Source organism: Equus caballus, chromosome 11 (assembly GCF_041296265.1).
Source record: "Equus caballus isolate H_3958 breed thoroughbred chromosome 11, TB-T2T, whole genome shotgun sequence".
Lineage (NCBI taxonomy): Eukaryota > Metazoa > Chordata > Mammalia > Perissodactyla > Equidae > Equus > Equus caballus.
Window position 1 is genome coordinate 7,427,418 of NC_091694.1, and position 281,007 is coordinate 7,708,424.

Below are 281,007 nucleotides of genomic sequence, written 5' to 3' on the forward strand. Positions count from 1 at the left end.
GCAGGGGACAGCCGTGACCATCCTCCTGTCTCTGCTGGCTGCGCTGGCCTGGATCTCTGTGCAGAATCTCAGGTCCGTTGCCTCCAGGTTGCGGGGAGCCAGAGCAGGCACAGGAAGGACAAGACAGAGCAGGAGCAGGAGAGGGAAGGAGAAAGCACGTCCGTTTGGGCGAACGCTGGGCCGGCGGGCTGACGGGGCAGATCGAACACTGGAGTCGATGCAAAGCACTTTCCTTTTGATCTGGCGAGATTCTAAGACGAGCAGCAGCCCTCAGCGGGGAGGGGGAGGGGGGCGCCCCCTGCTACCCCCAGCCCCGGGGGACTCCGGGCTGCCTGCCGGAAGCCTGGCCCGTTTGTTCTTCTAGGCTACTGTTTTCTTGGTCCTTAGCTCATGAAACTCTCACCGCAACGCTCTGAAGTGGGTAGCACTATTGTTCTTGCCTCACAGATGAAGCAACTGAGAGCTGGCCCAACAAGCAACTTCCCCAAAGTCTCCCAGGGAGGATGCAGCTGACCCAGAATTTGACATCATCCTGATAGCACAGCTGGTGCCTGGACCAGTGTGCACTGAAGCCTGGATCATGTCCTAGGTGGAAAAGGGGACAGCAGTGACTTGAGCCCCCAGGGCTCTCCAGCCACAGGGGGAGGTAGAAAAACACATGTGAGGAGGAAAGCCTAGATGCAAGTCCTGGCTCAGCCACTTGCTGTGTGGCTTCTGAAAGATCACTTTGCCTCTCTGAGCCTCCTTTTCTTCATCTAAAAAGAAAGGGACTGTGCTGAGCATTAGCTGTGGCAACAAAAGTGACGCATTTTGTAAAAGGTAACACGCCACGTGAATTAAGACGGAACAATCTCTCCCTTCCACCACCTCCTTCTGTCCCGGAACTTGCTGGTCGCTCAAGATCTGGGGTCATTGCATTCCATTACAGAGGTGGGGCCCACGTATTTTAAACTGCATTTTCAGGCCGGCCCAGTTGCTCAGTGGTTGAGTCTGCACGTTCTGCTTTGCTGGCCCGGGGTTCACCAGTTCGGATCCCGGGTGCGGACATGGCACCGCTTGGCAAGCCATGCTGTGGTGGGCGTCCCACATATAAAGTACAGGAAGATGGGCATAGAGGTTAGTTCAGGGCCAGTCTTCCTGAGCAAAAAGAGGAGGATTGGCAGAGATGTTCGCTCAGGGCTAATCTTCCTCAAAAAAAGTAAATAAAATAAACTTAAAACAAAATAAAATGTATTTTCTTCTTCAATAGGTAATCTATTCACACAGTTCAAAAATTTAAAATTATAAAAAGGTATATCATGAAAACGCTCCCGTATAGTGGATGAAATCAGTCTTGGGGGGTCTCCATCCAGATGATATCCCTTAGCACACCATCCAGACGAGCATACAGGCTGTTTCTCTTTTGCCTTTTTTTAAAAGATTTTTTTCCTTTTTCTCCCCAAAGCCCCCGGGTACATAGTTGTATATTCTTCGTTGTGGGTCCTTCTAGTTGTGGCATGTGGGACACTGCCCCCGCGTGGTTGGATGAGCAGTGCCATGTCCGTGCCCAGGATTCGAACCAACGAAACACTGGGCTGCCTGCAGCGGAGCGCGCGAACTTAACCGCTCGGCCATGGGGCCAGCCCCATCTCTTTTGCCTTTTTGACCAGATGGTGCATGCCAGTCCATTTCTTCATTGAGAATTGAAGCCTGCCGGCCCCACAGCCTGCTCCTCTCCTGCTTTGCTGTGCTTTTGTTTTTGCACTTTGCGTTAGCCCTGGGACACGCTTCATATCTGTTCACCAGGTCTTAATGCTTTGTGCTGGCCACTGTATTCCATCACCAGGGCATATCATAAGTGTGGAATCAGTCCCCTATGGAGGACATCTCCAATCCCTTGTCATTCTTGTCAACAGTGCCACCTAGGTCGTTTCACAAATGTGCATTCCCAGCTGGACGTCATATTTCCAGAAGTGGAATTGCTGGGTGACAGGATTTGTGCGCGTAGTAGATTGCCGGTTGCCCTCCACGGCGGCTGCGTGGGTTCAGCATCCTGCCAGCAGAGCATGAGAGCGCCTTTCCCATGCTTGCCAGCTCAGCGAGGCATCTAACCTTTGATCTTCGCAAATCTGCTAGGTGGAAAACGGGGTCTGGGTGCAGTTTTCATTTGACTTCTCTTATTCTAAGTGAGGTTAAGCATCTTTTCAGCACCCAACTCTGCGTCTAGCCTGTTTCTCTCCATGCACAGTCTAAGGCCATGGCCTTGCCTGCTACCCCCACTGCAAGATCCAGGACTAGATTCGTGTTTCTGTCTGCCAGCTTCTTGCTGAGTCACTCTCAAGAAGGAAAGGGCAGCAGGCTCAGGTTATTTCTGCCCTGGGAACCATCCGGAGCTGCCAGTCCTAGGAAGACCTTGGCCTCTGGTGTTCCCTGTGGGCATCTGGCACTCACGTGCACTGGATCATTGCACCTGTCAAACCCGGGCTCCCTGGTCCCCCGGGAGAGATGGGGGCTTGCAGGTAGGGATCAGGTCTGACGTGTTTGCAAGCTAGGCATGGAAAGGACCCAGCTAGATTCAGAGAGGGAACATTTGGAAGGAACCGGTGAGCAAAGGCCGAAGCCATAAGTGACAGAAAGAGGAACCAGGCCGGGTGCAGAAGAGGAAGGATTTGAATTATCGGAACGGACTTTGGGCAGGGAGGGTGGTAGCCACAGCCAAGGGAGCGGGGAAGCTGGGCAAAGATTCTCACCAGAAATCTCTAAATGTGACCTGCACCCAGCCGCGGCTGCTCAGGTCATCGCCGCTTCAGGGTTAGTACCAAGAGCTGCCTGGAATTGGAAGAAGAGACTCCCCTCGGCTGCACATGGAGGATTCAGGCCACTCGTGCGATCAGGGGGAGGTGTGGAGAGGCCTGGTGGTCCTTGCTGACCCTCTCTGAGTGGCGTCTTGGCATCTGTGGGGTAGCCAAGTCAGGTCGTTGTCACTTAATCTCAGTGCCACCCTATGCACCTGGCTGCATCTTGCTCACAGACAGGAGAAACCAGGAGGAGCCAGTGGCTGGATTCCTGGGCCCTGGGGAACCTGCCGCTGTTATTTCCAGACTCAAACAAAAAGCAAATTTGCGCTGGAAATTGCTGAGGCAGAGTTGTCCTGGAGCCATTCAGAGCACAGGACTGCTGTGTAATTTTATGACCCCGAATGGGAGCTGGGCCTCGGCATCTGTGAGCTACAGCAGAGCCCCCAGCCTGTTCTAGGCTGCACCACCGTCCACAGTCCAGCCTGTCCTGTCTGCTGCGGCTGGTGAGCCAGAGCTGCGCGGCAGCTGTGGACAACGGGCAGGGCTCCCTCGTATCTCGGACCCCACCACAGTCCGTTCCAGGACTCCCCAAGCTGCTGCTTCAGACCTTACATCCACCAAGCATGGAGACTGCTGCTGCGGCAGGAAGCACCGTCCCCCGGCAGCGGGCAGGGTGGGTCTGCCTTTCGCAGGAGCTTCTCAGAGTCTTCCCAACGCCACATCACAGAGTTTTCAAGAACAGCTGCTCCAGAAGCTCTCCTCCCCCACACCTCAGCCTCCCTGGGGGAAAGGATGAAAAGTTGAGGTTGTCCCTGAGGCCACCAAGAAATGCTTAATTGCTTTCTGAGAGAATTGTCACCTCCTTCTGGTTTCCTCCATTCCCCCACTCCACCTCTTCTCCAACCACTAGAGGCTCTTGCTAAGAGACTTGGGGCTGGAGCCGTGGCTCCCTGGCTGCGTCCCAAAGTAACCAGGAGCCCGTGTGCTGAACAGCAGCTCACTTCTCTAAATATATTGCTGCACCACCTTTGCTGAAAAAAGAGCTCTGTGTTTTGGGGAAATAAATGTGCATTTTCCTGTGAGCCAGACACTCATTGATAGCAGATGGATGGTGGCCCAGGCCAGCTGAGTCAGCCAGACTTTGGAGCAAGCAGACAGTGTGAACCAAGACAGGGATGGGAACCAGCCAAGGAAAGTGAAATACAGGGACATTTGAGGCTTTCATCCCGGGACTCTAGTCAGCACCTTGTGCAACTGGATTCAGGTTGAGAGCCAAGTAGAGGGATGTGTATTGAAAAGGGTAGGCAAAAAGCAGTAACAAATAGACCTCAAAATGTATCATGGCTTAAATACCCTAGAAATGTATTTCTTACTCATATAACAGGCCAAGGCAGGTGTTCTTGATTGGCCAGTGGCTTTCCTCCACTTGGGACCCAGGGACCAAGGCTCTTTCCATCTTGGGGCTCTGCCTTTTCTCGGGGTCTCATTGTCATTTACATCCAACCAGCAGAAGAGGAAGGAAAGTATGAGAGAGGAACACTCTCCTCTTATGGCGTTGGCTCAGAAGCAGTACACATCTCTTCTGCTCATATTCTATTGGTGGGAACTAGTCACATGACCACACCTAGTTGCAAGGGCAGCTGGGAAATGTAGTCTCTGCTCCTTAGCGACAACTCTCTTCTGTGAGAGGGAGCAGGGATTTTGGTGGACAGCTAACCATCTCTGCCACAGGGTGAAATTAAGGCATCTAAGTCATGGGACCAAGAGAGAGCAATTTCTAACTTTTAAGGGACTATCTGAAAGAATGGTCTGGGTCTTAAACTAGGAAGTCCTGCTTAGGTAACATGCTAGAAGGGGTTTGCTCTTGTTAAGGCCTGGAAGATCCAACAGTATCAGAAACGGGCAGAAACATAGGCAAAAGTTAGCAGAGAAGCAAAGGTATACGAAACCTGGATAATTAGGCCTAAGAAGCTGTGCTATTCACCGGCAATTGGTCTATGGATAAACAGTTTGTGCCAAACTTGCCAGCCAGAGGATTAGAGCCGGGGCCTCTGGCAGAGGCTACGTGTGGACAAAGGTTTGGATGCCTGTGTGTGGAGGAGGGGCACGGCCAGAGGGCAGATGAGGTGCAACCCCAAGGTTGTGGGTGAAACCAGAATGCTGCCTTTTCCTTCTCACCCAGGTTAACACACAGGACCTGGGCCTCCAGTGCGCAGACACCAGTGTTTGTTCTCTATCTCTGAGTAACAAGTCCTCACCGACCTAGAGGCTTCATAACACCCATTTATTAGCTCAGTTTTGTAGGTCAGAAGTCTGGGGTGGGCTTCACCGAGTCTCTGGTTAGGGTCTCAAGGCCAACATCAAGGCATTGGCCAGGCTGAGCTCTTATCGGAGGCTGTGGGGGAGAATCTGCTCGCACGGTCATTTAGGTTGTCAGCAGAACCAGTTCCCTGCGGTTGTAGGACTGAGGTCCCCGTTGTCTTGCTGGCTGTTGGCTGGGGGTCTGTCTCAGCTCCTAGAGGCTGCTCTCAAGTCCTTCCTCTGCATCTTCAAAGCCAGTGACGGAGCATCAAATCCTTCTTGTGCTTGGAATCTCTGACTTTCCTTCTGCCACCAGAGAAACTCTCTGCCTTTAAAGGGCTCTTGTGACGAGGTCAGGCCCACCCAGAGAACCACTCTATTTGAAGGTCAACTGATTGGGAACCTTAACTCCACTGCAAATCCCTTTTGCCATATAATGGGATATAATCACAGAAGCAACACCCAGAGATGGAGATCTCGGGGGCATCTTAGAATTCTGCCTTCCACAGGACCTGAGGCTTTGCGTCTGGGGCCCAGAGTGGCATCCTTTGGAGCTAAAGAGACTTTTGTCTTCTGGCCAAAAAGCTGCCCCACTTGGTTCCACCCAGCCATGGTGGGGTGGCCGACAGGCCTGGCCCCTGCTCTTACCATAAAGACGGGAGATGTAGGAACAGAGAGAAAATGCACCCCACCCACCCGACACCAGGTTCCTTTTTCTGAAAGCCTCATAGGAACCGGACCTCCCTAAGGGGAAGCTCAACAATGCACAGAGAAACAAAGCCGGGCCCTGCCATCAGGGAACTCACCCACTAACGGCTCCACTTGCCCCCCGACACCCCCCATCTTTGCACTCGGGTCTCACGCCTTGAAGAGAGCCCCAGAGTTGTCCAGACTCCCCACTATCTGCCTCACCCTCCCTCACACCCCCTTTGCGGTGGACAGGCCTGGGCACGGTGACTTCAGGACTTGGCAGCTCCCCTGGCAATCCCTGGCCCACCTCCTGGCCACCCAGATGGTGCCCAGCCTGGAGACGCAGCTCCTGGGCTCTTCCCTGCAGATGGCCTGCCTTTGGGGAGGGCAGGGGAGAGAGGAGTGGGAGGCCCTCCCACGGGGGCCTCCTGCAGCAGCCTCTCAGCCTGGCCTCATCCCTCACCTCCTCATCCCGCCTCTGGCCTGTCTGCTGGCTGCCCGCTCCCTCAAGGGTCTGCCCTTAACATGTTCCCAGCACTTTCTGGAACATGTTTTGAGCTCCTTTCAATGCCCCTTCCTGTAGCAAGGCCAGGTGGGCAGCCTCCTCTCCCCGCCCGACCTGGGGCCTTCTCCCCTTCAGCTATTCAGGAATGTAGGTGCCTGCAGTGAAAACCACTAAAAATGTTTTCTTAGCTGCAGGCCTCTCCCCTGGGCCCCAGGGCACAGAAGGACCCTTTGTGCAGCTCCCTCTCCTTCCCGCCCAGGAGCTGGCCTCTGAGCCCCACCTCACATTGGACCTGCGTCTCCCCTCCTGTTGGCACGTTTCAGGGCCTGTCTCTTGGTCAAACAACTTATCCAGAGCTCCCATGTGAAGCCGTCTTTCGGGCCTGTGGCCTTTCCTTTCCCCTGGGAGCACGCAGAAGGCAGCAAGTGACATGGCGGGATCCTCTGCAGGCCACCAGGAGTGTGGGTGGTGAAGGGCCCAGGCAGCCCTCCCGATTCCTTGGGGCCCAGACGCTGCAGAGCTGCTGGACAGGATGCGCACAGCAAGGACGCTGACTGGTATGCACAGATGTGAGCGCTGCCTACTCGGAATTTCAAAGCTGAAAGGAAGGCATCCGATTGGCCAGATTGTTCTCATTCACACACCCAGTATGCGTTTCTCCAGGGTGTGGATAATTACCTCCATTTGTCAGGCACTCAGCAGGTGCTGGGAACCCAGTGGTCTGTGGGATGGCTCTGCGCGAGCACAGCTGGGAGAGGGAAGGGCATGGGGGGAGGCAGGGCTGAGAGGCTGGGAGGCCGGACCTGAAGAGCTGGCGGTGTTGAGGAGGCAGGACTTCTTCCTGGGGCGATAGGAAGGGGTTTTGCAGTGACAGGCATGGGGAAGGAGGTCTTTGCTGCAGGGAGAGGAGGGGACGAGCCTGGGGGAGAGAGGTGGTGTGCGGGGCCCCCTGCTGGAATCCTGGAGAGGTGACAGGCCTGGGGACCAAGGCTCCTTCCTTTCCATAAGTACCAATAATCTACAATTGAGTCCATAATGAAAACCAAGTGTGCCCTTCGCCAGATCTGATTCAGCATCAGGCAGCTCTGCCGAGGGAGAGTTTACTCTTCCAGGTGCTGTTGCTTTCTGCATTTTCTCGTCCTGTCTCCTCCCAGGCCCTCTGGCTTCTAAACAGGTTACAGCTCTCTCCTCTCCTGGGATTCCAACCTTTTTACATCCTCAAACCTCCGCTTTTCCCCTCGTTCCCCCATCTGCCCAGCCCACATTTGGCTTTTTTCTTTCCTTAGATTTTTAGGGACCAAGCCCTCTGCTGGGCACCTTTCTGAAGGCAGAGAGGAAGCTGAAGGCCGTGGAGCTGCTGAAATGTCTTGAAGGCTGCATGAAGGGCACTGCCCACTCCCCTCGCTCCTGCGAGGGGTCAGAAGGGCACTGACTGGGGAGGTGAGGGGCCAGTCACCCCCGTTCCCCGGGCTCAGACTCCCGACACACGGCCGCACAAGAGATGCGCAGGTTGAGTGCATGGTCCCCAGGCTCCAGGATTCAGAAGTCTTTATAAGGTTGGGACCACACCCCTCCTATATGGCCCCGGGAGGTGTTTAGTCATCTAGAAGCAGAAGCAAGCTCTTGGAAAAGTCAACAGCCACACCTCTTGCTCCTGTGAAATCCTCTTCCTTCCTGGGTGTGGCCTTTCCACCCCGAGGTCGGAGAGGAACTCAGGCTGGAGGGGGAGCGGAGAGGAACTCAGGCTGGAGGGGGAGCCGTGGCCCTCGGGAATCACGTGGCCTTGTAGACCTGCACCCACATTAGGAAATGATTTCTTCTGCTGCTTTCCTTCCACAAGACCAAAGCCACCGACACCCACCTGACCAGCATAACCCAGGGGAGCCGGCCTTACTCCTGGCCTCTCTTGGGCTCAAAAGAATCTGGATAGGTAGTGTCAGATTACTCTGTTGGCACCTCACATCACAGATGTAGAAACTGGGGCTTGTGGAGGCCTGGGGCCAGCACAGGACACACACGGGCAGCCTGGTCACCTGACTCCCTGGGTCACCTGACCCCTCAGCCCACGGCCCTTCCCTTGCAGTGTGATTCTCCCTACACGGAAAATACTCTTTACTGTCTAACGTGATATAATCATGGAGTGACTTCGGAGGACAGGGATAGAGATTGTGGGGCCACCTTAGAATTCTGCCTTCCACAGGGCTTGAGAGTCTTGTCCCCCCATACCCCCAGGCCAGCTCCTGCGAGGAGCTCCGCCATCGGCTGCCCCCTCACTCAGAATCCCCAACACGTGGATTGAACAGTGAGGGGACGGTGGGGTAGACAACCCCAACCCCGAGGGCAGACTGCTCCTGCCCTCTAGAGGCCGGTTCTCCTCCAGCCCATCTGGCCCAGACCCACAAGTCTCAGATTGTGGTTTCAACTTCCAGCCCAGGAGCACAGAGCCGTTTGCAGGACGCCAGAGGGGAGATGGCTGAGAGCTGGGCCCTTCTCATTACAGGTGCCTCATCTGCCGGGACCCGGCACTCTCCTTTTGCATTTCTACTTGGTTCCCTCACTGACATAAAGATTAGTGTGCATTCATTTAATAAATATTTATCGGGAGCACGCTCAAAGGCCTGGCATAGGAGCTAGAGGCTGGGGGCGAGAACCTTGCCTTCAGAGGACTGAGATGAAAAGGTGTGTACACAGAACCAGTGGACTCCTGTCCCAATTCTGAAACGCTCTGGCTCTGTGACTTTACTAAGTCCGCTCGCCTTTCCAATTCCTCATCTACCTGCCTTAAAAACTGGGGTGAGGGGCCGGCCTGGTGGCTCAGTGGTTAAGTTCACCGTTCCTCTTCGGTGGCCTGGGGTTTGCCGGTTCAGATCCCGGGTGCGGACATGGCACCATGTGGCAAGCCATGCTGTGGCAGGCATCCCACATATAAAGTAGAGGAAGATGAGCACGGATGTTAGCTTAGGGCCAATCTTCCTCAGCAAAAAGAGGAGGATTGGCAGCACATGTTAGCTCTGGGCTAATCTTCCTCAAAAAAATAAAAATAAAAATAAAAAACGTAAACCCAAAACTGGGCTGATGCTTACAGGCTGTTGGTGAGAGATTGAACATACAGGTGGGCAATGGTCAGACCATCTATAAAAATAGAGCTCTGACCCATAGTCTGCGGGAACCGGCCCAGGAAACTTGCGCCCTGTCTGCAGGCACAGCCCAGGAAGGGGCCAGCTGTCTATAAGCCAGACTTGCAGGAAATCAGACCACTATCTTGAACGACTGCTCCATAAGCCAAACAACAACCCCTGTGACGGGGTCCCCACATGGCCAGGATCAGATTAATGACTGGCAGTTTCCCTAATCTTGCCCCTGCTCCCAAGTTAGGACCAATCAGAGAAGAGCAAATATGTGCCTAACACTCACATGGGACACATGCTGCTGGTCGCCCCCCACAGCTTCCCCATGCCGCCAGCCTCCCATCAGGGCTCACCTGGGCCTCCCTCTGTCCTGCTATAAAGCCTTCCCACCCCCTGCCCGCCCCTGAGTCCCCCGCCAAACGCAGGTGATGGTGGCTTCCTCCTTGGATAGCAAGCTTGGAATCAACAGCCTTTGCTTATTCTCATTTAAATGGCCTTCGTTTATTCCCATATTGAGGTCAAAGGAGTTAGGGAACGTGAGAGAGTTGGTTAAGAGCCCAGAACCCTAGGGACGGGAGATGGAAAGATTTGCTGTAGAAAGTTTCACGGTGGGGACCAGAGGAGGGCAGCGGCTCCAGCCTCCTGACCTCACCTTCTGAACTTGCTCCAGGTGACTGACCTGAGCTCGGGCGTGGGCGGTGTTTGGGGCAGCCAGGCCTGTACTCCTCACGCGTGGCCATGTGAGCTCCGTAATGACAGACCCCGGGGCCCTTGGCACTAGAAGTGTCAGCTGTGGCAAAGTGGGGCAAACAGAAGGAGATGAGGCTACCAAGGACCGCCAGGGTGGGTGGCTCTCTGCGCCCATCCTCAACCATCCCTTCCCTTCAGACCACCTCTGGGTACGTGTCCAGAGCCTGGAGGGCCACCTCTGAATCCCTGGACCCAAGGCTAAGCCCCCACAGCACAGGGTGATCAGTGGGCAGGGAGAGCTGAAGCCCCCAGGCCACGCGGTGGTGGAAGCCCAGGGGGTGACAAAGCATTGTCTTGACATGGCCTCCTCCTCAACCTTCCTTCTTCACAGACGTGCTCCAGGGGCCACAGAGAGTGTGAGCATTCCCTCCCTCTGTCCCTGGGTCCCTCCATCCTGGCCTCGCTCTCTCTTGCACTGGTCTCCTAAGGGATCTCCAGCCTCCTGACCCGCGAATCCATCCTCTATAATGCCATCAGCGGGATCTTTCTAGAACAAAATCCTAAGAACCTTCTGAAGCTCCACCCACCATACAGAGAGGCCTCCAGTGCCGGCCCCAGCCTCCAACTTCATCTTCTACCACCCGCCACCCTCTCCCACCCGCCAGGCTCCCAGCCATACCAAAGTCCTTGCTGTTTTCGCCAGACTCCAGAGTTGGAATGAAGGGCTGTGTGCTTGTGTGACTTCCTCTTGTGCCTGCCTTCTAGATCTGGGCTCCATGCTGACTCGAGCCTCTCCCTAACCTTGCACGATGGTTAGATGTACAGAACCTGGAGATAAACAGGCCCAGACCCGAGTCCTGCCTCCCCCACTAACTAGGTGTGTTCTTTGGGCAAATTGCTTCACCTCTTTGACCCTCAGTATGTCTGTCTATAAAATGCACATACTGATGCCCGCCTCCTGGGGTTACGTGAGGAGTCTATGGGATAGTGCATATAAAATACTGAGCCGGTGCTTGGTGCTTGGGAGATGCTCAGCAGACGCTGCCTCTTCCGTGAGATGCCCCCCGTGCAGCGAGCTGTTTCTTCCTCTTCTGCTCCGAACTAAGATGTGGGTGCCTCATTGGGGTCTGAGGAATTGACAGTGGAAGTGACCACAGGTCCCATCTAATCCATCTTCTACGTTTTGCAGACAAAGACAACTGACACTCCGAGGTTGGAAACGACTTTCCCAAGGTCACACAGCGACACACAGAGCATTGGTGTCAGAGGAGGGCCCGGAACCCAGGTCTTCCGGTGCCAGCCCGGTATCCTTTCTACCGCATCCCACTGTGACACTGGTATGCCCTTTGCATCAAACTGCAGAGCAGCTCACATGCGTTCCTCTCCTTACTTTTAAAGTCTTCCCCCAGAAATAATCTCAGGTCAGATAGTGTTCTCGTGGTTTGTAGAGAGGGCACTCTGGGGAAGGGTTAGTTGCCTTCACAGGGGTTGGTGACAGAGAAGATTCTAGAAGAGTGCTGCTTCCTGGTCAGGGGAATCGAAACAGACTAAAACCAGTAATGACTGGCATGCCTTGGTAGCAGGCGATCCCTGGATCTTTTCTGGAAGGGCCTGCGCTCACTCTGGCAAATTGCCACCCATCTCTCTCTGCTGGCGGGGGGGAGCCCACACCCAGAGGTGCCAGTTGCCCAGGACTCAGTGGGTGTCAGTGGGGTCAGGGAACTGAGTTCTAGGACAAATGGGAACCTCTCTTAGATCTGGCTGAGCTGCTCTATTCACCTGGGGAAGACGGAAGGGCCCGTGGGGAGGATCAGCCATGGGGGCCAAGCCGGTTGTCCTGGCCCCTGGTGACAACCCCTGGGCTGACAGGCCAGATTTGCAGAATCCCGGTCTGGGGAGGGTGCAGACACTCCAGTTAAGAAACAAACAAGCAAGCTACAAAAAAAATTGGGGCCGGCCCGGTGGCACGGCAGTTAAGTGTGCATGTTCTGCTTCCGTGGCTCGGGGTTCACCAATTTGGATCCCGGTGTGGACATGGCACCACTAGGCACGCCGTGCTGTGGCAGGCGTCCCACATATAAAATAGAGGAAGATGGGCATGGATGTTAGCTCAGGGCCGGTCTTCCTCAGCAAAAAGAGGAGGATTGGCAGCAGTTAGCTCAGGCTAATCTTCCTCAAACAAAACAAAACAAAACAAAACAAAAAACGAACAAGCAAACAAAACATCATCCCTGTGAATTGAACATCCCAGAGATCGGAGACTTGAAGGAATTGGATTGCGTTGTTCACAGGTTCCATCCCCTTAAAGTCAAAAAACACTCAGCAATCAGCCCACCCAATTACTACTCCACCTTGCTCTCCCTAGGGCAGGGCCCTCAGAAGCACTTTTGAAGGAGAACTTAGAAAAACTCTTCTGCCCTGGCTATCCCCCAACTCCCTCCAATGCCCCCCCCCCCGCCCCCGTCCCCAAGTTGTGGCCAGATGAGCCTCATGTGACGCCTGCTATTCCAAAGTGGAAATGCAGCTCCCAGCCACAAAGCTCACCAGCCATCTCATCTGCTGCCACCTCCAGCCAGCCGGTGGGCCCCTGGACCAGCGGACACCCTGCTGCAGACACTCAGGTCCCACGCTCCCTGGTTCCCTGCCCGGGGCCCACATCAGGGCTTTCTGTGCAGCCCTTGCAGTAGGTGGAAGGACCTCTTCCAGCAGGCCCGGTCCCATAGCGCCCTTCACCAGTAAGCCCCCGTTCCCAGGCCTCTTCTCCACAATCCTCGCATGTCCCTGGGAGACTGGGTCGCTCGGTTCTTCTCCCATGGAAGAAGAGAAACACCCTCCCCCCACCAGGGCCTCGAAGTCCTCTCTGAGGCCACAGCCTTCCATCGAAAGCCGGCTCACACATCCCCTGCTCCTTCCACTAGGTCCTCTCCCCTCCCACCATCCCACACCCCCTCACAGCACCCCTCCACCACCCTGCGAGTGGTGTGGCAAATCAGGGTGACAGTGCCAGGCATCTTGGCTTCCTCTCCTCCTCCAGGCGCTGCCTGCTAAATATACATCCAGGAGGAGTCCAGACAGGAAACACCACAGACCTCGTTAACTCTTTCACCTCCGGCAGCTGGGAGTGGGCAGACATGGGGGGCGGGGGCCTGGCAGTCCCCTGGGAGGGGCGCCCAAGGCCAGATTGGAGGAATCACTGCCCAGGCCCAGCTGGAGGGGCGAGGACCAGCCCCTTACACCAGGCCTGGAGGATGGAGTCCTGCGGTGGGGTAGTGGGGGTGAACTGTGGGAGAGAGACCACTGTGCCCTCACTGCCCCCTCCCCACTCCCGCCCAGAGGAGGAAACTGAGTCAAAGGAGGGCAAGTGGGACTCTGTTGTTTAAATCTCCTGGAGGCTGTAAGGCTAAGTCAGGCCCTAACCCACTTTCTCCAGAAAGAACTGAAGGGCTCTCCTTTCAACAAGAAGGTGAGGCAGTGCCGGGCAGGCGGCCCAGCTGCTCCACAGGTGAGTCACCTTTTCAGGCTTCTTCAGCAGAGGTGTGAAGGCCTGCACCCTCCCACTGCCCTGACTGGTGGGTGAGCGCCCCAGCATGGCACCCCCAGCCCAGGCAGGCCTGCCCGCCCGCCCACCCACCCAAGGTGCCCCCAGAGACCCCCCAGGCCTCCTAGCCAGGAATGCGGGGCTGTAGGCTGGTGAGGTCGGCAGGGCTGTGGCGGGGGACTGAGGTGGGGCGGGCAGAAACTCTCCTTCCTGCTTTGTGACCAGAGGGAGGAAATCAACAGCAGCTCCTGGGGGGACATCTCCAGGAGCAGCAGCAGGCATGGGCGCCATCTGCCCTGGGTCCCATGACTCCCTGGGGGGTTGGCAGTCTCCTCCCTCCTCACCTTCTGTCCCCTTTTCCTCCACCCTTGTCATGGGGGCTGCTGCCAAGGCCCAACCCCCCTTGGAAGATAGGATGCCCCAGTGTCTGCCCTGGCCAGGAACGGCTGGCCAGGAATGGCAGGGGGCCGTTCCTGGTGGAACTAGACGGGGTGGGGCGCATGGGACCCCAGAGGCACTGTCTGAGACCCTGGGGCTCTGAACACAGGCAGGCTGAGCTCCCCATAACGGGGAAGGCAGTTCAGCTGAATCTGAGGCCAGCGGGAAGGGCTGGCTGGACCCTGCCAATGGAGGGTGGAGGGTCGAGGGCGATGGAAGGGCCCTTCGCACAGTGTCACATACAGGAAACCTTTCCAATCACCAGAATGATCTGAGAAAACTGCAGCAACCTGTGGGCCTCCTGGGCTGGCCAACCCCTGGGTGGCGGAGGGACGTGGCTTCGGGGTGGAGGAGAGTGACAAGAGGAACAGCTGAGCCCTCCACCCAGTTGCTCCTTGCTGGCTGTGGGCCCCAGTGCCGGCATAGTTTCTTTGCGACAACTTGGATCTTCCTATAAATCCGGCTTAAAGCCTGGCCCTTCGGCTCTCGGGCCAGTCCATCCTGCCGGTCCTGCAGTGCCCCCTGCTGTCTGATCCCATAGTGACAGGCAAAAGGGAGAGTTGGGCTTAAGGTCCTCTGAGGCGCTCCAACTCCTCCACTGACAAAGGAGGCAGGCCGTAGGGGGCAGCCGAGATTCCCAAGACACCCCCACATCAAAGACCATCCCGTTGCCCCTGCCAGCACACCTATACCTTGGCCCACAAAGGGGCTCAATGTCTAATCCAGACAGCGTGGTCTTGCTCTCCCGGGGCCCCTCCCCTGGGCCGGGTCGCTGAAAACAGCAGATCCCCAGAAGCCTGTCCCCCTGTCCCCATCGTGCTCTCTGCCACCCCGCACCCTGGAGGGACGTGCTCAGCTGTGGGTCCCTTTTACCCAACCAGGCTGCCTCTTTTTTGGGACAAAAGGAAAAAGGGAAAAGAACAGTAAACACCTCCAGAGGAAAGTGCAAGTGAGCTGAACGTAAGGGTGAGGCAGCGGCCGGGACTGGGCAGTGAGTGCCCGCCTGCGGGTATTGACATCCAGGAAGTGCTAACGGGGACCCTCCGCCACTGCTGGAAAGTTGAGCGAACCCACGAGCCCAATGCAGGGAGGAAAACGCTGTCGGAGGCGGAAGCAAGCAAGGGAACCGAGGAAAGCTGGCAGACCATGTACTTACTTTCCAGCCGGAGGAAGGTGTGGGTGGCGGAGGGAAAAGGGGGCCAGCAGCCCAATCACGATATGAAAATAAAGAAGACTTTTCTGAATGCAAAGGTCCTCTCAGTGTGGAATTGAAAAGATCTATAGCAGACTCTGGGAGCTTCTTAAAGAAAGACAATTGTCCGCGGACACCTCTTCGTCAGGGTTTAATCAAAAACGTCAAGATCTTCCAAGCACCCATGAAAAAAGGAGAGGTCGGGCTTAAAGACACAGGACTGATGGAGAATCCTGCTACACTGGCCAGAAGGAAGAGAAAGGTGGAGGGACACGTCATCCCAAGCTGAGAGAAACATGGATACACAGCCAAACTAACGTTTCTCTTTAAAATAATCATAGTGTTACAGGCTGAATTGTTCCCCTCCCCCCTAAATTCACAGGTTGAAGGCCTAACACCCCTGGACTGCAGAATGTGGATTTAAAGAGGAAATTAAGTTAAAATGGGGCCATTAGGGTGGGCCCTAATCCAGTCTGGCTGGTGTCCTTATAAGAAGAGGAAATTTGGACCCACAGAGACACGACAGATGCGCCAGCACAGAGCAAAGACCAGCTGAGGACACAGAGAGAAGACGGCCGTCTGCAAGCCAAGGAGAGAGGCTTCAGAAGACACCAACCCTGCCCACACCTGGATCTCGGACTTGAACCTCCACCAGTGTAAGAAAATTAATTTCTGTCGCTGAAGCTGCCCAGTCTGTGGAACTTGGTATGGCGGCCCTAGAAAACTAATACACATAGCTATAACAGACCCGAAAACAATTTGTCAACCAACTTCCAAACCAGCAAAAATGCTATGTAGGCTTGTGAAGAAGTGAAAGATGCTTGAAATATACCTGCCCTCCAACATTAACAAAGGGTTGGTGACGGAACGGAGGATCCACGGACAAACCGGACAGCGGAGGGGGAACTGTAAGAAGAAACAGAACTTCAGAAAGGAGTTCCGTGAGCCGCAGCATTTCAGCAGCTGGGCTGGTGGAGGCCACACGTTGCAGCCCGTGCTCCTCCGGAAGCCGCTGAGAGTTGAATGATAAAAACACATAAAGGAAACAAGAGCAGTTCTAATCATACTTTTCATTTACATTTCAGTGACATGCTTATAAAGGGATGATGTCTTCGTTTTATCAAAGGTTACAAAAATGTTAAAAAGAAACGGTTACCTAACGCATTTTATTAGGAAAATATGACATCGGTTCTCAAATCTGATAAGCCCAGGACCACAAAGTTATAAGCGATGCAAAGCTGCCCCACCTCTAATCTTCTGCACCTGAGAGCACCTGAGGGCTGATGGGCAGAACAGGCACTGAACCAGGAGCCAGCAGACTTGGGTCCGGATCTCACTGTTGCCCTTGATCAGCTTAGGGCCACGTGCACATCCTTTAACCTCTCTGTGCCTCCGTTTCCTCAGTCTTTGAAACGGTTACGATACTCAGGACACAGGGTTCATTGAAAACACTGATGTCGCCTCAGCCTGTGTGTACAAGTGAAGTCACGTTAATATTAACACCCAGGTTCTGGCGGCTCGAAGCCCCCACCTGTGCCAAACTCCACCTGTCACAGTAGAGCCCGCCACCTGTTTCTGGAAGTTCCAGTTGTCACGGGTGCTCAGGAATGAGGGAGTGGATCTTTCTGTCTCCTCGAGGACAGCCCACCAGCCAGCTGAAGAGGCCTCCTGTCATTGGTCTTGCCCCAACCTCGGTTGCCATCCCTGAAAATGCTCTTCCCTGATACTTGGTGGCTCCCCTGCAGGGTCCCCAGGGGTTTCCTGCAGAATGGGAAGAAGGTCCCTCCTCCACAGTGTTCCATTTGGTTCTGCATCAAAAAGGCACCTTTCTTCCCAGTGCCTCCTTCTACAGGGTGGACCTGGCCCCTCCGGTGAGCTGGGGGAGGCATCATCTCATCCTCCAGTAACCCCTTCTCCCCCAGGGTACCCACACTTGCACCTCCTCCTCCTTAAGCAAGGAACAAAGCCCTGATGATCAACTCCTGCCCGTGGACACATCTGTGTGCACAAGGGGGAGTCCTCCATGCCCAGAGCCACTCAGGGTCAGCCCAGACCACGCACTGTGGCAGAAATAGTGGGACTTACAGCTCCTCCATCTTTTCTCTGAAACTTTCGGACCAGACGTGTCTCAGAATTCAGAATCTGAGCCAGCCCTGATGGCCTAGCGGTTAAAGTCTGGCGCCCTCGGCTTCAGCAGCCCCAGTTCTGTTCCCGGGTGCGGAACCACACCACCCATCTGTCAGTAGCATGCTGTGTCAGCAGCTCACATAAGAGAACCAGAGGAACTTACAACGATACACAACTATATCCTGGGGCTTTTGAGGGGAAAGAGGAAGAAAAAAAAGAGGAAGATTGGCGACAGATGTTAGCTTAGGGTGCATCTTCCCCTGAAAAAAAAAACAATTCAGAATTTTTCAGAATAGAGGAGGGCCATGTGTGGCCTATGCTGTGTATGAGATCTCGGTTCTAGCAGGGCGTGTGGCTGCCGCGCATAACTACACCCGCTGACAGTCTGCAGCGGGTCGCAGGTAGCAGGACCGCGTCACGACAGAAATCCTCTTGCCTCAGTTCAGGTCAGGTTTTGCCACTAAATGTGTTTGTGACAAACTCAGGACAGATTTTCAGAGCTTTTTGGAGGTTAGAATTACGGATAAAGGATTGAGGAGCTGCCGCTTCCTGCTTCTGGGTGTGGCTGTGTCCCTTCCTGGACATCCTGCTCTGGGGAGAAGTCGAGAGGGAAGGAGGAAAGCCGAGCATTTATTTGGCACTGACAGTGTGCCCGGCACACATCAGGCTCTTTTGCCCATGTTGTCCCATTAGGGGGCTGGGTGCTGCTGCGGGCCAGGCCTGGACCTCCCATTCGGGGGAAAGGTCAGCTCGGCCTGACTGGGCAGCAGAAAGCAGCCCCAGCTCCCTGCCGGCTAATGTGTTTACCCAGCGCCCGGAGCAGGTGGGAGGTCCATCTGCTAATCTCTCCCAGCTGCCCCTCTGGCTGGTATCACTGCTGAAAGGAGAGCAGGGGCCCTGGAGAGGCTGGGGAGGGGTGGAGCAGAGCCCCTCAGGGTCTCAGATCAGCTGAGCCATGTCCTTCCTCCCTGAGATGGGGAAAGAGGCCTTTCTCCAGTGGAGAGGGCTTGGTGGGCGGGGCTGAGTTATCCCTTCCCATCCTCCGGGGCCCCTGGGCTGACAGGTATTTCCTTTCTCTCCTGGTCACAGCCATAGTGAAAACCGCAGGCCCAGGGCTGATCTGGGCGCCTGAACCTGTTCCGGCTCCAGGGCAAGGAGTTAAGGGAATCAAACCAGGATGCTTGAGACCCAAGGGGGTTGTTGCCCCAGGGCTGGGGCATCAAATCTGCTTCAAGACCACCCCCTTTCCCAAGGAGTCCCTTGCCCATCACTCCGCCTGGCACGTTTGGTTCCCTCAGCCCAGGAAATGCCTGGAATCCTGCAGAATCTTGCTTTTCACCCTGGTGTTGCCACTGGAAACCAGAGAAGTGATCAACTCAGGGAATGAGAGGTGGGCTCCAGGAAAGGGGGTGGGCAGAAACAATTCACATTCATTCATTCTTTCCATCCATCCATCCATTCATCCAACATTAATTTAGCCTTCGTAATGTGCCCGGCGAAATGTCCCTTGCAAAGGAAAGCCCATAGCAGCTGACATCATTAGCCTGTACCTGGCAGAGCCCTTTCCTTGTCCCAGGAATGGGAATTGCTGGTGAAGCTAATGTAAGAGTTGGAGAACTTGTCCTCCCCTCTACCTCAGGAGCCACCCCCAAAGGAAGGAGCCTCTTTCCCCACCCCCAGACAGCAAGTAGGGTGTTGATGAAGTCTTGTGGGCACAGGCACAAATGCCCCAGCACATCGGGCCCTGAGCCACCCCAAGTTCCCCGGCTAGACCCCTCCTCTACAATTCTGCCCCTTTGAGGAGTTCTGGAGGCTTCAGCACAGGCTCCACCACCATGTCCTCTGGCCGGGCTCCCAGCGTACAGACCAGGCGGGCATCCTGGATGACCTCTCGCACAGTGGCCCGGAAAGTCTTGCTGACAAAGCAGTAGAGGCCAAAGTTGACGGCTGTGTTGAGCATGGCTGCCATGTTGGCCACATCCAAGGCCAGGTGGACCCTCCAGTCCCGGTGGACAGGGGCCACATACAGGTGGTAGAGCATGACAAAGATCCGGGGTGCCCAAAGGAGGGCAAAGAGCGTGGTGATGCCCAGGAGGATGGCTGTGCTCTTGCCCACCCGGGGCCGCAGCCCACTCTGGCCCCTCCTCCGTAGTCGGCAGATGATGGCCGAGTTGGCCACCAGGAAAACGCCACAAGGGATGAAATAGACGGTGAGGCAGTGAGCCCACTTGAGGACCTTGTCCAGCGTGCTGGGGGGGTCTGTATCCCTCCACACGTCCAGCCACCAGTAGAAGGGGATGCCAGTCAGCAAGGCAGCACTGAGGACAATGGCGATGGCCCGGCGGGCCCGGCCTAGGGATGAGGCGGCCCGATGGTGCAGGGGGTGGCACATGGCACTGTACCGGTCCACTGTGAGCAGGACGGCGATCCAGACGGAGGCGTGGTTGGCAGCGAACTGCAGGATGTTAGCCGTGCGCACCACAGCCTGGGGCACCTCTCGGGCCAGCACTGCTCCCTGCAGGAGGAAGCCCACGAACACGATGACCACCTGGGTGACGACGTCTGAGGCCGTGAGCGCCAGGAGGTAGTAGTAGGAAGGCTTCCTGGTCCTGGCGGCGAGGCGGCCCAGGGCCACTGTGGTCAGGAGGTTGACTGAAGACCACCAAGGTCACAGAGGGGAGAGGTCAGAGGCATTAGAAGGGCTGCTCAGACTTTGCCTTCCAAGGTGTCATCACAGTCCCTCCCCATCTGCTTGTGCCGGAGGCTGTGCAGGCTTCTCTATTCCTCTCTCCAGGCCCTTCTTAAAACCTACTTTGTCAGGAAGGCTAACCAGATGAACCCTGCTCTGTCCTGTGGCATTCCCCTCTCCATCCTTTTCCAGTATTCCACGTCCTCTGTGATGGAGGTTTCCCTGGCAATGGGCGGGGGGCAGGCGGTATTCCCCAAGGCCAAGACCACCTATCCTTTCCTGCATCCATACCCCCACCCCGACCCCCAGCTCTGCTCTCGATGGTACAGGAAGCTCTGGACTCAGCTGAGGGCAGTCCTGCGCAAACCCAGCCATCCTAGGACTGTGCCCACTGCTGGGGTAGGAGGGGGCTCTCTGCTTGCATGAAACTTTGGGTTTAGCTCAAGTACCCCAAATCCTAGCCCCTCACCTTTACTCCTCACTATGCTTTGTTCCCCAGTGACCCAGATCACCCCCATAAAGGCAAGGGGAGCCCTGGGATCTATGGTCCTGGGTCTCGGGGGCCAGCACAGAGGATTGGCACCCATCAAAAGAGGACTCCAATTTCTGGCCCAGCCCAAGACCCCGGGCCCCAGCTCCCCACTCACCAGGCAGCCCCAGGCCCAGCAGGATGCTGTAATAGATGACAGGGATAACACCAGCCACACATGGGGACCTCTCTTGGATCTCCGGCCAATGGCTTTCAAGCTCCTGGCTCAGCCCACTGCCATTGGGTGTGGGCAGCGGGGTCACTCTTGGCTGGCCATCTAGGAAGGGTGGAAGGGCGAGGTTAGAACATTATGTCTCCTTCCAGCCTGGCCTGGCAACAGCCCCACCTTGGCCCTGACCCTGAGGTCCTTATTCATCCCTGCTGTGTGCAGACCCCATGGTCAGACCCGGTCAAATGGCAACCTCTATTGTCAAGCCCTTCCCAGCCCTCCCCTGCCCCCGCCAGCCCCTGAGTGGCCAGGCTTCCCCATTGAAGGGAAGAAATCCTCAGTGGTGGCGTTTCTTGATAGAGACAAGTTCTCAATTGCATTGCTCCCAGTGGATCTGCAGCCTGGAAAGCAGGGTCCTGAAACAGGCTGCACCACACAGACGTGGGCAGGGGCGGGGAGTGGGGGGCAGGGGGCACTTGTGAAAATACAGGGCCCTGAGCCTCACTGAAGGCAGTCTGAGCCAGAAGGTCATTCCAGAAGGTCTGGAGTGGGGCTTGAGCAGCTGTGCTTTTAATAAGCTTCTTGGGTGATCATAACCCACTATGACTCTCAACAGTTGCACAGCTTTACTAACATAGCTCTTTAAGGAGAGATGTCACCAGGGTGCCCTCTTTTCTAAGCTAAAGAGCATCCCTATTCATAGGTTAGCCCTACTGGAGCTAGAATGGCCTTGTTTAAAGATGGGGAAACTGAGTCCAGAGGGGTAAGGTGACCTGCCCGCGGTCACACAGCTGGCTTGTGGACCGTCTGGAAAGAGGACCAGCCACATGCTCTGCCCGGCTCAGACACACTTTAGGTCTTTGGGTTTTACCTTCCAGCTTTTGATTTCCTGCGGAAGCTCCACCTCCACCCCCACCCCTAGCCCACCCCTCATTCATCCTCAGCTTCGAGCTCCCGTCCCCAGCCTCCAGATTCCTTACCTGTCCTTCCACCTTACTCCCCTCACCCCCAACCAGTTCTACATACTTTACCTGTCTCTCCTCCCTCAAGCCTCATGCTCCTGGGTCCTGAGTGCTGGGTCACTTTGCGGCTTTTTCTGGGGGTCCCTGCAGCTCCCTCCCAGCATCGCCAGCTGCTCCCACCCCCACAAGGCTCTCCAAACAGCTGTTTGCCCCACGGTTCTTCCAGCGGCACTGAGCCGTCAGGGTAGAGAGCTGGACTAGGGGGAGGAGGGCGGTGGAGGAAGAGAGGGTGGGGCTGACGTTCGGGGGAATGAGTCTAGACAGCAGATGCCACCTGGAGCAAACCAGGATCCCCTAGGGTGCACAGGCAGGGAAGGGGTCAGGCTGGGAGGGGGGCCTTGGGGTGGGGGCAGTGAGGTGAAGAGGCAGGATTGGGGCTCTGGAGAGGCTGCCTCGGGCCCTGGGCACTCTGGGAACTGACGTGGGCTCAGCAGGGCAGTCACGCCTGGGGTGGGGGGCACTTTAGGGAAAGATTCAGGGAGCTAACTCTGCAGGCACCAAAGAGAAGAGGGCACGTCTGCAAGGAGAGCTGGGTAGAGGAGCGGCCGCCATGGGCAGGGCCCAGATCTGGAGAGAGGCCGCATGGGCCAGTTTGCAGAGTCAGTCCTGCAGCTGTAGAGGGCGGTGGGACGAGGAGGAGGCTACCTGGGGGGCTGCTGGCCTGGAAGAATGGTGGAAGCTGTGCACAGTGGTGGCGGTGACCACCGGGGAAGCTGCCCAGGCTGCCAGCAGTGCTGGGAAACCAAGACCCAGTGGCTGCCCACAAGCTGCTGTTTTCCTGGCGCTGGTGAAGTGGACCATCTCTCCGGGAATATCAGTCATGGCAAATAAACACCAGCCGGTGCGGCGAGCACTCTAGGGAGGCTGGAATCTGCGCCTGGCTGGCTGCCCCCGACCCTGGAGACGGCTGACCACTGGGACGGTGTGTGAAATGACTCCGGAGGAGAGCGGAGGCCCAGCCCGGAATTGCTTTCTACCCCTGCCCTCTGGGCACGTAGCTGAGCCGGCTTCAGAGCTCCCTAAGTCGGATCCCACCACTGGGGCTGGAGCCACCTCAACCTCACCCCCATCCCCGCCTCCATCCCCGCCCTGGGCACTCACAGCCAGGCCTTGCTGCTCCCTGGTGGCCAGCCCTGACCCTGCTGGCCTCTGAGAGTCCACTGGCTTTGGCCAGGTCCTGGGGGTGGCACAGTGGGACTAGAGCAGGCACTACTCACTCAGGTCCCCAGGCAGAGCGTCCGGGACACCAGCCCCAGAGAGCGCAAGTAGCACCAATAGGTCCCCAGGCTGCCACCTCCCTGCACCTCGAGGCTATGGGTTGAAAAGGCCACATGTGAGGGCTCTACCAACATTTACTGCACACCGACTCCGTCCCTACACTTGTCATCCTCATGGCAGCGCCACAAGCTGACTCTGGTTACCTCCATTCCACACCAGAGGGGACTGAGGCCACAGAGCTAGCATGTGGCTGTTGGAATTCGAACTCAGGTTTGTCCCTCCCCGAGAGCTGTTTGCTTGTCACTCCCTCACACAATCTTCTCTGGAAGAACAGGAGCGAGGCAGGGAGAGGCCACAGTGAGCTCAGGCTTCACAGAGGAGGGGATGTGGATCAGACGGACAGCACTCAGACAGGGAAGGGCATTCCAGTCAGGGGAACAGCATGATGGAGGGTGCTGAGGCAGGAAAGTGGGGTTGCGGCCATGATGGGACAGACTGGTGCGGGGGAAGCTTTCCATAGCGTGTGAGTTACTTCAGGGAGATCCCTTCTTGGTTATCATTAGCACATCCCCTGAGTACGTGGGGCGGGAACGTACTCTCAGTGTTGGAGGGCACCCTAGCTCAGGAAGGAGATGTAGGGGAGACTGTGGTTCCGGCAGGGCTGCCCCTCCAAGGTGAGTATTATGTGGTCCAGTGTCTGATGCGCCCGCTCTAGACGTTCGGGGACTCCTCATCCTACCCCGAGCTGGCAAGAGCTTTCTGTTGCTTTTACTGCACTCTCTAGTCCTTGCCCACCAGGGATCGGCTTCCCAGAAAAGGCAGCGTGGGGTTGTGGAAAGAAAGTGGAGCAGAAAAGCGCCATTTGAATCCTGGCTCTGCCCGTCCCGGCCATGAGACCTGAGACAAGTCACTCAGGTTATAAACATTCTTACCTCCAGCAGGAAGTAATCCCCCTCTCTGGGAACTGTTCCTGCCTGTGAGCTCAGCAGACTTGCTCTCAAGGAACAGTGGAGATTCCAGATCCCCAGGGCAAATAAAACAGAGCGTGGCAGGTCCTCGCTCTCAAAGGCCGTGCAGGGCGATTTTCCTCTTCCCCACTCCAAGACTCTCACACATCACACACATGCAGGCACACACGTCCATGCACACACACACCCATGCACACACATGCATACAGTCCATGCACACACACGCCCATGCACACGCACATACATACACGCTCACACACACACACACGCACACGCTTCAGCAATCCTTGGACTAAGAATATGAGAACAGACAATGCCTGTTTTTGGAAAGCCAGTTTCTAAATCGTTAGAGGAGGTTCAGGGATAACGAACATTGGAAATAGCAGGGGTTGGGGCCTCTCAGAGATGGGGAGTCAGAGGTGACCCCCCTGGGTCTTCTTGGTAACCTGGGGCCTCCCCAATCCCTGCACACTTGAAATGCCACCCGTCTAACTCTAGTGGGGAGATCTTAGCTTGGGGTGGACAGGACAGTTGTTCAGGATGCTCAGAAAACATTCGTGCCCTGGCTCCCAGGTGGACCATGGCAGATTCCAGTGCAGGTGGCTACACTTATAGGAAGACTGAGGCAGAGTCTCAGGAGGCTGGAGTTGAGAAGCTTGTGTACCAAAAGACTGTTTTCTGAGTAGCGCATTCTCTTGTCATCATCTCTTTATCATCAATAACATTCCTTTTGAAAAGTGTTATGCTTGAAAGCCAGGACGCCCTCAGAGGCCCAGATCACCCCACCTTCACAGTGAGGCTCCGTCTTGCTGGGCTGGGCTGGGGAGGTGGGGCAGCCCACAGGAAGGGCAGGCGGGCAGCCAGTGGGCGAGGGATGGTGGAGCTGGACAACAGGAGCCAGGAGTGAAGGGCAGGGCAGCCGGGAGGGGTTTCCGCTGGGCTGGACAGCTTCATCTCTGCCAACCCGGACGAGGCAGGTGCCAGACCCCATTCCTGCTCTCTCTGTGGCTCGAGAGAGAGGGTGGAGCCGTCGGGTCTCGCTGCACCAGCCAGGGGCAGAAATCAATGCATCGAGCTGGGCTCTGGGATCCAGAGAGCAGGGGAGGGTGGGCTCTGACCCATTCTGGTCAAGGACTTAGCCTCGGGAGAAACTCAGGAGCCCCCACTTTAGTTCATCAACCTGGAAGAAGTCCCTCCCAGAAGATCTGGGCCAGGCCCCTCTCACTCTCGGTAAAGGTGAGGCCTCAACTGCACCCACCCACATCCCCTCCCCCTGGGCTCTAGACCCCACCCTCCTCTCTCTGTTCCCTCGGTTTTAGAACACTCCTCTGCACTAACTCAACGAGACTGCGACCTAGCTCTCTGCCTTAGTTTCTCCTAGTGTCAAGGTGGGCACCAGGTCTGCTGTGTGTCTCCTTGGAACTCTGGGAAGGGAAAAATTACAGTTGGAAGTTGGAAAGAAGCTATAAAAGCAGCCTTCCAGCGAGGTGAACCTAGAGACCTGAGGCCACTTGAGAAGGGGAATTAAAGGAAGGAAGTGATGGGGCAGCCAGGTGCCCACCTCAGCATCTCCAGTCTCCACCCCCAGGTTTGGGCTGGCTGTGCAGGGGGCTGGGCTGCCTGTTGAGGGCCCATGCAGCAGTGCACTGAGGAGCGTCCATCTGCTCTGTGCCCAGCCCTGCCATCTTGGTTCACTTTGACCCTGGGGCGGGCCGCGGTCACAGTCACCTTGGAGCCTCCCTAAAGGCCTATCACCCTCCGCAGAGCATGCCGGGAACATTCTTTAACAAAGAGCATGAAAACCCCATGTTACCCCACGGGCCCCTATCCAAGACTTTTGCCCTCTTCGCTGGAGAGCCAGCCCACCCCAAAATGGGAGAGGGGGAGGGGTAGGAGCCTAAGCTGCCTCTCCCCTCTCCTCTTCCAGGCCCTTCCTTTGCAGCCGGCTCGCCATGGCACTCCAGCCAGGATGCTGCCAAGCGTGCTCCGTGCCAGGGCGGAGGCTGCGCCTGGGGATTGGGGGAAGGGGGTGGGGACCCTCTGGGCTGGCGGCTGCCAAGGGTCCTGGAGCCCCTTGCCTGCCCTTTGGAGGGCCTAAAACTTCCCAGGAGAGGAATGACTAGCTCTGCTGGGTGGTAGGCGATGTGGGGGAGGGTGCCGGATCTGTCCCCCTCGGGGGCCCTCAGGCAGCACAATAGCCCCTGGGGCTGCCACTCTCTGGCTTAAGTGGTTGCCCGGGCAACAGCTGGGGCCAGCTTCCACCAATCCATGGCAGAGGCTTGGTGGGGGGAGGGAAGCCAGCTGGGAAGGGGGTGCTCTCCCCTTGCTGGATCCTATATAAGGAGGAGAGATGTGAGCGGAGTGGTCTGGGCTTCGCTGTCCTTCCAGCAGACTCGGAGCTGGGGCACAAAGATGCTTAGGCTGGGCTATGCCAAGCCTGGGTCCTGGGGCAGCTTCTGGGCCATCCTGACCTTGGTGGGCCTGGCCACTCGTGCAGGTGAGTGGGCAGTGGGCAGGGTGAGGAGCAGGGAGGAGGGGCAGGGCCTTCCAGCCCCAGCTACACATGGCTGGCAGGAGGCGGTGTCCAGCTGGCCAGGACAGACTTGACTGGATCAAACCGCTCATGGACACTTCTCCCCGGAGGGAGAAGGGCAGCCTGCCTCGGACAGGAGGGGGGTTGGGCCGGCAGGCAGGGGTCTTCATGACAAGAACACCCTTTCACTGTCCATTGTCCTAGGCAGCTGAACCCAGGCAGAAGCCGAATGGGGTGCCATCAGCATTCAGGTCCTTCAAAGTGACAGCTTGGGGAGGCGGGGCTGAGAAAGTGACCACCTGCTCCTCTCGCCCTCCCTTTCTCCCTCTGTCTCCCTCTCTTACACATGCAGATGCTCTGTTCTTGTGTGAGTCTTCTCTCCAAAAGTCCACACGTGCCACAGGCGTGCATGTGTGCATGCATACGTGCATGTATGTGTGTGTGTGCGTGTGTGCATGCATGTCAGATATCCCCTTGCCTCCCTCTGTGAGGTTCCTTACACCGTTCTCAGCTTGCGGAAGCTGATGGTAGCATTGTCTGTCACTGAGTTTTCTGTAACTGAGTGCATGTCCCCATCTGACCCTCACGGCGTCCCTGGAAACATGGCAGAAGGACCCAGCCTGGCCAGCCTGGAAGGGGATGCCTACCTCGACATGCAGTGACTGCAAGAGTCCCATTCCAGCACCAGGTGTACTTTCTCTGGTCCCCTCAGGCTGCCGGATGAGTGTGGACTTCTGTCTCACAGATCGGGACTCAGGGGGGCAGCTGGGTCTGGAAACAGCTTCCCTTCCATGCCTGCAGCTTCGGCTCATGCTCCACCCCTCTCTCCTGCCACTCAGTGCTCCAGTCCCCTACTCCTCCCCCTGCTCCCAGCACGCCAAGCTCATCCTCTTCAGCCTTTGCAGGGCTGGTTCTCTGCCTGGATGCTCGTTCTCCGGCTGGTTCCTTGTCACTTCTTCAGGGAACCTGTTCCTGGTTCCTGCACCTAAAGTAGCCTCCACCCCCATTACTGTCACCTCCCTGATTTAGCACAATCTGAAACGACAGTTCTTATTTGTGTACTGCACGTGTCCTTTCAGGAGCATCAGGACCCGGCTTGTTTTGTTCACTGCCATATTCTGAGCTCCTGAGAGAGTGTCTGGCAGGCAGTAGATGCTCAATAAATATTAGTGAAGGCACCACTTCTGACAACTCCTCCAGGGGGTTAGGTAGACGATTCTTCAGGAAGTGAGCAGTGGGGACCAAGAGGTTCCTCAACCCTCAGCCTGGGGATCTGGCATCATGCAGACCAGTTCTCGGCATCCTGTCCCACGCTGGTTCATGACTTCTCCCTGCCAGGAATCCACCCCCTTCCAGGACCATCCTCTCAGGGTCCGCTCAGGGTCAGGTTCACAACCTTCCCCATTGGGACATGCTTGTGTGCACACACACTCATCCACATACTTCATGGGCACAAACAGGTGCTCACACAGCCTCCCCAGGCCCTCCTGCCCTCTGCCCACACCCAAGCACACCCGTCTCCAGCTGGTCCCTCTGTGCCCCTAGATTACGGCCCTGAGCCTGGGTGTCTTTTCAAGCTGTGCTGTGTTCCTGCTGCAGCCCAGAAAGCTGACGGTGGCGGGGAGGCAGCGGGCACCTCCATCAACCACTCCCAGATGCTGCTCCAACGCTTGCAGGAGCTGCTGAGGCAGGGCAATGCCAGCGACGTGGTTCTGCGGGTGCAGGCTGCAGGCACCGACGAGGTCCGAGTCTTCCACGCCCACCGCCTGCTGCTGGGACTGCACAGTGAGCTGTTCCGGGAGCTGCTGAGTAACCAGAGCGAGGTGGTGCTGGTGGAGCCCCGGGACTGCGCCGCCGTCTTTGACAAGTTCATCAGGTGGGGAGGGGATAGGCTGGGGGCGGGGGGGAGCTTCATCTCTTCCCAAACCCCTGGCTCCTCCACTCCCAAGGTCAGGGAAGCCCTGGCCCCTTAGAGGACCTGATGTCCATTCTCCAAAGGTCATTAGGATGCTGGTACCACCACCTCCTTCATCCCTTCTCCCACCGCCTTCTGGCAAAAATGCAGCACGACTCCCCTGCCCTTGCCTATAAGCTCTGCATGGTTGGAGGTCAGTTACCAAATGCTCTCAGAGCTGTTTCCAAATGGCGGCCAGGAGAGCTTTCAAAAACTAGATTCCTGGATTGTCAATTTCAGGTTTGGGGTTGGGCCCAGCAGTTGTTTTTCATTTTAAGGCCTCCACGTGATTTTGATGTCTGGCCTGGTTTTGAACCACAGAGCTAGGGAGCTGAAACAGTTAGCTAGCCCACCCAGCCCCCCTTCCTGCCAATGCACTGCACAGGGGGCACCATTCACACTGTAGTCTGAGAAAGTAACTCTGTTTTAATGGCTTAGACAAGATGGCTGCAGAATTCCAGTCATCACTTCCAAGCTCCAAGCAACAGGAAGAGGGATAGAACAGAAGGGCAAAAGGGTCCCCCCGACCCCAGAGTTCTATTTAACCAGCCTTCCCCCAATCCCATATTGTGCCTCCACTCATATCTCACTGGCTAGATTTAGTCCCATGGCCACATCCGCAATCAGGGAGCCTTGAAAACATCTTTCATTCCCAGAGGCAAACATGGGGCCGCACCGCAGGAGAAAGGGGAGACACAGGTGTCAGGGCAGGTATCTGGCAGTTGCTGCCATTACCCCATTGAGCGTGTACCAGTAGGGACTGGCAGGAAGGGTGAGCAGAGGGACAGCAGAAGACAGAGGCAGAGAGGGAGCCAGCAAGAGTGATAAGGGATAATGAGAGGGGAAGACAGTGAGAAAGATGAGACAGCAAGAAGTGGGGAGGGGAGAACGGGATCACCCTGCGTGGACCGCCTACTTTGTGGCAAGGACCGCTCATCCTCCTCCAGTTGTCACAATAACCCTGTTAGTCCCCGTTTCCTAGATGATTAGCTTAAGGTTCAGTGAAGGTGAGCGACTTGTCCATTCTCATAGCAAGGAGGTGTAGGACATGGATCCGAACTCAGACTGTAAACCCCACAACGGCAGGAGCCGCGTCTGTCTGGTTCCAGCACGCAGCTCGGCACCTCGTGGACGCTCAATAAATACATGCTATTTCCATGTCCCCGCGAGAACGGGACAGAAGAGGCTGTGAAGTAGGATGGGCATGGGAGGGTCCTCGAGAGGAAAAGACAGGCAGCCTCGAGGCCGCTCCTCTCTTTGTGCCCCGACCACGAAGCTCTCCACCCAAGGCCAGGTGCCCTCTGGACACAGAAAGCGGCTCTGGGTGGGGTGTGGGTGGTGGGGTGTGGGTGGGGGTGTGTGGCGAGGCGGCTCCGCCCTGACCCCGCCCCACCCTTCGCCTTTCCCTCAGGTACCTCTACTGCGGTGAGCTGACCGTGCTGCTGGCTCAGGCCATCCCCCTGCACAGGCTGGCCACCAAGTACGGCGTGGCGTCCCTGCAGCGGGGCGTGGCCGACTACATGCGCGCGCACCTGGCAGGCGGCGCGGGCCCGGCGGTGGGCTGGTACCACTATGCGGTGAGCACCGGCGACGAGGCCCTGCGCGAGAGCTGCCTGCAGTTCCTGGCCTGGAACCTGTCGGCCGTGGCGGGGAGCGCCGAGTGGGGCGCCGTGAGCCCCGAGCTGCTGGCGCAGCTCCTGCCGCGCTCGGACCTGGTGCTGCAGGACGAGCTGGAGCTGTTCCACGCGCTGGAGGCGTGGCTGGGCCGCGCGCGGCCGCCCCCCGCCGTGGCCGAGCGGGCGCTGCGCGCCATCCGCTACCCCATGATCCCGCCGGCGCAGCTGTTCCAGCTGCAGGCGCGCTCGGCCGCCCTAGCGCGCCACGGCGACGCGGTGGCCGACCTCCTGCTGCAGGCCTACCAGTTCCACGCCGCCTCGCCGCTGCACTACGCCAAGTTCTTCGACCTCAATGGCAGCGCCTTCCTGCCCCGCAACTACCTCGCGCCCGCCTGGGGCGCCCCGTGGGTCATCAACAACCCGGCCCGCGACGACCGCAGCACCAGCTTCCAGACGCAGCTGGGCCCGAGCGGCCACGACTCGGGTCGCCGGGTCACTTGGAATGTGCTCTTCTCGCCGCGCTGGCTGCCCGTCAGCCTGCGGCCCGTCTACGCGGACGCCGCGGGCACCGCGCTGCCCGCCGCGCGTCCCGAGGATGGCCGGCCGCGGCTCGTGGTCACGCCGGCCAGCAGCGGCGGCGACGCGGCGGGCGTGAGCTTCCAGAAGACGGTGCTGGTGGGGGCGCGCCAGCACGGCCGCCTGCTGGTGCGCCACGCCTACAGCTTCCACCAGAGCAGCGAGGAGGCGGGCGACTTCCTGGCGCACGCAGACCTGCAGCGGCGCAACTCCGAGTACCTGGTGGAGAACGCCCTGCACCTCCACCTCATCGTCAAGCCCGTCTACCACACCCTCATCCGGACCCCCAAGTAGACGAGGGGGGCCGGGGGCCGGGGCGGGGCGGGGGGAGCTCGGACGCCTCCGGGCTGGGGAATAAAGGTGTGGCATAGATGGCCTGGGAGGAGCCGGTGGAGTAGAGGTGCCTACGCTGGCCTCCAGGTTGGCCAGGCACTGGCGACGTCGGAGTTGGGTGGAATCCAAGCGAGGGGCGCTAGACCAGATGTCTGCTTTCAGGACGAGATTTCGCGGCTGATTTGAAGGCAACGCTCTTGGTTGAATAAAGCGATGCTCGCAGAGACCGGGGGATGACTGAACCACCTAAATAAGACCAGCCCAAGGACGGTTCCACAGGTCTAGGGGTTCCCCGTCTTTCATTAGGTTTTCTGCGAGGACCCCGACCCCGACGCAGAACAGGGCAGGGAAGAGTACCCAGTGGTCAGCGCTACCCCCCAGCCTGGGAAGCCCCTGGAATCCAGTACCAGGGGGTTCCTCACTTTGAAGCCGAGGGGCTTAGCTCTTAGCTGGGCAGTTTCTGAGCGCCAACTTCCAAGGGGTAACCACCTCATTTGGGTAGTGAGGCTTTCTGCCCTCTGGGCCACCCCAAGTCTCTGACCTCTGCTGTGGGTGGTGGGGGGGGCGGGGTCGTGGGCAGCGTGATGGGGCATGAATGGACCTTGCCAGCCCCATCCACCGTTCCTGGGGGCAGGGGCTCAGGGTCTAGAGAAAAACCCCTTCCTGCCGGGGTGTGTGGGTTCGTGCTGTGCAACCAGTGTGTGTAGGGGGGGAGTTGGGTTGAATCTTCACAGCCCCCCCCCCCCATATTCCAGACAAAGTCTAGTTTCCAACACAGCTGTCAAGACCCAAATGGGATTTTATTGTTAAAAAGGAGGAGAAAAAGCCACTACTAAGTAACAAAACCAGATTCCCTTCCCCACCCCAACCATAGTATGGGAAGTGCCGTTGGCCCCTTCCCCAACCCCCCTCCGGGATGCCCATGCCCCAGGTGTGGGCCCAGGAGCCCTCTCCAGCCAACAACTGCCCCCATCCCGAGACCGAGCCTGGCCGCAGGTCCGTGCAGGGTTTCGGCAACAGGGTCTGTCCAGGGCTGGGAGGCCAGGGAGCCCTTTCATCCTGGCTGTGCCTCCTGGCTCACCTCCCTCGCCGCGTGGCACTGCAAGCTTGGAAGGGTGGGGCAGGCACCCTCACAATTCCTGGGGTTCAGGAGCCCTGCCCTTCTGAGGACCTGAGCTCCCGCTCCCAGGTCACTGCCATCTGCCCAGCCTCTATCTCCCACTTCCTGCTAGAGCTCATTCAGTCCTGGGAGCAGGACGGCCAGTTCCAGGCAGGCCCCTCAGTTACGCCGGGGGAGTCCATCTTTGCCATGGGTACTTGTGCCGTGGGGTAGGCGGGGCCCATGGGTAGCCCGCCGGGAAACACCAGCTGGGTTGGAGGGAACAGCAAGGGGTGAGGAGTCCCCAGGGCCTGCAACAGGGGAAGGGCCAGAAGCAAAGGTTTAGGAATACCTTCCTGTCCCCTCTCTGATCACCCAGTGGCCTTGAACTCCTTAACAGCACAACTTCAAGATGCCAGTCCCACAAGTATTCTTCGAGAACCCCGTTTCCAGCAAGGGGCAGCTATAGGGGCAGGGAGCTCCACATGCCTCCTCCCTGGGCTGGCCAAGGCCTCCCCTTCCCCATTGCCCCATTGCCTCCCTTGCGGGTACTGACCCGTATTCTGGCTCGGAGGGAGTTTGACCTTGGCCAAAGGCAGTGTGACCTTTCCTAGATGCCGAATACCAGGGGCTGGGTGCTCGCACACTGGCATCCTGTGGCCCGAGATGCCCTCCATGGGACGGGGCCCCAGGAGGTGAGTCTTGGGGCGGGAGAGCTGTGTTGGTTGGAAACAGTGAGGTGAGGCGGGAGCATGAGGATCTTATACAGGGATCTCCCCCGGCTATGATGCCAGCCTGGGGCACAGAGGCATGGAGGGTGGTGCAGGGCTGGTGCAGGTACCTCTGGAGGAATCCAGCCCTCAGGCCCCCACCCACAACAAAGGCGCTCAGACACCCTACCCCCTGCCCCTGGCCTCACCCCTTGCCCTGTGACCTCAAAGGACCGGGACCTCCGCTTCCTTCTCTTCGCCTCCAGCGACTCCTCCCGTTTCTTGCCCAGGCTTTTCTTCTGGCCATGCAGCCAGGGCCCAGGGCCGTTGCCACGATGCTTGGCTGCCTGAGATGGGGCCTCGCCCGTGCTGCTAGACAGGTTGTCCTCGCTGGCAGCGTGCTGCAGCGTGGGGCTGGGCGGCCGCTTGCAGGCCAGCGGGCCAGAGGGCCGAGAATCATCAGCCTCGCTCAGCGAGTGCAAGGACAGGCTGCTGCGCTCCATCGCGGGAGCCAGCAGGTGGCGCCCCTCAGTGCCCAGGGCCCGCGAGCGCCGCCGGGCGGCCTTCACTGAGATGCACTTGGTGCTGGTCAGGATCTCCTTCCTTTCTGCAGCGGGACAGGGGGAGCATCCAACCCGGGGTCAACGTCACATATTCCTCCCCTTCCTGCATGTCCACTACCCCTCTGCCAAGGCAGAAATGAGAAGGGGCCAGAACGCCCAGGTTTTGATCCCAGCATCCCCACCTGCTTGCTTGCTATTTAAGAAACTCGGGGCGAGTTTCTGAGCCTTATTTCCTGTGTAAACTGGGGGTGGTAAAACTAACCCCACAGGGTTACCATGAGGATAACTGAGAGAACGGGCTTAGCCTATGGCCAGGGGCCTGGGATTCGGTCTCCATCTGCTATTACAAGTGTTACTGAGTGGGAAGGGGGGACATGATCCTAAGTGCCATGTGTTCATTCTGATTCCTGACTGTGCCCCAGCTCTCTGTGTGTCCTCGAGCAGGTTGTTAATCCTCTCTGGGCGTTGGTGCCTCCCTTTCTAGAATGGGTAGCACCATGCATGGGTGTTCAGCAGCGCAGAGGGCAGGAACGGGCTTTGGGCTGGGTGATCTGAGCAGTTTAGACAATGCCGGGCTCAGGCCACGGGGCAGGAAGGGGGCACACCTTTGTGGGACAAGGGGATCTCTGACAGATTCTCGCTGCTGTTGGGGGAAGAGTTGATCCGGCTGCTCAGGCTGACCAGGCTGTCCTGAGTGGGGGCCTGTGGGACGAGGTGGTTGGGAAGAGAAAGGCATTGAACACAGCAGGGACCCCATGCCCCACTCGGCAGAGACGGTGGGGCATCAGGGGTGGTGGCCGTTTTGGAAAGGCTCCATCCCAACCATTGGGTGTCCACCTGTGCTCCCACCCCCACCAGTGGAGCCCATGGGGCCCGTGGGTGCTCAGAGCTCACCTCCTGGGTCACCAGGCTGCCCATCTGGATGGGGGGCGGGGTGGGCACAGAGGAGCTCTTCACCTGCCAGGCCCGGGGACTGGCCTTGAACACGCGGTTGGCTTCACTGAGGTTGGCAGAGGAGGATGGGTGGTTGTTGACCAGGTTGGCCCCACTGAGGTCCCACCCCCACCCCAGGGGACAGCTGTTTGTGTGAAGGGAAAGAGAACCCAGGAGTCCTGGCTCCAGACCTGTGCCACCTCCTCCCTTTCGTTCCTGCTCCATCTGCCCCAGTTAGCCCTAATCTGGGTTGGCATCGCTGGGACATGGTGCGGCGTCTGGGGCTCAGGCAGCGGGACTGGCTGGAAGTGGCTCCTGGTCTCACCTTTCTGGGCTGAGCGGAGGGAAGATGCTGTTCTGCAGGCGCTGGGCCTCAGAGCTCTGTGTCTTCACGCTCTCTGGGTCAGACTCCGGGGTCAGTGTGGTCCCTGCTGGGGTAATTTTGGGCAAGGAGCTGTCCTGGGGAGGGGAAGTGGGGCATCGGGGGGTCAGTCAGAAGACTTGGTCCTGGCCCAGGTAACAGCACAGAGTGACAAAGGCACACAGGGTGACCAGAGCTATAAGGCAGGCTGGGAGTCCAGGGAGGGCCGTGCATTTGTGTTCCAGGTCGCAAGGGGTAAACTGTGGTTTGCTAAGCATCTCCAGTGGCACCGCCTGATGGCCTGGTCTCCTGGGAGGGCATCTGGGGCCATTTGTGATATCTGATAGCCAAACCTGATGCTCAGACTCTGGGTGGAGACAAGTGCCAGAGAAGAACGCCCTGGGATGGAGACCTTACTCAGGCTTGGCAAGACTTTGGGTGGGGTAAGAAGGAAAGGGAGTCAACTCTTCGGGATGCCAGCCAGCTGGGTCCCATCTCCATCCCAGCCATCTGGCAGGCATTGCCTTGGGCATCAGCCCCTCCCTCAGCACAAGTGCACCTGTCCCTGCCCAGGCATGCTCAGGCTCCCACCTGCAAGGCCCTAGAGGCCACCCGGTCCATGATGGTGGCCCGCTCCAGGCTGCCCTCCTCCAGCTCCCGCAGGTACACTTCGTAGAGCTCCTCCAGGTGCTGAGGGACCGCCAGGTTGTAGTCTGCTGGGGGAGGGGCAGGGCTCAGCGCGTGCCCTCGGACCCTCCGCTGGTCCATAGGGCCCCTGGGTGGCTCCGGCGCTGGAGGCGCGGGCCCTACCGTCAATGATCTGCCGTTGGCCCTGGATGATCTCGTCGCAGAGGCTGCGGTGCTGCTCCAGGCGGCGCACGGCCTCGCGGCGGTGGCGGAGCGCGCCATCCCGGAGCAGCGCGTGCGACTGCATCTCGGTGTTCTCCACCTCCAGCTCGTGCACGCGGCACAGCAGGCTCAGCACCTCGCGCTGCTCCTCGGAGCCGATGCGCCGCGGCAGCGTCTCCTCCAGGCGCCGGCCCCGCGCGCGCAGCTCGCGGCAGCGCTGCTCCAGGGCCAGCTGGGGGCGGCACCGGGTAAGCGCCAGGCAGCAGGCGAGGGGCCGCTCCGCCGCCCAGCCTGTCCTCGCCCCCTCCAGTCCCGGACTCCAGGCTCCGGACTGAAGCTCCATTCCCAGTCCAACCCTCGAAGGTGTATCTTGGACCTTGCAATCAGGGGCTGCTCCTACGTGGCCCCTCTGTACCCACAATCTTGCCTCCCCGACCACAATCTACCCCTGGAACCAGCTCCGTGGATATCTGCTCAAGCCCAGCCCATCTGATGCCCTCGGGGCTCACGGTACCCTGAAGCCCCCTGGTTTGGGTATGCTCCCAAACAGAAGGCAAAGATCTGTTATCTGGAAAGCCCTAGTTATAATATTGGCTACCATTTTTTGAGTCCTTAGTATGTGAAAAGCATTTATTTGATCTTCCTAACACCCCCATCCCCCCCCCCCCCACACACACACAAGGGCTGCACTACTCCCATTTTACAAATGAGTAAGGGAGGTGCAAAGAGGTTAAGGAACTTAGCAAGGTCACCCAAGATTGGTGGCCTGAGTTCCCAGGTCTCACGCCTCCCCACCCTGCCCTCAGCCCCAGCCAGAAGGCTCGGGCCTCCCAAACCCACTCTTCCTGCCCCCCAACCCCTGGGCACCTTCTGCTTCCGCATCTTCTTCTGCTCGCCCACCAGGGCGGCGATGCTCTCCCGGGCTGAGGCCACCTCGGGCGGCTCCAGGATGTCTGGCTGGTCATCGCCCATGTCGGAGTCCTTCTCACTGTCGTCCTTGGTGTAGGACTCCTTCCGCTGCTCCTCCCGCCATTTGAGGGCCCGGCGTGACTTCTCGTGCTCCCAGCTGCCGCAGCCCCACCCCCAGGGAGACACGGGATTCAGGCCACGGGGGACAGGACACAGCGTGCAGTTACAGGCCCAGGCCCAGGTGTGGGCCCTGGAGGGTCCTGGGCAGGGGGTGCTCACCCGGCAATGGTGAGCAGGTGGCGGGAGGTGTCGATCTGGACTTCCATGGCGTGGTTCTCCAGCTCCAGCAGGCGTCTCCGCACGTCCATCTGCTCCTGGAAAGCGCTGACGAGTTGCTCCCGCAGCTGTCCCATGTCAGCCTGCTCACCTGGCCCGCTGTGCAGCTGGACCTCGGCTGCCCAGCGGATGGGGAATGGGGAGGTCAGTGGAGGAGGGAGGGTCAGGCCAGGAGAGTCTGGATCCATGTGGGGCTCTCCCTTCTCTTTCTTCCCAAACCACTTCCCATCCAAGCACCTCCTCCAGAAAGACCTCCTAGATTACTTCCTCCTCCCACACCCCACTTCCACATTGAGTCTTCAGGCTGTGGCCCAAAGGTGATTCCCAGCTCCTCTGTACGAAATGGCTTCCGCTAGCCCTTATAGCACCTTTGTGTTAACCAGCAAAAGGTACCCCTTAGACACTTTACCGCCATCTGTTGGAAAACCATCCATAGCAAATATGCAGGTCTATGAGAGACTGGTGGTCCTTCCGGTGATCCGGGTATGGCCTCACAGCCCTGTATGGCAGCTCTGACAGTGATGCCCTACACAGCTCAAGTGTCTATCACTTATGTGATCCCCCCAATCTTCATGTCAACTCCCTGAAGCAGAGATTGCGATTCCATTTTACAGCTGAGAGACAGAAGACTCAGGGCAGTTGAGTGACTAGCCCAAGGCTACCCAGCCAGAAAGAGCCTGAGTCTGGACTTGAACCCAGCACCGCCTGACCACAGAGCAATCTGAGACAGCCTGGAAGGGCTGCAGGAGACAGGCTCCCACCACACAGACCCACACACACACACCTTGGACGTGGCGGATGTCGCCCCGCTCCAGCCGGCCCCGGGCCTGGCCCCGCCCCCCCTGCTCATCGATCTTGCACTTGAGCCGCTGGATCTCGCCCCTCAGGTCGGCGATGATGCTGGTGTACTGGGCGATGTGGTAGGAGACGTTGAGCAGGTTCTGCTTCACCTGCGGGGTGCACAGGATGGGGGCAGAGCGGGGACTGTCGCCCCAGGCGATGGGGCCTGCCTGCGGGGTCTTTTTCTTTCTCCTCCAACCCCTTTCTGGATGACAGTAATGCCCTCCTTGTCTCTAACCCCACAACCTATCACACTACATGCCTCCACCAGATCCATACTCCTAAAATGCTGCTGCCCCTGCTCATCAACCAGCAGTGGCTCCCTATGGCTTGGAGGAATATCCTAATTCCTTCACCTAGTGTTGAAGGTCCACTGATCTCTCTCTCTGGATTTTCTGTGGCTCGCTGCTTTGTCATGAACATTCTGCTCTAGCCGAGGAAACATCCTGCTCCACCGCCACCCCCCCCCAACCCCCCTGCTACAGACACCATCTCCTTTCTGACTTTGGAACCTCTACCCTTACTGCACCCCAACTTCTGGAATGTCCTCTCCATCCTTCAGCATCCTGCTGAAGTCCCCAAAGAGCTCCCTGGGAGCCCACCAGCCCACCTAGTGTTGATATCATTTACTTGCTATTAGTAACATTTTGTACTATCAGTTAACTGTTTCATGGACATGTCTTCTTCCCCATTAAGTTCCTTGAATGTTGGAATAAAACATAAAGGACCTGAAAGAGCTGCTGGCAAAGTGCCGTGCTGGGAGAATGTTCCTTAAGTTCTGTCTACACTTATCCATTCCCGCCCCTCCACACATACAGGCGGAGAGACTTCCTGTTGGAGAGCAGGGATTCCAGCACATTTACTGGGAAACCAGGCAGCCCCGGTTCTAAGCTCAGCGCCATCACTGCCCAGCCGGGAAGTCACTTAACTTCCTTCAGCCTCATTTTTCTCCACCGCAAAGTGGGGATCAAGTGAGATGACATGTTACAGGGCTCAGGGTAGGTGCCCAATAAGGGTCACCTCTATTCTGACCATCTGATTAGGTGCTTTGAGAATGTAAACGTCTGAACGAGCATCTGAGGATGAAAACAGGAAGATGGCGGGGCATGGGGCCGGGGACCACAGACACTGAACTGTACACGAAGGGGACCCTCAGCAGCTGTGGGCTTCCTGGCAGGCAAGCAGGGGCTGAAGGTGCAGGGAAGGGCACAGGGGGACAGTCGACTGGGGAAAGAGGCCAGTGCAATGGTGGCTGGTTCCAGAGAGAGTGGGGAGGGATGGCAGGGCCTGGAATCAGTCCAGGGGCTCCAATCTTGGCCGAGGAAGGCATGCCCTGGGGGGACAGACAGGGCCCTCACCCTGGTCTTGATGTTCTTGGCCCGGCCGGCGTAGGTCAGGGTGTTCCGGGACTCCTCAAAGGCGCTGCTCGCTGGACTGATGTGGGCGATCATCACCGTGCGGCTGTTCCCGCCCAGGGAGTCCTGACCGGAGGGGGCGGGGCAGTGTCAGCCGGGGACTGTCCCCGGACCCTGCTCTTGCAGGCTGTTCATGACGCCCTCCATGGCGTGCCTTCCCTCTCTCGCTGTCTCTCTCTCTCTACTCACATACACATGCACACACACACACACGCACTCACACTCTCACAGGTCCTGGTGCTGAGCATCACGTGGACACCCCTGAGTCCGGATTTCCCCTCCCCCTCTCCTGCCCCTCCTTCCCACTTCCAGTTTCTTCTCCAGAGTTTGCATCTGAAAATTTCAAGCATCCGGGTCAGGGCCTCCTACTTTCTCTTTCCCTCCCCTCATGCATGAGAACCAGGAAGGGGAGCCCTATGGTTGACTGGGAGCCAGAGGGGAAAGAGCCCATGGGGCCCGGTGCCCCCTGCCATCTCCTCTGGCCCCCCAGGTCCCGCTACCCCATTTCTGACTGCTGGTGGCACTCCTTGGCTGGAGTCAGGATGGGGGATGGGAACCTCTGTATGAAGGTTGACTTTGGTCTGTGGCCACCCCCTGCCTTGCCCTGGGCTTGACTGTGCCCCGGGGCCATGATGCAGCTGAGTGACCGTCAGTACGATCCTTCACCTCTCTAACCATCAGCTTCCTCACTTTTTAAAACGGCAGTAACTGTGCAACCGTCCCACCACCCAGCTGGTGGGTGCAGTGGTGATGGCAGGCCGACAGCGGGCGGTAAGTAGATGACGGCTGTGATATTGGGCCAGACAGACCTCTGTTTAAATCCCACTGCCAGCACTTAGCCTCTTTGTGCCTCAGTTTCCTCTTCTGCAAATGGCCATAGTCATCCCCCTAACCCACAGAGTTGCTGACAGGATGAAAAGAGCTGAGGGGGGGGCGGTGAAGCGCTGAACACAGACTGCAGCCAGTAGTGAGCCCCCAGACCCTGGGCTCTGAGCTGAGGCCAACTGTGCACCTGAACCCCCAACTCCAGAGGATCCGGGTTCCCTCAGACCCACAGCCCGGGGGTGTCAGGTGCAGCTCCTTTCCCTCCCTGCCACCCAGTCTCTGCCGAGGGTCCCCAGGTAACACACGATACACCCAGACAAATCTGAATTTCAGATACACAACGACTGATTCTTTCAGTATAAGTATGTTCCAAACACAGCATGGGATGTACTTATACTAGGACAAATTCTGTTGTTCACCTGAAATTCAGGTTTAGTGGGGTACCCGTATTTTCACTTGCTAAACCCGGCAGCCCCGTCCCCGGGGCACAGTGCTCAGGCCTGGCCACGGTGGTACCTTCAGGAGCCGGGTGAGCTTGCTGTCGCGATAGTTGATGTACTTGTTGCTGCTCTTGTCGCTCAGCGCATTGATGCAGTTGCCCAGCGCCAGCAGGGAGCGGTTGATGTGGGCCCCCTCTTTCATGCGCTGCCCACGGTTCTGTGTCTGGGGGGCGAGCAGTGGGCGTAACTGTGGCCTTATGGGGCAGGGGACGGGTCTCACCATCAACACCGGGGTTATCCCTGGTTATAACCCTTCCCTCTCCCTCAGGGCTGTGACATGTAGGCATGACTCCAGGGGGCCTTGTCCCACCCTCCCCCCGGGGTGGTGAGGGCATTTGAGAAGCTAAGAGACCTGGAAGGCTCTGAACAGAGTGAGGACTGAAGACTGAGGCTTCGAGAGCGGGGCTGAGCCTGGCTGTGCCCCACAGGGCTGCACCTTGCCGCTTAGTGCACAGGCCGAGAGGGATGCGGAGGGAGGGGGGCGCCCCAGGCCTCAGGGATGGGGGAGGGAAGTGTGTGTGAGGGAGAGAATATGTGAGGAAATAGGTGTATGTGAGTGTGTGAGAGAGAGAGTGGGAGAATGAGTGTGTGTGGTGTGAGAGTGTGTACGTGAGTGGAGAACACCTGTATGCATGTGCGTGTGAGGGTGTGAGTGTGTATGTGGTTCCTCTCCTTGGGCCTACAGGACAGTGTCAGGCCGAGGAGGTGTCTGCCCAGCCCTCCACAGCGGGGACCCGCTGGCTCACCCTTTGCCCTGTGGCTCCCCCCTGCCCCTCCAGGGAGCCCTCAGGCCTGACTGCGAGAGAGGGGTGTGCTTCTCGAACCCCACCCTGTTCAAACTCAGCCCCACATGTTCAAACAGGAAACCCTGTTAATCCTCCCGGCTGCTGTCCTGTTCCGTGCATTTTCTTCTGGGCCAACAGTGACATCACCCAGCCTCATCGCTCAGGTGACCACGAAACCTCCAAGTTTGCCTGCAGAAGGGGGGCTGGACCAAGGCCAGAGCCAGGCAGCAGGCTCCGCGCTGGGGGACAAAGGCTGCGAGAGATGGCGGATGGACCTTCTTCTCTCCTCGATGATTTTGGCAGGGCCCTTGCCCTACCCCAGCCCAACAGCCAGTCCCCCAGCCCCGGGGGCGCAGGCCTCACCTGGGCTGCACGCTCAGAGCCAGCCAGGTCGATCATGAACAGACGGCCCTGCCGCACCTCCTGCAGGACATTTGGGACCCGGCTGCGCTGGCGCACGGCGACCTGGAGCACGGCATGGGAGCGCGAGGACGTCTGGTTGGCGGCCGTGGGCTCCTGGGTCCTCTGCCGGTTCCCCTTCATCAGCAGCTGCATGACCTGGGTGGGGGGAGGGAGCAAGGTCACTCTTGGGGACCCAGGGGATGCTCCCACAGCCTGTATCTGAGAGGTTGGGAAAGGACCCAGGCGGGGGTGGGCCAGCCCTGGTGTGCTGAGGGGCCTGGGGAGGTCAGGGTCTATGTGTACAAGCGGAGGCTGGTTGCCTGGTTAGTCCCCCAGGGTCAGCGTGGCTGGGGCGTGGGGGCAGGGGTGACAGTCCCCCGCTTGCTATCATATAAGACTGTCTGTCTGCTCAGCCCCAGCCCCAGCCCCAGCCCAGCTGAGCAGGCAGCTGCTCCCTGGATCAAGTCCCCTGTCCCTCAGGGGTGAGTGTCCCTCTCCATTGTCCCGGCTGGCTGTACAAGACTTGCCTCTTTGGCATTGATGGTGGAGACCTCAGTGATTCCAGCCACCTGGACCACCCCTTTGGAGTCCTCCCTCAGCTCCAGGTACCCCAGGGCGGGGTTCAGCAGGTCCCGGATCATCTCGTTGTAGATCTGATGGGACGGGATGGGGACAGGCATGAATGGGAGACTAAGGGTGGGAGGTTCAGGCAAGGGCCAGGTTCCCCATCCCTCCCTAGCAAGAAGGGGACAGGAGCTCACCCGTTCTGAGCCCCAGCTCAGGAGCCCCAGGCTCCTCTCAGGGAAACGCTGGTTAAAGAGAAAGACTCTTTCCTTTCTATGGGGTGGGAATGAGGAAGCTTCAGCATCCACAGGGAAATATCGGGCTGTCAGAGCTAAGGGTAGAGGAGGCAGTAGAACTAAGCGGCACTCCCTTTGCAGGCGGGCTGGGCAGTGGGCAGAGGACAGGACCTGATGGACAGCCAGCTCTGCTTGTTGCTAGGCAACCCTCACGCTACTTCTCCCCCTCACCCCAAAGTGCGTCTTGCTGGCTGAGTCAACACCGTGCTGGCTAGAGTGGCTGCTGGCAGCCACGCCTCACTGCCCTTCCTGTGCTGTCACCCAGGAGACTATCAGCTCCTGGAGAGAGCCGGAGCAGCCGGGAGCCAGATGGAGTCCAGCCCGATGGCTCTCCCACCTCTTGTGGCCTCTGCGTGCTCCCACCCAAGCTGTCCCGTCGCTGCTTGGTGGTAGCACTCCCACGGGTGAGCACCAGAGGCTGTGGCTAGGTAGCGAAGGCTGGCAGGTTCAAGCCTGTCCATGTTCTGACCCATACCCATGTACACAGAGTGCCGGGAGGCAGCCTGGCAGGGTAGACAGGGTTGGCTTTAAGGAATGGGCCCATGAGGATGGCGAGGCGGCGAGTTGATTGGGAGGGTGACCGAGCTCTGTGCTCAAGGACAAGGCTACTTTGGGATGTGGCAAAATGGGCAGGGCTCAGCTTGCAAGCCCTAGGGTCCTGAGTTTGAATCCCTGCTCCCTCACTTACTGTGTGACATCCTAGTTGCCTAACCTCTCTGAGCCTCAGGTTTTCGTAAAATGAAGCCAAGAATATGCGTGCAGGAGAGCAGGAGTCATGAGCACCTCAAGGAAACTGCCCAGTGACCTGGCCCCAAGGAAGCCAGTCCCATCCTATGGGCCTCTTGTCCATACCGGGGTCGGGGGAGGGCTCACCTCCAGGTAGGACATGGACACCTCATATTCCATGTCGTTGCTGGTCTCCTCAATGGCGTGGAAGAGGTCATTGAGGGTCCGAACGTAGATGCCGGGCTCGTGGTCTGTGCCCAGCATGGTGTAGGTTTTCCCACAGCCTGGGGCAGAACAGGGTGGTGGGTGAGCAGGGTCGGGCCAGGAGCCAGGCCTTGCTGGGCAGGGGCTCCTGGCAGCCCTGGGTCTGTCCTCAAGGCTGGACCCTCCCAGAGAGCCAGAGAGGTGGGGGTGGGGAGGATGGCTTGGGGGATGGGTAGGGATGGGGCTCTGCGGCTGGAGGGTCTCGGGGGGGTTTGGATCAACCACATCCTTGATTCCCACCTCAGTTGGGCCCAGACCAATTCTGTGATGGAGGGCGAGGGGGCTTGTCCCTCAAGGGGGACACCCGGGGCATGCAGTCGTCTCCCACGCTCTGGGCTCCCCCTCACCTGTGGGGCCATAGGCGAAGACAGTGGCATTATAGCCTGAGATGACGCCTTCAATGAGGCTTTTGGTGGTGGCCTGATACACCATCTCCTGCAGGGAAGAGGAGACCGTCAGGGGCCTGGGGCACAGGCAGGGCAGAACACACACGCCCACTGGCACGTCCTGGGCCCCAGCATAAGTGGTTTCTGTCCCTGGAGCCCTCGGCCCTAGAGAAGTGGGAGTGGGGAGTGGGGGATGCATGTCTCTGCTTTCACCCTGTAGGGGGACGCCAGTCTGAAAGAGAGCTCAGGACACCTGAGACTCCTCCCCCCACAGCTGGCTCCTGGCCCCCAGCCCCAGGGACGCATTCCATCTGCTCCTGGGAGCATCCCGCAGATTCGTGAGTAAGGGGTCCCTGGGAGGGTGTCAGCTTCCCCGAGACTCTCCTCCCAGCACCAGATGGGCTTCAAGGGCCTTCCTCCAGCTCCCACAGGGCCAACTGCAGGGTGTTCTGTGTGGGTGCCTGAGTGTGCACGCTGACCTGGATGTGTCCAGGCAGGAGGCTGTGTGCGCGACATGCAGGCACGCGCACACTTGCATGCATGGGGACGTGGTGGGGTGGAAGCTAGGGAGCAAGTGGTGGAGGGAAGGCTGAGGGTCAGAGGCGGGTCCCCTAAGGGCTCCCTCCTGAGTGAGGCAAAGGGTAGAGAGGGGCTCCTGTGTGTCCCCAGGCCCAGGCCCTCCCTCACCTGGGTGGCAGTGAAGTCAAAGGCCACATCAAACAAGTAGGACTTCTCCCGGGAGCGGTGTGCCCGCAGGATGTCATCAGGGTCCTCCATTGGGTCCATGAGAACCACCATCTGCAAAAGTCCCCGAGGGGGGCCACTGGTCACCTGGGAGCCCCAGGCCCACACCGATGTCAACACTCACCTCACTCGGGCAGGAGTGGGAGGGGCTGGAAGCCAGGCGTCCATGGCCCCAGGCCCAGCCCTGCCCCCATCAGCTCTCCGGGTATCTGGTCTGGGCACTCGGCCCTGGATGCCCAGAGGGGAAGCCTCCCTAACAACTGACAGTGTCCCAAAGGAGCGGAGAGCGCCATGGTGCCCCAGGCCACGTGGGCCCCAGATCTGGGTCTCTTCCTCGAATGGCAACACCGCGCCCCTCGTGCCTCTACCACAGGAGGAGTCGCAGTAACAACGGCTCGCGTTTATTCAACATTTATTTTGTGTCAGGACCTGCTTTAAGCACTTCATGTACATGAACTCGTTAATCCCCACCACAAGGCCAGGCAGTGAGGCCCACCATCCTTCCCACTTTACAGATGAGGAAATCGAGGCCCAAAGAAGGGACTTTCCCAGGCTCACACGCTACTGAGTCAGGGAGCAGGACCCAAAACCCAGGAGCAAGGCCTGCAGACCCTTTACCACCTCACTGCAGCCGTGCCACGCCCGGGACCCTGCCCTGCTGTCCTGTCTCCCCCCCCTTCACCCCTCCTCACCCCTCCACACTCCTCCACGCCCTGCCAGGGGGTAGACCCAGGGGCGGGGTGAAGAGCCCCCTGGGAGGGGGTTAGGGGTGCCTTGCAGTGGCCCTCTGCAGCCTTGAGCCTGAGCTGGGAGTGGAAGGAGCGGCCCCAGGGCTAGAAGCTAGGACAAGGGTACAGGTGGGCCTGCCCCAGCTTAGGCTGCCCTCCCTGCAGGGTAGGGGCATCTGTGCTCTGTGTGTGTGTGTGTGTGTGTATGGTGGGATATACAAGGGGCCTGATCGGACTCTTCCTCTGCTCCATGGGTGACCAAGGGACCCATTTTCCAGAATAATCTCTGCACCCACTCCACGCCCAGCTCCACTCTGCCCCTCTCTTGGTGTCCTGGGTGTGCTCAGCCTGGTCCTGGGCTCTGTGGGGAGACGCAGAGGAAGGAGGCTGGATCCTGGTCGGGGGTTCCTGGCCTAGGATAGGGATGGGGAGAGAGACAGTGCCTGGACTCATGGAAATGCCAGGAAACACTGCAAGAGGCATGAGAGGGCTGGAGTTCGGGGGTAACAGGGAGGAGGGGTAAGTCAGGGCACGGTCTGCATGCCTGTCCTACCTCTCATTAGTGGTGGCCTGTGTGAGCAACCCTGCCCGAGCCTGGGCCTCCTCCTCTGTCAGGTGGGACAGGAGTGCATCTACCTGCGGGGCTCTGAGGAGCCCGTGAGGTAAGGTGTGCGCTGGGCTTGGGCACGGGGCGGGCACACACTGAGTGCTCAAGGGGCTGGGCTCAAGGGGCTGTTAAGAGGGACAACTGGGGTGATGGGACACACACCATGACTCTGCTGTCGGGTCGAGGACGGCAACCCCACGCTCACCGTGGAGGAGCCACCATGATGCCACAGCCTCTGCGCCTGCCCGAGGCCCCTTAGGAGCCGAGCCTCCAGGTTGGGTCCCTGCCCCCGCCCTGGCTGCCCTGTCAAGGTGTCCCCTGAGAGTGGCTGGCACCTTTAAGCCCTGCTCTGTGCCTGGGAGCACCTGGGCTCGCGCCAGACAGCCAGGGGAAAGAAGCCGGGGCTGTGCTCTATGGCTGGACGGTGGTCTCAGCCAGCACAAGCCTCACCGGCCCCCTCACTCCCATGGGGAGGGAAGGTGGTAAAGAGGAAGGGTGTGGGCAGCCTTCGCTCCCTGCCTCCTCCTCCTGGTATGTAATAACAATATCTCACCTTCACTGAGCCCTTTCACATGAATTCATGATTATTATTCTCAGATGGGGAAACTGAGGCACAAAGTCGAGCAGCTAGGAAACGGTAGGGCCAGGGCTGGAGCACTGGTAGTCTGGCTCCCGGGCTGGCACCCTGCCCACCATCCTGCACCTGCTCTCACACACCCGCCCTGGCCCTCTGTTCCCGTGGAGCCTTGCGGGGAGCGGGGCGGTGGGAGGATTTCCTGCCCAGGCCCACAGCGGTAGCCCCATGCCAGGGAGGCCACAGCACCCACTGTGTGTACTAGCCCTACCTAATGTGACCTGGTGATGAGATGCTGGCCACGGAGGTAAACTGAGTCCTAACAGAGGACAAGGCATGAGGAGAACGGCCTGTCCCAGGGCCACCCAAGGTTGCAGAGACAGTGACTGTGCTCCCTTGGTGGGTCAGCAGGGAGCCAGGGCCAGTGACAATCCCGAAAAGGGCTTGAGAACAGACAACGGGTGAGGGGCAGCCACTCCAAGAGGCAGAGGGGCTCACGGCGAGGCAGCAGGAGGCCGACCTGGGAGCCTGGCCCAGCTCTGTGGATTCGGGAGATCTGAAGTGGGTCATTCCTGGTGCACCCCGATGAGCGCCAGGATTTAGGAGGCCCAGTCCTGGGAGGGCCACAGCCTTGGACTCCCACCACGTTCCTCTGAGCAGTCTACGTCCGCCCTTCCCCACCTGGACTCCTGCAGTAGGTCTACACCTGTGCTCACGGCATCCAAACTGGCCCAAGGCCCTTGGGGTCCCAGCAGAGCCCCCTTCTGGGATTCTCAGTGGAGGAGGGAAGGGCGGGGCGTAAGGCAGCTCCCAGGAGCCTGACCCCAGGAGCCTCACCCAGAAGTCTCAGCCAATCGGATGGGATTCCGGGGAAGCCAGGTAGAGGGGACGCTCCAGACAGGCTGGGCTGGCAAAAGAACGGCAAAGAACGAGGCCCCTGGCCCAGGCCCCTCACAGCTTGCCAAAGGCGGAGGGCCACAGTGAGATGAGTGCAGGGCCTCTGGGCCTGTGCTGTCCCCTGGGCTGCCCGGCCACCTCCTCAGGGCTCCAGCTCCAATGTCCTCTAAGCTTCTTCCAGGATCCAGTTCCTGCCTCAGGGCCTAGAGCCGGCAGCAGGAGTGCTGATCGTCAGACCCCGGTGAAGATAAACCCGCCTCCAACTCCCCGGGCGTGGTCCCAGTGGGAGGTAAGAGAACCTGACCAGCCGTTACCAGCTGTCACTCCTCGGATGCTGGTGCTCCTGTGGGCGTGGGCAGGGCCAACGGCCTGAGGGACACCTGGGGTCTGCCAGTGTGGGGCAAAGTGAGCAGCATGCAGTGATGCCCATCACTCACTGATCACCTTCAAATGACCTCCAGGCACTGCCAAGGTCAGGGGACCCTGCGCCTTCGGTGTTTTTGATATCCAGGCTCCTGAATCAGTACACTGTCCGCACGGCTGCCATGATCCCCTCTTAAAGAGGGCTTTGTCTGGTCTCCATCTGCCTGGGCCCCGGCCCGCGCCCCACCCTCCAGAGCATCACCCCATCCCTGTCCACTCTGGCACACAATGGAGCCTCCAGCCCCTCGGCCAGGTGAACCGGAGCTGAGCCATGGAAGGCTGGAGAGGGACGCTCTGAGCTGCACAGGAAGCTCAGGCCAGGAGGACACGTTTGCTGGCACCTGCTACACACCAGGCATTAAGGGAGGCCCCGGGGAGAGAAGGAGACATGTGGCTTCCTGCCTCTGACACTCACAGTCCAGTGGGGAGCAGATCGTTCTAGTAACAGGTGCCGGGCTACAGGAGGCAATGGGAGCACAGAGCAGGGGCGCCTGCTCCAGCCTGACCACTAGAGGAAGGCCTCCTGGAAGAGGTGGCGCCAGCACTGGGTCTTAAAGCATGAGCAGGAGCTGGCTGAGAGGTGTGAGGTGAGGAGAGTGTTCTAGAGAAAAGCATGAGCAAGGCCACGAGGTGAGAGGGCGGCCGTGGGCAGCGTTCTCAGCTCAGAATCACCAGGGGTCTGTGAGAAATGTGGGGTTGGGAAGAGAGCTCAGGATTTCCCCTCCTGTCCTCACCACCAGGAATCTTGGGAGCACAGACCCCAGATGGCGGGCCCTGCTCCACGATGACTGGTATCCTTATAAAAAGGGGAAATGGGGACACAGAAACACATTGAAGGAAGATGATGTGAAAAGACCCACGGAGAAGATGACCGTCTGCAAACGAAGGCTAGGGGCACGCACCAGAGTCTCCCTCACAGCCTCAGAAGGAGCCAACCCTTCGGACATCCGGCCTCCAGAACCACGTGTGAAAGAGGAGATTTCTGTTGTTTATGTCCAGTCTGCGGTCCTTCGAGACAGCAGCCTTTTGAACCAATGCAGCCCCACCCCCAGCCAGGCTGGCCTGCTGCAGTGGGGCGGGTGAGGGTGGGCCCTGGGCGGCCCCTCCCTCAGCCTCCGAGGTGGAGGCTCAGCGGGGGCATTCCCTTGCACAATCCCCAGGTCATAAATCTTTATGCCCACAGCACGCTGAGCACCTGCCTCTGGGAGGTTTCAAGGGGGACGCTGCTCACACAGGAGCACAGGGGCCCTCCCTTGCTGGTGGGGCGGGGGGAAGGTGGGGTCGGGGAGGGTGGGCAGCTTCATGGCAGGCTCTGTCCCCGAGGTTCCAGGCCTCCTTACCCACAAGAGGCCTCACGGCCCCCACTCCCAGGCCCGTTCTTAATTCAACATGGATTTTGCCCTTTCCACGATTCCAGACTTTGAGCCCCGAAACCCAAGATCGGCCAGGGAAGTGAGGGGCTTCAGGCTGGGGGAGGGTGTCTAATCTGTAAACTGTGTTCCCATTAGGGCCCAGACTCCTCCCGGCCTCTCCTAGGTGAGAAACACCGTGAACAAAGCATGTCAGGAGTTCCCCTGCCCCATACCACTAAGCTGCTGGTGCTCAGATCGGCTTCACAGTTTTTTTATTTTTTAATTTTTTTTGTGAGGAAGATTGGCCCTGAGCTAACATCTGTTGCCGATCTTCCTCTTTTTGCTTGAGGAAGATTGTCACTAAGCTAACACCTGTGCCAATCTTCTTCTATTTTATGCGCGACGGTGCCAGGGTGGCTTGATGAGCCATGCTAGGTTGCACGTGGGATCCAAACCTTCGAACCCCAGGCCGCCCAAGTGAAGTGCGCAAACTCAACCACTAGGCCACCAGGCTAGCCCCAGCTTCGCAGTTTTAACCGGCTTCCTTCTGGCCTCCAAACGGCTAAACCTCGACTGGGGTATCTCAGTCTTGGCACTACTGACACTTTGGGCTGGATCATTTTTTTCGGGAATTGGCCTGTGCACTGCAGGGTGTTTAGCAGCATCCCTGGCCTCGACCCACTTGATGCCAGGAGCACAACCTCCTCTCAGCAGTGACGTTGTGAAATGTCCCCTGGGGAGCAAAATCGCCCCCAGTCAAAAATGTCTGATCTAGACTATTCCTCCTCAAGCCTCCAAGGCTGGCAGGAAAGATCCTGGGGAAGGGGGTGCCACAAATGGAGTTTAGGTCCAACGTGGTTGTGTGACCTTGAGGAAAATGCATCACCTCTCTGGGCCTCAAGTTTTTCCCAGTTGGAAGTCAGGGAGGACCCACAGGGCTACCGCCTTGAGAGAATTCATTCCAAAACCCACAGCCTACTCAGGAAGCCCCAGCAGAGAATCGGAACCTGGGAAGGCCCAGCCTCCAAGACTTCATCTCCTGTCCAGGGAGCCAGGCCCACAGCCCCTTTAGTCTCAGGGTGCAAACAAGACATAGCAAAACAAAAGCATGATTCCAGGGGGATGTCACCTCATAAGGCTGTTTCTGGATTTTTGTTTGCTTTTTTTTAAGAAGGCGAATTTGATGCTGGTCACATTTCTAGGTGTAAACGTGCCATCCTGTGAGTGCTCAAGAAAGGAGACGTTGGTCCCAAGAAGGGTGTCCCTGGGCCCTGCCAGCCTTCAGAATAGATAGAAAAGACCAGAAGGGAACCCGCTGAGCTCATAAAGCCACCAAGGCCCAGCTGGCTGCTTAGGGAAGAGCTACACCTGGCTGATGTCCCGGCCGGGTCCCCACCAGCCTACAGGACTCTAGGACCCCAAGGCCTGGGGTGAGGGGAGGCGTGACCTAGAAGTCAGTCCAGGGCTGCATCTCTCACGGGTGTGCACACGCCTTCATCAGAGTCCCCGAGGGAGCTTGTAAAATGCAGATTCCCAGTACCGCCCAGATTCACTGACTCAGAATCTCTGGGGAAGCAGGCCCACAAACCTGCCTTTTTAACCAGCACTCTTGCCTCGTGCCCATCCAGACGCTAAGTGGAAGAATCCTTGCACCCTTGCAGCATTATTCACAATAGGCAAAAAGTGGAAAACAACCCAAACATTCATCAACTGAGGAATGGATAAACAAAATGTGGCGTATCCACACTGTGGAATATTACTCAGCAACAAAAGGGAAGGAAGTTCTGACACACGCTACAATGTGGATAAACCTGGAAAATATTACGCTCAGTGAGAGAAGCCAGACACAAAGGACCACATATTGCATGATTCCATTTATATGACAAGTCTGGAATCTACAGAGACAGGAGGCAGATTAGCGGCTGCCTGGGGCTGGGAGGGGGCTGGGAGACCGGCAGGCTGATGGCTGAGGAGTGAGAGGTAAAGCATCCTTGGATCCTCTCCCAGTCACTATCCGCCAGGCTCAGCTCTTTGGGGCAAGAGGATCAAGAAGCACCCAGATGGTGAGTGTGTAGGGAGCACACCCCCCGCCCCCCAAGGCAGGCAAGTGGGCTGAAGGTGGGCTGCCCCCCAGCAGTCACTGTCCCTGACCCTCGGCATCGGTCACCTTAGACTCTATTTGTCTTTCACCATAGCCTCCCGTTTGTGTGGCCCAGCCCTCCCTTGCAGATCTCCCAGAATCCTCTCGACGGCTCACGGGCTGGGTGGGGCAGGTTCTTACTGTCCTGTCTTCTGATGAGGAACCAGGATGTGGAGGGCCTTTGTGTGGCTCCTCAGAAAGGACCCCAGGAGCACAGGGGGTGACAGTTGGGCTTTGAGGAGATAAAGGCTAATTATGGGATTATACATATTGTCAGGCGATTTAAATCCTGTAGATAAACACGGTCTGGAAGCCGGGAGGAGGGCCAGCGGGCTGTGGGCTTGGTACGGGCGGGAGGGGGTGGGAGGAGAAGGGGGCTGTCCTGGAGCTGCTTCTCCCACCTGAACTTCTGGGCCCCACCAGCCTCTCAGGCAGCCCCCCAAACTTTGTGGTCCCCGATGGCAACCTGAGGGGTGTGGCATCAGGGTCTGGTCCCATTCCAGATGCTACTAGGAGACTGAGCTCCTATGTCGCTCTCACCCCAGGAACACATATGTGTGGAGGTGACCATCTGGGGACCACCGGACTCAGAGCTCTGACACAGGAAGCGGGAAGGCTGGAGGTGGGCCGGGTTTCTCCTACCTGGGGCCTGAAACCATCCCGTATTTCAGCACTTGAGATAAACTAACATCTATTAAACTCCTACTGTGTGCAGGTACTGGGGTAAGCACTGTGCAAACATTAGCCCACAGGGACCCCTAAGGAAGGCATCATGATCACAGCCCAGAATTGAAAGAGGCCCTGAGACCACAGGACTGCTGAGGCACCCGAAGTGTCCCCTTTACAAATCCCAACCCTAACTCCAGCTCCCCCCCAATCCAGCACACGGGCCCCTTGTCCCCAGAGCACACTCTGCCTGTGGGAGGGGCCCCCTCGGCAAAGCCCTGTTGCTGCAGTGTCCCGCGTCTCCAGGAGAACAATGCCCAGCTCTAAGGAAGCCTGCCTAGGACTGCACATGGTGGCTCAAGCCAGCAGGTGACTGAGTGCCCTCTCTACCTCTCCCCACTCAAGACCCACCAACTGGTGGCCTTGGACAGCCTTTGCCTCCCTGCTGACCACCAAGGGGCTGGGCCCTCGATAGTGACCTCTGGGCTGCCCTGCTCAGCAGCTCCCCACCCCAGGCCCCAGACGGCACCAGCAGGGGTGTAGTAACCCATCCATGACAGAGGAGAGCAGAGCCCAGGAGCCCAGGCCAGAAGAAGCTGGGTGGGGGAGTCCCTCTGTGGGGCTGGGCCACACAGGCCATAACGGCCACAACCAAGGGAGCAACGAGCAGCAGCTGGGTAAAGAGAAATTGCGCATCCCAACAAGACGTCTTCCTTAGAGGAGGCCGGGCACTCGGGCCCAGCGGCACCTTTGCCGGAAAGAGAGTGCACAGCCAGGTTGCCGTGAAGACACTCCCAAACTCACTCCACTGGCCCACGGGGCTCCAGACCTCAGGAGGAAGGAGCAGAGCCACAACTGACCGGCTGGCCCACCGTGAAGCTGACCAAGCCTGCACCCCTGAGCCTCTCTCAGGGCGCATAAGGCAAGCCTGGGGGGCCAGGGCCACAGACAAGCTGTGGGGGTCACTGGAGAGGGACGGAGGGCTGGGGGCAGGGGCTGGTCAGAGGGGGAGACACGGGAAGTCGGCCGCCCATTTGGCTTCTTGGACTCCTGTGTCTTTGCCTCCTGCTAGCCTGGGCCTTATTTGTCAGAGGGATGGAGCAACTGAGGGACGGCTGGCTTTTCAGTTTCCCAGCCAGCCATTTGCTGTGGCTACTCCCCAGCTTCAGGCCAGGCAAGTGCATCTTTGCACCCAGTGGACACAGAAGGGGCTGGGGCCAGAAGACCAGGCTCTCTGCAGGGCCCGGAGTCTGTGTGGAGAGCCCTGCGCCCACGCTGTGCAGACAACCTCTGCATCTCCGAGCTGACAAAGGAGCAGCCCTGTTGGGACTGCCCAGCCCGGGACCTTCTCGGAGGTGCAGCTCCGCTGGGTCAGGCCGGGCCCTCCCCCTCCCCTGGCAGGGACAGAAAGGGGCCAGTGTTCCCTGTGCGTGGGCACACGGCAGCTGTACCCTAGACCAGAGCATTCCCATCAGCATCAGTTAATAGCCACAGCCCCCACTCGGCTGGGAGCCAGGGGCAGCCAAGAAAGGGCCATCATTGTCCCAACCCTGAGGACCTGATACTCTTGCGGATAAGTTGGACAAACAGGGAGTGGCCTTGTCTGGAAGGAGGTTTCCCCTCCCGAGTTCTCTGGCTCTTCAAGGCTGGCCTCTCTCATCAGCCAGTCCAGCAGCCCCTCGGACTTCTGGTTGCTAACAGATGATGATAATGCGCAGCTATTAAACTCCTACTGTGTGCAGGCACTGGGGAAGCACTGTGCATACATTAGTCCACAAAGACCGTCTAGAGAGGGCATCATGCTTACTGTCCCCACTTACAGAGGAGGCAACTGAGGCTCCCGGAGAACCTGCCCAAGGCCACACAGCTGGGGAATGGCAGAACCTGTCCCCCACGCCTGTTACGTGAGTTAATCCTGCTCCCGCGGGGCCTCCCCAGCTTAGGTGGGGTCTTCCCAGGCATCCCCTGCTCTCCCTGAGGACTCTGAGGAAGGCTACCCTTTTCCAGGAGGGAAAAGAGGAAGAGAAATCAGGAGGCTGGCCCCAGCCAGCTCTGCCGTGCCCACGGCTCAGGGCTGAGGGAAGAGGCGGCAGTGAGCACCTGCCCCTGGGGAGCCCAGAGGCAGGCAGGCAGCGCAGGCTGTGCTGTCCACCTCTGGTTTGCTCCTCTTGGCCCTTGGGCTTCCTGAGTCCAGCCTGCCAGCCCCAGGCCCAGGGCCAGCTGGTGCCCGGTTGTGCCTTTCTCTGTATCGTCAGTGCCACCCCAACTTCTCTGCCACTGTGATGAGCCCTGGCACTAAGGAGAAGCCGGAAGCAGCAGCCACTGAGCTGAGGCAAGCGATCGCCTTGGGCTCCCCATAGGCCATACCACTGTGCCTCTCCCCACCCCAGCACCTGAGTCCTCAAGTCCCTACCCAAACAGACATCCTGGCCGTGGTTTACAGAGTGTGCGAGCTGGCCCTGCCCATGTCTCCAGCCTCATCTCACACCCCTCACCCCTTCTCTCTCCTGTGAGAGCCACACTGGCTGCTTCTTGGTTACCCAAGTATATCACAATCCCTCTCACCACAGGACCTTTGCACATGCAAATCCCTCTGATTGCAATTTCTCTCTTCATGCACACTCCTAATTACTTCTTCTCCATCCTTTTTGTTTCAGCTCAAGCACCATTTCCTGAGGGAGCGCTCCCTGAGTTCCGGGGCTAGGTCAGGTCCCCTCTTACTCTCAGAGCATTATGCACATCTGTTTGTGATTCAGTTCTTTGACTAATGTCTCGTCTGTCCGCACCGGACTGTGAGGTAATGGAGGGAGGACAGTGTCTTATCTGTGCACCGTAGTTTCCTAGCTCCTGGCACTGTCCCCAGTGTGTTGTGGGTATGTGATAAATATTTATTGACTCCTATGTAAACAGAGGTGGGACTCGTCCAGCCCACCTCATCACGGTGACATGAGGACCAAGAAAGCAAATAGACACCCAAAGACTTTGCAAAACATGAACACTCTGGAGGTGGGCTTTGGGTCTAAACCATATAAATCTGGGTTTGCGGGGTGGCAGACATATTCAGGTGGGGAAGTCATGTCATGGACACATGGAAGGCGTGTGAAATCTTAGGGCTAGACTGAAGGGATCAGGGCCCACCCAGGCTAGGGAAGCTTTCCGCTCTCCTTGGATCAATCTAGGAAGCCTTCCTGGAAGAAGAACCCCAGTTTCCTTGACGATGTGGCCAACTGCCCAGCCAAGAGTTCAGCGGGTAGAGGAGGATGCTGCTGCAAGCACACCAGATGTGAGCAGCCCTTTGCCCAACCCTGCAGCTCCCGGCCACGGAGCCGAGTACCTGTTCATCCACTTTGTGGGCGATAAGGGTGGCTCCCTCCTCCAGCTCTGCCACGCTGATGGGCCGGACCCGGAGCGCCACCTGGAAGGGAAGGCCAGGCCCCAGCGATTAGATGGAGAGGGCCATGCCAGGGCACAGAGAGGATGCCAGGACCCCAGGATTCCCCCTGAGTTCTCTGTCCAGCCATCCTGGCCCTCCTTTGTCTTAAGGAAAACTCAGTGGTTCAAGGCCACCACCTGGGTCGAGGGCAACAAGTCCACAGAACGTGACTGTGTCTGAGTCTATGAATTTCCCAGGAGCCCGTGCCTCAGGGAGAGCCCCAGGAGAGAGAGCTGTCTGCTCCTCCAGGCTCTAGTGGCCCGCCCAAATTAAGCACGGCAGCTCCCCCGGGGTTTGAACTTGGATCCCTCGGCACTGGAGCGGGCTGTCTGTGCGTCTGTGAACGACGCTCTGCCCCTGCAGGTGCCAGCACGGTGGGCGGTAGAAGGGGCCGGGGGCCCTGGTTTCGTCTCCTCCTCCTAACAACCTGTGACCACATTCCCACCTGAGGACAGGCCATGGGGGCTCCCTCCTCACTCTGTTCTCCAGCCAGTGAGCGATGCTGGCTCTTGATCCTGTGCCTGGGTCTTCCCGAAAAAACAGAGAGGGAGAGTGTTTCTTCTTCTGATCAAAGGGAAAGTCCTCCTGGGTGTGGGGGGTAACTGACAGGCCCTCAGCAGAGTGAGAACACCGCACTCTCAGAGGGACCTCCACTGCCCATGGGACCGTCTGTCCGGCTTCCTCAGCCAAACTCCACTGGTGGGAGGGGAGGACCCTCTGTCCCTGCCCCAGGGTGGCGGGTGGGGGCACACCCCACATGCCAAGGCAAGCCATTCTCAAAGAGACACTTCTAAACCGCCTGAGAGGATGCTCCAGAGGCTGGGGCTTGCTTGGGGGCTGGGCCCGAGGCTCATCTTGGGAGAGAGCTCGCCCTGCAGAGGCGGGTGTCTCTGGGGGTTGCATTATCCTCCAGTTACATCACCACCCACCTGCTGGTGATGAAGGCCCACTCCCAGATCTCAGAAGTTAGGGGATAGGATGGGCTGGGAAGGGGTGGTGGCCTTGGTGTCACTGAGTCTTCCCCCTTATCACACTGACCTGCCACTACTGATAATCAGGAATCTGTCTTCAGTCTCTACCTGGCCCCTATGGCCCCCCCACACACCTCTTCATCTGCCCCTGACGCGGGCGGTTCTGGGGGCCATCTGGGCTGCTTCCAACACTTCTCTGAAATATTTAGAGTTCTGGCTTGGACAGCATCTGCGATGCAACCCAATAACCAGCCACCCCCAACCCATACCAGCTCCTCTGGCACCTGGGGTCTCTAGTCTGTCTATTTGTGACCCCTCTCCCTTTACACTCCCACCCCACTGGCCCCGGTACCCTCTGTTTCACTAGGATATTCCCAACCTTCCTCCTCCTGGCAGGTAGGTCAAGCCCGCCCTGCCCCTGGCTTTTCTGGATCAGAGAGCAGAGTCTTGCCCCAGAAAACCATCTCTCTGCACAGGTTTTGGGGATGGGAGGGGTCCCCTGGCGGGAAGGTGTAAAGTGGGTGTGGGGTTGAAGGCAGGCTAACTTTAAAGGCCTCACTCAGAAGGATGGCCATGAAGCCGTCCTCCTCTCGACATCCAGGACCTCGGGAAAGTTGCTCTGGACAGTCGCAGCCCCTGAGCCCGAGCCTCCTCTTCGAGGCTGGTGAGGGAGGCCGACGGAGAGTCTGGGTTCCGGGGCCAGGGATGGGGGCGAGGCGGAGGGTGACGGGGTCTCACCATGAGTTGCTGGTCCTTGGAGTCCCCGCCGTCCTTCATGCTTGCGGCAGGTGGAGGGGCTCAGGCCGCGACGGCGGGCATGGCCGAGCCGCACTCCCGCCGCCGCCGGTCCCCGCAGCCTCGCCTGCGCCGCTGCTGCCTGACAACCCGAAACCAACAACGCGCCCGCGGCCAAGGGCGCTGACCGGGAGGCGGGGCAAGGGGAGGGCCCGCCGGCGCCGCCCCCTCCAGAGCCCCCGCCCCTCCGCGCCCCGGCTTGGAGTTGGCCGCCTCCGCCGGGAAGGCGTCCGAGCCTGCGCCGCTTTCCAAGCGAGTGCCCGCCGCTGCGAACCCCCGGCCCTCGGCGCGGCCCTGCGTCCCCCGGCGCCGCCGCGTCCGTTTGGCAGCTCTCGGCGCCTCCCCGCGCCCCGGCTCGCGGCCCGGCCCCCTCTCCCACGGCCCTGCAGGGGGCGCCCGGCCGGCCGCGCGGCTCGCTGGACAGAAGCTCTCCCTGCCCCTAGGGCCTCGCGCATCTGCTGCCTGCCTGTCTGTCTGTCTGACCCTCGGCGTCTCCAGGGCGGCGGCTGGCTGCCGTGTGTTTCTATGGGCGCTGCGTGCATCGTGGCTGTGGCTGGTGTCTCTGGCGTGGTGTCTTCACCCATTGCCCAATGACAGAGGGGTAAAGAGCTGTCCCTTTGCCCAGGCTGCCCAGCTCAGTGGTGCAGGGGAGCATCTATATATTACTGGGGGTGTGTCACGGAAGAGCCGGGTCAGTGTACTCCACTGTAAACAAGGCCCTCTCGGTGAACCCAGAATCTAGGTCAAGATGGTTGGGTCTGTGTGCCCTCCTGGCTCCCTGCCTGCTGGAAGAGCCACAATACAGTGCAAGAAAGCATAGGTCAAAGGCTGCAGTCTCCACTGTGGGTGATAACGCAGTTACACACTCGGAGCACAGGGGAAAGATTCCCTGCCCCAGGAGGCCCCCAGAAAACAGGATTCCAGTCCCAGCTCTGCATCCAACTTCCCAAACCGCCTGGCGCAGGTGTTTCCTGTCCCCTCTGGGCCTCAGTTTCCTGGGTGATGGTGCAGCTTCTCCTGCCTCTGATGGTCCACCCTGCTTGTCTTCTCTTGCCCCTGCTGAAGCTGAGCCAGGCAGCCCCCCTGCAAAGACTGGGCGAGGGGACCCCAGTGGGGTTCACGGCCCGTGGAAGGAGCTGGGTAAGGAGGAGCCGCTCCTCCCCCCGGGGTTTCTCAGACGGCCTGGCACACATCCAGAGGCGCAGCACGCTGCCAGCCTGTGCCCTGGGACGGGCTTCCCCGGTTGCCTCCGAGGAGCCTGTGTTCGGTATAGTTATTAATGAACAGCGGCAGGAAGCCGCCCGCGGCCTTGGATTTGATAAATAGATAAACCAAGCGAAGCTTGCTGGAAACCAAACACTCCTGCAGGCTTCCCAGGGCTCTGTCCTGTTCTCCAGCCCGGGCTGCCCGCCAGGCTGCACACCCAGGCTGGCCAGTGCTGCACGAGATTCAAGTGAGTCTGAAGATGTGTCATTTGGATAGAAATCGCCCTCCCGGCTTACGTGCAGACCCTGAATCTCATCTATTTGGATCAGCCACAGGAGGCCCCTGGTCAATCGGACTATAGGTGTTTTTTCTCTCTTTTCTGTTCCTCCACGTGCGTAAATCCCACCCAGGATGGACGATGGCGGTGAAACAAGAGAAGCTCTAAGCAGGAGGGCCCAGCCCATCTTCCTTGGAGACTCCTTGCAAAGTCGTCCTATTCTCCAACGTTCCCTCCGCTTCCCTTCTGTGTTTTGCTCGATGACCCCACTGCCCTCTAAGGGATTTTTGAATTCCTCTTTCCTCTCCTCTTCTGCATTCACGTCCTGGAGGTTCCACTTCTGTAGGTGTTTCTCCTCATTGTCCGCTCCTGGCCACATCCCCGGCTCCACCTGTTATCTTTCTCATCAGGGCAACACCACAGCTTCTTGCCAGGCTCCCTGCCTCAAAGGGGAGGCTCCCACATGGAAGTGAAAGCAGATACCTCGCTTTTCTTTTCTCTTTTCACCACCTCCTTTCAGCCCCTGCCCAGCCTCGTCTCCTCTCGCACCTGCCTGCTCGCTCTGCAGACTCAGGCTCCTTGTTTGTTCCCCAATGCGCACGGCTGCTGGCTCCTACTTTCTGGCCTTTGCTCAGGCTGGTCCCTCTGCCTGGTACACCGCTTCCAACTTCCGTCAGATTTCCCTCAGAGCCCTCCTCTCCTCCACAAAACTCTTCTTATGCCCTTAAAGGGCCATCAAAGGAAACCCCAGGAGGGTGGGGACCCGGGACTCACTTGGTGAGTGCTCAATACGTCCCCCTACATACTAGTACCGCCCCGGAATCTGATCGCTCATCCAATCCCATTGCTCTGTCCCTCCTCTGCATCCCCGCTGCCACTGCCCACAGGCTGAGACCCCGCAGTGTCCCATCTGGATGGCCACAGCAGCCTGCATAGTCTACCTGCCAGTTCCACTCATCATCGCTCTAAAAGACAGATCGGCCTTGTTCCCTCACTTGCCATGGTTCCCGACTGCCTTCCGTGTGGAGTCCGCCCCTGGCCCACTGGCCTGGAGTCCCGGCCTTCTCGATCTCACCTTTGGCCCTTCCTCTCCTCCCCGCTGCTCTGGCCCCGACCCCTGGAGGTCCACCTTCTGCTATTTGTCTGGCTAACGCCTTCAAAACTCATCTTACGCATCCCTTCTGAGTTCCTCGAGGTCTTCATTCATTTATCTGAAGTTTCCAGCAGGCGAAAGCTCCCTTACTTAATGAAAAGGCCACTGCTGCTCTCCTGAGAGTTGACATCATCAGTGACCGTTATTCCCACGGTGCGAGGATATTTCCAGTCAGAGGTACGTGATGTTCTCATCTCCCTCCAAACCCACCTGCGGTTGGAACCTACTGGTTTCAATGAGCCCTGAGCACTTTCTAAAGCCCTGTGACCCTCTAGGGCCCAAAGGACCAAAGTCATGTCCCCCCCCGGTGTACCCCACGTCCCCCTCCAGTCCCCATTGGTAAGCTGGACATGGCTGCTTTATAGCTTGGGAGTTGAAATGAGAGTAATTGGGAAACAAAGCATCCATTGAAGATTTTTCTCTTAAGAAGCCCCAGCAGGGGGACGGCCCAGTGGCCTAGTGGTTAAGTTCACAGGCTCTGCTTTGGCAGCAGCCTGAGCATGGACCTACATACCACTCATCAAGCCATGCTGTGGCGGCCTCCCACATGCAAAATAGAGGAAGATTGGCAGAGACGTTAGCTCAGGGACAATCTTCCTCACCAAAAAAAAAAAAAAAAAAAAAAGAAGCCTCAGCATCCTCTTCCAGGTTTGGGGTTCAGATGCTGAAGGGCTCCTGAGAAACCAGTTCACATATCATCCTCGTAGCTCTTCTGACTAACCCAGAACTTGCTGCCTGTGGTGAAGGCTGTCTTGGATGGCTACCAGAAGCTTCTCCGTGAGGGAGGTAATACACCCTGACTGAGCATTCACTTTGAACCCAGTTGTGGTGGTGTCATGCGTTATTTCATTTACTCCCCTAAGTAATCCCCCGACGTAGGTTAAGAGAGGTGCAGAAAGGTGAGTAACCTGTGGCCGTTGCCCAGCTCCAAGCTGCCATCTTCTCTCGCCCCACACCCCGATGTCCTCCCAGCCAGGCTCTGTGCGGCTTCCCTCCGGGCCGTCATCCTCGAGTGGTCTGGGGATGTTGTAAAAATACAGATCTTGTCATGCCACTCCTCTGCTTCTCAGTGATCTCAGGAGAAAGGTCAAAATCCTCAAGGGGACCTTCAGGGCCCTGCCCGCCTGGCCCTGAGTGTTCTCCAGGCTCCTTCCCGTCTCCCCAGCCTTCCACCACCTCGACTTCTCCCAGTTGGCCAAACGGAGCAGCACCAGGCGACTTCTCTCCTCTGCCTGGGGCGCCCTCTCCACTGTCCATCCCCATAATCACAGGTGTGCATACACGTGCTCACAGATGCACACGCGCGTGCACACACCCCACCTGGCTGCCTCCTACTCATTCTGGGTCTCCGCTCATTGTCATTTTCTCACCGAGGGCTCCCTGACAGCTCCCTCTCCACTAGAGTGTAAGTTAGTCCCTCCTATTATCCCTCTCATAGCACCCTGTACGTTCCCTTAAGGTGTCACTTTGTACAACCGTCATTCTGTGTCTGCGTATTTGTCAGCTCTCTGTCTCTCGAATTAGCTGACAAGCTCTGGGAGAGTAGAGTCTGTCTGGCTTATTCACCGCTCTGTGGCCAGTCCCTGGCACAGCGCTGAGTGAGGGCAACGTTACCCAGATGGCAAGCGCCTGAGCTGGGTGCAGACTTCAAGCCAGACCCTTTCACCTGCCTGTAAGCTCCAGAAAACCCTGCCTCTGTCCACCATCCTCAGCTTCATCCCGCAGGCCCTTGGCGCACAGGGTGCTGGCTCCTGGGTCTCTGGTTCTGGGAGCCAGGGAAGAGCCGAAAGGGGGTGCTGATCTGACTGTGTGTGCAACCAGACTGTGTTGCCTCCCCCTGGGGGTCAGTGTCATTCCGGGGGCCTCTTTATTTTGCCCCTGGGTGCACTTTACTTTGTTTCTAACAAAGGGCAAGAGGGTCCTTCTTCAGAGTCCTGCCCTGGACTGCACCCAGCTGCCCCGCAGAAGGGAATGTGGGACAGTGATTCCTGTGGGAGCCCACTGGGCTGTGACGGCTGCAAGCTGAAGCATTGTCAGTTAAGAGGCACGTTTGTCCGTCAAATCAGCTGAGCAGAACAGGTTCAAGAGAAGCAGTACACCCTCCCCCAGGTGTGCACTGTCAGGAGGGACCTAACTGTGCGGTGGACGGTTGGGTTCGGCCGCTGCTCCTGCCACTTTCCGACCCTGCTTGGATGTGTCCCCGCACCCAGGCCCGCCATCGGCATTCCACGTTCTGCATTCCACGCCTCCAGTGCCAGGGTTTTCCAGCGGCCTCTGGTTCTCCCATGGGTGGTCTGCATCGTGGTTTTGTTTTGCTCCCCTTAGAAAGACTAAGCAACAGGTTCCCAGTGAGGCTGGTGGATGAGGGGGTGAAGGTCACGGCCGTGAGGATGGGCAGCAAGGGCATCACAGCCACAGAGCTCACACCCCCTTTGCCCAGCGATGTCTGCAGGGCCCTCCTCTCCTCTCCCACGCCCATTCCTCAAATGCCATCCTGGCACAGTGGCGCTCTCTGTACCCATAGCGAAGGGTTTGCAGGCCCCAGCAGTGGCCTACCTTTGCAAGCACGAGCCAAAGGCCAAAATTCTGGTGCAGCAACAGAACATTCTCCCTTGGAGCTCATCGTCCCAGGAGCTCACCAAGGGGCCCGTCAGTGTGCCTGCACTAATGCAACAGGGAGCTATGATTTCCTCCTGAGACATTTCATTTGGAGAGATTTTCTAAGTCAGGTTTCTCGGCCTTGGCACGATCAATGTTTTGGGCTGGATCATTGTTTGTAGTGGGGCCTGTCCTGGTCAGCAGCAGCCCTGGCCTCTACCCACTGGATGCCAGTAGTACCCTCCAACCAGTTATGTCAATCCAAAATGTCCCCAGACATGGCCAAGTGTCCTGTATCAGGGGCAGAAATCGCCCCCAGTTGAAACCACTGCTCCCTGGGCAGCTCCACGGCCCCCTGTGTCCTCGCACAGTGAGGGGCCGATCACGGGAGATGGTACAGAGCAGGATGTGTGACGTGTGGGCATCCTCTGCCTGGGTGGCAACACGGGGCAGGGAGCGGAGGTCCGGCTGGTCCACTCCTCTTCCTGGGACACCTGGCAGTGGCCTGCGTATGGAAGCTCTAGGGCTGGGAGGGTGGGCCGAGGTCCGGCTCTGCGACTCACTCCCAGGAGATTCAGGCAACTTACTCCCTCTCTCTGGGCCTCGCCTGGCACATCCAGAACTCAGGGATTAAAGATGGTGACAGCATTCCTTCTGGGGGTATTGAGACGATCAAGCACTCAATAAATGTGACCCGCCATGATTATTTTATCAAAGTCTAGCCACAGTGGCAACTCAATGTTTTTTTTTTCCCTTTGGGCACAAGGGGTAGCTGGCCCTGGGTTCCTCCCCAATAAGATTCTTTTTTTTTTAAATTAATCAATTATTTTTTAAAGATTGGCACCTGAGTTAACAACTGCTGCCAATCTTTCTTTTTTTTTTTCTTTCTGCTTTTTGTCCCCAGATCCCCCCAGTACATAGTTGTATATTTTTAGTTGTGGGTCCTTCTAGTTGTGGCATGTGGGATGCCACCTCTGCGTGGCCTGACGAGCGGTGCCATGTCTGTGCCCAGGATCCGAGCCGGTGAAACTCTGGCTGCGGCATCGGAGCGCATGAACCTAACCACTCGGCCACGGGGCCGGCCCCTGCTCACTAAGATTCTTAACACGAGCATTTTGTAAAAGGGCACTTTGGGTCCCTGTCAGGAACACTGACACCCACAGAATGAACGGTGATCGGCGGACTTCTCCTGGTGCAAAGCTGGCTCTGAGGTGCCTTCTCGTCCTACCGACGTTCCTGGCAATGGTCACCGAGTCCTCTGTTGTTCTGTGGCTTCAGGGCAGCCCACTGCCCATCCTGGAGCCCCCGCAGGCCCTGCACGGTGCCCAGCCCACCGTCGACTGCTGTGCAGGGGCAGGAATGAGCTTTCTGGGCTCTCGTCCCGCTCTGCCCTTCTCTAGCTCTGTGACGTGGGCAAGTCCCCCCACGTCTCCCAAACCTGTCTCTTCCTCTGTAGAGTGGGGACAGTCGGAGCGCAGACTTTCCAGGGACTTTTGAAAAGAATTACATGAGACAACATGAAGAGCTCTCAGCGCAGGATGCACAGTAAGCAGCAACTGTTGGCACTGTTATCTTTAATTTAATTTTACAAGGATTAAGGTAATAGAAAGCTTGCAGCGCACAAGAATAAGCAAGCTCGGCTCATCCATCTACACTCACCCCCGGAGGTAACATGCCCGGAGGAGTTACTTGGCAAGAAATTTCACAAGTGGACAGACTTTCTGATGCCGAGTTATAAGTGGGTGGGAGGGTCAGTGAGGGAGGAGGAGGAGCCCCTCCCCCCAACCACAGGGCCTTCCGGGGGCCCCACCGTGGCTGTGGCGAGCCTAGTCGAGGCTTTGCAAGCTTGTGAGAGAAAATGATTGTTGGGAAAGCTCTTGAGAAGCTGAACCCAAGGGCCCATGCAGGGCCAGGCTGAAAGGCTGGGTGGGACTGAGTTGGCCAGGGTGTGCCCAGGGTGCGCCTGGGTGGCTGAGACGAGGGACACCAGCTCAGGGAAGAGCCCTGTCCCTTCTCTCCCTCCAAGGGGTCGCTGGGGACTCGTCTCAGTGAGTCTGTTAGGCCAGTGATCTGTGCCGCCTGGGGGCTGGGTCAGGGCCCCCGTGCTACCCCTCTCTGCCCCCCCTCTCTGCCCCCGCTCGTAAAACCAGGGCAGCGCCAAGAGGTGGGAAACCGAGGCGCACGGGCGAGTGGGGCTGCAGGCGGGGCTGACCTGCTAGGCCGGAGTCTCCTCATCGTCTCCTTCTTCCTCCCCTTCGTCCTCTCCCTCCACTTCCTGGTCCTGCTCCTGGTCCTGGTCTATCTCCAGACTCGGTTGTTTCTGCCAAGAAAAGACAGCGCAGAACTGTTGGAGGGGACAGGCCTCCCCTGCACCCCAGGAAATTAACCCCCGAAACCAAAAATAGCTAACAGGCTGAGGCCTGGACTGCTGGGCGCCCAGAAGACTGTGCAGCCAGCGCCATGGCCGTGAGGGCCTAGCGGGTGCTCGGAGCCAGCGGGTGCAGACAGCGGGCACGGCCCTGGGCGTCCCCCAGACCCGGGTATCAGTCCTGCCACTGCCGCTTGCTGACTGGGTGACCTCGGGTGAGCTCCTCCTGGGCCTCCTTGGTGCCCTCCTCTGTAGGGTGGACATGATTCCCCACAGGGCTGTGGCCGGCATGGGAAATGATGGGTGTAAGGCCCCAGCACTGTTTTCTCAGCTCCGACCCCAGAACTTCTGGCCAACTGCAGAAAACGAGGAGAGAGGCAGGAACTGTGTGGCTGGCAGAGAGGGAGGGGCCAGTTCTGTGACCCTGAACCCGTCTGAGGCTAGGGTTCATCTAACGCATTCAGGCTGCTGTGTTGAGCACATTTTGGGACCTCCAGCGCCAAGCGCAGCATCTGTCAGTGCAGTGCCCGGTGGAAGGTGGTTGATGCTGGCATCGCCCCCTGGAGGCCGGAGGGCCCAGTGTGTGGGGGGATGAGCCGTGCTGTGGGTCCAAGCCAGGCCTCCAGTCTCGCCTCCGCCATCAATGGAGGGCGCTCTCTGTCCCGCTTGTGTCACACAGAGAGCATGAGAACAGAGCCGCTCCCATCCAAGCACTTCTGGGAGGAATCACAGCCTGTCCCTGCCCGCAGTGGGAGGGAGACACAAGATGGAACCGATGATCTTCTCCACGTGCCCACCCATCTTCCGTCACCATGCCCACTCACTAGTGCCTGAGAATGCGCCACACGGATGTGCATGCAGGGCCGGTGTCCTGGCGGGCGCCCCGTGTGCTCACACGGGCCCTGTGCACACAAGGGCCTCACACTTGCTTTCAGGTTCTGCTGTCATTGTCCTCAACTTCTCAATACTTTTTGACAAGGGGCGCCATGTTTTCATTTTACACTGGGCCATGCCCCTAATTATGTAGCAGGTCCTGCTCACAAGGGTAGGTGCTGGCGTACATGAGCTTGTTCTTCCCCTTCCATGCGGTTCTCTCACTCGTTCACATCTTGGCATCTTATCTGTGGGCCCCTAAAGGGGATGACCCAGAACAACAATGCCTTTTCTTCCTCTGTCCCCCGGGACAGAAGAGGGCCTGGAAGCTTTATAGCTCCATCTCCTCATTCTCCAGATGAAAATTCAGGAGCCACAAACTGCAGTGACCAGCCCAGCGTTACAGCTAGAAAGCGCTTTACAGCTGGGGCCACGGACGGATGAGCTCAGCACAAATCACCCCCTGACACCAGGCGGGGTAAGCGGGACGCCCTCCACACCGCGGATTTCACAGCCCCTCCTCCAGGGGCCCCGGGGCTCGCTCATCTGACAGCTCACTTGGCCCGGATCCTCATTCAGTCGGCACACACATGTTCAAGGAGCCTGTTGGGGTGGGGAGAGGATTCCAAGAAGCAGAGAGCATGCCTCCTATTCTCAAGGAGCCTGAAGTCCGTTTGAAGACAGGATTCCTCTGGAGGAAGGGAGGAATTCCTCCCACTTGCCAAATGGACAGGTGAAGTCCACCTGGGAAGGCTACTTGCTCAAGATCACCCAGAAGGTCAGCAAGCAGGCAGAACGCAGGCGCCCTGGCTCCCACCCAGCCACCCAGGCCCTGACTCAAGTCCCCTACAGGCTTGGACTTCTTCAAGGCTTCCGTCTCCCTCTTCTTCAGCTCCGCGAAGATGACGTTGAAGAACTCCTCCTCGGCTTTGGCGACCAGCTCCTCCAGGTTCACGGCAGTCTCCTCCTCCCTCAGGTCGTCGTCCTTGCCCTCCGCTTTGCCTTTCTCCTTCAGCCTCATCTCTCGGTGCCTTGCCTCCAGGATCTTCTCCCGCCGGGTCTCGCGCTCAAATATCTGGGGGTACACAGAGAGGCTCGTGGGAAGAGGGTGGGCGGCCAGCGGCTCCCAGCACAGGGGCCAGGCTGGGGTCTCCTGGCTTTAGTCAAGACGGCCCCCAAAGAGATCTGTACTCAGGGCTAATGGCGAGAAAGGAGGGCTAACTACAGGGGTCGGAAGGCAGGAGCAGGGACACCCAGTTACGCAGTTCCAAAGAGTTCCAAGAACAGAGACGAAGCGTGAAGAACGCCATCTGGCCTTGTGCAACGTGGTGGCCGTGGGCCCATGAAGGAGCAGCTCAGTGGCGGGGCCACAGTCTCAGGAGGAGCCAGGAGGCTCTGGGCACCAGGGGATTCAGCTCCTCAGCGAGCCCCACGGTAGGGCTGCCCGCCAGGATGGGTGCGGTGACAGATCTCAGCCCCCCGCGCCCTCCCCTAGAACAGCCCCATCCCGGCTGTCCTCTCTTTTGGCTTTCCTTTAAGCCTTCCCTTGACAGGTTCTGCTGCAAAAAATATATTGTTTGCAACTAGACAAACAGACCTAGTCAAACCACTTTGATTTGCAGCCGAAAAATGAAGCCTGGAGGGGAAGAGTGACCTGCTCAGGGCCACTTGCTACGTAGTGGCTAAGCCAGGGCAGATTCAGACCTCCTCACACCCAGTTACTGCGCCCATTTCAGGACACCAGGCTGCCTCCCCCAAACGTCCACCCATTTCCCAGGAGGGGAGAAGGAGGGACCACAGTTTCTTCTCTGACTGGCCCGGCCTGCCATGGGGCCAGGTCAAGACCTCAGTGGAGGGCCCCTCGTCCTGGCACTGGCCACTCACAGAAGATGCTATGTTCTTCTCATTCCTCTGCAGCGTGCAGAGCCCATGCGACACTTCCAGCAGTGTGGCTGTCCCCAGCTTGGAGCCACAGGCGATGAAACCCCCGTTGTCCTGCACCCGGAGGCAGAAGAGGGCCTCATCACACACCTGTTGGAGGGTGAGCCAGACCCGGGCGGGGAGAGAGAAGCAGAGGAACCCTTTGTCTGATGATCTGGCCTCCGGGAAGCCTTAGCCAAGCGGCCGTTCAGATGCCCTGGGTGACTCCCCGGGCCCCGCAGGATGAAGTTCACATTGGCTGTCAAGACTCTTCGCCCCCAGCCTCACCTCCCACCTTACCCCACCCCTCCAGTCCAGCCCACATTCATCCTGCAGTTTCCCAATCCCCCCGTCCTCCCGTAGCCCCGCCAGGCCAGTGTCTGGGCTCTGGTTATGCTAATGCGCTAACGTTAGCTCGGGCTGGAAGGGTCAGCTGCCAGGAGCCTGCTCCCCAGGCTTCTGAAGGAACAGGCCTGGCGGGAGGAGAGGCCAGGCATCGGCTTTTTGTCCTTTTTAAATTTCTCCCAGGGGATTCTGCAGCCATCAGGGCCTGAGAGCCTGGATATGTGGGGACGGGGAGGTGGACATGACCTTCAGGCTGAGGGCGGGGTCACAGTGCTTGAACACAAAGTCCCAGATGTCCAGGGTCCCGTCCATCTTGGTGGTAAAGAAAACTGCCGGCCTTACGGGGCTCCAGGCGCCATCGGTGAGGTAAGCCATGTGGTACCTGTGGGGAGCCGGGAGCCACCAGTCGGGGACGGCTGTGGTCAGGAGGGACAGAGAGGCTGCTGTGCCACAGCCTGCTCACCCAGCTCCTCCAGGGTCTCATTGCCAGGTAGGCAGTTTCCTTGTGTCTGACTTCCAGCCATGCCAACCTCACCCACCCACCACTCATGGTATGTGCTTTAAAGGGCTCTGGGTACGTTCCCCCCTGGGGCTGGCCCCTGGAGTTGCTCCACAGCTCACTCCAGGGAACAGACACTTGTTGCTGGATCTGGGCCCAGTTCCCCAGGCGTGGGACTCACTGAAAGGAGCCAGAGGAAGGATGCGCCCAGAAAAGTTCACAAAATTGAGCTTAGAAGAGAGTTAAACTTCCTACTTGGTTTAATCCACATTTTCAAAGATTTCTGCAGTGGAGGATGAAATTGGACCCTTAGCTTACAGCATATACACACATCAACTCAAAATGGATTAGAGACTTAAATGTACCACCTAAAACCATAAGACTCCTAGAAGAAAACAGAGGGAAAAAGCTCCTTGACGTTGGTCTTGGCAATGAATTATTGGGTGTGACACCAAAAGCACAGGCAACAGAAGCAAAAAGAAAGTGGGACCACATCAACATAAGAAGCTTCTGCCCAGTAAAGGAAACAGTTGACAAAATGAAAAGGCAACCTATGGAATGGGAGAAAACATTTGCAAACCATCTATCTGATAAGGGGTTAATATCCAAAATATATAAGAACTCATGTAATTCAACAGCAAAAACCCAAATAACCCAATTGAAAAATGGGCAAAGGACCTGAACAGATGTTTCTCCAAAGATGTACAAATGGGCGACAGGTACATGAAAAGGTGCTCAACATCACTAATCTTCAGGGAAACACAAATCAAAACTATAATGAGATAGCACCTCATGCCTGCTAGAACAGCCGTTATTAAAAAAACAGAAGATAACAAGTGTTGGCGAGGATGTGGAGAAAGGGAAACCCGTGTGCGCCATTGGTGGGAATGTAAATTGGTGCAGCCACTATGGAGAATGGTATGGAGGTTCCTCAAACGATTAAAAATAGAACTATCATATGATCCAGCAATTCTACTTCTGGGTATTTATCCAAAGGAAATGAAAATAGGATCTCGAAGAGACCCCTGCAGTCCCATGTTCACTGTAGCATTATTCACAACAGCGAAGCTACGGAAACAACCTAAATGTCCAGGGACGATGAACGGATAAAGGAAATGCAGGGGCCGGCCAGTGGCTGAGTGGTTAAGTTTGCACACTCCGCTTGCGCAGCCCAGGGTGTCACCGGTTTGTATCCTGGGCGCAGACCTAGCACCACTCATCAGGCCATGCTAAGGCAGCATCCCACGTAGCACAACCAGAGCGACCTACAACTAGAATATATAACCAAGTGCTAGGGGGCTTTGGAGAGAAGAAGAAAAAAGGAAAATTGGTATATACAAACAATGGAATATTATTCAGCATTAAACAAGGAGATCCCGACATTTACAACAACATGGATGAAGCTGGAGGACATTATACTAAGTGAAATAAGACAGACCCAGAAAGACAAACACTGTATGATCTCACTTATATGTGAAATCTGAAAAAGTCAAACTCATAGCAGCAGAGAGTAGGTTGCCAGAGGCTGGGGGGAGGGAGCAACGGCGGGTGATGGTCAAAGGGCACAAAGTAACAGTTATACAAGGCAAGTTCTGGAGATCTACTCACTGTACAACCTGGTGCCGATGGTGAACAAGATTGTATTGTACAGTTCAAATTTGCTAAGAGAGCAAATCTTGTGTTGTGTTCTCATCAGACACACACGAATTAATAATTATAATAAAGGAGGTGGGAGGGAGGTGATGGATATGTTTATGGCCTCGAAGGTGGTGATGGTTTCACAGGTGTATACTTAGGCCCAACTCACAGAGCTGTATGCATCAAGTATGGACAGCTTCTTGCATGTCAGTTATACCACAATATACACTATATATTCATACATATATATGAGATGAAACTGTCAGGACTTGGATATAGACGATGAAGCAAGAAAGATGTGAGAATAAGTCCTAGATTTCCTCTCATACAGCCAATTGGTGGAGCTGGAAATGGACCAGGTTGGGGGGCTGACAGTAGTGGGAAACCGACATTGCAATAAATACATAACAGAGCATGGTGCTTGGCAGCTGAAATTTCTTCTCAAGAATGTCTTTTGATATATCTTTTTGTTAATGCCACTATCTCCTTAGAACATAAAATTCTCAAAAAGAAAATGAGTATAGGGCCGGCCCGGTGGAGCAGCATTTAAGTTCGCATGTTCTGCTTTGGCGGCCTGGGGTTCGCCAGTTGGGATCCCGGGTGTGGACCTGTGTACTGTTTATCAAGCCATGCTGTGGCAGACGTCTCACATATAAAGTAGAGGAAGATGGGCACGGATGCTAGCTCAGGGCCAGTCTTCCTCAGCAAAAAGAGGGCTAGTCTTCCTCAAAAAAACCACAAACACTAAAAAAAAAATAAAAGAGTGAGTAAAATAAACGTAATGATGTCTATTTGAAAAAAAAATTCTGCAGCGATGCAGCTGTAGCTGGCCCCGTGGTGGCCAAGTCAGAGACCACATTTCCCAACTTTCTTTGCAATTAATTGTGTGGACAGCTAGGCCACAGGGGGAGAAATTGTCAAGGCAAAAGAAACTATCTGGAGATTTTTGACAAACAATGAATAATTTTTAGTGTAAGTGTGTCCTCAACATTGCATGGGACATACTTAAAAAAAATCACTCTTTGTTTTTTCTGAAATTCAAGTTTAACTGGGCATCCTATATTTTTATTTGTGAAACCTGTTCAATCCTATGCAGGAGGAGAGGGAGAGAGGCACACAGGCTACAGGACACAGGCCCGCCAACGCCCTCCAGGAAGGAGCCCGGAGAAAGGCCTAAGGAGAGGGCGGGCTCTGCTCATGTCCAGGCTCCCGTCTCCGTGAGCACACACCCTGGCCGCCTGCAGAATCCAAGGAGGTTGGGAAGGCTCCACGCCCACCCGGACCCTGGGTTGGTGGCATCAAGCCCTCTAACTTGCTATGGGACCTGGAACAGAGCGCCGCCCTCTGGGCCTCCATTTCCACCCCTGCAGAACAGGGACATTGGACCAGACTTCTGCTCCAAAAGCAAAACTGGCTGAATCATAAGCCCGGGGGAGCTCCTCAACATGCCCATTCCTGCGCCAAACCCAAGATCCAATATAGCAGGACTCCACGGCTGGGGCCCTGGAATCTGGATTTAGAATCATAACTCCTCCCAGGAGATCCCGATGCAACTAGGTTTGGGAACCACTGGAACCGAAAACGCCCGCTCGGGTCCACGGTGGCATCAATATTGCAGGAGTCTGATTGCATGAGCTGGAAAGGAGCCCCAGATTCACACACACAAAGGCTAATAGGGCACCCGCCCCCAGCCCCACGCCTCGGTCTGCTCTCTTGGTTCTGCCAGCTTTGTGGCATCTCTGCGGGACGTGGCTCTCCCCGGCTCAGTCAGGGGCAGAGGGACCATCCTGAGGGGTCTCAGTCTCACAGCACCCCGCTGGCCTCTCTCTGGGCAGGGTGGGCGAGTACCCAAAGCTTCTCTGTTCTAACTTTAGTGCTCACAGCTCTGTCCCAAGCTCCCTCCCCGCCCCCTCACACGAGGGGAGACCCACCAGGCTGTGCTGATGAGGGGCCCAGATGCTCAGTCCAAGCTGCCTGGGTTCAACCCCGGCTCTCCTTCTCACCAGCTGGAAGACCAGCAGCAAGTGGCTTTGCCTCCCCGTAGTTCAGCTTCCTAACACAATGAGGCGATGGGAAGAGCAACGCTACCTATGGTTGTCTTGAGGGTTAAGCAAGTTAACCCATGGCTGTTATTACTACTAACCCTGGCGGTTTGAAGCATATTCCTTTGTGAAGTGGCTGAATCGAGCCATTTCCTAGCATAAACCCAGGTGTTTGTGCAGGAGTGTCGTTCTCCATTTTCTGGGTGGACACATGGAAGCTCAGGGTACTCCCGGGGTGGGCTGGGGAGGGCTCCATCCCTCCCATTCCCAACCTCCTCCCTTACTTGGTCCACATGATGGACGACTCCCGGCTGTCTTCTGACCAGATGCGGGCGGTCCAGTCGCCGACGGTCAAGAAGTTCTTTGGGTAGAAGGGATTTCTCTGGAGGGCATAGATGGGACCATGGTGGCCTGCGAAGGTGCACACGATCTTCTCAGCCGACGTCTTGGCCTTGCGGTTGCAGGAGATGACGATGCCCTGCTCGGTACCCACCATGAACTTAGTTGGCTGCAGAGGGAGCGACACAGGAGTGGAAGGCTCCATGAAACATCAGCATGGGGCTGAGCCGGCATGGCAAGCGGTCTGCTGGGGAGGAGCAGGAGGTGGGGGGGTGGGGTCTGAAGGTGCTGGAAGGAACCTCGGTTTAAGCCTCTGCTCAGGCTGTGCCCCACGCACTCCTGGGGAGTTGCCCCACTCATCCCAGCCTCATCAGATCCTACCCTTCTTTAGAACCGACTCAAAGACCCCATGCTTAATGAAGCCCTCCATGACTTTCTAGTCCCTGGAGAGTGTCATCACTTTCTTCATGTAGCATCGTTGTGTCCACCAGGCATTTTGCCATAAAGATCCTGAATGTCAGGACAGATGAAGTAATGATTGAATGAATAATGTAGAACATGGATCTAGAAGAGCTCCCCCCAGCCTCCAGCTACTCCCTGCAAAATTGGGCCCTGTACCCGTGTGTTCACAGCATCTTTATTCACAATAGCTAAGAAGTGGAAGCAACCCAAGTGTCCACTGACAGATGAATGGATGAACAACATGTGGTGTATATATACAGTGGAGTATTATTCAGCCTTAAAAAGGAAGGAAATTCTGACGCATGCTACAACGTGGATGAAGCTTGAGGACATTATGCTAAGCGAAATAAGCCAGTCTCAAAAGGACAAATACTGCATGATTCCACTTATATGAGGTACCTAGAGTCGTCAAAAATCATAGAAACAGGAAAGTAGTCACCAGGGGCTGAAGGAGAGGGAGAGAAATGGAGAATTGTTGTTGAATAGCTACAGTTTCATTCTTGCAAGATGAAAAAGAGCTGGAGATCCATTGCACAGCAATGCGAATATACTCAACACTACTCAGTTGTACACTTAAAAATAGTTAAGATGGTACATTTTATGTTATGTGTTTTTTTACCACAATTAAAAAGAAAAACAAATGGGTTACAAGTTGAGGGTCAAAGGAAAGTGAGGAGACACAGCTTGAGAGGCCCAGAAAAGGAGGTAATGAACTGCAGGGCTCCTGCAAGCTGGTAGGGAGATGGGCTAACTGCATCCGGATGGCCCATCATGGCTCCAGCCTCAGACTTCTCGGTGGGGTCGGGGTGGCGAGCCTGGGCCTTCCGGTCAGAGCCCTGCACTGGAGCTCCAGCTTCACTGTGTTCCAGAGCATGTGACTTACTCCATTAAGACTCATTTTGTTGATCTGGAAAGTAGGGATAATAACATTACCTCACAAGATGGCCATGGATGAGTACACAAGCTCATCGTGTAAGGCAGTTACGAGTGTCCAGCACGCAGTCTGCACTCAGTGACACTGTGGGGAGGTGGGGACTAGTGGCCACAGGGTCATTACATCTAGCGCTTGGCCTAGAAATCCCTGATTCCAGAACAGAATGTTTTTTTGAGTCCTCCCCAGCCCGACCTCCATGTCTAGGGTTGGGGTCAGTTAAATTGTCACCCACTTCACCCCACCAGCATGCATCCCCCAGTTCTGGGTGAGGACTCCTGGGGCAAGGTGAGGCCAGAGCACCTGCACCTCCCAAGGGTCTAGGAATGATGTCACATGACCCAGAGGCAAACCAGTGACAACCCAAGGGGAGCCAGGCCTGAGCCTCAGAGGGACATAAGCCAGGAAGCAGCCCAAGCCAAGAGCCATCTGGGAAAGTTGCTTCCCCGCTTTGGAGGGAGTCTTCATTGGCTGCTTCTAGAAGCTTCCCTCCTCTGACACATTCACATTACTGCTTTGGTATTTCTTTACTGTTCCTCCTCAGTTACTAAGTGCCTTCATTATGCCTGTGCTCTGGCTTTCCGAGGAGCCTACTCTGGTCTCATTTCCCTTTCCAACGCCTCCTGCTTCTTCCCAGGAGGTGAAGTGACCCACAAAGGGTCCTACATGGGGCAGGGGCAGGGGCAGGGTCTGGCCTCCTGATGTTGGTCCCGGGCAGGCCTCTTCCCATAGAATGAGGCTTTTCTGGATTCTTGTCCTGTCCGAAAGATTACCTTCTGTTCAGCCCAGACACTAGCCGAACGAAGACTTCCTGGGAATTAGCACAGTTTCCTTTCTCAAGAAGCTCTGCTGCCCCCTGCTGGAAAGTCATTGTAAAGAAGGCACAGGTCCAGGACGACCATGATTGGATGGTCCTCCCTGGCTTAGTCTGACGCCCAAGGAAAGCAGCAGCGCCCCCGGGGCCACAAGCATCTGATACACTAGCCACGGCCCGTCCTTGGCTCCCGCTGCCCCGGCAATGGAAGTCGGGAAGGGAGAGGAAAGGACACTCACCAAAGTAGACTCGAACTCCAGGGAGATGGCCCCCAAGGCATTTTCCAGCTGCTCCTTTTTGGTGATGTCCATGATCACCACCTCAGTGGGCTCGCTCATCTTCCGGATATCCCACCACATGACCTGACAGGAAGAAGGGGCGACTTGGAGACCTGAGGTCCCTTGGTTCTGGCTTTTGCCTCCCATACCCACTCCAACTTCCTGGGGTCAGTCGCTTGGAACAAAAGGGTATGTGACAGGGGCTACCAGCAGCCCACAGGAACAAACACGCTTTGAGAATGACTGCTCTGGTCCATGGTCCCAAGCCTGGCTGATCGTCAGGTCATGGGCAAGCTTCACGCAATCCAGGTGCTAGAGCCTCACCCCAGAGCTCCTGACTACAGTGCACCCTGGAATCCGTATTCCTAAAGGCTCCCCACAATGTGGCAATACGTGGCAATATTATAAATGCACACATCCTTTCACCCAGAAGTCCCACTGCCGGGAATGCATGCTGTAGATGTACCTTCACATGCATGAAATTGTCTATATACAAATCCACTCTTGGCTACATTTTTTTAGTAACAACAAAATATGAAAATCTACTTAAATAAATTATGGCATACCCAATGCAGTCCCTGACAGGCGTGCGGCTGCGCTTTATGAAACATGAAATCATCTTTAAGAAATGCTAAATGAAAAACATCAAGCGCAGACCAACATGAAAGGTGTGCAAAAAGAGAGCGAAGAAGACAGATGTGTTTGCTTCTGAAGGCAGACGAAGCAGCCGCCGCAGGTCGCAGGTGGGCACCTACGGGGAGAGGTGGGAGGCTTGGGGGCAGAGGTGGGAGGAAGGCGTTTCGCCATCTGCCCTTTCGTACCTTTCGGATTTTGTTTTGCATGAGCGCGCTGTATTACCCGTGACTGTGTTCCCCACGCCCTCACCCCGCACAGCGCCTGGCCGCTCGGTACCTGCCCGTCCGTGGATGCCGAGAAGCATTCTGTGCCCGTCTTTGACTGCAGCCAGATGGTGCCGTACACGGGGTCTCGGTGGCTGAACTCAATGGTGGACAGCTCTGCCACCAGGCTGCCCTTCCGGGTGTCCCAACAGGCTGGCGGGGAAGAAAATGAGGGGGAGGTGAACTGAAGCACAGGCTTCCTTCCCCGGTGCAGGCAGCAGGGCTAGAGGGATGCTACTTTCTTTTGGTTTAGCAGGCATGTGGTTTTATGTGGTTTTTTAGAATCAGGGCTACATTCAAACCAGCCTGAGTTTCCTGCCAGCCTCCCAAGCCCCCACACAATCTCTGCGGGAAGACTTCCTGAGCGCATGCTCCATTCATTCCATTGAGCCCCCGCCACATGTTGGGTACCACACTGGGCCCCTGGAGAAGCCGCTGGGAATAAGATGGACATGGTCCCTGGGAGGCAGGGAGGGGACCTGCCAGTACAGCCCCTGCTGTGATCACTCTGGTGAGGGACACATGGACGTGGTCAGGGAAAGCTTCCTGGAGGAGGTGAGAGGAAACTAAGACTGCGGATGAGCCTACGATGGAGGGAGCCCGGTGAAGAGAGAGGAGCGCCTCCGCCACAGGGGAAGGCTCGGCAGGAAGAACCTGGGGCAGAGCTCTCCTGCATCCACTCCCTCCTTTTGTCCGCTGTACCTCTGCCCCCTCTGGCGGGAAAGAAACCCACAGAGGGAGCTCGGCCCCTACTGTGATCCGCTATCAGCGCTCCACCCCTTCTGCTTTACCAAGAAAGACTCGAAGCTTATCTATTTTTGGTCCTGATAGATTTTGTTCTCATTCTCCCAGGAGTGCACAGTGAGGACCCACCCCGTTACTCAGAGCTGTTTCTAGGAAAGCTGCTTTCGTAAAACAGCAGCCAAATACTTGATCCACAGTCTTGGTTTACGGAATCCAGGTCCAAGGCGTTTGGCCCTGAACCAGCCTGGCCCAGGAATGGGTTTTCTCAGCTCGGCTTGCTCTGCTTGGGCAAAGCAGTGCTCCAGGGTGGGTCCGCTGCGGCCCACCTTACAGGCAGCAGAGCCAAGCCTGGGCTGGTCTGAGCTGCACAAAAAGCCGCTGAAAGCCGTTATGAATGAGGGAGGCAGGGCTCCTGAATAAATCATGGCAAAGTGGCTGTGCTTCAGTCTTTTAGAGCCCTGGCACCCAGATAACTTGGCAGGGAGATTTATGGGCGCCCATATCTACTGCACAGGCTGGCAGCTCCCCCAGAGAGGAGGCAGCAGGTCTGAGAGGGAGACCAGGAGCCTCAGAAGGCCGGGAGGAAGCCAGGCCACAGAGCGTTTCTGAGAAGTTTCCCAGCCATTCTGGTTCCTGCTCCCAAAGGGAGAAGGGGAAGTGAGAGGGCGTGTGAAGGTCAGGGGGTGGGGAACCCTTTTCGTGCCTGGGCGAGTCTGGCCTGGGGTGTAGACAGGAGGATTGAGTGTCTGGCTGCTTCATGCCAGAGTGGAGGGCCGGCAGGAATGCTCAGAGCCCTGTGGACAGGTTTCCTCCAAGCTCACTAGGGACCAAAAAGTCAGTTTTCCGGATGTGCTATCAGTAAAAACGGGGGAGCGAGGACCTCTGAAAATCCTCTCCTCCATAAAGGCAAGGCGAAAACTGGCAAGACTTGTCAGAATCAACTTTTTCAGAAGTCTGGAAATTAGCCAAAGGCTCACAGCAATCCAGCAGGTGTTGCTTCAAGAAAGACAGCCGAATCTTGTAAGAACAGTAGGCATCGTGGCATTGGGACCCGCCCTAGTTAAGACCCCACACTCCTCAGTTCCAAGGTAGCCTTGAAAAGTAACATTCTGCATTCCTGGTGAGAAGCAGTGGCCTGGCAGCCACAGGTCGGGGCAGAATGGGGATGGAGCTCCCACAAAGCCTCCCGCGCAAAGAATTGCCATTATCTGACCTGTCTGGTGGCTCCCGGGAAGATCCCACGTGCAAACTTGTCTATATTCAGCTTGACTTGGAGCTTGCTCAGGGAAGAAATTCCTTTTTTTGAGGTAATTGTTAATTATAATTACAGGCAATTAATTAACTTCGCAGCTCCCTGAAGTGGTGGATAACGGGTGGGGCAGACAGTGGGTTAACCAAAAAACTTAAAAGGAAAAGCTGGAGAATGAGATGCCCACAGGGGCTTTGAAAAGCTCTGATCTAGCAGGCCACATGCATGGGGAGGGAGGTGTGCATGCGCGGGGCTATGCACGTGCTTAAGAAAGAACTGAGGAGGCCACAAGCTCTCACCTCTGGCTGACCTTGAGGCTCTGCACAGAGGCTGAGGCAGAGTTGACACCCACCTGCCTGAGTGCTGAAGGCATCCTCGGACATGCACACAGAGGCCTTCAGCAAAGACGGGCAGAGCTTTTGGATCCAGGTGTTCAAGGGAATCTCTGCCCGATCATTACCTGATCACTAAGCTAACCGAGTGGGGACGGTAGGGATCACACAGGACAAAGAACACAGACTTTACAGAGTTCGTTCAGAAAATTCACTGAAGAAACAAACAATAACTACAACAAACAGCGACAAAAATAAACCCTGGGGAGTATGAGTATCTGATTTCCAAAGTTGCCCCATTATGTTATACAAAAAATCCCAGTTTTCAACAAGAAATTCACAAGACATACAAAGAAACAAGAAAGTATGGTCCATACACAAGGGAAAAAAGCAGTAAATAGAGGCGGTGCCCAAGGAAGCCCAGATGTTGGGCTTACTAGGCAAAGACTTCAAACTGCTATTGTAAATGTGTTCAAAGAACTAAAGGAAACCATATCTAAAGAACTAAAGGAAAGTATGAAAAGGATATCTCACTAAATAAAGAATATCAACAAGGAGATTGGAATTATTTGAAAAAGGGAGAACAAAACAGAAATTCTGGAGTTGAAAAAATACATTAACTGAAATGAAAATTCAGGAGAGGGACTCAAAAGCATATTTGAGCAGGCAGAAGAATCACTGAATCTGAAGATGTCAACTGAGATTATCCAGTCTGAGAAACAGAAAGAAATGAGAATGAAGAAAAATGAACAGAGCCTCAGAGATCTGTGGGACACCATCAAACATGCCAACATACACATGACAGAAGTCCCAGAGGAGAGGAGAGACAAAGGGGCACGAAGGATATTTGAAGAAATAATGGCTGAAAACTTCCCATAGTTGATGAAAACCATTAATCTACATATCCAAGAAGCTAAATGAATTCCAAGTAGGATAAGCTCAAAGATACTCCCACCTTAAGACATTATAATCAAAGCCAAAGAGAGAATCAGGAAAGCAGCTAGGCAAAATGACTCATCACAAACAAGGGATCATCTGTAAGTTTAACAGCTGGTTTCTTATCAGAAACCACAGGGGCCAGAAGGCAGTGTGATGACATATTCAAAATAATGAAAGAAAAAAATCTATCAACCAAGAATTCTATATCCAATAAAACTATCCTTCAAAAATGAAGGAAATTAAAACATTCTCAGATAAACAAAAACTGAGAATTTGTTGCTAGGAGAGCTGCCCTGAAAGAAATACTAAAGAGAGCCCTTCAGCTGATACTAAAGGACTCTAGAGAGTAACTCAAACCCACATGAAGAAATAAAGAGCACTAGTACAGATAACTACACAGGCAAATATCAAAGGCAGCATAAATGTGCTTTGTTTGCAACTTTTCCCTGCCTATCTTATTTAAAAGACAACTGCATAAAGAAATAATTATAAATATGTGCTGATGGGCACACAATGTATAAAGATGTAATTTATATGAGGATAACTGTGCAATGGAGGGAGGGAGGGAACAGAGCTATATAGGAGCAAAGTTTTTGTTTACTATTGAAATCAAGTTGATATTAATCCAAACTAGATTGTTATAAATTAAGATGTTAATTGTAACCCCCGGGACAACCACTAAAACAATTACTCAAAAATATATAGTAAAAGAAATGACAAAGGAATTAAAATGGTACACTAGAAAATATCTAACGCAAAAGAAGGCAGTTATGGAGAAATAGAGGAGCAAAAAAAGATATAAGAAATATGGAAAACAAATAGCAAAATGGCAGACGTATATCCTACTTTATCAGTAATTACATTAATGCAAATGGATTAAACCCCAATCAAAAGGCAGGGATTGGGGCTGGCCCCATGGCCAAGTGGTTAAGTTCGTGCATTCCACTTTGGCGGCCCAGGGTTTTGCCGGTTTGGATCCCAGGAGCAGACATGGCACCACTCGTCAGGCCATGCTGAGGCAGCATCCCACATAGCACAACCAGAGGCATTCACAACCAGAATATACAGCTATGTATTGGCGGGCTTTGGGGAGAAGAAGAAGAAAAGAAAAAAAAAAGATTGGCAACAGTTGTTAGCTCAGGTGCCAATCTTTAAAAAAAAAAAAGGCAGAGATTGGTAGAATAGATTTAAAGGAAAAAAACCATGATCCAACTGTATGCTGACTATATACAATCTACAAGAGACACACTTTAAATTCAAAGACACAAATAAGTTCAAAGTAAAGGAATGGAAAAAGATATACCACGCAAACAGCATCAGAGAGCTGGAGTGCCGATAACAGAGAAGACAGACTAAAAACAAAGAAGGACATTATATACTGATAAAAGGATCAATTAGTTAGGAAGACATAACAGTTATAAACATGTATATGCACCTGTTAAGGACTGAATGTCTGTGTCCCCTGAAAATTCACATGTTGAAATCCTAACCCTTGGGGCTGGCCTGGTGGCACAGGAGTTAGGTTCACACATTCCGCTTCAGCAGCCTGGGGTTCATCACTTTGGATCCTGAGTGCAGACCTACACACTGCTTGGCAAGCCATGCTGTGGTAGGCATCCCATATATAAAATGGAGGAAGATGGGCATGGATATTAGCTCAGGGCAAGTCTTCTTCAGCAAAAAAGAGGAGGATTGGCAGCAAATGTTAGCTCAGGCCTAATCTTCCTCAAAAAAAAAAAAAAAAGAAATCCTAACTCTCAATGTGATGGTATTAGGAAGTGGGGCCTTTGGGAGATAATTAGGTCACAACGGTGGAGCCCTCATGGATGGGATTAGTGCCATTACAGTCATGTGCCACATAAGGATGTTTTGGTCAATGATGGACCACATATACAAGGGTGGTCCCGTGAGTACCATATTGCCTAGGTGTGTAGCAGGCTATCCCATCTAGGATTGTGTAAGTACACTCTATGATGCTTGCACGATGACAAAATCATCCAGTGATGCATTTCTCAGAACACAGCCCCATTGTTAAGTGACACACAACTGCACAAGATGGGATACGAGAGAGCCCATGTCCTCTCTCTGCTCTCCGCCACGTGAGGACATGGCAAGGAGGCAGCTGTCTGCAAACCAGGAAGCGAGCTCTCACCAGGCAGCAGGTCTGCTGGCACCTTGATCTTGGACTGCCCAGCCTCCAAAACTGTGAGAAATAAATGTTTGTTGCGTAAGCCACCCAATCTATGGTATTCTGTTATAGCAGCCCGAACTAAGATAGCACCTAACAACAGAGTCGTAACAGACGTGAAGCAAAACCCGACAGAATTAAAGAGAAAAATAGACAATTCACTAATAATAGTTTCCGACTTCAATACCCCACTTTCAATAATGGATAGAACTACTAGACAGAAGGTCAATAAGAAAATAGTAGACTTGAACAGCACTATAAACCAACTAGCTTTCATAGACATCTATAGAACACTCTATCTGACGAGCAGAATACATTCTTCTCAAGGGCACAGGGAACACTCTCCAGGATAGACTACATGTTAGGCCATAAAACAAGCCTCAATAGATTTTAAAAGATTGAAATCATGAAAGACATCTTTTCTGACCAAAACAGAATAAAACTAGAAGTCAATACATGAAGGAAAACTGGAAAATTCACAAATACATAGAAATTAAACAACATACTCCTAAATAACCAATGGGTCAAAGAACTCAAAAGGGAAATTAGAAAATACTTTGAAATGCATGAACATGAAAACACAACATAACAAAACTTATGAGGTACAGCCAAAGCAGTGCTTAGAGGGAAATTCATAACTGTAAACACATATATTTTTAAAAACCTCAAATCAATAAGCTAACCTTCCACCTTAAGAAATTAGAAAGAGAAGAGCAAATTAAACTCAAATCAAGCAGAAAGAAGGAAATAATAAAGATTAAATAAAAATGAGGAAATAAATGAAATAGAGAATAAAAAATAACTGAGAAAATCAATAAAATCAAAAGTCGGTTCTTTGAAAAAACGAAATTGACAAACCTCTAGCTAGACTGAGCAATTGAAAAAAGAGGGAAGATTCAAATTACTGAAATCAGGAATGAAATAGGAGACACCACTACCAGCCTTACAGAGATGAAATTATTATATGGGAACACTAAGAACAACTAGATGTCAACACATCATATAACCTAAATGAAATACAAAAATTTCTAGAAAGATACAAACTACTCAAACGGATTCAAGAAGAAATATAAAATGTGAAAAGACCTGTAACAAGCAAAGAGATTGAAACAGCCATTTTTTAAAGATTGGGGCCTGAGCTAACAACTGTTGCTAATCTTCCTTTTTTTTTTTTTCCTACTTTTTCTCCCCAAATCCCCCCTAGTACGTTATTGTATATTTTAGTTGTGGGTCCTTCCAGTTGTGGCATGTGGGACACCGCCCCAACGTGGCCTGACGAGCGGTGCCATATCCACACCCGGGATCTGAACCAGCGAAACTCTGGGCCACCGAAGCCCAGCGTGCAAACTTAACCACTTGGCCACAGGGCTGGCTCCTGAAATAGCCATTTTTAAACTTCCAGTAAGGAGCACTCCAGAACCAAATGGCTCCACTGGTGAATTCTACTGAACATTTAGAGAACAATTAATACCAACTCGTCACAAACTCTTCGAAAAACAGAAGAGGAGGGAACACTTCCTATTCATTCTATAAGGCCGGCACTACTCACACCCGTTACCACACAGGTTATATAGTCAGGACTACACAGTCTCCTGAGATGGAGCCCCCAGTGGTCTCGTCAACCCTGTGCCTCTGGCTACCTTGCCCAGCTCACGGCAGGCATGCAGCAAATATTCCTTGACTTTACTTGACCTATAATTTTCTTAACTTTTTATTTTGAACGAATTTTAGACCTACTTGAACTATTACAACTGGAGACACTGCTGAGGTGTCAGCAAAACCTGACTCCCCCAGACGTCTGGAGTTGGCCAGCTGTGGGAGGTCCCCACCCTACTCGTCCTCCCTAGCAAGCCCGGGCTGGACAGCAGCAGGGGCCGGGCTGCTGCCGAGCCCGGGGAACTTGGGCTGGCCCTGGTTAAGCGCCCGGGTCCCTCCTCACCAATCTGCCCGTTGTAGCAGCCTCCCAGAAGCACGTGGGAATCTTTGGGGTTGTACTCCAAGGTGACGAGAGGAGAAGACGGCTTCAGGACAATTTCAGGCCTGTTGGGGTTTTCTACAAAGAAGAAAAAGAGTATATCCCATGAGGCCTGGGAAGAAAGGGACAGAATCAAACAGTCTAACCCCCTCGACAGGTGTGGGTGGCGGGGGGAAGCCTGGAAGTCCTCTCCTGGCTGCAACTTCCGGTCCTCAGTGCCCAGAATCTTGCCCTACGGGCTCCTTTAATGGCTTTATTTTGGGGGAATTAGGACCATGTGTGTGTGTAATTGTAATTCTAGTCCAGTTCCCAGGTTTGGCATAAAACGAGGTTTGACCCCAAGGTTTTTACACAAAGTTGGCTCTCCCCTGACTTCTCCGAACCAGTTTCCTTTCCTGTGTAGCGGGGATACTGGCGGGGCCCACCCCACGGGGACACTGTAGGAACTCGTTGAGCTGCTCAGGAGTGTAAAGCGTTCAGTTCTGTGCTTGGCACCTACACCACACCTGCTAAAAACGGGAGCGCTTGTTTTCACAGTGACCACAATGAGGGACACCTGCGAGCAGGAAGCCAGCCAGCTGCTAGGCTGTGCCCTTACAGTGAGCCCCTCTGTCAACAACAGTCTGAGCTCCCGGGTGGACACACTGCCCCTACTGACCATGAATTAAGGACAAGTGCCAGGAAAGGAGGGACGGAGGTGAGTCCCCTCCCCTCCTCCTTGGGTCCCTTCTCAGTCTGTTGGGGACTCCTTCTGATACACTCCTCAGGGACCCAAGATTCGGACTCCGTGGGATCGGGTCTCGAAATGAAGGGAGCTCCCTGCTTCCGATTTGGCTCCACTCAGCTGCGTCTGATCCCCGACAGGGAAGGGATGAGACAGTGGCTTCCTCCTGGGTGCCTGGTCCCTCTCTGTGAGTGTCCCCTGCCTGTTCCTGTCCTCTCGCTGGCCTCTGCCCTGCTCCCTCAGCCTTCCCTGGCCAGTGGGGCCCCCTGCTTCTCACCGAGGTCCCAGATGTACGAGTCATGGCTCATGCCCTCCGGTGCCCGTTGAAAATCCAAGCAAGAATACGCAACTGCCAACTTCCTGTTACCATCGGGGTGCCAGGAGAGGTGTGTGGCTGGCCGCTTGATCTCCTGGGGATCCCTTTAGGGGAGAGTGAGAGGGCAGAGACTGGGGTGCAGGGCCCCCCAAGTTCTTATTTACTAAATTCTTTCTTAAAAGAACCCAAACATATTTAAGCATATTTAAACGTTCACTAAGAGAAACTTGTTTTAAAAACAAAGTTTACAGGACTCCCTTAATTGGAAAACCGATCCTACCAGCCATAAATAAAAAGCAATAATAAAAGTTAAAACAATGGAAACAAGATGTTAAATTCCAGTCTGATGTTTTCATTTGCTGAAAGTTTTGAGCCTGAAGCTTGATTTCCCATCAATACTAAGATGAGAAGGAGGGTGGAGAATCCAGTCATCGTGCTCCTTTGTACTTAGCCAAAGGAGTTGAAAACTTATGTCCACACAAGAACCCACACACAGACATTGATAGCTGCTTTATTCATGATTGCTAAAACCTGGAACCAACCAAGATGTCCTCAGTAGGTGAATGGATAAATTGGGGTCCATCCCTACACTGGAGTATTATTCAGCACTAAAACGAAATGAGCGATTGAGCCGAGAAAAGACATGGTGGAAACGAGGCACGTTGTTAAGTGAAAGAAGCCAGTCTGAAAGGCAGCAGACTGTGATTCCAACTAGTTGATGTTCCGGGAAAGGTAAAACCAGAGATAGTAAAACGATCACTCACTGCCAAGGGTTTGGGGGAGGGAGGGATAAATAGGGGGAACACGGGGGAGTTTTAGGACAGTGAAACTATTCTGTATGATACATTTGTCAAAACCCACAAAATGTACAACATGAAGAGTGAACCCTAATGTAAACTATGGACCCTAGGTGTGCTATAGGCTAAATGTTTGTGTCCCTCTGAAGTGCATCTGTGGAAACCCAATCTCCAAGCTGATGGTATTAGGAGGTGGGCCCTGTGGGAGGTGCTTAGGTCATGAGGGTGGAGCCTCATGGATGGGATTGTGCCCTTATGAAAGAGGCTCCAGAGCGATCCCTCGTCCCTCGGGCCAGGTGAGGACACAGCGAGAAGAAGGCCATCCATGCATCAGGAAGTGGGTCCTCACCAGACACAGAACCTGACCACGCTGGCATCCTGGTCTTGAACTTCCAGCCTCCAGAACTGTGAGAAATAAATGTCTGTTCTTTATGAGCCACCCAGTTCATGGTACTCAGACAGGGTGTTAATGATGTGTCAACGTGAGTTCATGACTGTGACAAATTACCACTCTGGGGTTGGATGTCGATGGGGGCAGGGATGTGGGACTCTGTACTTTCTGATCAATTGTGCTATGGACCTAAAACTGCTCTACAAAATAAACTCTTAATTTAAAAAAAGAGCAGGGAAGGAGAATGGACAAGAATAGAAAGCATTAAATACTTAATGGCCCAAACTGACACTTTTCTCCTTGAAGTAATCAGAAGTAATGAAGGAGAGTAGGGAACAACATAGCCCTCTCATCATGTGAGTCATCCTCCTCACTCCTCCCTGGGAGCACTATTAGAGTAGAAGGAGACCACAGTTCCATCCTTAGTTGGGTCACCCACCCACTGTGTGCCCTGAGCACGTCCCCTTGCTGAGGAGTCACTTTCCTCATCTGTCAAACACAGAAGTTGGACGCGATGATTTCTAACCCATCATCCTACTTGGGTAGCCACATGTACGGTCAGACCCCAGCAGGGTTTGGGCAGCAGGGAAGACAGCCCCCCACCCCCACCCTGGCCCCTCTCCAAGACAGCCCCCCACCCCCACCCTGGCCCCTCTCCTGCGCGCTCTTTGTTGGCAGCGGTTGGTCCTGCTCTGCACACCACCACTCAGCACTGGGTCAGAAAAGGGTCTTCCTAGTCATACTGGGAATGGGTCAAGCGCTTCCCAGGATACTCCATGGGTCACGGTAGCAAAATGAATTCCCCAGAGTTGGCATTTGAGGCTAGTCACTTCTGAAATCACAGGTGTTCCCCGCATATACAGGCACACACACATACATGCATGTATATACACATACATATATAGACATGCACATATACACGTACACATAGGTGTATTTTAAACAAAAAGTAATTCTCTCTACACACTGTTCTGCACCTTGTTTGTTTCAGTTTGGTTTCACAGAGTAAATCTTGGAAACACTCCCTATTGGCACATAAGGAGCTGCCTCCTTCGTTTTGACAGCTGCATGGTATTCCACTGGGTGGGCACACCACAATCACTAGAATCAGTCCCCTACCAATGGTGTTAGCTTGCTTCTGCTCTTTGGCTTAGCACACACCCTGCTGTAGTGACTGTCCACGCACACGGTGATCTCACACGCATGCGCCTGTGGGATAAATTCCCACTGTCAAGCTGCTGTCCTTGGAGGCTATTACCAGGTATAGTCCTGAGAGTGTGGGACAAGGGTCCTGTCTGCCCACAAGGCTGCTGGGTCGCTGATGCCCAGGACTTTGTACCTACTCTACACGGCATGAATCGACCCTACTTGTTCACAGCTTTGAAAATTCACTTAGTCTTTCCCTGGAGTCTGTCCTCCCCTTCCATCAACCAGACCTGCCCCCAGGGGAGGGACCACCTGGCTGCTGGGCGCTTTATTGCTCTGCTCCTTATCAAGCTCGGAGCACAGAGGCCATTGTACCCGCGGCATGGAGTGATCAGCAGGGAGTCACCTTTGGAAGCACCCACCCATAGGGGTGACACAGATTGGCCAGACACCAGCTCAGTTATGGAGGTACCTGAAAACATTGATGGTTTTAGCTGAAGGGGCCTCTTCTGTCACTTCCACTGGGTCCTCGTCATCAAAATACTCCTGGTAGATGTCAATGGCATTATTCTGCTTGATGCAGTGCTCCATGATCTGAGGAGGACACACGGGGAGTTCTTAGCAGTAAAGGGGGTCCCCAGCCCCACCAGGGCTGAGATGGAGTCTGGGGTGGATAAGAAATATCAAGTGGTCTTTCCCATCCTTCCAGTCCATACATTTTCAAGGGAGGTAACATTGCCCCCAAAAGGACGAAAATTGCTTCTTGGGAATAAAATACTACTACTTTTTATGTACAAAGCACAGATACACATACAGTACATAAACAATATACAGTATAAGTATAGTATTAAAATTTCATGAGGGAGGCAATTAGGAAACAATGTCTAAAAAGGCTCACTGGGGACAATAAAAAAAGGTGAAGAAATACCGCTCTAGCCAAACAGAAGTCTTCGTCACTCCATAGACAGCACCCGTCTCCTGGGTCCTCCACCCAGAGGCCCTCCCCATTACTCCCAAACGTCCAGCAAGGGAAAGCCCAAGCTCAAGGGCCACCTCTTCCAGGAGGTCTTTGTCGATCCCTTTAGCAGGAAATCGACTCTCCCTCCTTATGGGGCACAAGGGCAAGGTGTCCCTTCTCTTTACAGCATTTCTTTCATTTGCAGCATTTCTTGACATCTGGTGGATTACATACTCTTTGGGGCAGGATGTATGTGAATTTCAATGTTGTGATCTCCACTGTTCCTAGCAGAGACTAGAAACTTGGTCCAAATGTGTTGAATGAATAAATGATCCCTATTGGCAGGTAGCTGCTGGATGCGGTTCTTTGGGGTTCTCTTTGCCCAGAGGGTTTCCCACTGTTCGGACTTCTCCTGAAGCCTGTTCTGCCCTTGGCCCTCCCCGCCTTTCCCTGTGGTCCGCTATGGTGGACCTGTCGACCTGTCTGCCTGCTCCCAGAGAGAAGTTCCTTAAGGTGGCCGGTGCTCTCCCCACAAGTAGCCACAGCACCAGGCACAACTAGGGCTTGACACACAGCTGGGGACCCAGAGTGACAGCTGGGGCTCTGTCCACGGGGCTGAAGGGCGCCTCACCGAGCCGAGCTGCGTGATGGCGTTGATGTAGCTCTCGTCCTTCTCCACCTTCTTCCGGAAGCGGATCGTCTGCTCCAGCTCCAGGGGGTTCACATCCTTGGGCCAGCCCCCCTCGATGTGGTTAACGCCCCGGGTCTCCATCTCGAATCGCTCTGTGTTGGCCTAAACACAGAGCCCCAGGTGAGAGGATGCCCGCCTGGCGTAAGCATCTGGCCACTTCCGCCTGGAGCTCCCGGCCCGTGGGCTCCGAGCGCTCAGGGATGGACCGAGGAGGTGTCCCTGGCCAAAGCCACAGTATTTTCAGGTATCAGCAAGGAACTTTCTGGTCCTCAGCTGGTCACAGGCAGCCACGAAAGTGCCACCTGTGGAGCTAGCAGCTTTGCAGCTGATGCCAGTGGCTGAGGAAAATCCAGTTCTGATCTTATCCGAATCCTAACGGACCAGAGGAGCACCCCCGTCTGTTCTGTGAGATCCCAAAGAAAGAAGCGAATAATGCTTTTCCACTCAACCATCTACAACATCATAGGAAACATTGAAACAATTAAGAGTTTGCATTTGCTTTGCCCATTCCATCACAGGGAGGATGGTACAGATGTAGTTTTACTCCTTAAACTTGCCACTTTGCCTTCTTTCCCATTTTTCCCCCATTTTCTAAATTGTGGTAAAATACACATAATATAAATTTTACCATTTCAACCATTACAAAGTGTACAATTCAGTGGCATTAAGGACATTCATGATGTCATGCAATTATCACCACTATTTAGTTCCAAGACTTTTCATCATCCCAGATGGAAACCCCATCCCCTCTAAGCAGTCACCGCCCTTCTCCTTTTCGTTTTTAAGCCAGAGCTTACAAAAGTCGGCAGCCTTGACAGGGTGGAGCTGACAGGAGACCCAAATGGCCTTCATGGCGGCCATCTTGTTTAGTTGGCTACGCCACAGACAAGTCACCCTGGGCTCCGTGACAGCAATCAGCCCCGAGAAAGCAAAACACTCAGTTCGTTTCAACTATAAGTTACTGGAACCACCGACAAAATGTTTTGTTCAAATCAGATGTGATTTTCACTCAGTTGATTTGGGATGTGACAAATGGGTTATCTCCTTCAACCTGATCTTCTCTCAGCAGGTCCTGACATAACCAGGAGCTGATCACCTGGTTCACACAGACAGGGAGTTCTCTGGGAGTTTGAACAGCAACATGACCCTCAGTTCCCTTATCTTGAAGGCCCCTCTGACCAGAACTTTCTATGGGACCCTTTTCTTTTCGTAAGCTGGGAGTTGCCTGCAGATACAAATCTCTGCTCCCTCAGAATACCTCTCCCAGCTGCGTCAAATGCCCAAAATGGCTCTAGTAAGAGTCTTAGAGGTGAGGCGAGAGCCCCTGGGACAGAGAATATCTTGATTGACATTCTCCTGGCCCAGGGAATGGTTGGTGTCGGGTGTTCTCCTGACCCTGGGCACTGTGATGGGTCTTGGGGCAATTCTGTCCTCACACTTCCAGCATCTGCATTGGTCCACTCTGACTGGCTTCCAGGTGGATGGGGACACCCAGTCCCACTCACCTGCCCCGGCCAGCCACCCTGCCGGACTGCACCTTCACTGGCCCAAGCCCCGGGGCAGGGACCCACCTCGTGTTCCGACATGCTGGTGGAGCACTGGATGCCTGTGTCCACAGGGTTCCGCTCCACAAACTGCTCGGCCAGCTCTGGGTTGGGTGCGATGTCAATGTTCAGCTCCGCCTGGCGGTCCGAAAAGTTGCATTGCTTCCCGAACTCACTACGTTTCTTGATATACACATACACGATCTCCATGGTACCGGCTGCTGCAGGGGCAGACAGAGGGGGTGTTGGGAGGGGCCCCGCACCACTGCTTCCTGGTCCCCGGGGCCTCACCAGGGGTGGCTCCTGGTTGTAGGGAGGGGTCCTAGAGGATTTGTCCAGAAGCTGCTTCTGCATTTAAAAACATAATTTGCTGAGTAATGACAACATGCTAAGCATTGTCTTGTTCAGTTCTTGCAATTGCTCTCTGAGGTGGACAATAAAAGAGTCATTTACTTGGGAGGAATCTGATACTGAGATACCCTGCATGCTTTGCCCAGGATCCCACAGCTAATAAGTGGTCCAGCTGGTCTGCCTGACTCCAAAGCTCTTACTCACCACATGATACAGTTTTTACTGAGCTAATATGTTCATTGGGAGGCAGGAGGAAACACTGATGGTGATTATGTTGGACTAAATTCCTTGCCACTGGACCTGATCATAGAGTAGAGATTTGAGAGGCCCAGGCTCTTCTGGAAACTCTCCCACCCAACCATCTGATTGTCCAACAGGCTCCCCAACCCCAGAGTCCTCAGTCACTGGACTCCACCCTCCACCCCTCTCTGGGGGCCCCACTGGAACCTCTTCCCTCCACATCACTCCAACCAGGACAGGGCTGGGAATCCGCCCGAGAAGGGGAGAAAGCCAGACAACTTCCTCAACAGGCAGAACAGCCTTTGGGAAATCCTCTGATCTGCAGTCCCGGTCATGTAAGGCCCAGTAGGGAACTAGAAAGCAGGCTGGGCTGGGCGCTGACCTCAAGTTCTGGCCCTGTCACTCACTAGCTGCTTGACCTTCGCTGGGCCACTCAGTCATTTGAAGACCTGACGCAGTCAGGATGCTGAGAAGGTGAAAAGCAAGTGCTCCAGCCGCAGCAGAGCCTGGGTTCAAATGCAACACCAGGGAGTGTTTTCTCACTGACGCTAATTGGAAGTCCTAAAAATGCAATGGGCGGTTCTTGCAAATTGCTCTTCACTCGCCCCAAAAGAGACCTTGACCCCTCTGACCTTTGTCACATCAATAGACTCCATGGGGTCTGAGTGCGTCTCAGTGGCTTAAACGGATGCCCTCTGATGGGGTCTGTCTAATATTTAGCAGTTTAGCAGAGCTGTCCATTTGCTGGCCACTCCTCACTCTCAGAAGCTGTGCCTGTGATGGCAGGTTCCCAGGGCTCAGATTGTGGGTCTGTAAGGCTCCTGGGCTTGCAGGGAGCCCTAGGAAGAAAGCTGTTGGATGAGTGGCTGGGGTGGTGTGGGGAGATAACTGTGCAAGAGCTTTACTGCATAGGATGTACGACAAAAGGCCTTTCAACACACAAGAGTTTAGGTTCTTACCTACCTGTGAGCAGGTGCTACTACCTGTGAATGAAAAGGGGGCCTGGTGGGAAATGCTTGGAGTATGTGTCCCCTGCTTTAAGTAAAACTCATAGACAATTATCCAAACTTAGACAATGGATGAAAAAATGCAATGGAAATGCTAGATGAGTAATTCTCTTTACCAAGCAATTTTGTTCTGGAGTTTTTGCCCAAAAATACCCTCCGGGGACCCAAAATTATTCTTTTTTGTTTTTTTAAATCTAATTACATAGACTTTTCTAGGAATTCACAAGTTTTATGAATGCCAAACTGCATGGTTATATTTGTTCTGATGATAGTTTCCACTTACTTATCCAGGAAATATTTATTAAAACTATGAATAATCAAGACAGTGTGGTACTGGCATAAGGACAGACATATGGATCAATGAATGGAATTGAGAGCTCAGAAATAAACCTTTATATTTACGGTCAGTTGCTTTTTGATAAAGGTGCTAAGGCAGCTTGATGGGGAAAGGATGGTCTTTTTAACAAATGGTGCTTGGACAACTGAACATTCACATATAAAAGAACAGCCACAGACCCCTACCTCACACCGTACATAAAAATTAACTCAAAATGGATCACAGGTGCAAACGTAAGAACGAAAACTATAAAACTTAGCAGGAAGAACATAGGGAGATATCTTAGTGATCCTGATTAGGCAAAGATTTCTTAGCTATGGCATCAAAACCATGGTCCATAAAAGAAAAGAAATGATAAATTGGACTTCCTTAGAACTAAAAAATGTTTGCACTTCAAAAGACATTAAGAAACATGAAGAAAATGAAAAGATAAGCCACAGACTTGGAGAAAATATTTGCAGATCATATCTCTGATAAAGGACTTGTATCCAGAAGATATAAAGACCCAGCGGATCCGAGTGCTGTGACCAGCAGGTTACAGGCACTCTCACTGCATGCCCATGGCAACCCCCAAAAGAGTTATCACAGTTCTCATTCTACAGATGAAGCGACGGATGCCTGGAGAGATTAAGTAGGTCGAAGGTCATAGTTCCTAAATCCAGGCGGAGCGAGGACCAGACACGTGTGGCTCTAAAGCAGCGATTCTTAACCTTGGCTGCACACTTAGCAACACCTGGAGGGCTTTCTCATGCTCTCAGTGCTCAGGTTGAACTGCAGACTAACAATCAGAATCTCTCAGCAGTATTTTTAAAACTCCCCAGGTGATTCCAGTGTGTGGCCAAGGTCGAGAACCACCGAGTTAAAGTGAGGGCTCTTAACCTCTCAACCACTGTTTCTCAAACCTGGGATGTTTGTTCAAAACATAGGGATTCCCAGCCCTGCTCCTGGGAATGCTGATCTCTACATCTGGGGTGGGGCCTAGCAATTCATGTTTTTCACAACCATTCGAGATAAATATTAGGACCAGACATGTGTCTGATCTACCTCCCCACAAGTCCAGGGCTGCAAGGAACCAGACCAGTGGGCCCTGGCTGTTGACCCCTGAGATGGAAGGCCAAGAGCTGTATGACAGTCCGGAAGTTTGTACCTGGGGTGGCTTGGGGCCTGGAGCAGCTGGGGCAGGAGGCGAGGCGGATGAGGTGGAAGGGTTAACTCCTAGGTCCCTTTGCATCCACATACACCGTCCCTTGAAGACAGCACTCCCCCATCCCACTCCCAACTCCAGAATGACTCCAGCTGAACCAGACTCTTGCAGAAAGCAAGAGTGGTTGGGAGACGCTCTTCTCCCCAGGAGGGGTAGAAGCAATGGCTTGGGGGACAGAGGGTGGAGACAGAAGCACGAATGGCAGCAGGTGGCCCTAATGTGTTTACAAGGACAAGGATAGGGGCCTCATGAAAAAGAACCACATTCAATTGAATTCACCCCCTCTGCCAGCACATTGTTGAGGTACAATGGGGCTGTACCTCCACCCCTCACCCTACCCTACCCCGCCACCCCACCCCCCCCTCCCCAGGACTCCCAGACTGAGGCAATTACTGGCTGCCTGTCTCTCCCTCCATTAAAAGACAATTGCTGTGAGACAGCGGCTCCTGGGGGACACAAGGAGGCTTAAGAGCATGAGGAAACTCCAGGAAGACAAAAACAGCATCTCTAGCCCAGATCATGTTTTTAACAGCTTTGCTTCCCTTCTGGGTGCTTCCCAAGGCCAAGCCAGGAGCGAGAACAGAGGCATTGTTTGCTATCTGGAGGCAGACAGAGGGGACATTTGAAAGCTGGCCATGTGGTGGGAAGACAGCTCATTCAAGGGCCTGGAGTGGGCTGTTTCTCACAAGCCGGCAGGGCACGAAGATGAACGGAGAGGTCAGAGCAGGGGTCTCAGGAGGTCCCTCCCACTCTGGTGAGACAAGCGCCCCAGGCTGGGCTTCCCCAGCAGTGCTCTCTGCAGAGAGCGCTTCGGAGCCAGGCAGAGCCGTGCCGCTGCCCTCTGGGGGCTTCGGGGAGGAGATGGCCCCCCTGTGGGAACCCAGAGACCCAGAGTTTGCAGGCAGAACTCTGCAGTGAGTCTAAACACAAGAAGACACAGAAACAGAGACGGGCTGGTCTGAACACCAAAAACGCAGCCATCTCCTGCATCCTGGGGCAGTCAGATGGGACCTTCATGGATTATAAAAACAAAACTCCTCTTATGCAGTGATAATTAGTGGAGTAATTCCTGGAAGGAACCCCCCCATCCCCACCTCGAGTGGCTTAAGAGAAATCATGTTTTCCAAGCCGGGAGTGAGGCGAGGGAGGGCGGGAACGAGGAGCGTGGTGTGGGATCTTAGCAGGGCGGCAAGTGGAGGCTGACCACCTTCCGTCCACACTAGACTCCACGATGGTAGAAAGATGAGAAGATTTTCCTCCTCCTCGTGTCCCTGGGGCAGGCCCCAGTCTGTGTGCAGGGACCAATGGGTAACTGGCCGGGGAGAGCTCCCTTCCCTCTTATGTCTTGTGCCCCTTCTGGAATTTGGGGTCCTAAGGGACTCACTTGCCTTCAAGAGAGGCAGTGCTCCTGAGGAATCCACACCCGCCTAGGGCAACGCTAAGCACGCTGGGGTCAGCCTGGGGTGAGCTCCAGGCAGGTGGAGGATGAGGAGGATGGGGAGGTCTCCAGAACAGGAGGGTGACTTGGGTCGGTGTTCGCCTGCTCTCCCCATGACAACGCTGTCCCCTTGAGGGGAGACTGCGCTCTTTTTATTCACCCCATCTGCAGTGCTTGACACGGCAAAGGACCCCAGTACTCCCTCTGTCACACGCTCAGTGCGTGAACTTGACACCAACCCTCCCCCAGGGCTCTCCCCTGAAGCTCTCTCCCCCTCCTCTTCCTCTTCTAACTTAAAAAACAAGGCATAGCAAGGTGATTTGAGAGGAGAAAACCCAGGATCTGAAAGCTGGGAGAAGAACGCACTTCTGTGGTTCAAGAGAATGCGATAAACTTTGAACTTGTGGGAAGGAGAACTAACCATGTGACCTTGACCATGATACCCTAAGGGGCCTAAGAGTGCCCACTCCCGGGTTGGGGAATAGATACATTAGAGGACCTGCCCCGGAGCAGGGGCTCAGTCACTATTGATTTTGATCAGAAAGCTCCCCTCTGCTCGGGCCCATGCTCCGGCCTCGGCAGTCCTGGTTTTATTTTCCATTCGGCTGTAAACCCCTCAGAGGTCTCCTGCCCCCTGCAGGAGACAGATCAGATCGGGACCCGACTGCCTGGGAGTAGGGATGCAGGAACCAAGGTGTTTAGAACTTGCAGGGTCCTGTGACTCGGGGGGTATTGAGGGCAGCGAGGACTAACAGGGGACACTCTGAGCGCTAGTCCTGGCATCCACCATCCGGCAGAGCTATCCCAGAAGGACGCCGCCACGAGGGGTGTCTTGCACTATTGGTGATCATTACCCTCGGGGGCTCTCCCCTTCGCTCGCTCTCCTCTTCAGCCGCGGACGTCCTCCCGGAGCCCGCCCTTACCGTCGGTCCGCTCCTCCTGCCGCTGGGCCTCTGGGGACGCGCCCGAGCCCCGGTGCCGGCCCTAGCGCTTCTCAAACGGCTCGGAGCCGAGGAGTTTACCCGTTGCCTAGCAACCCCGGCCCGGCCCGGGGAGGGCTACGGAGCACGTGACCTGCCGTCCGCCCACATGGGAAACGCCGCCTGTCCCCTCTCCCTCTTCTGGAGGACTGTGCAGTTCGGAGAAAAATTAACCAAGTTAGTCAAACACCAGCCGTGATAAACGTCTGTAGGGGCTTTGCCAAGGCGCTTATCCAAGTCTACAAATATGCAATTGGGCAATATCCTGAGAAAATGCAAACTAGTCAGCGCCTGGGAAGTCCTGCGCCCTGGGGGGTGATGCTGTTTATTTGCTTGTGATCTGCCAGGTCGTTTTATCACTCCTTCCTGCAGTTTCTTCGTCCACTAAATGGGAATTATAACCAGCAGCCTCCCCTCTGCTACCATCCCCCCTGCCCATCCTATAATAACCCTAAGTCTGACCACACCACTGCAATGGCAACTCCTGGGGGGGAGGGGCTGGGTGTTTCCACAGCTTAACTGGTGGTTGGCACTTTGTAAGCATATGTTGTGTTCATTGAATGAATGAATGAACGAACTGAAGTTTCTCCTAGGCTTAAGGCAATGAAGTCAGATAATGTAAACTAAAAGAAGGGGATTTGGGCTAGAAGCTGTGGGTTTGGATCCCAGCTTGGCCGCTTACTAATCGCATGACCTTGGGCAAGTTACTTCCGTTTTTTAAGACTCAACCTTCCTCATCTGCAAAATGTAGGGACAGAGGCAGCACTTGGGCTAATTGGGAGGGAGGATCAACTGAGATGACACAGCAGAGTGCCCAGCCTCGTGCTGATGGCAGAGTCCGGACCAAACGAAGGCCAGAGCTGTGCTTCCCACGGCGGGGAATCAGGCTGACCCACGTTCAGGGATGGGGGCCGGAGACTTGGACTGGGGCGGACAAGGGATGCGTCATCCAAGAAGTGGGATTTAGGGTTGGAACCGAGCCTTGAGAAACGGTTATGAGTTGCGGAGGGAAGGAGTGGGGAGAGCATTCCAGATTGGGGGGGGGAGGGCATAGTGAGAGCAAGGGAGGGGCGGTCGTCAGGGAAGAAAGGCAACCTCGGGGATGATTGGTGCATCATTGTGGCTGGAACTGACATTCCCTGCAGGGGGAAATGAGAAAGGAATTTGCAAGGGGCACCTGGGGTCAGTGTGTGGGGGTGGGGGTGGGGGGTCTAGAGAGGCAGGCTAAGGCATCTGGACAGCTTCCCAGGGTTTCTGGAGCTCTGAAGGTGCCTGAAGAAAGCAAACGTTCCCCTCCAGCTTCCCAACTTCTCCATAAGTGTGTCTTCACCACTACCCACCTGCCTTTAACTGGGCAGGTGCGACAAAATTCCCAATAAGATGGCACCTTGCCCAACCACACTAACCAAACACAAGCCCATAAGTGACGGCTGCCACCAGCTCCCACCAACTAGGCTCCCGCTCCCACCAGCTGCTCTGAGCAAAGGGCTCCTTGGGGTGGACACTGAGAGGGGTGATGGGGGCTGTGGGGCAGAGTGTCTGAAAGCCCCACTGAACCGGCGTGGTGTGGTCAGAGGCTAATCAGACCCAGACAAAGCGTCCAGAAGCAAGAAACAGATGGGTTTCCCCAGGAGCGCGGGCGGGTTGGGACTGCAACCATAGACACCTCCTCACTCCACCCCCAGCTCTGGGAAGCGAGGCTCTCTGCACACACATTATTCCCTGGGTGGGGAAGGCGGGGGGAGCGGGTAGAAAGAAGGGGAAAGTGGGAAAAGTTGGAAGGAAAATGCAGCCACCTGTCTCATATTATTGCAATGATTTATCACAGGCTCCCCACCCCCACCCTCACTCAGCAGGCCTACACGCTGCCAACCGCCGACAGCGGCTTTGTTCACTGGCAAAACAGTCGTCACCCCTTGGCAGGCGGTCTCAGCCGCCCTGGGAAGCCAGTAGAAGCCAGCATGAAGTCATATAATTAGGAGTATACACAGGGATCCAGTTAAAAAAAGTTGCGGTGTCTTTCAGATCTCCACCCAATCACAGTGCAAGTGGCAACTGAACTTTGCTTCGAGTAGTCCCGGCCCTGGACGTCCCCCAGGCCAGCCCACAGTCCACTGCACTGATGTACCCCCCTTTCTTTTTCTAATTTTTTAAATTGTGGTTAAATACGAATAACACAAAATTTACCATCTTAACCATTTTTAACTATACAGTTCCGTGGTACAAAGTACATTTATATTCTTGTGCGACCATCCATCTCCAGAACTCTTTTCAGCTTGCAAAACTGAAACTCTGTACCCCTTAGACCATAACTCCCCAGTCTCCCCTCCCCCAGCTCCTGGCAACCACGGTCCTACTTGCTGTCTACAATTTTGACTCCTCTAGGTACCTCACGTAAGCGGAATCACACAGAATTTGTCTTTGTGATGGCTCAGTTCACTTAGCGTCGTGTCTTCAAGGTCCGTCCGTGTTGCAGCACGTGTCAGGATTTTCCTCCTTTTTAAAGACTGAATAGTATTCCATTCTATGTCTGTACTGCATTTTCTTTATCTCTTCGCTCACTGATGGACATTTAGGTTGCTTCCACGTTTTACTACTCTGAATAATGCTGCTATGAGCATAGGTGTACAAATATTTCTTTGAGACCCTGCTTTCAATTTTTTAGGGCAATAGAATGCTGGATCATACGGTAATCCTGTTTACTTAATAGCATTTATTAATTTTTAATTTCTTGAAGAACCACCCTACTGTTTTCCCCAGAGGCTGTAGCATTTTCCATTCCCACCAATAGTGCACAAGGGTACTAATTTCTCCACATCCTTGCCAACGCTTGTTATTTTTTGTGTTTTTGATAGCGGTCATCCTAACTGATGTGAGGGGGGGTATCTCATTGCAGTTTTGATTTGCATTTATCCACTGATTAGTGATGTTTAGCATATTTCCACAGGCTCATTGGCATCTGTATGTCCTCTTTGGAGAAATATCTATTTAAATCCTTCGCCCAGTTTTGAATCAGGTATTTTTTTGTTGTTGAGTTCTCTATATATTCTGGATATTAATCCCTTGTTAGATATATGATTTGCAAATATTTTCTCCTATTCTGTAGGTTGCCATTTTCCTCCGTTGATAGTGTCTTTTGATGCACAAATTTTTAAAACTTTCATGAAGTCCCATTTGTTTGTTTTTTCTGTTGTTGCCTGTGCCTTTGGTGTCATGTCCAAGAAGTCATTGCCAAACCTAATGTTGTGAAGTTTTTGCCCTATGTTTTATTCTAAGAGTTTTTATAGTTTTTAAATTTTAAAGCTTTTTGACACTTTAAGTCTTTTATCCACTTTGAGTTAGTTGTTTGTTTTTTGGGGTTTTTTTTTTTTTTTTTTTTGGTGAGGAAGATTTGCCCTGAGCTAACATCCATGCCAATCTTCCTCTATTTTGCATGTGGAACGCTGCCACAGCATCGCTTGATGAACAGTGTGTAGGACTGTGCCTGGGATCCGAACGCATGAATCCTGGGCCGCTGAAGCAGAGAGCATGAACTTAACCACTACGCCACTGGGCTGGCCCTTGAGTTTTTTATATTGTCTTAGGTAAGGGTCCAACTTCATTCTTTTGCATGTGGGTATCCAGTTTTCCCAGCACCATTTGTTGAAAAGACTGCCCTTTGCCCATTGAATGGTCTTGGCCTCCTTGTTGCAAATCATTTGGCCATGTATGCAGGGGTCTATTTGTGGACTCTGTTCTTTTCCATTGGTCTATACGTCTGACTTTATGCCAATACCACTCTCCTTTGATTACTGTAGCTTTGTAGTCAGTTGTGAAATCAGGAAATGTGAGTCCTACAGCTTCATTCTTCTTTTTCAAGATTGTTCTAGCTATTTAAGGTCCCTTGAGATTCCATATGAATTTTAAGATAGGTTTTTCTATTTCTGCAAAAAAGCGTTGGAATTTTGATAGGGATTACATTAAATCTGTAGGTCACTTTGGGTAGTATTTTCATCTTATTAGTAAATCTTCCAATCCATGAACATGGGATGTCTTTCCACTTATTTACGTCTTCTCTAATTTCTTCCAGCAATGTTTTATAGTTTTCATTGTACAAGTCTCTCATTTCCTTGGTTAATTCATCAGTATTTTATTTTTCTGATACTATTGTAAATAGAATTGTTTTTTAAATTTCTCTTTCAGATTGTCCATTGTTAGTGTATAGAAATACAACTGATTTTTGTGTGTTGACTTTGTATGCAGCTACATTGCTGGATTTGTCTATTAGTTCTAACAATCTTTTGGTGGAATCTTTAGAATTTTCCACATACAAAATCATGTCCTGTGTGAATAGAGATAACGTTACTTCTTCCTTTCCAATTTTGAAAACTTTTATTTATTTTTCTTACCTAATTGCTCTGGCTAGGAGTTCCAGCACTATGCTGAATGGAAGTGGCAAAAGCAGGCATCCTTGCTGCCTCTCCTTTTTTTAAAATAAACTTTTTATTTTAGAACAGTTTTATATTTAGAAAACAGTTGTAAAATAGCATGAAGAGTTCCCATACACCCCTGCTGTGGCTGGGATGTTTATGTCCTCCCCAAATCCACAGGGTGAAACACTGATGCCCAAGGGGATGGCATTAAGAGGTGGGACCTTTTGGAGGAGATTAGGTCATGAGAGGGGAGCTCCCATGAATGGGGTTAGTGTTTTTACAAGAGAGACCCCACAGAGCTCCCTAGCCCCTTCCATCCTGTGAGGACACAGTGGAAGGACGCCGTCTATCAACCAGGAAGCCTTTCTTGCCTATTTATAAGCTCCATGAAGTGAAGGACCACCATTGACTTTGATGTTTCTATAGTCTCAGCACTGAGAGAGGCTGACATGCCCGGCCAGGGCCAGCAAACTGTAAAGTGCTGTAAAAGACAGTGAATATTTTAGGCTGTAAGCTAAGAGGCAAAATCAAAGACACTTTGTAGACACTTATCTGACGAGAGAGAAAACCTATTCCCACACATTTTTGATTAATAAAATTCAAAATATATAAATAGAGCACAATTTTTTTGTAATACAGTTCTATTAATGAGAAGAATGGAATTCTTTGAGGGGGGATAACAATATGCTTAATTGAGGTTCAAAGTCAGTGTTCTCTACCATCAAAATCAGCTTCAAATATTTGATTTTTTTTTTAAGCCATTAGAAAATGTAAAATCTAGAGCCAGCCCTGATGGCCTAGTGGTTAAAGTTCTGCACTCGCCACTTCAGTGGCCCAGGTTCGCTTGCTGGTCACGGAACCACACCACCTGTCAGCTGCCATGCTGTGGCAATGGCTCACATAGAAAAAGTAGAACAACTTACAACGAGGATATGCAACCATGTCCTGGGGCTTTGGGGTGGAAAAAAAAAGAAAAGAGGAAGATTGGCAACAGATGTTGGCTCAGGGTGAATCTTCCTCGGCAAAAAAAAAAAAAAAAAGTGTAAAATCTATTCTTTACTCATAAGCCATATGAGGCTGGGCTCACAGGGCAGAATTTGACGGCTCCTGTGCTAAGCAGTCAATACATTTTTAGTTGAATGAAAGAGGGAAGAAAGGAAGGTAAATTCTCCTGATCTGGGCATATTTGGCAACGGGCATGCCAGGCCTCTTGAGTGTTGTTACAGCAGCAGTTTGTGAGTCTAGAGGCAGAGGTCGTCCCTGCTACTTTGAACTATAAGACTGAGCAGCTTTGCAGGAGGAAAAAGCAGAGCACAGGTCCGGATGACTGAGCTTTGGAGAAGGGCCGACACTGTTGGTTGCTCCACATGGATAAGTGGGCCCTGAATGACAGACTCAGACATATGCCTTGCTGGCAAAGGATTGGCTTACAGAGGGGCCTAATGGAGTTCATTGCTCTTCTCAGTTCCTGGGTCTGGAGTCAGGCTGCTGTTCAGAGACATGTGGGGATGGTCAGGCTGAGCAGGCAGGCTGGCAGGGGTAAGAGAGGCGTGCTTGGCTGGGAGGCCTACCCACCCCACCCCTTTCCCGTGGGTGAGAGACTGGTGCTGGCCCATAGGAAAGGCAGTGACACACGTGGTGATGGAAATCTCCCTTGAGCATGTGCACTCCCATGCGGCCTCCTTCCTACTTGGTGCAGGGCCGGCCTGCAGCTCTGGTCTCCCTGCAGACCCAGAGACAATGAAAGCCCCCAAAACAAATCTCACTGGGCACTGAGCTGCCTTTACCTTAAAAAAAATCAGATTCGTTATAGAAAAGAATTTCCCCGTTGCTCCAAGCCTTTCCCCCGCTGCTCTCAGCATCCTGAGACAAGGGAGAAAGGAGGTCATTCTGCGAATGGGGTGGGAGAAACATTTGCACTCGAGGGAGCCCTAGTCATGATGCTCAGCTCTGAGGTATGTGCATTTCAGAGCCTGGCATGTTCCACTGCACAGAGCCCCCTGCATCTCACCTCAAATGCTCCCCAGAGAGGCACAAGCTGCTCCCTTCAGGAAACTCCAGCTCCTGCACAGAAACAGTAGCTTAGGGCCATGGGTGGAGCTGGAGTGTGCCCTTCTGGGCTGCCCCAGGCTGGTTCAGCTGTTCACCAGACAAATGAGAGACATGCAGGAAGCATGAAGGGCGCTGTGCACTTTGGGGGGCCCTGCCCGGAGAGGCACCCTATGGAGGTGCAGAGTTTAGGAAGAGATCAGCAAGGACCTGCTGCACAGCTAGGGGAGGCGTGCAGCCTTGCGTGCCTCACCCGGGAGAGGCGGCCGCTGTGTGACCACCGCCCCAAGCCCATGGCATTGTGGAGGCACCCGCTTGGGCTCTGGGTTAGACACTCCGGGCTCTGCTCCTCGCTCCAACCAAGTCCTCACCCTCTCTGCACCTCTGCTGGCTTATGTGCAAAACAAATGACCTCTAGGGTTACGATGAAGTTTAACAATTAACATAAATACTTGGGACAAGTCGCTGGTACATTGCAGGTGTCCAATAAATGCTACTTATCAGCAACATTAAGAGCAGTGGCCGTTAAGAGGAACTTTGGAGAAAGACTAGGGCAGAAATAAGTCCTGTCCTTTGTCCCGAGGAGTAGTGGAGGCCACAGAGATGCCCTGTGACATTCACTCAATAGCCCACATTTCAATCCTTGCACTGAGATCGGCTTTGAGGCCCTCCTACTGCATACCCAGCCAGAAGGGACCATTCGGTCCCCTCCTTATTCCCGCAGCTGAGGAAGTTAGAGACTCAGAGCACATTTTAGTACAAGTGGTTTATTTCTCCCCCAGGTGAGGCGCACATGGATCGAGCAGAGATGTGCCCACCTGGCTCCTTCAGGAACCACCCAAGGGATTCTGGTTTAGTTTACATGCATTAAAAACAACTCTCTAGTCGCCAACAAAGAACGTTAAGAAGCAACACCTTGACGTCGCAGAGTTGCCATCTGCATGCGACGCGGCCATCTGAAGGTGTGTTTCTGGCGCACAGTATGTACAGGTTAATGCAGGTGAGACCGGGTTCTGGCTGCCCTGTGGCCCCGTTCTGCCGTGGAGGCTTGGCTGGGGGCCGAGAACCACTCTGCTATCAGTGTTCTGATGTGAAGGTGGCTCTTCCAAAACCGAAACAGAGCCCTTGCCCGTTTCCCACCCCTCCACGTCCCTGCTTTGGTGGGCGAGGCTGGGGGGGCTTCAGCGTGGTGCACTCTGAGCTGACAGGAGGGTGGAAGCACCGAAGACCCTAACCCTGGGCCCTGAGCGGGCATAATGGTGGGTCATTACTACCTCCTGGCCAACAAGTTCCTTCTCACCGAGCAGGTACAGCACAGGGGCCCAGGACAACAGGGTGGGGACAGGGAGTGAGGGGAGGTAGGGAAGACACCTGTCTTCAGGTCAAGACACAATCGTCCCACTGTGCTGAAACCTTTTATGACAAACTTGCTTGAAGACAAAAGGGAGGGGACAGTTGACCTGGGCATGCGGCCCTTTCCCTGGAACGGGGGCTCTGCTCCGTTGTCCCTCTTAGCTTCTTTCCTTTCTTAAAGGGCCTCCCCTGAGGGGGATGAACCCACATCCCCATCAAACAGCCGCTTGGGCCGGGATGTCTCACTGATCTTTATTTTGTTTAAAAATCCCCGCTCCCCCACTTCCAGATCCATAAAGAACTGGCTGGTTGATGCTGGCAAAATCTGCAAAGTCATGGTATAGAAACCAGGTGTAAGGAATGAGCCCCAAATCTACTGTAAAAACGGGATGTGTTATGAGTTTCAATTCTTTGGATAATCAAAATATTTCAAACACTGAAAAAAAAAAAAAGAGTGAAGTTGCTTTCAAAGTGTCTGTTCATACCTGAGACCGCCCCTATCTGCAGCAAACAAACTCCCAGCCCGATTCTGGACTGGAGGGGAGGCACCGGAGGGCTGAGAAAGACAGGCAGAACGGGGCAGGCTTTCAGCCACGAGCCTGCGGTGCCCTGGCCCTGGAGCCACCAGCCTCCAATGCAGAGCTCTCCAATGCCTTCCCTGTGTGGCCCGGGAAGAGTCCATCTGGCCCCGGGAGACTACTTTGGACAGTGTCCGGTCTCATCGGGGACATCACCTCCCTTCAAAGCATCTCCTGATCAGCCTCCCACCTTTACCTGCAGGGAAATGCTGCCCATTCCTGCAGCCAGGAGAGAGGTGACTCCGAGAGCAGTCACCTGGGCTTTTGGCCGTGCTAGCAGGACAGTCTTGGCAATGGGACCCTTGAGCCTGACCCAGCCCCTCCCCACCTGGTGAGGGTGGGACATAGGGCTGAACCAGGCTCCCAGCTCAGGGATGCCCAAGCACCTGAGGGGCATTTCTGGTGTGGAGAGGAGGCCAGAAGAGGGAGAGTCTGGTCCAAGTCAGGGGTCTTCTGTCTGCCTGGGGCTTCGGTCAGGAATCTCAGCCAACCCCAGGCTGACTCCCCTGGAATCTCAGCCGCTCCTCTGCGGCAGCAGGAGCCTTCCAGTCCTGCAGCCTGAGCTGGGTCTCCAGATGCCTTTGGTTTCTATTAAAGAAACGCAGCTTGCATTTGCATTAATTAAAAACCAAAACGGATCCAGGAGGCAGGAACTCCTGAAAGTGTGTTAGGCTGGAAACTCATTCCCATAGTGTCTCAGGTGTTCATCCGCCACGGACAGGTAGGTGGCCCTCATGCTGGGAGAGTACTGTGAGAGAGAGAGGGACAGTCACAACAGGGTCACACAGGGTTAAACCAAACACCATACCAGTAAAGGTGCTGGGAACTCCTGATGGTGCGAGAGCGGGCCAGCCACAGCAGCTAGGCACCAAGTTTTAATGACAAGGCACTGCGGGGACTGGAGGATACTTGAGTGGCTCAGGCAGCCTTCCTGGCTGGCGATGCTTCCAGGCCTGGGGCCATCAGGACACCTGGCTCCTAGCCTCAAATGAAAGGCACACACACAGACCAGCTACCCTCCCTCCGCTGTGGCTGCCACATGCACTCCAGTGCACACGATTGACATGCGGGAGTGTCAGGTGCCGTCCAGTGCACTCAGGAGCCCGCCTAGCGAGCAGATGGAGGGCTTAGGCCCAGAGACTCAGAGAACCAGGTTCAAATCCCCGCTGTGCCTCTTACTCATCCCATGACCTTGGCTGAGGTTCGCTAACCTCTCCAAGCCTCAGTTTCCCCACCTGCAAAATGGACCTGAGAGCACTCAGCAATTACGTTGAAAGGATGAAATGATGCAGGGCAGGTGAAACCCTTCACATGGCAGGTCTCAACTTGGCTGCATGTCAGAAACACCCCGGGGGGCTGAACGTCCCCAGGCCGCACCCACCTGTAGCTTTTCATTGAGGTAAAATGAACACAACGTAAAATTGAGCATTTTAAAGTGCCGCCCTCGTTAGTTTTTAACCTCACACAAAGCGAGTGCTCAACAGACGTGGCTTCTTGCATCCCCACACTGTGGTCACAGGACCCAAGTCCGCATCTAATGCGCCCCAGATGCTGCTGGCCTGCTGTCTCCTGGCCACAGGGAAGTTTCCGGGGTCCAGGTCCAGGCCATTCACACCAGAGAGGGGACGGATGCCTCCAGCTGAGGGGAGATTTTGTCACTGACTAGTTGCCCTGAAGAACTCAAGGGTGGGTCTGGAAGCATTTATCTGTTGTTCCAAATTCTTTTTCCTTTTGTTGCGTTGAGACACAATCACCAACCACCCTGAACCAGACCAAGCCTCACCTACAGCCCTTGCCTTATTTTTAAGGCTAAAATCTCTCCAGGAGGAGCTTAGGCCTTATTATCCTAACCTACAGTGCATGTGGAAGCGTGTTTACCCACCTCTCTCTTTTGCATATCCATTCCCCATCCGAAACAAAAGGTCCCTGCTCCCCTTTGTTCGGGGAACCATGACGCTGGAAATGATTCCAGATGGTCTGCTATTTGCTGCAATATACCTCACTTTGTGAGACACCTGCTTCTGATAGAGTCGGATTGAACTTGCCAGGAGGGAACCCACTTCAGTTTCGGGAACAGGAGATTCCTTAACCCAGTGGGTCTCAACCGGGGGCGATTTTGCCCACAGGGACACTTGGCAATATCCAGAGGCATTTCTAGTTGTCACATTGGCGGGTAGGGAGTGAGAAGTGCTTCTGACATCGAGTGGGTAGAGGCCCGGGATGCTGCTAAACATCTGGGAGTGCCCAGCGTGGCCCATGACACACAATGATCGCGCCCGAAAGGTCAATGATGTGGACAGTGAGGGGCCTGCCCTGGAGCAGGGGGTCTCCAGCCGTGCTTCCCAGACCAGCAGCCTCAGCTTTCCTGGGAACGTGTTAGAAACGCAAATCCTGGCCCAGCCCCGGTTTCCTGAATCAGAACAGGGTGGGCCCATCGGCCTGTGTTCTAACAAGTCCTCCAGGTGATGCTGAGGCCCGTTCCGTGACCTCCTCCTTGAACAGAGCTTCCCAGACTCGCTTGATGGTCAGCATCCCCTGGGCACCTGCTGGAGATTCTGTCTCCGGAGTCTGGAGGGAAGTCCTGCTACTGGAATTTGTAACAGCTGCCCAGGGCAGTTTTGTCCCTCAAGTCTAGGACACGGTGCCCGAAGGATAAGAGGGATGCCTGGAAGGCAGAGCTAAGGGAAGACGCATTTCTAGCCAAGGCGACAGGCCGTACATTCTGATGACTTTGCTTGATATCACCCACCGAAATGAAATCCTCCTCTGTCCCCGAGATGGGGCTGGGAGAGGGAGGGATTTATCAGTGTCAAAGGCACCGAGCACTGGTGAATCCACTGAGTACTGGTGAATCGAGAGAGCAGGCGCGGGGAGGGTGGGCTTTACTGGGGCGCAGGTCCACGCCTCCAGCCAGTGCGGCCTCGGCCTCCGGGCAGCAGCACCAGCAGGAGTGTCTTCCTGCCCGTGCAGGTAGGAGGGTGGGGTCTTCCCCGGGGCAGGGCGGTCAACTCTGTCAGAGCAATCAGGGTTTCTGGGCAGGTGTTAATTATAGGGAGGAAGGGGGATTCTGTCCTTGAGCCTTGCAAATAAGGTCAGTCCTTGATTATCTCTGCTAATGAAACCAAGAATGGAAGAAGTTAAAAAAATCTCCCCAGAGCAAAATCTGTGAGATGAGCTTTGCTAACTGCACCTGTGCATGTTCGGCATAATCAACTGTTGTTTGAACTACCAGGTCTCTCCGGCCCTCTAGCACAGAGTGAGCTGTCTTTCCCAGGAAGTCAAGGTCCAGACATCAAGATTCGGCCTCACAAGGCCAAACACAGGCTGAAGATGAAAACAACCAGCAAAGTCCACACCGTCAGGGAAAAGAAACTCAGTCTTCAAGGCCAAACGCAGGCTGGCGGGAAGGCGCCAGCCAGCAAGGCCACACGCTCTCCCTCCCCTACCTGAAACCCCAGATAAAAACCCCTACCTTTTGCCCTTTGAGGAGGTGGGTCTGAGTGTATTTTTCATTTTTGTTGTCGTTGTTGAGGAGGACTGGCCCCGAGCTAACATCTGTTGCCAATCCTCCTCTTTTTGCTTGAGGAAGATTGTCCCTGGGCTAACATCTGTGCCAATCTTCCTCTATTTTGTATGTGGGACACTGCCACAGTGTGGCTTGATGAACAGTACACAGGTATGCACCTTGGATCCGAACCTGCGAACCCCGGGCCGCTGAGAAGCGGAACATGTGAACTTAACCGCTGCGCCACCGGGCAGGCCCCTGGATCTTAGTTTTAACTCCCATCTTCTTATCTGGCTGCCTTTTGATAGTAAACCTCTTTCCCTGCCATAAGCCTGGCATCCCAGTCGTTAGCCCTCCTGTGCGGCGGGTAAACAAGCCCGTGTTTGTGTTCGGTAACACTAATGGCAGGGGGAGCGGCCTGAATCTTTCAAAAGGGAAGGTAATAGGAAAATGACTTATTTGGCATCACAGTGCTCTGAGCAATTCATTTTTCACAGCAGATTTCTCCTAATTTTGTTGCGCTCAGATTAATATTAAAATCAAATCTGTATGCCTGGGTCCACAGGAGGAAAAAGGAACCCAGGAGGCTTCTGGTTAGAGAGAGAAGCCAGGTTGAGATTTAAAAGGTGCCGACTCTGAATGAGGGCTTTGACCAGCCCACTCGCCCTGCCTGAGGACCCCAGGACGCCAGAGCTGGGCCTGGGTGTAGCGCTGTCTGTGGAAGGACAGCTGGGAGGCGCTCTGGGCAAAACCAGCAAGGTGGCGTCATGGCAGGGGAAGATGGATCAGTCAGATCGCTTTCTCACCAGGACACCGTGGACATTTGGGGCCGATCATTCTTTGTGGTGGAGGCTGTCCTGTGTTCTCTGGGTGCATAGCAGCATCCCTGGCCTCTACCCGCTAGATGCCAGTAGCAACTACCCCCAGTTGTGACAATGAAAAATGCCTGCAGTCATGGCCAAATGTCCCCTGGGGGGCAAAACTGCCCCTGGGTGAGCCCCACTGCACTAAGGTATGGATCTCCCCCCCAACAGATGATACACTTCCTGCGGACGGGTTGGGGTCCTGTCTCTCTCCCCGCGTCCGGCACCATGGTTTTCACCGAGAGCGCTGGCTGGATGCCTGTGAACGTATGTGAGCATCCTGGTTCTCGGGGCCCAGGCCCCTGTCATCAGGCCCGTGTCCTTGGGTCTCCTGTGTCCTAGTTCCCCACTTGGACAGCCCCTTCCAAACACCTGGATGGGCACGTGAGACACCTCCAGCCGAGTGAGGCAGGGGCTCCCTCCCCGACAGACACCTGCCTCAAGAACTCTGCTGCCCACCCCTGTCGCAGACTTCCAGCCTTGTCTTGGACCTCCCCTTTCTTATCAGTGCCATACCTCTGAGAAGGTGGGGCGGGAGGAAGCACATGTGATGACAGGAGGGGGTAACAAAACAAGCAGCTCACTCTCACAGCACTTACTGGGCCACACACCTGCTTTTATGAGGACTGATTCCTCGGACACTCAGACCACCTACACACTATATGCTATTACCCTTCCCATTCTACAGATGGGAAAACTGAGGCACAGCAGTGAAGTGCCTGTCCAAGGTCACAGAGGTCATAGGCAACGAGCTGGGATTTGAACCCTGGCATTTGGCACTGGAGCCTGTGTCCTTGAACCTCGACAGTCTACCGTCTCTGCTTGCAGCCATCTCTGTCTCAGCCGGTATCCCTGCCACCCTAGTATTTCTCTTGGAGAAGACAGCATCGTCTTTTCTTCTCCACTTGCCCAGCCCTCACCGCAGACTCCTACCCTGATGCTGCCATCTGGGTTCCCTGGCTGGAGGGGGAGGGTGGCAGGTGGGAGGCACAGACCCCACTTGGGCACGTCCTTGGGCCCTGGGGAGGCGAGTGGGGTTGAGGAAGGCTGGGTCTGGTATGAGCCCTCCCGGACCCACCACAGCAGCCCCACCCTCCAGCCCAGGGTGGAAGGATAAGCATAAACTGAAAAGAAAAATTTCCCTAAAGCAAAAAACTTCTCTCTCTCTTTTTAGAGCATTTGGTTTAGGAAACTTATCATTGTAAATTATCTCTCCCTCCCTTTGAGATGTACATAAATACCTTTTTAAAGGCTGAATAAGGTTCCTGGCAGTTTCACAACCCAGGGACATTTTCTTAAGGGTGTGGGAGCCATCTCTTTGAAATGCAAGCATCAGGGAAGACGCCTCCTAGCTCTGTGGCAATCAGTGAACACTGATGACCACCCCAACTAGCAGGCGGAATGAGGATGGACTAGGGTGACAAACAGTGCTGTGGAGCCCTCTTGCCGGAGGACAGGTGTGCAGCGGGGTATGTGTGCTGCCTGCCTAGGGCGAGCTTTCTCTCTGTGCAGTGTCTTCAGCAGACTGCTTGTGACGTGCACGTGGGTCTGTTTAATGCATATTCAGGAACAGAACTGTTTCCTTTTTCTACCTTTGTGCACGGGATTCTCTGGGTTGGCAGAGGTCTTATCTGTATTTCCCCAACAAGGGCCACAGCCGTGGCTCTGCTCGGGAGCCCCGGTTACCGTGGGAGGCGGGGAGCCTCTTCCAATGAGTGGCACGTTCTCGTAGCGCGGGTTCCCACCAAACAGCACCGCCTGGTTCCTGGGGGCGGAGAGGGAGCTCATGAGGGGAAAGCAAGGGGTGGGAGCGGTGTGCAGATTCCTACAGGAGGGTACCAGGGGGGTGTGCATATGGGAGTGGGAGTGGAAACAGACCATGGACAGAGTGGAGGGAGTGTGGGCAGGAAGAGAGGGGAAGGAGCTCTCCAGGAGGCCCAGGGAGAAGCAGCAGATGGGGTGACAGGGGCCGGGAGCAGTGTGGCCTGGAGAAATGCAGCTCTCAGCCCTAGGATCCCCCATGGGCTTGAGGCAAAGGGCCCGACATCTGCAGTGGGCTCTTCCTCCAGGACACATGGGTGTGCCGGGGTGACCAGATACACCAGGCATCCGGCGGCTGCAGGGGCGCCCAGGCTGGCCTCTGATGCCTTCATCCCCACCCGGCTCTCTGGACCCAAGCATGTTATCCACAGATCCAGCCCAGATATGTGGGGGAGGTGCAAGGGGAGGCCCGGGGGGGCCCGGCCGTACATGTACTCTGAGACGGGGGCGTTGGAGATGGTCTGGGCGGGGGGCTGCAGGCTGGTCTGGCTGCCCAGGCCGCTGCTGTAGCTGCAGAAGCTGCGAAGCTGCCCCCGAGGAGGGTTGTGGGCGGCGATGCGGCGGGCCTGGGGGTTGAAGGGGTCGTCATCATCGATGTCATCGTAGTCTCTGTCCCTACAACATGTAGGATACAGCCAGCCATGAGGTGCAACGGAGACTCCGAGGCAGCGGGCTCCTGGCCTGCTTCCCAATCTTTCCTCCCAGGACTCTCTCTCTGGCCACAAGTGTCTCCTTGAGGTTCTTCTAAAAGTGGTCCTCAGCCCTGCCTCACACAGATCACTCTGCCCAGTTCCCAACTTCACGTCCACCTCCTCCAGGCAGCCTACCATGCTGACCGCGTGCACACTGGCCCTCCCTACCCTGCTTCCTCTTGTCTGATTTACTCTCAAGGTGCTGAAACACCATCTTGTCTCTGTCCCTCTACCTGAGACTGCACCTTCCCTGACAACAACGCTACAATCCATCCTTCCTGGCATTCCAGGACACCCCTCCCAGCACCGGAAGCTCTCCTCGTCATCTCACACCACAAAGTCCTGTGGAGAAAGAGAGGACAAGCAAGGGATGCCAGGATGTGGCATCAGGGCTGTCACCATCCTCAGCCCCGCTCTTGCCCTGGGCCCCCCCAAAGCTCTTGTTGGGGTCCTGACTGTCTAGACTCTCAGTGAAGCTTCTGAAGAAATCCAGCCAGCCAGCTGGGGCTGAATGCCTGGGCCCCCTGCTGCCCTTGTCCGTTCCAGGTTATCAGCTCTCGGCTCAGTCACAGAGCAGAGCCCTCTACGTGCTCCCCCAGGCAGCTCCCCCGCCCACCAGGCAGCCCACCTGGTGGTAAGGTGCTTCCAGGCCCGCGGCCCTGCGCAGATCACAGTGGAGAAGGCCAGGGCGGCCAGGAGGGAGAAGAGGCCGAGATAGAGCAAGCCCTCGATGCCGTCATAGCAGATGCCAGTGAGGGCGTCCAGGTAGTCCTGGAGGAGGAGGGACGCACAGCTGGGGGGGAGTGGGGACACAGCCTGGGGTCTGAGCTTGTCTCTAGAAGGCCCTCCCCCAGCCTGGACCTGGGATCTCCTTTCCTTCCTCATCCTGAGCACCTTGTACAGCCATTAAAGGTCCACGCTCCAGGGCCCAACACAATGGGGTATTTGGGTTCACTCTACAAGCATTTGCTAAACATCTTCTGTATGTCAGGCACAGGAGGGTCGGTCCTGAATAAGACAGACAAGGCTGCGGGGCCGGGGAGCCAGAAGATGGGGGGCATTTAATCTGAGGCCAGGATGGCAAGAAGGAGCAGAGTGCGCCTTGAGCAGGTGAGGCAAAGGGAACAAATTGGCATGTTCGGGCAAGAGGAAAAAGGCCAGCAGGAGACAGGGTTGGGTGGTGCCAGGTCACGCTGGGCCTTGCAGGGCAGGTGAGGAGTTTGCGTTTCATCATAAGGTGACAGGAAGACATTGGAGGGTCTGGGGACAGAAGGGATGTGATCCAATGAGTTTTTTAAAAAGACTGCTCTGCCTGCTTATACGAAACGTCACGGGTGGTAAGGGGGCGAGAGAAAGGGAGGGAAGGTGAGGAGGCACGGCTGTCACCAGGGGAGCAGGATGGTGCTTGGACCGTGGCGGAAGCTGTGGAGGGAGAGAGAAGAGGATGGATGCAGGATACGTCTGCGAGTATAGTTGCCAAGGCTTGCTGAGGGATTGGATGTGGAGGGGGAGAGCGAGGACACAAGGGCGAGTCCCATGTTCTCAGCTCTGAAGTCAGATTGCCAGGGTCCAAACCCAAGCCCTTGACTGGCCAGCTCTGGAATTTTCAGTAAGCTACTTTATAGCTCCATGGATCTATACATATACACATCTATCTATCTATCTATATTTATCCACACGCATATACAGTTTCCTCATCTACAAGATCTCCCACGAAATAACATGTATTTCATAGTATAGTGTGAAGACTAAATGACATACGGGGTATAACGTGCACAGATCAAGGCTGAGCACAGATCCCAGGACTCACTCAACGGCAGCCATGACCATTATCAGGACCATTCGCTCTAAACCACATGGGATGTGAAGCTGTCCACACACTGGCTTACTGCTTTGGGGGAGGGGAGCTCACATACTCCCAGTGTGTTCCCTGCATTAGGGTCTGATGGTTCAAATTCCTGGAAACATGACCCTGGCAATGAGATTGGGATGTGTACATGCAACCTGGGGAGACGGAGGGGTTGACCAGATGGCCAGGAGTCGGAACAATGGGGAACAGCCTCCTCATCTAGCTCAGGGTCCCCCAGTGTTCTAGAGGCAACCTGGTCCCATCCTCCCACCCCTGCCCCTGGGATCTTTCACTGAGTCTCCCCATCTCAGCTACTGGAGAGAATCAAGGAGCCAGGTACCTCTCCCACCTTCCCCTGTCCAGCTTCTGCCCCGTTCCCCCGGCCTGAAGGGGCTCGAGGCAGTCACTCTCCTAGCCTCTACTGGCTTCTCTCTGGGACAACGTGGCCACTGGGGTTCCCCCAACCCCCGATCGCCCCCAGGGCCACCCCAGCACCTTGTGCAGCCCTCGGCAATCCAACATGGCCGTCAGCTGGTGAAGGCTGGACTCTGATGAGTTCAGCAGGAGCTGGATTCCGAGCAGATCTTTCTGGAAGCAGGAAGAAAGAAACAGGCAAACATGTGGACAGACAGAGAGGCACAGAATGAGTGGAGGGGGGAGGGCTTGTGGACAAAGCCACAAACAGTGGCTTTTGCAAAGAGGCCTGGCGGGCGTGGGTGGGGGAAAGCTCTGCACAGCCTGGCTGTCCGAAGCTCTGGCCCTGGGGCGCCCCCTCTTCTAGCACAGACGCTGCAGCAGACAGCCTTACCTCTGCCGTGGGGAAGAGAGGCACCGCAAACTGCAGCAGTCCCACGACCTGGATCTGCATGGTGGTCAGCGAGCGCTGGAAGATGGTCAGGGCCTGGGCCAGGAGAGACCGCAGCCCTGCTGCGAGGGTCTATTTCCCAGGAGCCCCCACAGCCCCGAGGGCCTGTTCCCCTGCAGCCCCTCCCCTTGGCTGTGGCTGCAGTCACACCCGTTATCATGGCCCTTCCTGCTTGCAGGAAGTCTTCCCTCATCCCTCAGGCTTCTCGAGAGTCCTCTTGCTTCTTGCTACTCAGTGTGGTCCTCAGGCCAGCAGCATTGGCCTTGCCTGGGCGCTTGTGAGAAATGCAGAATCTTGGGCCCCACCCCAGACCTCCTGCGCAGCATCTGCATGTTAACCAGCTCCCTGGGGGACAGGCATACACGTTGGCGTGTGAGAAACACTGATCTAGAAGATGCTAAGAGCACTGGCCCTTCAGAGGACCACAGAGAAGCAAAGAGCACCCAGCCACCTTCAGCTTACTGGTCAGTGCTGGGGCTTGGGGTCAGTGGGAGCAAGCTGACCCAGGGGGCTGGGGGCAGGGTGAAGGCTGGGCTGGCTGGGCTGTACCTGCTGGAAGGGGCTGCTTAGGCTCTGACTGCAATACAGGTAGTAATGGGTCACCTCTGCAAGGCAAAGACACTGGCATCAGGCAGGAGCTCACAAGTGACCAGGACGCGATCCATCCTCAGGGGCCAAGCCAGTCCCCAACCTCCCAAAGGAACTGGCTTCTAAGAAATGGCCCAGAGGTCCCGCTGGACCTGAAGTGTAGGTGAGGGTATGAGAAGTGCTGGGGAGGGATTGGATGACTCTGGGGCTGAAAGAGGTTAAGCAGAGGCACAGACTGGCTGGCCACGGGCTTGGCCTGAGCAGCCAGAGCGGCTCTGACAGCAGAGGCCGGAGAGCTCATTACCTGTGCGGATCTGACCCTCCGTGATGTTCAGGATGAAGGTGTCAGGAGCCACGCAGAAGTCACTGGTGGCCTGAACCAGGGAAAGAGGAGAGGGGTGGAGGGAAGTCACGATACCAGGGCCCTGGGAGGAGCCAGACGCCCTCGACCCCAGCCACTTGGACCCCTTAGCTCAGTCCCGGGTGGGCAAGAAGAGTCAGGAGCCAGCCTCCCTGGATTCGAGTCCTGGCTCTGCAACTTTGGCCAAGTGACTTATCCTCTGTGTGTCAGTTGCCTCTGCTATAACATGGGGAGAAAAACGCTATCCATCTTATGAATTAATCAATGTACAGCACTCAGAAAGGCGATGGGCAAAGAGCAGGCACCAGGTCCTATTTCTCATCTCTGAATGCCTCTTCTGGGATGACCTCCGGGCCGGGAGCCTGGGCCAGGGGGAGCCGCAGGGCGTGGCTCGCAGACTGATGCACACCATGGCCTCCTCTGCTCACCTCTACTTGATTTTACCTGCTATTTGTCTTGCTGTTATCACGTCCCACACGCTCTGAGGGTGTAACTCTATGAAGCCTCCCCCAGACTCTCTTTCTAAAGAATTATGTTGGTGCTGAATCCATCTTTGAGCCTTTGGGTGCAGGTCCTGCTCATGATAAGATGGGGGACCAGGAAGAGCAGGGGGCTGGGAGTAGAGGACCCGGGCCCCGGGCTCTGCCACTGACCAGCTGGGGGACCTGGACCCTGCAGCATGGCCTGGCTGGGTGACCACCAAGGGCCCACGGGGCTGAGTGGGAGCAGGTCCAGGCCCTGGAAGAGACGGCAGCCAGGATGCCATGCTCAGAGCCAGGCCCTCCCCAGATCCGGCGGGCAGGTGCAGTGGGACGCTGGGTAAGGGGGGGCCTCCACCTTTCAGAGCAGCCGGGGTAAGCTCTGGTCCTCTGGCCCACTCCTCGGGGCTGCCCCTGCTCCAGTGCACGCTCCCGAACAGAGGACCCCTCCCCATGGCCCTGAACTGCCAGGGCCCTGTCCTCCTACAGGAGTGGGTGCCTCAGGGGTCCCCAGCGGAACTTCACTCACTCATTCATTGAGTTGATAAATATTTACTGAGCACTTACGAGGTGCCATGCACTGTTCTAGGCACAGGATACAGTGGCAAGCTGTGCTGTGGCACTTATGGTCTAGAAAACATGTGTGTGTATGCGTGGGGGACTGGGGAATAAAATGCCCCTCTAGATACAGAGCTACCACAGAGCCGTTTCCGCACAGGCACACGCTCATACATACACACACACTCACACGACCACATGCTCAGGACCCTGGGAGAATTGCTCTGTACACAGACCACTAACACACATCATCAGCCAGACTGGTCTATTGCTATAAATCAGAGCCACGACACCAGGGGGCCTGGGGGTACGATCACCTCCCTCACTGGAGTGGCAGGGTGGGGAGGCCAGGCCCTGGTGGGGGATGGGGAGGCCTGCGGGAAAATAAAGAGCGAGGCCGCCATCTTGGTCTGGGTCACCCCCAGAAGTTTGGGATCCAAAGAGGGTCAGGAGGCCCCCATCAGAGGCCCCACCAGGGATGTGGCCTCCCACCCTCTCCTTCCCCCTCAGGCCAGCCCTGCTCTTCAGTTCCTGCACTGAGGATTCAACTTTCTTCTCAATGAAGACAAGGGCCTGTATGTGCATGTGCACCCCCGTGTGCATGACTCATGCAACGGGGGTGAGGATGAGGGGGAGGGAGGGGACACTGAGCACAGCTGGGGCAGGTGGAGAAGCCGCCCAGAGCCCAGACCACTGAGAGCAGAGGTGATGGTCCCTCACCTAATGATAATAAATGTGGGGTACAACAATGATGGCTACTGTTTATGCAACATTTACCACAGGCCTCCCACGGATTAACCAACTCACCTCATCCCACCAACAACCCAGTGAGGGAGGGCTATTATTCTCCCCATTGTACACACGAGGAAACTGAGGCCTGCAGAACCTCAGTAACTTTCCCAGGGGTCCACTCCTGGGCAAGGGAGCGGGTGGGGGGGTGGAATGTGGCCCAAGACAGGAGGTTCAGAGGCCACGCTCCTGCTCCCCTACCCAACTCAGTGAGGTGGGCCTGCCATCCCTCAGTGGCTGGACTCACAGGGAGCCCTCAGCTCTGCTCCGTCTATGGTGCTCTGCGGCCACAGCACTGGATAACCCTTCCCTCCCCGCTCTCCCAAACCTACTGTCGCCTCCTTCTTGGGCGTCTTCTCTCCCCTCTGCCCTGAACCCCTCGCCCTCTGCCTTACGCTCCTGACCACTGGTGGTGTGTGGGGGGCGGTCAAGCAGGGAGGCAGCGGCCAGGGTCACAGAAGGCTCAGAGCGGGGCCCACAGCCCAGAGCTCAGCTCCCCGCATTCCCATTCGGAGCAGATTCTCAGGGGCAGGGCTCCTTCCTCATGGAGGTCCTTTTAGGGGGGACAGGGGAGGTGGGGGGAGGGCCTGCAGGGTCAGTCCTCTGGCCCCACAGCTCTCAAAAAAAACAAAAAAAATCAGGCCTTGGAGAGCAGGGCAGCGAGGCCACACAGAAGCTGCCCACAATAGCCTTCGCCGGCACCTCTCTCCCCTCCCGGCTCCTCCTCACTCCGCTTCCTATTAAAATGCAGCAGCGTCTCTGGCCCCATCAAAGGCCCCTTCACACTCTGGCTCTCACACAAGGGCCTGACTGAGCAGAGCAGGGAATGGCCTTTCTCTGCAGCTCCCTCGCATTCCAGGGCACCCAGCTGGGAGACTAAAGCGCCTCCGGTTTCCTTGAGCAGAGGCCTGGGGAGAGGGAGAGGCCCCCACTGGGAAGGAGCTGTCTCCCAAAGGGCCGCTCCCGGTGGCAAGCTGGAAGCCTCCCCTGCTTCCAGAAGGCAGAGGCCGCCTGGGGCAGGCTGGCCAGGAGAGCTTGCCATGTGCGAGTTTCTATGTGCTTTCACTTGTCCCCAGAGGAGGGGCTGTCAGCCAGACAGCTGTGCGTGCTGCTCCGGCCAGCAGCCACTCCCCTGGACTATGTACAGCACTCCGGGCTCCTGATGACATCAGGATGCTTTGGAGCATGACCTGGGCCCTCCGACCCTCCCCTTCTGTGTTTCTGGAGGGGCCCCAGGCTCATACTTGTCCAGTTCTCTCTCCTGCCCAAATTGGACACTGCATGGTACAAGGGGAGGAAAGAAAAGAGGAGATGCCCACCTCCTCTCCCTTCCGGAGGGGCCCTGCCAAAAGCTGCTACGATCCAAGCAGCACCAGGGGCCAATCATTCTGTGGGCATCATGGAAGCAAACTGCCCAAGGCCAGAGCTACAGGCCGCCAGCCCCCAAGGCGCCCGGCAAGGCATGAGTTTGGGTAGAGGGCTTCCAGTACGAGCCTCATTCTTCTATCCCCAGGTAGCGAGGACAGCACAGATGCAGGTCACAAAGTTAGTCTGTGTGCTTGAATCAGCTCGGGGTTCCTTGCAATCCCTCGTAAATCCTGTCCCCTCTACGACATACACACACACACAGAACATGCACCTCCACCGTATTGACTCACATGGGGCTGCAATGATGTGCCTACACGTCTTTCTCCAGCAGGCTGTGGCTGCGTCAGGAGCAAACATCATGTCCCCCTGGTTTTTGCATCCCTAGGCACCGGGCACCATTGTTAAGTGCCAGAGTCAAACGTCAGCTGAATGAATGAATGACTTGTGCACACAGTTTAACTTGAGTGTTAGGTCTATTAAAGAGAAAACTCCTTCAGAGGAAGCTCCCCTGACCTTGTACTTTTTTGCTTTTGTTTTTTTTTTTTAAACATTTGGAGGCACCACATCCAGAAACATACACCATTGTGTTTAGACTGTGTGTGAGTCCAAGGACAATGGGACGGAAGGCAAGCTAAAGGCCACATTCCACATTGCCAGTGCTCTGGGAAGCTGGCCAAGGAGGCTGCTTCTGAAGCCGGAGGGCTCCTCCAGCCTGAGGTCCAGACCCTGCCCATCCCCCCCAGATCTGGTCAGTTCTTCACACCCAAAGAGAAGTCACTTGGTCATCTGTGCACGTCCTAACAAGCAGGGGCTGGGGATGGGTGGGGAAAGGGATTGGGCATCAGGCGTCCTATCTTGGCTCTGTCCCTAAATACCTTGTGATCATGGGCAACTATCTCTGGGCCCGTGTCCCCATCTGCAGGGCGAGTGGGCTGGTACAGATAACCCAAGCCCCTTCAGTTCTGAGATTCTGGGATCAGATCAGGAACCGAGACCGGAAGCTGGTCCTGCCCTGGGGACTCTGGATAGCACACATCAGCCTACCAGCAGACAGTTGGTCCTGGTCAGTGCCCCCACTACCCCTACACTGCACCCCCCAACTCACCACTGCTGTAGCGGTGTCAGCAGCCAGGGACGTCCAGCTGAGGAGCAGGGCCAGCAACCCACAGCACAGCATCCTAGGAGAGAGGCAGCCACCAGTGGGATCCAGGCAAAGGCTGGCAGGCAGAGGATGCTGTGATGGCTGGCACCCCACCAACCTTGAGCGCCCTTCCTCTCAGCCTCCTGCAGTGGCCTGAAGGCAGCCTCAGTCCCTGCCCTGACATCGGCCATTCTGACTGCTGGGAGAAGGGTGGAACCCACTGCCTAGAGCCAGGTCCTGGGCTGTGAGGGCGCCGGCTAAGGAGGAGGTGCTGGTTAGAATGCAAGAGGCCATAACGCTCGGCCGCATTTCTTCAGCTGCTCAACAGTCGGGCCCAGGAGGGAGGGGACACCTAGAGCAAAGCCCTGTCCTTGCTTGGTGTCCAGATGGCAAGTTGGTGGTTGCTGTCCCCCCTTAGCCGGGTGCTGAAGAGGGGGTGGAAGGCGGCTTCAGGCTGTTGATCCCACCACATCCTCCAAGCCTGACCGGGCCCTCGTCTCTCTCTGCCGGTGGCACTGTCACCCAACATGCTTGCCCAGTTCTTTGTCCCAGGCCCCTAAGCAGGCCTACTCACAAGGCCAGGAGACACCTGGAGCGCTTGGCCAGCCCCAGGCAGGCGATGAAGCAGAGGACCAGGTCCAGGATGAAGAGGAGGAGGTAGGAGAGCCACCTGGAAGGAGGGGAAGGACGGTCAGGGGGAGCAGGGCAGAACTCCGCATCTGGGGTCTACCCGGGGGTCTGAACAGCGACCCCCAGGCTCTCTAGACCCTTCGTTAGAGCAAACTGCCCAGAGCCAGCAGCTAAGCAGACTAGATGTGGGTGCAACCCTGCCCTGGACAGGAAGAACCCAGTGTGCACGGGTGCACAGGCTCTTCAGGGGCCCGGGGGCTGCACCCTTTTTTCATCCTGGACAAAGGAGTCAGCTGCCGGGCTCCTGGCTGGGTGTCTAAACCAGTGCCATCTGCTAGAACTTTCTGCAGTGATGGGAACATTCTATCTCTGCGCTCTCCACTCCATCTGTCACTTCCTATGTGGCGACAAAGAACTTGAAATGTGGCCTGTGCAAATGAGGCAATGGCTTTCTAACTTTATTTAATTCGGATTAGTCTAAATTTCAATAGCCACATGTGGCTGATGGCTACACAGTGGACGCAGCAGGTCTGTGTTCTCTCTCTCTGCAGCCTTCTCCCGCGGGCATCTCTTTAAACCCTGGTTCCCACTGCTTCTAGAACTCTCACACAGCCTCAGAGCAGGCAAGCCCTGACATTTATAGCCACAGATCTAAGAGAGCCCCTAGGACGCCCACTGCTTTGATGAACGGTAGGCCTGGCCCCCTGCCCCTGGCCTCCTCTGGCCCTCCTGGCTGTCTGGAACCCCCCACTGTGGACGTCTAGGTTCGTTTCCACCAACTTCTGTGCCAGGCGCTGAGCTTAGGGCGAAGGATGTGCAGGAGTGGGCTCGGTCCCCAGACCATCAGGAGCTGGAGGTGGGGCAGGGACCCCCAGGTCAGGACATCCTGGGGCACCTCCAGGCCTCCTGGACCCTCACTCCTCTGGCATCTTTGTCCCCCCGGCCTGAGCGGATGGGAAAAGGCTGTCACACACCAGCTGGAGACCTTGGCTGGTTGCTTCACCCCTCTGAGCCTCAGTTTCCAAACCTGTAAAGGAAGCCGGAACCCTCCTCGCACAGGGCAGGCTGAGGATTAAGTGCTCGCCAAATGCAAAGGGTCCCAGGAGAGGCAGGGAGGGATTCCCAAGGCCCCATTTCCTCCGTCTCCAAAGCACCAACTCAAGAACCTGGAGCGCCTGAAGCCCAGGGCGCGGAGAAGATCCCAAGCAGAGCGCCCTCGTGCCTCCCCTTCCAAACAGGACCCCAAGGCGGTCCTCACAGCTCAGTGCCAGCCTCACCTGGCAGCCGCCCCACTTGCCCTGCGCTGGGGGACGGGTCTAGCAGTGGGGGCTGGTGGACAGAGGAGGCCGGGCGCAGGGAGGAGGGACTTCTCCTAGTCCCCAAAGAGGATAGTCTTATAATCATTATTTCTTTCGTAAGAAAGAATGTAAGAGCCAAATAAATTCGTTGACTTCCTCCTCTCCAGCAATGGTTTTCCGCTTCACGGACACCTTAAGGAGGGTAAGTTCGAGTTTGGAGGGTGGGAGGGGTGTGGGGTGGGGCTGGAAGAAAGTGACACAGAGGCTCCAAGGGGGAGGGAGCACGCTGGAGGCCCCCTGGCAGCCAAGTGAGGTTCTTTCCGCCTTTGTGAATGGAGGTTTAATGCCCCAAAAGGGGCCTTACTAAACCCTCAGACTCCCTGCATAGGGTGGGGGCCGGCTGCCCTGGGGGGTCCGAGGAATGGAGCTGGGGGCTCTGGGAAAGTGCAGAGCCCGCCCGCCACTAGGATGAGGCCAGCAAGGAGCCAGTTTTCTTAGAATCAGAGTCAGAGCTGGAAGGAAGCCTGGGGACCATCGAGTATTAGGATCCATTCTACAGACTGGAAAACCAAGGCCCGTGGGAAGAAAGCCTGGCCCACGAACTCCAGGTTCTCCCCCATCTTTGAGCCTTCCTACAAGAGACAAAGCCAGCCACCAGGCACCTCTCAGAATCCCGGTTTCCTGTTTCAAGCCTAAAGGTTCTTGTTACCTCGCTCCCCTCCTCTCTACACGTTGGCAGGAAATCAAGCTACGATTGCTTCTCACTCACTCCCCAGATGGCTGCTCTGTATCCACGCCTCATGTTGTAAGGGGTTCCTGGAAACAGCTCTGCGAGGCAGATGTGTTTTCCCGGAGGACCCCGGCCATGACCCGGCGATGGATTTCTAACCAAGAACTTGGCTCTCGCAAGAGCCTCTCCAGGCCTTCCTCCCACCCATAGCTCCTCCCATATCTGCCTCCACTGATGTGCTCAGTGACATCGCTGACAAGCTTCTCAACGAGGGTAGTTGTCTGGCTTTTTATTGCCTCCAGTACTTAGCTAGGCCTTGTATAAAAACGCTGAAAAATATTTCTTCTTGCTTAGTTGGGTGGCTATGCTCTAGAGCTATCCAGGAAGCAAAGATGGGGAGGCTGTCCAGAGCAGACCAAGGCTGGTTGGCTCAATGACAAAGGCTTGTCGTAGGGCAGCTCAGGTGAGACGGGTGAACACCACCAGAAGAGGAGGGCAAGGGACAGAACATCACAATCCTCAGGAGCCACAGGTGCCATCCCTGGACTAGACCTTTTCTGCCTCGACCTGAACAAGGGGTGGTAGTTGGGGATGGGGGTCCTAAACGACCCCCTCAATCACGCACACTGAAATAGCTGCTGCAGTTGTCACCACCGTTCCCCCACTTTAATGAAACCACCTTAAAAATAAGCCCTCCTGATATATACATTCTGACATTTCATCATCATCGTTATCAAAATGCCCACATTAGGCCCTTAAGTGTGGCCCACAGTAGGCCCATTAGGCCCAATACAATCCTATGCTAGGTCTGCTCAGTGATAATGGCAGGGTCAAAATGGACCCCCACTTTCTACCTCCTCTGACCACCCCATGGCAAAAAGATTTCAAAGGCTCAGGCAATGAGTGGCCCTCATGTCACAGGACTAATCGATGTCACTGGCTTGGGTCACAGGTCACAGCCAGTCCTTAGAGCTGGCAATTTCTTTCTCTCACTTGGGAGAAAGGCACTTTTGCAAGTGAGCATCCATCTGGTGGGAAGTTGACCAAGGTCCCTTTCAATCCAGAGCATCTGTGACATCTGGCAATGCAGGGGCTGGACGGGCTGGGAAGGGGAGGGACCTCATGAGCCTCCCCTCGTCAGGGCCCTGCCATCTCCTACCCCAAGGAAGGGGAGAGCCAAGGATGGGGAAGTCTCTGGCCAGAGGCCACCAGGAGCATTTTCTCTAGACTCAGTATTAGTTCATTTTCTCATAAAGAGGAAATGAATCCATAAAACCAGAGTAGACTGCACAATAGTGGCTAAAGGCTCTGACCTTTGCCAATGGCTTGAAGAGGAAGCAACAAATTAGGGGGCAGGAGGGTCCAAAGAGCTGATACCTGTGCTTCAGGACACATGTGTTCACCCCACCCTAGTGCCTCCTCCGTGCTGGGTGCTGGGCCCTGGGTGCACAATGACACACACTTCATGAGTTCCTATCGCCCGTCAGCTGGGAGGTACCCAAAGCCGCGGCTGCTGCCTCCCTCCTTGGCTCAACCCAGAGTGACCTTCATTAGACCTTGAACATGGAGGAAGGACAGTCGGTCCCTGGTCAGCTGACCTGTGTCCAGAGCCTTCACCTGGGATGGGGTTTGGGGAATGGGGAGGCAGGAGAGAGTGAAGCTGGGTACCTGAGGGTTACTGTAAATATTCAACAAGAACATAGCTACCCTTGACCTTGTTCCCAACACAGACACAAATGAAAAGAAGTTAAATCTTATTAATTTGCTGTTTTCTTGTTTAACCTGAGGGGTGACTCAAGGGCCACAAGGATTTATGAGCTTGTTTTGTAGAAGAAAAAGGATGCCTTCAAGGAAGTTATGATCGCCAGAGAACCAGCCCCCAGCTGCCATTGATGCCCAGAAGTCTGAATGCCCAAGGACTTATCTGGAGTGAAAGAAACACAGACTTCCCCTTTGTTTCTCCAAAACTCCTCCTCCCAAGCCCCTTAGCTCTGTAAAGACCCACTGCTTTCTTCTTTGTTAAGGCGGATTTGAGAGAACCTATCCTTCCGCCTTCTCATCTTGGCCAGTTCGAATAAACCTTTCTCCATCTCCAAGCACCATGTCTCAGAGATGGGCTTACTGTGCCGGGGCACAGTAACTTGAACTTGAGATTAAGAGGTCTGGTATCAGAAGTAAACAGAACTCCAGAGGTTAGATGACATTAGCATGAGTTTGCATATCTGACTAGGGCCAAGGTGGGGCAGTACCCCATGGCCCCCATCATTCCAGCTCGACATAAGTGAGGCTGGGGGCATCTCTGGGCTTGCTAAGAAGTTGCCATCAGGCGAGGCTCTGTGCAAAGAAGCCACTGTCTCCCCACTCTCCTGCACCCTGTGGCCCATAACCCCTGGCAAGCGAGGAACCCATAAACGCTTGTACTTCACCAAGCACCAGTCACGGAGAATGCTGGTCCCGGAGAAGGCCCATGCTGTGTGCTGGGAGGCCAGGTCCAGCCTCCGGTGCTGGGATGTTGGCACATCACTGCCCTTCTCTGGGCCTCGTGCCTGCCTGTATAAGGAGGCTGTTCTGTGTGCCCCCCACTCAGCCCCTACAAGCTCTCATGTTCTCTAATTTCAGTTAATGGCTTATTAAGACCTCGGTGGCACTTCCCCACCCAGACCCTAAGACGCAGGCTTGGATGAAGAAGCTGGTGCAGCCCCAGCGCCTCTCCCTCTGCCCTCACGGCCCTCACCTGTAGTACTCCACGTAGCCAGTCTGGTCGGACAGCTTGGTCAGCTCGGCCGTGACCTCTCCCCACTCGGGAAACCCTGAGAGCTGGCCGAGGATGTTGCCCGCCATCTGCTGCATGAACTTCAGTGTCTGGATGTAATCGCCCCGGGCGGCAAAGATCTCACTGAGCCGGGCCAGGTGCTGCTCTAGTTCCACCTTCATCTTCTGGGTGGTTCCCGACACCTGGGGAGGAGAGTTGTGAGTCTGGCCCTCAGCTGGGAGGAAGGCAGTGAGGTAAATCCCCTGACTCTGACTCTGGAGGGCAAGGTCTGCAAGGAGCAGAAGACGGCTGCTCGGGGGGCCGGGCCGGTGGTGTAGCGGTTAAGTTTGCGCACTCCGCTTCGGCGGCCTGGGGTTCACCGGTTCGGATCCCGGGTGCGGACCTATGCACCACTTATCAAGCTGTGCTGTGGCAGGCATCCCACATATAAAATAGAGGAAGATGGGCACGGATGTTAGGTCAGGACCAATCTTCACCAAAAAAAAAGAAGGGCAGTCTCCATGGTCGAGTGGTTAAGTTTGCGTGCTCCGCTGCAGCGGCCCAGGGTTCAGATCCTGGGCGCGGACATGGCACCACTCGTCAGGCTACTTTGAGGCGGTGTCCCACATCCCACAACTAGACGGACATGCAACTAAGATACACAACAGTGTACAGGGGGGGTTGGGGGAGATAAAGCAGAAAAAAAAAAAAAAGACGACAGCTGCTCGGGCTAGAATGAATGCACCATGTCTGCTGCCCCAGCCCTGAAGAGCTCACGAGGCTGCCGCCCAGAGGGAGGGTGGAAGACAGGCCCCACTCCCCACCCAGCCCTCATGTCCCTCCATCCAGGGGGCAGGCCCCCATCAGGGCCTTAACCAGGGCCTTAGCTCCAAGATCCAACGCCTTACTACAAAGAGAGACCCAGATGGGGAAACAAGAGAATCCATTTTTGTTCCTTGTAGATTCTCTTAAAACTTTAAACACTCTGGATTATGAATTCTTTTCCAGAGTGAGGAATAAAATGTTGAAACCGAACTGTTCCTCTGTTGCTACCTGACCTTTTTGTTCCCACACTGGGGTTTCTAAATGCCTCCCAAGAGAAAGGCTTTGCTGTCCTGAACCGGAGCGAAGGCAGAACAATGGAACTTTGAAATAACAGACAGACCCGATCCTGCCTGCGAGGAGCCTGCACATGTGACGGGAGCAGGAAATCGGCGCCTTCTGGGTGCGCTCATGCTCTCCCTGGACGTCTGTCCTGCCAGGTGGATGGACAGGCTTCTGTCCCTTGGCTGGGCCTTAAGGGCCTGGAGTTGAGTGGACCCCGAAGGAAGCAACTTTCTATTCAAAGGTAGAGAAGGAAGGACGATGGCAGTGACTCTCCTTGGCTTTCAAACAAGGAGCACCAGTAGAGCTCATATCGGAAACGTGCTTCCGAACAGCCCAGATGCGGGGTTCCGGCAGGGTCCAGGGACCCCAAGCACGTCCCTCTGAAGGCGAAGCCGGCTCTGAGCCTACGTGCTGGCGGTGAGGGGAAGAAGGGCTTTGTTGTTCTGATGCTGTCACGTTAAACCAACGCGCACGGCTGGCTGGAGGGGGGAGTGTGTGCTAATCCTCCTCTGGGCAGCCTGCAGCTCCCACAGGGCTAGAAGGAAGATAAAAATGACACAGAACAAGGGCCAAACCTTCCCACAGCCAGACTTCCCTGCCTCGGGGACCTGACGGCAACTCTGTGGCCTTTCACATGTGCACTATACTGCGAGTTCCTGGTTCCAGAAGAGAGAATGGCCCTCTTTGTTCCAGTTTCTGGCTTGTTCCTGGTGCTTACGAGCTGGTTAAGCACTATGAGACACCACTGTGCAGAGATGGTCTACACCCTACAGATTCGGCAGCTTGTAGTTTCCCACGGGGGGTGGGGTTGGGGGGAGAACGGGTGACATGTAGAAGTCAATTCAGTAACTAAACATTGCCCTAATAAACTTCCCTTTTCAGTTCCCTAAGATCAACGTACAAGTGCTTTGTCGCCAGCGACCCAAAAGGCTCTATTATTAAATGCTAACATTAGGAGCAAACTCTGTTCCACGTGATATTTTCATATTCCTCTATCAGAATAAGCAACTTTAGCGCAAAGGCTGTTGAAAATGATCTGTGACTTTTTCTCTGTAAGACCACTTTTCCTCCTTCCATAGCTCTACATTTTTAACTTCTCTATTTCTTAAATCCCTCCTTGAAAAAAACCAAAAGCCAGTAAACATCTGCCGGGCCCTCTTTCCTCCTGATGTCTTCCCATAGCAAACAATACAAAACAAAAAAATAAAAATCACAATGTTGACCTACTTACAGCCCCATTTCCCGCTCCACCCCCAGGCCTTTGAGGTTCTGTACCCAGAGCTCCCCTCAGGGAGACAGAGACAGGACGCTCCAGAGAGGGAACAAGGCTCAGGGCTCGCTCTGTGCACAAGAGGGACAGCTCAGCTCCCCAGGCTGGGGTGGGGTGAGGGGCGCGCTGGCAGGTGGAGGAAGCTGTCATCCCGAGGATGAGGCCTGGGTTCTCCAGGTGTGGTTTCTGCACCAGCAGCATCAGCACATCAGCTGGGAACTCATTAGAAATGCAAATTCTCAGCCCAGCCCAGACAGACAGGATCAGAAACTCAGGGCTGGGGCCCAGGACTCCAGCTTATCAAGCCCTCCAGGGGATTCTGATGCAAGTTCAGGTTTGAAAACCTCTGGGTGGGAGGAGGCTCCTTAACTTAATGAGGAGGGTTTTCTAAAGGGCAGGCCCACCAGGAGACCAAGGGGTGGAGCCCCCGCAGGTTGTGGGGGAGGGCCCCCGGCTCGGATCCTTGAAGGGAAGGGCTAAGCCCAGAACACCTGGGTTCCAGCTCTTGCTCTGAAACGGACTAGCTTCCAACCCTGGGCCAGGAACAACCTCCCTGGGCCCCAGCTTCTTCACCCAAACGCTGCCCCATAGGCCTGCTGCCGGCTCAGATGAGAGTCGGGATGAGCCATGCTGGCCCCTGGAATGCGGGCCTTAAACCCGTGTCGGTTGAACTCTCAGGGGCTGTAGGGCCCCAGGCCCTAATTTTAAGCTGAGACTCTGAGGGGTTAGAGGTGTGCCTGGTCCCCTGTGTGAGTCAGTGGGGCCCAGATGGGGCGCACTGGTTGCAGAGAAAGGACTCAACCGGCACTCCCAAATAACCCTTTCTGATCCCCCAGACCGGAGCGTGCAGCTGAGCCAGACCCCTGCCCAGCCTGCCTGAGCCTTGAGCTGCGGTACCTCCAACCAAGGCCTAAGCTTCCCTCAGGGTGGGGTGCAGGCGTGGGGCTTCTGGTCCAGGAAAGGGGAACCTGGGAGGTCCACCTTGCTCTGGCCCAGGTCTGACCTGTTCCCACCCTCCCCCTCATCTAAGCCTCCTCTCTCCTTCGTGGTGATTATAGTAATATATATAATTATAGTGATTATAATAATAGCACTCATTATCATGGTCAACCCCATTTGGAGGGTACTTTGTAGATTACCAGGCACTTTCACGGCCATTATCTCATCTAACATCATTTATCTAATATGAGGTCTTCACCTTCGGATCCGGGGAGCCCTCGGGACTGGAAGTGTTGGGTGCCCACCCTCAGGCTCAAACCAGCCCCCTCCACCCAGAGAAAGCAACCTGTGCCTGGGCCCCAGGGGCCCCCAGGCCTCACCCAGAGGCAGGAGGTGGTCATCGTTGGGAGCAATCGGCTCCCAGCTGGCTGGACCATCACGAGCTCCTGTCCTCACTTTTCAGAAATGGTGGAGAGAGGACCAGGGGCTGACGTCCAGAGACACAAGAATCTTCCCCTGGGGACCACGGGGGACTTGAGAGATGTGGGGCTCGCTGCGAAATGTCCAAACCTGGCCCTCAGCCCCCGGGTGGGTGAACACAACCTGGGCACTCGTTCCCAGCTCATCTCCCTGCACAACCCTCACCCCGTGGGACAGGGACTTGAAGAACGGAAATCTTCCATCAGGACAGCTCTGGCACTCTCTTCCTCAGCTCCCGGGAGAGACAAGGGCCATTCCCTATAATGGTCACAAGTCAGCCAGTGAAGGTCTTGGCTCTGGGGCTGCCCCGGCAGGGGATTCTTTCAGGGCTGAGTTCCTCCTCTGGGGGTTCTGGTGCTGTGGGGGGAGGAGGCGGCCGAGGCAGAGCCTGGAGGGCGGTGCTGTGGAGCCCCTCCCACCAGCGCAGGGTGGGGCGGGTATCACACCCAGGCCTCCAGGCTGGTCAGGCTGTGGTCAGTCCCCCAAGGCTGCCCTTGGGTTCCCCATCCCAGCCGCCCCACCCTCACCCTGCAGAATTGCCTCAGCCCGGCGTCCAGACAGCTCAGTCCCCATGGACGGGTGCCAGCGGACCCAGGGGTGGACAGATGAGCTCCGCAGGACAGCTGGGCCCCTGGCCTGGACCCTGACCCTCAGCTCCCCAGGAGGGCTGAGGCCAGAGCCTCCTCCCCAGCCATCCCGGGCGCTGATGAGCAGCACAGCTGTCTCTTTAAGGTGAGCCCCTCCTGAGGGGCCAGCTGAGGGATTAAGGCCTTAGAAGAGCTTAAGGGAGAAGGAGGGGCAATGAGGTCAAATCCTCTTCCAGAATCCTCTTCCAGCGAGAGCCAGGGCAATGTCCACACGCTCCGGTTGGGGTTGGACTGTGGTTGAGGCTGCCTGACACAAATGGGCTATTTGCTGAGGTCACCCCTTTGCTGGGGACCTGGCCCAGAGGGGATTGGAAACGGTGTGGATGTCCAAGGACTGGTTTCCCTGAGAGCCACCCTGGGGCCCGGCTCCTTAGGGCACCAGAGCTGCCTGGAAAATCAGCCCCAAGACCGGGTGCTACAGGGAAGACGACACGCACTCAGGGGCCAAGGCTGCCCAACCCCCGGGCCTCTCAGCCTCTCACTCAGGCCACAGGCTCAGCAGAGCAGCCCTTTCCTGCCCTAAAAGGCTCACATCTCCTTTGTCCGGCCCAAGACAGTCCTTCGCCCCGAGCCCCCACGGGGGGTCACGGTACCCAGAAGCCAGAGCCCAGAGGACCCCTCGCTGGGTTTCGGGCAGAGCCTCACCACTCCACGGGGTGCTTCACTTGGTTTTGAATAGTTTTCCCCCTTGACATGTCCTGGACCCCATAATACTCTATACGCAGCACTGAGAGTGAACATGAAAACACTGTAGGGCTGGTCTTCCGTGGGCAGGGTCTCCTTGGACAAACAGGAAAGTGTTCAGCTCTCCTGGAGACGATCCCACGGTCACCCTCGTGCCCCCAGGACCTATCAGCCTTTCTCCTTTGGTCCTCGCCCCATCCCGGCCACCCCTCCCAGCCAGGGGAGCAGAAATTGCCTGTTTGCTCCTGGCGGGACCAACTAAAGCACAAAGTGGGGTCCAGACTCCCCTGGAGCCGAGCTGCTGGGATCTGACTGGGGCCCTTGTTCTGACCACAGTGACCTCACGGGCTGCCCCCGGCCCGGCCAGCTGCCTGTAAGTCTTACCAGGGTATCGATCCCAGAGAAGGTGTGGTTCGCGTTGTCCAAGGAGTAGATCAGCTGGTACACCCCATCGTTGGTCTCGCTGTTTCCATAGAAACCAACACCCACCGCAGCACTACAGGCAAGACCCAAATAAAGTTAGAGGTGACACCCAGAGGAGAATGTTTTTCTTTCTTTTATATGCTATTTTTAGAGCAGTTTTAGATTCACAGCAAAATTGAGCAGAGGTACAGGGATTTCCCATATATTCCCTGCCTCCCCTACCAACATGCCCCACCATCAACATCCCCTACCATCAGCATCCCCCACCATCAGCATCCCTCACAATCAGTGTACCTACACTGACACGTGGTTCCACCCAGAGTCCATTATTTACAATAGGGTTCACTCTTATATTAGGTTTCACTTTTGGTGTTGTACATTCTATGGGTTTGGACAAATGTATAACGACATGTACCCATTCCTATAGCATCTTACAGAATACAGTCATATGGGGACACACTGAGAAATGAGTCAGGCAATTCTGTCTTTGTGTGAACATGATACAGTGTACTTACACAAACCTAGATGGCATGGCCTACTACACACCTAATCCAATGGGCATGGCACTAGTCTTATGGGACCATCACCGTATATGTGGTCTGACATTGACTGAAAGCTTGTTGACTGAAACGTCATTATGCAGCACATGGCTGTAGTCCTAAAATTCCCATGCTCCACCTCTTCATCCTTCTCTTCCCGCCACCCCCGGATCTCTTTACTGTCTCCATAGTTTTGCCTTTTCCAGAACGTCATATAGTTGGAATCATACGCTATGTAACCTTTTCAGATCGGCTTCTTTCACTTAGTGATATGCATTTAAGACTCCTCCAGGGGGCCAGCCCGGTGGCGCAGCGGTTAAGTGCGCACGTTCCGCTTTGGTGGCCCTGGGTTCACCAGTTCGGATCCCGGGTGAAGACATGGCACCACTTGACAAGCCATGCTGTGGCAGGCATCCCACATATAAAGTAGAGGAAGATGGGCATGGATGTTAGCTCAGGGCCAGTCTTCCCCAGCAAAAAGAGGAGGATTGGCAGCAGTTAGCTCAGGGATAATCTTCCTCAAAAAAAAAAAAAAAAAGCCCCCCATGTCCTTTCAGTCTTGCTAGCTCATTTCTCTTCAGCACTGAATAATATTCCACTGTCTGGATGGACCGCAGTCTGTTTATCCATTCACCCACTCAAGGGCATCTCGGTTGCTTCCAGGTTTTGGCCATAATCAATGAAGCTGCTGTAAACATCTACAGAGAGCAGGTTTTCACTTTAGCTGAGGAACTCATTCCTGGGAGTAAGGATGACGTCTAAAGCTCTGGCAGGTGCAGGGGCTCGGGAGTGAAGGCTCAGGGCCAGCCTGTCCCCAGCCTGGCTGACTAACTCCAGGGCACGTTTCATTTAGGCAGCAGGAAAACACGCCCGTGCTCCATCCCATGGCTCTGAATGGTGGAAGATTGCTGGCCTGGCCCTAGCGACTCTGAAGCAGTAGGTCTGGGTGGGACCCAGGAACCTGTTCCCCGGGTCACTGACAGAGGTGGGCCTGGTGACCACTGAGGTCTCATGAAACCACACTGTCTCTCTGGAAACCCCCAGGAGTCGGGGATGCCCCCTCTTCTCTCTCCTTCCCCATGGCACCATGAGGCAGCCTGTCCTACTGAAAACTGCCAGCTTATAGAAAGTGCCTTCTTACATTGAGCCAAGCCTACCTCCTTGAACCACTCACCCACTGGTTCTTGGCTGTCCTCTGGGGCAGCCCAGAATGAGCCTCCAATTCTACAAGACAGCCCGTCAGACATCTGAATGGGGCTCCGCGTCACCCTTTCTCTCCTGCTCCCCAAGTCAGACATGTGTCCTCCCGCCCTCGTCTCCATCATTGCCGTCCTCTAGGTTCAACTCTCTCTAACTGGGCAACGCTGCTCTTAAACGTGGCCTCGGAGTGAAGCACCCAGGTCCAGGTGTCCATCAGCTCCAAGAGCAGGGGGCTAACACCCTGGGTGCCCCCTCCCCACCACTGACCTCGTGGTCTACCTACACCCCTGGATTTCTTCATAGTGACTGCCACCAAGCCCAGTCTCTCCTCCCTCCTATATGCTGCATCGATTTTTGTTTGTTTTAACCAAAAGCAGAACTCCATCCCTGCGAAATTTCATCTAGTTGGTTTTAGTCCAACATTCCAGCCCGAACAAATCATCTCCATTCTGGCCTCTGTCATCTATCACACTTGATCCGATCCACTCCACTGGGGGTCATCTGAAGATTCTTTAAGCAACCTCCTGAGTTTTCATCCAAAACGCTAATTTAGGGGGGGAAAGATGAATGCACACATGCATACACTTAGACCTTTTCTTCTTTCTTTAACCAGGACAGGGCCGAGGATGGAATCCCCCGGGAGACTGTTACTCTTGACATCTAAGTCAGTGTTTCTCAGGAAGTGGTCCACGGACCGCAGCACAGAATCACCTGGAGTGCCTGTTCAAAGTGTAGTTAAGGGGCGCCCACCCCGGGCCCACCGAGTCAGTATGGTCCTGGAACAAGCACTTTAAAACAAGCTCCCCACATGCTTCATGTGCCTAATACACACGAGCTGCAGTTAGGTGATCCGGTGTGTGAATCAGGATTCTTTGGATTCAACCAGGATTGTTCAACCTTTGATTCCATTTAACCGCACCACCGTCCCGTCCGTCTCTCTCCACCGCATCCACACGGAGACTGTGAGGCCTTGATGAAAGCCCAGCTGAAACAGTCATATGTTAGACATATTCTCTTTCCATCATCTTCCCTTTGGTAACTTTATTTTAAAAAGAGATTTTATTATGCTCTGAAAAATACCTTTGTCTGCTCCTCATGTTTCTAACCTTCTCTTCTAGTTATGTGTGTCATGATCTAGAGTTTTCTGGGGATTCAGCATCCTTTCAGGCCTCCCTTTCCCTGTTTTTGAGAACGGGGCATTCTAGTTCTGTGCCTTCTCCTAGTCTGTGGACCTATCGGAGATGCCCAGCAGGGGTTGTGCAATTGCACACCGTCTTCCAAGGCCAGAAACTGCCTGGCTGTTTAAAGAGGGTCCCTCAGCCCCCTCCTGGTGTCAGTGGTCCTGCCTGGGCCCTACCCACCATTCTGCTTGAGGGGAAAAACAGAATAAACGAGTTGGTGGTTCTGCCCTCTCTCTGGTGGGACAACACCACTACATTTCCCACATGTAAGATCACCGTCCCCAAATAGAGGAGCACGGGATCTCTTCTCACACCCCATCTCCTTTTTGGGGACCCCCTGATCGTAGTTTCTTCTATGGATTACCTCCTTCTTCTCTGACCCTTGTTATCAGAGCCCTATTCTCCCCCCTAGTCCCCCGCCTCACCTCCCATCCTCCACCTCTGCTTTTTCTACTCCTTCCCTGCCTCCCCCCCCCCCCCCCCCCCCCCCCCCCCCCCCCCCCCCCCCCCCCCCCCGCTCACTCCGCCCTGGCTCCAACTGAGCACAACTCCAGCAGAGCTGATTGCTGCCTTCCACGTCACCGACCCAAGGTCATCTTCCAGCCCCGCCTCCTCTGAGGCGTGCTGCCCCGTGGCCCTGCGCCATTGTGGCTTTCCTCATCCTTCCTGGCTCCCCCTTGCTCCCCGAGGCTTGGTCCTGGGCCCTCTTCCCTTCCCACTCTGCACCCCTCCTTTACCAGATTGCACCTGCATCCATGGCCTCTGTGCTGTCCACTTTCATGACCCTGAATTTCTAAGTCCAGCCTTGACTTTCCATGGGTGCCCTCACCATCGTCACTTGGATGCTTCAAAGGCACCTTAAGCCCAACCCACGTGGTCCCCGCCGTGGCCTTCTGCCTCTCTCTGGTTCTCTGCCAGCGCGTTGCATCTCAGCGGACAGCATCACATCACCCGTCCAGCTGTTTAAGCCAGGACCCTCCTCCCTCACCCCCCCATCCAGCTCACCACCAAATGCAGGCCCTTGTCCCCTGTCCAAGTGCGAGGCCCATGGCTCTTGGCCTGGGCCACCTGAGAGCCCACCCTCTGCCCTGTGGTCAGTGCGACAATCTCATCACTGGACCTGTCCTGGGCCTGTTTGCCCTTTAATCTGTTTCTTCCCATCCCTCACTCTGCTCTCCACCATGGAGGGCTGACCCCCTCAGACTGAATTTCTCAGGCTCCCCTGCCAGTTGGCATCTGGTGGGTTTGACCAGTGGGGGCACTGGCAGGAGACTGGAGGCGGAGGAGGGGGAAGCCAGGGTACTTGTCCCCCTCCCTCTGCAGCAGCTGCTGTGTTTGCCATGTGGCTCCGGCCCGCTGCGGTTCCTGCTCCCGTGGGGACACCGCCTCTCCTTCTGTCCCTCTGGCCTGCAGGTGGTTGTGGCTCCTGCTGCTGTTAATCTCGGAGTCTCTCTCCGCCCCTTCTGGCCCCCGAGCTCTTCCATCACCCGGGCCACCACTTCTTCATGTTCTGAACACTCCGTGGTCTGGTTTCTGGTTAGACCTGACTTATGAGGTCCCCCTGCCTCCTCGCCAACCCCCTGCTTACAGTGGCTCCCACTGCTCTTAAATAAACACCTAAATCCCTGACAGAGCCTGGAAGCTCCTGTGTGGTTTGGGTCCCGTCTGCCTTTCTTGTGTCTTCTCACACTATCACCCATGCCCTCTGTCTTCCACTGCATTTACCGCTGATCCTGCCACCCCTGCAGCCCCCCACCCCAGTCCCCTCATCCACCCTCTCTGCTTGGGGCGCGCTGGATTCTCTCAGTTCCTTAAACATGCCGTGCCCCCTCCTGCCACAGGGCCTTTGCACACACTCCTCTTCCCTCTGTGGGGACGTATCTCCTCCCACCTTACCCCTACCTGTGCCTAGTTAATGCCTCATCCTATGATCTTGGTGCCTTTGTGACGCCAACTCGGGTAGGCCACCCGACTCTGCCTATTCCTTTCCTCCAAACCCCCTCCTCAGTTTACAATTATTCCAATCAAACAAGTGCAAGATTCTCTGCCTCCCTAGTCCACCAAGAGCTGCAAGAAGGCAGAATTGATGCCTGCTTTTTTTTTTTTACCACTGGCTCGCTCTTGCCTGGCACAAGGAACATGTAGAATTTTGTAGACTGAGTCATGCCACATGCACCTTGTGTTCTGAGTTTTCTTTAACTGGCAGGTGATTATTACTTATTGGAATTGACCCTCCAAAGTCATCCTTACTGTTCCAAAGTATTCTTCTTTGTAGAGACTTTGTAGTGTTTCAAAAAAATCTGCGATCACACGAGAGGGCTCCCTGGGTGGCAAGTACCACCGAGCTCCTGTCTGCGGGGAGTCATACTCTTTGAACTCCCGACCCGGGCTGTGCTCTCTCCTTTAAGTTCATGATTGAAGCCCCTTCCACGTGCTTAGGGCTTTGTCTTCCCTGCAGCGCTGCTCCGGTTCTTGCCCATCTTTTGCCTTTGACAGCCTCATGCTGCAGGCATGACGGGATCGGGGGCGGGCTCTACTGGAGAAGGACCTGCAGTGGCGAGGTGAGCCACCAGGATGGGAACCCCGGCATCCCCAACCCCAGGCTCCCTGTGTCCTGTCTGCCCCTCATCTTGCTGCTGTGACAGCGGGGTGAGTCCCACTGTGGGTTCAAGGACATAATGGGCACTTAGCAATGAGGGAATCCATCTATCCCTCGAGGGACCACCCCCAAAAGCATCTCAGGGTGGAGCTGAGCCTTTTGGAAAAACCTCTGCAGACAAGAAAACAAGAAAAATACAACCGAAAACAGGGCCAATGTGTGTGTGGACACCGCCTGGGCAGCACAGGCTCTTACGCAGAGTTAGAAATCCCCCCTTCACCCTCCAAAGCAAAGAAGACCCGGCCGACGGCACTAAGAGCTGCTGATCTCGTGAGATGATGAGTTGCTTGGGGCTACAGTCAGACTTTCTCTGGCCTCACAGACCCAGGGCAGCAGGTGGGAGGGGACAAGGAGGCAGAGAGCAGAGATGCCCTGTTTGGGCATGCCACCTGGTCAACCGCTCAGGGAGCTCCCTGGGGGGCTGCCAGGCACACCGCGTCTGGACTGGGTTGGGGCACACTAGGGAGACCCCCATCACTACCCCAGGCATCCAATTCCTGTTGCTTGGCAAGAAAAGGGACAGCTTTCATGCTGGGGACAGGCTCTCCCATCGAGGGACCCAGAGCTCAGTCAGGGGAATATGGCCAGACAGCTGATGAGCCATTTGGGGTTTGTTGGGGGCTGGTGGCAGGGGAGTGGAAGGGGGTCTCTTGGTCATGGGGCTAGCCACTGGCAAGACACAGATGGTCAGGCTCCCTTTCATCCACTGTGTCCACGGAGTGGGCCCTGGGCCGGCCTCGCCCCCTGCAGACCGAGAACAGGACAGAGGGACACTCACCAGCAGATGAGCCCGGCCACCACGGCCGTCCAGGTGACGCAGCAGGAGCTGCGCCGCTTGGCCTGCACCGCGTCGTCCTGCCTGCAGCAGCACACACAGACCAGGTACGCCGTGAGGAGGATGAGGTGCAGGCCCAGGCAGACGGCGGCCACCAGCCCCAGGAACAGCAGAGACTGAAGAGGGAGAGGCCAGGGGTCAGCACTTGGTCCCATGGGGGGGTGCGGGGGAAGCGCCCTGCCCCTGGGCCCTGAGCTCCCCCTGGGGCTGTGGGTGCAGGAACCGGGACTGAGCTGTCTGTCGCCCATCCTCCCTCCTGCTCCGATTGAAGCTCCTGCTCTGGACACGGAGTGTCGGGCACCAAAATGGGTGAGGTGTGGGGAGAGATGGAGCTCAGGCTCCGGTGGGGGCCGAGGACACGAGACCAGTGGGTGGGCTGTGGTCAGCTGAGGTGGAGGTGAGGGAGGAGCTGCTCAAGGCTGGCCCCCAGGTCTGTGGCCCCCAGCCCCACATGAAGACCTGGACTGCGCTCTGCCTGAGGACGGGCTCAGAGCTGCTCAAGAGCCAACATGGGAGTGATCACCCGACAGTGAGGGCTGGGGGCGCTGAGCTGTGGGACTGAGGGAGACAGACGTCCAAGCGCAGCAGAGTATCCGAGACCTCCTGGAGGAGATGGAGCTTGAGCAGGATGTCTCAGAAGCTAAGTGGGACCTGGGACAGCCCAGGAAGGGGCAGCCTGGCACATCTCCTTCCTCTGAGCCTTGTTCGAGGTGTTGGGGTCTATCCAGAGAAACAAGAAGCCAGCTCTGTGCTGGGGGAGCAGGGGGAAGTCAGGATGTACACCTGCAGAGTCCCTTTCACTGCATCCCGAAAGGGACAGCTGAGCTCCAGGTGCCAATGGTAGGAGCAAAGCCCAGAATTCTGGAGGGGGCAGGAGGTGCCGTCTCGGGCCCGCTGAGCACCTTGGGGTGCCGCAAAGGGAGCTGCTGTCGGTCAGGAGACCCACAGTGCCACCCCCCCAACGCCCTCCACCCTCTTGATTCAGCCAGATGGGCACCAGATGGCACTAGGATTGGTGGCCGCCAGCCAGTCCTGGACCTGGCTCTATGTCAGGCTCCTGAGCTGACAGCCTCACCCTGCTTTCCACGTGCCCCCTGAGTGGTGCCCATCCAGAACCCCAGCGCTCCAGTCTTGCCTGTCAGCCAAGACCCGTATGCTGGCAGTGGCCATCGGCAGAGTAGGGGAGATGCTGGGACCTCTCCGGTCTAAGGAGGAGACAAGCCTTGTGCCGGAACACACACACCAGGAGACAACACTGAAAATCAGAGGCTGGGGTGTGTGGTCCTGAGGCCTGAGGCCACTGGGGGTGGGAGGAGCCTCACAGTGATGAAGGCACCTGCTAGCCCTGCCCTGCCCCTGTGATGGCTCGAGCTGCTCTACAGGTCACCTGGACCAACAGGCTTCTGAGCCTCAGCGACAAATGGCTGAAGTCATGGGGACAGCCCAGAAGATGGCAGGAAAGATGACTCGTTTGGGAGTAGAGAGGTGGATTTGACTTAAACTGGGGCTTTCACCTCCACCTGGGATAAATACGTCACAGGTACTGTCAGGAACCTGCCGCCCCCCTCGCCTCCCTCGCTCGGCAGCATGGATGCTAAGCCCTCTTCCAGGCAGCTGGGAAGGCCCAGGGCACCTGAACACATCACCCCTGCTGAAGGCGTCACGGGGGGGCAGGGGCGGGGGCTCTCCAGTCTGGACCACTAGACCCATCCCAAGTACTGACCCAGGAGGCCCCTGCCCTGTGAGACAGTGGAAAGGAGCTGACACCTTCCCACCCCAGCCCATGACCCTGTAGCCCCAGGCCGAGGTGAAGGGGCCAAGGACAGAACCTTGCTACTCAAAGTGGAGTTGACTGACCCACGACCCACCCACGGCACTGGCATCTTCTGGGAGCTGGTTAGAAATGCAGACTCTCAGGCCCCACCCTAGACCTAGTGAATCAGAACTGCCTCCAGAGATGATCCCAGGCCATCTGTATCCCATTCAAGTCCGGGAAGCCCTGGATTAGTGTCAGTGGAAGCTCTCCAACTTTACCCAGCAGCTTAGCCTTTTCTTCAAACAGACTCACTTAGTGGAGCCCCGATATCAGAGCCTTCTCTGATTGAGGAGTGGATGGAAATGCCATGCTTTGTCTTGGCCACCCCGTGTCAAGCCCAAGGCCCTTCTGCTAAAACCCAGGGAGCCCCTTAACAATTTGCAAACCACTGTGCAACATGCACAGTCTGTGACCTAGCAATTCCACTCCTGGAGAATTACCTTACAAAAAGGAGAGCTGGTGTCCCCACAAGATACACACACAAATGTTCACAGCACATGACACAGCAGTAAGAGCCATGGGAAACAACCCAGATGTCCACCAATGAGAGAATGGATACAGAAAATGTCTTCTAGTCATAAAATGGAATACTACGCAGCGGTGAAGAGTAAACTGTGGTTACACACAGCAATGTGGATGAACCTCACAGACGTAATGTTGGAGGAAATAAGCCAGACGCAAAACAGCAGAGACTGTATGCGTCAATTTACATAAAGTGCAAACTCAGAGAGATTAATCTGTAGAGACGGAGGTCCGGACAGGAGCTACCTTTGGGCAGGTCTCGACTGGGAGGGAGCATGAGGGAGCCTCCTGGGGATCAGGAATATGCTTTAATCGGGATGGTGTCACACACACAAGCACTGAGGTGCGTAAAAGTTTCCTGTAAGTTATCCCTACCGAAAAAACTAACAAAAACCCAGACAAACCTTTTGTATCAATTAGAGCCTGGTTAGTACCTAGACTTCTCCCGGCGACCCAGACTTCTAGCTTGCATTCTGGACAGTTCCACTCTCAGTCTATCCCCAGATGGGAACCCACTGACTCTACCATGTGTGCCCACCCAGCAAGGAAGGGCCTCCTAGAAGTGGTTAAGACATGGGTTGGTGCCATTTCCATCTCCAAACCACAGCCTGTCCCCACCCCACCTTTGTCCCTGCGGTGGGCTCCCCTATTCACGCTCTCTCAGTCCATGACAGCCTCCCGACCTCCTGCAAGTCCATCCTGTGCAGGGCCCTGGGACTCAGCAGCGGGGCCCTAGCCGGACTGCTGGCCTCAAGTAGGTTACGGAGAACGCCCGCCCAGCCCCGGGGAGGCCACGCAGGGAACGCAAATGAAACGCAAATGCGGAGGTCCTCCGTTAGCGCTTCAGCCTCCAAGTCTCCCAGGGGAGGGAGGCCAGAGTGGGACTGGAGCGGAGGGGGTTGGAAAGAGGAAGGGAGGGAGGTGGGGGAGGAGGAGGGAAGGAAGAGGAGAACAGGAAGGAGGAGGGAAGTGGAGGTCTAACCAGCAAAGCCGTGTCCCAGCCACCTTGCCTTTCTACTAGGCAATCACTTTCCTGCTCCTAATTGACACTCCAAGTCCCCATGGGTGTGGGAGGGGGGTGCAGTGTGGAAGAGGGAGATCTTGCCTTCCAGAGGGAGCGGGGATCTCTGCTCACACGCCCTCCTGCTCTGACAGACAGAGCCCAGAAAGAAAGGACAAGTTCCCACATCGCCCAGTGCCTCCTCCCCTCCAGCGCCTCCCCCTGCCCTGCAGCCGCCACCGCCGCCTGGGCTGCCCCAACCCCGTGACCACAGCCCCCACATCAGGGCTCGGGTTCCAGCCTCTCTCCTCATCAAAGTGACTTCCATTAGATCTGGTTTGTCACTTTGTAACCGAAACCCAGAGCACAAGCCAGGACCCACGCTGGGGACAGCAGGGACTGACGGGGACAGCAGGGACTGACGGGCACTCTGAGGAAGCCTCTGCTGCAGCTGGACGCCAAGGGGCTTCTGCACTAGGTGGGGGAGGAGGCAACAGCCTGAGCGTCCCTCACCCAAGACCCCAGGAGACAGTCAGACAGAGAGCCCGACTAGGGTGAGGCCAAGGGGAGGGGCGCTGGGGTACACAGTGGGAACACTTCCTGGGACCGGTAGGTGGTGGGGGACAATGTGACTGTCCGATGACCATGACTCAGTGTTCACACTGGATGAATGGGGCTTCCTCATCCCAAGTTTGGCTCCTCTCAAACCCCACAGCTGGGCTCCCCGCCTGCCCCATCCTCCTGACACTTGCCCCCAAGTCGTGGGGTGGGGGGAGGCGAGGGGAGAGGGCACGGGGAGAAGCCCTGTAGTTCTGGGTCCAGCCCCAACTCTGTCCTCTCTCTTAGCCTGAGGACACACACTAGAGACTCTCTGGGGAGTCTGTGAACTGAACTACCCAAAGTTAACATGTGACAACGCTTGCCTAAGTATAAAAAGTCCAAAACATCTCCTCTTCCTCCTCGTGCGTGTCCCAGAAGAACGGCTGGTCTCCCGAGGCCAGGAGAGGAGGGCCGGGCGGGAAGCACCCCCGAGGTTCCTGCACGCCGGAGGCAGGAACAGCAGGCCTGTGCGTGGCACTGGGCACTTACCAAGACATCTCAAGCCCACTAGCACATCAGAGTCAGGTCTCCTCCAGGGTGGATCAGGGACGGGGACAGTGGCACCAACTCCCGGGGCGAGGAGGAACCCGAAGCTTGTTCTGGGAGACACAGCTGGATGCTGTGCCAGGTGCCCTTTCTGCTGTCCCCAGCTCTGCGCAGCGGGTCCCTGGCCAGCTGGGGTCCCCTCCTTCCCAAGCCACACTTGTGGCAATTTATGCCGTGCCAGGCGGCGCTGGCCACAGGCGTTACAGCCTCTAACTCCTGCGTCCTTTCGTTATCCCTTTGAAGTCAGGATCATCTCCATCTCCGCTCCTTCTCGTGCACTAAAGGTGAGCAGACTCAGGCCGGGGGTCTGGACTGCTTCCCCCCAGACACAGCACTCGGGGCCGGGAGCTTCCTCCACCTTGGTGCTCACCTCGCTGCTCTGCGGACCCGCGGGCGACCTCCCAGGAGCCTGGTGGACGCGGGCCAGGGCCTGAGCAGGGACCCAGGATCAAATCCCCTGAGGGGTGGAAGGGTCACCATCAGGGGCTTCCCTGCTGCCCAAGACCCCAGGATGTGAGTGGGAGGCTCTGGGAGCTGAACGTGTGCAGGATTCTCCCGTTTACCAGGCGACCTGCCCTTGAGGCACCTGCATTCTTCTTCCCTCTGCCTCCCAAATCCATGCACGGCCGCCCCCTCCCCTGAGCTTTCCTCCAGGCCTGCACCTGCCCGTTTCGGTCTCCACTTAGTCTTTGGTGTACACACACACACACACACACACACACACACACACACACTGTACCACAAGCCAGCACTGTCCAGTTCTACCTGTGTTTTCCAGTCTTCCCTGATCAGGGCCTGTAGCTCTCTTTCCTCGGGGTCCTGGATTTGGACATGTTGCTGGACCTCAAGGCCAGTCTGCCTAATAATTCATATCCCTGGGTCCCACAATGTGCTATGGGACCCTCTACGTACCAAGTATGTTACATGGAATAGCTCATTTAATACTTGCAGACGAAGGAAGCAAGGCTCAGAGAGGTACAGACACCTGTCATGGACACACAGTAAGTGATAAAACTAGGATTCTAATCCAGACAGCTGGATGGCAGAGGCCCAACTCCACCTACTCAGCTGCCGCAGCACTGAACCCAGAGGCCCTGGCTGTCTTGGTCAACGTGTCACTCCACGTCTGGCACAGAGCTTGTCCCTAATCAAGTTTGCTGAATATGACTGATAGCAGAAGGTACCCAATCCATGGTGTTAAGTGACCTGCTGCCTGACTCTGGCAGGGACTGCCACTTGGGAGGAAAGGGGACGTCCAGGAGAGACCCATGGTCAGACAACAGGGGAACTTACCAAAATAGGAGCTGCCTTAAATAACACCCAGAACCAGACTTCCCCTCCAGGCCCACCACACTCATCTCCCATTCAGGGCCCTCGGGAGGCCTAAGTGGAACAGGAGGGCGGGGTGGGGCTCGTGTCAGGCTGCCCAGGAGCCGTGGCCCACCAGTAGGGGATGCCCTCTGGGGTCACTGGATGCCCAGCACAGTGTGCCAGGGTCAGAACCCTGAGAGGACAGGGCAGGGACTGCGAGTGGGTCCCTCTGGCTCAGCTGCCACCTCTCCATGGGACTGAGAGGGGTGGGGCAGGCTCAGACCCTGCCAGCCACAGCAGCTGGCCAGACAGGTGCGGTCTCTGGGGCCCAGAGGGGTACGGGAGTCCCCCAGCACGCCTCCCCACACTCGAGGTCTTCCTGGCCCAGCCTGGACTTTAGATTTCCTGCAGCGGACAGGGGAAGCTATGGCGAGAGACTCTGGGTGCAGGCTGTGGGGTGCAGGGTTTGGGGCACGCGCACACGTGCAACAACACAGCTGTCTCTGAAATCATATCCGCCCTCCTCTTTTCATGCATTCACTGGGAGCGGAAGATCCCCTCCAGCTATCCCCAGGCAGCCACATTCTCAGGGAACACCGACTTCCACAGGCGGGGCTTGGGAGAGGGCGGGGCAAACCCGCCCAGCTGCCTCCTCCATCGCTGCCAGTGGGTTCCCGCCGGACAGCAGGAGCGGGTCCTGATTCTCCCCTCCTCGGGGAAGGGCAGCTACCGTCTGCTTGAGGCCAGAGGGTGACAGGGACACTAGGGGTTATTATTAGATTCTCGGTCACCAGTGCAGTGCACACTCTCCGGGATCAGGATCCTCCGGGCCTTGCAGGAGAAAGGCCTGGCGGGGCAAGAGGTGAACAGCTGACTTCCAGCTCGGCCTCCAAGAGGCCCCACTCCTCCAGGACCAGCCCCATTCCACCCGAATGAGCCCCACACCGGGAGATCCTGCAGAGAACCCGACACTGCAGGCAGAGGCCGCCGGGGCTCAAAGTCCCCAGATGGGCGTGTAGCTCTGAACAAATGGGCCCGGCCTGGGCTTCCCAGCCCCTGCATCTTTGACCCAACAGAGAACTGACTCAGCCAGACCACAGGAGCTGGAAGCAGCCTGGCCAGACGTGAGAGGGCTGGGAGATTCTGCAGCTCTGCCTGGGCAAGAAAGTCTGGGGACCGGCCGCCCCACACACACTACTGGGTGCAGAAACCACAGAGGGAAGGGCCAGCAGAGCAGGGAAAGGGTGGAATTGCAGGGGGAGGGGAGTGGCTGGCCAAGAAGCCAAGACCTGGGAAATAGAGAGCCTAGAAGGTGTGTATGTGTGGGGGAGGTGACGGTGGTGTGACACGGCGCTGATCTGGGGCCACCTTCCTTCTCCCAAATACCCAACATGTGCCTCTGGTTCTCAGCTCACCAGAGGCAAGTCGCCCCTGCCGCCGCCCCCAGATGGGGCCCAGGCAGAGGCGTTGGCAAAGGCTCCCCGCCTGCAGGCAGGGGCTCCTGGGGCGGGGGGCGGTGGGGGGTGCTGCCGAGACGGACTCGGGAGACTCCGGTCAGTTTCTGCCCAGACTTCTCCGAGGCCACCCAGTCCCGGTAAGGGGAGCGCCCGTCTTGGAACCGCAGGAGGAAAGCCCGGGGGCGCCCCTCGGCGTCCCCACAGCTCGCGCGCTGGAATTATCCGGGTACGGGCACAAATGCTCCCACCTGGGCCCGCGCTGCCCTCCCCCTCGGCGCTCCCCTCCCCTCCCCGCCCTTCCGCCGCTTCCCCATCGCCAGCTCCACTCCTATCTGTCGAGTTTCCCCGGCACATGAGCTTCCCAGACGGGAGGGCTGTGGGCCAAGGGTCCCGGGGGAAAAGGGCTTTGAAGAGGTGAAGGGAAGGGGCTGCGGAGGAGAGTGGGAGGGGTCTGAGAGGCGGGTGGAGGGTGGCAGACTGGGGACGGGAGAAACGGTGGTGCTGGGACTTGGGGCGCCAGCCGTGGCCCGGGAATGGGGCGGCGCGGACTCACCTCCCGGTAACTCTCGTCGCGCGGGCTGAAGGTGCTGTCCACCGGCTGCAGGCGCAGGCCGAGGTGCGGGACGCTGTGCAGCCACACCACCCACCAGGGCGCGACGTACTCCACGCGCGCGGCCGGCATGGCTCGGCCCGAGTGCGCCCGCCCGCTGCGCCCGCCGCTGCCGCCGCCGCCGCCGCCACCGGCCCGGGACGCGCGCCCGCCCCGCCCTTCCAGGCCCCGCCCAGGGCCCCGCCCCTGAGCGCGCCCACCCCGCCCCCTCCGGCCCGGCCCCCTGCCCTGGGCGCGCTCTCCGGCTGCAGGCGGTCGTGCCCAAGATCCCGCAGCCTTTTTCTGGTCCGGAGTCCGTCCTGACGCCACAGGCGAAAGAGGTGGAAGGAGCAGGGAAAACAGCCCAGAAGGCTCCTGAGTCTGGACTTCACAGCAGTCCCTGGGTCCCGGGCCTCTCACGCCTTCTGCCGGATGAAGGACATAAAGTGTCAGCGAGCGCAGCGGGCAGTCTGGCAGGAGAGGTGAGGCTGCCGTTCCGAGGGCTGACGGACTGGGGACGGAAGGGAGCAACACTCAGTCCCTGGGTCACTAGTTCTCAATTCACCCCCAATCGCTTACTGAGCATCATTGTGTAAACCACGTGGACGCAAAGAGAAAGAGGACGTGGTCCTGCCCTCGCAGCGCCCGGCCCGTCTGCCCCAGCAACGACCTGGGGCCACCTGGAAGGAAGCACAGGGGCCTGAGAAAGCAGCTGGACCCTGCCCGGCAGGCGGGACCGGCGGGCCTCCCGGAGGAGGGGCCCCTCGAGCTGCGCAGAGGGGAGGGGAGGAGAGCTCTGCCAGCGCCGCAAGGGACCCGAGAGCCGTCAACTCACACACATTTCCTGAGCACCTACTCTGTGCCAGGCACTGTCCTCTCGGTGAACGAAGGCCGACGAACACGCTTGCCCGGAGGGAGGGTGCCGCGCTTCTGCGGGCGGGTGGTGGCCGTGCACACAGACGGACGGAAACCATGCGATGCGGCAGGGTGCTTCGGAGAAAAGCAAAAGCAGAGCAGGGGCAGCGGGCCTGGACGCGGTCGGGGCTAGCCGAAAATCTGAGAAAGCCTCGCGGATGCTTCGCCCAGGGCTCTGAGCGCTTACGGAAGCCCCGGGGATGAAAGGGCCACCGTCCCGCAGCTGCAGGCAGCGTGCCGTGTCGGCAGGACGCGCCGGCCGGGCCAGGACCGGGTGAGGCTGGAGACAGGGTCAGGGCAGGGTGAGACCGGAGCCCAGGAGTTAAGGGGTCGTAAGAGGATGGGGCTTGGGCTGCAGACAGGGCTCGGGCAGCCAGTCTGAGGGGTAGTAGCCCGGGCAGGGGGCGGGGGGTGGAGCGGGTAGTGGGCAGAGCCCTGGTGAGAGGACACCCGAGAGAGACCCCTCGGTTTCTGCCTCGGGGAGCAGGGTGGGTGCGGGGACCCTGAAGAGGCCTGCAACATGCATGGCTGCTGCCGCTAACCAGGCCCTTCTCAGAGATTCCGGTGTCTTGTAGTCCTGGTCACCATTCCCTGAGCCTGACTTCGGCCATGTCATCTGTGCATGCCCAGAGCTGAGGCTGAGTGGGGCTCAGAGGCTGGAGACCACTCGCTCTTATCTCACAGGCGATTTTCTTTCATAAATTCAACAAATTTTGATTGAGCACCTTCTCTGTTCTAGGGGATATAGTGATGAAGAACACAACTACGCCTGTCTGCACGGGGTCCAGGGTCTAATAGACTAGGAGGGCAGCCTTTACCCCACCCTGAGGTTAACCACAGAGCCTGGAGCGCTTTCACCAGGCAGGTGTGGCGTGTAAAGGGGGACCGAGGCCTGGGCAGGATGCTTCATGAGGAAGGACACCTGAGGTGAGAGATGAAGCATGATGAGGATTAACTCGGCTGTCCCAGGGGAGGACTTGGAGCAGAGGGACAGTACCTATGAGGCCCGGGACCCGGCAGGGGGTAGAGAGGAGACCAGCCAGTACAAACCCCGGAGTGAGGGGGTGACAAGGAGGAGGGAATGGAAATCCGCAGGGACAGGGCACAGATCTGGGGCTGTTTGCTGGCTGGGGGGCGAGAGGGAGCTCTGGGCGCTGGAAATGTGCTCTCTGACTGCAGTGGTGGTTATACAACTGTAGACGTTTGTCAAAATTCATAGTACTGTGAACCAAAAAGGATGAGTTTCCCTGTAAATTATACCTCAATAAGCCATACTTTAAAATAAACACCTTTACTAAAAAAAAAACAAACAATGAGAAAAGAGGCCGGCGAGGTAGCAAGGGCCAGATCATAAACCGCCTGGCTGGGAGGGGGTTTGGTCTTGGAAGCGGCCGCCACTGGTTGCCTGGTTGCTGAGAAAAATGGGCCTGCAGCAACTTCGTGGGGCCCTCAGTGGGTGCTGACAACCAGTTGGACACGCAGCCTGGAACCTCGCCGGCAGGCACTGCCTGGTGCGGTGCACACCGTCGTCCCCTCCCCTCCTCCAGGCCAGCAGCACAGAAGGCTACAGCCGCTGATCCTTGCCACCAGCCTCCCAGGCCACCCGGAAGTCAGGAGGACGTGGCATTCCTCTAGGGAGATTAGTCACAGCTGTGAACTCAGAGTGCTGTAGGAGGGGAGGGAGGGCGAGATACCAGAGACCCCAAGTGGGAGGGGTCTGCCTCCTGTGGAGTGGCATGGAGTCCTGCCCTGAGGATTGACCTTGAACCAGCTCCTTGCGGGAGCTTGAGCTGGGCCCAGAGAGGGAGCGGGTGGAGGAAGGAAGTCGGAAGGCCAGCATCTTGAGGACACTAACTACAGAAGCCCTCCCTCAGGGCTGTCACCGAAGCCACGTGGGTGCAGCTCAGGATACCCAAACCTGCCTGGCTGGTCTGCACCCAGCTGGACAGTGACCGTTCTAGCTGCTTCCCTGGAGGCCTGCTGACCTGGACAGGCGAGCCAGCGAAGCAAACAGCAGAAGAGAACTGAGGCCTCCCAAGGCCTCGTGATGGCACGCAGCTGCACGGCTCACCCGAGCGAGCGGACGAGCTGACCTCGGCAAGGCACGGCTGGCCCTGCCACCTGGGGGCTTAAAGACACACCTCTGCCTCAAACCAACTTGATCAGAATCTCAGGAGTCAGCCCCAGCTCCATGGTGAATTTTTACAAAGGGCCCCAAAGGACTCCAAGGCCTGGCCAGGGCTGGGAGGCGCGGATGAAAGGATGCCTTCTCTGGACACAGAGGCCAGACAACTGCTCGCATGGCTTGTCTCCTAGGAGCTGGGGCTCTTCTCTGGACGATGTGCTGGGACAAAGGGAGCCCGAGAGAGGCAAACCCTCCCTCTTCCTGGGAAGCCTGAACCCTGAGGGCAGGGAAGACTGGAAGCCGCCCCATCGGGGTCTGTCAACCACTGAGCGCCCGTGCACTCCCCTGCCAGAGACAGCACCCACGCCTCTCATGATCGGATTCAAAAACTTCTTCACACCCTTAACACTTGCACAGAAGAAAGTCGGCCAACAAGCAGAGGCACTTAGCTTCTTGGGGGTGGATTTTATCGTGCGGGAGGTTTCCAGGTCTGCAGGGGCTGCTGCTCATTTGCTGTCCTCTAGCACCACCTTGTGGTCCATCCTGACATGACCCCACACTCACCTCCTCTCAAATTTGACAAGCGCCAGGATCGCTTCTAAACCCGTTAGCTCATTTTACCCTCACAATAACTGCTGAAATAGGTATTGCCACAACCAAATGGAAACTGAGGCAGAGTGCTGGGAAAGGCACTCAGCCGCCTAATGGGCCTCGGGGCTGGGACATGTCCTTGCCAAGAGCTAAGGAGCCCACACAGCCTGTGCCATGTCTGCCACGTGTGTGGGATTATCTTCCATTTCAGGCTCAACAGTTTTGTCTCTGCTGAAAACATGCGCATCATATGGCAGCTGACCAGGCACACTGCTATCCGTCCTCCGAGGGGAGGGCTAGGATGAGGGTCCTTGCACTGAGGCATGAGGCCTGTGAAGGCGAACAGCCCTGCTGCTGCGCAGGGGCACAGCCACTGGCCATGGGGACCGGCACCATCTGCTGAAGCTGATCTTGCTGTCCAAGCACTGTCCCATCCACGCCCGTTTTCTCCTTGGTGACTCCCATCCCATTTCAAGGTGAAAGGGGGCAGTTTGTCTGCCCCTGGGAATGCTAACTGGTGCACGCGCTCAACACACGGGTGTGGGAACTTCCAAAGATCATGCAAGTCAGCAAGCGGTAGAACCAAGATTTAATCTCCAAGGAGTTAGGCCTGGCTGGGACCTAACTACTACACGTCAGGATCCAGGCCTTTCTGCACCTGTTTGAGCAGCGTGGCCCACTTGCAACAACACCCTCACCGCCCCCCACCCTGTGAATGCATTTATCCCACTGCCCTCAGAGCCCAGGGTCAGAGCTCGGGCAGGAACCTTGGCTCCTCCCTTTAAATGCAATTGGATGTTAGACCGCTCTGTCAGTTCCAGGCTGTCTTTTCCTGGTTCAGGATGTCCCTTCCTTGAAACACTTGGCCCATTTTGCTAGATGAACACCTACTCATCTCTGCTCTCAGCTTACAGGTCCCTTCAGGGCCCCCTATCTGTACTGTCCTTTCATCTCACTGCACCCCATACTGTTCCTCAACTCCACTTCATCGTGAGTGGCACTAAGGAAACACAGAAAACTGAAGTTTTATTTTTGTGCCTGAGAACCCACAAGCGTCTTAGTCTGGAAAAAAACCAAAAAAATCTTGCCCCTACCCCTGCATCAAGGAACACTTCCACACAGCAGACATTCCAAGGACGGGATGGCTCAGCTTGCAGCCATTTCCAAAATGGCTCATCAACTCCTCTGTTTAACTACCATTTTCATTATCAGGGAACTCATATTACCCGAGACTTTTTGGTGAGGAAGATTGGCCCTGAGCTAACATCTGTGCCAATCTTCCACTATTTTGCATGTAAGATGCCACCACAGCTGGGCAGATGAGCAGTATGTAGGTCCATGCCCGGGAACTGAACCCTTGAACCCCGGGCCACGGGAGTATGTGAACATAACTACTCCGTGACAGGGCCGGCCCCAACCCGTTACTTTTAAATCTCATGGGCGCAGACTGGCTTATTTCCACAAGTATCTGGCTCTTCTAATTGCCCATTTCCATCTATTTATTTTCAAATAGACTAGATTAGGGATGCAAGGAGGTAGCAACCAGGACCCCCATCCTCTTCCCACCTGAAGCCATAACCAAGGAACACCTCCCTTCCCGTCCCCAAAGACAAAGGACACTGAAAAAGATTTTCTTTGGATTTTAATACAGTTCGAATCAGCGTGCCTTGTTCATTTCAGCTCCTTCACTGCCAAACCTAGAGGAAAAGATAGAGAAGTGAGTCACCCAGCAGAGACATTTTATTTGAGTTACTGTTGCACGTGTACATTTTGTACTTAAGCTAAAGAGGGCTCACAGAACTCAGAAAATAAGTGCACGAAGGAGGTTTTGCCTAAAACATGAAGTTAGTGTTTGATAATACCAACACTCGCGCTCTCAGCCTTAAAAGGACCCGCTCAGTCCTCAGAGCCAAGCAGCAGTGGCTGGCTGTTCAGTGTGAAGCAGCCTGCAGCACCCTCTGCTCTCCTCCGGCAGTTTCCCCACGGCTCTCAGCAGCTCTCCTGGGCCTCCGCCACCAAGACCGGCCCCTCTGCTTAAATAAGCTCACGGCCCATCGTATCGATGTGGATTAAGGCTGCCCCAGCTAGAGAAGCCCAAGGTGACCTGGCCTACATGCCAAACTATATGACCCAGTGGACTTTTTTATGGTATGAATTAGGACTGCCCCAGGGAGAGAAGCCCGGGGCATCCTCACCTGCATGCCGATCTATATGGCCAGATTCGTATCTAAAGTTATATGACCGCACAATAACCAGACCCCATCTGCACTGAAATCATTTAATGGCTTTTTACATCATCTTTTCTTTTCTCCAGTAAAAATAAGTCACGTACCCATGCCTTATAAAATTAGCCCTAACCCTCAACTCGGGGCAGCAGCAGGAGCTCTGACTGCCCATGGGTCCTGTCCCCATGCAGAGGCAGCAGCAGGAGCTCTGACTGCCCGTGGGTCCTGTCCCCACGCACCAGCTCTGCCTGCCCATGGGTCCTGTCCCCACGCACCAGCTCTGCCTGCCCATGGGTCCTGTCCCCATGCCAGCGGGGGCAGCAGCGGCAGCTGCAGCAGAAGCTCTGCCTGCCCATGGGTCCTGTCCCCATGCTATTCCACACTATTCTCTAAATAAAAGAGCACTACTGCCAGATCTTGAGAGTCTAAGAAATCTTTCTTTCGACTCCTCGGCTCACCGATCCCGCATCAGTATCTGATCAGTTTCCCAACCTGAACAGGGGGCCAGTGACACCTGTACCTGGTATCAGTGTAGGATTGTGGCGAGGATGAAAGGAGCCACAGAGTCAGGGTTAGCTGTTCCTATCCTGCAGATGGGAGGGAGGGAAGCCAATGTCCCCTGGCCAGGGAACTAGTGCTGCTACAGGATGGAGTCCCCGCGCCCCCGACAGCAAGAGCAGACACGTGGACACACCACAAAGAGGATCTTCCTAAAGCTGGCGATAACTCAAGAAACAAGACGGCGACACACGCACCTGCCATAGCTTTGGCCGCCCCCCGGGACTTCCAGCTCACTCACCTGGCGGCAGGGACTGCTTCAGTTTCTCTGCCTTCTCTTTGTCTGTGATGACCAAGGTATAAAGGTATCTGCTGCATCGAACTTTAAACTTCACATTATCCTTATTCTTCTTGATCTTGACAGCTATCAGAGACGAGAATTAGCAGTTAAATTGTAGCACAGAACACAGACTCACACAGTTCACCTGCTTCATACTTATGCAGAAAGTGGCACTTATGACTGCCACCACTGACAGCTGCGCTCGCTCCCCCTGTACTGCCCCGCTACGACCCCAGTATTTAAAAACAATGTCAGAAATCTAGATTTCCCCTCTTAATACTCAAGAGCCTAAAGCTTAATCTTAATTGGTTTGTTTATATTTAAAGATCTGGTACACTGCACACATCCCAGAACCCTGTGTCCATGCTTTTTTTTAACGGGCTGGAAGTAGTTCATAAAGTAAGCAGATGGATTGTCTGCTGGGATCCAGAACTTTCCACCACTCTACTTCTGGAAATCAATTCTCTGCGTAGGCGACGACATCCTGGGGCAATGGTAAAGCTCTTCCTTCAGGATCCCCCTACCACACACAGCGAGTGTGTGCTGAAGCTTTTCCTACAATTCGTGCAGAACCCATTTTCTGGGCTCTTTACTGCTGCCAAATTCTCTCTGAGGACCACAGCTCAGACACTACAGAGCCCCAGGTGTACGTAAAATTCACAGCGCAGAGTCTGGTCAGGTCCAAGCGCCAGTGCATTTCCCCGAGGCCCGCAGCTGCCCTGGCTGCTGGAAGACACCTGCCTCCCAGGAGTAGCGAAGCCATTTCACCCACCTGTCAAACCCCTTGTTCCAAATTCTTTAAACCAGCTCACAGACACTCCCAAGAACCAGTGGTTACAAGCGCAGGCAAGTGCCAACAGGAGTCAGGTGGCTGAGGGCTGACCACCAGCTCTAGAGCCTCAGCCCAAGCACCGGACACAGAGCATCAGCACCTTCCAGAAGCAGCACAAGGGAACCTGTACTCAGGACCCACGGCTCCAGCCCTGCCCACAGTGCTACAGGGAGAGGGCCTGGCCCAGGAAGCAGAAGCACTGTGCTCTGAGCCGGCCAAGGCCTCCGCTCATGCGTGAATAAACCCGGAAACCTGGACATTCATCAAACCCAACTATTTTGCTCTCTCAACATCCCTCTTAAGGCTACGTACACTGCACTGCCGCAGCAGCTGTCGGACGCCTGTCAACAAAGGTGAACAGTCCTAAGGTAAGACGTGTGGCTCTCTTAAAGAAAACGTTTATTCAACGTTGCCGTATGATGCAGCAATTGCACTTCTGGGTACTCACCCAAAGGAACTGAAAGCAGGGACAAGAAGAGAGACTTGCACATCACAGCAACATCACTCACAACAGGCAAAGGGTGGAAACCGCTCAAACGCCCACAATGGATGAACGGATAAACAAAATGTAGTATATACATACAAAGGATCATTCAGCCTTCAAAATGAAGGAAATTCTGACACATGCTACTACATGGACGCATTCGTTACGCTAAACGAAGTAAGCCACTCACAGCAGCACACAGACTGCATGACTTCACTTATCCGAGGTCCCCACAGCAGCCAAACTGACAGAAAGGAGAACAGCGGTAGGCAGGGGTTGGAGGAAGAGAATGGGGGGTTACTGCTTAATGCGAAGAGTTTGGTTTTGGAAGATGAGTTCTAGACGTGGAGGGTGGAGACGGCTGCACAACCCTGTAAATGCACTTAACATCAGCGAACTGCGCATCTACAAGGTTGATCCAAAAAACACCGAACGCCCTATTATACTCAGGGGACCACGACCCCAACCCTCACAGGCCACACTGTCTACAATCCAGCTCTGTAACAAAATTAAAATGCAAAGGAACCTGATGGATTTATCTGGTGTCATTTCTTCGGTGTGCTAGGGTATCTAACGGAGCATCTGATCTGACCCTGGCACCAATCGCGAGATACCACCACCCCTGTCGGACCGACAGAAGGAACTGGTGGCGTCGGGTTCAGCTTGTCAAGGACAGCTGGCTACTGGGAGAGCAGGGATTTGAACCAGGCAGCGACCCAAATTCCCAGATCTGAGCTGAAACTAACGTGATAATCACCTCTCTTTACAGCACCACAGCATACAAGACACAAGCAGGCAGTCGACAACCACTGGGCAGGGCAGACATGCCCACCAGACGCTACTTGTTGCCACATGTCGTCACCAGTTTACACTGTACCAGAGAACTGAAGGCTCCACACAGGTAAGGGGGACACAAATAAGACTCTCCCGTCCCCCTGGGAATCCACTAACAGGCTCTGCTGCGCCCCACTGTTTCATCCTATCACTGACTTAGGACGTTAGAGACGACCAGCGTCCCAGCCCACGCCCACACGTCGCCCAACAGGGCTCTCCTTCCACCAACTACCCGATTTTCTCCACGACAAACCCGTGAGAGAGAAAGCAAGCCATAAGGACTATCTGACGCAGCAGGAAAAGGACGACACAACGTATGAATTCAAGATCGACTCTGTGTAACGCACAAGCCCCCAAACCCCCTTGAGCTGCAACAAAGGGCTAACAGCAGGATCCCCTCCCACGCCTGGTGTGAAAACTGAGAACCTGCAGGCAGCTGGGGGCGACACGTTATCAACCCAAACCCAGCTGTTCTACGTGTTTGTCGCATCGACTCCTTCCCCCCTCACTTACAAGCTAAGAAACAAACACACGTGGTACTCAGTATCTGCACGCGGCCCACGGGACACACGTCTACAAGACTGTTACCCAAAACAGAGCACCTGCTACGCACTCAACAAAGCGAAAACGAGGCAGGCCGATTTCTTGGGGGTTCGCGATCGGCTGGGGGAGGGGGAGCCGACACGTGAGCCGGCAGAAAGCGCGAGCGAGCCGCGGCTCGCGGACAGCCGGGCACGCGGAGCCCGAACGCACGGCCACCGCCACCCATCTGGCCCTCGGCGCCGGCACTTACACTTGGCATCCTTCCGCCGCGCCGTGAGCAAGAAGTCCTTGATCTCCTCGATTTTGCGAGGCTATAAGAAAAGACACGGGGAACGACCTGCAAACGTGCTTTATCTGGCGGTGGCCAGCGCACCCGCCCGGCCCGGAGACCCCCGCCCGGCCGCGCCCGCCCCTACCTACCCGGGAGGTCCCGGCGGCCCAGACTCACCATGACTATGAGGGGCGCGGGGCGGCGCGGCCGGCACCTGAGGGAAGACAAGCGTTGGCGTCAACACAGCGCGGGGCCCCGCAGCGACCCCGCTGCCCCTCCCCGCGGCCCGGAATGCCGGCCCCATAGCACTCCATCCTCCTCTCCCGCACCGTCGACCCAGGCCCGGGGTACCCAAGTCTCACCCTGCCGTGGATTACCCCGGATTACCCCCTAGTTCCCGAGTACCGCCCAAGACACTTACAGCAAGCGGCAAGAAGGGAAGAGAACGGAAAAGGACGAGACTTCCGTTTCCGGGCAGTTAAACCGACCCCCAGAGGAAACTGGGTACGGTGTCTGCAAAGGGTCAAGAGTTATTAGGCGTTCGCCCTACCCATGGCAGCATCTCTGCCCCCTTCTGGCCTAGATTAGTAGTGCAGCTTCAGAATGCAATGGACTGCCACCTTCTCCACACCCTCTCTTCTCCCCGCGCCCCCCCCCACCCCAGGCCCCATCTTGGCTTTGCTAGATTTTATTTCAGATCCAGTTTGAAGACCTAAAACTTATTATCTATGCCTTCATTAGACCTGTGCACTGGGCATCTACACAGATTTTCTCATTTAAATGAAGTGTTCTTCTTAAGTACATTTTGAAACCTCTTTCCAAGGGTTTCCCACATTTCCTTCTGGTCTCCCCTTCCACGGACATCTAATCTGTCCCGCGCAGGGCCCATTTGCTCTCCCCTTCTCATTTTATGGAGCTTTTCCCCTTGCTGCTTCCAATTCCTTAACAACTGGGGCACAATACAAACGAGTTGATACTTGCAATAGCTGACGTTGGTGGAGCACTTACTTGGGGTAGCCCCCGTGCTAAAAATTGGACTCACGGCGCTGTGAGCCTCAGGCGCGCCTGGAGAGGAGGCTCTTGTTACCCCAGCCTTACCCTCCGGGGAGTGAAGGCTCGTCAGAGCTGGGAGAGGTGGACTCAGGATTCGAACCCACGCCGGTTGGATGCCTGACCCCAGGCTTCTGACTGAATCTTAACCTAAGACGGGCTGGCCGCTCCGGGAGGGCAGCATTTCCCTTGCCCCTTGGTTCGTCCCAGCCTCCATCCCACACGGGATAGGATTTTCTTGGCACACACCCTCAGCCCTCCTATAATATCTCCTCAGGCAGGCTCCGGGAAACCTGAGGATATCGATTTTATGTTTATCTTCCACTTTAATTTTATTTTTAACCTCTCTACAAATGTCTACATTTTGTGATATTTGTTTCCCTCAAATTTAATAACCGCACCACCGAATGTAATTGCCTCTTGCTTATCGTTACAGAACAGGCCACCTGGAGAGAAAGCCCGTCACGTGAACTTTACTTTGAACCAGCTCTTCTCCCTCTGGTTCAATGAGGCCGGGTTGAGCATCTTCCTTGGGGCGCTGGGGATACAGGAAGAGCAACCAACAGTCCTTCCCCCAGGAGATCACACAATCCTCTAATTGTGCTAGAGAGCCTTTGAAAAGAAGCCAAACTATGTTTTCTGCAACTACAGATGCATCTGGGCATTAACAGTGGGAAAAGTTAATTGGTAGGAGCTTAATTTTAAATTGTCTGAAGGTCAGGGTCCAGTCTCAGAATCACAGGTGCCTCAGCCCTGACCTGAGAAGGACATTCCTGAATTCCTCACCTGACTTTGCCAGCCCTCCTCCATCTCAGGCAGATGTCTTTCTCATCTTTTCTGCACTGCTGCTCCACCACAAGCAAGCGCCCTTTCAGCCCAACCAACTGGCCTCTTAATGTGCTGAGCACTTCTTGACTCCGGGCATTTGCCTGTGCTGTCCCCTCTAAGACTAAGTCCTGCTCTTTCTTTGGAGCTCAGCTTCCACTTCTCCTTCAGGCAGGACCTTATACCTCTGACTCCTGTCACTCGTCACTCCTGTGGCAGTTACTTGCACACACCTGTTGATAGATTGTGTGGCAGGGTTAAACTTTTCTTACATTTGTACTGCCTTTTCTTTGAAGGCAATAACAGGGTTCCACATTCTGTTGATAATTCTCGAAAGGCAGTGCTCATATATATATAACAGGTGCTCAATGTGGACATCATAGGATTCCCAAGCTGGATGCAGCATCTGAGATCACTCACTGTATGAAGGGTGGATGGATTGATGGATGGATGGATAGATGAATGAATGAAGGAGTGGAGAGAGGATGGATGGATAGAGGAAGGAATGGAGAGATGAGAGAGGAAGAGATGGAGAGATGGAGGAGGCAGGGAGGGAGAGATGAAGGGATGGAAGGATGACGGGAGGAGGAGGTGGAGAGAGGGATGGATGGATGGAGGAAGGGATGGGTGGAGGAAAGGGCGGAGAGATGGAGGAAAAGATGGATGAGGAAGGGATGGAGGGATGGATGGAGAGATAGATGGAAGGATGGATGGAGGAAGGGATGGAGAGATAGAAGGAGGGATGGCGGAATTCATTTGAACAAAGCAGTCCCTAGCATATAGTAGGTCCACAAAAATATTTGTTGAGTGAATGCCTGGTGCTTCTCCGCACAGAAGGACCTACAGGACAGGGACAGGAAGCAGAGGGAGGGGCTGCACCTCCCTTTTGGCAGCGAGCCCAGACAGACAGATGTTCACTCTCTTGAATTGTATAACAAGGGAGCACAGATGTGTAGTAACAAAACACAATGACCAATTTGTTCAAGTACCAAAGGTTTTGTCTAGCTCCCCAAAGGGGACGAATAGCAAAATAAAAGGCAGTTACTGAGAGGTGGAGCAAGGAGCCAGGATAGGATGCGTCCCATGCTGCATGGAAGATGAGCCCCAAACGTCATGGTGTGGCAGGGACTGTCGGAAACGAGGGGCCAAAGCGCTGGCCTTGAGTGAAACAGCCTCTGAGAGTGGAGCCCAGGATGCTGCATTTGACGGAAGCTTCCCTGGGGAAGCTGATGCACACGCAAGATGGAAAACTCCAAAAGGGGCCCAGTGTGGACCCTGTTGGAGACGAAGGCCCTGGACTTGAAAGAAGGGCATACGGGGTCTGGTTTGCCTGTTACAGGTCATGCTAGCTGTGAAGCGTGGAGGATGGGTTGGAATGTCCGAGACTGGTGGCTGTGGGACGGTGAGGGCTACTGTCATTGTCCAGGGGCCAGGGAGAAGGATCTCAACTGGGGCGGCGGCAGTGTGGTCAGAGAGCTGGAGATGGACAGCGGGTGTGGCTAGAGCTGTGGGAAGCATCCAGTCCTCCCCGCTTCCCTTCTGTCAACCTGCTGGGCTCAGGGCTGCCTGGCAGGCTCCATGGCAGGTGAGGCACACAGCCTCGGCCACCCCAAGCAGGCCCTGCCCCGGGCACCCCTGAAGGCTAACCTGATGAGGTTTCTCTTCAGCTTTCAGGGCACGTTGGAAGCGGGACCAGGACTGGCCAAATAACTAGCACCTAACCTCACAGTGGGCAGAGGAACAGAAAGATAGATGGCATGGTCCAAAGGGGCTGGGAAGACCTCCCCAGCCCCCAAGTCTTTTCTCTTCCAGTTCCTCCCATTTATTCAATTGATGTTTAATGAACTCCTACTGTGTGCCAGGCCCTGGGAATAACCAGAGTGTAGGTCCTGCTCAGAAGGAGCTCAGAGGCTGCTGCCATCCCGACAACAAGACGTGGACTGTGCCCAGAGTGGGGAGGCTGTAACTCCACCCGAGGGAGAAGGCGTCACAGGGGGTGTGTCCGGTCAGCTCAGCCGCCAGAACAAAATACTGCGGCCGGGGCATTTAGACAGCAGGCTTTTCTTAGTCACGGTTCTGGGGGCTGGAAGTCCAAGATCAAGGTGCTGGCAGACTGGGTTCCGAAGGCTCTCTTCCCGGCTTGCAGGTGGCAGCCTTATCCCCCGTGTCCTCACAAGGCAGAGAGAGAGAGCCCTGGTTTCCCTCTTCTTATAATGAGGCTAATCCCACCCTGGGGGCCCCACCTTCATGGCTTTGTCTACACTCAATGATTTCCTCAAGGCCCCACCTCCAAATGCCATCGCATTGGAGGTTAGGGCTTCAACATGACAAATAAAAATGGCAAGTAATAGGATATATTGGAATATATGAGGAAGCCATTTGGTGTAAACCTAATTCGGCCTGACATTGTCTTTCCAAAAGGGCCTGACTGCAGCCGTTGACCATGCATTGTATATCTGCTTTAGAGATTCCCTATGGCAAGAACAAAGGCCCTTGAGATAAAGGTGCAACTTCCCTCCCCCTCCCAACGTTGGAGTCTCCTTAAGGATTAAGCATCTTTCCTTAGGCTAGGGACTGATTGCTGCGCTCACCTGTGACCGCCCAGCTGGAGACAATAGACTTGCCTCCTGCTACACCCACCAAGATAGCAGACCCACTACCTGCTGTGTCCATCAAGTGCTGTGCCAGGGCAATCTTGTGACTATTGTGGGAGGGACATTTCAATCATATGGGAAACACCCTCTTTGAGGGTATATAACCACCCTGTGTACCCCCACTTCTTTGGAGTGCTCTGTTCCTTTGTGGAAAGACTGTCCCGGGTTATAATCCTAAGATTTCAGCTCAGAATAAACTCATCCAAATTTTCATTTATAGATTGGCTATGGATTATTTTAGTCGACAAACATATGGATTTTGGAGGGACACAAACGGTCAGTCCACAACGAGGAGAGCTCAGCCTTGAGGGGTGAGTAGGAGTTCACCAGGAGAAGTGGTGGGGGAGGGGCTCCTAAGCAGAAGGAGGAGGGAACTGAACCTGCTCAGGGTCGGGAGAGCACAGGGCGTTCCTGGAAATAGGAGTTCAATGGGGCCAGAGCAGAAACAAGCAGGGTCTGGGGGTGGGAGTGTGGGAGAAGAGGCTGGAAGGGGGCATGGGAGGTGTCTGAGGCCCTCGGGTATTCCTATTCCAGCCTTACCTACGCCCTTGGGGAGCCAAACATGCCCTCACCTCTCACAGGGCCCAGGAGCCCTTTCAACCCTGCGGGAAATCTGTAAGCTGGACCCACTCGTTGGGGGATGTGGTCAAGAGACCAGCAGTCAAAGGCTGGTGGGGTTTGGTGTTTCGTCCAACCCAGGTCCCGAGCACTGAGGGCTGTGCCAGGTGGTATGACGGTGAGTGAGCTCCCCGCGGCCCTCCTGGGGTTCCAGTGGGGAATGCCATGGTTTCTATGAGAGCCAGGAGGCAGGGGGAGAGGAGCAGCATCCCAAACTGCCCATCCCGCTTTCCGTGGCTCTGCAGGGCTGCCCCGCACCCTGGGCTTGCCCCCGTGGGCATCATCGTGCGACAGCTGGGGGCTGCTTCCAGTCTCGCCCCCTTCACTCATTAGTTTCTAAAGCGAGGAGTGTGTGGGGGTTATACTCCCTCTTTCTCCTCCCTCGGGGCTTTTGCGAAGCCTAAAAGGGGATAATTAGAAAAGTCAAAGTCAGTGACATCCTGACTTCCTCCAGAAGGTCTGGAAACACTCCCTGCCCTGTGTACTGTCGCCCAGTGGCCACACGGGGGCGCCGAGGCTGTGCCTGGAGATGGAGGGTGGAGGAACCAGCCGGTTTCTAAAGCCTTGAATCCTAAAATCTCAGGCCGAGACCACTATATAAATTAGAAGTAATATTTGAATGCTATTTCCTACCTGACGGGGTGCTTTCACACCTACCATCTCATATTGTCTCCGAGAGGCCCCCACGAGGCCCCTGCCCTTGGCTGCCGGCAGGGCTGGCCTTTAAACCGTCTCAGAGGGGAGCTGTTAACTGAATCTTAGAGGTTTTCGGCAGGGACAGTGTGGAGTCCCTCTGGCTGGACTTGGTTACCGAGGAGAAGGATGGGAGGGAGGAAGGAGGTGGGGTGCAGGCGTTGGGGCTGGCGTTTTTTGGGAGGAGCCCGAGATGGCTAAAGGCAGGCAGGTTACTCCCCCTTTCCCAGCCCCAGAGTCCGAGAGAACCTCAGGTGTCCCTGAGGGGCACAGGGGTTTAACGCTCTCACAGCCGCTGTGCTACAAGCCCCAAAGCACCACTGGTGGGACCAGAGCGGCATGTCTCAAACTCGTCATTGCTGACCGTTGGGACCAGATCATTCTCTGCTGGGGCGGGGGGTGGGGGGGTTGGTATTGTGAACATTGTAGGATGTTAGAACTCCCTGGCCTCTACCCACCAGATGCCAGACCCTTGCAACTATGACAACACATCTCCAGACATTGCCAATTGTTCCCCGGGGGGCAAGGTTGCTCCTTGTTGAGAACCAGTGGACTAGAAGGACAAAACCAAGACAACGTTCTTTATACAATGGTGTCTGTTCTGTGCCTGTGGCCAGGTTACTCCTGGGCCCAGGCCACCATCTCTGCACGTTGTGCCCATTTTCACATTCAGCCCAGCCCTTTCTCTGGGATGCCCAAAGGTCAGCATTCCCTTCTGCTGCCTCTGCTTGGTCCCTGGCCGGCTGGCAAGGTGGGCTGTGGGCAGGCAGGCAGCAGGAGCACATGGCAGCCACATGGGCCAGAAGCCCTGAGCCTTGGGAACAGTGTGCTTCTCCGCGGGAGGACCTTTCCCAGCAGGAGGCCTTGCGAAGGGGTGGGGGGGGGGGGCGGGAGGAGTGGGGGTGGGAGAAAGTGCCCACTGTTAAGGGGCCTGTAAGACAGCCAGTGCGCACCTGCCCGGACAGCTCAGGGACTGATGAAATGGGTTCCGTCTGTCTTTAGAGAGCTCCTTCTGTTGGCCAGGCACCGTCCTAGGGGCCTTCTCTGTCACGCAACATCCTTTCAACACACTTTTATGTCGCTCCAGCTTTGGACCAGGCCCTGGGCAGGTGGTGAAGACACAGAAATAGCATCCTGTCCTGTCTCTGTCCCCATCTCAAGGAACTCACAGACTAGAGGGGAGGCAGGGATAAGGCGGTAAGTGCTTCTCACTGTGGGACCGGATGGGGGCCATGGGACTGTTTAGGCTGGGGATGGGATGAGTCCGGGGAAATCCTCCAGGAGGAAGTAACAAAGATGCTGATTCACAGCAGAGAGAGCCCACCCAACACACTCAGAGCCAATGCTAATGTGTGAAAACCCTCACAGCAGATATGTTCCAGGGCGACTGGAATAAAGCTGCAATCAGACTGAGTGGCATCAATCCAGGAGGTCTTCCTGGAGGAGGCATTGTGATCGGGAGGGAAGAAAACCGTTCCTGGAGACAGGTAGTCTTGGATTCAAATCCAGCATCTGGCTGGGAGATTTTGAATGAGTCTCCTGGCACCTCAGCCTCAGTCTCTGTCGAGGAGGGTTATGAATCCCTCCTTCCAAGGCTTCCAGGCCACGGTGCCAAGTGCGCATAGCCTGCACAGCTGTCTGCAGCTGCCCTGCCTTGCTTATGAGAAACCAGAAGACACGAGGAACAGAAAGCCCTTAGCCCCAAAGCTGGCTCTGTGACTGTTGATTGAATGTGAGTCCAAGGCAAGAGTTGCCAACGGATTTGGAGAACTGTAACCGGGAGAGGGCCCTCCCTCCCCCAGACCTGGGACAGCCGCCTGGTCTTCTTCAGTAGGGGGCGGTCAGGGTTGACACATGACACCTCCTCAACTCCCCTGCCTCCACCGGCCCCTTCCGCTCCGGGAACTGCTCCCATGACGTCCAGCCTGCTACCGCAAAAAGGATAGACCAGACGACGGCCACTGGCAGGGAGGAAAATAATCCCGGGCCAGAGGAGAATCCATCTTGAACGGAAGGGACAAGCACCCTCTCATATATCAACATGTGCCAGGGTGAGGGGACATCAGAGTGAGAAGGAAAAGGGCACAGTCCCTTCAAGTAAGGGCCAGGGGGCCAGCCTCTCGGCTTGTATATATCGTGCATTATGCAGTGGGAGAGAGAAAATCAATAGAGCTGTCAGCAGTTTAATGCATGCAGTGTTGCAGACGTCCCCATCTCCGGGTGCTCCAGACGGATGCCTCAAATTAAAAACCAGGGGAGGGGGAGAGGGGCTGAAGGAGGTGTGAGATAAACACCCTGACAGACCAGAGGGGAAGAAGGGACACGACTGAGGACCTGGGAAAATTAAAGTCCATAAATCATGCGGCTCGGAGAGCATCCCGGGGTGAATGACAGGAGACCCTTACTGTCAGCAGTGGTGTCCCAGGTCTTGGCAGTCCCGGAGGAAGGGGAGAGTGTGGGTGTTAAGTGTTAATGCCGCATGGGAGTGAGGGGGTAGGGTTGGAAGCAGCAGGGTGAGATGAATGCCAACCTCATAAGCTGGAGTGTGGGTGGAGGTCCTTTGGGTTGGGGCCGCTGGTGGGTTGCAGGACCTCCACTGGAGGCAGAACTTGCTCCCTACCAACTTCTCCCTCCCACTAAGTCTGGTCTCCACCGGCTCAACCCATGGGCTCCCAGCCTGTGCTGAGATTCTGCCAGCTGAGCCCCGCCCATGTCTCCTCTCTGTCCCTGTCTGTCTGACAGCACCCGTTTCCCTAGATCTCCCTGTCTGTGTGAGTCCATCTTGCCCACTGGGTGCCTCATCCTCAGAGCTGGGAGCCTTCTGCCCCCTCACAGTGAGCGCTTCTCTTCACTGGCCCTGTGTGTGTGTGTGTGTGGGGGGGCTGCCCCGGCCCCTCCTCTGAGCCCCTGGATGGTGACCCCTGTAGGGGAGTCTGAGTGGTCCACGTGCCCTTCCCAGAGCTGGGCAGCTGGTGTGGAGACTCTGGGAAGGACTCTGGGTGCACTCAGGGCCCCCAACCCTTCCCAGAAGGCAGCCATCATCCTCCCCACCCCGCAGCCACCACCCCAGGACCCTCTTGCTCAGGGCGGGCCAAGAGAGAAAAAAACCAGGCCAGGCCACGCTGGGGTATCGAGGGCCAGACAGTGCTGGTTCCAGGAGAGAGCCACTTCCTGCCAACACCGTCCCCCACCGCCTCAGAAAGCTTCCAGGTCCTGACAGGAAACAGGTGCAGCAAGACTGGGAGACTGGAGGATAATTTGAATAAAGGAACTGCCACTGGGCCTGAGGGTGGGCGGGGGCGTCACCTGACCCGACGGCTGGGCAGTGTGGGGGAGGGGCTGCTTGACTGATGGGGGGCTGGGACCTTCAGCCAAGGTCTTGCTCTGCCAGCGGCCACCTCTCCCTCCCTCCCTCACTTTCTCTCTCTGATCTCCTGCGGGGCATCTTTAGGGCAGTATGGCTGAACCCCACAGGTTCGCTGCCGTCACCCTGGGGGCAAGGAGCAGGGTGGAGGCACGGACCTGGAGGGACAATGGAAGACGTCCCGTCCACCCGCTCCTCCACGTAGAGGGTCTACCTCCACCCTGGGGGTGGCCTTATGACCTCATGTGGCCGTGACAATGTCTCCTTCGTGGTCTCAAGTCTGAGAAGTCCCGCCGGGCTCACTCGACTCCCTTCCGTTCCGTCCATCATCCAAGCGGCCCCCACACTCCCTCATCCCCCGAACCCAGGCCTCGTCTTCAGTCTTAGGTGCCTGTCAACAGGCGCACGCGCGCTCTGGCCGGCGCGTCCACGGTGCGCGCGCACAGCCACGCGGGCCGTGTTTCCAGAGCAACAGGTAGGCCCGAGGTTGCTTCGTCGTGTTACATCGCCCAGGACAAGTTCTACCAATTAAACTAGTGACCCTGTTTCCAAAAGCAATTACCGGGGTCCTGCAATAGCTCCCAAGGTGAGGAGATTAAAGAGACCGCTCAAGGCTGCCAAACGAGGCTGGAAGCAGGGGCCGGAGCGGGGTCTGCGGGCCGCACCGCGCGCATGCGCGCGTGCACCTGGCTCTGAGCACGTGCACACTTAGAGAGAGAGGGAGGGAGTCGTGTGGAGGAAGCCCGAGCTGGGGGAGGGAGACGGCCCGGGGTCGCAGCCGTGGACGCCGGCAGCCGCATAGTGAGGGCGAGAAGTGGGTTCTTTCTGTTTCTTTCTCTGGTGTGTGCGAGCAGGGAAAATCAATTCGTACGAATGCAGACTCCATCCCAGGGGACAGGGAGGCGGCGTGCCTCTTTGTAAGCAAGGAGGAGCGAATCGGCAGGGGTCTCCGTGGTGGGAAAACTTTGCCACCGCCTCCTCCCCAGAGGCTCACCGCGGCCGCCCCGCTCCCGTGTCGCAGGAATCCAGCGTCCTTGGAGGAGGAAGGATGGAGGCAGACGTGGCCGGGCCAGCCTCCTGCCTGGCTGAGCATTGGGGAAGGGGGTTTCCACAGGCGCACGGCTGCTCCCCACAGTCTGCACCTCCAAGTGATGGCTCTGCTCGCGCCCCCCACCTGCTCTCTGGGGCACCTGCTGAGGTGACACGGGTTGTTCCCTTCGCTCTGTCATCCTTCCCCTTAGATGTAGCCTGTGGCTTCCGGAAAGAGTCAGCCTCAGGGGCTGAGGGGCAGGGGCTAGAAGGTGGGTGGAGGTGGAGGGGCGGGCTGGACGCTGGCTGGGTCAAGGCCCTGCTCCTGTCCACTTCCCGCTTCCCTTCCTGTTGGGAGTTCTGCTCCAGCCGGTGCCTGACAGGCTGACCTGCTATTGATGGAACAGGACAGACGTAGCAGGTGGGGGAAGGGGGGGCTTGTTAATTACAGCAGGCAAGCCTTCAGCCAGGCCCCCTGGGAGGGCCGGGCAGGAGTGGCTGCAGTGGGTGGTCAGCGGTGCCCTAACCTCGGATTTAACCCTTCAAGGGGCCTGGGTAGGATTGGAAGAATGTCACTGTGTGTGGCTGACTGGAGTCGCACCAGACCTGGAGAGGAAGGCTGATGGGAGAGCCCTGAGGGACGCTGTTCTGTGGGTTCAGGATAGAATGGGGACAAAAGTTATTGTGTCGACTACCTTCCATGTGTCGGGAGCCACACCGGCTGCTCCATGAAGATCATCTTCTGTAATCCTCACACCAGCCCTAAACCTGGCAAGATTACAACCCGGATTTTACAGAAGAAGCTCCAGAAGCGCAGAGAGGTTAAGGGACATGCTCAAGGTCACACAGCTAGTAACTAGAGGAAAAGGATGCCTCATTACTTGGGCATGGAGTGTTTCCTTGCTGAATTCCTCCAAGCCTTTCGCCTCCCTCTCCAGGGGTCAGCTAGGTCACAAAAGTTGCTGAGAGAAAGACCACAACTGTGAGGTGATTCATTTAATTTACAAATATTTATTAAGCACCTCCTCTGTGCTACAACTGGGGATCTAGAGACGCATAAACATGTTTTCTGACCTCATGGGCCTTGCCTTCCAGCCTGGGAGATGGGCCAGCTCTGCCTGCCATCCTTCTCAGAGCCAGCCCCAGGGCTCCTGCAGAGGAGGCAGTGGGTGTGTGACCCCCCCACCCCATGACCATTGGACCCCACCCTGTGACCATGTGACCCCACTCCATGGCCACGTGACCCCATCCCATGACTGCGTGACCCCGCCTCATGGTCTCAGATGATTGGACTAAGCTGGGACAATCCTGGGTTTGGGATGGGAATTTAGAGACTCTGGTCTGTGGCTGATTGTTCTGGGATTTCATGCAAACTAGGGGGCAAGGGCGCTTCTCTGGCGGAAGCCACCATGGGGATGTGTAAGCAGAAGTCAGAGACCAGGTGGCTGCTGAGAAAGAGCAGCTGTTGCACAACTCCTATGCCTCTGAGAGCAGCTGAGCTTCCTGCCCCTGGGGACTGTGAGGTCCCCCCCCACCACACACACATATTTCTCCTTTCTCCTGTAGCTGGTTTGAATTGGTTTCCATTTTTTGGAAACTGAATGGTCCGTAAGGTAGAAGTCTTGGTTGAGGCTGTGGGGGAAGAAGAAATACTCCTCTAGCCTCTGGGTCCTTCTGGCTTGTCTAGGAATTAAATTGACGTGAGACAGAATAACAGGAGAAAATCAAACAAGTTTAAGAACATGGATACAGGGGAGAAACCCAGGAAAGCTGAGCAACTCACCAAAACGGCTGAAGCCGCCGGCTTAAATACCATCTTCAGCTAAGGACAAAGGCGGATGTCGGGAGTAGTGGTTTGGGGCTTCAAAGGGGAGGAGGTAATTCACATGGAGATGGAAAAGCAAGTGTTTGGTAAACAAGTGTTTGCCGCACCTTGCAGAGACAATGGGACTTGATCAAATGGGCCTTGCTGGGTTCCTCCCTGTGTACCACACCTTGTTCATATTATACTATAGTTAACTGTGGTGATAGCTCCTTCCTGGAATGGGCCTTCTGTCTTAAATTCTGTTAGGCAGTTCGGGGGAAGGTCAAAGTTTCTTCCTGAGTCTTTTGTTCCTAAAAATAATCAAGCCAAAAAGACACATTTTGGGGTGGCAATTTCTGCTCCCCTGCCAGGCACACAAGCCCTGCAGAGCAGGAGCCCGGGGCAGGGGACTGCCCTCCCTCCGGGGGCCTCAACCAATGCCTGGGCTTCCAGCCGGCTGAGGAGAGAGACAGAGGAGACAATCTGTGGAGCCAGAGGAGAACCTGGCAGAGGCATCAGCCCAGACAGGGATGGGGACATATGCAAGTGTGTGACATGCTCAGGGACCTTCAGATGGGGGAGTGCTGGCAAATGTTTAAAATCTGGCTTTCTGACCAAAAAAAAGATAATTTGTAGCATTTGCCGATTCCTGAGGTAGAAATACTCCCACTATAGCCGATTTCAAGCTTGCTGATGTGATGTCAACTTTTGAACATGTAACAAGCAGCTCTCACAAGCTGGTAGGAGCCAGTTCCAGCAGGCCACACAGGAGGTCATCAGGTTATTCCCTCACTGCAGGGCCATGTGGGGAGGAAAGGAGAGGAGGCTGGAGAGGGGGGCTGAGACGTGATGGGGAAGGGTTTTGAATGTCACTTCAGGAGTGTGAGCTTCAGTGTGAAGTGGCAGAAGCCCAGGCCCTGATTGAGCAACTTCGGGTGTGTGTGAATCAGCAGCTGTACGCTGTCTGTTGTCCACTGTGGCCTGGCTTTCCCTTAAGCCGGTCCCCTGAATAACCCCTGGGGGTCTGTTTGGGCCTGGTGTTAGACCTGGTGAGGGGTGCACAGAGTGTGAGGTGCATTATTTCCTAAGAAAGAGGGAGAAGAGTTCTAACTCACCACCAGCCAGCTGCACCTTGGGGCCATCCCTCATCTTAATGAGCCCATCCAAAGCTCGTTTGCTAATGAGGAATTTAATGGTCATAGACTGACAAGCGAGACCGAGAAGGGAGACAGGAAGGTCGTTATGAAAATGAAGTGTGTGGCTAAGTGCCATGCCGCTGCCATCCCACCTGCCTGCCCAAGGTGCCAGCCCAGAGGAGGTGAGGTGGGAAGCGGGGACCTCCAAACGGGGCTCCTGGCTGGGCCTGTGGGTCAGCACCACGGACAGGGGCAGCTTTGTTGTGCACTACCTCATCTGAAATGCCCTTTATGCTGCTTTCGCTCCCTGATCCAGTTTGTTTTTCCAATACTCTGATGGGACGTCCCCTCCACTTGGAAACCTCACATGCAGCCCCAGATGGGTTAGGGCCCACGGTGTCTGCACGGCAACCTTTGCACATTCTCGTAGGACCCATGTCAGGGGCTAGAATGCTACGTTTCCTGGGCTATTTTCCCCACCAGTTTGTAAGCACCTTGCCGGCGGGCTCTGTATTGTCCTCTCCACATCCTGAATGCTGACCACATGCCCAGCACTGTGCAAGGCATAGGGAGAGGATTTTTTGAGAAATGAATGCATGAATGAACCAGTGAGTAAATGAGTAGATAGAGGAGCGAGGGAAAGAATGCATGAATACCGTGTTTGATGAAACAATCAAGCCAGGTTATTGAAAGAGTGGGTAAGGGTTTGGGCACAAAAGAAATATTCTATCCCTTAGGTTGCATACACAAGACAGAGAGGGAAGTTAGAACAGAGATTTCCAGAAATCTCCACATCCACTCCCCCATTTTTCCACAGATAGAGAGCTATCCAGAATAAAAACTACACATTCCAGCATTCCTTGTAGCTATTTGTGGCCATGTGACTAACTTATAGCCAATAAGATATAAGGAGAAGTGGTGTAAAAGGAGGGAGCATGCCCTTCTCCTTCCCTTCCTCCTTCCTGTTGGCTGAACTGTAGGGGTGATGGCTGGAGCTGGAGCAGCCATCTTAGACTTGGCAGCCGGCCAGCTTGGAGTAACACGGTGGAAGAAGGGAGAGTCTTTTGAGGACTGTGCAGAACAGAGCTTCTAGCCCAGCCCTGGGCTGCTAACATCCAGACTGCAATGGGAGAGAGAAATTAACCTGTAACATATTTTCCTGATATTTTAGGTTTCATTGCTTAGCTGAACCTAACCCTAAGTAATATGCAGCATCATGAAAGAGAGACTCAAACATAAGAATAAAGGGCAAATCAAGTGATACAAACTATGGAAGTGAACATTGAGCAGGGTTGCCTGAGGTTAGCTGAGGGTGACAGGTCTTGAAGGAGGGAGGAGGCACAGGAGGAGTATGCTAGGGTAATTTTTAGAATGGCAGCTGGGCTCCTGAATCTTGGGCTCTTCTCCTCATCTGGCCTAGAGGAGCTGCTTGCATCTTGCCCTGTGCTCAGCATCCTGGGAAGACAGAAGGTATCTGGTCAAGGCTGCTGGGTCAGGGCAGCCGGGAAGCCTTGCTGGGGCTTTGGACATAGAGAAGATGGGAGACCAGTGAGCGCAGACCTGGTCTGGAGAAGGAGCACTGGACAGGGAGTCAGGTTGTGTTAGATATCTGGCTGTTTTCTCCACTTCTTCTCCCACGTGGGGAGGCTGTCAGCCCTCATGGTGGTCACCGTGTTGTTTGATGGGGCAGTCCATCAGGCAGGGGCTGGGGAGGCCCGCAGATGTGAGGCTGGCTCAGGAAGGGACATCTTCCCATGGCCTCGCTCTGTGAATTTGGGGAGGAGAGCTTAGAGAGTGGGCTCTGATGGAGGATGTGGTGGGCAGAATTCTAAAATGACTTCCATTGACCCACACCTTTGCATAATCCTCTTCCCTTGAGTGTCGGCGGGACCTGTAATTTGCTTCTAACCGATAGAATATAGCAAAAGAGAAAGGATTTTAAAGATGTAATTAAGGTCCCTAAACAGTTAATTTAAAAGATTATCCTGGGTGAGGCTGACCTAATCAGGGGAGCTCTTTAAAAGAGGGACTGGAAATCAGAAACTCTCATTCTTGGTGGGCTTGAGGAAGCAAGCTCTCAGGAGTTCTACAGTTGTAAGGAAATGAATTCTGCCAAGAAGCACGTGTGCTTGGGAGAGGGTTCCCGAGTCTCAGAGGACACCCCAGTCCCAGCCAACAGCTTGAGTGCAGGCTCACAAGACCCCAAGCAGAGGCCCCAGCTAAACCGTGACCAGATTCTTGATCCCTGGAAACTGAGATGATACGTGTGTTGTTCTAAGCCACTGAATTTATGGCAATTTGTTACGCAGCAATAAAAAATTCACACAGAGGGTCCGATGTACCTGGACGGATGCTGCTTTGGTCCAGCCCAGGGCCTACCTCCCTGGAGCTGGGAGATGAGCCTGCAATCGCCACTCATGGAGATGTGACAATGAGAGAGAAAATGAAAATCCAAGATGGAGCGATTCAAAAATTGTCATCTTGGCAAACAGTGGCACTTAGATTTCCCATTATTGATCCCCTCAGAGGATATTCTCCAATCTCGTAATTACAGGAGGACTTTTTCAATTTGGGCTGAATTGCTTCCCCTCCCCCTCCCTGATTTCTTTAAACTCACAATAACTCACAGTAGATTGTATGCAGCTGTGGCGTCTAAATAAACCGGACTAATCATTTTAATTGAAATCTGATCCCAGCAGCGGGAAGGCTCCTCCCAGTGGCCATCTTCCTTTCATCTCCCGGGAACAGGGAACAAATCCTGCCCTTAGCTTGGGGCCTCTCAGGGACATTTCCTTCCTGGGGCCCACCCCTGTGACTTCCCAGGGTCTCCTGGTTGCTGGGAGGCGCTGACCAGCGCTGGGACCTCCTGAGCTAGACTTCAGCCCCCTGCCTCCAGGCACGAGCGAGGCCGGGGTCCTCCTGGGAGTGCACCCCGAGTCCTTTATTGGCTGTTCCTGTTGACTACCTGGCCGTTCTCCCGAACATCTAACCCACTGGTCTGATGAGGGGGTGGGGGGGTCTGTCCTCCTCTCCCAGGAATGTTGGGCAATGACTGGATACATTTTTGGGTGTTACAACTTGGGAGGAGAGTTTCTACTGGCTTCTAGAGAGGCCAGGGATGCTGCTAAGCCCCACAGGGCACAAGACGGGCCTCCCCATGAAGAATGATCTGGCCCCAATGTCAAAGAATAGTGTGGAGGTTGAGAAACTCTGAGTGCTTCTTGAACTCTTTTCTTATTGTAGAACGGAAAGAAGATCAGTGGCCAGAGCTGAGAGATGGAGAAACAATGCGCTTGGATAATGACACATGCACATGTACACACGCACACTCACCCCTTCCTCCACCTCTGCCTTCGCTCCTGGTCATCCTTCAAAATTTGGTTCCGATGTCACCTCCTCCTGGAGTCTTCTCCGCCCCCCGGGCTGCGTGACACGTTCTTCCAGAGTCCCACGCGCACGTTTCCGTTAGCGTTTATCATCCCCAGATAGAACCTAGGAGTTCAGGCAAACCTAGCACACGATGACAAAGGTCTGGACGGTGGCTACCTTTGGGCTTGTAGCGATGAGAAAGGACAAGAGGGGGCTTCTGGGCTCCGGGGGGCTGTTCTCTTTCTTGCCCTGAGAGCTGCTTCACCGTACTGTCCACTTTGAGAAAAGGTGCCCTGCTGTACAGGCACGATCAGTGCATTTCATGTGTGTATTTTATAATTCGATAAAAAGTCTACTTAAAAACGATCTGGTTACTGTTTGGTCTGGTCCACCCTGCCCTTGGTGGTAACCTCATCTGGGTAGCGACTGTGTCTCTAATCAGGAATTCTTTAACTCCTCAGAGACTCTATTATCTTTCGTAAGGGGATAATAATGATGATATCGGGAGCATACAGGTTTAAAGCTTTATGCCTGTGAAATGTTTACTTAGCACAGTGCCTGGCACAGAGGTTTGACTTGTATTATTATCGGCTGCTTGGTTAAGGTTTGTTGAATGACTGAATAATCTAACTTGAGGCATTCACACACCAAGGTGCAGTACCACCCTGGTTGCCTGCCGCTCTGGTTCCCCAGGCCACTGCCATCCTAGTTTGGTCCCCGTGAGGGCTGACCTGTGTCTTTCCCTCCTTCTTCCCCTCCACTTCCTCAGAGAGATGCCCTGGCCGCAGCTTCCTGACCTGGCCCCTCTCTCTGGAGCCCCTCCCCAGGATGGTAAGGAGAAATTTTCCCTTTGAAGGAACTGCCGCTGCGGGCACCAGGGGACACTGACTGCTCATGAAGGACATGTTTCCCTGGCGAGCCCGTTAAACCCGGCCCCACAGGCCTGGGCCCCAGGGACCCTGCCGCTCCGTGACTCAGGAACTCGGGGAGCCGCTGGCTTTGCGATTTTTGCTTCTCCTCGCTCTGCTCTCCAGTTTCTGGCAGGGAAAGATGGCTCCCAGGCTGGCCGACTGACTCCCCACGGCCTGTGGGAGGCCCAAGAATCTTCGGCTGTGTCAGAGGCACCGAGGCCTGTGGTCCTTTATCCGTCTGACCATCACTCAGGGAGTGCTTACTGGGTGGGGTGCTGGGGGTACAAAGACGAAAAACTCAGTTCTAGGAGATGGTCTACGAGTCTCTAAAGTAGGGGATCCACTCGTGATCCCCATCTGAAGTGGGGGGCCACAGGGGCCCCGTGCCTCTCATGTTGTGCTCTCCGTGACCCTGAAAACTCAGCTGTGGCTGTCAGAACCTGGGGTCAACATCCAAGCCAAAGGTCTTGTGTAGATGAGACCGGAGGAAGGTCGTCTGCCCAGGAGGCAGGGCTTGGTGAGGCTGCTCAGGAGGTGTGACGCGTGCCACACCTGGAGAGAGTGGCAGCCACAGGTTCTGAGGAGGGTGACAGGACCAAGGGCCTGCGAGGAGCAGTGGGTCCTGAGTGAGGGGTCCCGTTGCTCTAGCCCTCTCCAGAGCCCGCCATTTTCTTGTCCCTTCCTTTCCCTGTGTCCTTCCCATAGATGCTTCCTGTGACTCCTCCACAGACTGACCACGCGTCCTCGTTTGCCCAGGACAGTTCTGGGTTATGCCCAGTGTCCTGGCAGAATGATTAATGGTTCCCGCTTTCATTCTAAGGAATGTTCTGGCTCACACCTTAAATTATTTGAGAGGGGGGCCCTTGAGGACACCTGGGGACAGCATGGACATGGGACAAGGCTGGAGAGCCATGATGGGGGTGTGGTCTGTGGGCCCGAGCCAGCCGGAGAACTGTTCCTTACTTTCTCTTGGCCAAGTAAGTGCAGAAATGGAGAGGAAGCGTTTAGAAACTTTCATGGCAATTGACAAAGTAATTTTAGGTCTGTTGATTAAATAATAATAAATTAATGAATTAATAAATAATAAATTAATAGTATTAAAAGTAATAAAATAGTATTAATAATAATTAATAGTAGTAATAGAAATAAAAATTAGACTTCTTTTTGTGAGTTATTTAAATTTCATTTTTATATTATTTTTACAGAGAATTAATGATGCAGCCACTTTGGAAAATAGTTTGGTGTTCCAAAAAGAGGTAAACATACGGTCCCTGTGTTTCAAGTTCTGTATGTCCCAGTGATTCTAGGTGTCTATATGCCCAAGGGAATTGACAGTATATGTTGTATGTGAATGTTCACTGCAGCATTGTTCATGATAGCAAAAAATGGAAACGACCTAAAGGTCCATCCACTGAGGAATGGATAAGCAAAATGTGTATCTTCATACAGTGGAATATTCTTCAGCCGTGAAGAGGAATAAAGCACCGACACGCTACAACACGGATGAACCTTGAAAACACTGCGTGAAGTGAAAGAAGTCAGACCCAAAAGGTGTATGATGGATGAAATGGATGTTGGATGAAATGTCCAGAACAGGCAAATCTGTAGAGACAGAAGGTGGATTAGCGGTTGCAGGTGCCGGCGAAGGAGGGCGTGGGGAGTGAGTGCTAATGAGGGCAGGTTTCCTTTTGGGGTGATGAAAATGTTCTGGAATTAGATAGTGGGGATGACTATCTAGACTCGTGACTATACTAAAAGCCGCTGAATTGCACACCTTAAAAGAGTGAACTGAATGGTATGTAAATTATATTTAAAAAATTTTTTTTAAAGTGTTGATCTACCACTGATTGGAAACTGAAACAACACTGGTCCCCCACTGCGGATGCTGAGAAACGCTGACCTTGTTCACCCTCGGGTGACGACACTGAGTGCTGGCCGAGGGGAGGAGCTGCCCGGATTCACCCCAGTGGGTTTAGTGGCAGGGGGCCCAGGCGCAGGTCCCCAACTTCCAGCCAACGAGCTCAGCATTAAGGTCATTAGTCAAGCGTCTGTTGTGCTGTGTGACGGGCAGTTCTGGACTGCAGTCGGCTCATGAGAAAGGGGGCACTGGGGGTGTCCTGACAGCTCTGGAGGTCTGTCCTCCACCCCTCCTCCCGAACAGCTCGGAATAGAGCTTCTACAAGAAACCCCTTTCTCTGCGAGGGACAGCAGTGGCCTGGCCTTCCTGACCTTGTGTCTCCTTCCACTCCAGGTGGGAGTTGGCCACCCCAGGGACTGGGTCCCTTCGGTCAGGCAGAAGGTGTACGGGCTGCTGGGATCCAGGACCAGGGCCAGCCTGCCTCTGCCAGCAGAAGCGGAGACCAGGGGCTTGTTTCCCTGCTCTGAGGGGGCTCCATTTGTTCCCACAAAATCTGAGGGGCCGGCATAATGCCAAGGTGTGGGCAGCACCACAGCCAGGGCTACATGCCTGACCGATACCTGGCCTGTTGGTCCGTGGGCAACACAAGCAGTCTGGAGCCAGGTGAATGATGACAAGCACAACAACGAGGATTGCTAGAGTTTAATGGGCGCCCACTCCTTGCTTGGCTGCATGCTAAGAGCTTTACAAATGCTGCCATCACACATGCCCAGACCTCTCAGGTGGGGGTTAGTATTGTCTGTAAGTTACTACTGAGAAAAGCGAGTCTTTGAGAAGCTGAGAGGCTTGCCTGGGCTCCCACAGCTGCCCTCTACAGGCTGGGGCCTTGAATGCAGGTCTGCTTGCCTCACCCCTGCACACGCTGTGCCCTCCCTGGTGCCCGCATACAGAGTGGAGAGCCAGCAGCTGATGGAGGGGAACCAAGCCTGCAGAGGCAAACGGGGGGAAGAGCCACCTGGATTCGGTCGGGGTTCCCACGCTGGTGGAGAGTCACCCACATTGTCCCTAGCACAGCCATGCCTGGGCAGACCTATGGGAGGGAGGCTGGCACAGGTGCTGAGCAACCCCGGAGCCCAGCTGAGAGGGAGGCAGGGGGTGTAGATGACCTACACTCCTTCCAGACTCAGGAGTCTTCTGTTGTGTGGCTGACATGAGGGAAGGTCTGGGGAACCCTGCCTTCAGGTGCTGTCTCCTGACTTGTCCACGCTTGGGGTCTGGCTACCGGACGTGTGTTGGGTGGGCCCTGGGCTCTTGGTGCAAATGTGGAGACCCAGCCCTTCTTGGAGTTTGTGGGAAACATGAGGACATGCTGAGGTCCTATAAAGACGGCACCCCAAACAAGAGCAAGCTGAGGCCTCTGAGGGCACGAGGAGCAGCTACTTGGGGGAACCTTCTGGAAGTGAACGTTTTGGGGCAGGGTCTGGAGGAGAAGGGAAGGAAGCCAGCGGGAGGAGAGGGGTAGAGGCGGGGGCTGGGGCAATCCAGGACATCTCCCCTCCATCATTTAACTTTCCTTTCTGACTCCCCGGTATCGCGCTCACTCCGAATGCAGATCATAAAAATTACAATTGATGTTTCAATTAGTTATAATTTACAGAGCTATTACATTTAATTTCTCTTTTATTGTATTTTAATGGCTTCAAATTTCTTGTTGATGAGATTCAGCCCCATGCTCTGAAGCCACCGTCGGAGGGTGGGCAGGGGGCTTGGGTTCTTAAGGGGGCATGTGGGCGAGCGATGGCCCCGGGGGCCCCTTTGCTGCATTGGGTCCAGTTGTCTCACACCAGTCTTTGCTGTCTGGGCTGGGCAGTGGGGTGGGGGGAGCGAAGTAAAAAACTGCTGGGCACGGGGTGTGTGGGTGGGTGAGCGGGAGGAGACTTGGGGCCCCCACCCTGCAGGCATCTGTTGAAATTATCCCGCTAATGGAGAAGGAGCATTTGCATCTTCTTAACTAAGGATCTGGGGGAATGAGGCGGAGACAAGGCGGGGTGGGGGCCGGGTGAGGAGCTGGCGGGAGAGAGCCTCGCCTGGCTGAGGGGGAATCAATGAGCTGTGCCCCTTTCCGGGACTGCCAGGACCAGAGACCGCCTGGGGAGGGGGCTCGGTGGCCGAACCTAAATAAGAGAAGGGAGAAGAAGCTGGGGAGAGCAAAGCTGTGCCCTGCATAGCGTTTTCCGTCCTTGGCGTGCCTCGCTCAGCACGCGATCAGCCCCGGCGCTTAAAAATATCAGATCTGCGGCTTGGGTTTTCTTGGCCCCAAGCTCCAGGGCGGCTCCAGGTGGCAACTCCTCCAGAGCAGTTCCTTTTGAAGTTCCTTGTTATTTGGAAGACGTTTCCTGCACATTCCTCTCCCTTCTTCCTCCTCTGCAGGGATGATGGCGGGAGCGGGTGGCTATGGGGAGCTTGGCCGCAAAGGAGGGCCCTGGATGTGCTTTCCCTCACTTTGTCCCTGAGGGACCGACCCACACCCAGGGCCCCAGCCAGCCCTGCTTTGTGATCGCCGGGGTGACTGTGCAGTGAGCGGCGCCCGTTCATTCCTCCACGGAGCTTGGTAATTGGAGGCGGCCCAGGGGTGCGGGGCCTTCCTGCCACTTGGTCACTGTACACAATGCCGCCTGCTTTGAAGAGGCTTCAAAGTGTCTCCCAGGAAGGCCCCCACATCGCCTGAAAAGCAGCAAGGACAGAGGACAGCTCCACGGGGCTTCTCTCTCCTCTCAGCTTCCCAGGTGGGAGGCAGGAGTCACCACATCAAAGTCTCGGGAACTGGGGACCCGGATCGGATCAGAGGTCCCGAGTCAGGCTGCTGCTCCTGGCCAGTGGTTCCAAATTTCTATTTAGGAGGCTCCCGGGAGGGCTGCAATAGTGCTGGCCGGGCTGAGGCCTGAGGCTAGGCTTGATGAGCAACGTTCGCATCTGCCCCTGGGGCTGGGGACCTGCTGGAGAAGATGGAGGAGGGGCCTGACCTCAGAGCGCGGTCCCCCACACCTCGGGCCTGTCCTGCTCCTGCCCCGGGTCTCTTCCCAGAGGCTGGTGGGAGGGAGGATGTGCGGAGATCGCCAACTAGCGTGCGGAGGCTCTGGAAGCCTTATCATGGGAAGAAAGATGTTTCGAGGAATGGAAATTTCAGGCTGGAGAAGAAAAGGCCAGCGGGTGAATGCACTTTCTAACTTTCAAACAGTTAAATCAACCGAGGAGGGCCAAGCCCTAGCAGGGGTCTGCCGTCCTTCTGACCCTGTCGTAATTTTAGGCCAAGAACACGGCAGCCGTGTGTCCAGGGCTCCCCCACCGCCCAGAACCGTTTAGCTTCCTGACACTTCCCATGTTCTCAGCAATGACTCCCAAACACTCCAGTTTTTCCTAATAAATCCGATTTGAAAAGAGAACTAGGTGGTTTATCGACTTTGCTGAAGGCTCCTCCCCTTTATTCAGAAATCCTTTGAACAGTCTGAACGTGGGCAGGCTTTTCCGCTTTCCTGGGCCACAGTTTACTCGCATGCAGTGGTTGGGGTTTGCCGTGGAGTGCGCGGTACACGCCCCGGACACGCGGCTGAGCCAGGAGTCGCCTAGACCGCGGCTCCAGCAGCAGAGCCGCGATCCGCGGGTCCGGTTTCGGGATGATCTGGGTTTTCATCAGGCGCTTTCTAACCCCAGCCCCATCCCCCACCCAGGGATGGCACAGTGGGCATCTCTTGGTATTGCTTCCTGTGTTGGTTTCTTGTGGCTGCCCCAACAAATGACCATAAACCGGGTGGCTTAAAACAAGAAAAATGGATTCTGTTCCAATTCTGGAGGCCAGAGGCTGCACTCCCTCTGAAATCTCCAGGGGACATTCCTTCCTGGCCTCTTCCAGCTCCTGGCATTCCTTGGCTTGTGGCCACAGCACTCCTATCTCTGCCTTCATCTGCACACGGCCTCCTTCCCTTTGTGTCTGTGTGTGTCCTTTTCTGTCTCTTACAGGGCCCACCCTACTGTCATTCTGGTGGGCAGACAATCACAGTGTCCTTCCCATCTGCCTAGCCATAGGGGCAGGCGTGTGACCCCCGGGGAATTGTACCTGTCTCCCAGGCCACGGGAATGGATCCTGGGGCAGGGATCTGAGCTGGCCCAGTCAGTCATCCCTGAGATTCATATGATCCTCAGATATCTTCAGTGGCAGGGGGAGAGAGAGCCCTCTGGGGCACTGAGCTAGGACCATGCACACGTGGAGGGGCCTGTGGCTGTCTCCCTTCCTCCTGCTGCGTGGAGGGAGCCGGGATGCAGAAGGACAGGACAAGGCCAGCAACAGAAAGAAGCAGAAGCTGGAGATGAGGATGTGACGGTTGGGGTTAAGACAGAATGCAAGAAATGGGGGAAATCTGATGCCATCATCCTGGCGTCCAGGCCTGTGCACACCCAGCTTCAACTTTTCTGTCCCCCAAATTTATGGGGACCCCTAGCCTGTCTTCTCTGCTAGAGTGAGTTTGAGTTGCATTTCTGTCACTTGCCGCAGAGCCTTAATGAGCGCACATGACACAATGAGGAGCCGTCGGCGGTGGTAGTGAGGAGGCTGGGTGAGCCACCATCAGTGACGTTATTAGAAGGGACTCCTGCTTTGGGCAGGGAGCTGGACTGGATTAATGGTTTCGATAAGCACACATTATGCGCCTCCTGTGTGCTGGGTCCTGGGATGCGGAGGGGAAAGACGCCGGTGAAGTTGTCCTGCCTCTATGTAAAGTAGGTCAGTTAGAGAGTAGGAGTGATGGGGGACGCAGCTCAGGTAGCTGTCAGGTGGGGAGGGGGGGGACCCTCTGCAGGTCTGGAGTGGGATCCTATGCTTGGTGCGCAGCAGGTGCTAGGGAAGTATTTGTTGAATAAATGAGTTTAGATTATTTTATGGTTCACCTGCCTGTGTTTGCCAGTGATTCATGCTGTGTGCATCCTCTCCTTCCTTTGTACACCTGCTTCCCAGTGGGCACACACATGTGCACGCACACACACATACACACACACTGTCAGCTGCCTGGTATGGCGCTGGGTACCTGGGATGCTGAATAAGCATCTGTGGTCCGCATGCCAGAGTGGCTGGCAGATGAATGATTGGCAGAAAGCTGCCTCCATCCATCTTGCTGTCTGTGGCGCCCCTCTGTGGCGGCAGTGGGAGTGGGGCCCCTGCCTGGCTCCTGGAATCTGGGCTTGTACTCAGCTCTGTGATTCACTTTGTGGATTAGCCATGGCATGTTTCATCCAAGGTCTCTCTCCTCTTGCCACCCAGGATGCTCCTGGGTCATCTTTAGCAAGAATCAGGCACCCATGGCCATTTCACCACTGCCTCTTGACTCCCAGGCTGTCTGGGGATCTTGGGGGGCACTCAAGGAAGAGGGAGGGAAATTGCAGAGGGAAGCATGGGATGGAGGTCTCCTTGTTTCTAGATACTTCTATAGTGCTCTCCTTGGAGGGTGCATCTGTGCTGCAGGTCCCTCGCGGAACCACTAGATGTCGGTGTTTCTTAATGGATGGAAAGTGGGAGTCTGGAGAAGGGGTGATGGAGAGGGAAGTTCGAGACCATCTTAGGGGGGTCGTGCCCATTTTAGAGATGGGAACAATGAGTTCAGGGGACTTAGCTAAGGCATAGGTAAGGATTCCCTGGATAATACACAGTGAATCAGTCAATGGACCCTAAGGTGCTGACTCTCAGTTCCCTTATTCAGCCTCTTCCTTCAGGATCCTCCCCTCCTGTGGTGCCCAGGAAGGGAGCTGCGGGCAGGTGAGTGGGAAGGTGCTAGAGCGGGGTGAGGTGGTACTGGTGAATCAAGCTTGGGGAGGAGCACGCCACCCGATAATGAGAGAGGCAGAGAGAGGGAAGACTTGGGAGGGCCCACAGCTGGAAAAGCCCTGGTCATCCTTCCCGGCATTCCTCCTTCCTTTCCTGCCTCTTGTCCTCCGCTGGGTTTGGGTCCACCATATAAGAAGACAGTGGGGAAGATAGAAGAGAGCCAGCCGGGCTGGGAGGCTCCGCTTTTCAAAGGAAAGTCCACCTGACGCTGAATTGCAGGGCAGGCTGCGTGTCATTCCTCTTTGGAGCTCATCCTTCCGTTCCCCTTGCTCCCGTGTGCTTCATACCTGGCAGAGTGGCAGGTGCCCAGGAGGCCCCCAGTCAGTGTGACTGGGTGAAGGCATGGATGCTGAGCAATAGAGGACGGGGCAGAGGGTGGCCAAGAATGGGAGATGAAGCTCCCCGGCGCATGGGGCAGACCCAGGGATCCCAGAACGTGAGGCAGCGATTGGCTCCTGAGCCCCCAAATACAGGGACGGCTCGACACCATGTAGGATGGTGATAGTTAAACAGCCTCTGCTCACCCCCATTGGAGGGGAGGGGAGGGGCGGGGCCAGGGTGACCGGGCATCTTGGGGTAGACCAAGAGGGATGATAAAAAAGGTTATCCGCTGCCTGCAATATGTTCCCTCTGAGCCTAAAGTTCTGTCATTGGAGACTGATTTATTTAGGTCAAGCCATGACTCCCCCTAGGAGTCTGACATAGTTTCTTGCATGTAATAGACTGTTCAGTAAATATTTGTCAACTGAGTCTCCATTAAGATGAAAACACCCCGAGGAGGGATAAACCATTTTGGTTTGCTAACACTTCACTGTGAATTAGTTTATCACACTAACTAGTGCCCTAAGAAGGTTTCCGAGGGGAAGACACAGCACAGATAGGTTTTAGGAGGTGCCTGGGGAGACTCGGAGGTTTGGAGTTTGGGCAAGTTCCCCGGGAAGATGTGATTTGATGAGAGCGGGGCCAGGGTGCTCAAGGTCAGTGCAAGGGCTTCGGGGGTGTCTGCTGCCGGTACGTGTGATCACGCCCTTCCTCTGCTGGAAACTCCTTAGCAACCTCCATGGTCCTCAGGGAAGTGTCCCAGCTCCTCAGCAAGGTTACGAAGGTCCTTCCTGATCGGCCTCCTCACTCCTCCAGCCTCAAGGATCTTGACACTCTGGATGCTTCAGCCAAACTCTTCCTTAAAAATAAAGTGAAGCCTCATCGCCTCCTTCCCTTTGCACCTGCTCCATGTGCTGCATGCCTGGCTCACTATCCCACGCTCTTTGCCTGGTTAATCCCGATCTATTATTCAACTTCAGTGTAGAAGTCACTTCCTCCGGGAAGTCTTCCATGACCCACCCAATGGAGCGGAGGGTCTCCTTCTAGATGGTCCTGGAGGACTCTGGTGCTGCACTCTTGTAACAGTTACATCACAGAATTATGAAAGATTAATAAGAAGTAATACATGTGCAGAGTTAAAAAAAATTCCAATCGCATAAAAGGCATGTAATAAAAAGTTACGGTTGTCTTGCCTGTATCAGTGAAGGTCCAGTCAGGAAAACAGAAACCACACTAGTTATTTTAACAGAGAATTTAATATAGAGAATTGGCTAATGCGTTAGAAGACGGAGAAGGCAAAAAGAGAACAGTGAAGTAGGATGGAGACGGTAATCGCAGAGAGAAGACTTCACTTCTACGGCTGGCAGAACAAGGGAGACGTGGGGCTTATCTAACCCTAGAAGCTTGAAGAAGAATCTGCACGGAGCTGGGCTCAGCCATCTGCTGAGCGGCCCTGGCTGACTAATGCCGAGATGTTTGAAGGAGCGTGGTGATGTTATGCCATAAAAAACTGGATATTGGCATAAACTTCTCCTGCTGGGGTGGAGAGATGTTGCTGGAGCGATGGGGACAAGAAAAACAAGCAAATAGGAAGAGCCCGTCCGTTCCTATTCCTCCAGCTTCTCGTTTCTCTCTAGTCCTGTTATTGGCAGAACCTAACAGGGAGCCAGCTGGCAAAGGAGAAAGGTGAGCTGCAGAGTCCCGACCCCAGCGTCATAAAACAGAGGGGAGAAGAATGCACCTGGAGTTGAGAGATGATGGCATAATAACTGACACAGTCCACCCCTTGCCACTCAGCATCCACACACATCCTTCTACACATGTCTGAAGTCTATCTAATGACAGTAACAACAGATTTATGTCTTTACCTTGCAAGGTGCGACTATCTTTGTACAAAGACCCTCACTTTGTTTTAAAAAAGAGGAGATGCAAAATCCCAATGGCCATTCTATCCATCTCTGGGTGACCGTCATGGCACCCATTTCTAGGTGATGTTGATTATCCCTCAAATTTAGTCACAGTCCCATCTGAACATTCTCTGACTTAAAGACCAAATACTAAAGTTAGTCACTGCCTGCCTTATATAAAATCAAAAGGAGGAAGGCAAGAGAAGAGAAAAGAAATCAATTAACATACACAAATACATATATGTATATACCTAACAAGCAAGGCAGAAAATATTTGTGGTGTCTATGGTTCTTGTTTCTGGGAGGCCATAGTGGAGATTTGTGACCTTCCTCTCCACCGCCTGTTCCATATCCATCGTAGGTCTCTTGGACTTGAGTACTAACGGGTTCACCAGAGAATTTCCTGGGCTCCCTGACCCCCTCATGTAGCAGCAACTTGGTTTATTCCTGGTAATTAGGAGAGTAATTCTCTTCTTTGTCTGTTTATTTAGCACATTAAGAACCTAAAACAACCAGTTGGTCTCAACTTCCTGTTCAGAGGAGTGATTATTGAGTTTCTGGTGGTAGTGTTCCTCCCCTGGTTACTAGGGCCTCAAAACGAGCAGAGTTTGAAATTGGGGGGTCAGGAAGCGGAAATTCTGTGAGAGTTACTGGCGATGGTAGTGTTTCCCTGGCCTGAGTATTCTGGTAGGGGGAGAAGCATCCCCATATGTTGGCCCTTGATTCACAGCATGCACTGCATCCTGTAAGGCCAATCCTTTGGGATGTTCTTGTCCAACTGGCATCATAATCGAGTTCTCGGTGGGCCATTTCTCTGTTCTGTCAGACCAGCTGCTGCTGAGTGATGGGGTATGTGGGGAGACCATTGATTAACATGGGCATGAGCCCGTTGCCTTACTTCTGCAAAATGAGTTCCTTGGTCAGAAGCATTGTTGTGTGGATGTCAGGACGCTCTGAGAGTTCATGGGTGGGAGGGCCAGCAGAAGCTTTGTAAGCAGGGAAGGCAATCCTAGGTCCAGAATGCATATTACTCGAGGGAGGGCAAATTGCTGTCCCTTCAATAAAGTCAACCTGCCGTCAGGTGTCTGGCTGATCCTCCTGGGCCCTTGTGCTGGATTGAGGCCTCAGTATTGGTCCCTGCTGTCCTTAGCTTAGGAACTCAGCAGAGGTGGTACCCAGGTGCATTTTGTGAGAGGATGTCCACACTGGTAAGCCCGCACGTAGACTCCATCTCCACCACCATGGCCATTTTGTACATAGTCTTATTAAGAAACCACTGGGATGGCTGCGGGGGGAGAGCAGATGGACATCCACAAAATGTGTCCTCTTATCCAGGTGATTCTTGAAAACCTCCTCCAGAGTGACTAGCCTTTCATGAGCCTTCAGAAGGCGTGAAAATATGTTTGTGCTCTGTGCCCACTCCAAGAGGTCCATCCACGTAGCTCTTCCCCAGGTCTCCTTGTCGTGATCTTTCAATCTGGTTCTTTCCAACTCCCTCACTATTTGGTAAAACCACTAACCACAGCCCACAAGATCCTTGCTTTTGACTCTCTCTCAGTTCAGCCAAAGTGGACAACCAAAGACACCGCTTGAACTTGTGCCCTTTGGGAGGATTTCCCTTAACCCCCGTCTTTTAGGGACACTCTTGATTTGGGTTGTAATATAGCAGCTCACTTCTGGTTGGTACCTATGTATCGTGCAGAACCATCTGTAAGCTGATCTGATTTCTTTCCTCTTCAGTCAGCTCATCATAAAGAACTCCCTGTGACTCCACACGTGTGGTTCCGTCCTTCAAAGGCGACCACTACGTTTTGATTTTTTCTGGTCTTTTGTTGTTCTATTTCTATTTCTTGATTTGTTAATTATAGACCTATATTGATTCCCTACTGTGGAAGGTGAAGATTTCGTTTACACCTCCCATGCATATCCTCCTGTTTGTGGTAGTTATATTTATTTCTTATACTTGTTAATCTTAGTAATTTTTTTTTGAGGAAGATAAGCCCTGAGCTAACATCTGCTGCCAATCCTCCTCTCTTTGCTGAGGAAGACTGGCCCTGAGCTAACATCCGTGCCCATCTTCCTCCACTTTATATGTGGGACGCCTCCCACAGCATGGCGTGCCAAGCGGTGCCATGTCCGCACCCGGGATCTGAACTGGCAAACCCTGGGCCGCCGAAGCGGAATGTGCACATTTAACCACTGCGCCACTGGGCCGGCCTTCCACCTTAGCAATTTTAAATAATATACTCAAAATAGCCAATTCCTATTCCCTTAAGTGTGAGACTGTAATTCTTGAGTGCTCATTCTGTAAGATGAGGGCATTGTTAGTCTCCTATCCGTTCCTTCACCTCTCCTCCCCACACCTTTCAACTCCCCAGCCTCTGCCAGCTTTATCTTTACTTTCACATTGTCAAAGCCGATGGCAGTTAGATTCTGTTCTTTAACCATTTTTATGTTTTACCTACGGATTAATCTTAAAAGCTGAGATCCAATCAACAGCCTTTGCATGTTTTTTCCTTTTTAAAAAAATTATTTTACTGAGGTCACATTGATTTATAACATTGTATAAATTTCAGGTGTACATTGTTATACTTCAGCTTCTGTGTAGACTGCATTGTCTTCACTGCCAATAGTCTAGCTTTTATCCATTACCAAACATATGTGCCCCTTCACCCCTTTTGCCCTCTCTCCCGACCCCCTTCCTCTCTGGTAACCACCAATCTGTGCTCCTTATCTATGTGTTTGTTTGTTTGTTTATCTTCCACATATAAGTGAAATCATATGATATTTGTGTTTCTCTGTCTGACCTATTTCGCTTAGCATAATACCCTCAAGGTCCATCTGTGTTGTTGCAAATGGCACAATTTTGCATTTTTTATGGCTGAGTAGTATTCCATTGTGTGTGTGTGTGGGTGTGGGGGTGTGTGTGTGTGTATACCACGTCACCTTTACCCATTCATCCGTTGATGGGCACTTGGGTGGTTTCCAAGTCTAGGCTATTGTGAATGACGCTCTGATGAGCATAGGGGTGCACATATCTTTTTGAGTTAATGTTTTCATGTTCTTTGGAAAAATACCCTGAAGTGGAATAGCTGGATCATATGGTATTTCTATTTTTAATTTTTTGAAACATCTCCATACTGTTTTCCACAGTGAACAGCCTTCACATTTTGATGATGCTGTAAATGTTCTTTCCTGCAGTGAACCAGACAGTATAGAAGGATCATGTTTTCTTCTCTCTCAGTCTCATATCGCAACCCTTGTACAAAGATTTAAAGGAGACTCACATCAAAATCAAATAGATTATCTTTTTATATTCTCCATCAACTGTTGAAAATTATGCTGATATTTAGATCATTATTGTTTGGTACAAATTTTTTTTCTCGGGGTTTTTTTTTTTTTTTTTTTTTTTAAAGATTTTATTTTTTCCTTTTTCTCCCCAAAGGCCCCCGGTACATAGTTGTATATTCTTTGTTGTGGGTCCTTCTAGTTGTGGCATGTGGGACGCCGCCTCAGCGTGGTTTGATGAGCAGTGTCATGTCCGCGCCCAGGATCCGAACCAACGAAACACTGGGCCGCCTGCAGCGGAGCGCGCGAACTTAACCGCTCGGCCACGGGGCCAGCCCCTTTCTCGGGGTTTTTAAGTGCATATTTCTATTCTTTTGAGGAGGAGAGAAATTATCTTCCTCATCATTTTACTAACATCTTTCCGTTTCTTCCTAAGTCTATCTGTTGCTTGGAATACATTGAACTCTTCTCAAAGATCTCATCTTTGGAGTCCACTGACTTTCTGTCCTGACCAGCCGTGATCCTGGGATTTCTTTTTCACTAGAGTTCTGCTTTTTCTTCAATCCAAGTTTCTCTCTTGCTCAGTATCTTGTTCATCGTGTTAGCGTACCTCCTCTAGTAATTTCTTTAGGAAGGGTGCACAGGAGGTGAATTTTATGAGTTTTTGGATGTCCAGGTGTTATTTTCCTCCACTGAGAGTTTGGCTGGGTGTAGATTTCCCGGTCCAAACTCGTTTTCCTTTGGGGTGATGGAAGCATTCTCTCCCGTCTTCTGGATACAGCACCGCTGATGAGAAACCATGGCAAGTTCTCATTGCTTGGTAGGTAACTTTTCCCCCTCTCTGGAAATTTTCAGGGTCTTTACTTTATCCTTAATGGACTGAGGTTTTCCAATAACGAGTTCTGAGTGCGGGTATTTTAAAATTCATTTTACTCAGAAGGCCCTTTTAGCTTCTTTCTGCCATGAATTCTGGAAGACTCTCTTTCAATCGTTTATTCTTTCTGTTTTCTCTCTCTCCTCTCTCTGGAGTGCCTGTGCATCAGACGTTGGACCTCCTGGATTCGTCTGCCGTGTCTCTTACCTCTTCTCTCATATTTTTCATTTTTCAGTCTTCTCTTTTTTACTCCACATTTTGGATATTTCCTAAACTTTACCTTATAACTCTTCCATTGCATTTATGTTCCCACAATCAGATGATTTAAATTCTAAGAACTTTTTTAAAGTTTTTTTTAGTCTCTTCCTTTTTCACTGCATTCAAAGCTATTGGATGCAATAGCGTTCTGCGCTTCTCTGATGATCCAGTTGGATTGCTGCTCGTTTTCTTTTTCATTCTTGGGATTTCTCTTTCATTCATCACATGCCTAGTAAGTCTCATTTGCCTGTTTCTATTTAAGAATGAAGGAATGGGGTAATTATTCTAGGAGACTGGTAAGAGTCTCTTATTCTTTTACGTGTTGTTTTATTTTCCCACTGAGTGCTTCCCTGTGTGGGAATTCTGCTGAGAAGCTCAGAGCTCATGCACAGGACCTGCTAGGTCTGCTGTCGCTTTAGGGGGACTGGCCAGGCAGGCGTCTGTGCAGCTAGACGGGGAGGAGGCTCCAAGGGCAGAATGAGATGTTTTTCTCCAGAACACCAGCATCCATGCTAGCAGGCCGCTTCTCACAGACAGTTTCACTGAGTTAGCCAGGAGTCCTCTCTGGTTGTAGCGTGTGCCTATGGCTCTGTTAGGTGGGAGCGGGGTTGGAGGGTGGCAAGTGACACATCTGTTCCACAGACTTTCAATTAACCCCCAAGTTTTTAGCACCACCTCCTTGTTTTCTCTCCAAATGCAGGTCGTGTCTGACCTCCGCAAGCCCCCATCTCTCTCTGCAGGTTCTGCAGCTGACTGAACTCAGCCCCGTTTGTGCATGTCCCGGCTGCTGCTTCCTCCGCGCTGCCTCACCCTCGGCACGCTGCCATCACGTTCGCCTTCCGGATATATGTTGTCCTCTGTCATCTATGGTGACCTTCCTTTCTTTTTACTATGACTGGTTTATTACCCTTTCTGCCCCCTTATTATTTTTTATATTTATTAGGTGCTAACTATGTGACAGGCACTGTTTTAGACATAGGAGACAGAAGAAGAAATACAGAGATGAGGTCCTTACTCTCATGAAGATGAGATTTTGGCGAGAGAGAGACTTTAAACAAATAAACAAATTGAAAAAGGACTGATGGTGATAAGTTCCATGCAGAGAAATAAATAGGTGATGTATGGAGCAACTGAGCAGCTTGTGTAGAGAGAGTGGTCAGGGAAGACCTCCTGGAGGAGGTAGCTTTTCAGCCAAGAGCTGGAAGTCCAGAGGAGATGGTCACATGAGGACAGGGCTGGAGGGTGGGGTGAGAGGGGAGTGGTCGAGGCACAGGAAACAGTTGGTGCAAAGGCAGGAATAAGTTTGGTGTATCAGAGAGACAGAAAGAGGGCCAAGAGGAGAGTGGGTGAGGGGAGCATGGTGTGGGGTAACATGGGAGGTTGGCAGCCACCAGGTCATCTAGGGCCTTGCCTGGCAGGGTAAGGAGTTTGCATGCTGTTCTGAGTATTAGAGGAAGCCATTGAAGCCATCTCGACGGGTCGAGGAGAACCAGTCAAGGAGACGGAGCAATGCAGGCCGGGAAAGTGGGAGGAAGACCAGGAGAAGGGAAGATCCCAGAGACCAATGGAGCCAGGACTTCCAGAAGGACAGAGTGGGCAAGTGTGTTGCATGCTGTGGAGAAGCAACATGGGATAGGAAGAGAAGTACCTTTGAGTCCGGCCAAGTGGAGACCCAGGAACGCTTGGCTGGGCACAGCTCAGGGGTGCGGTTTTAGCGCCACTGGAGCAGAGGCCGCGGCGTGGAGACTGCCTGTGGACAGCTCTGACGAAGCTTAGCCGGAGGAGAAGATACACAGCACTGAGGGTGTCGGGGTACAACAGGGGGCGCCATTTATGGCCTGCTGCTGTGGGCCCTTCACAGATGTGCCCTCATTTCTGGGATTGGGTTTCTGGCGTAGACACCTGTTGGTTAACTGCCCAGCACCCCCACCCTACCTTTTCTGGGAAGAATGTCTCTCCCTATCCCACTCAACACACACACTCATGCACACACACACACACACACTTGTGCACACACCCCACACACTCACGCGCACATGCACACAATACACACACGCACACACACTTGCACACACACATACACACGCGTGTGTGCACGGTTCCAGGGTGGCGTTCTTACCGTGGAGATAGCGTCTCAGGACCTCACCCACGACTGGAGTTCCATGGTCCAGGCTAATCTGGGTTGAGCTGAGCCAGCCAGACCTTCTTCCTGAGATAATGATGCCTTAACCACAGCAGACTGGTCCATGAGGGTCACCCGACTCTCTCTGGGCCAGATGCCTCCTGAGAATTTGGACTTGGGACAGGAGAGTGAGCCATCAGTCTCTCTGCAGGAAGCCCGATCTTCACATTTAAACCCAGGAGCTCTCTCAGTGTCCTGGCTGGAAAGTAGAAGATGCTGGTCTGGAGAGACAGCAAAAGAAAAATGAGCCCCTGTCCTGTTCTTTCTGGAAGGCCACTCAAACCTTCCTCCTTGTTTTAAACTAGTTTGTGTGTGTTTCTGTTACTTGTGTGACCAGGCATCCTAATGAATTTTTTATTATTGTCTCATTTTTTCCAAATGACGGATCTGAGTTTTAGAGAGTAAAGTAGCTTGTAAGTAACGAGTAAGTAACTTGTGGTCACTCAGTGAGTGTGGTGACCTTGGAGAGAAGCCAGGTGTGTTGGCTGGAAGGCCCGGTCTCTTCCCGTACTGCTCGTCCTCGAATCCTCCTCCCCACACCCCAGGGACAGTGATTTCTTCATCTGACCCCTGCAATTTGGATCCACAACGCAGTCCTGGTAGACATTCGTCTCAGAACTCTGCCGACAGCCCCGATTTCAAAAGTTGCCCCATCACTGCGAGTGCACTTCAACGTCTCAGACCTTTGTCCCGAAGGAGCTCAGAAAACATGGTCACCATCCCTCTGCTGCCCTGCATTAGTGCTCTGCCCTTCCTTGTCTCCTTAACTGAGGGGGAAGTCTGTGGAGGCGTGTAAGAGATTGTGGGAGCTCTGAGAGGGGGAGGGACAGCACGGGGACAGATGGCAAGAGACAGTGCAAAAGGGTGGAGGGGAGCCAGGATAAGAAAGAAAAAGGGAGAAAGAAGACAAGAAGCGAAGGACACAAGACACACAGAGAGCAGAAACTTAAAGGACACAGCAGCGGTCTTCCTCCGGTCTTGACCAAAAGACAGATTTGGTCACATGACTTCCCACTTTCCTTGGGCTGAAGTCCAAACTCTCTGGCCTTGCCCAGAAGGTCCCGCGTGGGCCGGTCCCTGCCGCCTCCCTACCCTCTCCTTGTTCACGATACTCCAGTCTTCTGCCCCTTCTTTGATTCCTCGGACACACCAGGCCCCTCTCACCCCTTCGGCCTCTGCCCTCCCTGTGCCCCACTTTGTGGAATGCTCGTCTTCCCTCTCCTCTCGTCCTCCTGACAGCAGCCCCTGGACGAGGGCTTGTGAGCAGGTTGATGATTTGGGAATGTGGTCGTTGGGAATGGGAGTGAGGAAGAAGGAGAGTGAAACAGGAAGGAGGGGAAACCATTACGACAGGTTGGTCACAGCCACAGGCCACTGGTGCTTGATACCCTGGGACCCTATGACATGTGTCTCAGACCCATCCACTCAGGGGATGGAACGGGAAAGCGTTTATCCACTGGTTCCTGTCCCCATCGGTCCATTGGTCAAGGGTGGCTCCAAGGACATAAGTCCTCTGCTCTCCAAGACTGTATGGGAGTGGGGGACCCTCAGGTGTCCCCTTCCCAGTGACAGAGGAGCCTTGGAGCAGGAATCCAGGAGTCACAGCATAGGCTGAGGCCAGGCACTGCCACCTCACACCTTCAAGAGGCTGGACTGTGCAGAGCCGGTTGCCGTAGCAGGTGATGGAGCAGGAGGAAGGAGCAAAGTGGTGCGTGGCAGGTGCCAGAAACACCTTCCCTGACCACTGTCTCCGGGCAGTCCCCTGTGACTCCCCAGCTCAGCGCTTCAGTTGTTTCCCGCGTAACACTTAACCTGATCTGTGTTTATTTTTGTCTGTTCCCTGATTGTTAGTTTGCCTTTCCCACTCACGTTAGCTTTTTAAGAAGGTGTCTTTGGCTACTGTGTGGAGAACAGACTTCAGGTGGGAAGGATGAGATGGGGAGATGGGGCCTCTGTTGGAACCCAGGTGATAGATGATGGGTCTGGGGTTGTCAGTGGAGGTGAAAGGAGGAGCCAGACTCAGGATGACTTTGGAGTAGATTTGGTGAGACCTACTCATGGATTAGACGTGGGAAGTGAGGAAGAGAGGGGTCAGGAAGACTTGCGGGGTTTGTCTTGAGGAACTGGGTGGACGTGGGGTTGCTTGGTTGTTGGTTTCCTCTGATAGACCTGGAGTCCATGATGTCACGGCCGGGTCTGCTGTAGCCCCAAAGACTGGCACATGGTAGGATGTCGACCAATATTTGTTAAATCGATGAATGAATGGAAAAAGAGAGCAAGATGGAAAGTGAAAGCAAGTGAGCAAGAGGGACCAAAGAAGAGTCCTGGCAGGGAGGGCTCGGGACTTTGGGTGGCTCTGTCTGCTGGAGGTCATGTCCCCGGGTTGAGCCGCTCCCTGACCTTGGGCATGGAGGTCATTGGTGCTGTTTGCCTCTGGGCTCGCGGGGGATCACAGGTTCCCACCTCCTTGGAAGGTAGGAATGGACACGAGACTCACTCTAATCAATAAAATATGAGTGGAATTGACACGTTTCCCTTCTGGGCAACAACTTGAAGAGCCGGTATGGGATTTGCTTCCTGCCCTCCCACTGCTGTGAGAAGCACATGTGGACACAAGGCTCATCAGCCTGGGTTCCTGAGAGACCACAGCGAGTGGAGCTCCTGCCAATGTGTTGCACGTGTTGTATGAGTGAGAGGGAGGCTCAGTGACTAGGATGTCGGGGATTTTTGTTACTGTGGCCTGCCCTAAGGCATCCTGACTAATACCCCAGAGCAGCTGTCCGGCCAAGGGCTCAGTTTCCCCTATGGAGGGAAGCCCCCTGGAATTCTAGTGGCTGCTCTTCCATCCTTCTCTTGATTGAACGACTCCCAGTCAGCCCCTGTAAACATATTCTACAGCCTCACCAGCTTTGCATTCAGTGGAGGCTGCTTTAGGAAGAGCTCAGATCTCACCTCTTATGGAGGAGTTGAGTGCCTGCGGGCTCAGTCACAACCAGACACGGACTAGGGGGCCCTCAGAACCTGGTACCAGGTACTGCGGTCCCAGGAAAGATCTAAAGGGCAGAGATGACAGACACCCTGTCTTCCATGTTCTCATGGTCCAAATAGAGATATGACGCCCATCTGTGGACCAAAGACGGGACCAGAATCAACTTGAAAACAAGCACGGGCCTAGAGGATGTGTGAGGATTGAGAGGTTCAGGGTAAGAGGAGAAATCATTTGGGTGGGTGGCAGAAACCGAAAAAACCTTCTGGAGGCAGCGATTTGGGGGAGGCTGGTTTTCCCTTGTTACGTGGACTCAGGTGGTAGAGCCCCTGCCCCAGGAGAAAGGAATCAACTTTGCCGCAGTCAGAAAACCTCAGGCGCAGTTGCAGACCTTGTCCATGAGGTGTAACAAAGATGACACGGAACCATGGTCAGAGGGGAGCAACCGTGATGAACGGTCTGAAAATCAAGCCGTTGAAGAAATCGGAGAGGCTCATGAGGAGGAAGATCTGAAAGGGGCAGCTAGTTAGCTTCCGACCCTGGAAGGCTGTCTACCACGTGGAGGAGCGAGATACGTTTCCTGCGTCCCTAACTGGGCAACTTGGCTCAACATAGGCGGGTGGATCTCAATGCAAAAGAGGCACAAAAGAGCCGGCTCCCCATCCACGGTGGACTGGATTCTCTCCCTCACGTCTTCGTGCCCTCCTTTTGTCGTGTGATCTTGGAGTCTGTTTTTCTACCCCATGGCAGCTGCTCTCGGCCCCCTGACTTGCTTTGGCAGATAGAATTTTGGCCGACACGGTTCAAGCAGAGGCCTTCCATCTGCTTGTGTGGTTCGGCTTGCCCTTCAGAGCTCCCATAATCCGCTGTGAGGAGAAGGCTCAGGGTAGATTCTGGTCCAGAGAGACTGTAGAGACACATACGGCAGACATGACCCAGCTGGAGCCAAGCTCAACCGACCCTCAGCTGAGGCAGAGCCACACGGGCCAACCTGAAAACCAATAAGCCAGCAAAAAGAAAACCACACCAAAAAACCCCCCAAAAAGAAGCTTGTTGTTTTAAGCATTTTGAGTTTTGGGGATGGTTTGTTACACAGCATTATTGCCACAATAGCTCACTAATAAACCATCATTGAATGATTCTGGCGTTAGATGGATAGGTTAGATAGGACATGTTTAAGGTTTCTTTCAGCCTCTAGATTCTGTGGTTTTGTCTTCCAAAGGGAGTTGTGGTTAACTCTTTATTTGAGGCTGAAATCCTACAGAAAAGAATCAATATCAGAATAAAATTTTGAGCTCGGCCCAGATCAGCTCTGCACCCTCCATGTCGGCCAGACATTTCATGGACCAGTCAGGGTCCAGTCAGGAAGACGGAGACTGCTCCAAGGCTTTAACAAGGAGGGGATGTTTTCATAGTCACACAGGTGATGGAAGAATGAGAAACCAAACAAGGGACGGTGAGGTGACCAGGAGATTAACAAGAGCAGGGAGCTCTGACTATTCCTGGGATGGAGGGACAAGGGAGAGAGGTAGTGTTAACCCCAGGGGCTGGGGTGACTCCGTGAAAGCTGCAGCCACGGAGGGCTGCCTGCTGGAGCCTCAGAGGAGATGCAGCTGCCTTGAGATTCTGCCCAAGGCAGAGAGAAACACTCTGGCTCCTCTCTTCTTCCCCCCTCCAATCTCCTGCCAGTGTCTCCCATTGGCCAAACCCATCTGATCCAGATCCTGGGATCCAGAGAAGGGCAGGGGAAGGACGAGGAACGGATCTGAGGGCACACAGCCTACAGACAGCACTTCCTTTGTGCATGCCCTTGGCCAAGCTGCCTGTCTTGGTAAATTGTCCTCCCATCCACCCAGCTGCTCGGCCAGACACCTGGGAGGCACCTTGTTCTATTCTCTCCTGCATCCCTGCATCTACTTTATAAGAGATTCCCATGAGTTCTGCCTCCAAAATGCATTTGAATAAATATCCTCATCATTTCCGTTGTCACCACCTGCATCACGGCAGCAGCTCCCTAACTGGTCACCCTGCCTCCATGCTTCCCTTTCCTCATCCCTTCTCTACCCAGCAGCCAGAATGATATTTTTCAGCCATAGATCAGATCATGTCATTCTTTGTTTTAAACCCAACAGCGGCCTTCAAACTAAACTCCTTCGCCCCACGTGGTCTCTTTTCTGCTGCCTTTTCAAGCCCACCTCAAACCATTCTCTTCCTCTCTCACGGTGTTCCACTCGCTCACGGGCCTTTCCACAGTCCTCAGAACCAGGCAGAATCTTTCTTGCCTTGGGGCTTTGCACCTGCATCTCCCTCACCTTTGATCACAACGAGCTCTTTTTCATCCTTCAGGTCATGACTGACATATCACCTCTTTAGAGATGGCCTTCATTGATCTTTTAAGTTTCTTCATACTCTTGTGACATGCTGTAATTCTTTTATGCATGCACTGGATTGCTTGTTGTCTGTGTCCCAGGCTAGAATATCATCTCCATGAGGATAGGGCCTGGCCTGGCCTGCTGTGCTCCCTGCTTCTTCTCCGTGATTGATGTGGAGGTGGCAGTCAACAAATGTTGAGTAAAAGATTAATGGACAAGAGAGAGGGGCTGAGAGGGGCCAGGTGGCCCAGCGACACTCAGCCTGACCTCGGGGGAAAGAAAAGGAGTTGCAATTTCTGTGCATGGCCAAGGGTCCATGGCCTGATCTTTGCGTAGAAGGATGGAGACAAGGCTGCAGTAAGTGTTTTCCAACCTGGCTCCCTCTGTCCCATCGCACAGGGACGTTTGAGGGAGGGGGGTGGAAAGGTGCTAAATAAAGCCAAAGCCTCATTGTCTCCGGTCCCCTGATTACCGGGTACTCAGCCTGCAGTCACGCAGTCAGCGGTGATGAGCTGTAATTGCACACGTTCTCCATGGTTATTTTTTACCCTGGAAAATTAAGTGATACCCGTGCTTTCCCCAAAGATGTGCTCCAGGCTACCATCCTGAGGCAGAGGCTGGGCAGCCTTCTCCACCCCGTGACCCGCAGCTCCCCTTTCCCCTTCTTGGCAGGGAGGTGGGCTGCCTGGGGGTTAGAGGCTCTGCGTCCTGGTCTAGATTCTGCCACCAACTTGCTGGATGATTCTGGACGTCAGTTTGCCCATCTGGAAAATGGAGGCTGTGCCGGGGGCTTGGGGAGGCAAGGCGGGCAGAGTTCGAATCCCAGGGGAGCACAAGGATCTTGAAGGAGAAGCTTTCAGGAGCCGAGGCTTGACAAGCAAGGTGGGGAACCCAAGAGGCCTGGGAATCAGCATCAGCCACCAGGAGCTGGTGACTCTGTGGAGACCTCTAGTTCTTGGGCAGAGGCTATACCCAACAACTTAGGACACAGCCGCAGTGCCACCCTCCCCCGAGCCTCTCCTTCGTGCCCCTGTAGCTCCAGGAGATTATTCCTAACCTCAGAGGCCCCTTACCTCCACCAATTTCGTCCTGCACCCCTTCTTTGCTAGACCCCTTGTTCTGGCTCCAGGAATCGCTGTGCAAAGTTTCGAGCTTGGAAACTGCCTGGTTCCCCCGCCTGGTGGATGAGGGGGTGGGAGGAGGAGAGAAGCCCCTGATCTTGCTCCCAGGGGGACTCCGTGCACCTGGCTCCCGAGCTGTAGTCCTGACTGTCCATGATGCGCTGACCCATCCATGGTGCTGTGCTCAGCCTGCGCTCGCTGGGCTTCCAGGGGGCTGGGCTGGAGCCTGAGGAGACATGCACAGCACTGTTTCAATGGGAAGATGCGCTCCAAGCTTCCAGCTCCAAAAAGTAGATTTTTTCAAAGCCCTTTTGGAGCCCAGCCTATTCCCAGGCTGGGCAAGACAGCCTGTGCTGGCTTCTGGGCTCAGAAAGACAGACAGGCAGAGGTGAGAAGGGCTGTCCGCATTGCTCGTCTTCTCCCAGCTGCCCCTGCCACTGAGTCCTATGCTCCGGGCCCCGCTTTGAAGCTGACTGCGGTCTCCAGATCGCTCTCCTGCTCTGTACCTATGCAGGCCCAGCAGCCACGGGGCTTGTAACTCGGGGAAACAGTATGAAAAGGTTCTCACATGTCCCACCCCTTTTCTTTCTTTGCTTAGACCTGGAAGGAGAAGGCGGACTCCCACCTGGTGTGAGTGATGAGTCATTCCTCACAGGTCTGCAGGAAGATTTACCTGCTGAGCAGCAGTCTGGTGCCTGATGCTCATCCGCTGGCCCCACCTCTGATCCAGGCCAGCGGGAGACAGCCCCCTGCAGGCTGCCACTGCTTTCACACAGGTGCCTCAAGCAAGGGTAGGCATCCTCATTTCTGCCCCAGGGCTCCTCCCGGGGGAGGATGCCAGTGGAAGCTAGGTGCTTGCTTATTTCAGAAGCCTGTATGGCTGGGAAGTGCAGGGGTGATGCTGGACAGTGGGTGGGTGCTTCCCCTCCTGGTCCTGCCAGGGCGCGATCCCAGGAGGCGTTCTATACTGTTCTCAGGAGGTCCTGGAGTACATGAGTCCCGTGCTCACAGTGGCGGTCTCCATAGCACGCCTTGTCCTGGCATTCTTCTGTCTCCGTCTCATCTTCCTCTTTCTTTCGTTCCCGCTCCCTGGGGTCACCTCCCAAATAAAACACGCCCACATGCATCTTTATCTCAGGCTCTGCTTTTGGGAGAACCCTGGCTAAGACACCTGTGTTTTGAAGGGTCCCCAAGGAGAACATGAAAATAAGGATTTGAGGTCCCAGATCAGATCTCAGTCATGGCTGGGATATTCCCAGAGGGCAATGGGGCAAGTAGGAGATGAAAGCCTGCAGGGCGACCTCACCTGCCTCTTCTGTTTTGGGTTGGGGGTGGCAGAGAGGACATGGCAGGGACTTGAGCCTCTGGACCTGGGTTCAGCGGAGAGGGAAGGTGTTCCATGACCTGGCCACTTGAAGACGGACAAGGTGGGCTGTGGAGGAAGGCAGCTCTCTGGCCTGGATGAGCGTGGGAACGTGTGAAGTCCTGTCTGCATGACTTGGTCGTTGGAACTCTGTATCATTTTCTCCAGCTCCAGCAGGAACCCCATCATAGCCCGAGAGCCCAGAGAGGATCCAGTTCCCATGGCACAGGGCGGGTGGTGTGAGTGCTGGGGGGTGGTGCTGACAACAATGGCTTCATTAGGAGGCCCTAATGAAAAGGAGATCTTCCAAGGCTAATGTTAATTGCAACCTGCAAGTGCAAAGAAATCCGGGACAATGAAAACCTGCAGGAGGAGAAGCTGGGCATCAGTCAGCGGAACAAGGGAGCTGGGGCTGGGCTGCCAGCCACACTCCAGCAGGGTCACCCCAGAGCTTCAGGGACCCAGAGAGGGCCTCTGAGTGTGTGGGTGCCCCATGACCACCCTCTGAGGTGGGCTGGGATTCCAGCAGGATTTTGAATCTGAGCACAGCGCTGGGTTTGTCTCAAGATATCCGATCAGTTTCAGGAAGGGCCTTGAGCTGGTTAGGTTGGGGGATAAGGTTTAGGTTTGGGTCATTCTGCGCCTGGGCAGAAATTCTCGGGGAGACCTGGGAACGGCAGGTGGAATGAGAATACATGACGTGGGACAGCAGTCCCCGTCTTTTCTTAGGGGCCCAATTATGCATTCATTCAAGAACCTTTTATTGAACATCCACTGCCAGAACAGCTCTAGTCGTCTAGGGTACGTCAATGAACGAAACGGACAACAGTTGCTCCCCTCGTGGGGCTTACATTCTAGTGGGGAGCTGAACATCATAAAGATCGTAATAACTTAGTAAGTTATGCGGGATGTCTGAAGGCCATAAGTGCTACTGGTAAAAAGAAAGAGCAGACACTAAGAGGGATGGGACGACTGGGTGGAGATGGGGGCAGTAGGTTGCAGATTAAATAAGGTGGTCTTGGGAGGACTGGCTGGGAAGGTGAGAGGGGAGCAAAGACTCGGAGGAGGTGAGTTGTCGTTTGCTGTGCAAACTTGGGTGCTGGCCCAAACTTCATTTTTGCTGAGCAAATGATACCTCATGCTCAGGCCCCAGGCTCTGCTCCTTCAGGCCTGGGAAAGGAACTTGGGTCCAGGTCCTCACCTGCAGGGATGTGACTGGTCTCCTGTCCAGGATGTCGCAGCATCCACCTTGGTTTGAGATTTCAGAAGCAGACATGGTCATTTAGGGGGCTCCAGACTGGGTTCTCGGGGACTCTTGGAAGCCACCCCTTTCCTTCAGCACGTGGCTTTGCCTTCATTCCCAGGCCTGGTGCCCCTTCTCCCCATCTTTCCCCTTGAGGACATTCTCATAATGGGGTGATTTCGTGCAAACACATTCAAAAAGCCGCAGTGCACCAGGGAGGCTGCCATAATCCTTTTGCTCAATATCTCTGTTCGCTGCATTAATGATCCTCTCCAGATTACCCATTTCCTAACAAACCATTAACAGACAGGAGGAGGGGAGGGGAGGAGAGGAGGAGGAGGGAGGGGGGCTGAGGACGGGGCGGTCCATGGCGGAGCTCAGGCTAACAGCACACAGGGCTCCGCGCCCTCCCCTGCTTCTCCAGGGTGGGAGTGAAGGCAAGGGCCGGGAGGAGGCGAGCTGGTGTCTCTCCTGGGAACCAGGGTCCTGATGAGGCGAGGAGGGGTTCTCCTGGTCGTGCTATTGCTGGAGAGAGCCAGGCTCTGAATCCGGCCAGCAGCAAGGAGCTCCCCGCCTCCTGGCTAGGGCAACTCCGATCCTGGGGCCAATTTCCTAAAGAGAATGAATCCGGATGGAGAATCAACTCAGTGCTGGGAAGGGATGAAGCAAGTTTTACAGTTTGCTCAACATCACTCAGGCAGCGAAGAGCGGGCCTGGGATTTGAACCCGAGTCCCTTTCAACGTGCAGAGCTTGCTGGTTAACCAAGCCCGGGATAGATACTGCTCACCGCCAGCTGGCTATTGTTGTGCCGCAGCTTTCTGAAAGGTTGCCGATTGAAAGGTTGCCGATGCCTCCGTTACCCACGCCTGAACGGGGCTGGATCAGTGACGTCATAGCCGTCCCTCACGGACAGACAGCTTCCTGCTTCCTGCATCTTCTTCCACTCTTGCACCAGGACTGTGCCTTCCCGCCCTTCGGACTCTGTGATCTGCCCGGCAGCGTGGGGCCCCATGCTGGGCTCTGTGCAGACGGGGGGGCCTCTGCCCAATGGGCATGGACTCTAGGCCTTTTTGGGAACTGCCCTCTACCCTCCACCTCCCATTTCACTTCAGGTTTCGCTGTGGCCACTCTTAGGAGCCGGGGGAAGAAGCGGCCCTCTCCCCCTAGGAAAGCGCAACAAGATCTATGGGGTTTAATAAGATCAGCCAGGGCTTGGCGCTAGTGCAGCTTCTGGTGACACCACATTCTTTGGGGAGGTAAATTTCCTGCTCTTTAATCCACTGTATCTTAAGCAGGTGACCCACTCTGTGTTATTACAAGCAGGTTATTATTACCATAAATCCTTCTGCTTCTACTTCTTCCATTTACATTAAATATAGTCTCTGTTATGGCGCCTAAATTAGCTTTCATATGAGGAAATCTCCGTATAATTTAAAGGGGTGAGGAACGCTAGTGAGGCTGGGGGAGGGGAGGGCAAAAAGGAATGGAATGCAGGTTTCTCACCCCAAATAGAGAAGGGGCTGGCTCACTCCTTCCTGACGTGCTCAAAGCCCCATCAAATGTGAGCATCTCTACATCCTTTCATTTATTTATTTGTGTCTTTGGAAAATGTTTGCGGGACATCTGTAGTGGCAGGCCACAGGGATCAGAAATGCTGGAGATACTGTATGATTTCAACTATGTGACATTCTGGAAAAGGCAAAAAGATGGAAGCAGTAAAAGGATCAGTGGTTGCTAGGGGTGGAGAGGAGAGAGAAAGATGAACAGGAGAAGCACAGAGAATTTTTAGGGCAATGAAACTATTCTCTATGAGACAGTAATACTGGACACATGTCATTATACATTTGTCACAAGGCATGAACCCTAATGTAACCTACAGATGTTAGTTAATAATGATGTATCAATATTGGCTCATTGCTTGTAACAAGTGTGCTACACTAATGCAAAATTTAAATAATAAGGGAGAATGTGGGGGGTGAATAGAAAGGGTATTCGGGAACTCTCTGTACTTTCTGATCAATTTTTCTGCAAACCTGAAACTGCTTTAAAAAAATGAAAGTCTATTAGTTAAGAAAAATTGATGGGGAGAATGTGTCTGCCTAGAAGGTTCTCCTAGCCCGGTGGGGGTGGTAGTGACCCACATACCCACCGTCTTGTTTCCTCCCAAGTATTGATGGGAGCGCTGTGCGTCTGTGTTAATAGGAAGTTCTGTTCTAGGCTCCAGGCATACAGTAATAAAGCAGACACGGTCCCTGTGTGCCCAGAGCTTACATTCAGGGGAGGGGGGTTTGGCAGCAAGCAAGGAACCAAATACGTGGGTGAGATGAGTTCAGATGGTGATTCGTTCCATGGAGAAATTAGGAAGGAAATGTGACAGGGTGGCTGTTCATGTCGGAAGCCAGGGACAGTGTCTGTGCTGGATACTCCATTTGGTCCCCCAGATTCACTCTCCACCCTTGTGCAGGGTGCAGAGGGCTCCTTTGTCCTTTGAGTTCCATTTGAGTTTGCTGATGGGAGCACTGGCAGAGACTGGAGGGAGGGAGGAGGGCAAAGCTGGGTTCATTCCCTGGCTCCCACCCTGGCCGGTCAACACATTCTGGAAGCAGCTCCATCTCCTGGCCCAGGGGTGGTACCGGCTCCAGACATGTCATTATACCTGGTGGTCTTCCTGCACCCTGGCCACAGGTTTGTAAATAGTCCTCTCTTGAAACTGGCCTCCAGTTACCCAGTTTGGCTGTGCCATCTCTTTCCTGTCAGGAATCTCATTGATGGAGCACCTCTTAGAAACACAGTCATGCAAAGACTGGGAAAGACTGGGAAAGACCTGGGAAAGAACTCTAGAAATGGGTGTCACAGAAATGCGAATGCCCTGAGCGGGTATGAGCTTGGTGTGTTTGTGAAATCAAAAGTGGGCCAGTCGGGCAAAAGCAAGGTGAGTGAAGGAGTGAGCAATGTGAACAGGGTCTGTGTCTAGTCATGGCCTGATCTCTTAGGAGCTGCAAGCCAGGCAAAGAAGACTATGGTTTTCTGTTGGTTTTTAAACTTGTCATTTTTAGCATTTTTAAGGTTACATTTGCATAAAGGGAAAAGCGCAGATCTTAAGTGTACATCTTAGTGAGTTTTGACGAATGAAAACACGAGTGTAACTGAACCCCTCTCCAAGTGGAACATAAAAATTCGCTTGTGCCCCGTTTCAGTTAACCCCATCCTCTCCAGAGGAGATCACAGCTCTGATTTCTATCACTGCAGATTAGTTTAGCCTGTTCTTGAACTTCGCATAAAAGGAATCCTACAGGAGCCCTCCTTGCGTGTATCTTCTTTCCCTCAACGTCCTATCTGTATACCTCATACACTTTTTGCTGGTATCAGTGCTTTGATCCTTTCTGTTGTTGAGTAGCGTTCCATTGCATGAACATACTACACGTCGTCTATCCATCTCCTGTTAATGGACATTGGGGTTGTTTCCAGTTCATGGCTATTGTAAATATGTTACTGTGATTTTCTTGTACAAGTGTTTTTGTGGACGTATGTCATCATTTCTCTTGGGTAAATACCTGGATTTAAAGCGCTGGGCCATCTGATAGGCAAAAGCTTAACAGTTGTCCAAAGTGATTGTACCACTTCACGCTCCCACCAGCAGTGTGTGGAAGTCCCATTGCTCCACCTCCCCGTGAGCACGGGCTGGCCGCCCTTCCCGTTTTAGCCATTCTGGTGACTGTGTAGTCATACCTCATTGTGGTTTTAATTTGCATTTCTCTGAGGACTCATGATACTGAGGATCTTTCCTCTGCTTATTTTGTCGTTCTTATATCTTCTTTTGTAGAGTGTCTGTTCGAACCTTTTGCCCATATTTTTATCAGGTTGTCCTTCTTTTATTGATGGTATTGTCCTTTATATATTCTGGACAGGAGTCTTTGGTTAGATGTATGTATTGCAAATGTTTTCTCTCAGTCTGTATTTTGTCTTTTCTTTTTTTTTTAATAATGCCTTTTGATGAGCAAATTTTTTTTATTTTGTTAAAGCGAATTTTATCACTTAAAAAACGGTTAGTGCTTCTTGTGTCTTCTCTGTGAAATCCTTGCCTATCCCCAGTTCACAAAGCTGTTCTCTTTTACTCAATCCTCTTCCCATTCCCACAGCAATCGCTGATTTGCTTTCTATCACATCGTTTTGCCTTTTCTAGAATTTAATATAAATTATACAGTGTGTGGTTGTCTTAGTCCATTTGGGCTGTTATAGCAGAATAGCACAGCCTGGGTGGCTTATAAACAACAGAACTTTATTTCTCGTAGTTCTGGAGGCCTGGGAAATCCACAATCAAGGCACCAGCAGATTTGGTGCCTGGTGGGGCTTGCTTCCTCGTTCATAGGATGGCTGTACCCTCTCTCTGTCTTCACACGGTGGAAGGGGCAAGGGAGCTCTCTCTTTTATAAGGGCACTAACCCCATTCAAACAAACATTCAGTCTACGGCAGTAGTCTTTTGTGTCTTGCTTCTTTCATTTAGCGTAATGCTTTTAAGATTCATCCATATTATTGCCTGTTTGAGTAGTTTGTTTTATTATTGCTGCGTAGTATTACATTGTACTGAAATTTGTTTATTTATTCTCCTACTGATCCACATTTGAATTGTTGCTAGTTTTGGCTTATTATAAATAAAGCTGCCATGGACATTCATGTTCAAGTATTTGTGTGGGCATATGTTTTTACTGATCTTGGGCAGATACATTGGAATTGCTGTCACATGGTAAATGTGTGCTTAACTTTATAGAAACTTTCCAAAGTGACTGTACCATTTTGTATTCTCTGAGTAAACCTGTTTTCCATTACTCCATCTTGCCCAGAAGTGGCACTATGATTTGGCTTTAAGAATTCAGCTGTCTTTTAAAGATACTGGAAAATAAGAAAAAATATATATACCTACATATTAGCCACTTCTGACGTCGCTTCTTCCTTTGTGTAGATTCAGATTTCCATCTCACATTTTTCTTCTGCCTGAATATCTATCTTATTACATTTCTTGGATTTCAGAACCTCTACTGATGAATTCTCTCAGCTTTCAAATGTCTGAAAAAGTCTTTATTTCACCTTTATTTTCAAAAGATATTTTCACTAGCTATAGATTTCTAGGTTGTCAATTATTTTCCTTCAGTACTTTAACGGCATCTGCCACTGTCTTCTGGCTTGCATAAATTTTCAAGAGAAGTCTGCTGTAGTTCTTATCTTTAATCCCGTGAAATGTGTCTTTGTCTCTGGCTTGTTAGCACAGGTTTTAAGCAACTTGATTATAACGTGCCTTGCAGGGTGTGTGTGTGTGTGTGTATATGTGTTTTAATGTTTACTCTATTTGGGGTTCATTGAATTTCTTGGATCTGTGGGTTTATAGTTTTCATCAAATTTGGAAAATATTTGGCTGTTATTTCAAATATGTTTTCTGCAACTTTGTTTTTCTGGAATTTCACTTACATACAGGTTGGAACATTGATACTGTCCTACAGGCCACTGATTTTCTGCTTTGTTTTTGTTTTTTTTCTATCTGTGCTTCATTTTGGATAATGTCCTTTGCTGTGCCTTCAAGGTCACTGATTTTCCACAGTATCTAACCTGCTATTAGTCCCCTCCAGTGTATTTTTACTTTTTATTTTGGATATTGCATTTTTTGGTGTCTAGACAATCTTTTTGGATCTTTAATAAATTTAATTTATTTCTTTATTATGTTTATGTGTTCTTTTATATTCTCCAACCTAAGAAAGTATTTGTAATAGTTTTTTTAATGCTCTTGTCTATTAACTCCATGACTTATGTAATTTCTGGGTCTGTTTTCGCTTTGTTTGTTTGTTTCCTGCTTCTTTTTATGACTTGCTATTTTTGATTAGATGCTGAACATTGTGAATTTGTGCTGGATTTTGTTTCTTTCTTTAAAATGTTGTGGATTTTGTTCTGGCACAAATTAAATTATTGGATCAGTTTGATCCTTTTGAGGCTTGCTTTCCAATCATTTTAGAGCTTTTCCAGATAGTCATTTAGTCTAGAGTTAATTTAGCTCCACTGCTGAATCAATACTTTTCTGAGGACTCTATCTGATACCCTGTGTATTAGGAAGTCGTGCCATTTTGGCTGGTGGAAAAACAAGCTTAGCGAGCATTCCCAGGCCTGTGTGAGATTCAGGAATTATTCCACCTACTGCCTTCTAGAGTTTCTTTTCCCTGCTTATGGCATTTTACTCCACACACATGCAGACCAATATTTATCCAAAGATTCAAGGTGGCCCTTTTGAAGGTTGTCTGCTTGCTCTCTTTCTCTTCCCATCTCCTTTCCGTCCAGTGTTCTGCCTCTCAAGTTATAGTCTCTCAGCCCCCAAAAAGACCAATTTGTCTTTTCTTATCTTAGCCAGACCCTTTGCTGGGTTTGGGTTCCTCCTCCCTTTGCTGAGGCTTGGAAATCCTCTTGTCAGTGAGCTGGTGTTTACCTTGTTTGTTTCCTTCATATCAGGGACCACTGTTCTGCCCTGTCTCTTGTCCAATATCTGAAAATAGTTGTTTCTTATATTTTGTCCAGTTTTCTAGTTGTTGACAATAGGAGGGCAATTCTTGTAGCAGCTAATTCCCCATGAGTAGAAACAGTCTATCCTGTAGATTCTGACGTATTTTCATTATTTTTCAGTTCAAAATGTTTTCTAGTTTCCCTTCTATTAAAAGGTGAGCTGTTTAATTTTGAAATATTTGGGAAATTTCTAGATATCATGTTGTCACTGATTTCTAGTTTAATTCTATTGTGGTCAGAGAACATACTCTGCAATATTTAAATGTTAGGAATTTATCTAGACTTATTTTATGTCACAGAATGTGATTTGTCTTGGTGAATATTCCGTGAGAATTTTAAAAGAATGCGTCTCCGCAGGTGTTGGATACAGTGTTCCATAACCATCAATCGGTCAAATTGGTTGATAGTGCCGTTCAGATCTTCTGCATCCTCATTGATTTTTCCAGCTCTTCCATCCATTACTAAGAGAGAGGCGTTAAAACCTCCAATTATGATTGTGGGTTTGTCTATTTATTCATATAGTTCTGTTAGTTCTTATTTTATATATTTTGAAATTCTGTTACTAGATGTATACATTTTGGGATTGCTATGTCTTCCTGGTGAATTTATCATTTTATCATTATGGAATGTTCCCCTTTATCTCTGACAACATTCATGTTGAAGTTTGCTTTGTCTCCTGTTAATGTGGGCACACCATCTTCCTGATGCCTACTGTTTGCATGATGCATCATTTGTCATACTTTCACTTTTGACCTAGCTGTGTTTTGTATTTAAAATACACTTCCTTTATTTTAAATAATAAGTAATCCAATCTGACAATCTCTGTCTCTTATTTTAAGGTTTTAGTACATTTATGCTTAATGTAGCTATTGAAGTGGCTTGATTTAGGTCTACTGTTCTGTTGTAATAGTTACGTATTGCTGTGTAGCAGAGCCCCACAAATTTAGGTACTTAAATAACATACATATATTATCTCATAGTCTTTGTGGTCAGGAATCTGGGCATTGCTTAGCTGGGTCCTCTGCTTCAGGATCTCTCACAAGGCTGTAATCAAGGTGTTAGCAAGGGCTAGCATCTCATCTGAAAGCTTGCTGGGGAAGGATTCATTTCAAATCTTGCTGGCAGGATTGAGTTCATTGGTACACTGTTGGAATGACAGACTCAAGTTCTTGCTGGCTGTTGGCCAGAGGCTGTCCTCGGGTGCTTGCCAAATGGGCTTTTCCATAGGACAGCTCACAAAGTAGCAGTTTGCTTTAGCAAAGCCAGCAAAGGAGAGAGTCTGCTGACAAGATATGTTACAATTTTATGCAACATAACCATGGAAGGGACATCCCATCATCTTTGCTATATTCTAGTGGCTCAAAGCAAGTCACAGGTCTTGTCTGCACTCAGGGGGAGGGTCTTACACCAGGGTGTGAGTACCAGAGGGTGGGGTTTATTGGGGAGTCATCTTAAAGTCTATCCATTGCACCTACTATTTGTTTTCTGGTTGTCTCACTAGTTTTTTTGTTCTTTTCATGCCTTGTTATAGGTTCATTTTTTAAAAAACATTCAATTTTAAGATCTCAACTGGTTTTTTTTTTAATCTTTATGTCTTATATATTTTTAAGTGGTTCTATGACCCTTAACTTATCACAGTATATTTAGAATTAAAATGATAACACTTGACATGAAATGTCAGAATCTTACAACACGAAAATTTATTTACTCCTTTGTGCTACTGTCATTATGTATTTTACAGCTACATGTATAATACATACCAACACACAATGCTAATATTTTTACTTTAAATAATTAGTTATCTTTCAAGATATTAGTTTGTCTTTTAAAGGCTGCTTTGAGGGAGCAGATGAGGAAAAGCTTCTGTTGTTGTTTTTAGATGATTATCTGCAAATATCCTTCTGTAGAAAGCATTTTAGTATTTTAAAATCTAATGATTCAAGATCATTTCCCTAGAGGAGAGGGGTGGGAGTCAGTGGAACTCCTGGTGAAGAGGGAAGAGAGGGTTACTGGAGCCAGAAAAGACTCTTTTGTGACATTGTGACACAGGCTCAAATATTTCAGTCCCCTCTGCTTTACAGGTGACCTAGAGGCTGGAGGTCATATGGCTTAACAGTCAGCAGCTTGGCTCTGGAATCAGACAATTCCAGCTTAATGCCAGCTCTGCCACTTTCAGCTCTGTGTTCTTGGCCATATTCCTTGATCAACCAAAGCCTCAATTTTCTTATCTATCTGGTGGGGTTACAGGAGCTACCTCTCGGGGTCATGGAGAATTCAATGTACATGTAAAGCTGTTGGTGCAGTGCCTGGCGCACCATAAGCACTTAATAGGTGTTAGCCATTTTTGTTCTTGTTAGAGCTGCTTTCATACTGGAACCAGGAGCTCAGTGAGGGTCTCTCCACATCCAAAGGAGAAGTTAGCCTTGCCTTAGCTAAGGCTGGGAGCTGACGTGAGGTAGAGAGAACGTTGGCTTTGGGTCTTGCCTTGGAGGCTGGAAGCCACTGGCTCACTCTAGACGCAGGCCCTGGTGTCTGCCTGGACCGGCAGGGAGGAAGAACAGAGCATCCTGGAAGAATGAGACCAGGCAAAACTGAGCTGAAGAAAAAGGCTGGGGTCGGGTCCTTAGAAAGCTGAGCCGGGCAAAGCCATCTGTGGCATCTCCTCTTAGTTCTCAGGTTGAAGGCCTGGGATAGTCACAGCTTTCTCAGTTCTATTTTAATCTCCATGGAGTAGGTTCTGGGTTAGTGATTCTCAAGATGTGCATAGTTAACAGGTGGTGTGGTAGCCGGTGTCCAAGATGGCCGCCAATGATTCCCACCTCCTGGTATTCACACCCTGGTATAGCCCTTCCACACTGAATATGGCTGATCTGTGTAACCGATAGGATATTGTGTGTGACTTGCAAGGATGGGTCACAAAAGACACTGAAGCTTTCATCCCTCTCTCTCTCAGATGGCTCCATCTGGGGGAGGCCAGCTGCTGTGTCATGAGGACACATGAGCAGCCCCATGGAGAAGATGACATGAGGAGCTGAGGCCTCCAGCCAACAATCAGCTCCACGTGAGTGTGACACCTTGGAAGCAGATCCCTCAGCCGCAGTCCAACCTTTAGATGACTGCAGCCCCAGGTGACATCTTGATTGCAATCTCATGAGAGACTTTGAGCCAGGATCACCTGGCTAAACCATCCAGAGCTTCCTGCCCCTTATTATTATTAAGTGATGTAATATATGTTTGTTGTTTTAAGTTATTTAGTTTTGGAATAATTTTTGTATGCAGCAATGTGTGACTAATACAGGTGGTTTAGAGAAAAGAAGAGGTAACCCTTAAAGGAGTTTAGGATTAAACAAAGTTAACAATTTTCTTTACTGTGAGACTTCTCAAAAGGCTTTGGTATGCTACTGTGCACTGTGACTATCCAAGAGAGTGACAGAATATTTAGGCTTTCCAAAGTTTATTTGACCCCAGATCCCCTGCATTCTATGCAACCCTCCGCCCCCTGCCACATTTACTTCTTGCAGAGCATTGCTGGCACCAAGTTTGCAGGAAACATGCTTGAGGAGATGCTGCCTGGGGTGGTTGGAGGGGGAGGGGTGCTACTTCATCTCTTTGAGCCTCAGTTTCCTCTTCTGCAAAAAGAAAGAGTTGCGTTTAGTAACATGAGGACTCTGTTTCTGCTCTAACATTTCAACTCGGAGACGGGGTGAGGGGCGTGCGCTGCCCGCCCTCCCCATCGCAGTCGCTCCTCAGCCAGTTAGGGGAGATTGGGAGAAAACTCCAAGCCAGATTAATCAAGGTGTATCGAAGTTATAGATATGCTAATGCTTTATGTTAATGACTGATGAGGGTGGGTAATTGGACATGGCAGGAGGGTGCAGAATTGTGAAGAAATTTCAGTTCTTAGAGAAAATATTGCATTCAAAGAGCTTAAGAATGATTAATGGAGGTTCTGGAATTACAAAGAGCAACCAGTAGAAACTGTTCGGAACAGAAATTGCTCATGGGGAGCAACCTTGAGGAGAAGGTGGGCCCAGGTTGGGGGCATTTTGTGGGCCCAGGGAAGGTGGGGGTGGGGGCTTGAGGGTCCATGAGGAGAGATGTGGCCTGGAACAGGAGAGGGCTGTGGCCCAGCGGAAGGTGACCCCAGGGAGACCTGGCTCCGTGTTTGGACAGGGTTGGAGCCAGAGGGTCTGGAAGTGATGATAGAAGCTGGACCTGTGTGTGTACCTGTCGCCCCGCATTTGTATATGGTTGGTTCCATGCCTACTTCCCACTGTGGACAGCAAGGTCTGACTTGGTGGCCATGGGATCTTGTTCTCCTGGAAAAGACGGAAGGGGAGGGACTCCATCAGCGGATCTCATGATAAGAGGCATCGTTTTCAGAGCCTGAGTGGCTGGTCCCTTGGGGGTTGTTGACGGGAGTAGCCCAGGTTAAAAAGAATATGAGGGTGCAGCCCTCTGCTTCCTTGAAGGAGGGAAAGCCAGGGTGTCCCGTCATCTTCCCCTTAACAGGACAATTTGAAGGAGGGCTGGATCCAGGCACATCTCCTGTAGGAGACCTGAGTCCTGGTTGCAGAGACAAATGCTCAGGTCACTGGCCTTGCCTGTTTCTGTGGAGACCAACATGGCTGAGATTCTGGGCACTGCCACTCGGTATTTGTAATCCTGTCAGCCGGCGCATGAAGGATGGGGGAAGCATGTCGACCCAGGGAGGTTCTGCCCTGAGCCAGATGCTGCTGATGGAGGCCACCTCCTCCGGCCCCTCCGTCTCCTTCAGTGCCAGCCCCAGGGCACCCACCACCTCCCCCGCACTCCTGGCCCTGGTCAACACCCTTCTCCCAGACAGCCTGGCCAGCAAGCAGGCGCCGTGTGGCACCTCTGGCCTTTCGGGCTCCCAGTGTGATGGATGAGTGGGCTGTGCACCTCCATCCCCACTCCCCCCTTGTCCTCACCCTCCCTTTCCGAGGGCAGTGGAAAGTCGCTGGTTCTCTGGGTTCCACGGAACCTGGAGTCACGATGCCAAATGTGTATGGGGGAGGGAATAGGGAAAGACCTGGGAGGGGGGAGCTGGATTCCCGGGGTGTGACCAGCCCGTGCTGGGGGACTCCTTCTGTCCTGCTCTGGACTCAGAGAAGCTGGTCCCCGATCCTCCTTGCTGGTGGGCAGAGCTTTCCTTTACAGAAACTCCAGCCCCTTAGCCCGGTTCCTTCCAATCCAGAAGATCTTTAAGATCACCTCGTCCAGTTGTTTTCAGACTTAAAAAAATAATCTGCAGAATCTTTTACTCAAATAAAACCTAACCCAGAAGCCCAACTGCTTAAACAGGTCAAAATAGCGCTGCTGTTCAGTCAGATTACAATAGAGCCCTGCTTACCCTTGACCTGCTTCCCTCCCAGGCAGCCTCTAGGGGTCGTGATGAGCGCTGGGGCTCCTCAGAAGCCGGTTTAAAACCCAGTGATGCAGGAAGCAGGCAGTGGGGAAGTACTGTTTAATGGGTACAGAGTTTCCCTTTTGTAAGATGAGAAGTGTTCTGGAGATAGATGGTGGTGATGGTTGCACGACAATAGGAATGTACTTAACACGACTAAAGTATACACTTAAAAATGGTTGAGGTGGTCAAGTTGCTGTTATGAGTCTTTTACCAAAATAAAAACAAAAACAAAACACTATCTCAGTGTTGCAGCCCCACTACAGATGGGGAACAGGCCGAGAGGGGGATGACACAGCCAAGTTGATGAGCTGCTCAGTGGCCCCATGGAAACTCAAGGCTTAGGTGCCCCGTCCTGGCTCTCTCCGCTCAGCTCCTCGGGGCGCCGTTGCTGTGGGGGGTACTGAGGTCATGCACGCAGCACATTCAACCCAGGGAGCCTGGAAGGAAGGCGATGGGTGAGCCAGAGGGCGCGGGGAGCCGCGAGGAGGAAGGTGACACTGTGGAGGCGCCTCTCTTTGAAGTTCTTGTTAGGGGGGCCCAGGAAACCTCACGCATTTCAGGTGAGTTGCTACATTTTCACCAAATGAGTTTTTTAATTGCTTGATTTACTTATCTCGTCTCGGATCTGCTGATATACTCCGCTGCCTTTTAATTGCTTGAAAAGTTGAGCAGTTTTTCATGTTTTAAGGAGTGCTGAATTGTATAATTAAAACACTAACAGTGTAAATCAACAGTGCGGAAGAAAGACAGCAGAGAATTAAGCAAGCGTGTTGGCATAATAATAAAATCAAACCGCATGAAGAGGGTCCATTACCTAGAAGATGCTGAATGCTAATGGCACCCAGGCCCGGGGAGCGGGGCTCACGGGACCCTGACCCGGACTCCTCTATCTGGGGAGATAGGAGAGTTGAACAGAGACTGCAGGTCATGAAAGTCCACATGGCACAGCCTCTGACAGGGAGATGGCTTCTAGTTAGTGTGTGTTTCCAGGGGGCGCTGGGGTGGGGGCCCTGGGTGGGAGGGTGATGGGGAGGACGGGGAGGGGAGGAGCCGTGAAGGAGGGCGGATGCCTGCAGAAGCTCTTCTTCCTGAGGTGTGTGGGTTTGCTTTAGCCTACGAGGATGGGCAGTACAAGCTGGGAACATCTCTTCCCTCCCTCCGTTCCTCTTCCCTTCTCTCCCTCCCTTCTCACCAAAGGAAGTCACTCCCGGTGTGAGACGATGTAGAAATATTTCATGCAAACGAGGAAAGCCCGCTGGGCTTCTCGCCTGCCTTCCACTTCCAGCCGGTGGACTAAGTCGGAAACGAGAGTGAGGGGAGAAGTCCAGGCTCAGGGAGCCATTCTGGCAGGACTCATGTGGACCCGGCTGGAAAACCCTCAAGCTGAAAATGGTTCAGTATTTCCTGAAGAGCGTAAGGTGGAACACTGGCTCAGGGCGACGCTCCGTGAAAAAAAGAGTTTTGTGGCGAGTAAGTTTGGAAAATGCTGAGTTAAACAAAATCAAACAGTTTTTTTTTTTTTTTTTTAACTGCAGGACTTCCCCAAACCTTGATCATGCTGATGAACCTGGTGTCCTCGCTCTCCAGCAGGGTGAACCTCCCTGACCTTGAAGACTGTTCTTTCAAGGTTCATGAATTCGCAGCCCGTGAAATGTGGGTTCCAGGGATGACACTCTGGGAAATGTCAGGTTCAGATGAAAGGAGTCGTTGAGCTGTGGTCACAGCCTAGACTCACCACTCACTGACCAGCTGTGTCACTTTGGGTAAATCCCATAACCCCTCTGGGCCTTGGGTTCTCCACCCGTCGAATGAGTCTCACGTTGCCCACTCTCAGGATCTGGTGAGAAGTTAGGTAGCACTGAATGAGAGTGAGGGGCAGACCGTGCTGGGCAGAGGCCCCTTCTAGCCGCGACGCCCAGGTGGAGGGACCTGCCCACCCCCACTTCCTACACCACCAGACACGAAGGCTGTCAGCGGTGGAGGTGGGTCCTGGAGACCATGGGGGCTGGGGGCGGGGAGGAGAGATGGAATCAGTCTCTATGAAATGAAACCAAAGACGGAAAAATGGGAAGGCGAGTTGGAGCCACTTGGAAATGGGACGGATAAGAGATGACGAGGAGGGGAAATTACATGGGAAAATGAAGTCACCACAAGGGTAAGGATTAGGGCGAGGTGGGTGAGGCGTCATCTTGGGCATGAAATTTAAGGGCATGCCAAACACTCGGTAACCAAAGAAATAATATTTTAATTCAGTATATTTTTAAAAGAGCCAAAATTAATGCAAAAAATGCATAAAGAACAAAATATCAAAGTTTAAATAAAGACAGAATCTGCCCTGCACGTGCGTAACTTGCCGCGCTGACCTTCAGCTGACTTCCGGCCCTGAGAGCTCAGCCTTCTGCACGTGCCGAGTGTACCCGGGGCCCTGATCTGGGGACAGGCTCCCAGAAGCCAGGCCCCCGGCGGGGGACTCTCGTGCCTGCGGTAGGCGGTGTGTGGACAGAGGTGGACTGGGGTCTCAGGTTGAGCCGTTCCTGCAGGGCCACTGCCCTATGACAGGAGGGCTGGCTCCCCTGTGGGGCATGGTCTCACTCACAGCCACCGGCCTGGGTCTCCACGGGGTCACCGGGGAATGGGAACTTCCTGGCCAGCTCCTGCTCTGCCTGGTCCCAGGCTGGTGAGCTCCTGTCCACTCCCCCTTCTTGTTGCCCATTCTTGGCTCATCTTCCGAAAGCCCCTCGTGACTCCCCCTCAAGTGGATGGGACCTTGTTCTCCTTTGAGCTCCCAGGCACTGAGCTCCTCTCTCGTGGTCCTTGTTAGGTGCTCATTCATCTCCCCATCTCCAGCTTGACGTTCCTGCAGGCAGAGACCACGTCAGCACTGCCGATTGCCCCAGCCCCGCACCCTGCGTGTCCAAGACACATGTGGGCATTCAAACGGAGTCAACCAGGAGAACTGAGCTGAGGAGCGAAGCCTGTGGCCTGGCTGCTCCTTCCTCAACAATGGACACCTTCCTGCGAGGCCCCTCCCTGGGCACGCCTTCTGCGGCTGGTGACGGGATACCAGGACTGGAGCTCTTCACTGTTAGGTCCCCAAGCGGGGAGGGGTCTGATGGAACCCAGAGCCCCTGGCTGCTCTGCCACTGTAATAATAACCGCCACGGATATCTGCTTTCTAGACATTGTCCCAACTAATCTCCACGACAACCTTGCAGGTTGGTATCAACATTCCCATTTTACAGACGAGTAAACTGATGCTTACGGCAGTTAAACTTGTGAAGTTTGCAAAGCTAGTAAACAGTGGGGGGCAGGATTTGACCCTGGGTCGGTCTGACGCCAAGCCCGTGTGCTTAACCCCTAGGCTATGTCGCCCGGGATAAGCGGCGATGGGGCTCCTCCCTGCACTTGGTGGGCGCTTTCCCGGGCTGGTAGACCCCTGGGTAAGAGATTCCGGGAGCTCTGATGACTGCTCTTCCTGCCCATGGAGAAGGAGAAAGGGGGAGGATTTTGTCCTAGAATTCCTGCACACATACATCTCTCTTCCCTCTGGGGTTCCCTGTCTCCCCTTCCCCTCGTAACCCCTACACATTGGGGGCGCTGCTGGAAGTTGCTCCCCTCATTAGTGAAAGTGCCTTGGGGCCTGCCGCAGCCCTGGCCCCTCTGTATTGATAAGTCTTAGGCTGCAGACTTGTTATTTGATATTTATAACACCCTCACCTCATGATGGATGGTTCACACGCTGGGATCAATATGGCCCTCGTAACATTTACATATTTATATTATCAATAAGCAATAAGTCACCGAGACAGCCCTGTTCTACCGGGTTTTCAGTGTGCTCTGTGCAGACAGCTCACCTTGTCCTCTGTCCCAAGCTCATACCAGTCCTGGTGGCTGGTATTGATCTGCTCAGCCAGAGAGGGACACAGAGCAGAGCCCAGAGCATACGGGGACAGAGACTGGAAAGGGCACTGGCGCCTTTTGCACCCCAGCTCCACCCTCTGTCTGGCAGGCTGGCTCCTTGTGACACTCCGGGGTGGAGGAGGCCCTTCCTGGGCTGAAGTCCTCTGAAGACGGCGGTCCCCAGGCTGGGGGATGGCTTTCTTCTTACCGTCTCCTTGTCCTCCCTGTCTCTCCATGCCCACTGCCCCCACTGCCCAGGTCCTCGTCCAGGCCTCCCGACTGGCCTCCCAGCCACGCCCACTCCTTGTCCCCTCCCTCTGCTTCGAGACTTGCTCCCTGTCTTCCTGCTGTGTGCCTGCCTGGAATCACCACTCTGCTCTGAAACCTCCCATTCTTTTCACATCCCAGCTCCTCTGATCAGCTTCAAGACCCTTGGTCATCTGACTGCCAGCTGACCTGGTGGCCCACTTTTTCCAGCCTGTACCTACACTAGCCTGAGCTTTCACCCCAACACACACACACATGTGCACGTGTTCTACCTACCTCTTCGTTTATTCTGTTCCATCCACCTGAATGCCCTTTCAGATATCTTCATCAATACAGCATGTATTCATGCTTCAAGGCCAGCTCAGGTCCCACCTACTGCATGAAATGCTGCCCAGCTTTTTGAGTGACTATGAGCTCTTTTGCCTCTCAACACTCTCTCCTCCACTTTTGTTGGTCCATTCAGCAAATACTTGTCAAGTACTTACTATGTACCATGGCTTCTTGGGTTATAATGGAAATAAAAACCAGTCACAATCTTTAAGAGCTTAAAGTCTAGTGCAGAAGGAAGATATCCATCAAAGAGTCGCACAAAGGAATGTAACATTAAATGGAGGTTAGTCTCATGAAGGAGAAGCCCCCTGGGAGCAGTGGGGTTGCATAGAGAGGGATGGGTCTGGTCAGAGAGAGCAGGGAAGGCTTCTGAAAAGTGTGTGTTGGAGGTGGGTGAGGGGGAGAGCATCACAGGCTGAGGGAAGAGCATGTGCAAAGGCCCTGTGGTAGGAGAAAGCGTAGAGAGTTTGGGAAACTGAAAGAAGCCAGTGTTACTGAAACACAGAAAGCAGAGCAGGGGGTGGGAGTGATTTGAGGTAGAGCAGGCGGGATGGACAGAGCCAGACCTGGCAGGGCCATTATAGGTGGTGTCAGGCATGGTTTTTTGTCCCGAGAGCACTAGGAAACCAGTAGAAAGTTTTAAGCAGAGAGGCAACGTGATTTGATTTGTATTTTGAAAAGCTCACTCTTGCTGTGTGGAAAACAGGTGGGAGGGGACAGGCAGGCAGTGGGATACCATTAGGGGGCCATTGCAATGGTCCACGCAGGAAATGATGGTAGGAGGATGGTAGTGTGGATGGTGAGCAGTGGGCCGGTTTGAATGGTATTTAGGAAGCAAAACCATTAGGACTCAGTGACATTTAGGATGTGGGGGGGTGGAGGAGGCAGGAGGGCCTGTTTACGACTTGTCGCCCTGGACAGAGCTACCCACTAGCTGGGGAGAGGAGAAGAGGATCAAGCAGATGGTGGTGGGTGGGTGGGAGTGGGCATAAGATCAGATTTGGACGCTTTGAGGGTCTTTGAAGCACCCAGGAGGCAATGTCGGGTGTGCAGGTGGGGCCTCAGGAGAGCGACTTTGCCTGGGGATATAGTCAGCAATACAGACCCGGGGGCAGAGATGAGAGCCCTGGACAGAAGGCAGAGGGAGAGACGAGAGGGCCAGGACCAAGCGCTGGGGCTGTCACCTCTTGCCTGCGCTCCTGTCCTTCCTTCCAGGCCTTCTTTAGGCACACTAGGAGCTCCAGAAAGAAGTCCTGCATGAGTGACCGTACGTCCCCCGGCCTGCTAGAGTTTCATGTCTGTTTTGTCCTCCACCCGTGCTGGAGGCCCGGCTGTGTTTTGGCTTCGTACCTGCCCTCCTTTGCAGTAACACGAATAGCACCTGCCGATAGCGGAGGCCCTTCTCCATGCCGGCACCTGGATGGGCCCTTCAGAGCTCACATTTCAGATAAGGAAACTGAGCATCGGAGGGGTTAAGCGACATCCTCGAGATTTCCGCTTACCTACTGTTGTGTAACAAACCGCTCCAAAACTCAGTGTCTAAATACAGCACCGAGCATTGTTTCCTCGTGGATCCACACTCGGGCGGGGTTTGGGAGTGACAGCCTGTCCCTGCTCCATGGGTGTCAGTTCGGGAGGCTCACTGGGGCTGGAGGATCCACTTCTGAGATGGTCCCTTCCCACGGCTGGCAAGTTGGGTCCGGCCGTTGGCCAACACCATCAATTAAAACACCCTCCTGTGAACAGAAAGTAGGCAGAACACGGCCTTCTCCCAGGGGAGAGGTTTTGGCCATCCCAGCCTGCGTCTCTAATTTGTCCCTCCGAAAGTCCATCCTGGGTGACCCTCCTACACCCTCCACACTCTCCCTTGCCCTGTGAGCAGCCGGGATGTGCCTGGTTTGGCATCTTCCAGGCTCTTTGTTTCTGGTTGTGCTGTGTCCCTCCAGGCAAGCGTCTGCTGTCTCTGTGATGTCATCCCTTTGGATATTTACTTGGACAGAAGTTATTTATTTTGCTCTTTGTATCCTCCCTTCTACTAGAAAAGATTTAAAGCAGACAAAAAGAATGCATAAAATATAAAAAGACCGAGGTAAATTAAGTTTGGGTGAAAGAAGAAAGGATGCAGAATGGAGCAGAGATTAGACGAAGAAGGCATGCCTGGAGGGAGAGACACTGAAATGGGTTTGGCTGTAAGTTTTCTAATAATCAGAGCAAAAGGAGCTACATGGTCAAGAGCATGTTCACAGTGTCCAGAAGATGAAAAGCACCCAGAGTTATAACTGAGCCGGAGGAGAAAACATCAAACAGATCCAGAAATGAGAAAATATTGCAAATCAGGCTGCTTTAGAGGGACGAATCTGGTGGTTCTCAACCCAGGGGCAAGTTTGCCCCAGGGGGAAGGTGGGCACTGTCTGGAGACCTTTTGTTGGTCACAGCCTGGGAGGAGGAGGGCTTGCCACTTGCATCTAGGGAGTAGAGGCCAGGGATGCTGCTGAACGTCCTTCGATGCCCAGGACGGCCCCCAACAAAGGATGACATGACCCAAGTGTCAATACTGCCCAGTTGAGAAATGCTGGTCCAATCCTTTCTTTGGGCTGGAGACACGGCTCTGCCTTAAAAGCAGGTCGTCTTGGTCCGTCTGTAACTAAGCCCTTTTAGAAAAGACTCAAAACGCCCTGGCCTGAGACTGAGTCCACTGCTTTGGGGAATACAGCTTTAGATTCCTCGAATCTTAGAACGGGAAAGCCAGATCATCGCCGCCAGCGCCTCCATCGATCACCACGTTTGTGCTGCCCTGGCTGGTGTCCAGCGCTTGGCCAGCTTCTACAGAGAAAGCAGGAGCAGCCGGGCCACGTGCCCTGCCTTTAATGGGCCCACAACCCAACAGCAGAACCCTCCCCCCGGGCGGCGTGGATTCCCTGCAGAGGCCCAGGCTGGCTCTGAAGGGACCAGGGACTCAGGGCTGGGAGAGGCAACCAAGAGTCTGAAGGGGAAGCCTTCGAAGAGGGGGCCCCTGTTCCCACACTCTTTCCTGGCCTCCGGGTTTGGCACAGACTTTCCCCTCTACCAGGAATGTCTTTCTCTTCCCTGAAAGTGGTGTGATTTAGAGGAAAGACCTGGGCTTCAGAAAGAGCCCTGGGTTCGTGTTCTGGGGCAGACGCCTACCAAACCTGCGTCACTTTTCTGCAACGCAACATGAGGGCAAGCTCTTCCCCGTGCATTGATGCCTGGAAACATCCTCCACTGAGGCCGGTGCACGGTAGGTGCCCAGACCACGTTACCATCCTTTCCGTTTCTGTGGAGGTCTTAAAGCACAGCCCTAAAATTCTTTACTGCTTCTCCCATCCAAAGGTGGGGTCTAGTCTCCTCCCCTTGCATCTGGGCTCTGTGACTGCTTGACTAATAGAATATGGTAGAAATGATGCTGCCTCACTTTCCTGGCCTAGACCTAGGAAACGGGCAGCTTCAACTTCTCGCCTCACGGGACAGTCACTCTTAGACCTCAGCCGCCATGTTGTGAGGAAGCCAAGAGCCACATGGAGAGGAGGGTGTGGTGTTTTGGCCGATGGCCCTAGCTGAGGTCGCAGATGACAGCTAGTAACGAATGCCAGGTATAAGCAAGCGAGCTTTCAGACGATTCCAGCCCCGCTTGTGGAGTCACCTGCGAGCCGCCCCAGCAGCTGCCTCGTGGTGCAGAGACGACCTGTCTTCCTGAGTCCTGCCCAAATTGCACATTCCAGAGCAAAACAAATAATTGTTGTTGTTTTCAGTCTAACAAGGTTTAAGGTGGTTTGTTACGAAGCAATACATAACTGAAACGCCTTCCTTCGTGTTCCCTTCTTCTAGTCATTCAATAAATATTTTTTGACACCTGTCACGAGTCAGCCACAATTCTAGATGCTATGAACAGACTAGTGGAAAAAAATGAGCAAGAATCTTCACCCTTATGGAGCTTACATTCTAATGAGGGAAACAGACAACAAAGCGAGAAAAAGAAAAGTCAAATATCTGGCATGGTGGTGGAGAAAAACAAGGCAGAGAAGGAAGTGGGAAGTGTCGGCATGCAATTTTATACATAAGGTAACCAGGGACGGCCTCAGCAAGCAGGTGGCATTGCATGAAGACTTGAAGAAGACAAGAGAACCAGCCACGGGGACGCCTGGGGGAAGAGTTTTCTAGGCAGAGGGAACAGCAAGTACAAAGGCCCTGAGGCAGCATGAGGAATGTCGAAAGTGGCTGGATGGAGTTTGTGCAGGGCAATAGTAGGATATGAGGTTAGGATGGTGGTGGGGGGCGGGGGGCAGATAGCATAGGGCCCTGTCGATCCCCATAAGGATTTTTACTCTCATGGGGGTTTTGAGCAGAGGAGTAACATATTTTAATATGGTCACTGTCACTGCAGGGGGCTCAAAGATGGAATCAGGGAGGCCATGTAGGAGGCCACAGCAACTAGCCAGGTGAAAGATGATGAGCCAGGTGGCTTAAGCCAGGACGGCAGCAACGGAGGTGATGAACAGTGTCAGAATCCTGATCTATTCTGAAGGCAGACGTACCAGGGTTTGCTGAAGCCCTGGACATGGGAGGGAAGGAAAGGGCGGAGGCAGAGATGCCTCCAAGGGGTTGGCCTGAGCAACTAGAAAGATGGGTTTGCCATTTACTAAAATGGGGAAGATGGTGAAAGAAGTTTCTGAGCATGAAGGGAGAGATTTTAGAAGTTCCACTGGGGGCACGTTAAGTGTGAGATCCTATCATCGATGGCTTCCAAGGTGACCCCAGGATCACCCCCCCCTTGTGTTCACACCCTTACGTAGTCCCCTCCACACAGTACTCGGCTTGCTCTGTGTGACCCATGGAAGATGGCAGGAGGATGTTGTGCCGCTTCTGAGACTGGGTCATGAAAGACCGTACCTCCTGTCTGTCTCGTCCTCTGCCTCTCTTTCCCTCTTGGATCACCTGCTCTCGGGGAGCCAGCTGCCATGTCACGAGCAGCTGTACAGAGAGGCCCAGGTGGTAAGAAGCCGAAGCCTCCAGCCAGCAGCCATGCAAGTGAGCTTGGAAGTGGATCTGTCGGCCTCAGTTCAGCCTTCAGATGACTGCAGCCCCAGCCAACATGTTGACTGCAGCCCCATGAGATCCTTGAGCCAGAACCACCCAGCTAAGCCATTCCTGCATTCTTGGCCTTCAGAAGCTGTGTGAGATCATAAATGTTGGATGCTTTAAGCTGCTGAGTTTTGGGGTCATTTGTTACATAGCTGTAGATAGTCAGTACAGACTCGTATTAAGCATCTAAGGGGAAATGTCCAGTAGGCAGTTGGATCTACGAGTCTGGAATTCAGGGAAGTGGTTCAGGCTGGAATATAAATTTGGACATCATCAATATGTAGATGACATTAAAAGCCACCCAGAGCAAAGAGGACGCCTTTCATGGGAGCTTTTCCAAGCTCCCCATTCCCCCTCTGTCTGCATCAGATGTTGGCCTCGCCTTTGCCGTGACACTGCACTGTTGTGGCTTTGCCTTGTGCCTGATCCCCCATTAGCTTCTGAAATAACTTCATTTTCTCTGGATCTGCTCTGAGTCTGGCACAAACCGTAGGTACTCAATAAATGCTTTTGAAAAGCACAAATGCACATCGGGTCTTGGAGGGTGAAGCAGATGCTGTAAGTGTGCTGACAGAATCTGTTTCAGGCTCATGTCCACCTGACAGCTCTGGCCTCTCAGAGCCCATGGGGCCCACTTCCTGCCTTGGAAGACTTCTCACGGCAGCAAGCCAGAAAAGCTGGAAATTAGCATCCCCGTGGAGCCGCCCTCAACCGAGGACACTTACGGCCTGACGTCAACACCTCAGCTTACCCTTTATGGAGGGGCTGGGAGTGGATCACTCCAAATCGTGTGTTTCTCATCATCTCTTAAAGTTTCCCCTCAGGATTAAGCCTGGTCACCCTCTTTGGTAGCCAGCTTACTAACACGCTTTTCCTGGCTGCCTTCCCTTCTCTGGATCACTTCTCCGCTCCCCTGGTGGAGCCCCACGTTCTTCTCAAATCCTTCTTTCAGGGCTCACTTCTTTGGAAACCAAACCACGCAGAATTTGGATAGATGGAGAAGTCACATGTTGCCCAGCAGGGAACCAGCCCTGAGGCAGGGCTGGGCAGTGCACACGGGGCGTCCAGGAGGAGCTGAGTCCCTGAGAGTGTGACCAGCGGAGGGGACAATGGACCTTCCAGAGCGGGACCTGGTTTTGGAGGGCTGCTGAGCCACGCCAGGCGGAAGCTCTGCCCTTGGCCTGTAGCTCTGACCTAGGCAGGGGCTCTTTCTTCCTTGGAAGGGGAGAGCCGGTCCCGGGGTGATACTGGCTGTCCCAGCATGCAGCCTGCAGCTGGCTCTGTTGGGAGGTGCAGAAAGCTTTCTGCTCACGAGGATGCTTTCTGCAGGCGGGATGACACTTTGCTAACGTGCTGGCGGGTGCCATTGCAGGATTACTTGGAGCTGGGAGCATCCGCTCCCCACACGCGGCTTTCCCTGAGGGACGGCAGCAGGGGTAAGGCCTCGGAGGCCTCGAGTGTGGGCTCCTGGAGCGCCCCCGGTTTCCACCCAGCCTCTGTCTTCAGCTCTGGACCTCTCAGTCTCCTGTCTGGCTCCCAGTCCTCTTTCCTCCTCCCTGTGCCTGGCTGCTGTGTTCTGAGGCCTGCAGCTTCCACCTGGCCCGGCCTTTGTGGCCCAGAGCCTGGGGGGACGGGCCTGCTCTGGGCCTTTCTTTCACCCTTGTCCTGGCTCATGAGTGAAGGCAGATTTCAGAGGAGATTTGCTGTAAATGGGTGGCTCCACTCCCAACCAGATCCATTCAACGTTAAACCGGCATTGCTAAGTGCCCGCTGTGTCCCAGGCCAGGATGTTCCACAGGGAATTTAAAGACGCCTCTGAGTGGGCCTCACCCTCGAGGAACATAAGAGAGGAGGTAAGACACAATATCGAGAACAGGAACACGGTGGTAGGGGGGGTTATACACGCCCCATGAGGAAGCAGAATAACTCTTTTAAGGACCTCCTCTGTGCTCGATGCTTTCCTACGCACAAATTCATCAGATCCTCCTAAGAAGGCTGAGAGATTATCAGTCTCCGGATTTGCTCCGCCTGCTCTGAGCCTGGGAGCCACACCTGCGTGGACCGCATACACTAGGCTCTTGGGACTCCGGCTTCCGGCTGGTGGTGGGTGCAGACGGCAGGAGCCGTAAGGGCAGGTGGAAAGAGAGGGCCAGGGACTTCCGTAGTGCCCCCTGCCCCCAGGTCAGAGGTGTGTCCTCCACGAAAGGCTCTGTTCCTGTTCTGAGGCTTCTGCAGCCAGGTGACAGCTCTGGCTGTCTCCAGGTCGCTCACACCTGTTCCTGCTCCAGGAGTTTCACCACCTCTGCGGTTTCCTGTAACTGTGTCCCCATCTTGGTGAAAGGTCCCTTCCAGGGTCAGCTTCGTGGACAGTGGCACTGGGCCCTGCGCTTGGAAGGGCCCCACCCTTGGTCGAATGCTCCACTGTCGTCCGTCATCTTGAAATTCTTAATACTTTTTGAAGGAGGGCCCGCCTTTCCATTTTGCCCCGGGTCCTTAGTTAAGCTCTCCTGGTCAGTGGAGCATGCCACCCACTTCCTGCCAGGGCCACTTTCCGTCAGGCAAACGGAGTTTGAAGGAAGCTCCATAACTTGCCTGAGGCCACTCAGCTCCTGAGCAGCAGAGCTGGGATTTGAACCCAGGGCCTCTGCCTCCGTAGCCCACGCTCTTTTCAGCTCCAGGAGCCCAGAGGATACGCCTGCCATGGAGATCTGCAGTATTTTGCATATACACTGATTGCTTCTCCTTTGATGAAAAAGTCACGAGGCTTCCCGGGGCCTCTAGTTCTCCGCTCGTGGTTCGTGATTCGGGTTGTTTTTCTGATTGTCTCCGCCCAGCCTGGTTCAGAGCCGCCAGGCTGATGCAGGGCTCATCAATCGCTAATGCAGCCCCCCTGACCTCCTGTGGTGGAGACCACCCCCTCCGCCCCGCCCCCTGCACTGGGCTCCTGCCCAGCCCCTGCCCACCACCTGCTGCTCCCAGCAGAGACCCCCACTCTCGGGCTGCAGCCTCAAAGTTCTGGCCCTGACATGACAGATGGGGAACGTAAATGTGGAAGGGGCTTAACGCTCTCGTGCAGCTGCCTCTGATTTTATTTTGAAGGAAAGGAGAAGGAAAGGGGGCACCAGGAGGCAGGAGAAATTTCCCCTGACGGAGAGGAGCGGAGAGGAGCGGCGGATCAAGATAAATGGAGGCTCCTTTCGGATACTTGTTCAGACCACCAGACTCTGTTTTCCTGGCAGACAGATCCCTGCCTGGGGGCCATGGGGCAGGTTGCGGAAGCAGGACCCTCGGTGCCGCTGCTAATCGGATACCTGTCGAAGGCTGGGGGTCTGGAAGGGAGGGTTTCACATTCCCTCTCTATCTTTGGTCTTGGTCTTTCTGGCCAACACAGTCCCTTTGGAGCCCACTGGACCCTAAAGGGGAGGGGCATCAACTCTAGAAGCAGACAAGTCAGGTCCAATTGCTCACTCATTTCTTGCAGCCCTGTAAGTACCATACTGAGTCAAACCAGAGGGTCCTGCTTTCACGGAGGGAGCTTGCACACTGTCTCTACTGTTCCCTTGCTGGGTGACCTTGAGCATGCTCTCCAACCTCTCAGAGCTTCATTGAACTCCTAGGGACACAGGGAAACTCACACGGATTCTCAGCATAGATTTGAGCCTCAGAGTTTGTGCAGATAAAGCGGGTCACCCGAGATCTGGCACATGATGAAAACTCCCAATATCCTAAGGGCTATTGTTATTTGGTGACTGTGGGAGCGAGATGGCTCAGACAGGGGAGGGTGCAAGGATGTCCCCAAGCCTTGCCCTGTTTATCAAGGCCCAGTGACTGGGGATGGTGGAGGTGGGAGGCCGGAGGTGCCCCGCCCCCAGGAAACACAATTCAAAGAAAAACACCCCAGAGTCTCTGAGTCTCGGCAGCGTCGTCTTCCAGGTTCGCAGCTCCAGGGGGCACCCCGCTCTCCTTCCTCCCTCGTTATTTAAAGTCGGAGGGGTGTATAAATCAACCAAAATAATTCACGAGAATCATTAGCGACTCCGAGGCGGCATCTTTTACCGGCAGCATTAAATTAAAAACAGCGCCAAACTGCAGCTTTTTAAAACACATCAGCTCCGTTTCCTCCCTCCTGCCTGCTGTAATCGAAGGCTGCTGGGATCTAATGAAATGAAATTAGCATCTCCAATCCCCCTCTGGCTACCGGTTACATGAAAATGTGTCTTTGCGGTGGGGAGCTGAAGGAGGAATGTCAGAATTGCAAGAGGGTGCCTCCCCTCTCTCCCAGCCCCCTCCTTTTGTGCCACCCACCTGCTTGCACTTCCAGTGCAGCTGAGCTGCGGGGGATGCGGTGGCGTGGGGCAGAGGGGCAGAGGGGCCTGCGAGGGGCAATGGGTTCTGTTTGCTCATTTTGCCTTCCAGTATCTGCAGAGACGGGGCCCAGCTCCGCGATGCTCATAGTGGCCAGCTCCATCATGGTTCCCGTGACAACCACACAGCAGGACTGTGTCCATCCAAACCCGCCATTCACTGCCCCACCCCTGCCTGCAGCCGGGTGCCCCGAGATCAAATCCCTAAACATTCAGCTGGCTGGGCAAGCAGCCCAGCAACTTTGTGGGTGGGGCTGTCCTCTTTCTCCTAAAGGCTGGATAGGTCCTTTGTCGTGCCCCCGGGCGGCTCCACAGCCCCTTTTAGGGCCTCCCGACCCGACCGGGGTGCTGTAGCCTTTGGGGGAGCAGCTCTGTATAGGTGAGGGACTCCCTGTGCACTGCACGAAGCTTTGCTTCTGCCCGCTCAGTGCAGGAGCGCCCTCCCCGATCAATGCAAGAAGGAAAAAGGCCCCACAGCTTCACGCGCCCAGGGGTGTGGTGCCACCCTAGTTGAGAACCACGGACCCCCCTCCCGCTCTCAGCCACCCTCTCCTCAACGCTGGTTTTTCAGAAACAAGAGCTGATCATTTCAATCCTCTCCTTAGAAACCTTCGCTGACTCCCAGAGTTGTGATTCCGTCTCACTGTCACTGCATGAGGCTGTGTCTGTGCTGGCAGGGGGCTGGGGGCAGGGGTAGGAGGGGAACGTGGGCTGTGCTTTCTCTGGTGAAGTTCTAACTCTTTAGCTCGGCACTGGCCCTGCCCAAGCCATTTGCTCTGCTCCCCTGGGCTGAGCCACACGCTCCACTTAACTGTCCCCGCTCTCCCAGCTGCCAAGCTCTGCGTGTCCATTTGCCTGTCAAACCCCACCTGTGGTGTGAGCTGTGGTGACAGGAATCATGGCGTGGCACTAGGCGTGCCTAGACATTCTGCCTGGCTTTGCCCGACTTCAGAGGCAAAGCTGAGACTCGCAGAGACATTATGCTCAGGCGGAGAGGGGTGGCTCTTCCCACCCCCGAGTCTATACTCTGGAACCTTCTTAAAGTTTCTCCTTCATTCCTTCATTCATTCATGCGTCTGTGCTCTGAGTCTCCCCCTAGTGCAGTTGGCAAAGCAGGAGGGTTAAGGCCACGTGTTGGGGTCGGAGTCAGTGGGATAGATGCCTTAGTCCGTGGCCCTTCAGCAGGACGGTTATAAGGCACAGACCACCTGGTCCTGCAGGGGCCCCGGTGGGGTGGAGCCCAGGTGCCCACGGTGGGAAAGCCTGAGAACATCGCCTCTCTCCCCTTCCAGTCTCACTCTCCCTGCCTCTCACGCCTGCTTCTGGGGCTCGCCTCCCAAATAACTATCTGCACCCAGTCCTCATCTCAGACTCTGCTTCCAGGGGGACCCAAACTGAGGCCAACACCTACGGCTTGTGTGGGATGCAGAGAAAGAGGACATGGCACTCGCTGTAGGATAGAGACTGGGCACTGTGTCCTCCAGCATCCGTTTCACCCTCACGCCCAGCCCCCACTCCATGTGGACAGAGCACACCCCGGAGCTGGATCACATGCCTGCCCCATGCTGGCCTGCCCGAGGACAGAGCGGGAGACCAGCTCCACCTGGCCCTCCAGCTTCCTGCAGACAGCCAGCTTCCCTGCAGAGCGGGAGAGTGTGAGCTGTCTGGGGAGGTGGGAGTGATGGTGGGGAAGGCAGGACCAGAGCCTGCTGCTGAGGGGAGCAGGCCCTCCTATGGTGCAGAGTGGAGTCACCAGGGGCCAGAGGGGTGGGGACACTGCACAGATTCTCTGAGTTTGCCTGGAGGAGCCGAGCACCAGGTTGGAGGGTAACTGTTCTGATCAGGAGCAGCTGGTGGCACAGGGCGTGGCCTGATCAGCAGGCTGGACCCCTGGGGGCTTGACCAAGGTGGGGGTGCTCCCCGCCTGCTGGACCAACCAGACCATCCGTATCTTGGCTTATCCACCTGTGCATTTGCTACTTACCCTTGTACAACTCTCTGCAGGGGATTGTGGATGAGACCCCCCAGAATCAAAAGCAGAAAACATTCCAGATGGGCTGACCTAGGCCACTCGGGCCCTCCCTGGAGAAGTGTGGCAGAGCCCCCTGTGTCTTTGGGGTAGTTGAATGATAGTGAGGAGGGGCAGAGAGAATGACAGCTGAACTTGGTGGCGGGGCAGGGGGAGTGGGGGCTTTTATCCCTGTCTCAGATTATTTCTGATTGTAAATGTCCTTACTCCTGGCTTGCCAGCTCTCGGCTCAGCCTCTTCCCCAACAAGCAGCCATCTCCCCCACCCCCCTGCCCTGCCTCGCCCCACCTCCACCCCAGTCCAGACCTGCCTGGAGACCTGGATGGCAACCATATGTTGAGGATGCTTGATTGCTGCTGTTGTGAGCCAGAAGGGCTGTTTGCGAAAGGGTACTCAGTCAAAGCTGTGTTTATATACACAAGGGCCGGCGTCTTTTTATTATGCGTAATTATACACTTCTTAATGTACAGGCATTGCGAGCCATTTTTCCTTCCCTGGTGAAGTCGCAGCCTGGGCGGGTGCGTGTTTGGGGCGGGTGGGGGCCGGGAGACGGCTGCCCTTCTCCTTGACTCGGTGAGCTCTGAGCCCAGAGCACCCCGGGCCGTGATGGATGAGCGCCCGCCTCTCTAGCTGGAGAGAACTGTTTCTTCCGGGGGCCGGGGAGATGAGCCTCGGCAATGCCGGCCCGGCAATGTTGCCGATCGCCTGGTTAAGCCCCATCTCTCTCCCTCTTTGTCTCTGAGCCGCAGCCTCAGATGCGCGGTCCTGCCCTCGTCCTGAAAGGAAAACCTTAGGGCCGCCCTGCACAGTGCTTTCAAGAGTCGATGCCCAGCCCTTCTCCTCTTCTCTCTAAACTTCACAAACGTGACTCCAAAGCCTGGGACGGTAATTTACTAGTCCCCTGTCGTTAGAGTTCAGGTGAATCTTTTGACAATAATAATAATAAAGCTTTGTGTTTGTATAGAAACAGCGATGAGGAGCAAGGCCTCCAGGGTCAGGAGACCTGGGTTCAAATCCAGACTCCACCCTGTTTTAGCTGTGTGACCTTGGGCTTGCCATTTACCTCTCTGAGTCACGGTTTCCTCATCTGTAAAATGGGAAGAATATTAGTTCCTCCACCATGTAGAAGGTCTGGCACATGGAAAATGCTTTGTAAATGACCATTTTGCCTTCGGCCCTGATGTCCCACACTCTGCTCACACACAGAGTGAATATTCACCAGAGGGTTGCTGAGATGAGGAACGGACGAGCAGCACTGGGTTTGGAATCGAGTGTCTTTTGTTTACCAACCGTGAGGCCAGGCAGTTACTGGACCTCTGAGCTTCTTCGGCTGTGAAGCAGTGGAGTGATGGCCTTGCCCCACAGGCTTGTGCAGGGGGAGTAATTGAGGAAGGTTGAGATAGAACAGCGAAGTGTTGAGTGTGGCCCTCGATGCCAGTCCACGCCTGGATTCATCAGTGGTGGATATTCCAGTAAGCAGTAGTTTATTATTTAAAAGTGTTCTTAGTTCCACCATCCCGCCTGATTTTCAAAATGACCTGTGGCCTGGGCAGGCCTGTGACCAGCCTCTATTTCACAAATAAGAAAACGGAGTCTCAGAAAGGTCAGGTGACTTGCCTGAGCTTGCACAGCAGGCCAGCCGCAGAGCCGGAACCCCACACCCTAGGCCACGGTTAATAAACCGTTTGTCATTTTAATTCCAACACTCCAAACCCAGTGTTGCTCGTTCGTTCCTCGTCTCAGCAACTCTCTGGTGAATATTCACTGTGTGTGAGCAGAGTGTGGGGCATCAGGGCTGAAGCCAAAATGGTTTGATCCTTTGAGAATGTCCCCAAACTTTTAAATGTAGGAGATGCTGGAGTTCTGGAGTGTTATGTAAATTCTCTTTCCTCCAGGAAGCCCTCTTGGGATGAAGTTATCAGCCCGCTCTTGAGAGCGCTTTTTTCCTGGGCCTCCTACTCCAGGGGGGAGGGACTTGGGAAGACAGAGGAAAAGCAGGGATTGCCAGGCTGTCACTGAGCTGGAATTCACCCGGGAAGAAGTAGGCAGACCCCCGTGTTGGGGGCAGGACACGTTCCCACACGCCTGCTTGGGACCCAGGGCTTGGGACCCAGCGTGGCCAGGTGTCCTGTACATACACGACATGTCCTGTGTTAATGATTTTGTCCTGTGACCCATATGGACCCTATCAGAACACCCTAAATATGTCCTATATTCAGTTTTTTCACCAAAACATTATAAAAGGTAGGCAGTTAGAGCTATTTTTCAAATTTTCCTGGGTATCCTGTATTTTTATTTGCTAAATCTGGCAACTCTAAGCATGGTGACTTCCATGAGTGGGGGTAGCTTTGGGGGGGCTTCGGGCTCTCCCAGCTCCCCTCCACAGGGCCAGGGACCAGCCTTCCTTCTGGTCTCTCCACGACTGGGGCAGGACCTAGCAGGGCTCCGAAGCGAGGGAGATGCCAGGCACCATGGACATAGCCTGGAAGAGCCTGTGAATTGACGGTAAAGGCTCCGTCCTCTGTAATAGAGTTACCACCTGAAGCGCACCCCTCCCCCTTGTAGGTGCAATGAGTCCCAAGCACTTTTCTCTGGATTTGTTTCAGGGACATTGGAGGCCCCCATTACTTCTCTCCCCTTCCCACTGCCGGCTGTCCCCCAGAATGTAGAGCCAGGGTGCCATCTTCCCTCTCGCTTCCATGACTCCAGTGCCTGAGTTACGGAGCCGTTATACCTGGAAGAGTTCTTCATTCGACCTCAGGCAACAAAATCCAGGAGCTGCAGACCCAGCTTCCTTCTGCAACTGGGCAGTTCCTACCCTGGACGTGCAGGGGCCACTGGACTCCCCATTCGTTTAGCTCCTTTGTGGGCTGGCTCTGCCACTAGTGGCTAAATGACCTTGGGTGAGACCTCAACCTCTCTGAAATTTATTTTCCAAATGTGTAAAATAAGGTAGGGGGGCTCTCTAAGTCCTCACGTTTTGCCATTTCCTTAGCCAGTCTGGAGATGCCCCCGCTCCCCAACATTACAGAGTTAAGAGGCCACGGCCAAGCCCAAGGGGCTGTCCTCCTCCTCCTGCTCACGTCCCAAACCTTGACCCCACCTTGCCATGCAAAGCCAGCCACTCACAACAGGGGCGGGAGGTGGGAAATTGGCAAAGTTGCCAGAAGCCAGCGAAGGACAGCTGTGGACTGAGAGTCTCTCATTCAAGGAACAAAGTGCGTTAGGAATCGATTTCCCCCTCCTGTTTACTGTGGTTTCCCCCCACTGGTGCAGGGAAGAAAGGCTTTGCATCAAGATTAGCTGTTCCGTGGCGAGACTGCAATTTGCCCAATGTGTTTGTTATTACCGGAGCCCAAGCACCATCCACAGTCCCTTGCCCTTGCTTTTCATTTCCCTGTTTCCTTTCTCCTTTAGACAAACAGGGTCTGCAGGGAGATGGATTCTCCCTGGGTTTTGGGTTTGGAGCTCTGCTAAGGTCTTGGGAAAGGGCCACACTTGCCGGCAGGTCTGCTGTCTCGAGCAGGTGCTGAGGCTTCTGTCGCTCCAGAAGGACACTTTTTGGACCAAGGATGTGGGCCTCCTGGCCAGGAGTCTAGGTGGATGAAAGCATCAGCAGGACCTCCCCAGGTTTGGGGAGAGGAGACCTGTTCATGCACAGGTGGGCCGGGGCGGGGGAAGGGAGAGCAGGCGGCTTTGATAAGGATGAAACAAAATGAATGTGTTTTCAAACTTTTCCCCAGGCCCCAGCAGGATTCTGCAAAACTGTAATCCCATTTTGTAAATAGACGGAATTGTCTCTCTCTCTCTTTTTTTTAACCCACTGGAGATGCAAGGCCAGCTACTGTCTCTCCTCTCTGTCTCTCTCAATACAAATGACAAAATGGGAAGGGAAGCTGCCCGTTTGTCCCGATGAGCGATGCGGTAAGTGAGGTGCAGGGCGGTGTCGGTCCCAGAGGCCTGTTCTCTTGGTCTCTGAAGCTTGGGCCAGTCAAAGCCAAACCAGTGGTCAGTTCATTCAATTCAGAAATAGACTCCACAGATGAACTGGGACAATCTGAAGCAGACAGGAGAACTGACAGCTCCCCAGAATCCTTCCTGAGTCTTTCCTTTTATAACCAGGGGTCTGGGCTGGTGTCCTTGGGACTGAGGCTGGGAGCCCCCACAATCATTGTGTTTCAAAGTTGCAAGGAACCTCAGCAAAGCAACTGGGAGCAGAGTCTTAATGAAACTCCACCAAGCGGACTAGCATCATCCCGGATCAATGGGGCGCAGAAGGAGTTTAAACAGGGTGGTGCGATATGATCAGATGTGTGTCTTGGATGTCATTGGTGGCCCCATGGGGGTGGGGATGGGTGGCCAAGACTGCAGGAAGGAAGGCCAGGTGGCGGCACTGCAAGCACCTGGCTCAGAGTGATGGTGGCGGCCTCAACATGTATAGCCGGAGAGCTGGGCGTGGATTTTAGACCTGGGGTGGCAAGCCATGGCTTGGAGGTATCTGGCCTGGGCACTGGGTGGGTGATGGTGCACCCACTATGGCAGGAAATGCAGGGGAGGGGCCAATGTGATGAGTGGAACTTGACACATTCTGAGTTTGAAGTCCCTGGAACTCAGGTGAAAGGTCTGGGCCAAGCAAGGCATCTGGTGAATTTTATGATATTTAAATTATACCTCAATAAAGTTTTTTGTTTTTTTTAAGGCAACTAGGAAGGAGCAGCCAGAGGGTTAAAGAACAGGAGTGCCCAGCATGACAAGAAGCAGGAAGGGAGAAGGTATTAGTCAGGGTTCTCCAGAGAAGCAGGACCAAGAGGATGTACGTAGACGGACCTAAGGGGAGGTTTATAGGGATTGGTTCATGCAGTTATGGAGGACGAGAAGTCCCACAGTCTGCCATCTGCCAGCTGGAGACTAGGAAAGCCGGTGGTGTAATTCAGTCCCAGTCTGACGGCCCAAGAACCAGAAGCTCCGAAGTCTCAGGGCGGGAGAAGATGGACGTCCCAGCTCCCGCAGAGAGAGAGTAACTCACCCTTCCTCCCTCTTTTGTTTCATTTGGGTCTTCAGTGGGTGGGATGATGCCCGGCCATGCTGCCGACGGCAGATCGCCATACTCAGTCTGCCGAATCAAATGCTAATCCCTTCCAGACACACCCTCACAGAAACACCCAGAAATAATGTTTCGCCAGCTCTCTGGGCATCCCGCAACCCAGTCAAGTGGACACATGAAATTGACCATCACAGAGAGAATGTCAAGAGAGCTGACGGCGTCCACTTCTCTGAAGAGGAGTTGAACAAGGTCCCGAGGGCCGAAAAGGTTCCAGTGTACTCAGCACCAAGCAGCCACCTCCACCCTCGGTGCGAGCAGGTCCGATGGCCAGGTGGGAGCAGGACCCTGGTCACCGTAGGTTGGGCATGAATGGGGTCTTCTGGTGTGGATTCTTCAGGCAGGTTAGACCTCCGCATCCTCCTGGCCCTCGAAGTTGGAGGTCAAGAAAGCAGAAGTGAATTATTGGTGTTCAATAATTCACCAATTATTAGGGACACCAGCTGGCTGGAGTTTGGGGACCCTCAGGACGAAGAGTGGAGAACAGTAGCAGGTACAACGTGCTATCTTAAAACGCCAACATAATTTACAGAACAATGACCATCATCCCACAGAGAGAGCTCATGACCGGCCTCCCGGCGTGCTACCTGCAGCCGTCGCCCCTGGCAGCCCCACATGCCCGGGTAGGAAGGGAGAGCTGGCGACGGGCTGGTGCTTCCTCAGGGGGCCTTGCAGGGCAGAGGAGGTGCTGCCACACAGCGCAAGCAGCTGCTGGGGACACAGTGTTAGCAGGCTCCCTCTCGAGTCTCTTCCTTTCCCTCTCCACTCTGTGAAGCTCCAGGGTTGTTCCTGAGCTTCTGCAATGACCTTGATGTTGGGGATAATCTGCAGCTGGAAGGGAGAAGTTTCTGGGAAACTAGTGTTAAGGAGCCAGGGGGAGCCACTGGGCTGTGGGGATGCCCTGGGAGGGGTGGCTCATCCACAGTCTCTGGAGGGCTGGTGGCCGAGGCTCTCCAGGTCCCACTGCCCAGGGCACCCCAGGGGCCACCTGGGACTCAGGCAGGGCCTGAGGGGAGGGGGCAGTCCGACTCCCTGAAATCCAGTTCACCCCACGGCCAGGACGCCAAGTGGTCCATTTGCTGAATTTACTTGCTGCCGTCAACTCTTCGGGTTTGGTTGACTGGTGTACATTTTGTCTTCATAACGGCGTTTGAAGGCATTGACCTACAGCCCATAAGAGGTTCTTGAGGTTGTCAGGCCCGGAGGCCCATTCGGGCTATTTTCTGTAATGGAGTTTATGGACAAATGAGGCAACATGAAGGCACCTCTTAGGGCTCAGAAGCACCCAGACGGTCAGATGTCAGGGAAAGAATAGGAAGAGAAATACAGCCTGCATCGTGGAGACTGGGCTGGGGGTCCCTCCGGATCATGGCAGCTCTGGGAGCCATGTGGCCTCCCCACCCAGTAGCTAGGTTGTCCTCGGTCCCTATTAAGGAGTGACCGTGCATGTCTACAGCAGCCGCACAAGACGCACACAGGACGGCAACCCTCTCTCATCTTGTTGCATCCCCAGAGCCAGGCATACGGCAGGTGCTTAAGGATGTTGGGTGAAGGAGTGGATAAGCAGGGAAGTGGTCTGCACAGTTGTTGGCTGTGGCAGGACTGGAACCCCGGTCCCTGACTCCCGGCTTAGTGCTCTCACACCAGGTAAGCTCCTTGCCCAGCAAATCTGTGCTTGCCCAGCTTTGCGCTGGACTTCCCCACCGACAAAGGGGTGTGTGCCTGGGACATGGAGCAAGTCCTATCATTGACACTCTTGCAGAAAGGAATGAAAAGAAGGCAGCGGCCAGCAGTGGCCTGAGACTCATGCCCCAGGACATGGCCTTGGTGCTGTGGCCAGTCTTTCCAGGGCCTTCTGCCTGCCACCAGCCCCTCTGCCCTGCACCTGCTCCTCCCTCCCCCTGGTTCTTCCCTTCCCTTGCCATTCCCTCCTTTGTCTCCATTTTCCTTCCCCCTCCACAGTGACACCAAAAGCAAAGAGAGGGCGCCTCCTACAGGAAGCATCATCTTCAGAGCTGAGAGGGAACAGCTGTAAGGGCGTGAGTGGGGCTCGCAAGAATTCCATTCAGCCTCACTTACTGGGTGCCCTTGCTGTGCCAGGCACCCCACCAAGTGCTTTACGAACCCTGTGTGGAAGGTACTATTAATCCCCTATTTTACAGATAAGAAAATGAGGCACAGAGTGGTTATGTGACTTGTCCAAAGACACACAGCTGATAAGTGGGGGAGTTGATTTGAACCCATTTGTCTGACCAAAAGTTCCCTCTTAAAACCCATTATTCTCTGCTTGGGAGCCAAGCGATTACTTCTCACCTCTGCATGGTGGGCTTAGGGACGGGAGACGTCAATCTCCGGCCCCCCACTTAGATTCTGTAGGGAAATATACACCCTTTCTCCCCCCAAGTGGACTGTCCCCTGATGGCAGCTGCTATCTGTTTCCTTTTAGGGAAGAAGCAGCCCCTCTTGACTCCTGGCACCCCTCGCCCTGCCTTCCCTTCCCTTCCGCTCCCAGCCTTGCCGTGTTACGGTTCAGACTTGTTCTTCTGTGCATAACCCAGGCTACCTCCCCGCTGGGTCCTTCCCCTGCTGTCCAGGGTAAGTTCAGTTTCAGATCTGCTGGCTGCATGCGTTCTGGGGCAACTTGCCCACCTTCTTCTGCAAAGCCTCCCTGAGTCCCAGCAGGGGACAGGTGGGGGCAGCCAGCGCCAGTGACCCTGGAGGCCCCATTCCCCTCCCTGCCCAGCCTAAGCCCCTTAGAGTTGACTGGGTTCGTCCAGCATGCCAGGCATCTCTGGAAAAGTACCAAGAGCATACCCCACCTCCACCCCACCCCCACCCCTGGGGATGCCTGCCCACGATGGCACTGCTGGTTGTCAGTTCTTCTCTTGGGAAGGGGAGCTGGCCTTTCCCGTTGGGAAGCTGGCACCTCGTGAGCCCTGATACCCTCCCCACCCATCACCAGATAGTGGGAGATCATTTCTGGTGGGAGGAAGCAGCGCGGGGCCTTCTGTGCACTGGAGTTGTTGCCGCGTAACTGCAACAAAAGGAAATGTAGGACAACAGCCCTTCTGGCTCGCTGCTCCTGCTGTTGACAGCAGCACCAGCCAGAAAACACTTGCTAATGGCCTTCTCCCAATCGCCTTCTAGATAATGATAAATAATGTGTATTTTTAGTTTGGAATTGGATTTCATCTCTCCATTTCTGGTGCGTTTCAGGTGGTTTTTTTTTTTTTTTTCCTTCTCCCTTGGGTCTGAAAACTAGACATTTGTACATTTACTGTGTGTGTATATTCCCTGCCAGAAATTGACATATGGAATCATTAATTCCTCCACACTTGTTCTCACCCCTAAACACTCACCTGGCCCAGGAGGGGCGCTACGTCCAAGAGGGCTCCTCTGAAGGAGTCCTGCAGACCAAGCAACAGGTGTGTCCTGGAGGCAGAGTACTGGTCCCCATTGATGATCGCTGGTTCCTGCACTCAGGGTTGCCCCAGGGCCCCACCCCCAGAATTTCTGACCCAGTAGGTCCGGGATAGAACACAAGAGAACCTCTGCCTTGACCCCTTGCTGCTCAAAGTGTGGTCCTGGGACCAGCAGCACCAGCATCACCTGGGAGCTTGTTAGAGATCTAGACTCTTGGGCTCCCCCCACGAGGTCTAATCAAAATTTGCATTTTAACGAGATGATTTGAATGCGCTTTACAGTTTGGGAAGCACCGGGCTGGATGATTTCTCAAGGCTCCCTTCAGCCCAGCGGCTTTGATCTTGGCCGTCCGTTAGAATAACCTGGGGAGCTTTTGAACCATCCCCCAGCCCAGGCTGTGCCCCAGACCAATAAAGCCGGCACCTCTGGGGGTGAGGCCCTGGCATCTGTGTGTTTTAAAAGCTCCTCGAGAGATGTCAGCGTGCAGCCACATCGGAGAAGCCCTGTTCCAGTTGGAGGAATCAAGTCAGCAAGACGCCTCCCCCAGCCCCGGCCTTGGGTGAAGAAGGGGTCAGTTGTTCTTTCCTCCGTGGTCGCTCACCCGTACCCACTTCTCTGGCCCAGAGAGAGCTCAGCTTTGCTGGCCCAGGGTCGTCCGTCTTCCTGGTCTGCCTTCCACGGGCTACAGGAGTGCATCCTTCTCTCCCAGCTGACCTCGATGAGCCCCAGCTCCCTTGGATAGCCCCATCCGTGTCCTGGGGCCCCCCGTAGCTCAGCCCAGGCTGCTCTCGTTCCCCAGGAGCATCCCAGCAGGAGTGAGAGCCCAAGGAGGCTTTGCTGACTTCCGGTGACCTTGACTTCTCGCCCTCCCCGCTTGGATGGGGAAGCGTCTGCACTGCTCAGTCTGTCTTTGCCGCTCCAGAGCCGGCCTTTAAAATGACCTGCTTCATCCTTGGCTGCAGTCAGAGTCCGAGAGGCCGAGAAGTGAAGTGCTGCATTTCCACTTTTCATGACAGCGCCGAATGGAGTGATGCGCCCCCGCTCGCGCCCCCATCCCTCAATGTCCCAGGGAGCGGTGGGCACCCCTGCCCCTCTCTGCCCCCACAGCTCCTGCCTGCACTTTGCTGGCTGCCACCAAAGCCCATGTTACCTAGATGGATTGACTTGTTGGGGAGAGTATTTATTTTAAGAGGCATTTCACCTCGGGTTTTGATGTGCTTGGCTTATTACCCATAAATATCAACTAACAGAAAAGGGGTGGCCTCTGGCAGTGGATGTTTTGGAGGGAGACTGAGAGCTGACATATTCCCAGGAGAGAATCAGTGACAGGTCACACAATTGGCCTCTACTGAGCCATCCAAATTCGTCCTGAAGCCCTACTGTGTGCAGGCGCGGAGTCAGTGCTGGGCTGCGACAGTGCGTCACACATAGTCTGTGCCCTTGAGGATCTGAGTCTAGCTGAGCAGACGGGTACAATGGGGCACATGAGAGTGTGCAGAGGGGGCGTGGTTAAGGACCCAGGTGGGCAGGGGACTTTACGGAGGGCACCTTTAGAGAAGGTGTTGTTGAGTGAGTGGAAGAACGGAAGGGCATCCCAGGAGGGGAGCAGTGTGAGCAGAGGCGTGGGGGCCTGCTTGAGAACCAGACCGGTAAGGAGCCTGCAGGGGAGGGTTTGGGGATGAAGAGGTGGGCTGAGGGCAGGGGGAGAAAATGCCCCTGATGATACATGATTAGGGGCTTTGACTTCTGGGTTTTCCAGACCTCCATCATGCGAGGAAGGAGACAGAGATGGCCTAAGGACACACAGCTCATGTGGCAGTCTCAGGATTCGAAGGCAGGTAGTGTGACATGGACACCTCAGCCTGTGCTTTTTTATCACAGGATGCCGCTCCTGACCGCTGGTGTGGTTTAGAGATGATGGCCTGTTTCTCTCTCTCCTTCTTTGCTTCCCTGGGAACTGAAATTTCCTCCAGAGGGCTTAGACATAGGACAGAGTCTTGTCTACCCGGACAGTCAGGCTGACGTGATCCTGTCTGCAGGGGAGTGGAGTGGAGTGGACGGTCTCTGAGACCTTTCCAGAGAGGAGGGGGCTCCAGCCAGGCGGCTCCCATGCCCCCATGGGGAGCCTGGGGCTGCTCTCAGGAAGGCTGTTGCAGGAGGCAGTATGGTGATTACGATCTGGGCCTTCAAAGGGACTACGGGTCAGGGAGTGTGGGTGTGTGTAAGTGTGAGTGTGTAAATGATGCTGTGTGTGTGAGAGTGTGAGTATGGGTGAGTGTGTGTGTCTCTGTGTGTGTGAGAGCGTGCATGAGTGTGTGTGTCTGTGTCCGTGTGTGTAGGGAGTAACAGTGAGACCTCCTGCTCTCGAGTCAAGAATCCCACTTAGCTCCATCCTCCGAGGCCGGGGCAAGCCACCACTGCGTCCAGCTCCAGACCGACCCTTCTGCCTATTTAAGGCAGAACCACCTGTCCCGTGTGTCAGCAAGGCCTTTCTGGAGGGAATGCCACCCTGACCGTCAGCCCACAGGACTTTCCCTTCTCTTTGCTCCAAGCTGCTCCTCTACCACCTTCCCAACCCCCTGATCCTTAATGCTTTCCCTACCCTCCCAGAGGCGAATCCAGACCCAGATATGGGTATCCATGAAGGAACTTCACTCTTCCTGAGCCTCTAGGGACAGGCGTGTGACCCATTGGCAGGACGGATTGGTCCAAGGTGTGACCAATCAAAGTCCTTCCTTGGAATCGGTCCACGGATCCTGAGTGAAGGCAACTTTTCTCGCTCAGGATGCTACAGTGGGAAGCTGTGAATGTGTGGTGGCTGGTAGCCATCTTCACTAGTGTGTAAGAGAGGGCCTGTCTGCAACAGAGACAAGCAGAGAGGAAAATCAGGTGAGATGGGTGGGAGAGGAGACGGATGCAGATGAAGACATAGATGGAAATAGAGCATACTGGTCCTGAAGTCCTGGTTCCTACAGTCTTTCCTTTCATTCTGTGAGCTATCCCAGAATCCTCCCAGTTACCAGAGCCAGTAAATTCCCCTTTGCTAAAGCTACCTGAGTTCAGTTTCTGTCACTCGCAAACTAAAGAGTTCTGAGTGACACACTGGCCTTCACGGGCCGTGTCCCAGCCCACCTGCTTGGCCCTATTCTCTCGAGCAGTGGGGGCTGTGCTAAATATCCTGCTATTCTCCTCTCTCCTCCATCTGCAAGATGAGACTCAAACATCTCCTTTTCAAGCACCGCTTTCCCTCTCCCCTCCCCACGCTGCTCGCTGATATAGCACACGGGCTTTGCCTTTCTCCCTGCTACGGAAATGAAGTAGCATACTTAGAGAAGTTTCTAGATGCTTGGGCATGAAAAGGGTTGAGAATCCCTGGGTGAAGACGTAACTCAGGTTATCTTGGTCACTCTGACATTTAGGACCAAGGGGGCAGGACCAAGGGAGACAGAAGGAGTGTGGCCTTCTGGACCATGGACTCTGTTCCTGATGGGAAAGCCCCGTCATCTACAACACCACCCCCCACTCCCACGTTTACACCCTGTCATCATTTGTAGGTATCGGTTGGTTTACTATCTTTATTATTTTTTCCAAAATGGAAATATTTGGGATTTTCTCCTCTTTATAAAAGTAATTCACAGTCATGATAATATAGTAAAAGGAAACCAAGTAACATAAAGGGGAAAATTCCCTGACTTTAGTGGGAGCCCGTGGTGTCATTAACTGGTTACTAGGCAGCCCTTCTCGGTCTACCGTGAGTTTTGTTTCTCACACAAGTCCTCCCAGCAGCTCCGTATTCATCTCTCCTCTTCTGGCCACTCAGCCCCTCCTGTATGCTTGGCCTCTTTTGTCCCCAGACCACGTTCGAGAATTGCAGAATCTTGGCAAGAAAAGGGCAGCTCATCCAACCTTCTGTCCAGTGGAGCCATCTCGGTCACAGCAGCTGACATATGGTGAGCTACTGATGTGTGCCTGCTGCCGAGAGGGGCAGCTCACTACCTTCTGGGGCAGCCCTTCCACGACGGGGCAGCTCTAATTGCTGGAAAGTTCTTCCCTCTGTTTAGCTAAAATCTGGCATGAAGATGCCCTTGGTTGAAGGCCTGCCCTCTGGAGCCCTGCAAAGTCAATCTGTTCCTCTTCCACATGACAGCTTTCACACTGTGCAAGACAGCCAGCAAGCCCCTCGTGGATTCTCTCTTTCTCTGGTTAAACACCCTGATTTCTGAAAAACACATCAGAGGAAGAGCAGCTCAAGAGCCCTCGCTGACCTGGTTTTCTCCTGTTCATGCCCTGCAACGTTCCTCTTAAAGTCTAGACACAGCCAGAGTGAAATTCTCCAGAGGGGCTTGACTCCAGGAGCCAGCCAAGGGGACACGGTGACCCCGTGCACAGACTTGGACTGTGTGTGCATCAGAATGACCAGGAGCATCATGCAGATGCCTGGGCCCATCCCCAGAGATTCTGGGTCAGGAAGGATGAGGTGAGGCCTAGGAATCTCTACGTTTAAGAGGAGCTCCACAACCGAGTCTATTGGCAAGCCATTGTTCTGTAGGAAAATAGAGATGTGCAGGTAAGACGGGCTGGGCATGGCACTGTGAAGCCAACGTATTAGTCAGGATTCATTGGTTTGCAAGAGATAGAAATGCAACTTAACCAGCTTAAGCAAAAGGGGGAGGTATTGGCCCTGGAGCTGCGAGCAATTCTGGAAGAGCAGTAGGAACCTGGCCTTCGGGAACTGGATTAAAGAGTCAGCGCTCTCCCTCCTTCTGCCTCTCATCTTTTGCTTAATTCTGGAGAGGGATCTTTCTGTGTGGTGAGGAACCCGGCCACACGTAGCCCAAATTCATATTCTCCCAGCTTATCAACTTCAGTGGGAAAATGTACATTCTCGTCAGTGTCTTGAAGTTAATTCTAGGGAAGAATTTGTATTGGTCTGACTTGAATCCCCCTTAACCAATCACTATTGCCACAGAGATGGGATATTATGATCGGATCACGGGCCTGCCCCTGCCCCAGGTTGGAGAAGGCTCAGGACACTAGATGAGGAAGAGAGAACCCTGAAGGAAGGGATGCTGAGCGCATGTCCACCACAGCCAAACTACACGGAGGGCTGCTTCGAGTTCTCTTAGGAAAAGAAAGCCCTGTTGCCACGTTTGGATGGAGGCACCGTTCTTTTAGTAATAATGGGATCTTTTAAGGATCTCGTTATGACCACCTGATCAAGAAGATGCTACTGAGATGGAAATAGGAAGAATTATCGGGCAGCAATAACCCTAGTACAATCAGTTATGAAACTTGATTTACGCTGCAGATTCGTGGATCCCATCCGCCTCAGACTGATCTTACTTGTCCCGCTGGCACCAACCTTGTCCTATCCATCAGACTGAAGATGCGTGAAGCCCAGGACCATAAGATACAGCTTCTCTGTTTCTTCTCATACCCATCGTCCAGTATTTGGAGGTTGTTTTCTGGTTATGCATTAAATAGAATGCATGCACTATATTTCATCTCTTTATGTCTGTCTACTTTCTCTAGTTTGTGGTCCCTCAAAAGCAAGGTCTAGATCTAACATGTTTCTGATATCATGGCATAAACTCAACACCATGCCTCAGAGTGGCAGAAATGGCTGGCTGACCAACAAAAATGTGTGTTACTCTTCCATGGTGTAAATCATTGCCGGAAAATAGCTGCCCAGCCAGGCGCCAAATTTTCCAGCCCCTCTTACATCTAGGTAGGACCACATGACTAGTTCTCACCAATGGAATATGAACAGACACGATGCAAGTCCCTTCTGTGCCAAGGTGTTTGGTTAAGCATTGGGGGTGAGACTCCATGTTTTCTTTCTTTTTTCCTCTGCCAGCTGGATGCAGAGAATCCAACAGAGGACCTCCAGGACATCCCAGGGACAGCAGAGTCTTGAGATAAAGGAAACCTAGGTCCCTGAGTCACTACTTGGAGGACAGTCTCTAATTGATCGGCAACATCCACATTCACCTTCATGTCAAGCCACTAAAGGTTTTGAGCCGATTGCTAACATGAACTACTCCAATTACTATATGAGGCAGGCTTAGTTCACGTTCAATGCTGTTCCCCACCCCACCCCCCTTTCTGTGTCAAAATTACCCTAGAGGCCAATTTTTATCTCCATAACAAAGCCAGATTTGCATGTTGACTTTAGCCTGGCTGTCCTGTGCTAGGCTCTGTAGGAAGAGGGGTGCGCCATGGCCAACCACTCTTCCTTCATCCATTTGTTCATTCACTCGTGGGCTCCTTCATTCTTCTGGCCAGGCACAAGGGCAGGGAGCCCAGGGTGAGCAGACAGGGTGACACAGTTCTCCTGTGGGTTTTCTCACCCCGCTCTGTGAGTCAGCAGGTCACCCCTCCCCTGGTGCGGGTGTGGCCGCTGTGCCTCTCAGACCACATTTCCCAGTTTAACGCTGGACACCACGCAGGGTGGGGTGCAGTCAAAAATCAGAAACCACACCAGCTGTTTTAACAGAGAGGGTGTAATAGGAGGACTTGGTTGAATGCGTATTGAAGAATCGCGAAGGATCTGTGATATCGAGGGATCACAGAGGTAGCAATAGCAGGGAGCAGTCACCCATCCCTAGTGCGGGGGGAACAAGGCAAGAGGGTGGAATTATTAGAACTTAGGAGCTTGGTGAGGCCCCACGGAGCTCGGAGCTGAGCTGGGACTCAGAGCTCTCGGGGAGGGGGCAGGCGCTGGCATTTCTGAGAGAGCACAAGACCAGAGGCTGGTTCTGGTAGCGCAGAGAAAGAACACAGCAAACTGGGACCCACTGTTGATAATGAAGCCAGATCCACGGCCAGGGTGAAGAACTGTTGCCAGGGTGACCTGGAGAGGAACAGCAAGCAAAGAGGAAGGAACCAGCGCGGCTCCCTCCTCCTGCCTTCCCACTAGTGCCCCCTGCTGGTAGGAGCTAACTGGGTGCAGCGGGCAAAGCAGAAATGGGGTTCTCAGAGTCCCAGCCCGAGCATCTCACAGCCTACCATGACCAGGCGGGTTCAGAGCCGAGTGACAAGAGCTTACAAAGCAGCATAGACAGTTTTTAGCTTGAATCTTGTGATCTGGTCCTTTTGCTCTGGAGACCCTCTCTGGAGTCTGAGACCCTAGGAGTCAGTCCTTGTCCACAGCCTCCCGGCCGGTTTACAGCTGACATCTTGGCAACACACCTGGACCTGGATTTCCAGGTCCTAGAGAGACTCACAAAGACAGGCTCCAGACAGACCCGCGTGTGGTCCACCCTACAGACGTGCAGGAGGAAATGTGCATCACGAGCCTCTAAGGGCAGGTGCGGAGTGATGCTGGGGTGCAGCAGTGAGCTCAGCTGTGTGGGTCTCTTGACTGGAGGGGCTGCTGGGGAGCTGCAGCTGGTCCCGGAGCCTCCCTGGGAGGGAGCCATCACCTCAGTGTTTGGCTAAGATGGAGAACGCAGGACGGCAACACTTCCACTTATTGCCGTGTGACCTTGAGCGAGCCAATTACCTTCTCCAAGTCTTGATTTTCTCCTCTGTACAGTTCCCTCAGAGGGTTGTCACGCGGAGTAGGGATAACGGATATAAAACACAGTGCCTGGCACACGCTAGACACTTGGTAAGCGGCAGGAATTGTGATTATTCATATGAAGGGGGGACGGCAGAAGCCTACCTTTGTCCTCGAGGCCTGTGAGGTGGCTTCACTCTATGGGAGGGGAGGGGCCCCAGGGAGCAGGAGGGTCGGCAGAGAGAGGGCACGTTGCTGCCTGAGGCCCCTGAGCCCGCCCCAGTCATAAACCCTGCCCAGGGAGGCCTTGGGGGTCCCACCAAGCCCACAGGGGGAAGGCTGCCCCACCCTGACGGGGCTAAAGGATACCGCCTGTCCAAGGGTAGCCTGTCTCCAGCCTGGGGGCCCAGCGGGCGGCTCCTGCGGTGGCCGAGGAGAGGAGCGTGCAGACGCCTGCATCTCCAGACTTCGCCGCAGTGGAAGTTTGGATCAGAGCGAGTGGGTGTAAAGAATGTCAAGCAAGATTCGATTACAATTTTTATTTTGGAAAAACCTTCATCAAAATATGTATATCTAATTAGGACAATTACAGCACAGGAACAAAAAACTGATTAAAAATCAGACACTCCATAAATTACAAGTGTTTTCCTCCAGCTGGGGCACATCTCCGGCTGCTGAGCTGCAAGGCCAATCAATAGCGCTGGCACTCTGGGAGTGGGAGTGGGGAGGTGGTGACTCCCCAGGGCAGGACGGGAGGGGGGTGGGGAGGGTGCTGAGTGCAGGCTGTGGAGGTCCTGTGACCACCCGATCATCGCCCTGGGCACGGAGGCAGCTGGGTCTGCTCAGGGGCAGAAAGAGCTGGCAGTGCCCTGGATGAGCAGGGGTCTGGGGACGTGTGCATGTGCCTGTCCTGGTGTGCATGTGTGCACTTTGCTGAGGAGCAGATCATGTATGTGCACACATGTACGTCAGCATGTGGACATCTGTGCAAACATCTGTATCGCCACAAGAGGATGCAAATGCCTGGGCATAAGCAGAATGTGCAGCAGCATCTGGAGTCTTGTGCCAGAGGTAGGCGCTGTGCAGAGGGAGAGCAGGCAGGTGGCCAGCTGTGCCTGCCCGGGCACTGCCAGCACGCATATCGTGCACAGGGGATGGGCCCAGCATGGCCCCAGGCAGGCAGAGCTGCCCTTTTAAGATATCACAAGATGAGACCATAATGATAAAAACAGCTGCCCTTTACTGAGTGACTACTATGTCCCGGACACTGAGCTAAGCCTATTACATACATTATCTAGTCAAACCTGCTTGGGGACACTAAGAGGTAGGTGTGGTCGACAGAATGACAGCAGCCCCCTGCCCAAGAGGTCCACACTTTAATCCCTGGAGCCTGTGAAGATGTCACCTTCTGTGGCTTAAGGGACTTTGCAGAAGTGATGGAGTTAAGGATCTTGAGACGGAGAGTTTATCCTGGATTAGTTGGGTGGACCCAATGTAATCCCAAGGCTCCTTACAAGTACAAGAGGGGGTCAGAGAAAGAGATATGACAGCAGGAGAATGGTTACAGAGATGCTATGTTGCTGGCTTTGAAGATGGAGGAAAGTGACCATGAGCCACAGATGGGCGTGGCCTCCAGAAGCTGGAAAAGCGAGGCAAAGGATTCACCCCGAGGGGGAGCGAGGCCCTGCTGACACCTTGATTTAGCCCAGCGAAACCCGAAACCCGGGTTGGACTTCTAACCTACAGAACCATAAGATAATAAATTTGGGTTGTTTTAAGCAACTAAATTTGTAATAATTTGTTACAGCAGCACAGAAAACTACTGCAGTAGGTAATGCTATTTTGCCACTATATAGGTGAAGAAATTGGAGCTCAGAGACATCAAGTAACTTACTCAAGCTCACCCAGCCACTAAATGGCAGAGCCACGATTTGAGGCAGTCTGACCCCAGAATCTATGGTGGACTCCCCGACCTGTCCACTGACCTGCACCGTCTGTCTCAGAGCGAATGCGAGGGCCAGGCTCCTCATTTCCAGGCAAGCTTAGAGATGCACCTTCCTAGTGGCCGGCTCAGAGAGGACGGAATTGAGGGGCCTGTTCTGGCAAGAGAATATTGCAAAGCCTGGACATGTTCCGTGAAGCCTCCAATGAAGGCGGCTTGTGTGTTTTCCCTCCAAGGAGAGGAAGGGGTTCGTGTCTGAGCCCGGAGCCAGCTTTGACACGAACTGCTCTCTGTCTCCCCAGCCAGTCCCCTTGGAACTCAACCCTGGGCCTCAGCTGCCTCTGCTCGCTTCCTGCCCGCTCAACCCAAATCCCTTGTAGTCTGCACTGTTGGGGACAGAGCTGCGGCAGCCTCCTGGCCTTCGGAAGCTCCGGGGATAGATGGCTGTGGGCTCAGAACCTCACAGCCCTAGGCAGAAGGGTGGAGGGGGGATGGGTGGAGGACCCCGCTGGCCCCTGACACTCATTGCCCGACTCTGCAGTCAGCAGCCGGCCATGCTGTGTCAAGAGGCCGAGAGCATCATCCAAGACGGCACTGGGAGGAGGGGGATGCAGAGGAGGATATTGGCTCAGGAGCCAGGCCAGCTGGGCTCCCACGCTGATCCCTTGGGAGGCTTGCTCGAGTCAGTGCTCCCTCTGGGCCTCAGTTTCCTTACCTGCAAACTGGGGTACTTAGAGAACATTTGAAGCTTCCCTCTTGCTCAGACCTAGACGGCTAGGATTCTCCTCCCAGCACGTGGCAGTCCAGCATCCAGAGGCCCGTGCATGGTCCTGCCCTACCTGCACATTCTTCAGAGAAAGGTGGGTGTGGGTGAGGGGATTGGGGGGCATGGAGAGGTGTCAGGGTCACGTCCTGGCCTCCAGGGGTGGAGCAGGGGCAGTGAGGCCGGCTTTGTAGGGGTTGTTCTGAACGGGCAGTATGAAAGCCACCAGCAGATACAACAGCCCACTTTGCGCATCATTTGTCGCCTCAGAGGGATGCCCCCTCCCAGGCCTGCTCTCCTGGGCTTCTTCCTCTAGCCCCAGGGATGGAGGGCGTTGTGCGGTGGGGAAGGTGCTTGATGGGAGCCGCACCCACCTGATCACAGGGGAGGCCGTTGGAGAGTGGCGCGCACATAGTCTGTGGGTGCACCGGAAGGGGACATGGCCTAATCCGGAGTCCCTGGCTCTTCTTGCTCTCCATCTCCAGCTGCATGGTCTTCCTTAAAACCTACGTCTTTCAGCATCACAGACTATTGAAGCCAGTGGAGGGGGGAGCTTGTTAATGAAGAAATAAGAGTGAACATGACCCACCGAAGGTCACATGGTAGACAAGCAACAGGCTGGAGTCAGATCTCCAGGCTATTGACCTTCAAGTCTCTATGTTCTTTGGAAAACGTATGATCTGCGTTTCCAGCTTGGCATGTAGACAGATTATATCGCTATTTTTTTTCAGTTATTTGCTAGACTACTCGAAACACCCAGGATCTCCCTCTCCTGGCTTCTCTCCACCTGGCTTGTCTGAGAACCCCAGGGGCTTCCACCGCCCTGAGGGGCACAGTCCTGTTCCATCAGCTGAGAGCTGACGCAGCTGTGGGCTCATCAGCTCATCATTGCCGTTACTCCCCACTACCACCTGGTGTCACTGTTGGAGACGGGTCCGGCTCAGCTCAATGAAGGACACTTGTCGTGGTCTCAGACCCAGCCCAGGCTGAGCGATGCCCTCCGGGGCTTACAGGCTCCAAGCTGACAGCTCTCTTTAGTGCAGACTCCCATGCTCAGCCAACAATTCCCACCGTGCAGCCAGTGTGCAAGGATGACGATCGGGGGCACTTCCTGCAGCAGCCGTGCCCTCTAGTAGGATCTGCTCTTCTGCAGAAAGTCTGGGGCCACCGTGCTGAGCTGGGTCACAGGCCCAGACTCCTCCCCTTCACTGGGTGACTTTAGGAAACAGAGGGTGCTCGTTGTCTTTCTCTGACTCTGAGCTTTGTGTAAGGCCGTGCTGCCCCACCCCCTCTACCCAGAAAGAGCTCTTTGTCTTCGAATCGGGGCCACAGGAGTGGGAGTTCGTTCTCTTCTCTCTCAAGGCCTGGATTTCATGCTCATTGGTCCATTCGTTTGTTTTATTAGGACTTTTTTGTTGCAAACAACAGAAACCCAACTCAAATCAGGGAATTCTTGGCCCGTCTATCTGGAAAATCCAAGAGTTGGGCTGGTTTCAGGCATAGCTGTTTCCAGGTGTTCAAGCCATATTGTCAGGACCCTGCCCCGCTTCTCCCCTAACCTCTACTTGGACTCATTCTGACCATGGGCTCCCCCACAGCGTGGGCAAGACAGCCACTGACCCTGCAGCTTCTCGCCCTCTGAGTGCCAGCAACCCCAATGCAAAGTATTATTATTTTTAGAAATGTGTGCATTTTATTCAAACTCAGTAAAAATGATTATTAAAAAGATAGTTACAAACGGCCTTTCATACCATCTCACACCCCACACACAAAAGAAGTTGAGTAAAAGCTAAGCGATTTAAGTAATTCTTGGACTCTAAATGCCTATCATCCTCCTAAAGCACTTATATACAATTTCATAGGAATAGCTTTTAATTTGCAAAGTGGAATTCCCAGCCCCTCTACCTCACATTCAGAAATATTTTAATATTAAGTTATGGTTGTATTTCTTCCTTTTGTCTCTACACTTATATCTTTTTGGGGTTTTTCCCCCTCATGTTTAAAGATCTCAACCTTTTCTTTTTAAAATAGACTTTATTTTTCAGAGCAGTTTTAGGTTCACAGCAGAATGGAGTGGAAAATACAGAGATTTCCCCTGTATTCTCTGCTGCCCCGCTCGTCTCCCCCACTATCTGCATCCTACATCAGAGTGTTACTTTGTTACAATCAATGAGCCTACCAAGTACCATTTTTCCAACAGAATCAATAGATTTGTCCCAAGCAAGACTCTGATTGGCTGGCTTGAATCACATGACTGTCTGACCTAGTCACTCTGACCAGGGGAATGCAGTATCATGACAGTTCAATCACGTGATCGCACGTGTGATGTCACGCCATCACATCTGTAACCAGGAGGAGGGACCAGTCAGCCGACCATGTTTGAAGCCCTCCAGAATCTCATGTAGCTCATGATGAGTTCCCTGAGATGGGGCAGCACGTTAGGCAGACAAAAATGTTTTCCTAGATGCCTACCATGTGCCAAGCACTATGCCAAGGAGTTGCTTGGAACTTCTATTCCAGGTGACTTGTTGTGAGGAAGATTGGCCCTGAGCTAACAGCTGTGCCCATCTTCCTCTATTTTGTATGTGGGACGCCACCCCAGCATGGCTTGACGAGTGGTATAAGTCTGTGCCCAGGATCTGAACCCACAAACCCCAGGCTGCCAAGTGGAGGGTTCGAACTTAACCACTATGCCACCCAGCCGGCCCCTATTCCAGGTGACTTTTGCATCTCTGGTCCTCAGGGAGCATCACAGTTCACCCTCCTTACCTGCATCAGGTGGATGTGTCCCTGTGCACCTTGTTTTCAGGGCTCTCTCTCTTGAAAGGAGGTCTGCTCTCGGTGCTCTGGGGTCTCCTCCCCTGGAATGGGGGGGACCGTGGTCACTGCAAGGGCTCCCTTGATGGGCGTCTCCCTCACTCTCTGCTTCAGTAGACCTGCTGCTGCACCTCGGCACTCGGGCCTGAGGGCCTTCCCGGGGCACCTTACTTCCAGGCCCACCCCTCCCCATGCGTGAGTGTGTGTGTGAGCGACTGTGTGTGTGTGTATATGTGTGTTTGTGCATTTGTGTGTGTGTATGTATATATAGGTGTATGTGTGTGTATGTGTGTGTGTGTACGTGTGTGTGTTTTGGGGGTGGTAGGTGTTGGGGGTTTGAGACCCTCAGTCTTAGCAGACACAGGAGAGCAGGGCAAGATGGTGGTTTTCTGGACCGCAGCCGCGTCTCCGGGCCCCTTCCCTCTGGTGTCTGCATCTCCCTGCTTGTTATTCTGGGCCCAGACAGAGGCAGCTGTGTGGCGGTGGGGGAAGCTGACAGGCAGTGACAGGTAACACCGGCTGCTGGGGTTGGAAGCCGACCAGATCCCAGCAGGGGAAGGAGGAAGGGGCCAGGAGGAGGGAGAGCCAGCTGGGGAGGGGCAGTGCCCGCCATCCCTCCCCCCAGCTCTCTTCCTTCTGTCAAACCCAGCTCTGCCGCCTCTGTCACCTCTGGTGCCCAGGACAATCCCATGACGCCCCTCCTGGTCCCTCCTCCCCAGCCCCCTTCTGCCAAGCTCCCAGTGAGGCCTGACGGAGGGAGGGGATGATGTCTGGGGTGAAAGCCCCTGTGCTGGTCATTTGCCGTTTGCTCTCAGGTCTGCTTTTCGTGCTCTGCGGCTTTGCTCCACATCGCAGGGGGCTGATCATGGCAGCTGGCTCCTGGCTGGTTTTAGCCAACGCTGCAGACAATGCTGCGTCCCCCCACCGCCAATCATATGTTGAAACCTAACCCCCAGTGTGATGGCATTCAGAAGTGGGGCCTTTGGGAGGTGATTATGTCAGGAGGGTGGAGCCCTCATGAGTGGGATTCGTGCCCTTATAAAAGAGACCCCGGACAGCTCCTCCTGGGTCTACCACATGACGACAGAGAGAAGACGCGTCGCGGACCAGAAACTGGGCCTCCTCCAGACGCTGAATCTGCCAGTGCCTTGATCTGGATTCCAGCCTCCAGAGCTGCGAGGAATCCGTGTTGTTGTTCAAGTCCCCCGTCTCTGGTTTTCGTCATAGCGGCCGGAACGGACCAGGACGGGCGTGCGGCCGGCGCAGAAGACGGGAGGGAGACCCGGCTGTTTCTCCCCCTCTCCACCATTGCTGTGTTTCTTTGTCGCTCCCGCGCCTATTAGATGAGCCCACCAGCTTCCAGGAGGCACCTGGCTTCTCCTCCTGTCCCTCCTGCCCGGGGTGGTAGCAGCTTTGTGCTCTCGCTAGTTCCCGAGTTGCCTCCCCTTCCCCTTTCTGGCTTCTTGGTTGTTCCTTCACCCAAGAACCCAAGTCCCCGTGTCAATTCCTCCCTCTGAGCATCTGCAGTGGTGTCGGTTTCCTGCCTGGAGCCTGATGCTGTGGCCACCCCTCCAGCGGTGCCTCAGGCAAATTTGGACTCAAATTCCCCTTCCACCACTAGCAAGCTGTGTGAACTTGGGCTAGCCGCTGTCCCTCTCTGGACTTTACTTTTCCCATCTATAAGAGGGAGAAAAGGAGCCCAGAGGGCAGTCCCTGCAGAACCCTGGACTTTCTGTCCAGGGAATTCGGGACTTTTCTCTGTGCTCTTCTGGGGCTCCACAGAGGCCCTGGGACCACTCCCCAGCATCACCCTTGTGATCTTCCAAATCCGTCCCCACCTCACCTGGGAGGGAGGGAGAGACCCACTCACGGGGCTTGGCCTCAAGTCCTAAAGCTCATTTCCGCATGTGTGCGGGGCTCAAACCAGGACCCGGGCAGTCGGAACTGTGGACTGTTTCTAGAAGGATCTCTCCTCCAGAAGGTTGGGGAAAGTGAGGGGCAAGAGCGTGTCGACGAGATCTGAGTGGAGACCCCTGAGGCCCCTTCCCCAGGAGCCTGCCTCTCACCTGTTGGGACCCAGACAGGGGAGGCGGCGGAGAGTGGGGAGCTGGGAGGGAGGGAGGAAAGGATGAGGGCCGAGGCGAGCCCTTGTTTTGGGTTTGAAATGCCCCAGCTGTTAATTTGAGAATAATCAATGCTAATTTGCACAGATCCGGTTGCCATAGCAGGTTATCTGTTTCCCGTCAAGATGCCCCAGAAGTCCTGCAGCTCTTCTCCATTGCTCCCACCCAGCTACCCCTCTTTCGCTCAAAGGTGCTGCGGGGCCCGCTCAGCTGGGGGAGACGGCGGGTCGGCCTTCACCCAACCTCCAACCTCCGAGTCCAGCCCAGCTGCCGTGGAGGCTGGAGGGAACCCAGGATGAGGGAGAGGAGGGGAGGGGGTTGGGGGGGCTGGCCAGCAAAGCCTGGGAGGAGGAGAATTAAGCAAAAGCGCAAATTACCCAAACCCGTGATTAACATTTCTTCCAAATCTGCATGAATATTAAAATGCAACCCACCCCAGTCCCCACACAATGAATTCTGCATGAATCTTAAGATAAATCGTTTGGATAACTTAGCAGCAGCTGTACTCCCCTGCTGCCAGCTGCCTCCCAAAATCATTTCAAGGCGGGTACGAGGAGAGAGGGACGGGAGTGTGGGCGAGGGCGGGGCGGGGGCAGAAGAGGTGCTAATCGTTTGGGGCCCATCTGCTCGGGCTCCAGGGCCAAGCAGGGATTGGGCTGAGGGTGAGGAGCGGGCTTCTCAAAGCCTGGGCCCCACCCAGTTGTGGGGGCTGGAGGGGCATGTGATGCAGTGACCGTAGAATGTTGCTGAGGACCCCTTTCTTGCGTTCCCTGGAGGCCAGGAGCTCCCAGGGCGTCCTGGGCTGCCCCTTTGTCCTTCCCCTTTTCGTAAGAAGCAAACCAGCCCAGTTAGCCCTGGGCTCATGGCCCATCCTCTTGGAGGGCGGTGCTTCTCAATCAGGGGTGAGTTGGTCCCCCAGAGGACCTCTGGCAATGTCTGGAGATATTTTTGATTATCAGGACTTGGAAGAGGGTGCTCCTGGCATCTTGTGGGTAGAGGCCGCAGATGATGCTAAACATCCTACAGTGCACGGGACAGCCGCTCCCCTCCAACAATAAAGAACTATCTGGCCCAAAATGTCAACAGGACAGAGGCTGAGGAGCCTGCGCCCGGGGTGCCTCACCTTGGCATCTTCGCTTGCCCACTGAGGTAGCTAGCCTTTCTCCCAACCTACCCATGGCTAGCAATGAGTTCCCCAGGGGCCCTGGGTGGGGCCGGGAGGCAGGATTCTGAGTTTCGGAGCGTGGCAACATCACTATCATGACTGTCCTTTACCAGGCAGGGTCCCAGCAGGAAACAGATGGCGCCAGCTGAGGGCTCCCCTGAAGGCACTTCAGTGAAGAGGCCATCCACAGACCTGTGAGCAGAGTTAGGGAACCAACACTGGATGGTGCGGGATCCAGGGACCAGCAAGAGCGGGGAGCCTTTTCCACCGGCAGGTCCAGAGGTGCGAGGGAAGGAATGGGGTTATGGGAGCCTGTGGGGCCTCGAGCCAGGAAGAAGGGGCCGCCCAGCGCACCTGTGGCCTTAGTGGGAAAATGCCACTGCTAGCAGTGGAGGGAGTGGGTGGAATAAATACCCCGGCTTCTCTCTCTCCTCCTGCCCTAGGCTCCTGCCAGTGCCTCTGATTGATTGGCCAAACCCAACTAGACGACAGGGGAAAGAGGGCCCAGCAGATCCAGCCTGCAGAAGCTGCCTTTCCGAGGTGCAGAGCAGAGGCAGAGGAAAGGATGGCTTTACTGAGGGGGCAGGAATGGGGGGTGTGGGTGCAGGAAGGCAGGGGGCGAGCGGAGCCTATGAAGAGTAGCCAGCACAGCCGTCCTGGTGGGCAGCAAGGGAAGCCGCCCGGGGAGGCACCCTGGGAACTGCTCCCACAAGCTCAATACATTGAACAGAGCCGTCAAAGAAACCCTACGAACAACCCATACAATAAGCATGAGCGGATCAGCACAAAACAACTTTTGGAAAATTCTAGACTCTTTTCCAGTGGTAGAGCCAGGATTAAAACGTTCAGATTCAATGGGGAGGGCATCTCAGCGAGAGCTTCCGGGAGCCAATGGTGTGCTGGGATTCAGTGGTTGGGGCGGCACAGCAGCGGTGTCTCCAGGTACGGGAATGATTGGGTTGGGGCGGGCAATTGGGTTCTTTTGGACTCCGAAGTCCCTTCTCAGGGGACATGGCCACCTCCTGGGCCTGTGGGGCAGGGTCCCCCGGCTGTGGCCAGCTCGCTTGCCCGCTGCAGAGGTGCCCTTTGTGCTGCCTTGTCTGCTCTGGCTGCGGGGAGTGTGGCGGCCTTTGTGGAGCCACCCCGGTACCTGACGAGGGGTTTGGCTCAGAGAGCGTGAATGGCTCCCAGAGGTAAGGAGACCAGAGGGGCTGCCTCCCGTTTCCCGTTTTAAGCAACTGCCTAACAAGAAATAGACAAACAGGAGTGCTTCTCAGCTCAGCGGGGTGATGGGGGGAGCGAATTAAAATCCCATTATAAAAACACTGCCGTGGCTGCTGGCAGCCTTGTTGACGATCATTTACACCAATGTGCACACACTGAACCCTTCCTCGCTGTGACTCAGGCCACACAGGTGGCTGGGGAAAGAGTTCTGGAGTCAAGCCAACCTGGCCCTGCCACCTGCCGCCTCTGAGCTCGCGACCTTGGGCGAGTTGCTGAACCTCTCTTGGTCTCGACTTCTTGGCTTTCCTGTGCTGGAAGGGCTCCGTTGCCCTCCAGGCCGCTCTCCGCTCTGTGCTGGAGGCCACCTCTGAGGACTGCGTCCCAGCAAGCCGTAGCCTCTGGCTTGCTAGGGTGGGCGCTAACAGGAGCTCAAAGGGTGGGCCAGTGAGCTTAGGACACTGCAGCCCTGGCTCCCTCCTGCCAGGGAGTGGCTGTCAGCGGCCTTTTCCTACGTCACCTCTGTCTTCTCCCTTTGCCACTCAGCCCTAGAGGTGCAATGGCTTCCTTCCCCTGCTAGGCCCTGGGGTGTCCTCCCCATTCCTTGGGTCCCCTTACCCTTGCTCACCTTTGTCAGTGGTCCCTTCATTCCAGTCTACTCCATAACAGCCTTGGGGTGTGCCAACGGCTTCCTGCCAGGACCCTACCGGTCCACCCACCGCACAGGACTGGCGTTGTTACATGTGACAACTTATGGGAAGGTGGGAATGCAGGGCGGGGCCCGCAGGGAGCACTTGGGAAGCATGGGGCTGTGTGGTGCAGTGGTCAGGAGCCTAGCCCGCCTGGGAATTTCTCCCAGCTCTGCCACTTAGCAACTAACTGTGGAACTGCGGACAACTTGCTCCTCTCTGTCTTCAGCTTTTCCTCCATAAAATGATGATGATGATGATGATGCTGACAGTACATACATCATAGGGTCGTTGTGAGGATCGTATGAGTAAATTCATGTAAAGTTTTAAAATAGCACATCACAAGCCATCAGAAACATTAGCTATTACTTTTTATGGCAGTAAGTTCTCGCAAACCTTATCTTCTTCCAGGTCACACAGAAGGCCTAGTCAGCAATCAACCTCCCTCCGTCTTTGAATAATGTGATTGTGACGGTTTCTTCTGTGGTTAGAAAGATCCTGAAGCCATCTCTGACCTCGGGGAGGCCCATGCTGCCCAGCTCCTGTCCTAAACCACTCCTCCCTGAGAGCCCCAGTGAGGTCCTGGGAATCCAGCCACGGATGTCCCTGGTCCCCAGCAAGACTATGGCTTGTTGAAGGTTTATGTATTCATAAACGTGCATCAAGGGCCTGATATGAGCCAGACACCGTGCTGAGCTTTGGGAATTCTGTGTTAAACTAACAAGGATTCTCCTCCTGCCTTGGGTATTTAATTAGGATCAGAAATAGTCCCTGAGCCATGGTGAACCAGGTTTATAATGCCCATGGAGGAGAGAAGGCTAGTGTCAATGGTTCTAGGGCTCTTGGCTGCTCAGAAGAGTTAAAGAGGGACTTCTATAACCAGCTGTGTTCTAAAGATGTCACATGCCACATCCATCTCCTTTTGTTGGGTTTGGCTTTCAGAAGGAGGACTTGGCATGATTCTGACCAGAGGTCTTCCTTTTCTTCAGACAGGTCCATACATTTTAACTACCACTATCATAACCAAGTCCACCACCACCACCACCACCACCACCACCATCACCACCATCACCACCACTATCACCACCACCCCAACACTATCAACTATCACCACCACCACCACCACCACCACCATCACAACAAGAGCAAAACAGCTCCTTCCATTTTGGCCATCTTCTTTCCAGGACGGAAGATGGCACAGTAGCGTCCTTGGCAGCCTTCTATCTCAGGTTCTTTGTTCTTAGGTCAAGAAATAGTTTCTCCTCTAGTTCCCAGGAGGAGAGTAAAGGGCAACGTGTGCTCCAGACAAAATCTTAAAGTGAGGCATCCAGAAAAGAGGTGAGGCTGGTATAGGGAATGGTTAAATCTGCTTGTGTTCATAAGGCCTAGAACTTCTATCATTTTCATCTTCAATTTCCCCACCCTCCCTACCTCACCTGTGTCCCACACCCTGCACGGTATGAGCATGGACTAGGAGTCAGGACTGTCAGAACAGTCACAACTGTTCCTTCCTAGTTGTGTAACCTCAGGTGAGTTGTTGAAACCCTCTGAACCTAAGTTTGTGTATCTATAAATGGAGATAATGACACCAACTTCCTAAGATTGTTGTGAGGATTAAAAGGAGACAATGTCAATAGGTCTCTTGGTCTAGTGTCTGGCACATAGTAAGTAGTCATTTCAATGTCTGTCTGTCTGTCCTTCCTTCCTTCCATCCATCTATCAGTCTATCTCTCTCTCTCTCTCTCTGTCCATCTATTCATCTATCTATCTCTATCATCTATGTATCATCTTCGTAATTATAGCATCTGTGTTTTGTTCAGGTTGTCTACAGGTGTGTGACAAACTATCCCAAACTTACTGGTTTAAAACAACAATAATCATTTATTACTGTTATCTCTCATGGTTTTCGAGGTTGACTGGGTCTTACCCTGTCAGTTCTCACTTGGGTTCTCTTATGTGGTTCAGTCAGATGGTGGCGGGAGTCATCTTGTGGACTTCTCCACTCTCACATCTTGTGCTTGGTGCTGGCTATTGGCTGAGACCTTACCTCGAGCTGTCAGCGAGGACACCTACAAGGGACCTCTCCGTATGTCCTGGACTTCCTTACACCATGGCAGCTGGGTTCTAAGAGTAAGCATCCCAAGAGACAGATAGCCAAGCGGAAGCTATAGCTCCTCTTTTTGACCTAAACTTGGAAGTCACATAGCATCACTCCCACTTTACTCTGCTCATTGAGTCTCTAAGGTCTGCTCAGGTTCCGGGGAAGGGGGCTCTGCTTCTTGGTGGAGGAGTGGCAAAGTCACACCGTGAGAAGGCCACGTAAGATGGGAGATATTGTTGTGGCCATTTTTGAAATACACTCTTCCTCACTTTGATACTGTCATTAGGCCTTGATATTTTCTTGTCCTTAGTGAGTCACCCTGTTAGCCACCTAAGCAGTACCTTCTGAGTTAGACCCTCCACTCCCCCTGCCCTTGGGGAAAGAGCAGTGTCCTGGAAGCCAGACTTCTGTTTCCTTGACTCAAGTCTGTGTGGTGTTTTTGAGCAAATCTGGACTATCCACTGCTCCTTTCTCCGTGTCCATGCCTTCTGAGCTACGGAGCTTCAGAGGGAGGAAGATGGTACAGCACATCCGAGGTTTCCACCCTGGTTAGCTCAGCACCTCTCCTCCACCCAAAAGAAGAAAATAAAATCATTTTATGGGATTAGGGGCTGGGACATTCACAGCCATAACCCTCCAAACACCAGCCCTTCCAGTTTAAGCTCTAGTTCCAGGAACCTCATCCCTGGCCCACCATCACAGCAGGCCAAAGTCTCCTAGACTTATCTTTTCTTCTGTCCTCATGTCTTAATTATTTATTGCTGCATGACAAATTAGTGGCTAGAAATATCACACATATATTGTTATCTCACAGTCTGTGGGTCAGGAATCCTGGTGCAGCTTGACTGGATCCTCGGGTTCCAGACCTTCCACAAGGCTGCCAGCAAGCTGTCAGCTGGGGCTGCAGTCTCATCTGAAGTCTTGGCTGGGGGAGGATTCTCTTCCAAGCTCACTCCTGTGGGTGTTGGCAGGCCTCGGTCCCTAGCTGTCTCTTGGTTGGAGGCCTCCCTCAGTTCTTTGGCATGTGGGCCTCTCCATAGGACGGCTCACAACCTGGCAGCTGGCTTCATTGGAATGAGAAAGTGGGCAAGCAGGAGAGCGAGAGCAAGATGCAAGTCACAGTGTTTTATGGCCTCATCTTGGAAACGGCATCCCGTCACTGCGCCATATTCTATTCCTTAGAAACAAGTCACCACGTGCAGCCCACATTCAAGGTGAGGGGATTACACAGGCGTGAATACCAGGAGATGGGGATCACTGGGAGCTATTTTAGAAGTTTCCTATTACTTTCACCAGGCAGATGTGAAATTCTTGCTGTTTTGCGATGATAAAAGTGGTTAGGTGTTGGGTATGAATTTTCATAGCAGCATTATTCAGAATAGCCAAAAGATAGAAACAACCCGTATGCCCATCAATTGATGAGTGGATAAATAAGATGTGATATATCCATCCAATGGAATACTATCCAACAATGAAAAGAGATGAAGTACTGATACATACTGGAATATGGATGAACTTTGAAAATGTTATGCTTAGTGAAAGAAGCCAGTCACAAAGGACCACATAATGCATGATTCTATTCATATGGAATGTCCAGAATAGGCATATCAATTGTGACAGAAAGTAGATTATGGTTGCTAGTGGGAGATGGGGACATGAGGCGGGTAGAGTGGGTTGAATGGTGATCCTAAAAAGATATGTTCATGTTTTAATTCCCAGAACCTGTGAATGTGGCTTTATTTTAAAAAGGGCTTTGCAGACATAATGAAGTAAAGGATCTGGAGATGAGATCATTCTAGATTCTGGGTGGGCCCTAAATCCAATGACTTGTGTCCTTATGAGAGAACGGCAGAGGGAGATTCAAGACTCAGACACACGAGGAGAAGGCCACGTGAAGATGGGGACAGAGATTGTAGAGATGCAGCCAGAAGCCCAGGGATGCCTGGAGCCTCAGGGAGACGCTGGAAGAGGCAAGGAAGGATCCTCCTCTAGAGCCACCATATGGAGCATGAGCTGCCAGCACCTTGATTTCAGACTTTGGCCTCTGCAGCTGTGAGAGAGGCAATTTCTGTTGTTTGAAACCACTAAGTGTGGTAATTTGTTACAGCAGCCCCCAAAAACTAATTCAGGGAGTGGCGGTTAAGGGGTGCAGCGTTTTTTTTTAGGGCAATGAAAATGTTATAAAACTGATTGTGGTAATGGCTACACAACCCTGTGAATATACTAAAAGCCATTGAATTGTACACATTGAATTGTAAATGGGTGAATTATCTGGTATGTGAATGATATCTCGATAAAACTCTTAAAAAAAGAGTGTTAGGGCATTTGTGCCTCTTCCAGCAAGGTAGCGGCAGAGGCAGGACCAGAAGGTGGAGTGTTTGGCTTAGCCCGGGGCTGCTGCATGTTGCCAAGCTGCTCCCACTGGACAGCGTTTGTCTCCACTGACCCGTAGCATCTGGGTCCCTGGGCCGTGGTGGCACCATCAGGAGGCAGTGTGTTCAGGTGATAGCAGCTCAGGTCACGCCACCTTCCCTGCTCCCTCTTTCTCATGCATATCATCCTCCCCTCCTGCTCAGTGTTTGGCTTTCTCTCCCCCGACCCTCAGTTTTCACACTACACTGCTTCCCCCACCACCCCATTTTGTGTGCCGGCTTCACATTTTCCCCTTCCACCACCCCCTCCACGCTGTAAACCTCCAGGGGTGGAATCCATTTCCAGTCCCTCAGATGTCAGGGGAATTGAAAGCACGGCAAATATTTCCTAGATCTAAATTACACCGACCCCAGAAGGCTGAACTTGCAGTGTAATCCAGGTTATGAATTGTAAATCAGACGCCATGCAAAGTACTTGCAAAAATTCAATAAAGCTTTTGCTCCCAGCACAGCAAAGCCTGGCCCAGGGAGGCAGGAGGAGGCAGCTGGGGAGAGAAGGAAGGGAAGGGAGAAGTGGGATGGGGAGGGAGGGCAGAGGGTGGGTGGGGCTGGTCCTGGCACGGCTTGGCCAAAGGTCTCATGGCCAGGAGTTGCCCATTTTCCTGATGTGGGAGTCAAGAGGTCTCCGTGGCCTTTGAACAACACAGCCTCCAAGATTCAATCCAACCTTGCAAATAAGAATGCTACATTTACCAGCCTGCCCAACCTAGGGAGGCCGTGAAAATGTAAGGGGGATTCTCATTTGGCATAAACCATTGGGCTGCCTCATATGCAAGATGTTACCCAGGTGCAGATCCATAGAGGGTGACAACCGCTGGTATGTATGTAGTGGGGGGTGCCCTGCCTGGTGTTAAATTTGTGTTCATCTCTGTGTTAGTGAGAAAGAAATCAAAGACCTCAGCGTGGACCTGCTGATGAAGCCACCTTTAGAACAGAGAGGGGCATGCACTGTACACTGGGCTCATCCAAGAGTTTTATTTAGAAGGGAGGTGGAAGGGCAAATGGCGCCACTCTGGCTGGAAGAGGGCGGCATAAAAGCTTTTATGTTTCAAGGATTGGCAATTCCAAGAGAAAGGACTGGAGGAGAAATAGAGGACAGGTACTCACTTCGGACCTGGCTGCCGGGGCTGGAGGCACACAGAGGCACAGCAGCCTAAATTGGGGGGCAGGGTTTACTGGGAGGGCCATATTTTGTACAGTTACATCTCTGGGGCACCAAGAATCTGGTCAAAAGTTATAAAAGCCCAGGACCAGCTTACCTTGGGGGGTGCGTTACCTCTTCCTTGGTCTTCTGGCCATGAGATAGTCCCCCAAAATGTCCCACTCACTCAAGGATTAGAGGGACAGAAGTTGGTGGAGACCAGGTTTCCCTACTCAGACCTGGCTTGGCAGGTGTCCCAGCACATCTGCACAGATGACCCATAGAGCAAGTATTGATTTATTTCACATTCACTGAGGCCCACCTGCTGGGCACTATGCCATCTGCCAGGAATATAAGGATAAAATGAGGTCCTTGCCTGAGCATGTCTGATGGTGACTGGTTGAGTCCTTCATCCCTGCCTCCCAGATGCTCAGAAGACCCAAACCCTGGGCACATCCTGTACCAGCCTCTGGGATAGAGCAGGCGCTGCCCTTGGTCACAGCAGGACTGTGGGGCTGGTATAAAGAAGACTTGAACCGTCTGTGTCGGGAGAGGGGATGCCAACCTGGGGCTTGAGGAGCCCTGAATGTTCCCAGCCTATTAATAGTCATGATGGGGAGGATGTGGAAAGGCTCCTCTGCAGGTGCTCAGGGCTCCGTCAGCCAATTAAAATGCAGCACTGCACATGGCTCTAATGAGGGCACCATTAATATTGGGGGCAGCCCCAGCTCTGGGCTGCATCCTGTAGGACCAGCGTCATCAGCAAGGCCTGGCCAGGAAGAGCTCAGCACAGCCTTTTTCCTTAGAAAGATCTCTCTCTCTCTCTTCTTCTTGACTACTCCCACCCTCTGCCCACCCTTGAGGAACACGGACAAAGTGTAGTGCAATGATATAACCCGAGCTTGTTAAAAAAATCTAGGGGCATATGTGGCTCAGCTTTTTACTACCCCTGGACCTTTGGCAAGGGTGACCCCACCATGATCCCCACTTCCTGGTTGTCACGTGCTTGTGTAATCCCCCCGTGAGTGTGGGCTAGCCTAGTGACTTGCTTCTAACCAATGGAATACAGCAAAGATGATGGGATGTCACTTCTGTGATTAGGCTGCATAAGATCACAATCTGCCTTGTTAGCGGGTTCCATTGCCTTCTTGGCTTGCATGCTTTGATGAGCAGGCTGGCATGTTGGAGAGGCTCACATGGCAAGGATTGGAGGGTGGTCTCCAGCCAACAGTCAGCTGGGAACTGAGACCCTCAGTCCCACAACCCTCAAGGAGCTGAACCCTGCCAACCACCACATGAGCTTGGATGCAGACCCTTCCCCATTGGAGCCTTCAGATGAGACCTCAGTCCCAGCCGACACTTTGATTGTGGCCCTGAGCTAGAGGACCCAGCTGAGCCATGCCTGGACTCCCGACTCACAGAAACTGCGAGATAATAACTGTGTGTTTTAAGCTGCTAAATTTTGGGATGATTTGTTCCCCAGCGATAGAAAACTAATACAGCAAATTATTTAACCTTTCGGTTTTTCATTTCTCATCTGTAAGACAGTTCTAATCCTACTGCTTTTCGGGGCTGCAGAGAGATTAACCGATTAGATGCACGTAAGGTGTGTTGTACAGAGTCGGGCACCCGGGAAGCAGGGAACGGCAGCTTCATTATTAATTTACATCATCCTAAATAACAACGGCTGTTCTGGGCCACTGTGTCGAGAACCCCTGCACTGGCCTGTCCTTAATGTGCACACATTTATGCAGCTCACTCAGTGCTGGCCAGCCCTGTCCCCGTCCATCCAGGAGAATACCGACGAGATCAGCTCCAGTGGCTCAGGAACAATGCCTGCCTGCATTGATACAGAGCTTTCTAGTTTATAAAGCTCGCTATCATTGCATCACTCAACAGGCAAAGCAGGAATCAGGCCCTTTACAAAAATTATTTGGAGTCTATCTTTAGAAATTACAGCACCCCTTTTCCTATTTTGGGGCACCCCAGCCTGGTTCCTGCTCTGCCTGGATCTTAAGCAATCGCTGAAGTTTAGAGTGGAAAGGGGCTTTCCTCTTAAATTCTCATAAGTTAAAAATGACCATTTTAAAGTATACAGTCCAGTGGCACGTAGTACATTCACAAGGTTGTGCAGCCGTCACCTCTATCTAGTTCCAAAACGTTTTGCAGCACCCCGAAAGGAAACCCGGTACCTGTTAGCAGGCACTTCCCGCTCCCCCTCCGCCAGCCCCTGGTCTGCTTTCTGTCTCTTTGGGTTTATCTACTCAGGACATTTCATGCAAACGGACTCATGCAACGTGTGGCCTTCGTGTCTGGCTTCTGTCACCTAGCCCACTGTTTCCCGTGTTCGTGCATTTGGCAGCACGTGTCAGTGCTTCGTTCTTATTTATGCCCGAGTAATATTCCACCGTGTGGATGCGGCACATTTTGTTCATGGAAGGGTCTTTGACGAGAAGGAGCCCGAGGCCTGGGGGAGGAGCGGCTGGCCCGGCTGAGATGAGCCGTCCGTGGCAGAGTCAGGGCCAGGACCAGGCGTTGACGTGGCGCCTATGGGTTGCTGTTCGCCCACGTCTGGGGTCTCCTCCTTGGCACACTGCTGGGTCACCTTTACCCTTTGAGGTTCAGTAGGGTCAGTGGCCTGAGGGCAGAAGTGATGTCAGACACTTCCGGGGCTGGGCCCTAAAATCTCTCCAGCAATCCTCCACTCTCTGTCCCTTAGCTCATTGTCCAGCTGGACGTGAATGATCCAGTGGAGAGACTTGGTTTGGGGGTCAGGGGGACATGAGTTGGAAGGAGCCCGGGGCCCAGAGGGCTGCGTGGAGTAGAGCCCATCCGCCTCAGGAGGAGGAGCAGTAAAACTGTGTTATGTTAAGTTGCTGATTTATTTTTCTAAATCAGCTCAGTGGTTTCCAACCCAGGTGATTTTGTCCCCCAGGGGACATTTGACAATGTCTGGGGACATATTTCACTATAATGACGGGGGGATGCCACAGGGATCTAGTAGGTAGAGGCCAGGGATGCTGCTAAACATGCTACAAGGCAAGGGATAGTCCCCTACAATGATGAAACCCCAAATGTCGGTAGTGCCATGCTGAGGAACCCTGCGTGTGCTGCTACATCCGTCTTCTAGTTCTGGGTCCTTCTATGCTGCTGTGCTGCCTGCTACCTGACCTGCATTCTGACCACTGAAGACCTGCCTGCTGACCGTCGGATACCTGGCCTGGCCTGACCCCTGATCAGGCCTCTCTTCTTGTCTCTTCTCTCATTGCTGAACCCGGGTCCCTCTCACCTCAGCATCTCCCCACCGCCCCAGAGCTGCTCTCTGCTACCCCCAGGAGGGCACACCGGGGCCAGCTTCTGGATCCTTCTGACCTACATCACAGCTTTCTGGAGTCTCCCCCAGCCACTTGGACCCATCACCTTACCAGACACCCCAAGCCTATTTCTTCCTCCCATGAGGGCCTCTCCAGTTCACAGTTCCTCTGGCTTCTCCTGGGCCCCAAAGTGACAGTGTCTGCCGCATCTAGTCCCATCCATTCCCAGCAGGAAGCTGCCCAAGAAATGTGTCAGCGAAGCTCCAGCTTCTGTGCCCCCCGACAGCAGCTGATCCAATTTTTCTTAATTAGTACATTTAATTATTAGTAACATTTCACTTAAGTAGAATTAATTACCCCATCACCAGCTCTGGCCAGCTATATCTTCTCGCCATGGTTTCCTATTGATGTTCTTCCACTGAGGGCACAGCCCCTTCTCCCTCTGAGGGAATGGGGCTCTTGGCAAAGGCTCCCGGGAATGAAGTCCCCCACTGCATGCACCTTCTCAGGACGCCAGCCAAGGCATCAAACCGAGCCAGAAACGGTGGGTGGGTGTGGCCGAGCTGCAGGTGGGGAGACAGGGGCAGCTGCCCAAAGTGATTAGCATCTTTCTTCTTCTGGGCTGGGTCTAAGCCTTTCTGCATGTGGCTGGGAGGTTCCAGAACTGGTGTTCAGCCAGGGGTGGTGGTGGGGAGGAAGACAGTGGGATCCATCAGCTGCCTGCTTCAAGGTGGTCAGGGAAGAGGGCGGAGAGGTGGAAGCACTGGCCCCAGCCCAGCCAGCATGTCTGGATTTTTCCAGGAATGCCCATCTTTAGATTCAGGCTAGCCACAGCCCAGAAGCTGCCTTGGGGAGCAAGAAAAAGAGGAGCCACTCAGATACCGTATCAACTTGCATTTGCTTCTAAGTGTATCGTTGAAGGGGGCTGATCAATTGTTTAAACCAGAGTCCTCAAATGTTCCATGGAGCCTGCATTTCAGGAGATGCTCTAGGATGAAAGAAGCGGTGGGCAGCTTCAGAGCTGTCGAAGACGTCTGGGAAGTCCTGCATGCTACGCCCACCTCTTAGAGCAGTGAAGGAAGAGACCACGCCTGTGGATTCCAGTGTTCTCATCTTGTCCCATCACAGAAGATTTCTTGACCTTGGGCAGGTCCCTCACTCTCTCTGTGACTTGGTTTACTTAGCTGTAAAATCGGGGTAACACCAGCACCTACTGTGAGGCTGAAACAAGTTGATACATGAAGAGCGTTGGGTGCATTGGGCTACGGTCCACGTGGGCTATTATTGTTATCGTCAAGATGATAAAGGACCTGAGAAGCCCTGAATCTAAAGAATCTGTTAATTTTGATTAACCCAAAGCTCCCCAAAGTTATTTGACCACAAAAACCCTTCAGACCTGCAGAACTCCTGTTCCTTGGAGCACACTTTGGGGAATACCGGTCTAAATACTCCAGCACTGTGTTTTCCTGGAAGGCGTCTGGAGACACCGTGTAATTTGCTGAGCAAGCGCGGTCCAGAGCTTGGCGCTTTATCCCTCGTCTTGGTCAGTTCTTGAGCAGTTGGGCCACAGTGGGCTAAGAGGCCCTTCATGAGTTTTGTGCTACTTTCTCAGATTCTTCAGCCTTTACTCTGTGCTGGTGTCAACTTGATAAGCCACTTCCCGTGGTCAGGGGTCAAGTCTCCATTGTGGTGTTCTGATAGTTCTAACTATGTTAGTCTCCAAAAATCTTATCTACTTCTCTACGTTGATATGGAGATTCATGGAGCGTTATGGATCATCTCTTTGATTCTAAGTCCAGGGCTGAGCAAACAGTGGGTGCATAATCCATGGTGCTGACCGAGCAGAGCAGAAGCCAGGAGGACTCTACCTAGCTTCAGTCCTGGCTGGATAAGGGCCACCATCTGCAGCAAAGGGCATGGTGGAGTGGAAAGGGAACCGAATTTGGAGTCAGAAAACCAAGGTTCAAATCTAGCTGGCCAGGAGAACGACCTTGGATGAGTTGCTTAACCTGCCTGATCCCATCTGGAAAATGGGAATACCCATAGCCTCCAGGATGCCCTCACATGGTTGTATTGAAGATCAGAGCAGCTGCTATATCCGAAAGTGCCTTGTCATGGAGAAAATGCCGTGACAAGATGCCTTGGCAATGGCCTTCCTTCCGGCTCCCAACCCCCTGCCATTACCCCAACTGGGACGGGCACGGGGAGGAGGACCGAAGCCTGAGCAGTCACAACAACGCCAGGAGCAAGCATTCTTATGTGCTGTGACAATATTTGATGAATTCCTACGCGCGTAGGGGAGCAGACTAAGTAGGTGAATAAAGTGAGAATATTCTCTGTGACAATCAATATTCCTTCAAATGAACCATCTCTGCAGATCTGACATTTTGATTTTTCTTTTTTGGATGCATTAACTGGATTTATGCTTCCATACGGTGGAAACGGCAGGGAGAAGAGGTGGTGGCAGCATCAGTAGGCCAGGTACGGCTGTGCTTCAGGGGGCACCTGGGTAGGCTGATGGGAGCAGGCCATTTGCAGAAGAACCCAGCTAAGTGGGAGCCGATGCTCCGTGATGTGCTCGCCTGGCTGCTACAGCTCGGTGCTGGGAGGCCCGTGGTTCTTTCAACTCCAGCGCAAGGTCTGGGAAAGGAACCATGTCAGGCTCAGGAGCCCTCTGGCCCTGGAGCCCTGACCCAGGCTCCCAGAACAGTGGCCTGCTCAGCTCTGCACAGGGGGAGTGGCCAGGTGACTTCCTGAGGGCCCTCCCAGGGTTCAGCTAAAGAAAACAGGCTCTGATCACTGCCTGGGGTTCCATTGCTGGCTCTGCCATTTGCTAATAAATACTGGCAAGTGCATGACCTTGGGAAAGTTCATAACATTTTTTGTCTCAGTTTATCCATTTGCAAAATGCAGCTGATAATAAAACTGACTTGTACTGAGTATCTTTAGGCGCCAGGCCTCCTTTTCAGAGCTTTACATGGATGGATATATCTAATCCTCGCAGTAACCCAGCAGGGTAGACATAATAACAGTCCCATTTGTAGGTGAGGGAACCGAAAGATGCAGCTGTGTATTTTAGGTAGATGAGGGTTTGAAACTAGCTCTGTCACTTAATGGCTGTGTAAGTCAAGATTCTTCATGGACAAAAGTACAACACAAAGGAGTTTAAGCAAAAAAAGAGTAAGGAGGGATTGGCTTTGGTTGCTGAAAAGGATACTGGGATTGCTTGAGGAATCTGAGCGGAGAAAGACTCTAGAAACTTCTAGAATCTTCTAGACCCTTCTAGAACCCCTGAAGGGCTCCAGTGACTCAGGGATTGGAACAGGCCCTCAGCACCACCAGCAGTCTTGCTCTGTTGTAGCCCATCATTGTTTACCTCTGCTTTCCTTTCCAGGTCGCTTTATAAGGCAGGGTAGTACAGAGCTTCAAGCAATGACTCTGGAATCTTACTGGCTATGTTTGCATCTGGCTTTGCTACTTAATAGCAATGTGACTTTGGGCAATTTCCTTAGCTTCCCTGAACCTCTCTTTCTCATCTGTAAAATGGAACAACGATAGAACCTTCCTCACAGGTTTATTGTGAGAATAAATGAATTATACATATAAAGCCTGTGAAATCGTGCCCCGCATGTGTCATGTGTCATGTGTCTTGGAGGATGTGGGTAGTCCCATTTTCCAGAAGGGATCAGGAATGTTAAGCAACTCATCTGCCTAACTCTACTTCAGCAAAGCTGAGAATCAGCTTCCTCTTTCAGACACGTTTCCTCCTCCTGGCTGGCGGTCTTAGCCTGACCACATCAGCTGGCGTAATTTTTTTCTCCCTGAGCCCATGATCCAGCCCCCAGGCAGGATTCTGATCGCCCACTCTTATATTAACCACTATTATCAGGCAGATTGAGATTGTCTAGGCCTGGTTCAAGCACTTGTTCCTGTGAGGAAATTTGGACTAAGCAAAAATGATCACTGGGTGTGGCCAGTGGACCCCTTGGCTGTTGAGCACACACTCTTGCAGGTGGTCTGATTCGAGCCTTTGAGCTGTTTTACCGCCCTGTAAGTTGTAGATAACTGATAGCAATGCAAAATAATTCTTGTCTATAGACATGCAAATAAATTCTGTCCAGTAGTTCAATCGATTTCTCTCTTCGTTGAGGAAAGAGCCGGTTTCTATCTATTTGTAAATTGACCACTTACCTTTACTCCACATAAATTTATGCTTTTTAGACTTCTCCTTTGGATTGGTTGTAACATCTGCCCAGTTCCCTCACTAATATTAAATCAAATAAAATCTTTAACACGTGTTCAAGCATAAGAGTCACGATCTTACCTTTTTTGGGAAAATGACCTTTTAACACTTCTGACGGTAGGAATGTTTGCTAAGCAGACCAAAAAGTAGTTACCACGGTCCAGTCTCCTCGTGGTACGATCTCAGTCCAGTTATTTTTCCTATCCAAGCCTCAGTTTTCTCATCTATAAAATGGGAGTAATATTACATACCCAAGAGGATGCTGCGAGAATTTCTAAGGCATGTATGGAGAGCATCCAGCCTACACCTGGGCGCGAAGGAGACGCTCTATGAAAGGGAGCTGTTGTTGCTGCAGGGGTGCTGCTGGGGCTGGGGCTGTTGTTACAGTTGGTCCTGTAACAGGACAGTTGGTTGTTTGTAACAGCAGCCAGTGGGGTCACAGATGTTGAATATAGGGAGAAGGACAACAGGCAGGGTGCGTTCCCTGAGGCTCTGGGGCCAGGAGACCTCCCTCTGCAAGCAGAGCCGCACATCACCTACCTGAGCATTAAGGGCCTCTGTAGATGTCAACAGGCACATCCCACTCAAAGTGCACTCAAGCTAGGAGGAAGTTCAAACTTGGCCGTCTCAGTGGTGAAAGCACATTGACATGGGACTTGGTCTGCACTTGTCAGGGTGAAGGAGGGAAAGGTCAGGGAGGCAGCAGAAGGGAGGGGCGAAGGCAAGCGTCTGCTTGTGTCCAGCGGAGGTGGTGTTTTGCCAGCAGATGTGAACATCTGGCTCTGGGTGCATCATCCTCTGTGCTGCAACCATCAGCTGGTCCCTGGATTAGAGGCCAGTTGCACTGCCTCTTGGTTAGCTTGCTGCTGTTCCCCCGGCCTGGAGAAACCTTGGGTGCACTCTTAAAAAGGGGTCTGTCCTGCTAAGGGGAAGACCACGCTGTGTGTCAGATGGCAAATCATGAAAGTAACTGCTTTCAGGCAGCGGCAAAGCGCTACAACAGCCATGTGTACTTAACATCTTGTCCCGCAGGCTTCATCCCTGACTCCATGCCGAGCTTTCGCTCTCCCTGGCTTTGACTTGAGGAAGAGCAGCAATAGTTTGAAAAATGTTATGGGACTTTCCGCCTTGCGTTTCTGAGTGCATCTCGCTTTTGCCCAGCTGTGTGGGTGCGACCACATCCAAGTGGACCAGGCTGCTCAGCATGCTGGGCTGAAGGAGACTGGGCACGTTCCCTTCCCCAAGGCATCCTCAGCGGACACTTGTTTGAGGTAGCTGGATTGTTGGGAAGCTAGCTAGATGGCAGGAGAGTCACCCTGGCTGGTCAAGAGGAGTGGGTGAGGGTGGAGAGGTGATCCTGCAGAAAGTCTGGGGTCAGGGACCAACGGGGTGCTGCCGCTCTGTGTGTGTGTGTGGGAGGGGAGGGCTTTGAGTCTTGACCAGGCGGAGAGAACCAGATTGTGACTTACCGAAGGTGCAAATGACAAATGATGGCTGGGCAAATAGACCGTGGACTTTATCAGTCAAGACATGTGACCGAGGAGATCACCAGGGTCAGGGGTAGCTGTCCTTCCTGGCTCGCGGACATAGCTAGCCAAATCCCTCCCCCACTCATACCCAAGCTTATCATGGTGTGACTCTTGAGGTTTGCATTTATCCGCATCATCCAAGCAGGCCCCTGGTCACACAAACCCAAGTTCCTAGCTCACTTGGGGCTACAGTAAAGAACTTTCTCACCCTGCCCCCTTTATCCCTGCAGCCCAGCCGGTGGGAGCTGGTGGGAGCTGGTTGGAGCTGGTGACATGGGGTGCATCTCTATAGACAAAGCAGCCCTGTGAGCCATTTTGCGCCCTCTCCACGTGGTGGGGGATTGTCTTCCTACTCTCCCCCCAGTATTCTTCCAGTGCTCACCTGGGCTGGCCAGAAAAGCTGCCTCTTCCAGCATCCCCAAGGCAACCACTCCGTGTCAGCTAGGACTCCTGGACCCATGGCAACCCACCAGCTGCTGCTCCTAGAAGGGGGCCCTTACTGGCTTGCTGTCCCCCAGCAACGCTGCTGCTCCAGCTGGTTAGGATGACTTCTTAGGAGGGTACCAGGCCCCTTCTTTGGGAAAAAGACAGATCACACCATCTCCACAGCCTCCCACTCCCCTTCTTATGTAGATCCAATGTCAGCTCCACAGGGGGCTCCTGGGGACACAACGATTCTGTTGGGCCTTGGAAATGAAGTAGGATTTTGACTGACCTTGTGGGAGGCTCCTTCTGCCTTTATTTTGTTCTCTATAGCAACCGCCTAGTCTGGTTTAGGGGTCCATCCTTTTCCCATCCCCTTTTCCTTTGTTTGTAACCTGGGTTTGGACATCTATCTATATCTCTCTATCTCTGTCCATCCATCCATCCATCCATCCATCCATGTTTCTACCCACCCACACATCCACCCATCCACCCATCCACCCATCCACCCATCTACCTACACATCCACTCATCCACCCACCCATCCACCCATCCAGCCAACTACCCATCCATCCATCTACCTCCACCTCCACCCACCCACCCACCCATCTACCCATCTAACCACCCTTCCCATCTATCTCTCTTTGCTTTTCCCCCTTCCCTGATATAGGATAGACTTTCCCAAGGGAATTTCTGCAAAAAGTAAAGGAAGTAAACAAATGAAATGTGACCTTTCCTTTCCAAACCACAAACAATGCATAACACAGTCAGGCTTCCAAAGCTCTACGTGGGTGTCTAATCCTCCAGTAGCTGAGGCTCTGACTCTCGGTGTGGCGTAGGGGTTAAGGAAATGGACTGGAGAGTCAGGCTGCCTGGGCTCAAATCTCAGCTCTGCTACCAACCCCATGGCCCCGGGCAAGTTTCTTAACATCTCTCTCCCTCAGTGTCTCTTCTGTAAAATGGGAATAATAACAATACCTATCTCATAGGACTGTGGTGAGAATGAAATCAGTTAATTAACATGTGCACAGAACTTAACGAGGGCTTGGGACATGGTAAGTAATATGATATAAGGGGGTCAGTTCTTATAACTGGTATTGGGCACATAAGCTCTGTCTGAGACCCTCCCAGGTAGGAGCCCCCCAGTTTTGGTTCTTGGACAAGTCTTCCTCTGACTCAAGGCTGCTGCATACAGCTATGCAGGTGGCATACTGCACACTCTGACTCCATACACCCACCTGTCTCCTCACCCCCAGGGAGGCCTTGGGGCAGCACTTCAGGTAGATGGTCACAGCAAACGGTGTTTGCAGTAAGGGATGGGTCACCTGCAAGGCCCTGGATGAAGTTCGCTGTTTCAGGAGCACGGTCCCTGGAAGACACTTTGAGCAGGAGTTGGGGAGGCCAAGAGGAAAAGAAGAGAGGATGCTCAGAGCCTGAGGGGCGTGCGGGCAGAGCACTGGAGACGCTCCTCCAGTTACAGACCCTGCAGGCAGGACTGGCCTCATGGGTGAGCCACCTGTGCAATCACACAGGGTCCTGTGCTCTGAAGGGGCCCTCATTTTCATTTTGCCCTGGGCCCCCAAGTTATGTAGCTGGTCCTGCCCATAAAACATGGATTGCAAAGGAGAAGAGAGAATCCACGGAGGCGATCGACTTTGAAGCGGACCTAGGGGATTGAGGATGATGGTGCCATGAACGGACAAAGGTCAGCAGAAGGGCAGCCTTGGCGGGTGAAAATACTGCATTTGGATGAGTTAGCTTTCTTCAAACTCACAGTGATGCGGTGACTTCTGTCCCCTGGGCGGATGCCTGTGTAGACACACACACACTTTGGGGAGGGGCTTGTCTAAGGCAAGCCACACATGTCACTTCTTTCCTCTGGGGCCCTCTTCCTCCAGCGTTGCTGCAGCGCCGAGTCCTGTGCAGCACTCGCCGGCTTTGTCAGCGCTGGGCACCCTTGGTTCTGTTCTGGGCTTTCTGACAGCACGAGATGAAATGTCACAGGAGCCCACTCTGGAATCACACACATAGGCCTGGAAGCGCGGAGGAGTTAATAGTGGGGAAAGTACCCTTGACCCATGGGGATATGGAGCTAATGGGTAAATGCTTTCTGCTTGTGTCTCCTGAGCACAACAAGCTCCTTAATCCTGCAGGCTGGAGCACTGGCTGCCAGTAGCTGTGCTCAACTCCACACAGAGCACGTCCTTGATTGGCTTTCCCTCCTTCCCTGTCTCACGCCGCTGCTCCCTGGGAGCACACATGCAAATAAGCTTGTGATGGGCAGACTCCAGACGGTGTCCAACGAGCCCCACCTCCTGGCGTTCACCATGGAATCCCCTCCCCTTGAGTGTGGGCCCAGTCACTTGCCTCTCGCCAGTAGAATATGGCAAAAGGACTGGGATGTCACTTCTGTGATCAGGTTATAAGAGATTATAAATCTGTCTTATTGGCAGACTCTTTCTATTGCCTTCTCAGCTTGTACACTTCGATGAAATCAAGCTGCCATGTTGAAAGGCCCACATGGCTGGGAACTGAGACCCTCAGTCCAACAGGGAACTGAATCCTGTCAACAACCATATGAGCCTGGATGTGGATCCTTCCCCAGTGGAACCTTCAGATGAGACCCCAGCTGACACCTTGACTACAGCCCTAAGAAAGAGGACCCACTTGAGCCATGCTGGGACTCCGGATGCACAGAAACTGTGAGATAATAATTGTATGTTGTTTCAAGCCATTAAGTGTGTGCACTTGTTACATAGCAATAGGTAACTAATGCGATCCAAGTACCAAAGCCTTGGTCTCAGACTCTGTCTTCAGAGAACCCAGGCTAGGATGGGGTCTGCACTGGCTCACCTTCCAGGAGGCGAGGCCTGCTAGAGATCTTCCTGCATCCTCCTCCTCTCACTTGTATTCCCGAATGTTCAGCTAGCTGAGGAGACCTTTTCTTTGCTTTTCCTTTCTATCCAGGGGTGGGAGCCAGCTGACCCTTGGTCAATAGGGTTTTCCCCCCAGGTCATGCCCATTTGTAGCTGATGTCCTCTTCCCCATGCTTTGAGCATCTTTCCTGGTCATTAGGAGATCAGGGGACACTTTGCCACTGGGGGAAGCTATCAGTGTATCCTGATAGCTCCATTTAATAAATGACGTAAGGAATGACATGGGGGGACTTTGAGGTTTCTAAGATCATGAAACAAGTGATGGAGATAGCTGGACAATACCACCCCAGCCTCCTGAAGACTACCTCCTCCTTCTCTTTCACCCTAAAACAGTAGAAAGCAAGCCTGGATAAAATAGCATGTCGTCACTGAGCTGGGTGTTTTGTATATGTAATATCCCACCCAGTACCAACCTCACGCAGTAGGCATTTCCATTCCCATTTAACAGCTGAGAAAGGCAGCATGTTAAGTGACTTGCCTGTCACTTTCTCAGCTAGAAAGTCGCAGGTCAACATTCAAAGCAGGTTTGTCCCACTCCAACCTCTGCGTGTCCTTCACACTCCACCCTGCAGGCTCCTCACCTCGGCTTCACCTCTCACGCATACAGGAGCCAACCCAAGATGAGGGCGTACCTATCTGGAGAGTCTGGGTGTGTGTTTCTCAAAGTCTGGTCCCTGGACCAACAGCGTCAGCATCAGCATCACCTGGGGGCTTGTTAGCCGTCACAGATCCGCAGGCCTCACCCTAGACCCACCGTCATAGCTCGGGCTACCGCAACCAAATACTATGGACTGGGGACTCAAACAACAGTTCTGGAGGCTGGAAGTCCAAGATCAGGGTGCCAGCACTGTTGGGTTCTGGCGAGGACCCTCTTCCTGGCTTGCAGACAGATGCCTTCTTCTGTGTCCTCACACGGTAGAGACAGAGCTCTGGTCTCTTCCTCTTCTAAGGACACTAATCCCATGGTGAGGGCCCCACCCTCACAGCCTCATCTAACCCTAGTGACCTCCCCAAGGCTCCCTCTTCAAACACCATCACATTGGGCGTTAGAGCTTCAACATACAAATTTGGGGGGAGGGGGTCGCAAACATTCAGTCCCCAGTACCTGCTGAGTCGGCAGGCGATTCTGATGTGCCCCGCGGATGAGAGCCGCTGGCCATTCTGTGTGGACAGGCACAGCGATCAGATCTTTCCAGCTGTGTCCACCCACGTCCTTGGTCTGAGGAGCGTTCTGTAGACAGGAGAGAATGTCAACATGTTTGCAGAGTGCTCTGAACTGCCAGGCACCCCAGACGCTGTTTCAGCATTTCCCAGAATAGCAGGCCTTGAAATCAGTGTCCCAACCAAGTCGACGGCTGCCTGTGGCTCGTTGTTGCTGAAAGAGAGGCCATCTGTCACATTCCTGTGCATCACTAATCTCTGCAGAGAGCAGGGGGCTTGGTTTGACTCAAAAAGATGGAGCTGCAGAAGGAGAGATTGAAGTTAGATGTCTTGAAGAACTTCCAGGCTGTTAGGAATCTTCCTGATTTTTTTTTTTGAGTATCAAGAAGAGGTTGATAGAGGGCAATTGGCCCTGGAAGCAGGGGTCATACAAACGGCTCCTTTTAATCTTCTGCAGCAGCTGGACATGGCCTTCAGTGGACTAACCTCAGATATTCGTGACCTGTCGTAGCCGGGACACAAACAGAGCCATCATCAAATATCACTTTGCTCCCTGTCTTAGCAGGGAGGAAAAAAATAAAACAAACAAGCGGAGGAAAGAGCTTTCATGTTTTTCTAATAGAACGAGGTAAGCAGTGGGGAAAAAAGCAATTTCAGGCCAGCACTTCCGAGCTGCTGTCATAGCCATCCCCCCTTAAAGCAACAAGAACCGCAAAGCCAAGTTCGATAAAGATGAAGAACAGCATGTCTGGGCCGCCCCGGAATGAGCCGGCTGTCCCCGGTGAGGCCTGGAGGGAAGAGAGAGATGAAGGGCTTTTGGAAATCAGCCACCTTTTTGAGATGGTGGACGCTTCTGGCTCTGGAAAGGGAAAGACAGCAGCACCGACATGAAGGCTATCGGGGGCTGGGCCTCAGGGGCGCACCGAGCGGCCAGGGTTGTGACAGGTGTCAATCAGTGCTGACAGCCTCCAGGTTCGGCAGCCACGGCTTTGCTGCCTCTCGCAGTCTTGACTGCGATCGGCCACGGAGCGGCAGGTGGGAGGGAGGCTTATGGGATTCAAGAGAGAGGGAGGTGGGAGGGTGGGTGGGAGCCGGCTTTTAGAGGCATTTGGCTCCCGGCCTGGTTCTGCCCTGAGCAGCTCTTTGAACTTGAGTTGGCCACTGCCCCTCTGCGAGCCTCGATTTCTTTATCTGTAACAGGCAGCGGGGAGCGGGGACCAGACCAGTGAGCCTCCACCCTGGCAGGGCTGGGCCCGGGCATCGCCGTGTTTTCAAGGCTTCCCCGGAGATTCTCACAAGCTGGGCTGAGAACCGCAGGCCTGGGGTCTGCATGGCTGGACTTTGCTTCTTGACAATCCCTAAGGACTCTCTCTCCAAAATAAAGAAACAGAAGTCCACTGGGCATCCCCTGGGCTGCCCCTCGCCAGGGCCCCGAGGTCTGTCCACCAGGACAGCCAAGGACACTGAATCCTTGTAGCTGCAGATAGCCCTGCGGAGGGGGGCCTGGGGGGCTATACGGTGGCCATGGGACTGGTTGTCTGGGTTCCCAGTGATGTGGCGTCTCTAGGCCTCTTTTCTCATCTGTGAGATGCAGATAGTAATCCCACCTGCCTCCCAGGTGAGGAGCAGGTGGGATAAACCACCGAAGCAGAGCAGCAGCTGGGGCCCGGAAATAAAGCTTCGTGGCTGTATTATTGGTTCCCTGATGGGACTGTACACTCTGGGAGGGCAGGGAGGGGCCGTACTGCGTTGAGCTTGGTGCACCTGGCGACCAACTAGACAGACGGGCCAGGCTGTCCACACACGTCGGCAAATGTATGAGTGGATGGAGAAAAAGAAGGAAGGGAGGGAGGGAAGAAAAGAGGAAGAGACAGAGAGAGAGAGAGAAGGACTTAGCACTCCTAGAACCTGACCAGGGCCTGGATGTGCCCTTCTGCTTCGAGGCCGCCCCTCCAGCAATGTGGACCCCCAAGAAGAGGCCTGGACACATGTCCACGTGGGAGGAGGTGAGGGGGAGCCCGCTCCAGCCACTGACCCTCTGATTGAAATTCAGCATGAAAAGCCGTTTGCACCCCAAGGACTGGTGTCGGAGCTCGGCTGCTTTTAAGAACCAGATAACAACAGCCCTTTTGCTTGTTCTTCCTTTTGCTGTCACATCAAAGCTATTTTATTGGTCTATGTTCCAGAAATGTTTTTTAATCTCTCAAATTATAGCTTCCGTATATGTTCTTGTCGTTCTAAATTACATCGTGATTCCCTGAGCCAATTTTTTTCCTTTGCAGGTGTCAATTAAAAAGCGCCCCCCAGGGGCCTCTGCTGTGGAGCTCTACCTGCACACGCACACTTCTGTGGTTCAGTCTTGCTCCTGCCTCTCCGTTTCTCCCCAAATCTGCTTTTCCGTAACCTGCAGGAGCATCAGCTTGTTCTGCTGTCATACTGGGGACGGCCGTGACATTTCCGCCGAAGCCAGGGGGCAGGCAGGCCCCTCTGAGCAAACCCAAACCCTCAGGCTTCCCCAGGAGAAGGCAGACTCCCCCCGGCCCCTGGTCCCGCTCTGGGCCGGGGTCCGGCTGTGGCTCCTGCCTCCCCAACCTGTTGGCAGCGCTAATTGCCTGGCACCCTGGCAGCTCAGCCTCCCGACTAATGATTCATCCTTGCACGGCCATTTGTTTGTGCTGGTTTCAGACAGACTAATGCTTTTAATGGCACATAATCATTTTTCAGAAGTCATTTGATGCCACTAATCATCTCGGTAATACGCCGCAATGGAACGCATAATGACATTCGGAACAGGACAAATGGCAGCGTGATTCCTGGCTTTTCCCCTCTAATCTATATTTTACCACGTGCCTGGCTGCTAATGACTGAGTGCTGTTAATAAACAACTGCCTTAAGGATCTTTTCTCCCTTGGGGGTTTGGAAGGGCAGTGGGGCACCGGTTAAAAAGAGTTTCTGATGGAAACGGCCGCGGGCAGGCTGGAGCAGAGGAAAGAGAGCTGCTAGCAGACGAGCTTCCGGGAAGACTTGACCTTCCCCCAGGGTCGAAGGCCAGGCTCGGATTGTCTTGCTCAGGTGGGATGTGAGTGTCCAGTGAGAAGACCAGAATGGAGGAGGGCAGACCTGCAAGGAAGCAAAAGAAACACTAGTTGGTGAGAATTCCTGACCACGAGGTTGTAAGCTGGTTCTCCTGAGCCAGAAAGTTCCGTGGAGAAGCGGGTCTTCACTGAGAGAGGTGAATTTGGGGCTCTGAGGAAATGGGTGGGTGGGCAGACCGCCTTCCGGCAGGTTCCCATTGGCCTTCCGCTTGCCCCTCAGGCCCTAGGTCAGGAGGTGGGGCCAGGGCAAGGGTGTGGACACTTTCGAGACCTCGTGGCTGCAGGGAGCTCCGAGAGACTGTCGAGTGTACGGCATAAGCTTCTCCTCAGAGTCTCCTCAGACCGGGAATCCTGGACGGGGGCCATCCCTCCCCTTAAAATGGCTGTTTGGGGCTCTTGGAGGAGTCGGAAGTCAGTCGGCTGCTGCCTGGGATTTCTATCCTGAGATGGTTCCATTTGGTTGCAAAGTAAAGAAAATCGAGGGTCCAGCACTGCCCCCCCAGTCTGAGGGACCTAAATATTTGCCATAATCAGATCCCTTCACTGACTCCACTTTCCTCATGACAGTCTTTTGAGTAACGATTTAAATGAGATACCATTTTGTCCCACTGCCTGCCAGAGAGTAGCTGCTCAAGAAAATGCAGCAATGACAATAAAGAGTAACAATGGGGGACAGGCTGGACACCATGTCAGGAGACCAGGGAACTTGGGTCCTGGCAAACAGCCTGTTTCCATTCTCGGGGTCCCGCCCTCATGAGGGGAGGCTGTCCAGATGGCAGGGCTAAGTTCTCTTTCCATCTTCCTTTTTCCCACCTCCGGCTCCTTCTCGTGGGTCTCCACGGAGGTGGGTGCTGAGTCTCCCCACGCACCCTGCTAACACGTTGTCAAATTTGGGCTGCAGGCCCAAGGAGAGCCAGTGCGGGTTGCCCAGTGGCCCGGGAGGCAGTGCAGTGGAGTGGTTAAGCAGGGGCTTGTAGATGTCAGAGGGACATGGTTTCCCGGCTCTCTTACTTAGCAAGTATGCAACGCTGGCAATCAACCAGTCTGAGCCCCGTTTGCTCATTTCTAAAAGGATATTAATGATGTGTCCCTTGCAGAGGATCACAGTGAAGATTAAACAAAACAACGCATGGGAAATGCTGAGCACAAAGTAGCCCCTCAAGCAACATTAATTATTACGGTGGCTGCTGTGGGCAGGTCTGGTGGCCCCGATGGACTCAGAGAGCCGGAACTCGGACACGGGTGGGCGAGTCACTGGAGGAGCTTGGAGGGACAAGGTGGGGCTCCCCGCGGGGATCCGCAATGGGATTTCGTCTCCTTTGCTGCGTCCCCTGGGCTGTATCCAATCCCCTGTTGGTATTACATCAAGAAGATGCACAGAGATTCGGTTGAAAGCCATCTGTTAGCAAGTGGGAAAGCCCCTGGCGTCCTTGCCGATGTTTAATAATTCAGCGTAAGCTGCTGGATGAGGGCTGACCGGAGCTCTGACATCCATTTTAATAAAGTCCTTCTCCACCCTCCTCCAGCTCAGGCCCCGGGGACGGTGGGCTCCAATGAACCCTGCACATACCCATCCAGCCCGGCCTCCCGCTCACAGGCGGGGGAGCGGGCGGTGGATATGGACACGCAGGGCCTGGTGTGAGGAGAGAGCTTGCAAATACACGCTGTGGAGCCGCCGGCCGGCTGTCCTGGAGGCCCAGGCTGTGTCCAGCCAGACTGCACCAAGTTCCGCACAGAAGGGTGCTCGCAAACACCGGAGCAGCAGCAGTGACTGTCCACTCTGAACGAGCGGTCGTTCTGTGCCACGTGCTGGGGTGAGATCTTAAGTGGTCTCATGCAGTCCTCCCCCAGATCCTGAGAGACACGTATCAGTACCTGTGTTTCATAGACAGGTAACTGGGTCTCAGGAAGTAAAATAACGTGTGTAGCTAGTCAGAGATAGAAGAGCGATCCAACCTGGTGTTTGAGTCCGAAATTCCCGCTCTTCACCATATGGGCGAGATGAAGTTTCTTCTCTGTTGAATAAGAAACTGAGGCTGGATTTATGGAACCCTCTTCCCTCCCTCCTTCGCACTCTCCTTCCCTTCTTTCCTTTCATTAAGTATTGCTCCAGCTTCTTATTAAACCAGGCGCTGTGCTAGGAGTATAGAAGCCCAGTGGATGTTCCGCCTGGAACCCCAGGAGGCAATGATCCAGAGACCCCGCTCTGAATCCTCCTTTAGGCACACCTCTGCTGGCTCAGGCCGAGGAGTGGAGAGTGAAGAGGGTAGTCAGCGCTCAGAGACAGCTGGGCAAAACCCAGGAGCCACGCATAGCCTCGGGGCCACAGGCCTCGCCTGCTTCTTCCCCATGAGGACATGTAAATGGGCAAGTTGCTGCCCCAGGACTCCTTAAGGTGTATTCACGCCTGTTCATGGGAGGCTGTGAAGTGGGTGTCGGTGTTCCCTGGCTGAATGGCCAGCCCCAGGACGTGCTGCCTGGAGCAGGGTGTGGGGAAAAGCCCAGCCAGCGGTGCCTGGACCACCTCTCCCCTCCCCCAGTTTTTATGGTCCAAGTGCAAATGATGGAGACTAAGCCTTGGAGGGTAGCAAGCCGGGGGGATAACTATATTACTCACAGACAGCGGCTGGCCCGTCTGTCTAGTGAAACCTGCAATTTCATTGTTTCAAGAGCACGGAAATGCCAGGAAAACACATTTCCGATTGCCTCTTCGTTCCTCTTCTGTCTCCCCTTCTTGGTTCCCCAGGGTCTTATGGGTGACTGAGTCTTCTCTCTCCGTACCATTCTTCCAGGGTCACACACCCACAAAAGGCAACATTTCAGCATCAGGTGCAAGAAAGCCCAGAGAACTCATCCTGCACGGCAGGCAGAAGGGAATCCTAGGCCCGAGGTCCCTTGGGAGCAGGGACTGTGTGTGGTTCCCCGTGGTACTGCAGCACCCGGCACGTTGCGGGGCCCTGGAAGGGGCTCCACGAACTGCTTGTTCAAGAAATGAGCGGGAGATGGACTGGGGGGCCCCTTCTGTGCTGCCCAGGCATCTTCTTCTCTTTCTGGCTCCGTGGTCCTATGTTCCATCTCTAAATGGAGACCATAGTGCCTGTCTGGAGTATTTTTTTCTTTTTATTAAGATTATGATAGTTTACAACCTTGTGAAATTTCAGTTGTACATTATTGTTAGTTGTGTTGTAGGTGCACCACTTCACCCTTTGTGCCCTCCCCCCACCCCCCCTTTCCCCTGGTAACCACCGATCAGTTCCCTTTGTCTATATGTTAACTACCACCTATGAGTGGAGTCATACAGAGTTTGTCTTTCTCTGTCTGGCTTATTTCACTTAACATAATACCTTCAAGGTCCATCCATGTTGTTGTGAATAGGACGATTTTGTCCTTTTTTATGGCTGAGTAATATTCCATTGTATATACATACCATATCTTCTTTATCCAATCATCAGTTGCTGGACACTTAGGTTGGTTCCATGACTTGGCTATTGTGAATAATGCTGTGATGAACACAGGGGTGCATGGGACTTTTGGAATTGCTGATTTCAGGTTCTTAGGATAGATACCCAGTAGTGGGATGGCTGGGTCATAAGGTATTTCTATTTTTAACTTTTTGAGAAACCTCCGTACTGTTTTCCATAGTGGCTGCACCAGTTTGCATTCCCACCAACAGTGTATGAGGGTTCCTTTTTCTCCACAACCTCTCCAACATTTGTCACTCTTGGTTTTGGATATTTTTGCCATTCTAACAGGTGTAAGGTGATATCTTAGTGTAGTTTTGATTTGCATTTCCCTGATGATTAGTGATGGTGAGCATCTTTTCATGTGTCTATTGGCCATCCTTATATCTTCTTTGGAGAAATGTCTGTTCATGTCCCCTGCCCATTTTTTGATCGGGTTGTTTGATTTTTTGTTGTTGAGCTGTGTGAGTTCTTTATATATCTGTCCGGAGTTTTTTCTGAGGGTTAAGTGAAATCATATACACTCAGGTGTTTGGCTTAAGGTAGGTCAGTGCCCAGTGAACACTCACGGACACTACAAACAGCCCGCGGTACATCCATGCCGGAGAACGCTACTGGCACTAAAACAGAGTGAAGTGCTGCACACGCAGCCACGTGGGTGCGTGTCAAACGCAGTTTACTAAGTGAAAGAAACCAGACTCAAGGGAGGGCTACCCAGTGTGTACGACACACTGGAAACGGCCAAGCTACAGGGAACGAAGACAGATCAGAGGCGGCCAGGGCCCGGGAGAGGGAAGAGAGCCTGATCACAAAGAGCTCGAGGGAACTTTTGAGGTGATAGAACCGTTCTGCGTCTTGAACGTGAGCCATCCACTTTTTAGAAGGGTCAATTTTCCTGTACAGAAATGATATCTTAATTAAAGGAAATGAAACAAAAAAAGCTATGGACCCTGAAATGATGAAAAACCCCAAAGAGCCGCTCTGGTCTTTGGAGGATGTGTGTGGTTGGCTGCGTCCTGATTTCTCTCATCACCTTCTGCTCGGAAGGCCATGGCAGGCATTGGCATTTCCTGCTGACGGGGAGAAGGAGTCCAGGACTCGGCTTGGCTCGGAGGAATACTTCTTTGGGGAAATGTAGCCCAAGTGGAAAATGCCTGATCGTTGGCTAATGGGGGCCCAACAGGTCATGTCCAGGAAATACCTAATGCTACCAGGATCATCGGGTGAAGAGAGCCCGAGCCCATGAGAGAGGCAGGGCCAGTGCAGTGGAGGACATCAGGCCAACGTGGAGCGTGGGGTCGGGGTGCGATCCCCTCCTGATGGATGGCTCAGTCAAGTGGCAAACTCGCGGGCATCAAATTGCCTCCAGAGACAGGTCAGTTTCCGTTCTGGCAGGCGGCAAAGGTCCTGTTAGTGTCTCCGCCATTAAGCAATGCAGACACAGGTAATTTGCTGCACTCTTTGGATGCAGAGTTAAATGACTCATCATTATCTTATTAATGCAATCAGGGGCTGAAAATGAAGCCAGGCTGGCATTTCACCTCGGCAGCACTTTCTGCTCAGATGTTCACGGCCCCTCCAGCTCACTTCCTTGACACTTTCTCTCCCTTTCTAAGAGCTCACGCTTTGCTCCCTTGCTTTGCTGGGCCACTGGGTGGATGCTCACCTGGGGTGGCATCCTGGACCGGTGAGGCTCCTTCTGAAGCCCCGCCCCTGGGTGGCCGCCTCGGCAGCCAGGTGGGCTCCAGGGAGCTGCCCTTTTGTGGCCTCACAGAAATGGTTGGGGTGGAGGCCCAGGGTTAAGTTTTGGCTAATAAGAAGAGGACTGCATATGGGGACATCCTTTGCGCGGTGCACCTTGCTGCACACTTTACATGAGCTATGCCGTCCCATGGCTGGTATTACTACAGTCTCTAATCCATAGCGGCACACATTAGGGATTGCAGAGGGGGTGCATTCAGCTGCGAGTAACAACATCCAGCCGAAAGTGACTTAAATCTGAGGGTTGTCCTTTTTCTCACACGAGAACCTGGAGGTGAGTGTCCTGGGGTTGTTCAGCAGCACAGTGATGCCTTGGCTCTGGTTAGCCTCTTCAAGTTTTTCTCAGCATACCCTTCTCATCAGAAGATGGCAGCAGGGGCTGGTCCCATGCCCAAATGGTTATGTTCGTGTGCTCCACTTCACTGGTCCCGGGTTCGCCAATTTGGATCCTGGGCACGGACCTAGCACCACCCATCAGGCCATGCTGTGGTGGCATCCCACATAGAAGAACCAGAAGGACTTACAACCAGGAAATACAACTATGTACAGGGGCTTTGGGGAGAAAAAAAATGAAAAAAGAGGAAGATTGACAACAGATGTTAGCTCAGGGTCAATCTCAAAAAAAAAAAAAAAAAAAAATGCCAGCAGCAGTAGCTCCAAGCCGTGCCTCCTCACCCGTCTCCATGGTCAAAGGCAGAAGGAGTAGCAGCAAGGCCTTCCTTGACCTCTTTCTCTCTTCCTCCTCCTCCTCCTTCTTCTCCCTCTTAAAAAGTAAGGCAAGACAGGGACCGGCTTGGTGGTGCAGTGGTTAAATTCACGTGCTCCACTTTGGGGTTCGCCAGTTCGGATCCTGGGTGCAGACCTACACACTAATTATCAAGCCATGCTGTGGCAGGCGTCCTACATATGAAATTGGGGAAGATGGGCACGGACGTTAGCTCAGGGCTAATCTTCCTCACACACACACAAAAAGGGCACATAGTCTTCCTGAAGGCTCAGCAGATTCCCTTGGGTCTCCTTGATCAGGACTGGCCACATGTCCATGTCTTAGCTGTAGGGGAATGGGGAAAGTAGTCCCTAGTGATTTGGGCTCCTATAGCAGGAGGTGGGCTCTCAGGACGAGCGTGGAAGGACGGCAGGGGCAGAGGGTGGACAATGCCACAAAGAGGTTCAGTACTTTGCCTGGGACCATCATCTAAGCAGTGGCCGGTTGGGTCTCTTTGCCCCCAGGGCTCACTCTCTGAACCCTTAAGTCAAACTGCAGAGCCCTCCTCTAGGCAGTGGGGGCAGCATGAAGGGTGAGAACCTGTGTCCCCACTTCAGAGGCCAAAGAGCTACTGGGAGAAGCTCGTGCATGTACGTAGTAAAAAAGAAAAAAGACCTGAACACTCTTACAAAGCGATGTTCCAGTAAGGCCAACGTCACAGAAACCCCTCAGAGCGCTGATATCGTCTCTATTTACTAGGATCGGGGAATCAGGTGTCCTGGATGAGAGAATGTTCCTGATAGCAGAGGCTTTCTCCTTTCCTTGGGAAAATGCCTGCCTTCAAACACTTTTGAATGAAATCTTTCTCCACTGCGTCCTGAGCCCTCCTTCCCTCTGCTCGGTTTCTGGCCTTTTCAATGGAGCCAGTGTCCTTCCCCCACCCCCATCCTCATCACTCCATTGACTGGGAAGGGTAAAAACAAACAAAACGGGTGAAACCAGAGACATTACATTTTCAGGCTCACTACATCAGCAGCTCTGGCCTGGGGGCCTCAATGTCTTTTCTCTCCTCTCTTAGATAATCAAATCCTGAAGGATGCAGTCCCGCGGGACCATCCTCAACATCCAGAGGCCATTTCTTCTTCTGTTTTCTGGCTTGGCCTCCCCGACGGACGAAACTGCTGGAGGCAAGGCAATGCCTCACACATCCGATGGCGGGGCCTGGGAGGCCCAGACAGCAGCCCGGCCTCCTGGACGTTCCTGGTGCCACCTGCTTGTCAACCTAGCCCCTCCCTTGGGTACCCATTGCAGGCTCCCCTGTTTGATTAACCTGATGGGGGGGACCACAGCAGCCAGGCTCACCCTGTCTCCTGGACGGCTTCGGAGCCCAGAGCATCGGCTCCCTGTTGGTGTAGTGGCAGGCCTGCCCAAAGAGGCTGTGGCCGTGCCTCCGCTCCTGAAGAGACCGCAGCTTC

General features: G+C 54.1%; 6 protein-coding genes and 1 long non-coding RNA gene across 16 annotated transcripts; 2 read left to right on the forward strand and 5 right to left on the reverse strand.

Moving 5' to 3' along the window:
• Positions 1–16,314: 16,314 nt before the first annotated feature.
• Positions 16,315–22,022, reverse strand: GPR142 (G protein-coupled receptor 142). Its single transcript, XM_014736594.3, is given in 4 exon segments — positions 16,315–20,038; positions 20,723–20,881; positions 21,805–21,856; positions 21,858–22,022. Coding segments are annotated over 4 exon segments (1,125 nt in total). The 5' UTR covers positions 21,900–22,022; the 3' UTR covers positions 16,315–19,166.
• Positions 22,023–26,202: 4,180 nt separating this feature from the next.
• BTBD17 (BTB domain containing 17) lies at positions 26,203–31,219 on the forward strand. The gene is made up of 3 exons (XM_023652102.2): positions 26,203–26,478; positions 28,114–28,390; positions 29,880–31,219. Exons 1-3 carry the CDS (start codon positions 26,250–26,252, stop codon positions 30,952–30,954), a joined length of 1,581 nt encoding a protein of 526 aa, XP_023507870.1. The 5' UTR covers positions 26,203–26,249; the 3' UTR covers positions 30,955–31,219.
• Positions 31,220–31,774: 555 nt separating this feature from the next.
• Positions 31,775–57,371, reverse strand: KIF19 (kinesin family member 19). Its single transcript, XM_023652098.2, has 20 exons — positions 57,030–57,371; positions 55,222–55,302; positions 44,444–44,554; positions 43,718–43,805; positions 43,254–43,390; positions 42,048–42,173; positions 41,482–41,676; positions 40,350–40,496; positions 38,952–39,074; positions 37,538–37,703; positions 36,697–36,871; positions 36,376–36,574; positions 35,470–35,740; positions 35,251–35,372; positions 34,624–34,757; positions 34,260–34,365; positions 33,971–34,067; positions 33,012–33,409; positions 32,649–32,808; positions 31,775–32,403 (listed from the first exon to the last, which is right to left on the reverse strand). Exons 1-20 carry the CDS (start codon positions 57,066–57,068, stop codon positions 32,273–32,275), a joined length of 3,006 nt encoding a protein of 1,001 aa, XP_023507866.1. The 5' UTR covers positions 57,069–57,371; the 3' UTR covers positions 31,775–32,272.
• Positions 57,372–63,877: 6,506 nt separating this feature from the next.
• On the reverse strand, positions 63,878–95,489 carry DNAI2 (dynein axonemal intermediate chain 2). Of its 8 annotated transcripts, none has more exons than XM_070226010.1 (13): positions 95,223–95,489; positions 89,750–89,943; positions 88,119–88,280; positions 87,002–87,123; positions 84,157–84,299; positions 83,120–83,233; positions 75,742–75,881; positions 74,791–74,913; positions 72,290–72,513; positions 68,073–68,208; positions 67,446–67,556; positions 66,412–66,636; positions 63,878–64,640 (listed from the first exon to the last, which is right to left on the reverse strand). In XM_070226010.1, the coding sequence occupies exons 2-13, from the start codon at positions 89,930–89,932 to the stop codon at positions 64,536–64,538; spliced, it is 1,788 nt and encodes a 595-aa protein (XP_070082111.1). In that variant the 5' UTR covers positions 89,933–89,943; positions 95,223–95,489; the 3' UTR covers positions 63,878–64,535. The 8 variants fall into 8 exon arrangements, with proteins under 8 accessions (XP_070082111.1, XP_023507871.1, XP_023507873.1 ...); XM_023652103.2 differs by having other exon boundaries at positions 67,446–67,592; XM_023652105.2 differs by having other exon boundaries at positions 67,446–67,592; positions 89,750–89,940; positions 95,223–95,479.
• Positions 95,490–102,491: 7,002 nt separating this feature from the next.
• On the reverse strand, positions 102,492–143,941 carry TTYH2 (tweety family member 2). 2 transcript variants are annotated; one of them, XR_011422833.1, is made up of 14 exons: positions 143,730–143,936; positions 135,868–136,040; positions 129,472–129,583; positions 123,943–124,163; positions 119,125–119,220; positions 118,515–118,587; positions 114,159–114,228; positions 113,816–113,871; positions 113,210–113,302; positions 112,897–112,989; positions 111,181–111,974; positions 110,290–110,475; positions 109,726–109,804; positions 102,492–104,419 (listed from the first exon to the last, which is right to left on the reverse strand). XR_011422833.1 is itself a non-coding variant. In XM_023652108.2 (14 exons), the coding sequence occupies exons 1-14, from the start codon at positions 143,856–143,858 to the stop codon at positions 104,339–104,341; spliced, it is 1,605 nt and encodes a 534-aa protein (XP_023507876.2). In that variant the 5' UTR covers positions 143,859–143,941; the 3' UTR covers positions 102,492–104,338. The 2 variants fall into 2 exon arrangements, 1 of the variants encoding a protein (XP_023507876.2); XM_023652108.2 differs by having other exon boundaries at positions 111,181–111,323; positions 143,730–143,941.
• A 4,724-nt stretch (positions 143,942–148,665) lies between these two features.
• On the reverse strand, positions 148,666–153,877 carry RPL38 (ribosomal protein L38). Of its 2 annotated transcripts, none has more exon segments than NM_001433634.1 (5): positions 148,666–149,093; positions 150,421–150,543; positions 153,403–153,463; positions 153,601–153,637; positions 153,845–153,877. In NM_001433634.1, coding segments are annotated over 4 exon segments (213 nt in total). In that variant the 5' UTR covers positions 153,604–153,637; positions 153,845–153,877; the 3' UTR covers positions 148,666–149,067.
• Positions 153,361–161,454, forward strand: LOC138916107 (uncharacterized). Its single transcript, XR_011422834.1, has 5 exons — positions 153,361–153,927; positions 154,910–155,160; positions 158,173–158,263; positions 160,351–160,460; positions 160,646–161,454. It is a non-coding gene; the product is annotated as an uncharacterized lncRNA (long non-coding RNA).
• The last annotated feature ends 119,553 nt before the right edge of the window (positions 161,455–281,007 follow it).

Bases quoted from the DNA above. Each gene is read 5' to 3' on its own strand.
- BTBD17 (XM_023652102.2), top strand. From the start codon at position 26,250: ATGGCAGAGGCTTGGTGGGGGGAGGGAAGCCAGCTGGGAAGGGGGTGC. The intron at 26,479-28,113 runs GTGAGTGGGCAG...TTCCTGCTGCAG, and splicing joins GGGCCTGGCCACTCGTGCAG to CCCAGAAAGCTGACGGTGGC. The intron at 28,391-29,879 runs GTGGGGAGGGGA...CCTTTCCCTCAG, and splicing joins GTCTTTGACAAGTTCATCAG to GTACCTCTACTGCGGTGAGC.
- KIF19 (XM_023652098.2), bottom strand. From the start codon at position 57,068: ATGAAGGACGGCGGGGACTCCAAGGACCAGCAACTCATG. The intron at 43,806-44,443 runs GTGAGGGAGGGC...TCTTCCCTGCAG, and splicing joins TTGACTTCACTGCCACCCAG to GAGATGGTGTATCAGGCCAC. The intron at 41,677-42,047 runs GCAAGTCTTGTA...CCCCCCACCCAG, and splicing joins CCACCATCAATGCCAAAGAG to GTCATGCAGCTGCTGATGAA.
- DNAI2 (XM_023652103.2), bottom strand. From the start codon at position 89,932: ATGGAGATCGTGTATGTGTATATCAAGAAACGTAGTGAGTTCGGGAAG. The intron at 68,209-72,289 runs GTAAGGGAGGAG...GGCTCCCCACAG, and splicing joins TCGTCCATCATGTGGACCAA to GTACCACATGGCTTACCTCA. The intron at 66,637-67,445 runs GTGAGTGGCCAG...GTGTACCCCCAG, and splicing joins AGAAGAACATAGCATCTTCT to ATATTTGAGCGCGAGACCCG.
- TTYH2 (XM_023652108.2), bottom strand. From the start codon at position 143,858: ATGCCGGCCGCGCGCGTGGAGTACGTCGCGCCCTGGTGGGTGGTGTGG. The intron at 113,303-113,815 runs GTACAGCCCAGC...CTCCTGGCCCAG, and splicing joins TAAGCAGCCCCTTCCAGCAG to GCCCTGACCATCTTCCAGCG. The intron at 109,805-110,289 runs GTACGGCCGGGC...CTCCGCCCCCAG, and splicing joins GCCCCCGTCTCAGAGTACAT to GAACCAGGCGGTGCTGTTTG.